General features: G+C 37.3%; 7 protein-coding genes and 1 long non-coding RNA gene across 22 annotated transcripts; 3 read left to right on the top strand and 5 right to left on the bottom strand.

The window, feature by feature from the left end:
- Positions 1-69,664: 69,664 nt before the first annotated feature.
- On the bottom strand, positions 69,665-76,657 carry LOC117984818 (uncharacterized). Its single transcript, XM_034971482.2, has 7 exons — positions 76,597-76,657; positions 74,650-76,092; positions 74,207-74,360; positions 73,085-73,346; positions 71,805-71,928; positions 70,996-71,156; positions 69,665-70,069 (listed from the first exon to the last, which is right to left on the bottom strand). Exons 1-7 carry the CDS (start codon positions 76,655-76,657, stop codon positions 69,848-69,850), a joined length of 2,427 nt encoding a protein of 808 aa, XP_034827373.1. The 3' UTR covers positions 69,665-69,847.
- Positions 76,658-78,870: 2,213 nt separating this feature from the next.
- On the top strand, positions 78,871-96,221 carry LOC117984554 (transport and Golgi organization protein 1-like). 2 transcript variants are annotated; one of them, XM_069500170.1, is made up of 13 exons: positions 78,871-79,141; positions 79,291-81,165; positions 81,796-81,977; positions 82,407-82,698; positions 83,270-83,466; positions 84,239-84,370; positions 86,423-86,571; positions 87,078-87,179; positions 88,223-88,434; positions 88,953-89,088; positions 89,925-90,119; positions 90,648-90,766; positions 91,438-96,221. In XM_069500170.1, the coding sequence occupies exons 1-13, from the start codon at positions 79,045-79,047 to the stop codon at positions 91,479-91,481; spliced, it is 3,732 nt and encodes a 1,243-aa protein (XP_069356271.1). In that variant the 5' UTR covers positions 78,871-79,044; the 3' UTR covers positions 91,482-96,221. The 2 variants fall into 2 exon arrangements, with proteins under 2 accessions (XP_069356271.1, XP_034827074.1); XM_034971183.2 differs by having other exon boundaries at positions 78,873-79,141; positions 81,778-81,977.
- Positions 96,222-96,286: 65 nt separating this feature from the next.
- Positions 96,287-106,421, bottom strand: ry (xanthine dehydrogenase rosy). Its single transcript, XM_034971465.2, has 8 exons — positions 106,230-106,421; positions 101,397-101,551; positions 98,998-101,161; positions 98,608-98,916; positions 97,735-98,072; positions 96,840-97,644; positions 96,591-96,758; positions 96,287-96,388 (listed from the first exon to the last, which is right to left on the bottom strand). The coding sequence occupies exons 1-8, from the start codon at positions 106,302-106,304 to the stop codon at positions 96,338-96,340; spliced, it is 4,065 nt and encodes a 1,354-aa protein (XP_034827356.1). The 5' UTR covers positions 106,305-106,421; the 3' UTR covers positions 96,287-96,337.
- Positions 106,422-109,922: 3,501 nt separating this feature from the next.
- LOC117984815 (xanthine dehydrogenase-like) lies at positions 109,923-117,621 on the bottom strand. Its single transcript, XM_034971467.2, has 8 exons — positions 117,417-117,621; positions 115,379-115,533; positions 112,474-114,598; positions 112,065-112,373; positions 111,636-111,973; positions 110,747-111,551; positions 110,489-110,656; positions 109,923-110,078 (listed from the first exon to the last, which is right to left on the bottom strand). Exons 1-8 carry the CDS (start codon positions 117,486-117,488, stop codon positions 110,028-110,030), a joined length of 4,023 nt encoding a protein of 1,340 aa, XP_034827358.1. The 5' UTR covers positions 117,489-117,621; the 3' UTR covers positions 109,923-110,027.
- Positions 117,622-118,152: 531 nt separating this feature from the next.
- LOC138402624 (uncharacterized) lies at positions 118,153-120,004 on the top strand. Its single transcript, XR_011236982.1, has 4 exons — positions 118,153-118,291; positions 118,406-118,600; positions 119,303-119,358; positions 119,915-120,004. It is a non-coding gene; the product is annotated as an uncharacterized lncRNA (long non-coding RNA).
- A 6,154-nt stretch (positions 120,005-126,158) lies between these two features.
- On the bottom strand, positions 126,159-129,183 carry l(3)87Df (lethal (3) 87Df). 2 transcript variants are annotated; one of them, XM_069500110.1, is made up of 3 exons: positions 129,115-129,183; positions 128,878-128,979; positions 126,159-128,158 (listed from the first exon to the last, which is right to left on the bottom strand). In XM_069500110.1, exons 2-3 carry the CDS (start codon positions 128,932-128,934, stop codon positions 127,844-127,846), a joined length of 372 nt encoding a protein of 123 aa, XP_069356211.1. In that variant the 5' UTR covers positions 128,935-128,979; positions 129,115-129,183; the 3' UTR covers positions 126,159-127,843. The 2 variants fall into 2 exon arrangements, with proteins under 2 accessions (XP_069356211.1, XP_034827247.1); XM_034971356.2 differs by lacking the exon at positions 129,115-129,183 and having other exon boundaries at positions 128,878-129,104.
- A 771-nt stretch (positions 129,184-129,954) lies between these two features.
- LOC117984706 (protein numb-like) lies at positions 129,955-175,112 on the top strand. 3 transcript variants are annotated; one of them, XM_069500209.1, is made up of 7 exons: positions 129,955-130,265; positions 159,668-159,943; positions 162,619-162,770; positions 165,921-166,132; positions 168,085-168,280; positions 168,972-169,134; positions 169,422-175,112. In XM_069500209.1, exons 2-7 carry the CDS (start codon positions 159,737-159,739, stop codon positions 169,656-169,658), a joined length of 1,167 nt encoding a protein of 388 aa, XP_069356310.1. In that variant the 5' UTR covers positions 129,955-130,265; positions 159,668-159,736; the 3' UTR covers positions 169,659-175,112. The 3 variants fall into 3 exon arrangements, with proteins under 3 accessions (XP_069356310.1, XP_069356311.1, XP_034827246.1); XM_069500210.1 differs by lacking the exon at positions 129,955-130,265 and adding an exon at positions 138,166-138,468; XM_034971355.2 differs by lacking the exon at positions 129,955-130,265 and adding an exon at positions 147,302-148,253.
- An 849-nt stretch (positions 175,113-175,961) lies between these two features.
- bchs (WD repeat and FYVE domain containing 3 bchs) lies at positions 175,962-221,772 on the bottom strand. 11 transcript variants are annotated; one of them, XM_069500093.1, is made up of 56 exons: positions 221,247-221,772; positions 220,345-220,620; positions 219,677-219,835; positions 219,092-219,284; positions 218,137-218,201; positions 217,531-217,652; positions 217,331-217,369; positions 216,267-216,468; positions 215,465-215,784; positions 214,845-214,892; positions 213,875-214,248; positions 213,202-213,371; positions 212,231-212,398; positions 211,438-211,583; positions 210,774-210,930; positions 209,790-209,986; positions 209,036-209,194; positions 208,426-208,557; positions 207,671-207,825; positions 206,882-207,103; positions 206,092-206,241; positions 205,397-205,566; positions 204,725-205,099; positions 204,361-204,645; positions 203,705-204,285; positions 203,473-203,625; positions 202,635-202,929; positions 202,356-202,476; positions 201,029-201,207; positions 199,939-200,013; positions 198,513-198,722; positions 197,780-197,958; positions 197,237-197,415; positions 196,136-196,338; positions 194,852-195,036; positions 194,109-194,367; positions 193,673-193,818; positions 193,331-193,428; positions 192,627-192,724; positions 191,312-191,541; positions 190,898-191,003; positions 190,012-190,161; positions 188,844-189,062; positions 188,211-188,362; positions 188,009-188,136; positions 187,181-187,415; positions 186,573-186,799; positions 185,963-186,216; positions 185,315-185,560; positions 184,834-185,016; positions 183,839-184,115; positions 183,049-183,336; positions 182,021-182,209; positions 181,622-181,779; positions 180,937-181,044; positions 175,962-180,410 (listed from the first exon to the last, which is right to left on the bottom strand). In XM_069500093.1, exons 1-56 carry the CDS (start codon positions 221,442-221,444, stop codon positions 180,246-180,248), a joined length of 10,758 nt encoding a protein of 3,585 aa, XP_069356194.1. In that variant the 5' UTR covers positions 221,445-221,772; the 3' UTR covers positions 175,962-180,245. The 11 variants fall into 11 exon arrangements, with proteins under 11 accessions (XP_069356194.1, XP_069356196.1, XP_034827243.1 ...); XM_069500095.1 differs by having other exon boundaries at positions 214,845-214,889; XM_034971352.2 differs by having other exon boundaries at positions 220,345-220,590.
- Positions 221,773-222,430: the final 658 nt, after the last annotated feature.

Below are 222,430 nucleotides of genomic sequence, written 5' to 3'. Positions count from 1 at the left end.
GTTTTTGATTTATCGTACAAAATGTCCAAAAAAATACCCGAGTACGGAACCGAGGGTGCGCGATTCTGACTCGCATTTGGACGGTTTTTTATTATTCAGGATATGTAACAAAAAAGGAATAACTATGTTTGGTGGTCTTAGATGGCTGCCAATGATTTTGCGACAAGGGTTTTTTATTATAGTACAGCTACCTACAGAGGGGCGTGTGGCCTTCTTGTGACATCGCATATCAATCGATTGCGATTGTTAAGCAACGTTGACCCAAGTCGGTAATTGGATTGTCGACCGACTTTGGAGAAATAAAATATCATCATTTAAAACCAAAAAGTTGAAGGGTTTTAAATTTTAAAAAAATAGCTCGTTGTTGACTTGTTGAAATAAAACTCCACCCAAAATAAAATAATACATCGTCGATGTCACAGTATCGACGCTCCCATATAAATAACCCATCGACAAAAAGACCACGCCATTACCAGAGTGCTATCACGGTGTAATTTAATTTCAGCCTAAACTAGGAGTGGTCATCAAAGACGGTTCTTATTACGTGTTCCGTGACTATCCCCATCACTTAATTCTCGATATTTATCGTGTGTAACTAATTTTTAAAGGAAGTTTAGGTGTTAGATTTTTTGACATAGACTATTTTTTGCTTCCTTTTAACTAACTATGGATAAATTAGATACCTTAAAACCGGCCAAGTGCGAGTCAGGCTCGCGCGAAAGTTGAAAATACTAATTATTAGTTCATGACCACAATTTAATTTTTTTTGTGTGATCTCACCCAAAATTAACGGTTTTCAGATTTTTCCCCAAATGTCAGCTATAAGATCTACCTACCTGCCAAATTTCATGATTCTAAGTCAACGGGAAGTACCCTGAAGTATAACCCTGTAGGTTTCTTGACAGACAGACAGACAGACAACAAAGTGATCCTATAAGGGTTCCGTTTTTCTTTTGAGGTACGGAACCCTAAAAATAAGACGAAATAGGTATATTGTAAGCAATAAATAAATAAATAAATAAATAAACTTTTATTTCAGGCATAAGTACACCCATAATTGTGTGTTAGTACAGAAACAATTCCTTAACCTATGTTAGTACCTACTTATTACTAGCTTACACTTAACTTAACAACTAATTCTACTAAAATTAAAACTAATCCTATTTATAAAGCCCGAGGGAGTCTCTTTGCGCCTATGTGCGCACCACTCCAGCACCTCCAGAGAGGGCTGTCCAATTTTATGGACAATGCAAAAATATGCAATGCAATGCAAATAAAGCAAACACCTCATCTTAGGCTGCACTTCAACTTACATCCGGTGTGATCGCACTCAGACGCTGCGCTGGTCTGTTTGTTTATTTGTTTATAATGTTGTGAAGTTAAAACAACTGGCATAAAAATAAAGATGTTCTGAGGAAAAAATTAATATTCGCCATCAATTTCTAATATTATTATTTGTCACCGCCTTATACTAATAAAAATTTACGCACTATACTCACACATAGCTTAAACATATTTCTGTAATACATATTGTGACGTCTATAAATCATGACTAAACAGTGAATTGTTTGTAAATAAGATCTATAATATTTATTGAGATTTAAATTTTGGCCAAAGAAGAGTAAGTACAATATTATGTTCAAATGAATGTGATTCAGGATATATTAAAAGATATTCGTGTACTCGATCGTAACATTCACAAATAAATTAAACGGTGAAAATCAAAAGTGATAGTGACATGTAATAGAACCTTCACACCAAATAGGACGAACCACTCACAATATATTGCGCGGCACACTGACTAATAACAATTATTATTATTAATGATAGAAAGCTTTAACGAAACTGGGTGGTGACTTCGAAAAGCTACCGCAGTATACTGTCACGCATATTTTATAAATAACTACCTGTGATGTCCGCGACGTCGTCCGCGGGGGTTTGGATTTTTAAAAATCCCGTGGGAACTCTTCAATTTACCGGAATAAAAAGTAGCCTATGTCTTTTTCCCGGTCTTTAACTATATCCATGCAAAAATCACGTTGATCTATTGCTCCGCTTCAGCGTGATTGAAGGACACCTCTGTAAAAAAAATTCGTCTGACAAATTTTGTGAAAGTCAACTGTGAAAAGCTAGCAGACAGATAGACGCACTTTTGCAATTATAATATTAAGTATTGATATAGAGATTTTTAACATATATTAAGGAATGAGGAACATTTATTGATTTTTGATATAATTATCTCAAACAAGAAGAAAATAAAATTATAATGCAAGAAAAATTACCTCATTGTATATTAAAAAAATCATTTGATTTTTCCGATATTGAATGGTCTTCGGTCTGCAATGTTCATACATTTTTATTTTCTCAATCTTTCCTTACCACAAGCCCACAGAAATTTTATTATTTGAAATACATAAAACTCGTTATATACGTTATAAAAACTCGTTATAAAAAATCAGTGAAGGACAAGTCGGACTTGCACACGACGGGTTCCGCAGCTAGTATCTCATACCATCGTATAAGATACTAGCTGATGCCCGCGATTTAGGTTTTAAAAAATCCTGTGGGTTCCCACAGGATTTTTTATTTTTCCGGGTTAAAAAGTAGTCTATGTCACTCTCCATGTCTTAAACTATATCCATGCAAAAAATCACGTCGATTCGTTACTCCGTTGCGACGTGATTGAAGGATAAACCCGCGGAACAGAAAATTTTCTGTTCTGTGGATAAACCAACAAACAAACACATTTTCACATTTATAACAGTGGTAGTGATAAAACTATCTTCTTTGAAATTCTTATTATTTTTCGTTAAGCGGTAATAGAAATACACATTTTATGAAATTTTCAACTTTCTACCTTCGGTTGTCTACCTATTACGGTTTACAGATACCTACAGCCCGCTGACAGACGGCCGGTCGGACGTACGGATAGCGGAGGCTTGGTAAAAGGAACCCGTTAGCACCCTTCGGATACTGAACCCTAAAAAATAAAGCTGCACTTCAGATATAAGAATGGAGGTTCTATTGCTATCCCAAGTGCGGCTGCTTGCCCACTATAATGTTACTTTGTTATTGGCATCCTCAAACAACAAGTTTCACACAAAGACATTGTCTGCAAACGCGGAACCGAGGGAATATACAACTGCTGCACTCAACTTATAGTTTAATTAAATAAAGTTATAGTTAAAGCAACAATCATTTGTACGTTATTACAAATTTACAGTTATAACTATAGCTGGCACGACCCTCTTCGCACGGATAAGCTTACACATTCTATTAAACTAAGTATAAATTGTTTAATAAATAAAGTAAGTATTATAAACTTTTCTTATTATATGTTTAATGACAAAACTGCACTGAAATCTATTAAGAAGTTTAGACGTTGTAATACTTATATACCTATCTAAAAACATGAAGAGGGAATTCATTCTTTACCAACTATTTAGAGGAAGGCAATAACGATGTAGTCTGACAGGATTCTTCTTTTATCGCAAAACTACATTAAGAACATTAATTACTATTTCTAAATTATTTCCCTCTCCAAATAAAAAATTGCTTTTCAGGACTCTTATTAATTTTATGTTAAAGACGAGCTTCAAATTTTTCATCACTACCCAATCCCATATTGTGCAATTATTATACCTAAGGGCAGTGATGCGTGTGTTAGTTTGTCCTTCAATTACGCTGCAAATGAGCAACAGATTGATGTTATTTTTGTATGAATATGTTAAATACCTGAAGAGTGACATAGGCTAATTTTTATCCCGAAAAATGTCTTTGATTTTCTGGGATAAAAAGGGACTCACGGGATTTTTAAAAACCTTAATCCACGCGGATGAAGTCGCGGGTATCAGCTAGTAAGTAATAAACTGAACATCTTAGTACATTACTATTTCAAAATTATTTTCATCACCAAATAAAAATTACTTTTCAGAACTCTAATTAAATTTGCGAAAAAACGAGCTTAAAATCTTTCATAATAAACTTAACATCTGCAATTAAAAAAGCGAGTCATATTTTCGCTGAATTTGTATTTTATTGGCGTGGCTGGCAAATATTCGTCGCACTAACCCCCGAAAAAGATATGAACAGTTTGCTGTAAATTCAACTGCCGGGCCTGCTGCCAACTATATTCGCACTGCAGAAAGATGAGCAATACATAAAAATTGTATTACATTGCATCCATAACAATCTCTAGAATTTATCGTTTCAGTGAAACCGCTACTCCATATAATAAATTTTAAAATAACCAAACCCATAATAGCATTTGTGATATTCAAAGAAGAAAACTAATATATATTAAGTAGTTATACCTACTTATTCTGATGACGCTAATGGTAAATAATTACTTAATTTTCTGTTTGGAAGTCCGCAACATGTCCTATTTTTGGTCCATAGGTAAATTAATAAAAGGGTGCAGGTTACATTTTACTAGACTCATTTCATAAGGTCCGCAGGGAATCCATTTTCCTAGTTCAATAGTCTCCTAAATGCTGGTGATTCCTATAACCTCTAATATTGTGGGGGTTAAATTGTGCGTAGGTTAATGCGTGGTCAATTACGGTGCTGTTAAGTATAGGACCACCTATGCGTAGTCTTTATCGACCACGTTTTCGATCGACGAATTTCAATAACCGTAATCCATCCTGGTATCCACAGGAGGATACTTGGTGGCAGTAGTCACGACCCTCAATAATGGGGAACATGATCTGTCTGCAACAGAGACCCCGCCTGTCCTCGTACTGCTACTCGTCCATGCATTTTTCATATTTATAAATTAGTATGACTCTTATTACATTATATAAGTGTCTATTTTAAACACGTGTTCTTACTTAGATTTCACAACACAAACAAGAAGAATTTTTAAAAATACTCAATAATATGTACCTCATCCCAACGGAAAACATTTTCTATTCAAGTCTTCTGTTCAGTTACTTAAGTTAATAAAATATGAAAACAATATTAAAATCCGAAAACTCTCTAAAGACTAAAAACCCTTTTGTGAAATTCATTCGAATGCATAAATCAGAGACGTTTTAAACACAGCAAACCCATAACTGCATAAAGCAAGTTCTTACGACTAGTTATAAACCGTCTGTGCTCGGTATCTCGGCAAGTCTTAACTCAATAACTGTATTCCCACAAAAGTTCTTCAACGCGTCGACGTGAACATAACATGATTTATGAATTTAAAATTTTCCTCCAAGCTGTCTAACTACAGTGCAATAAAATACTTCACAACAGTTGTGTTCGCGAGGCACTCGAATAGTTCTGGATAAGTTTTCTTTCGATTTTCAAGAATGGAATATAAAATATATTGATTTGTAATCCATAACATTTATCTTCATGTTATATGAATTGCATCCTTACGTACTAATATTATAAATGCAAAAGTGTGTCTGTCTGTCTGTCTTCTCACAGCCCATCTATTTAACGGATTTAGATGATAAGCACAGGTATATAAGTCTCTTACTATGCTCTTACCAAATCCTTAAATATATTATCATACAGAGATCTGGTGCACTTAATAATATTGCAACGACATCTAGTAGTACTACACCGAACAACATTATCCCAGATTTACACTCCTGCAAATATAAGGAACTGTATATATGCCGGAGGAATTAAGAATGACCGCCATAGATTTAGAAAGGAATAATTTTTATTACATCTTAGTACCTACTTAAAAATTCTTTGATGACTGCTAGTTTACCCGAACCGCCCAGGCCCGAACACTGCAGTGTTACAGCACACTGTACAGTGCACAGTGTACAGTGCATTGTAGGAAACAGTATTCGACGTCATTCTGCACCGAATGGCAGGACGTTACACTGAATACGCACGTAGCGTGAACGTTTTGTATAATGCACTGTCAAAAATGTCAAAAGTATGGGTTCATCTTTAAATTAAAGACTAAAGTCCTAAAGTCGTATAGTACGCGGCCGAAAGTAATGTACATCGGCCTTTAGAATGACATTTCGGCTTTGTAGAGCGTTGTCTCTGTCACTCATACCTATATGACGTTTTGACGATCTCAACGACAGAGATAGTGCTCTACAAATTTGCTGTCTCCTTCTAAAAGTCGATGTACATTACTTTCGGCCGCGTGCTGTACGTACTTTTGCCATGACGGTTGACACATAGAGTTGAAATGGCCAGTGAGATCTCAAAATGTACGCAATATACATATAAGGAAACTTTATAGGTGGATTTGACTTGCTCCAGTAATGCGCAGGACTGCAAATATACTATGTATTACAATATTATTGTAAATTGAATATTTGAAATGAGTAACCGCCGCGTTTCTGGTTTTTTCTTCTTGGTAGGAAAGATATACAGAACCAGTGCATAGTGATTTTTGACGATTCAAAATACTTGCAAATGTTTATTTATTTTGAATAAAAAGTATTTCTAAGTATTTCAATTTCTATGGAGCACGTCACACTAGAGTGCGTCACACAAAGACGCGCAACTGCAGCGAAGCGGCTCTGACGCGCATTTGACAGTTCTATCTTTTATTCTTCGATCTTCGATTCCGCACAACTCAACTCAACTCGACGACCTCAACTTTTTGGAGCTATGTGCGTTTTAAAATAATTACGTCATATCAATTGCTTTAACGGCGAAGGAAAACATCGTCCTGAGATTTCTCCATAATGTTCTCAAAGATATGTGAAGTATGCCAATCCGTACTTGGTCAGCGTGATGGACTATGGCCAACCCCTTCTCATACTGAGAGGAGACCCGTGCACTTTAGTGGCCCGTGCAGTGTAGGCTAGGGGTTGATCATGATGATGATGATCAGCGTGGTGGACTGTGGCCTAAGCCCTTCTCATTGTGAGAGGAGCTACACGTGCTCAGTAACAGTATTGGGCCGGCGCGGCGATGGGTTGATCATGATGATAATAAAATACGGAATTTGGTATTTAGCGGTAGCCGCCAATTCCTTTACTAGCTTGATTAACATTAAAAAGTGTAATAAACCAAATGGCGGAAATTTTTCAAAGTAACTTGGAATTAATATTAGAAGACAGGTGCGGCAGCTCGTTACGCGAGTATTTCATAATTATGGCAGTCGCTGGGGATAGCCAAAGCGATGGTTATTACGAAGAACAATTTGCACGTCTGGGGGAAAATCTTTTGAAATAAAAGATGACGCTCCTTCCACGTTCCTTTAATTTTCCCGCAGTTATTGTATGACTGCATAATCTGTAATATTAATTACTTCATACAGTCTCATACTGCAATTCTTTCAGAAGAATGTAGCATTAGTAGGTACTTCATCATCATCATCATGATCAACCCATAGCCGGCTCACTACAGTGCACGGGTCTCCTCTCAATATTAGAACCCTTCTAGGGTTTGGCCATAGTCCACCACGCTGACCAAGTGTGGATTGACAGACTGCACATACCTTTGAGAACATTATGGAGTACCAATTATAAAATTGTAACTGCCTTCTTTTAAAATATTGTGGAAAGGGCAAAACTTTACTATTTCATAAATCAACCTTACCTACAACAAAACAAAAGAAAATTATTCCTAAACAAAATATTCATAAAAATGCTACCAGTAAAGTGGAATCGGTATGATATTCCATTTTCGATCTCTTGAACTTTGACAAAAATGAAAAAGAAAGTTGTTTCGAGTCTTGAGTGCTCGCTGTACCACAAAGTGGGTAAACTTGCCCGACGACCGCCTTTGATGGATGGATAACTTCTTTTATGGATATTTTTGAGTTTTATTTCCTCATGTTTATACTCAATGCAACTCGTGCGTCATGAATTTTGTATTGTGGGTGGCAAATTATATTGTACGGCAAAACCGAAATAGGTCAAAATGGTATCGGAGTATGAGGTAAAGGGACGCTCCGCACACCCGCACGTCACCCGCGCTATCCCGCACTGGGTTAGCATGGGGGCTGTAATTCTGGATAAAGTAGCTTACCTACTAATGGTGAAAGAATTATTGAAATCGTTTCAGTAGTTTTCGATTACAAACAAGCAAACAAATCCTTCTTTTTTTAATATTAGTATAAATAAACTGAAAAATTAAATTAAAAATTAATAAGTACTTAAATATTTCGACACTGCAGAGCGACATTCCCACATTGGCGTACGATTCGCCTCTTATTTGGAGTCAGCCTAGCGTAACAGAAAATGTCAGCTATTCTAATACATGGAAATTAGAGCACGACTCACGAGTAATACCTAATTATGCTTACAGTAGCTCTCTTCGACATTGCCAACAAAGAATTGAAGTCAATTAGCCTTCGATAACATAACACCGGCACCGTAGCGCTATTTAGACAAAGGGCGGGTACTCTGTCATTAATTTGAAAAACGAGTCGACAGAAAATTGGGTGCGGTTTGCCCGGTGACCAATTAGAATAGGTACTTGCTAAGTTGGTGAATCACTGTAAGGGCTGAAATAAACAGCAAAGGCAGCGTGGTGCAATGGCAAAGTGACAACGGGGAGCCTATAGAAGTTGTAACGCAAGCAGTATGAATTCACACTACGAGCGTGTTTTGCAGTCACGCTCACGGCACGCGACTACTGCATTCAGTCTCACGCGCTGCAGTTGATACACTACACTGTATACCTTACTGCACAAAAGTACATTTTCTTGTATTACAAGACGTATATGCTCACGCAAACGTTTACACTCTCACGTTGAGGCCCAACGTCCTATCGCGTAGCCGTTGGCCGTAGTGCCGCGCTACCCTTGTCGCACGCTTTATATATCTTTAAGCCCTTTTAATGTCCTTCGGACCTACCTCTTTACAAAAAAGGTATGATTCTTATAATTTGAGCTAAGCAATCAAACTCAATGAAATTTTGTAAACACGCCTTACTTAATATATTATGTGTACGTTACACGGCCTCAAATGATCTCGCATATAATTTTGAAACTACATAATTTTACGGAAACTAACTAACTACTATACTTAATAAATAAATAAAACTTTTAGTTAAAAAAACAGATATATGTACAGTGTGTTGTACACACACTCTACTTATACTATAATATCTGTATTTAGATGGAGTTTGGTTGCTTATGTATTCAAATAAGAATAAACTTCGTTTGTATGGGGTGCAACTTGAAGGACACCAGATATCACTATAATATATCACTATAATAGAAGTCAGCCCGCTGTGCCTGTCTATTTGAAAGCGCCAATCTCAAAAATTACCTTTATTTAAGTTTTCTCCAGTACCTACACAGCATTTCTTTATAAAAATTCAGAGCCTACCGTGCTAGCGGGGATGGGTTCTAACTTCTAATGTTCAGCAAAGATAGTATAATTCGTATAATTTTGGCTTACCAATTTTAAAAAATTCCATAATTTCATATTAAAAATTTCCATTGCAAAAACATATTTCGACTGAAAGAAATTTCCAGGTACATTATAATTCAAATGTCTCAGAAACAAAAAGAAAATACTTCAATTAGTCCCTTATTCGAAAAATTCATAGAAAGAAATTGAACAATATTTTAATACCTCCCGTTGTCAAAGGAAACTTTTCACCTTTGATACAACAAAAAATAAAGCTTGGAAATCTCCAAATTTTAAAACAAAAACCGGCCAAGTGCAAGTCTGACTTGCGCACTGAGGGTTCCGTACTACAATCGTATTTTATCAAATTTTGCACGATAAATCAAAAACTATTATACCTAAAAATAAAAATAAATCTGTTTTAGAATGTATAAGTAAAGCCCGTTCATAATATGATACCCCACTTAGTAATCTTACTTTGAAAGTTGAAAATAGCAATATTTGTTCATGAACACATTTTAATTTTTTTCTTGTGATGTAGTTCCACAAATTCACGGTTTTTAGATTTTTCCCCTCATGTCTGCTAAAAGACCAACCTTCCTATCAAATTTCATGATTCTAGGTCAACGGGTAGTACCCTATAGGTTTCTTGACAGACAGACAGACACCAAAGTGATCCTATAAGGGTTTCGTTTTACCTTTTGAGGTACGGAACCCTAAAAATGAATCAAAACCAATAAATACTTACCTCCCAATGTTGGAAAATATAATTAACAAAATAATCTATTTTGAATGTTTCATTTTACTTGAAACTGTGGAATGAAAATTAGTTTGGGAAGTTAAAAACTAAAAAGGTCAAACACATAGTCCAAGCACGCAGGCCCATTGCGGTTTCCTTCGATGGTTTTCTTCAGCGTTTAATCAAGTGGTATTCAATTGCTTATTAAAAGTTAGAGGTGTGTGCTCGGGATAAAATTTATCAATATGTTGAACTGGATCTTCCTCAAAATAATTCACACAGTCTGCATTTTCTTTACCCCTAGTTTAAACTAACAAACAAGTTGTTATACTAATTTTCGTCAAAACCTATCATAACATATCTCTCAAACTTGTATATCATTGTTTCAGACATACATCTTTCTAGCTCTCTATTGTGATAGCGAAATGTAACAAAAATTTACAAATCTTTTTAACAGTTTTGTATAAAACTTCTTGTCACAACTTGTTATTGTTGTAAACAAAAATGCACTATAGACTTTGGTATAAACGCCGTGTTAGAAATTTTATGAAACATAAACTTTATATTCGCTTGAAAATAAGTACGAAGCGAGTGCTATATTTTTTTAATCCCGCCAGTTTAATTTATGTGATGGATTTACATGGCTCCAGGGACTTCTCATCAACTTTCATCAAACTAAAAGGAACAGAAAATGCACATTTATCATACAACGTAGTATTTAAGATCACACTGTTTTTATTATACTTCCCATCAAAACAATCGAAACACCTCGCAACACCTTTTAGTTTGGTGTTTTGATTTTTTTTATAATAACCAGATGGCCTGCCCCACCTTCACTTAAGTGAACATTTAAAAAAATCGGTGAGGGTATGGAATTTGCAAAAATCCTGAAAACACTTAGCCGAAAGTCCAAATACAATTTTTTTATAGATATAGCTTAAAAAGTGACAGACTCTCATACAAAGTTTCACCCCTACTTGATTTCCTTAGGGATATAATTTTAAAATCATCGAAGTGACAACTCGTTGGTGGGTGGAGCCTAGAATAGTGCTGTTTCTAAGCCGTCTGTTAAAATAATTAATATTAAATTGACGGCAGTATCTGATAGTGTCTTCTTGAAGATCAGAGTATTTCCAAATTAATAAACATTAGAATAAATCGGTATTCAAGTGCAACGTAAATAAAATGGTGAAACGAGTGCTACATCTAATCCAAGGCGGAGGAAAACAAGCGGTTTGGACCTAATAGCTGTGCTAATAGCGACTAGCTGACAACCACAGACAATCGTCTATCACCGAGATATGGGTCGCCACACTTGTCACGCCCATAGCTCTTCGATGTAGTTACCTAGCTATAGCAAATCTGCTGTAGACCTCTATCTTGGCTTTATTTTAAGGTTACAGTCCCACCAAGCGTAGAGTTTGCGGCTGACTATTTGCTGACTGACTCTGACAGTACAAATTGGAAACGGGTTGTCGTAAAATAAACGGCTAATTTTTTTTATTGCAAGATAGGCTTGCGCTTGACGACTATCATACCTTAAGGAAAGCAATGATGAGGTCTAAGTTGAAGCGTGCCTTCCTTACAACCTAGGCGCCTAGCCTATCCACTCTTGCCTTGAAGGTTAGTATAGGTAAAGTTATCTATGCGTGGCAAAAACACGGATGGTGGAAGGGCATTCAAAACCTTAGCGTTACGTACCAGAAACGATTACCAAAACGTTGACTGTAGCAAATTCAATATATTTAAATGCATTAAATCAATTGCTGAAAAATCTGCAGTCAATATGCTGAAGGCTTCGTTGAGCACGCGTTATGTGACCTCTCCATTTAAAATAATACCTAAGCATTAGGTTGCAGTCCTTAAAAAATTTCGTTTGATAAGGCCTGTCTTCTGCATAAGTAGGTACTACATAGGTGTTTGACTACCAATTATTTTCCTGAGAAAATAAATACTTGCTGAAGATAAGTATAGCATTCCCACAATCTATCTTATAAACCAAGTTTACATGTCCAAGAATGAGTCTTAATCCTGGACGTAGCATCATCCTGTAAATATATGCTAGTAAGAAATATATGTCATATCTTTGTCTGTGGCCTATCATCTACGCCGCTATTTGTTCCGCCTATTCAGTTTAGCCAGCTTCGGGTTGTTAGTGATGTGCGCCTAATTTCACGCCACCTTACCCATACAGAATGTCGTTATCTTCCAATGCAATACATACCTAATGTATCTATAGGCATATACCTACTTGCTACATACTCATTAAAGCTATAAAGCTGCGACAAGCAAGTGTTAATTTGTCATCATACAAAAAAATAACGAAGAAACTAATAAAAAATACAAAAATAAATTCTGAGTACATAAAAACAAACAAAAACAGTTCGTATTGTAATGCATACTAATACAAAAATATTAAATTATTTTTGTGTCAAGCATGATTTATTTATGAGTAGAAGACCTATACTGAGTACGGAGAGATTTGACTGACGAAACAAAACAGTTTAGATTCTGATCACGATTTTATGTACTGTAACTGGTATTTCACATTTTTTCGGGCACAATGGCTCAAATCTTGCCTGGTAAAAATGCACAAAGTAAAAAAACTAGGTACTGGTTGAATTTCTTTTTTCTAATCTTATACTGAGCGTTCGTGGCTACTGGGTGCTGGGATGATGAGGCTTCAGTCACGTCGACTGTTTCGGTTTTTGGTCTTACTTTTGTCAAAAAGTTTTTTTTATTCCATTACAGAGCCTCGATAGCTCAACGGTGAAAGGAGCAGACTAAAAACCGAAAGATCGCCGGTTCAAATCCCTCCCGTTGCACTATTGTCGTACCTACTCCTAGAACAAGCTTTATGATTAATTGGAAAGGGGAATACTAGTCAGAAACTTGGCTAATATTCTTTAAAAAAAATGAGATAAAAATAATTTGCAAATTACAAGTCAGCCATTGACTGTGATCTGATCTGATGGTAAGATGCAGTCTAGATGGAAGCGGACTAACACGGAAGAGGTATGGTAGTTTTTATTAAACCCATACCCCTGATCGGTTTTTACAGGGCAATTGTACCGGAATGCCAAATCGCTTGGCGGCACGCTTTTACCTGTAGGGTGGTACTGGTAACTAGCCACGGCCGTGACCTCCCACCAGACCAGAGACAATTAAGAAATTATAAACTCCCACATCTTGCACTTTTGTGAAAATTTATAATTTTGCTTTTTAAAATTTATAATTTTAACAATTTTTGTAAGTATGTTTATGTTAGTTTGTACTCGTAGTTTAATTAGTGTAATTTGCTTTATGGCCATTCTAATTAAATAATAAATAAATAAATAAATAAATTACTTACCCCCTGCCGGGAATCGAACCTTTGACCTCCTATTTATATAAGACCACTGTTGTTTGACCCTTTCAATCTGTCCATCAAATACCTAGAATAGAATAGAATAGAATAGAATGTTTTTTTATTCATGTAAAATTTTTAAAAGTGCTTATGAATAGTCAGGTAGTTTTAATTTACCACTGGTTCGGAATGCCGTTCCTACCGAGAAGAACCAGCAAGAAACTCGGCGGTTGCTCTTTTTAATTTTTCAATTTACAATGTTATTATACCGTACTATACAAGCCATTGCAGCCCCGTGCATTGCTGGAGCGAGTCAAATCCAAGCTTTTTTATCGTTTACATAGTCTGCGACTGTATAATATGCTTTTTTTAGGAGCATACTTTTAACACATTTTTTTAAACTTGTGTAAAGGCAAGTCTAAAATTGCTTGTGGAATTTTATTATAAAATATTACACTCATTCCCACAAATGACTTTCGCACCTTCCAGAGGCGGAGCGCAGGAGTAGCTAGCTTATTTTTGTTTCTAGTTTGCCTATCATGGAGATCACTGATTTTTTTGTAACTGTGAATGTTTTGTCGTACAAAAATTATATTATTATAAATATATTGGGAAGCTACTGTAAGAATACCTATTTCCTTAAATATCTCTCGTAGGGAATCGCGCGGTTTTAAATTATAAATTGCACGTATTGCCCTTTTTTGTAATACGAATATTTTCCCAATATCTGCCGCTTTACCCCACAGCAAGACTCCGTAAGACATAATACTGTGGAAATAGGCAAAATACACAATTTTTGCAGTTTCCACGTCAGTTACCTGTCGAATCTTTCTAACAGCATAAGCAGCAGAGCTGAGTTTACCAAGGTGAACATCCTCTTGATGGTATAATTTGAAGGTAGAGCGAATAGAAATCAGAAAATCGCTGATATCTGACTGTCTTCTCATGGTTAATTTTTGAAAAAAAAAAAATTAGGTATTCAAATATAATTATATTTGAATGTAAATTTATTCATGAGGGATAAACTTTTGAATCTGTGAGAGTTTCTATCCTTTAAATCTTTTTCTGAGACAGAACAGGATTATTGTCTCGCATTTTAGGATTTAGCCACGAGCACTTGTAATTTAAGAGGATAGTCCGAAAAATCTTATTTAAGAGAAAAATAAGAAAAGGTTCATTGACTGAAAATTTTCTTTACATTTTGGCAAATAAAAGGACATCTATCTGTTGTTGTATTTAATATTTTTTCTATCTATTTATAATATATAAAAGGAAAAGGTGACTGACTGACTGATCTATCAACGCACGGCTCAAACTACTGGTTGGATCGGGCTGAAATTCGGCAAGCAGATAGCTATGATGACGTAGACATCCGTTAATAAAGGATTTTTGAAAATTCAACCTCCATGGGGTTACAATAGGGATTTGAAATTTGTAAGTATAGTCCACGCGAATGAAGTAGCGGGATTAAGCTAGTTTAAGTATAAAATAAGTACCCAAATTAACCCAGCCAGGATTTGAGCCCGTATCATCTCATCTGATAGACAGAACGTGTTCTTACAGGCGATCGGCACTTTGTCGACGACAGGGGTAACTGTTGCCGATGCTGCTACCAGCCAGTTGATGGCAGCAGCACAGTTCGCGACAGTTAGGGAACTTGTAACAAAACTTCGACGTCACTGCCAGGTGTCACATGATTTTACGTCTAGAATATCTACTCGTGTGGCCAAGGCATACCTATACAGTATACAGGGTGTAACGAGAACGCTAGCAAAAACAAAGACAGGTGATAGTACTGATGATTATACTGATATGAAACCACAAAAAACGCGAAAAAAAACTTAAAAAAAAGTTCTATATTTTGTAAAAATTCACGATATATTGCAAATTAAACATCTAACTGACGCTAGAGGTCAACGAACGTTGCATAAATAGGCCATTCGGAGTCAATGTCACGTTGTAGGTGGGGCATTGACACCAGTTTTGAACGCTATAGGTAAGTACATTGCGCGTTTGAAAAATACTAAATCGCTAAGTTTTTGCTAGCGTTCTGGTTACACCCTGTATATCGACGATGGCGGTCTAAAGGTATCTATCATCAATCTAAGTTAGGTACCTACCAGTTTCGTAGTGCTTTTGTCTTTAGACTAAATAAGTAATGTAATCTGGACTAGGTTGTACCCACTCGTTATATTATAAAGAAGGCCACTACGACACCTTCTCTCTCCTAGTCAGAATTTCCAGTTGTAAAATTGAAAAGTCCTGACATTTAGCGTCGAGCGCATGAGTCCAAAAACGTAGTCGGGAGAATGTTCGCGATCAACTATTTGGTTCACCAAAACAAGGTACCTATAGTACGCGACAGGTCGAGATTGCAATCGGAGTGGGAACGCCCCGCACACCCACACAGCCACTTCGCTAACCCGGTGCGGGCGAGCTCGGGGCGGGGCGTGTGGGGTGTCCCCTCGCCTCGTACCCCGATTGTCATCTTTACGTGTCGCGGACTATATACCTACCTAAGCGAAGTGTCTTAGGAAAGCGGTGCCTCCGCATCCACATAGCAGCTGAAATTCAGCGTCGAGTGTTGTCACTCAAACCTTGTCTATACAAACAAAATGGCGGCTAGAGAGTGGGGTTTGAAACCATAACATCGATAACTCGGACCACCTCGTCGAACACTAAACACAATCTCAAGTTTCTTGGGAAATTTGAGCTTTTGCACGTAAGTTTTCACTATAACGACGACCGCCACCGTAAAAGGATTTTCATAAATTCCACCCGACCGAAGAGCGCAACAGCTATTTTTAGTCAGTCTTCTTAATTTAATAAATAATTAATTTAATGATGGTTGAGTTTTCTACTTTTAAATTCTTACATTCTCCAATTCCAGCCGGAACCTTACAAGTGCCTAAAATTCCTAAAATATCAGGACAAATCCTGATATCTGATAACCCTAAGTCTACCTCGCAGCCGGGTCGCATGCATAATTGAATCTCAGCGGTCAAATTAGCAGTTTGGAGTTTGGCCTCTACAAAAGGATACCCTATATACCTACCTGCTAAAGTTTTAGGCGTCTTTATTGTACAATATAAACTTTATTCAGTGTTTACGGGATTCAATCACAGTAGGTACCTACTATAATTTATAACTATTTTATACCTAGGTATAAAAACTTTCATCATCATCATCATCAGCCTGTAGACGTCCACTGTTGGACATAGGCCTTCCCTAAAGAGCGCCACCACACCTGGTCCTCAGTCGGTCCTCAGTTCTACAAAAATTTACCAAGCTTCATTTCTCGTGTATGACCTTTTGTGTATGTGTTATGTACCTACCTATAAGTTAGTAGGGATACCTACATGGATGGGCATATCATCGTGGTTTGACAACTCTGTAATTTGGAAGATTACCGCTCCGATGTAATGTTCATAAAGCAAAAACCTTAATACCTACGAACTACTTACCTATTGCTTCCTACTTCCATGTGTCAAATGTCCATTCGCAATGAAACTTGCAGAAGTTTTCTGTAATTGTCATGCCAGTTTACACAGTACAAGTGATGAGAAAGTGACTTGCTGTAGCTGACTTCTGCAAGTCTTATTGTTAGCCGATACTTGGCCTTAGATACCTTAGAACCTTAACTAGGGCCTAGCCCTAGCAAGCAAACTTACAGTAATAAATAACTTTGAACTTGAATGACGGTAACCAAATCATGTCAGCGCTCTTTCATCCAAAACAGTCTCTTCACAAGGTACCTAGAATTAATTTAAACTTTGTATTTCAGTCTTGTTGTTTAGCGAAACTTTTGTCGTAGCTTTGTGGGTGTGGTGATATTAAGGATTCCCCGAAGTAACAAGAGGTTTACAATATTAAAGACAATGTACCAAAACTTAGATGTTAGAAGAAGAATTGCAAGTGTAGATAGAGTAAAAATCATAATATACATAAGTTAAGGTATATAGGATCCCACTGCAATATTATCCTAAGAAAACTCATCCAATGAACCAAACGACGCAGAGATGGTGTGTGAATTATAAAGTACAACGTAGGTATATCAAATCACATTCTAAAACAAGTATTAAGATCAAATAGCATCGACTTAGGACATTTAAAGAAAGTTAGGCTTTTTTTTTTTAATAGAGATAGCGAGCAAACGAGCAGGCGGGTCACCTGATGTTAAGTGTGTCACTTTAATGTATATACAGTCCTTTGTTTAGCTTTTTTTTTAGCTTGCATATTGATCTAGGCGTGCACATATTATTACGGAGGGATATTACACATATTATATCGTTCTTACTGGATTCCGGATTCACAGCAATTTCTAACGATCGAGTGATTTGACACTTTGTCGGCATTCAAGTGTACAAATCGACTAAGGAATCGAATGTACCAATGTATGTATGTGACAACCGAGTCCTATTTTCAAATAAACCTAAGTAAAATAACATTATGATACAGGACAAAAAACGAATATAACTACCTAAAAAGGTTGAACCGTTTTAAAATAATACCAAGAAATATTTATTAAAATATATTACGCAATAATTTACAATTTAATTTATTCAAAAATAGTGATTGTAGCAATTCCGCAATCCGACCGAGGAGGGACGAAGAACAAGAGTCAAGACCCAGTCGAAGGTAACTTTTAAATTGCGTTTCCGCTTTCTCTAACTTATTTACTTCTTATAAAAGAAACAAAATATAATTCCACTTTTCAGGTCAAAAGATAATGGGCTTTGATAACAGTCTGAAAAAGCTTTCCGCTGTTTTGTTTCTTTTTATATTCCAGTTTACGTGGTCTTTCAGCAAAAATTATAACTTGCGAGATTAAATAAGAACTTTTAATAAATTGCCTTGGGTTCGCGGGGATTACGGTTTTACAAAAATCAGGTTTTATCATCATACTTAATCTACTTACTATTTTTTTCTCGCGGATTCAGGACGCATTGCTATCAATGCGTCCTGAATCCTGACCAATTTGAAATTGAAAGGGAAACAATTATTTAATTAAAGTCGAGCAGCTATGGAATTACAAATTTCCTCATTGCTGTATGTATTTTGTAATGGCAGGTCGAGATGGCAATCGGGATGGAATCGTTATGCACACCCACCCACACAGCCCCCGCGCTAACCCGGTGCGGTGAGCGCGGGCGCTGTGCGGGTGTGCGGGCGTCTCCACGCATCATTACCCGATTGCCATCTCGACCTGTCGCGTACATCTAGACAAAAGAATCCTGCGAGATCACAAGGGCAAGACGTAGGAGAGAATTATACTAACCAGCTGAAGGGATTCCAACATCAATGGGCAAAACAAACTTCAATAATTATTATTTTGCGTACTAGTGGATCCGTGAGTGCTACGATTAGGACTACATACCGTAGACGTGCTACGATTGAGCTGGCTCGTCCACAAACATCAAAGTCCGCGTCCGCGAAATTTACGATTTTCTAAGATTAATTCTGTGATTTTCTAAGATTAGTTCTTGTAGTAAGCCGAGTCATAAACCGCGATTACACTAAACTTAAGTATTACACTAAATGTAAGTACAAGTTTTTTTTTTTAATAGATATAGCGAGCAAACGAGCAGGCGGGTCACCTGATGTTAAGTGATTACCGCCGCCCATGAACATTTGCAGCACCAGAGGAGCCGCCGATGCGTTGCCGGCCTTTTAGGAATTTGTTGGTCCGCCCCTTGAATAACCCCATGTAATAATCTAGTGGGAACACCACCGATGGGAGTTGGTTCCACAGTTTGCACGTGCGTGGAAAGAAGGATCTGGCGCAGCGGACCAACTTAGTTTAGTTCACGTTATTAATTGACAACAAAACTAATAAACTAATTGCAAATGTACTTATAAGGGTGTTTAGATTAGTAAATTTGTCATATAAGTTAATCACGTAGCTTGTACTTGCGTCAGTAAAACTTACAGGTGTAATCGCGGTCATAGTGCAACAATATTAATATAATCATTGTTCGCCTATTTTGTAACTAATATTGGAGTTCTCGCCAGTTCAATATAAAATCGAAACTAATTTCATTAAAAGTTGAATGAGACTTCTAAAAGAAAAGTCAGAACTTGTTAATGAACGTGACAAATTTTAATTAATTGCGACGTCGTTCTTAGGACACAGTTTCTTATTTATTAAGTCCGCCATATATTCATTCATAAGCCGTAACAATAAAATCTTTATACATTTTTTTTATTCAATTATAACTAGATGATGCTCCCAGCTTTGTCTGGGTGGATATAGGTTTTTAAAATCTTGCGGGAACTCTTTGATTTTCCGGGATAAAGTGATAAAAGAAATGTCACTTCCCGCGTCTTTAACTACATCCCTGTAAAAAAACCACGTCAATCCGTTGTTCCGTTGCGGCTTGATTGAAATACAAACCAATAAACAAACACACTTTCGCATTTGTATTATATGGGTAGTGGTCATCGATGTAAGAAGTAACGATGTAAGAATGGTGCTCAATAAATGACTTAGATACATCCAACAAACCATAAATACATCGCCTAAATAAAGGGCAATTCAAGTACATCCGCGGTTTTAATAAATTTTACTCAAGGCAAACATGTATATTATTATACTCCTTTATAACCGAAAAATGTGGAAAGCAAATTGGATAACGTGCGCAATATTTATAAAACTTCGTACCACTCCCAAACCATCACTTTTCCCTGTTATATTATAATGATATATACTCGTAATTGGGGATCCTGTTTTCTTATCATGATGATACAGAAATACGTTTATGTTAGGTATTAATTTTTACAATGATTTTATACAAATCGCAGCCGTAACTTCCCGAAAAAACATAGCCAGTTATGAACGAATTTGAATAAATAGATCCGGAACTGTAAACTGATCTTATACTCTTGCCTGGGAGTGATTTTGGCCAGTTGTTTCTGAGATGTGAAATAAAGTAAAAAAAACCATCAAGCATCGACATAGGTGTACTACGTAGTAGTACTTCCAACTTCTTTGCCATCAAGTCATGGAGGAGAAAATAAATACCAAAAATTCAATCAATCTGTCTTGTCAGTTGATCGAAAATAAACCAGAAAACTTAAACAATAAGGTTGTATATTCAATATGCGCCTCCATATATTATGCGTAATATGTAACATAATACTGGAAGTTTCTAAAAACTATTTGCACTGTCTGAGTTCAACAATACAGAAGCATTTAATTAATAGAAACAGAACCATCGCTCCGTGTATTTTCCCTGTGACACACACGCGGGCAAAATGTACTCGCACGGACTCCAGTAGACCTATACATAAATTATAATTAATACCTTACCTGTTATCCCCCCTACACCTTTATTACCTGTTATCTCCCAAAGCCACCGTGATCCAAACAAACATCCAAACAAACGTTCCTCCCAGTGTTGAGGACAATACGCAGAGAAACTTTCTGCTTTTATAAAATAACGAAGGTCTGGCATGCACTGGCTCTTAGTCCATAATCCCATACAAATGACAGTTAATTTTCGTTCGACTCTTGAACGTTTATTGAATACATGTTTGTGATTAGTTAGTGACCAATTTTTGGCTCTGTCATTTGTATGGGACTTAGTAACAGAGAGAGCGCTATACTAACTACTTTCCTTGGATAGAGTATTACCGTAACATAAGGTTCAATTTACATTGAAAGGGAACGAAAGCGAATTTCTAAAATATTACATAGCATATTGACTTTTATCTTCACCACATAAAACACAAATTTCTTTCGCAAATGAAAAATTCGCCGGAACGCGAGGAAATTTCCGCAACTTCGCGGGAATTTTCTTTCGCGGTAGAAATTGGTGCTTTACAGTGCGAAGATAGAAGTCAATATGCTATGTATTATTTTAGAAATTCGTTCCATTCCCTTCCAATGTAAATTAAGCCTAAGAGACACTGGTTTTCCTTCATGACACAAATGAAAAAAAATATAGGTCTTGCCGTAAAACAATCTTTGTCTGTACCCGTAGTACAAGATTTTACGTCTCACCAAACCAAACCAAATTCGAGAGTCGAAATACTTCCGCGTTACAGTAAAATGGACCTAAACAGCCTTGAATTGAAGTCAAATATTCAATGCCACTGATTTTAATTTCGCAATGTTTCCGCTTGGAGCACTGGCTGTAGAAGTGTAGACAAACTTGAGCTTTAAAACAAGGCATTTAAGATCCAGTTTACTGTAACGCGGAAGTATTTCGACTCTCGAATTTGGTTTGGTTTGGTGAGACGTAAAATCTTGTACTACGGGTACTGGTGATAACGTAGCGTACGTACCGTACCTACTGTTACTGTTTACAAGTTATTTGTTTGGTTTATTTTCGTGATTAAAACGTATAATGGAATAAGCCTCTTGAGCCAAAGAGGTTGTTTGTTGTTTTCGCAAAGGATTACATAAACATTGTCTTGAGTATCTTTTCTACATATATATAAAAATGAATCGCTGAATGTGTTGCTCATCGCAAATCTCGAGAACAGCTGAACCAATTTCACTAATTCTTTTTTTATAATATTCCTTGAAGTACGAAGATGGTTCTTCTTTTGTCTCCGTAAGCGGAGAAAAAATTTTAAAAAATTGTATTAGAAAAAAATAATTAAAGAATCAACTGTTAGGCAGTACGAAGTTCGCCGGGTCAGCTAGTTATATTATAAAATAATATAAATAAATCTTTTTACGTGTACTAATATTTCTATTTTTAACAGAAGAGAAGATAAAAACTCCCGGAAGTAGGTAATGCCACAGAATATATAATAGTACTACGGTAATACTAGCTTATGCCCGCGACGTCGTTCGCGTGGACTACACAAATTACAACCCCCTATTTTACCCCCTTAGGAGTTGAATTATCACAAATCCTTTCTTAGCGGTTGTCTATGTCAAAATGGCTGTGTGGTAATAAATGTGGTTTAACGACATATTAAATGTTTTTTACATAACGACACCGTTGCATGAGTCGTGGTTACGACAGGACCACGTCGTGACCTGCATGCCAAATTTCAGCCCGATATGTCCCGTAGTTTGAGCTGTGCAGTCAGTTAGTCAGTCAGTCGTCACCTTTTCCTATAATATATTATAAGTTATACTAGGTCTGTACCTAAGCTAATGAAAAGCGCTCAATATTTAATTTACTTACCTCAGTTTTTCTATTCGAAAGGCAGTGCGCTCTCGTACCAGCAGTGTGTCCTACGCAAGGACGGTGCTTCTGGCGAGCTCTTAACATTCAGCCGGAGCTGTACCAAACGACGCGGAAATTCCCACTTTCTCTCTGATTGCCACACTAGGCGGGTTAATGACATTGTTGATACGCTACGCCGAATACATTTTATTTTGTGCACTACGGTTTACCTCGCGAAAGAGCTCTTTGCATTTGAGTATTAAAGTGCTACTTTATTTTAATTATCTACTCAAAAAAAATAAAAAATCCAGCCCACCGATTGTGTAAAAAAAAGTATTCGTCGTTAACGTAATCGTCAAAAAATTCTGCCCTTTGATTGGTCGATTCACTGTTTACATTTTTTCAGAGCCAATCAAAGGGCAGAATTTGTTGACAATTACGATAACGATGAATAGTTTTTTTTTTTTTATTTCTTATGTAAGGGTGGTAAATTGGGCGGAATAGAAATATACCCGGATACGGAATAATCTACCACCTTACAAAGATTAGAGGAAAAAAATAATAATTTACTTTACTTGATCTATCTACCTAGTAAAGAATAGAAGCTAGCCGTCGACTCCCTTGTAATGTATATGAGGTGTTATAAATGAAATTTGCTAGATGTTAGGCAAAATTGTTTTTTAATGTAACTCTTACCGGGGTCGCTTAATACATAGTGATGGCTAATAATGCTTAGTTATTCTAGCTTAATGCCAAGACTTAATTTAGATACATTAGAATGCCTTAGGTAGATAATACATAAAATCTATGTTTTAAATTTAAGATGCCATTGGCATGGAATAGACAATGACACAGTAAAATTCATAAAATTGTTTCAAAATAAAGCTCAGTAGTAAAGACAGGGTTCTTACTGTACACATACACTAAGAAGGTTCACTAAACTGTTGCAGGATACAAACATTTGCTTACTTGTAGGTGCGAAGACTGCAAGGTAGCTGGACGGCATCGGCCAAGATCCAAAACTCAATTTATTTGATTCTTCACAACCGAAATGTTTCATTACAAAGATTTTCACCAAGTCTTATCCATAGCAATTAAGTTGTCAACGTGAATGTGCAAAAGAAATAAATACGAAAACCGAAAACGCAAACGGAAAACTAAAACGGAAAACTGAAGCTAAACGTAAACGTAAACGTAAAATTAAAAAAACGTAAACCCTGTAACAAAGAAAAACAAGATTATAATTTGTGCTGTGTGAAAATTTCGACACGTGGAATTTTCCCGATCAAACACAACTCACCTATTGAACTCCTGGCCACCAATGGTTTTCAGAAGTCCACCCACAACCCATTATCCTCATTTATTTGGGAAGATAAAATAACTGGAACTGGAATGAAATCATAAAATTAGGATTTTCTCTAACCAAACCGCCATTTTGTCGAATCCACATTACTTGATTTTTCACTCACCATAATTGATGAAACATTGAAATACGTTAGGATGACTAAAATTTATAACTATTGTATTTTCCCAGGCGAAGCCATGGGCGAAAAAGAATGAGATTTTCCTGGAACGAAAAAAATTCGTCTTCACATGTTGACTCCAGGAAAATTCTAAATCTCACCTATCGGTGTTGCCAGACGCAACCCCAGTGTGGCCGCTCTCATTTAGTTTGATCATGAAGCCAATTCATTTTTGAATATTTGCGGAACCTAAGGATATATTATAAGAACCGTTTTGTTAATGACTTAACAATAAACAAATGATATTATGGTTTTATTTAATTATTTTGTTTTATTTTTACGACAATTGACAACGAAGCAAACGCCATCTATTGTGGCTCGAATGGACTCTGAACATCGACCCACGCGTAGTTCTGCACCTTGATGCTAGGTGGCACCAACATACTTTGAACAAAATAGATTTTAATTAAAAGCGAGACGCCAATTAGTAGTTCAAAATTTACAACGTCACACTTATAGGCGCACGCTTGACCACGATCATACCTGATGGGAAGTGATGATGTGGCCTAAGATGGGACGCGTTTGCCTAGAAGGTGCCTATTCACTCTTTTTTAAAGATACTCGGATTATAATTGACAGGAAACACTGATCTAGGAAGAGTATTCCAGACCCTAGCCATGCGTATAAGGAATGATGACGCAAAGCGTTTCGTACGCGAAGATGGAATGTTGACGACATAGGTGTGGAAACTCGCCCGGTGTCTTGCGGTACGGTGGTAGAAAGGTGAGAGACGGGCAAGATCGAACAGCTCCTGAGCACACTCTTCGAAATATATCCTGTAAAAACACCGACAGGCCGGCTACTTTTCGGCGGTGATCAAGATTCTAAACTCTTACACAATTGTAAGTTTCACGCCACACCATACACAGCCCTGGTCGGGAGTCGTGCTCCAGAGTTTTGTGTCCGGACGGGACACGGACCAGATTTAGATTTCATCCTGTCATTAATTCATTCATGTAGAAGTCGTACCTAATTAAAAAATACAAAGAAAAACACGACTGGCCTACCAAAAACCGAACTAAAAAGTAAAAAAAAACACATTTGAAAGTGACCGCCATATTGAATTACTTGATTTCAAAAAAAGTATAGCTAACTCGTGATGTAAGGATTCTAACGAGACTCAATAGATCGAAACCTGGTCATGCATTTGAAAGTTATGGCAGAATAAAGAAACTCACACAGGTACACACATGAACCCTGAAAACATTAGGTAAGTCCTTTGGGCAGTCATGTAAAAATCATACAAAACTATCATACAAGTCTTAGAACTTTCAAATGTTTTAAAGTAGACAAAACATGATCACAAAATAAGCCCTTTCAACCCTTTATATTTTCGTCTATTTTAGTCTAGTTTGTCCTGAATTTTCAGAATACGTAATTATGAGCAGGCGCAAAATATCAGCATGCAATAATAATATTTCAACGCTCAGGTAGCTTGCTAGCTCGTATTTCAAATAAACAATGCTATAACCATCCATCACACAAAAACGGTCATAACTCATAATTTATTCCTTCATTACACTTCTCGGTGTAAAGCGCTTAATTGAAAACAGTAAACGAGATAAACAGTAGACTGTACGATATTAGCGAGGCATACAATCAACAGGATGATATATACATATACATTCTACAATGCGCTCTATGTACTTTATATACTGGTATGCATTACCGGATAGTAGGCTTAATTGTATGACTTTAAATTTTCGTATCTTAGCCGATTTGTTAACTGTATTTTTAAATTAAATAATACAATAAAACTTAAAGCTAGCCTTATCTTATAGCTGTAAATTAATAAAAATAATAATGTAACAATTCTCAAATAGTTTTTATTACAATAGAATAGAAATCGTTAAGATTAGAGTTAATTCATTCTAACGATACGTATTACTTATCGAATCGTTGAAAGGCAAGGGGGGTCTTTCAACACTGTGCTTTCCGGTGCGAGGTCGCCAATCTAGCATCCTGGCGCCGCAACTGGTTCTAAAACGGATCTCCACATTTCAGATTTGGTCACGTAAAAAAACTCCAAGCATATAATAGCTCTCTCCATCACCCGCTGAGTGACTCTGTGCTTTCTTATGTGGCCCATAGTTAGCAAATATATGTCTCCGATCTATACTATGTCATCACTGGTATGGCAACACGCTGGCTGTTCGAAGACTAGATATAGTCATCAGCAGTTCAAAGCCTCAATAATATTCGTATGGATAAATAGATATTTATTTGTTAATCAACAACATTATGAAACAACACCAGTAAAATGGCAGGCATAAAACAGCTCGTAAAAAATTTTGATTGGCGAGTGTCCATTTCATAAACGAAGGGTGGACGCCGGTATGAATGTTCCTACATTGTCGCCGTTTTACGAGCCGTAAAAACAAATTTTGTAGTATTTACACATTTATGTGTAGGTATGTTTTGGAATCCAAGAGACATGTCCTAATTTATGGTTACGGTATCGAATTAATTTTGTTCTTTTTTCGGTCAGTTTTATCACCACCTGGGTGTCTGGTGCACTTCGACCGTCCGTTGTGCCAGATCCTTCTTACCACGCAGATGCAAACTGTGGAATCAACTCCCATCGGCGGTGTTCCCACTAAATTACAACATAGGGTTATTCAAGGGGCGGACCAAAATTCCTGAAAGGCCGGCAACGCATCAGCAGTTCCTCTGGTGCTGAAACTGTTTATGGGCAGCGGTAATTACTTAACATCAGGTGATCCGCCTCTCGCTTGCTCGCTATATCTATTTTAAAAAACCACTTACAACACTGACCTGTATTAATACAAGTACGCTGCACCTGCGATTGGCAACTTGTTTTTGAAGTAACTTAATTTTCGCCATTTTTGCCCTCACATGACGTTCACTACTGAGTGGCATGTGAGCTGCAAGAGCAGCATGAGCACGATGAGCGTACTCGGAAATAAATGTTAGTGATGAGACATCTATCAACATAGTGTCAACACAAAGATCGTTTCACACAGTGGCAATTTTAATTCCTGGGACGCTCGTTAGGGCACTTACACCGGAATCCATAGCCAAGATATGGGCTTCTTTGGAGGACGATTCAGACGACATAACACATGCCGTTTGAATTGTCCTCTAAATAAGCCCCTATCTTGACTATGAATTCCAGTGTTAGAAACGGTACAAAAATAACTGTCATTTTGTATGGCACACCTCTTCCAGCGTACTTGCATTTCAGTGCCTTACATCATTAACATAACGTTTGTGGACTCTAACAGTAACTACGTCAATAGTAGGGTCCAAAATTTGCGCGGTAGCTTTGCAAGATTTTGCTTTGCCTCGCTGCCGAGGCAGGGATGTGCTTTTGTCTCGGTCCAGACGCATCCATATTATGGACCACAGTTCCGGGTATGAAACTAAAAACATTAAAATTAAAAACACATAATCTGTATAGCTTCGTCACAATAACAATAATAAAAACAATAAAAAATAATAAACGTCCTCCCGACCGAATTTCGGCCTCGGCGACCGATCTCCATAGAGCCAACTGCGCGGAATATATTATAGTGCACAAGTGTGTGCGCAAACACAGATGTCTATTCCCTCACTCTCATAGTCCGATGGGATGAAAATCTGACACGACCGGCGAGGGATCAGGCGCAGGGCCGACGGTTATGTGTGCTCTGGCACGATAATTTCTTAAAAGAAAAATCCAATACCTAGGTAACAATAATTTTGGCCTGACCTGGGAAGTAGGAACCTAACAACCTTACATGCTAACTACTAACTAGCTCGACCAACGAGGCAACGAGGTGTGTCAGTAAGACCAATGTGTTACTGACATACCGTATTTACATCAAAACGACACCAACCCACGTCCACACCGACCGGGACTCAGTATTTGATTTGAGAGGACGGCGCACGAAACTGAATTTGGCACACCTGTTAACAATTTCAGGCTTCAGCCAATTTGGGTTTTGGGTAATCAGAAATTGTCTTCGCAACGGAGACAATTTGACAGTAGTTTGAATGCAAATACCTATACAAAATCCAATAAGCACCTGCCCGTCTTGGGACTTTGGGATTACGAAGATCAAAATCCATTGTGCGTTCTGTATGCGGTTGATAACAGTCAAACTTTGCTTTGAATTCAAACTTCAAACTAGTTGACTATTCCAACTCCTAGGGAATATAATTATAATAGATAGGTATAATTCTTAGAAATAGTTTTAGTTATGAGGGTTTTGCTTAGTTACGGGAGCTTAAATCAAACCATTGTGTTAGTTAATGTTAAGTTGAGCGTATAAATGCATGAATATCCAAACTAAAGTGTGTATAGTTGTATGAAATAAACTTTAAACAGCAAAGACCTAGAGCAGCAGAGATTTACAGGATTTATACTTAGCTAGGTACTATTAGACGACGTCCCTACCGCAGAGATGAGCGCGAATGAACCATTTTCTATTATAATTTAATGTATTCTTTATGTATCTAAAAGTATTTAAAAATTAAATGTTATTTACGTTGGCAGGAAGGTTCTAAGTATCCGTCTATGACATTTCAAAGATTAAGTGTGCTTACAAGAGAGGGTATTTGAGTGGCGAAGCTCGGTGCCATTCCGAACTAACATTTTACTCAAGCAATTTGAACTTCTCTAAAGTATATTAAATTCATTTGGTCCAGACGACAACAATGGAAGCTACTTTCGCTCAACAGTAAGTATTTTAATTCAATATAGAAATTCGTAAGTATAAGTACTAAATAAGTACCTAGGTATATCTTCAAACTTCAAATATTTATTAAGTATATTGTTCTCTGAAATAATATAGTCACCAGTTAATTGATCTGAGGGTCTTTAGACAAGGACGACCTTGAAGTCTAGACGTGTATAAACTTTGTCAGTAATATAACCTGTTTTGACTCGCTATGTTCGCAATATCTTATACAAATATTATTTATTGACGCTGCTCAATTTTAATATTAAAATAATATTAAAATTTAATTAAATAATAAATAATAAATTAAAATTTAATTTAATAAAATAAAATAATATTAAAATAATATTAAAATTGAATATAAAATCAATCATACTTATATCATAGAAATATTATAATGTAAAATTCAAAAAGCATTGTTACATTATATTTCTAAGAATTTGGCTTGAAAGAATTATTATTTTTACGGTATTTTAATTTGATCTGCTCAAAAACAAAATAATTCTGTACAATGTTACGTATTAGAACAACGGTCTCAGTGAAAAATGTGAACTGATCCGGAATAATTTCATCAAAATTCTTGCCTTACATTAAGGTGGCAGAAAATTCTGGAGTTTTCTTCTTAATATCGTATGCCTGACAATGTGGCCTTATAAATACATTCATTTATGTAAAAGGAAGAAAAATTAAAATACCGATCACGTACCATGTCTTCCTGTGACACAATTCCTTATTTCATTGAGGAAATATCCCACATATCTAATTTTGACACTTTTTTCTACCATTTTATTTATGCGTCGTAATGTGATATTATCCAATTAGTACTATTATATTATATTCTGTGCCGATATACACATATGCCATTATATAATATATTGTCTCTTCATACCTATTAAATGTAATAATATGCAATTATAATACTAATACCTACCTATGCAATTTCTTACAAATTTTATTTGATAGGTACAGTAATAGATATCTTTAGTGGTAGCATCCATTGAGATAGTAAAACTATTTATTTTTAGCTTACAAAACTGTCAAGTTCAACAAATCATGGATTTCAACTATACATATATTTTTATCCCAACAATAAGGTAGGGGAACTTATCAAAGCTTTTTGAAAATTATTTTCATAGTGACCACCTGCGTCACCCCATTCTCTTTCAACAGTATCTATTACAAAAATGAAACACAGGTGTTTCCACAAACAGACACCTAACCTCAAAGTATTTCCCTAACATTTTATTGCCATGGGCAATTACCCCAAAAATGTAACATAATTTATGATTAGTATACGCTACACATAAACATAGCTGCTTTTGACACCCCCTTTTATGACCCACCCCTGTGCTGAGCGGCGTACATAATTAAATCTCTGTAGCCAAATTAGCAATTTGGATCAAACAATAGAATTTAATCTAGTTTTAACCATCTTTGTACAAACTAGTAGGTTAGGGGTAATTGCTCTATGAAATTTGGTTTTTGGGTACCGTGCCAAAATTGTATAAAAGGAGCCCTTATGGTGCGACTAGCTCTGTCCGTCTGTCTCATCTGCAATAACCAGCTTTAAGTAGACCTGAAATTTGGAATTTTAAATAATGCTTTCCCTCCATAACGCAAATGAAAGATAAGACTTCAAAAAATATATTCTAATACAATAATCGCCAAAATGGTCGAAATTTAAAAAAAGGGTTACTAACGTACAATATTTGGAGGTGATAGAAATAGATTTATGTAAAATTCAAAGGAAGAATAAAACGAAGTCTCTATCTAACAAGCAAAGTTTTTTAAAAATCAGTGCAGGCGAGTCTGATTCGCACTTGGGCGGTTTTTTCCGTTAATTTTCAATTGGTTCTTTTGGTTGTACGAAAGACAAAAGAATGCACGATATACCTACATATATCTAATCCCTACTACTCTGATATCTTTAAGAAATGCAGCGATGAAATGAAAGAGCAAATGATTCATTTAATTCTTAAAAGGTCTATCTGGGCGATTCGAAAAAAACGCTTTTTTGCCTGTATAACTTCCTAAGGCTCAGTGTCCACTAGCAATAAAACTTGCAGAAGTCAACTATCAATTTGTCACGTTAATGTCAATTTCAACCTGTTTGAATTGTTAAAACTTCCAAAATTGATAGGAAGGTTTACACAGTGCAAGTGCAAGTCACTTTAAAAGGAAAAATCTAAATTACGAAGCATTAAAACGATTGTGTATTAAAAAGATAGGAAAAATAGCACAGGATTAAACTTTCTACCCCATGTCTGTCATGGCATTTCATAAAAGGAAGCTTAACAAATCGCGGTCAAACTTTAGCTTTGAAATCTAAAAAAGAGCTAATAGGTACTGTGTACCATTAGCGCAGAGTGTACACCATTCAAGTCCTTTTTATTTAGTCTTTGTTGGGGAACCCTCGTCCCGCACTAAAGTACAGAAATAAAAGGCACTTAACTCTCTTCAGATTTTTATTAAAGAAAGAAATAATTAGGTTTACATTCAAACCTGACTCTCAGTGTGGAGAGGGAATAAAAAGTTTCTAGGGCAGCATGATAATTATATACGGGGCCGTCATGAATATGGATTGCCAGCTCATTATATGCAATGAATAAAAATGTTCTGGCAAACGAAGCTACGAAAAAAGTTTTATACGTAGCACTATAGAGACAAGTCTAGTTCTTGAAAAGGCCAATTACGATTCGAAATACACATAAGTGCAGTCCCATTGTCTGGTATAGCAGCTTAAAAAGAAATTCTATGAATCATATATTTTCACTTACCTTGCCTAGATTCAGATTTTTTTTATTTAATATTCGTTTTTAGCTACAACTTTTCTCAAGTTTAGGATTATCTTTCTCTCTGTCTGTCATAAGCCCCATTGCTGAGGGTTGCGAACCCTGTCCATTATTTACATAATGGTAGGGGTTTGGGGCATATAACAATAAGGTGGACTCTCAAATATTTCCGCATACGACTGAAGGACTCTGGGATTTCGAATCTGGTTTTGAGGTAACAGCTCGTGCTTTCCGAGATACGGAGGGAACAGAAGTCCAAATTTGGACTCTCACAGTTTAGGACTGCATGACCTAAAATTCCATTCTTAGATGGTAATACAAAAGAAGATTTTTTGTTTATTTCGTTTTAGTTTGCACTAACAAACTTTAAATAAAATCAATAATTTTTGTCGAGCGCAGATAAATATCACTGGTTTTGTATAATTGCCAATTGGAAACGTAGACTGGTCAGAATGGCCTGAAAAGAACTTGTTACGATGGAGAGGTTCAACTTAAAATGCCAGTCAAGTGCGAGTCGGATTCGCACACGAAGGGTTCAGTACAAGGAATAATACTTTAATTATTTTAAATTTGCCATGCTGAAATTTTATTATTCTGTTGTTATAGCGGCAATAGATACACAATCTGTGAAAATTTCAACTGTCGTATTTATTGCATTTCGTGAGATACAGCCAACCGACAGTCAGACAGACTGATGGACGGATGGACGGACGGACAAACAGACGGACAGACGGACGGGTGGATAGCGAATACTTAGTAATAGCGTCCCGTCGCCGTTGGCACTCTTCGGGTACGAAACTCTACAACCCTACAACACACTCTTTAAGTGTAAAAAAGACTTCGATTCAGCAAAAGTCACTTTAAGATGCTATACTTAGTAAATGCTTGTAGTTATAAATTACTCTACGCTCCGTCACTCAAAGACCCTTGTAAGCGCACTTAATCCCGGAATGTCATAATAGGCTACTTACCACTGCTCGGGTGAAATCTCAGCACTTTACTAAATATAAACAGAAGTAGCTTATGCTCGCGACTTCGTCCGCGTGGACTACACAAGTTTAAAACCCCTATTTCACCCTCTTAGGGGTTGAATTTTCCAAAACCCTTTCTTAGCGGTTCTACGTTATACCTAATAGCTATCTGCATGCCAAATTTCAGCTCGATCCGTCCAGTACTTTGAGCTGTGCGTTAATAGATCAGTCAGTCAGTCAGTCAGTCAGTAAGTCAGTCTTTTTATATATTAAGATACAAATACAATAATGTCTGAGAAACTAACCACTTCCTAATTTAACTTTTATACATGGTTGTTATAGTGAAGTCCTAATTTCCATAGAGTACATAGATATTTATGCAGGAGCAAATCTCATACATCAGGCGTCAAAAACTCACCTCCACTTAAAAATTCTGCCTTGGTAATCGAGAGGGTAGTAGGTAAATCGAATGTTAAAAATTCTGCCTTGGTAATCGAGAGGGTAGTAGGTAAATCGAATGTTAAAAATACTGCCTTGGTAATCGAGAGGGTAGTAGGTAAATCGAATGTTAAAAATTCTGCCTTGGTAATCGAGAGGGTAGTAGGTAAATCGAATGTTAAAAATTCTGCCTTGTTAATCGAGAGGGTAGTAGGTAAATCGAATGTTAAAAATTCTGTCTTGGTAATCGAGAGGGTAGTAGGTAAATCGAATGTTAAAAATTCTGCCTTGTTAATCGAGAGGATAGTAGGTAAATCGAATGTTAAAAATTCTGTCTTGGTAATCGAGAGGGTAGTAGGTAAATCGAATGTTAAAAATTCTGCCTTGGTAATCGAGAGGGTAGTAGGTAAATCGAATGTTAAAAATTCTGCCTTGTTAATCGAGAGGGTAGTAGGTAAATCGAATGTTAAAAATTCTGCCTTGGTAATCGAGAGGGTAGTAGGTAAATCGAATGTTAAAAATACTGCCTTGGTAATCGAGAGGGTAGTAGGTAAATCGAATATTAAAAATACTGCCTTGGTAATCGAGAGGGTAGTAGGTAAATCGAATGTTAAAAACTCTGCCTTGGTAATCGAGAGGGTAGTAGGTAAATCGAATGTTAAAAATACTGCCTTGGTAATCGAGAGGGTAGTAGGTAAATCGAATGTTAAAAATTCTGCCTTGGTAATCGAGAGGGTAGTAGGTAAATCGAATGTTAAAAATTCAGCCTTGGTAATCGAGAGGGTAGTAGGTAAATCGAATGTTAAAAATACTGCCTTGTTAATCGAGAGGGTAGTAGGTAAATCGAATGTTAAAAATTCTGCCTTGGTAATCGAGAGGGTATTAGGTAAATCGAATGTTAAAAATTCTGCCTTGGTAATCGAGAGGGTAGTAGGTAAATCGAATGTTAAAAATACTGCCTTGTTAATCGAGAGGGTAGTAGGTAAATCGAATGTTAAAAATTCTGCCTTGGTAATCGAGAGGGGAGTAGGTAAATCGAATGTTAAAAATTCTGCCTTGGTAATCGAGAGGGTAGTAGGTAAATCGAATGTTAAAAATTCTGCCTTGGTAATCGAGAGGGTAGTAGGTAAATCGAATGTTAAAAATTCTGCCTTGGTAATCGAGAGGGGAGTAGGTAAATCGAATGTTAAAAATTCTGCCTTGGTAATCGAGAGGGTAGTAGGTAAATCGAATGTTAAAAATTCTGCCTTGGTAATCGAGAGCGTAGTAGGTAAATCGAATGTTAAAAATACTGCCTTGGTAATCGAGAGGGTAGTAGGTAAATCGAATGTTTCACTATTCGTATGCTAGGTACATGAAAATCGAGTGTATAGATTTTTCACAAATCGAAAATATTTAGAACAAAACTTTCAGCGCGGTTTTCTCGAATCTTCCTTATTGACTTCTTTGCCAGCTTGATTACCACGGCAGAATTACAAAGACGTTAGCTGGATGAAATATAATCTCACCAAAAAGATTTTATGTAAACCGTATAGTTGGTTGCCAAGTTCAAACCTATTGCTTTAACTGTTAGAAAGCTATGAGATCTCTAGAGCCAAACCCCTAACTAAGCTTCGATTTGTGCCTATGGGGACTGTCCCAAGTTCAAAGTGTATTTCTTAAATGTAGGTGCACTGTACCATCTTTATAACAGTAAATAACAAATAACTCTACCTATAAGCTCTGACTCTACAAACTCATCTTGGTAAGAAAGTATGACTTGGTCGTTTAATGTTTTTGGAGCTATCACGTGACATACCGTTGGTTTACTTACTATTACTTTTTTTTAAGTGTACGAAAATAAATAAGCTCTGTGATTTTGAAAATTATTAGGGTCTGCACGCCATTATATCCCCTAGCTAGGGCATTCAAAGTAAGTAATATTATTATCAAAACGGTAATATTAGAAACGGTTTTCTCATACCCGTTCCGCACAATCGCCACACAGAACAACAAAGGTGCAGATATAAAACCGAGTCTTATAAGGAAAACTTCGCCATTGTTACATCTGAAACCGGGCTGCATTGTTCAACTTATATTAAACTGGGAGTTCTATACTTACATCAAAGGATTACACTAAAATGTGTTCATAAGGCTGGTTCTAATGCTTTGAGGCTACTTAGGGTTCCTTCAGACTTGCCACAACCACACCACATTGGCAAAAATGTCGTTGAGCACACACAACATTGAAAAAACGCGTACGCGTGGGCGTTAATTCTAACCGCGTAGCTCCTATAGTTCTATTTAAGTAAACACGTCTCATATTTTGCAGCCGTGTTCAACGTATGGCAACATATTGTGACCGATACTACCCGCACAACAATCAGCGTTGACCATACCGTTGCATTCTGACAGCAACTTATGACTGCGATATCGCAACTTCAGGCAGATATTATGCATTGACTTATATATTACTTCGTAAGGACAGGGCCATTGAACAAGCAAAATGACATCGACTCATTGGTCCTCAAATGTTTATTTAGCACTTATGCAACCTCAGTGACGTCTGGATTTCAAACGGGTAGTTCATTAGTATCTAAGAGGTGGCGCTGATTTATTTGGTTCCAAAACCGTGAAAATTTTTGTTTGCTTGACCACATCTTGTCGTTTATATCGATGCAGATATGTGAAATTTTTCTCGCTGTGGGGTGGTTCGTCAGAATAGACTATTTTAATGAATTGTTGTCTTATAAAAAAGTTACTTGATGTGTAGGTACTACTGTGTTTATTTTTAGGATTCCATAACTCAAAAGGAAAAAGGTACCCTTATAGGATCACTTCGTTGTCTGTCTGTTTGTCTATCTGTCCATATGTATGTGTACGTGAGATCCACCGTGGCCACATGTATTTGTACATACGTGAGATCTTGACTCGAGTATTTTAAGAAATAATTGATTCGTTTTGTTGTTTTTGAAGTTTTTGTGCAGTGGTGGGTTACAATAGCTGAAGCGAACGTAAAATAGAAGGAATAACATTTCACAAGTAAGTACCTGAGGGGGCCACGCTAGTTGCGTATCTGTATATTACCTATATCTGTGGCTATAACGTAAAAAGTAGGTAATAAAAGCTACGCCAAGTTTATAGACGTAATTTTAGGAATGTTATTATGAATCTGTATGAGCAACCTTTACCAAACAGGTTGAAGTCGCAAAGTTTTGCGACTCATTTGTTATTTACGATTAAATAGATCCAGCAACAACATATTTGTTCTCCCGCCTCGCCGGTGATGTGGCAAATTGGGATGTTTTTCGTCAAAAAGTAAGTAAGTACCTCACGAAGTTTCACTAAAAAACACCTACCTTTGCCTGTATTACATTTATTATTCTAGGTATATTTTTCGAGACGGCTTGTACCTGCCTACCTGAATATTATAAAGTGTAGGAATATCGCCTGGTGCTAATTTGGTCTTTACTTCTTTTGAGATGCTATTTTTACACACAGTAGGTATATCGTGAAAAAAATATTTCAATATCATTTCAATGCCAATTTAAGAACCATGTTTTTTTTTATTTTCCGAGGATAAAAATGCATCTATATCGAGGTGACCTAAAGAAAAGCTATGAGCCATCATTGGTCGCCAGAAGAAAAAAAAAACAGAATCCCTTACAATCTATACTAATATTTTAAAGAGATAAAGTTTGTGAGTTTGTTTGTAGGAAGTAATCTCTGGAACTACTGAACCGATTTTAAAAACTCTTTCGCCAGTAGAGCTACATTATTCCTGAGTGGCATAATCTAAGTATATTTTTTTATTAGCAATCCCTAATTTTATCCCTACCAAAATCTTAATATGCTACCTGTGCAAAGCCAGGACGGGTCACTAGTAATTTAATTAAAGTGGAATACAATATTAAATCTACTTACGCAAATTGCATGTTTCATCATGCGTCGATTGCGCAAATAATATTTTTATACTGAAAATACTACACATTTACGTACATAGGTCACATTCCTATCTGTGGAGATCTCAATGACGCACCTATAGTTTTGGGTTAGTAATCAACTGTGTGGGGTGCACGTTGCATGCAAGAAAATGTATTAAATTTATTAATCTTGAGGAACCCGTACCTACGTTGCGTTGCTTTTAGTCTGATGAAACGTGCACGAAGTCCCCTCACCGTATAACTCCATTAAGCAAATGGATGGAACTGAAATGAGTGCTCGTATTTAATACCATCCTCAAACAAAATATGCTCATAATATTGTCCCTGGTTACCCTGTCCTTATTAATTAAGGTAAGTAATACGTTAAATTAAAAATAGACGTGTGGATGTGTGATTTTTTAATTATTTTCTGCAGCGCCATTTTGTAGTCATTTAATACGAGGTATAATTACCAGTTGCTAGTTTTATTCAAACCTGCACACACCAAAATATTATCACGGACTATAAATATACTGATTTTGATGAGATTTTAACTAAAGACTTAAAGAGCAGATTAAAATCTGAAACATAAACTACTTATCCCTTATCTTAAATCAGGATTTAAATATGCGGTGCCTGAAATCCCTTCAAAGGTAATTTTTTGATTAATTTACCTAAACTTCTTATAAAATTAACAAAATATTGTATAAACCCCAATTTTAAGTCAAATATTTGTTAACTGAATAAAAATTCTGCCATTTTGTTTCTCTTATCTCACAGTTTACTTGGAGCTTTGAAGAGTTATACTGGCGAGATTAAATAAGAACTTTTAATAAATTGCCTTAGGGTTAACTAGGATGACGGTTTACGTGCAAAATCTAATTTCAGTGGTGAGCCGTTTAAAATTTCTCGACAATAATTTTGGGAAGTCAATTTCACCAGCCAAATTCATTTAAATACACCTACTTACCTACTTGCTAAACGTGCTTGTAACTTACGCAAAAAAAATTACGAGAGGTCCTCCCGTCTACCCAAAAGCACATGTAGGTATCTACCTACTGAAAAGTAATGTAAGGTACCAACCTATCGCTACAACGTAACACATAGAAATGTATACAAACACAAAACAATTCACATATTCGTAGTCATATATTCGCATATAATAACATTACTTGATCAACATGCCCATTAGAATCTGCTAGGTTATATTTTATTCTAGTATTTTGGCATTTCTACATATTTTTTTTGGTTTTATACACAAATCGGTACCTATATCATTGGATTAGTTTAATATGATTTTATCTAGGGTTCGATAGAACTACAGGTAAATCTTTCCTTCTTTAAAGTTTGACAAACATTCTGAAAGCTACATTATTATACTCGTCGTTGTAAAAGATAGCTTCAAGTTCAAGCTAGAATTTATGATGCACCTTATGATCGTAGTCTTAAATTACGACGTCCTCTTGTGGAGCTTCCGTATTAACACAACAAAGTTTTGTTCAACATGTTTTTGTGAAAGCTTAACTTCGTGAATCTTGTTTAGTATATAGTATATTAGTATATTGTAAAGTATACCACTTTCATTAGCCAAATTCGAGGTCGCAATATTGATAGAATTTTATTTATTAAATTAACTAACGGCTACTTACACTAATACATTTAAAAAAAAAACTTAATTCTGAAAATATTACTTACTAAATGTAGTCGCCAATTATAAGTCAATACAACATTTACAAACATATGTGACAAAATAAAAATACAAACATCAATAAGATTACAGATAATACTTCCTACTCAAGACTTCCAATATGCAAAGATCTTTTCCCGAAACCTATACAAAGAGTTAGAATTAATGTCAATGATAGAGCTGTGGTGGTTAAGAGTTTTACATAATCTTGAGACAGGAGAATTGGCGCCAAGGACAGTTCTACGCAACGGTGGACAAAGTGGTGTAATGGGTTCACGTGGATAATGGACAGGAACCTTAAATTTTGAGGAAAGAACTGCCTAATTTATACCTACTATTTTTTTTTTCATTTGAACATCAGTTAGAGTCGAGCTAAACTGACTCCTATTTCCATGCTTTAGCTGTTACTATTACAATAATTATTAATTACATGCTTACAATAATACGAGTCATTTATGCATAATACACGTATGCGGTGAAGACAATCCGAAAAAGTGCTGCAGAGGTAGATGCATTTGACGATTCAACTTCTAAAAGTATTTTAATAAAAAATATTATGCATATACCTATAAATGCGAAAATGTGTCTGTCTGTTTGCTAGGTTTTCACGTTCTATCCGTTTAACCGATTTTTACGAAAGGTACAGGGATAGCTTGCATACTGGAATAGTCATAGGACTTTTAGCCCCGAAAAATCACGGATTTTTTAAAAAATCCGAATCTACGCAAATGAAGTTGCGGGTATTAATATTACGTAGATGATCTACGTAATATTAATAATATTATTAGGAAATATTAAATTCATATTTTTTTTATAAATCCGATTCTTTATCAGAACAAAAGAAGGTATCTACAAATTATTAAAAAGTAGGTAGATCTAGATACGTATGTAGATGCCTACACCACATTATTAGATTACATTACACAAAAATTAACAATTACACAAATTAAAAAGAATGATCAAAGTTATAATAAGAGCGTAGAACACAAAGACAATAACAGACTATTATTAGTACCTATTAAAACCGTAACTTAGATTTCGCTATTGTTACCGTTATAGTACTGGGTCCAAAACTAAAATTAACTATTTTAGAAAGGGTTTCAAGATTAACCCTTATTTATAATAAAGGCCATTTGAAACTAAGGTAGTTTTCACAATTCGCAAAATGTAGAACAGTGATGCTCTAATAAAGCCTGAAACAAATTGGACGCGCGACGGTAGAGCAGCGCTATGACACCGCGTCTAATGCAGCTCCTGGAACTATATGAATACCGACGACCTCTATGTAGTTCTATGTACTAGACGGGTCATTCATTATAAAAATGTTTGCGAATTGCAACTCGTATTTGCTTACAAGTTACAACTTGATGTCCAATGTCATACTATTTGGAAAGCTTCATAGAAATCGATTTTTGTCCGCAATTGCAGTTCCCATATATTTAATTTAACGATGAAGTCGTACAAACTGCGAAGCTGCTTATCAAAAATCCTATAAGTTAGACTTTCGTGGGTTGCGGTCAAAGCCGAAGCGCTTCGAACAGCGGCGACAATACTACAAACACTATAAAAATGTATGGTGTTGGCCAGACACGTCTGACGTGGGGTCCTCGGAAGTTGAACGTCGCGTCCTGATGAGCAGATACAGTCACGCGTTCTGTTTGTTTCAAGCTTAAGTAGTCATTTGCAAATTCATGTGTTTCTGTACTCTGAGGTGATAATATAAAACAGTCTTAGAAGTTAACTCCTCTATTGTTACAGCCGAGGGTCCAGTGTATTGTTCAAGTTATATTGAACTGAAAGTTTAATACTTCAGAGGATTATTGCGGTATATGTGCCAAGTATGAGCGAGATAAAAGTGAATATTAGGCATGGTTCATACAGATGTGGCGCGTAGCGGGGACTTTTTACATCTATAATACACAAGTCTACGAAAGAAGTCGCTTCGTAGACTTGTATGACGTTCGTAGCTTGTAGATCGCGGGACAGCAATTTGGTACTATACAGTCAAAATCCGGTCTCAACTAAGTATAACGCGTAATATTTTACTGCTCACGCGCGTGAGGAGTCATTTTTTACGGACTATAATATGTCAAATAAAGCAAAACTTCTTTTGACCAGCCTTACTTTTGAATGTTTATTTGCAGTTAATATATGGCTATTTGTACCTACCTATTCATGTATTGCAATATGAATCATCCTTTAAAAGGCTTCATTATATAAGTTCAATTTTATCATAATAAATGTAGATACCTATATAAAAGATAATATCAATAGTAAATACGAATAGGTAGGTAGTCTGTTAGATACTGATTAATGTTAGCTTTTAACAGAGCCATATTCGATGATTACAGTAGGTATAGGTACCTACCTACTTTTACAAATGGAGCAATTCTACCTGACCTCCACAGTGGTCATTAATCTAAAATACTATGCGGACTGCGGAGGTCAGATTGAATAGCCTTTATCTGATCCACTATTCATTAATCATCACATTTGAAATCTGACAAACTACATTGCATTAAGTATTGAATGTTACGCACAATTCATTCCCGTTCAAGATTGAAGCAGACTTGAAGCTATCAATTGACTGGACTTGATGGTAAACTTGATGGTGTATGGACAGCGTAAGAATACTAACTGCCTGTCAACATACCGAACTGTTGATTCCGTTGGTTCATTTTTTCACAACAAATGTACCAACCAGCCAATCTGCCACCAAAACAGAGAAAACATTTTGTGAGGGTATATTTTAGTCTTTACCTAGGTACCCCGTGCGAATCCTGGACGAGTACTATAATATAGTGTAGATATTATATGTTTCGGTTTTTAAACTATTGATATTCAACTTGCTACAATTCCATTAAAGTTAAAATCAGAACTTCAGGAATAAATTTCTGAACTTGTTAATGAACAAGACAAATTTATCCGAATGTCTGGAAAATATTTTATTCATACGGGAAAATTAATTCCCAGCGTCGAATAAAATTATTTTTACAAATAAGGATTTCCTTGCTGCAACCATGGCCGCAAGCAATACAATTTTATTTCGGTTTTGGCGTGTCAAGTACATAGGACATAGGCAGGTTTTAATTATTTTATTGTCACACAAATCTTAATGTCATCGTCTTATGGTCTTGGCTCACCCGTGCAACCGATTTTGACGAAATTTGGTACAGAGATTGCTTGTATCAATGGAAAGGACATAGGCTAAATAGGTAGGTATTAACCTAGTAAGTATAGTCTTAGAAAATAAAAAAGTTTTCACGGCATTATCGACGTGAGCAAAGTTGCTGATAAATAATGGGCTACTTTCTATTCCGGAAATTTCTTTCAGAGTTCAGAATTCAGATTGCATTTTTAAAAATATAAATCCACGCGGGCGATGTCTGGGCATCATCTAGTCACTATCAGCATCATTATAATCGACCCACAGCTGGTCTACTACTGAGCATGGATCTATTCTGAGAATGAGGTGGGCTTAGGCCATAGTCTGCCACGCTGGCCAAGTGCGGATTGACAGACTTCAAATATCTTTGACAACATTACGGAGAACTCTCAAGCATGCATTTGATGTTTTCCTTCATATTACAGCAAGTGATATTTAATTGCTTAAACGCACATAAATCCAAAAACTTATCACTAACTTTTTTCCGAGATCGAACTCCTGAACTACCGAAAAGAAGGCGGAGTTTTAAACACCAGGCTATCACTGCTTTTTATATAATTAACACTCTGCAGAATAAAATATACCTTAGATAATATTTTAAAGAATTCCTTTGCGGACATCGCAATTATCGGAAGCAATCTTGCACAATAAAATGCCCACACGCTTCGACGATGTTAGTACATAGTAGGTACAATATAACAGCTGCTGTCAAAAGCAGTACACACATTACTCGGTAATAGATGTTCTAATTGGTCACAGGCCGCACCCGTATTTCTGTCGTCTCATTCCCCAAGTTAATGACAAATAGAGCCCGCCCTGTGTCTAAATATCGTCGCAGTGTTTTCGATAGCTAATTGACTCCAACCCTTTGTTAGTGATGTTGAAATGAGCCACTAAACCTGACGTGGAACATACGATGTAAAGGACGAAGCAACACTAATTTTGCGCCGAGCAATTTGTTAGAATAGAGTGATTTACACAGTCTAAACTACGATACAAATTGACCAAAGTACAAATACGAATTTCACCCGTTTTGTATGGTTTGTATTTGTAATATTTATATATTAAATGGAAATATCATGGAAAATGTAGACGTACGTCTTGGATCATTATTGTAGTGGTACATATTATTCCGAAGATATTCCAGAAATTGACATTGGCGAGATGCGAATAGCCCTCAAACAACTCAGTAACAACAAGGCGCCGGGTGATGACGGCATTACATCAGAACTCCTACGTGCGGGAGGTACTCCTGTACTGACAGAGCTTAAGGAGCTGTTTAATGACGTCATCATGAACGGAACAACGCCGAAAGCATGGAGCAAGAGTGTAGTAATCCTTTTCTTTAAAAAAGGAGATAAGGAGCTATTAAAGAACTACCGGCCCATCTCACTCTTGAGCCATGTTTATAAGTTGTTTTCGAGGGTTCTTACCAATCGCCTCGCCCGAGAACTTGATGAGTTCCAACCTCCGGAACAGGTTGGGTTTCGAAAAGGGTACAGTACCGTAGACCACATACACACTTTAAGGCAGATTATACATAAGACAGAAGAATATAATCTCCCACTCTGTCTTGCCTTTGTGGACTACGAGAAAGCCTTCGACTCTATCGAAACTTGGGCTGTTCTGGAATCATTGCAAAGATGCCAGGTCGATTGGCGGTATATTGAGGTGTTGAGATGTATTTATGACTTTGCGTCAATGACCGTCCAAATCCAGTCTCAGCAGACAAAACCTATCAGCTTGCGAAGGGGCGTTAGACAGGGGGATGTAGTATCTCCAAAACTGTTTAACAGTGCACTGGAAGACCTCTTCAAAACGCTGGACTGGAAAGGGCGAGGACTTAATATAAATGGCGAGTACATCTCACATCTACGGTTCGCTGATGACGTGGTTATTCTAGCAGAAACTCCGCAAGATCTCGAGGAGATGCTGAGTAACCTAAGCCACTCTTCCAGACGTGTCGGTCTCGGGATAAACTTGGACAAAACAAAGATTTGTTCAATCAACACGTTGTCCCGTCACCGATGAGCGTCGAAAATGTTGGCATCGAAATTGTTTTACAATACAATTACCTTGGCCAAACAATTCAATTAGGCAGAAGCAATTTCGACGAGGAAGCCAACAGAAGAATTCGGCTAGGTTGGGCAGCTTTTGGGAAATTGAGTCAAGTCTTCTCATCGTCAATTCCTCAGTGCCTCAAGACGAAAGTCTTTAACCAGTGTGTTCTTCCCGTCCTCACCTATGGTGCTGAAACGTGGACACTAACAAACGGCCTTGTCCACAAATTCAAAGTCGCTCAGCGAGCTATGGAGAGGGCTATGTTAGGAGTTTCCTTGAGGGACAAGATCAGAAACGAGGAGATCCGCAGGAGAACCAAGGTCACTGACATAGCCCAAACTATTAGCAAACTGAAGTGGCAGTGGGCAGGTCATGCCTGTCGTAGAGGCGATGGCCGTTGGAGCCGTAAAGTCCTTGAGTGGAGACCGCGTTTAAGCAAGCGTAGTGTGGGACGCCCTCCAGCACGATGGACCGACGATATAAAGAGGCTGGCGGGAAGTGGCTGGATGAGGAAGGCTGAGGACCGGGTGTGGTGGCGCTCTTTAGGAAAGGCCGTCAGTGGACGTCCACAGGCTGATGATGATGATGATGATGATGATGATGACATATTATTACCTAATCTATCGCCATATTATTATTGTTTCAATGGATACATATTGGTTTTGGTAGCTTGTTTCTCTCTAACTTCTGAAAAATAAAGAAGGATTTAAGCTTTTCTACGGCAGTCATAAAATGCTAAAATACTTCCGTTGGGATGCCCTAAACGCGGAAGCCTAAGCTTAAAATGTAACTGCTGAAAATAAGCGATCAACCGTGCGTAAGTGGTCAACAATGATCGTGGAAGTATGTTCCTTCCTATTCCTATTCTAACGAGAGACAATGATCATCCAGCCTTCGATAGATAAAAACTTAAATAAAATAGCACAATACCTACTATATAATTTTTTTTGGAACCAATCTTATACTCGAAATATTATACAACATTATTAAAATATCACAATCGAAGTTGTTTCAATTTAGATAGTACGGACATAAAAATATTTTAATAACAATGCTTGTCAAATAAATAGTTTGCATTTTTGTATTTTATTTAAAATTGTTTTCTTCAGGTATCTACAATAATAGTCAGGCCAGATATTGCGTCCTGTGTTAAATTACGGTTTGTAGTTTGCCTCAATTTGCCCAACTGCAATCAGCCGTGGTTAATATGCTACTACGAGGCTAGTGTCATCTAGTTACGCATATAAACGCCCTGTTGATTGTATGCCGTGCTAATATCGTATTGTTCATTTCGTATTCTGTTTTCAATTAGGCGCTTTACAGCACACAGAAGTGTAATGAATTAATTAATGTGAGTTATGAATGGTTTGATGTGATGGATGGCGCTATCTATTCTGTGTTACGTTTAAGGACTATACATTAATCTCTGTATTTATTTATTATATTATACACCTATTATGGTTGTTGGTGAATCATTGGAATATGTTATAATTAATTACTCATCAGAGTTATATTATATCGTCATGTCAACTGAATCGTTAGGCATCGATTATTCAACTTATGGGGAAAGCAAAAGCTGAAAAGGGTTCCTATTTCCCAATTATATCTTAGCGTTGCAATTCAGAAGAAATGAAATTTTTTGCTTTTTAATAAGAAGCCCGTGGCAAGGCCGGGACCTTATGGACCTTATGTGACCAAAAGATGGATATCATAATGGCAATAAGTAGGTATTCAAATCTTGTCAAGCATTCATTATAAATTAGCTATAAAAGGTAAATTTGATAAAACATGCTTATTAATTTCTTGGGCAATTTCCCTTTAAATTGAACAATATTTCAGCTTCAGAATGTGGATACAGCATTCCGCTTTATTATTGTAGTAAATTGAAGACACATAGATCACGGCACGAACACGGGAGATAGCGAGAGAATATGTTGAGCCGAAATCCGTCCCGTTCAACTTCGTTATATAAATTTACTGTTTTTATACGTTGTTTTGGTATGTTTTCCTTCATTTTGTATAAGAAAACAAGTTTTATCTTGGCAATTTATCTACATGCTTAATAAACACGTAACCAGTTGGTACATTAAATGCCACCTCTATAATACTAGTACCTTCGCGCAGATAGATCCACATGCTGTTTATCCTGTGAACCTAGATTTGACCACTAACGATACGCTTAGACCTACAGGGTCTAATGGTGTCCTAGTCCAGAAATAAATATGAATTCTTTATTTTAGCAACTAAGGCCCACTTGGTAGTTATCACATATAGAATTTCAAAACAGGACAAAGGGAAATAGATACAAATTTAAATTTATGTGATACGGTAAAAAATAAAAGCAAAATATCAAATATCAAATTAGTCAAACGAGCACATTTTTTACTTTAAAGTTATTAGGTACTCATTAGGTAACTAATTAAAAGGCTATAGTTTGGGGTATCCACTTATAGGCGACTCTGTGTGTAGATTCTCTCTATATAGAGTCTGTTTTGTAGCTTGGGAATTGGGAAATATCTCCTGCTTTAAGGTAGTCTGGAAGGTATTGCTATTTTAGCGATAAGGTCCCCTGTTGTACTCATATCTATTATATTTTCGTATAACGTATATTTTTATGGTGTACAATAAAGTAGGTATGTTGTACTTTTCCGGCATTCCGAACCAGTGGTAGATGCATCCGACTATTCGTAAGCACTTGTAAAAGTTTATACGAATAAAAAAAGATTTTCATTTTCATTTTCATTTTCATTTTACTAATAGTGATTCGAACGACGTTAGTCATCGTAGAGGTAGGTGTACGTTAATAGCGTATAATATTGACACTATATTTACAGGATCGATAGTGGATTTATAATAATAGTAGAGACAAGTAATTAATTGCCTCCCAAACATTATAACTTGAAAACTTCTGTTGTCAACCATTCTCTGGGGAAATCAATAGGTAAATATTTAACCACATCACTGTCACGCAGACTTTGAGCTGACTAAAATTTGAAATTCCATGTAATATTGTTAAGTGCAGCGAGTACCACATAATGCGTCCCTGCGGGGCTGTATTGTTTACTACATCAGTACCCTTATCAGTACCCTTATTATAAATGCGAAAGTGTGTCTGTTTATTGGTTTGTTGATTAGTCCTTCAACCACGTCGTAACGGTGCAACGGATTGACGTGATTTTTGCATGGGTATAGATAAAGACTGGAGAGTGACATAAATAAAAGACGGTACACCCAGGAGTGGACGCAGTATACGTACTTATATATTTTTTATAGATCTCTCATCTTTCTGCAGTACAAACGCAGTTGGCAGAAGGCCCAGCATCAGGATTTACACCAAACTGCTCGTATCTTTTTCAGGGGTGAGTGTGGTGAATATTTGCGAGCTGCGCCAATAAAATACAAATGCAGCGAAAATGCCAGTTCTTTTTTTAATGGCTAGTCTTGTTTCTTACAGGCTCGTAGTTTTTTATTGTTGACATATTTGCTGCTATTTGGACAAATCCATTGAGTCGAAACAGAAAAAGTCTAAGGCTTGGGTACCATTGGCTACTTACTGTTTCCTAAGCGATTGCTTATAGCAGCTGAAGCAGCTAACTTATTAGCAGCGTAGGCCTCTATAGATGCTCGAGGCTTTCGAAGCATTTTAGTATTTCATGGCTTCCTTAAAGTAGGTGACTTGAGCTTTTGAAATGCTCAGCTTAGAAGAGAGCACCTAGAAGCTCATAGAGTAAACGCCAATATGCGCCCAATAGGGTCTTGGAATGTAGTAATAAAATGTAGTGATTTTTTGTATAGCGGTAGTTTATGGGGCTAGAATTCATTATTAAAGAGAATAATTTAAAAAAAATATGTTTTTATTAATTTTTAACATGAGCGTCACGCTGTACAGAAGATGAATAATGACGTCACAGTCCGTAAATGACAATTTTTTTCAATTTCTTAACATATAAATAGAGAAATTTCTACGGGGAAAATATTTTTTATGTTAAACATTAAAAAAAAATTTGTCATTTGCGCCATAATATGACGTTATTAATCGTTTTCCGTATACAGCGTGACGTTCATAATTAATTATTTTAAAAATGAATAAAAATCATGATTTTTTAAATTATTCTCTTTAATAATGATTTCTAGCCCCATTAATTACCGCTATACCAAAAATCACGTCATTTTATTATTAAAGTCCAAGACCCTATTTCAGAGGAATGGCAGTTACAGGTGTAAATAAATATATACATTTTATATCAGATCAGCCAAGCTAAAGATTCTCAGGGCAGTTTCAGACTAGCGTATTATACGCGCGTATAAGCTCGTTTTTGGAAACGCATGTAGGCGCGTATAGGCGCGCCTTTTGGCACACGCTCAACTCGTACGAGCGTTGACGCGCTTCTAAGCTCGTATAAGCGCGAGCCGCGAGAGACCACCACCCACCGGGCCACCGGTTCGAGCGTACACGCCGAAATATGCCCCTATACGCGCGTCCGGTTTATTGAAGCGCGTATGCTGAAACGACCGTATACGCGCAAAAAAATACGCTAGTCTGAAACCGCCCTTACTCATAAGTACGGAAATAAACAAATACATGACCGGACTCGGAAATTCTCATTTTGTCATTATAGAAATTGAATGCTGTCATCTACCGCCAATTTTTCGCAAAATTTACCGTTACGAATACATAATTCTACTATAAGCCCTTTATATCCCTGTAGGCTCCAGGGATTAAAGCTAATCGAGTAAAAAGATCCATCACTGGTCGTTTAAGAGGCTACAAGTCCGAGAGCAGGTAGACTTTTTACCCGACTACGGCAAAGCCAAAAGGAAAGGTTAAAAGGTTATTTCAAACTACGGGATATAAATTATATTATAGTTGTTAGTTCATTTAACATCCTGTCAAATGGTTTAACAGACTGTTAATGGAAATGAGTGTTCCACCACGCACTAACAAGGCATTTACTTCCTTAACAAGACATCACATTTAATTACAGGTATAGAGGTCCGTTAACTTTGTAACAGACCGTAATACTTATTATGGCAATTAACAATTAATGTCGTAATACGTAATTAATTATTTGAAAATTATGTTTTGGAAAACTTAAGTAGATACTTTGGATCGTAAGCGCGGTAAGATCGTAAGTTGATGTATTGGTGGTAATCGACCGTCTAACCATCAGATTTTGTATTTTGACTTTCTGTTAATTAACAATTTAATTAATATTTTAATAAGTTACTCAAGAAATTAAGACTGGATTAGCTATGCCTAAATAATCCGATTCGGACTTTGTACCAAATTTATTCTCTGCTTATTTAGAGAATTCATCGCGTTTTAATGTAGAGCACCCACTATAATAATATTATTTTAGTAAATAAATATTTTGCCTAACTTTTTCTAGGTAGTTACCAAAGCTTTTAAAATAAAACGGCATTCATGCATCAATGTCAAATAAGTATCGCACTGCTATGTAGAAGAGCTATGTTCTATAATATATCTACTAAGAAAGCGATAATGTAATAATATAGTATAGTAAAACGGATCTAATTTGCCCAAATTTGTTCACTCAAGCATGTCTTGTGCGAAATCGTTCTAAGTAAGAATTTCGCTCGACTCGATTTTCTGCCGGCTTACAGTAAATAAGAAAATTCATCCGAATCGCGCCGTTAAGCGTAATCGAGCGTTGTGGAAAGTATTAAAGAAGCAGACGCTATATTGCATAAGTTAGGATGTAACAATGAAAACTTGGAGTGTAGCGCCGAGTGTGCGCGATTCCTCTTTGGTCCAAACCATCAAGCGACTTAGAGTTACGTAACGTCAAACTCTGAGGGAAATTTACCTAATCTTGGAACGTGGAATTATGTGGAATTTTTATCTTACTCGAAACAAAATGATTCGCATTGTTTAAATTTTATTTTCGCAATTCCTCGGCAGCCAAAACATGAAAAAGATGGAATGAACGTTGTCAAAGCCTTGGTACGCATTCTGTTACCTAAATATTTTACTAAAACAAAAGAAAAAGTGCCGGAGACTTTCTTTCTTATTTAAAATACTCGTGATTCTTAATCGTGATACCTATTGCTGTTGATGTTTTAAATATTAATTAAAGTCATGGCTGTTTTTCCTCCTACATTAACTAATTTATTATTACTTACAGGTTTTGCTTACATTTCATTAGTGCTATCATTTTCAAATTATTTTACTTAATACATTCCAGGTATTTTGTATTTGTATTTATTTATTTATTTATTAAAGAAGAATATTTACAGTTTACAACAAGTTTGGTGTATTCATAAACTTTAAATCATAAGTTTTTCCATACACTAGTGCCGTCAGTGCCGGCATTCCAAACCAGTGGTAAATTAAAACTACCTGACTATTCATATAAGCACTTGTAAAAAGTTTACATGAATAAAAACATATTCTATTCTATTCTAGTAGTAGGAAGGCACCACACCACACACGCACCAAATCCACACCATACACGCACCACACGAGCACTACACACGCAACACACCCGCACCACGCCCCCGCCACACCACACACGGACCAAACACGTACCACACACGTATCAAACCTGCTCCACTTACGCCCACTACACATGCCTTACACGCAACACTGAACACACCTCACCACACACGCTTCACAGACGCTCCACATACGACACACGCCTCACATATGCTGCACACTTGCTCTACACGCGCACCAGACCCTCTCCGCACACGTTCCACACTCGCTCAATGCTGATAGGTACCTAATATTATAATGGATTTTAAATCTAGCCTTTTTTAATGAAAATATTACCATAAAACTCAATGCTAGCCTTATCTAATTACTATACAAATCATATCTATCCTATAATAATATGTAAGTATAGTCCGCGACAAGTGGAAATGGCAACTACGGGGTATGAGGCGGAAGGGGGGGGGGGGGGCACCCGCATGTCACCCGCGGGGCGTTGACCTCCACGATTGCCATCTCGACCTGTTGCGTACTATATGAGTGGCCATATTTAATTAAATTAGGTGTTTTATAATCAATTAGGTATTTCCTGAAACTCTTTGTTTGATTATGAAGGAGGTATTGTGGGATTTCAATCCGCTTATTTATTAATGAGTCTCTCCTCCCAAATCGCCTATTAATCAAGTTAAAGCATCTGGGTGACAACCGACTGTCAGTTTAAGTAGTGTTTAGTTTACGACTTTGTACATTAAGTGACTGCACATAGATGAGATTAATTTATTGTCTACCATAAATAGCAATTGAATTATCGGCATATGTATGCGGAGGGGACAAGTAACTTATACATAGGTATACTCAAATGAAAAATGTGTTCTTAATACGCATGCCTCTAATAATGATCGCTTATTAGATCGCATTATCCAGCAAATCCTTGTCGTAACTGATTGGTAACCACTAACCAAGTACCGAAAAAGCAGTTTCCTTTATTTTCAAACAGCATACCTAAGGCCTTAAATGCTGAATTCAGAGGTACATCGGCAGCGCTAGCAAATAGAAAATCCAAATCTATCGTAAAAACACACACAAAAGTGAATCGCCGAATGTATGTACGCGCATAACTACCGAACAACTGCACTAAATTGGTTAATTATTTTTTGCTGTGTTTGTAATTATTGTCAGGACAAGGTTCGCATGAAAGAATTTTTTTTGGAAAATCCACGGGAAAAGACATTTCCCACCGGACGTGGACGAAGTTGCGGGGAACGGCTAAACTCTAAATAAAAATAGGATGCTTTATTTGGAATGTCTTACGTGTATGTGCAATCGTTCGGTAAACAATAATTTGCGGATGGCTTGTCTTGTTTGAATACCTTTATTGTTCAACTGTTTGTTTGGTTAGAGCGCCTGGTTCGAGAAATTTCCGCCAACTTGCACGAATACCTATCCGAGCTGCTGATTTGACAACTATGTAGGTAAATGGGTATTTTATGTTATTTTAGGAGGTAAGTATTATTTAGTAAGTAGGTATAGTACGTGACAGATCGAGATGGCAATTGGGGTGGTGATGCCCCGCACACCCGCACAGCCCTCGCGCTAACGCGGTGCGGGATAGCGCGGGTGACGTGCGGGTGGGCGGGGCATCCTCCCGCTTCATACCTCGATATAAAGGTAGGTACTTTTCAGTGCTTTTGAAGTCGTCGTCGGTTCACTTATTAATAAAGTTTTTGATAACCACTGTTGGTAAAAAAATTAGTTTTCGTTTCAAAATTACATTTTTTACCTACTGCTTCGCATTTTACTTAAAATATATTACATAAGATTAATTTTTAATAAGAGAGCTGATCAAAGAAACTCATCGATATTAATTAAAATCAGTGTCGTTCATTAACAAGCTCTGGGATTACTTTAAAAACTCTCATTGTAAGTATAAACAAAATTAATTAGTAAGCGAATGTACCGCGACATCAATATGATTCCCGCGACTTCGTCGGCGTTTTAGGTTCTTATGGGTCCCATTGGAATTTCTCAAAATATTTTCTAGTTGAGAGCATTAGGGATAGAAAAACTTACCAACATGAAAAATCTCAAACTAGACCCAATGCGACGGTTTCGGGAAAAATCGGAAAAAATTAGAGTTGATAGCAATTTATGTACTTAAATAGCACATTTTTGTAACTAAGCCAACCCTTTACAAACAAACTTATAATTATGCAGTCCTAATTGTGCTGTCCCAAACAAAAAGGAATTGTTTTTGAGGCAGTCGAATAATTTACCAATTACATTAAGAACTAGGTACTTAATTATGCGTAGGTACTTTCTTCCCAACGTACGATTTACGAACCCTCAATATGCAAGTAAGTAGGCAAGTTTCACACTTATTTATTTATTTTAGAACAAACATACATCATACATTTTAAATATTATATTACAATGATTATTCCGGTGTATTAAAAACCTGAACAGGTTTATCTGTGCACCGGCATTCCTTGTGTTCGCTCGTTGTATATACATAATACATAGGTACACTACATTTACCCCTTAACACTAAAATTACCTCTACTTAACTAATAACTACCTAAGAATCTTAAGACTACTCTAATAACTTAATATTATTATTCCTTCATGACCTACAATTTATTACTATTTACACATGAGACCTATAACTACTTATACATGAATAACCTATATGACTATACATGAGATGTTATTTTATGATGGCATTTTTTAGTTAAAAGTATATTACAAATAACGTGGTCTAGTAACGAGGGCCATATTCTAAAACATATTTGTATGAGGACTAAATTAAAAACGAGCTCTCATTCCAGCTCCATCCATTTGCCTAATGGACTTATATGGCACAAGAGAGTTCGCGCGACTTTCATCACACTAAAAGCAACAAACGAAACATGCCTCCAAGCTAGTGGAATTTAATAATAATAAAATGTTTTGTAGCTACAAACTATATTATGCAATGTCAGTCGGGAAGGTTGTTCTTGCTCGAAAGGAGTTTTTTTGGGTTCCGTACCTCAAAAGGAAAAACGGAACCCTTATAGGATCACTTTTTGTCTGTCTGTCTGTCTGTTGGTCTGTCAAGAAACCTACAGGGTACTTCCCGTTGACCTAGAATCATGAAGTTTGGCAGGTAGGTAGGTGTTATAGTAGACATTAGGGGAAAAATCTGAAAACCGTGAATTTGTGGTTACATCACACAAAAAATAATTAAATTATGGTCATGAACTAAAAATTAGTATTTTCAATGTTCGAAGTAAGATAACTATATCAAGTGTATTCTAAAACAGATTTTAATTTATTTTTAAGCATCATAGTTTTTGAATTATCGTGCAAAATGTCGAAGAAATACGACTGTTGTACGGAACCCTCGTTGCGCGAAACGTACTCGCACTTGGCTGGTTTTTTATAGTTATGATTATTATTATTATAAAACAGTTTTTATTGGTCCCAAACTTTGAATTGTGAAAAAATCTTCGGGCCAAAACACTCCCAAGTGTCGTTGTTGTTGTCACAATTCTAATAATTAATGATCTCATCTATGCATTTATGTATGTCTATAAGTAAGTACTTACTTTAAAAAAAAACAACTTTTGTCTGTCTGTCTGTGCACGCTTCACGCTGAAACTATTGAACAGAGTTTAACGCAACTTGGCTTACTTAATAACGAGTGGTTCGCCCCGAACTAAGACCTCGCAGTATCCCATAATTCCAATAAGATAGTTTTAACTATATAATAATAATAAAAAGAGCTAAAGAGTTATTGGGACACGGTTTGTCAAAGGCCTCGTTTACGAAGACGCGGGGCGTCGCGCGTCGCGTGTGGCGTGGCATCTCGCGGCGCGTCGTACGTTTTTTTTTGTTTACGGTGCGGCGGCGCGGCGCGTGAAGCGGCACTTAGCATCGCACGCGTAATCACAAACATATTATGACAATATGTTTGTGATTACGCGATTATGTTTGTGATGTTGTTCATAGAGATGCGAGGCGGGAAGAGTGGCGGTGCTACGTTCTGTAATTCAAAAGTTATAAGACTGTGACAGACGGACGGACGGGCAAGTGCAATTTCCCTCGGTCGGTCGCTCGGTCAAAAATATTATACTTAGTTGATAACATTGGGTTAGGTAATATTTAGGATAATTTCTGCGCCTTTCATCCAATTAAGGTGTCACTTTCTACAGTTGTTGTTGGAACTTGTGGTTTATAAAATAGTAGGTACCATCAACATAATATGATTTAATTAACAAATTAATCACTCCATGACTAGTTAGCTGTTATCCACATATTTATGTACCAACATGATTATTATACTGATTAGAAAAAAATCGACCTATTAATTAAATCGTAACTGTTAACTTGAAAAGAACACACGCAAATAACAAAATGGATAGCACATCTTCAGCCGTTTGATGCTCTTTGTCAACTTTGTGTTCTCTAGTATTAATTACAGTGTGGTGCACGAATCCAAAGTGGCGTAACATTCACAATTTTATAAGTATTCACCAAATTGTGATTGGAACTATGCATTTGTGTACATGGCATGGTTTTTTTATTGAGTACTTAAACATTTTTAATTTTGATTTTTTCATATTGTCGATGTGTTGGTCTCTATGTGCGACACTACTGGCCTACACAAAACTTGTGCTGGTTGTTCCGGGCAAGATCAGCTACGAAAAACGAAAATCCCTGGCATTTAGCTACGGCACCTTCATAATTATTGTAGTTATTTATCATTTCATCCTTGAGTGGATTTATAATTATAAAGAGTTATCGATATATATATTATTCGCCCCGATTATAATTTTTACAAGCTTGTTAATGACCTTAAATCTATTAATATTGCTGAGAACTATTTGTGCAGTTCTGTCTTGTTGCAAGAAAAAAATATCCCGCACAGGAGGGATGCGTGTAATAGCAGCCGTGGGAATTGCAGTTCTGTGTGATGGTATATATGTAGGATCACTCTTACTGGGCTTCATATTAGGGATTTTTTTTTGGTGCGGGATATTTTGATTTCTTTTCAATCGCATTTGACTATAGATTGACTGTGCACACACTTGTTGTACTCTTTAATAAGTCATCTATGGATCATTGGAAGAAGATGTTACGAAACAGAAAGCGACTGGCTCTAAATCAAATTATCTAAGTTTATTTTAGGTAGGTAAGCATTATTATAAACTAGCTGACCCGGCGAACTTCGTACCTACTGCAAATTGCAATATTATTGTTTTCGTGAATATTTTAGAAAATCCTGAAAGACTTGTTTTACTATTTATATTTACCCACCTCTACTTCACAGGGGTGGTGTACAGTCGCGGACTAAGGAAATGTAACACTTATTCCGCACACTTAACTATTCTATATCCGTACACTATACCGGTAAATTCAAATCAGTTGTATTATCAAGAATTTCATATTACTAGTATATTGACACGTTTGATGTACCTATAATGCGTAAAAATTAACTCCTCACGCGCCATTTTAACTTTATGTGTCAATTGTCATGTCAAAAGTATGATTTTGGTCCTTATTTTAAAGATGAACCGTACTTTCGACGTGACATTTGACCCATAGGTAGAGTTAAAATGGCGCGTGAGGAGTCATTTTGTACGGACTATGTCGAAAGTGCTCGGCAAAGCTCGTCAAATTAAAAAGTACCGGAAATGTTAGGTACACGTTACGTCACGTAACGTACTTAATGACAAAAATGAGACAAAATCTTCCCTTACAATACGACCATATATCTACACATATTATCACTATATTTATAACTAGAAGATTCTTGCGACTCCGTCCGCGTGGATTTCGGTTTTTAAAAATCCCGTGGGATCCTCTTTCATTTCCGGGATCAAAAGTAGCCTATGTCCTGCCACGGGATGCAAGCTATCGCTGTACCAAATTTCATCAAAATCGGTAAACGGAAGAGCCGTGAAAAGCTAGCAGACAGACAGACACTTTCGCATTTATAATATTAGTATGATAGGGTAGTGATTTGTAAATATCACTCAACTAGGTATAATACTTATAGCAATGATGTGTTCCAATTAAAAGCTACTTTGCTAAGTTGGAACTTGTGGTTTTCGTAGTGGGATCAAAGGACGATAGGTGACTAAAGAATAATTTATACAAAGAGGCAGAGCAACGCATGCCGGGTTTTAGCTAGTTTTTAATAAATAGGGTTAATAGGTAACACTTAATTAAAGCAAATTAATCACGCCGTGACTCATTGGTGTTATTTTGGTGTGTATGTACCTACATGATTATTTATACTGATTAGAGAAAAATCAACCTATTAATTAAGTCGTTACTTTTAACTTGAATAGAACACACGCAAAAAACAAAATGGTTAGCACATCTTCAGCCGTTGGATGCTCTTTGTCAATTTTATGTTCTCTAGTATTAATTATAGTGTGGTGCACGAATCCAAAGTGGCGTAACATTCATAATTTTATAAATATTCACCAAATTGTGATTGGAACTATACATCTGTGTACAACGAATAACTTTTTAATTGAGCAGTTAAACATTTTGGACGGTCATTTATTCGTATTGTCGATGTGTTGGTCTCTATGTGCGACACTACTGGCCTACACAAAACTTGTCCTGGTAGTCCCGGGCAAGATCAGCTACGAAAAACGAAAATCCCTGGCTTTTACCAACGGCACCTTCATAATAATCGAAATTGTCTATTATTTGCTCGTTCCGTGGATTTATAATTTCAAAGAGGACTTCGATATTTTCGTCCCATTTGCAATTTGTATAAGCTTGTTAATGACCGTAAATCTATTAATATTGCTGAGAACTATTTGTGCAGTTCTGTCTTGTTGCAAGAAAAAAATATCCCGCACAGGAGGGATGCGAGTAATAGCAGCCGTGGGAATCGCAGTACTCTGTGATATGTATGTAGCGATATTCTTACTGGGCATCCTATTAGAGATGTTTTTTAGTGTCGGATTTGTTTTCATTTCGATCGCATTTGACTATAGATTGACTGTGCATTCACTTGTTGTACTCTTTAATAAATCATCTATGGATCATTGGAAGAAGATGTTACGAAACAGAAAACGACGGGCTCTAAATCGAATCATCTAAATCACATTAAGTGCAATTCTATTTAAAGTAGGTAAGCATTATAATTAAATAATTTCTAAATATCGCGTTAGTGGACACATAGGTAGTATGAAGTATTTCAATGTGAAGCTACACCAATTGATATTTTGAGTAACACTACCTATAAGTATAAACAATCTAAATGTATACCTAATTAAACTTTTAAAACTAATTATATGAGAATTTTATTTTTCTAAAGGCACTAAGCGCCGCCGCCGCCGATGTAGAAGCGACCAGCTACTGTTTTCTATTTCTCGCTCAAGAAACGTACCTACTGAATACTTATACTATATTAGGTCATAGTTTACCCACAATTTTTTCGCTACTAAAGGAAAAATCTCGCTCAGCGACACTTTCATGGCGATCAAAACACTCGCGCAGTTTGTACAGAAAATGCATGTCTCCAACGACTGGACTGGCGCGAGTAATCACCCGACGCACTCGTACACTCGCTTATATTATCTTAGCGACAAAACTATCCCAGCAGCACACTCTCTTCTAGTTGCTCGCCTACTCTCTAGTGGCGATGAGGCATCATTTAGTAAGTATTTTATTTTAATTACGTTATATATTATTTTATATATTATTTTCATAGTTACTTTGCATACGTTTCAGTCCAGTTGCAAAATAAGAAATATTGTAGAAATTGAAATCATAAATGTGAGAACGCCACACCAATTTATTATAAAAGCTTTTAAATATAGGTAAGTAGATAAAGGACTTTACTGGAATGAGTGGAAACTATTTTACAATTGCATTTTATCTACGCTATCTATATATCTACTCGTATTATAAAAATATCCTCTTTCTATCTTAGAGTACCGATATCATATCGATGACCACGACCGCTCTGCCAAGAGTGATACGACAAAGGAGAAGAAGAATCTTAGAGTGGGTAGGTACCTGTTACTATCTCAAAAATATTTTTATCACTTAGATTTCAAAAAATTTAAACACAGCGATTAAAAGCTTTATACCTTGTTGAAGTTTAATTTTACGTCAATTCCAGAAACGTAGTCGAATCCTTTTTTTTAAGTACCTAGGTAATCCGTTTTCCAACTGTAGGTACTGCATGCTCAATATCCTCATAATGAATCTGCTAAATTTCAAAATATTACTCGAATGTCAGCAAGATATTCAAGAATCGCTCTCTCCAAAATATAAAATTAAAAATGGTAAGTTCCAACTAGAATTTTTAATATTATTCAACATTTCATGTCAAGTGCTCTCTAGTCTACGTACCGCTAGATTCAAAATCAAAAGTATACATTCCGCAGTGTTTGTTATTTTTAAGTTAATAATAACCCCTCGTCATTCGTTGTGGCTTGTGGTGCGGATGACGGATCTAGGCACAAGAAATAATGAGGGATCGAGCTCAACACTAGACTGCACAGTGCACTCTACTTAGTATTTTCCGCACAAGATTTTAATTAAATAACATCGACGCGTGCCGGCTGCATGTGTTTCTTGTACTATGAATTGCCTAGTTTTCTAGGGTTTTAGAGGGTTCTAAGTACTTTTCTTTTCGAAAATGATATCACAATTTGACACCTAAATCTCATCTTGCTATCTTAGATCTTTCCTATTTAATATCTTAACTAGCCATCCTCCTTGTTTCTAAGTTCGTTACGTTATCTTTGATACCGTTGGAAACTTTGCTATTTTCGGTGATATTTTATCTAACATTGCAAAAGTTTCGTCGGCGAACAAGATTAAATGCAAAGTTTAAATTAATTCTAGGCTCCTTGCGGGGATACTGTTTCGGTCAAAAGCGGTTTATCAAGACATTTCTTTGTTGTGATTATATTAATAAATCGTACGTACCTTCCATCTCGGAATTCTGGCTTGTTTAGTTTAAGTTATGTTCAGAATATAGTTATTATAAGTACTGAACAAAAATAGGGTGACCATAAAGTAAACATAACGTTTAAACGACATAAAATAAAATAAACTTCTTTAGACCTACCTCAGTACCTATCATTTTTCGGACAAAAGTAACGCGGACATTACTTCTGTTCCGTATTTTAAATGGCCGCCAAACAACAGCTGTTTTCAGGTCACTATATACCTACCTAATATATTCTGTTGACGTGTTTTATGGTACCAAATAGTATGTGCCATAGATCAAAAGTTTTGTCTTTTTACTTACTACGACTCGTTTTTAAAACTACTCAAGCCTAATATGACAATTTTATTTTTAATTTAATTGCAATATTTGCCACAACTTATACTTTAATTCTTCGCTGACCACAACGCAAAAAAGAAGTTTTTCTTCAACCGCGTGTAAAGATTACACGCACTAATGGTTTTTTATGAAGGAACTAAAAATGTAACTGTAAGAATGGACACCCTAATAGAGGACGAATTGAAAAACCCTGGAATCCGTTATCAGTACGCCGCACGCCACTCGCTGCATTTTCATAAACTCACCAAACTGCTGCATTATTAAACTCGATGAATACCCCGAAATATGACAAATATTAGAAGATTATGCAAAACGGGAACTTTACAACTGCATTCCATAATTTAATAACTCTTCTATTTGGAAATAGTGGATGCATTTCTAAAGTCCCACTTACGAACTTCGTATGGCACGTATTAAAAGCAAAAATGAAATAAAAAATGTGAAAAATAAGCTGCAGGACAAAAGCTTGCATTTTTATCCAGGTTTTATCATTACTTTAATACTTTGCATAAAGTGCACCCAATTATTTAATTAAAAGTCAAGTTTATTTGTGTTTCAGCTATCATGAGTGATTTCCATTAGGTGTTTATAATATTATCTCTCAACGGCTGTACTCACGTATTTAGTCGACGTTAGCCCGACTAGTTTCGAAACCTTCCGGGATCCTTTTTCAAGGGAGTCAGTTCGGGCACGCGTCGCGGTTGAGACTGCGAGACTGAGAGACCTTTCTTTCGAGAAGCTTCGGGAAACTTGCCAGAATTTTCTAAAATTTTCTTAAAAAATAAAGATATTTTTTAGGAAAATTTTGGAATGTTTCAGAGTTTTGTCAATAGTTCGATTACAAATGTATCACAAGGAGTGGCTAACATATCAATGTACCTACAGCTGTAACCGCTAGGACTAGAAACTTGAGATTTTAGATTTTCTCTATAACGTAGACTTCTTATTAGAAAAAGAAAACATTTTCAGAAATTCCATCATGCGGAGCCAGGTTGGATTAATTTATATCCATATTAAAATCTTAACAGATTTTAATTGTATCTGTTAAGATACAGACTCAAAAAATAAAAGGTATGGACACTACTTTTATTTCTGAATTCTAGTCTCCACAGGAGACTGCATCCCTAAAGGGGCAAATAAAAAGTCGTGTACAATGTATACTTGGCGCTAATTGAACTCAGTAACGGCTGAATAAATTTGTTTGTGCAATAAAGACACTTAAAACTGAACTATGTTCTATTGTTGGGTCCAAATTGCTAATTTGACCGCGGAGATTTAATTATGCATGCCGCTTGGCAGAGGGGTGGGATGGCGGTCATAAAGGAGGGTGTCACAGGCAGCCTTGTTTATAATGTAGCGCGTAACGTGCAATCCAACCCGTCCTCTGACTGCGCCAAATATTCTCTTTTTATTACGCTCTACGAACTTTCGCGGTTTATTACATTTGCTTTTGCCTCCAATTTATTTTACACCTACCTATAATGCACGGAGACATATCTAAATACCTATAATAAAACACTTAGGTATATGGAAAGTTGTAATGCACATCACTGTATTATTTTATTCGTAAATTGTACCTATTACCTACTGTAGAGCCACGAGCCACGTCCTCTCATTTAGTTTTCCCCGCAGACGTCACCTGTCCAATAAAACGGTGACAATTAACGTAATTCACTGTCCGTCTGATAGGCACCGTAATCCGCTGGGAGACGGAGAATTTTATGAGTTACGAATCAATTACAGAGAACCTATTTCTACATTTATACCTCTCAGTGCACAAACATGTTTATTATAGCACATCTCTGGTGAAACCTCAAAAACGACAGCGATTAAAATACTTGTCAAGCTCAAGACTTTGTCTTGATGCCATTGGTAATAAAGTGCTCTGAGTGCTCTATAACAAAAAAAAATTGAACTTTTCATCCAGTAAGTTCAACACGAATATAAATAAATGAGATGGTTTGCTGCCGAGCAAGGCTAGGTATTAGTACCCGGCAGGAAATCTTGTACATCGACATTTAGAAAGAGATAGCGGTTTCGTAGAGCGTTGTCTCTGTCGTTGAAACCGACAAAACGCCATATTATTATAAATGCGATTTTTTTTGTCTGTCGGTTTATCCTTCAATCACGTCTTAACAGAGCTACGGATGGACGGAACTTTTTGCGTGGATATAGTTGAGGACTTGGAAAGTGACAAACTACTTTTTACTCCGGGAAAGCAAACAGTTCCCGCAGGATAGTATGCTGTTTTTCACGCATTTGTTCTTCAATTACGCTGCAACAGAACTTCGCATTGACTGGATGTTTTGGATGGTGGAGGACATGTAAAGTACCATAAGTTATAATTTTGATTTCAGACAAACAAACAGTTCCCGCGGGATAGCGTGCTATTTTTCAAGAATGCAATTTTTGGGCATTTGTCGTTCAATAACGCTGCAACTGAGCTAAGGATTCATGTCATTTAAAGCTAATTTAAACTGCTTTTCTTAAGGTCAGACAAATGAACTGTTTCCATTAACCAACCATTACAAACCAACTAGTACCTACATCAAAAATTGTTGTAACAAACCCTCATTTATTATATTGGGGGCGCAGCCACGGGTAGCACAATAATAATTATTGTTTGTAAGCATTGATTTACAAACAGTTTTATTTATTACATAATAATAACGAAATACCTACTATTATATTATAGATAACTTTTTCAAAAGTGGTAATGTTTTTCATTATAACCAACACCGGATATTAATTTAATCAATAGTTCATTAATTTAATAATTTAGTCTAAGATGGAGTCTTGATAAACTAATTTTGTATAAAAAACTAACTAAAGTTATATTACCAAGTTTTGCATAGGTCACATTTCTAGACGCCTAGCTGCGCCTCCTAAAGCATTGAGGTATTGCCGTGCCGTTGTTATTTGTGTACTCCGCGCGGACGAAGTCGCGGGCATAAGCTAGTCTATAATATTAGTATGGATTCCACCTGAGTGAAGCGGCAGATCACCTAGTTATAAAGGAAATAGATTTACTTTTTCCTAAATGCAGAATCGCTCAAGCATTTTTTGTAGGGAACCCCTGATATTAGGATGTGATTTCTGAACGAGGTGTTATTCCATTCGTAAGTAAAACACACATCACAGAAAAATATTCTTACGAACGTTATTTTATTTTTCTCCCTACGTCTTAAGCAAATGGATAAATCCCTTTAGGTATCGGATAAAAGGCCCCCGTAATGGAAAGATATGAATAATTTATAATGTTTTATACCTACTTAATAAAACTTTCACCTATTTATCCTACTACTTTACTTTATGAAGAGAGCTTCATATTTTGTACTATTAAATACTGAGTTGGGAAAAACTGGTTTTTAAGAACAATACATTCTTTTCCACCAAAATTGAAAAACATATTCAAAACCATTTGATTGTAGATTATTATTATTCGACGTGGGACGTTACGCCGGGATAAATCCCAAGCATAACGAGTGAGTTTAGAGTAGCTCCCGAGCGTAGCGAGGGTGTTGCATCTAGAATCCTGAGTGAAGCGCGGCGTTTACCCCCAAGTTCAATACTCTACTTTTCACACGTCGCAAGACAATAAAATCAAAATCTTCATTGGCGGAAAGAAAAAATCTATTTCATACAGTAGGACCAAAATCGGCAGGTCGATTTCGTAAAACCTGCATCAATTATTATTACAATCTCAATTGTTCTGATTGGCCGAATTTGTGCGATTATGTTGCAACAATGCATTGTAGCCAATAGTGAGCGAACGTCAACCAATTAGAGGTGATTGCGATCGTGATATTGTAGCTGTCATTCTACCGCAATCGAGCAGCCGGTCATTCGTCAAATTCCCAACTTGAACAGCTATTTCTATTTGCCAAGCCACTGAAATTATTGAATATTACTTTTAATCAAACATTTTCAGATTAAATGAACAACTTTATGTTATAGGTAGGTATAGCAACGATCTCTCGGTAGGATTAATTATAACTTTGCTAAACTCCAGTAAGAACACGAAAGCCCAAGTTTTCGAGCTTTATTAGCAAACGTGGTTGATATTCTTAAGTCTAAAGAAGTAAATCCGACAAGCCTTTGAACGAGAGAGATCTGCGTATGTGATGTGAACCAACGTCTCAAACAAAATGACAAAACTCCTTGTGTGTACGTGAGGAGCATTCAGATTGTTCTTTTTACACAATAAACTCTGTTATACGTTGTAATATTGTAACACAATTTTTTTTCTGCGACTTCGTCCGCGTGAAATTGTTTCGGTTCTTAGTGACCCACTTTAATCAAAGTTGAAGCGATATAATCTGGCTAAGTTCTTCCGTCAAAATTTTCGTCAGTTTAAGTTTAGTAGATTGTAGGTGATGCGCGCGAAAACAATGGAATGACTGACCAAAGATACGGGCCTCCTATTTTGGAATTTTAAGCTAGGTATCTATAGTAAGTTTTAACATAGGTATAATATGTTAACTGGTTGGTTCAAATAGAATTTGTTTCAGCGCTTAAACTATCGTGAGTGATTTCCATTATATATATCTGTCCCGGCTTTACTCACGTGTTTAGTCGACGTTCGCCCGACTAGTTTCGAACCCATAGTTATTATAATTATAATTATAATATAGAATTTGTTTCATTGAAAATTTAAATATGGTTCTGCCTACACTATTGCCATAATATTATGTTCAAGGGATAACTTTCCAGTTTTATCAATTTTTGTTTTATTAAAATTTAATTGAAAAATTGAACCTACAAACCTTATCTAGCTAGCTGTTGTATTTTTATCCTTTCTCTCTGTCTGTTTTTACAATTCATATTTTAATCGTTCCTACTCCGACTCAGCATGTTCCTATGAATAAATTTACATGATAATTTCCACAATAATATTATAAACTCTATTCATGAAAAATAATGAAGTTGTACCTAATTATTTTCTTATTCATCGTAGGTACCTATAAAATTGTTCAATACTGTGTACCTACCTACATGGGTGGTACAATCAAATACCTACCTAGATAGACAAAATAATTATGACTTTCTTACTGTACCTATAGTCCGCGACAGCTTGAGATGGCAATCAGGGTATGAGGCGGGGTGACTCCCCGCACGTCACCCGTACTCGTCCGCACCGGGTTAGCGCCAGGGCTGTGCGGGTATGTGGGGCGTTCCCTCCCCGATCGCCGTCTCCACCCTATTGAGATATTTGTTATGTAGGAATGTAATCTGTCTTCACCTTTCCAGAAGTATCAAATCGTGCCAATTATATCATAATTCATCAAAGTTAAAATCCTTTGAATAATAGATAATATTATGTAGGTACCTACCTAGATGTACGCACATCACCATAGGTATTTGTAATTTAATAAATAAAGACAATAATAAATTCCAATTATAGTAGTAGGTAAGGTAGGTATTTTCATTATCAATCCCCGTAAACTATAAAGTCCGGATAAGCGTTAGAAGTTTAAATTAACTTGGGATGGCCGTTGGCGGATTATAATCCTCTATAGTTCACAAACAAGAAGACACGTGTTTACTCACATTGCATACAAATTGATAAGTATCTTATTTTACTGGGAGTCCCAGAGAGTTCTATGCAGGGAAATGGACAAAGTTATATTTGTGCAAGCCAAAGCGTCGACATGCTAGGGTAAAGAGCATTTGACACGAATAAAGTGGCTTATAAGTAGAAAATATCATCATCATCAACCTATCGGTAAAAGCTGTGATAGTCTAGGGAACCCTGGACTCTCCGAATAGCTCGGAATTTATGCGTTTCAAGCAATTAAGTACCTATCACCTGCTTTAACGGTGAAGGAAAACATCGTGAGAAAACCTGCATGCCTGAGAGTTCTCCACAATGTTCTCAAAGGCGTGTGGTGTGAAGTCTGCCAATTCGCACTTGCCCAGCGTGGTAGACTATAGCCAAACCTTTCTCGTTCTGTGAGGAGACCCGTTCTCAATAGCAAGCCGGTGATAGGTTGATATTAGAATAAAGTGGAATAAAGATAATGAAGCTATTGCAACTGATTTACGACAATAGTTTTGCATCTACGAACTTGAAAAAGGAACTTCTCAGCAGGTATCTACCCTTAGTCCTTGGTACCTTATTAGGTATGTCTACATGTTACCCACTAACTAATTTAAACTCAGCAATAGGTAAACTTTAGTACTCACTTAATAAACATGAGCTATCCCTATCTTCAAAGCCACATTTCAAGAGCGAGTACTAAATATTAAACCTGCAAATTTGCATTATGAGATATGAACTCCACTTAAACTCAACAATGCATATGGTAGGTAGGTATATCGCATTTATCTTCAAAAATGGTTGAACTGATCCATACTAATATTATAAATGCGAAAGTGTGTCTGTCTGTCTGTCTGTCTGCTAGATTTTCACGGCCCATCCGTTCAACCGATTTTTATGAAATTTGGTACAGATATAGCTTGCATCCCGGGGAAGGACATATGCTACTTTTTATCCCGGAAAATCAAAGAGTTCCCATAGGATTTTTAAAAACCTAAATCCACGCGGACGAAGTCGCGGGCATCAACTAGTTTAGAATAATTGAGGAACTGGTGAACAAAACGGTTCAATTGCACGTTATAAAGTTTTACACGAGAAGCAAAAAACTGAATGAAAACTGATGAAACTTTACCGTAATTGTATACCGTTTTAATCGAAAATCGAAATCATAAACTCTGGACTCATTTTTGCATACGTAGTTTTAGGCCGTTTTAATAAATTCAAGTGTATGTTCACTGATGTTTTGGACCCAATTTTACTACAGTTTTAGGCAGTTTTATTTGGAAATGAGATTAAAGAAAAAAAGTAGTTTGATCAGAAGTGTAATTTAATTACACTATTTAATTCGCCGGCTCCTCAATTTTTTACGTCTTTAATTTCAACAAATCTTAAATCCATGAAAGGCTAGTTATAGTATAGTAATTGCCACGCTCTGGCACTTTTGACGAAATTACTAAGCAGTAGCCTGCATCCCAGGGACGGACTAAGTCTACTTTTTACCTTGTAAAATCAAAGAATTCTCCGCGGGATTTTTGAAAAACTTAAATCAACGTGGGTGAGGACGCGGGCGTCATCTATTTTGCACTGAGATAGCTTGTACCTATCCCAGACACGGATGTAGACTGTTTTATCCTGGAAAATTAAATAGTTCCCACGGGATTTTTAAAAACGTAAATCCACGTGGACAAAGTCGCGAGCATCATCTACAGAATCGATAGAAATATAATTTGCAGAGATATCTTGTTATTTTTATTACGTTCATACTTCCAAGATGCCAATTTATTGCTCTAGTAGGTTGGTACTCCGAATGCAGAAACTTATAGTCGCAGAGTAAAATCTCTCGGGAAGTGTGCAATCCTTGAGGTGCCAATTTGTTATACGTTTTATCTGTACAAAAATACACCCACGCAAGAATTGCAGTATGACGGCCTGCAAAGTGATGAATATTTTATTCAATTAGATACACAAATCCCTAAAAAACTTTGCTAGATAAGGCTATGCCGTACAAAATGACATTAAGGCTTCCTGTCCACTGGTGCGGAAAAGAGTCCTCTCTTCTCGGAGCTGTGCAAATATAGACCGATAGAATTGCATAAAACTCCCGCTCCGAACTATTTTAAAAATCATACATTTTAACGCAGAGCGGGGAAGCGGAACGGAGAAGCGGAGTGGAGAAGCGGAAGAGCTGGGAAGCGGATCGGGGAAGCGGGGCTCGCTTAGCTGGATACTGGGATGGTACAGAGATGATACACAGCCAAGCTCATGCCAGACTTGAGTCAGTTTAGAAAATATAAAATCCCAAATTTCTCTTATGAATAAGCCTATCTGCCTTTTCTTAAGCTTATTTGATTACGCTAACATAAATCTTGACATTCGTCTATAATAATTTTAGTCTGTTTGGCCGGCGCGGCGTCCGGGTTATCGATACGGCTAACATCCTTGTGTGCTGATTTTTTTAATTATAAATAAAATAAATAATAAAATATTTTTATTCAATTTTTGAATCGTTGGAATGCCTTATTGCCTATATTCTGTGCCTGAAGGATATACATAGGTACCTACTATCCTTCAGGCACAGAATATTAATGAAATGAAGATTCTTCGATTTCTGTGGAGAGGTTGCTTTATTAATAAAATAACTAATAGGTACCTAAATTAAAACTAGGAGCTACAGCGTAAAGTATATTTGAATAAAAATCTTGCTATTTCTATCACCTAGGGGGCAGTTAAGGTGGTTACGCACTCATCCGATCCGAATCCGTGAAAATACTTTCCGAAGTAGTCATAGAACTATTGGATTCAAATCAGACATGACGTAGATATGTCAAAGATGTCCACTGTATAGCTTGAATTTCGATTAGAAATCGGATTAGAGCAATATCCAAATTCGGTTCTAGATTTTTATATCCGTATTTTCACGGACTCGGATCGCATGAGTGCGTAACTGCTCATATAGCTTAACATAGCTGCCGCTATTTTAGTCTGGATGTCTAGGATGTCTGAACCTTTGTCTTTTGAAACAAGATGGTGTACGTTTCCTAGAGATGTTTAATTATTGTACGCGACAGGTCGAGATGGCAATCAGGAAAGGAACGCCGTGCACACCCTAATCCCTAACCCGGTGCGGGCGAGCGCGGATGACATGCGGGCCTCTCAAAAGACGGATGGGGTAAGGTACCGTCATATTATAGCGGCCACTATGGTAAATGTTAGGTGCCTACTATAATTGTAGTAGGTATCGAGAGAATAATAATAAATTAGATTAGATTTATAAAAGTATATTATGCATCAAAATATCTGTAGGTAGGTAGGTACACGTTTACAATATTTTACAAATTTTCAATGTAGATTTTAGAATTTTCAAACAGATAAAATGGTGGACTAATTATACAAAATGAATATTCAGGACCCCTCTGCTTGTTATTAATCGACTGGAGATATTTTTGGGACTTTCGAACTATTAGGACCGCAATTTATTGCTTCCCAATAATGTTCCCTTTCCTAAAGTCTTGAGCTCACTAAGGTGATCCCCTGACCCCTCCTCAATGAAACATAATAGGTAATAGGTAATTACAAACTGACTAAAAACACAAAAGATTATGATGATCAAATGGAAAAATGATTAGTTATTAGAAACTATATTTATACGTAAAAGTTCGAACAATTTAAATGATGTTTTTGTTGAAATAATTTCTAGATTAAACGAAAAACGTTAAAAAAAATATTAAAAAATTCAATACAATATTTTGATAAAATTGTGACATAAAATTGAGTGGAATACTTATAATAATAATTATTATTATTAGTATTCCACTCAATTTTACGTCACAAATAATAACACTATTTTTATTTAAAGATAGGTTATAGGTACTTAATTTATATTTCATGTCCTTTGCAAATAATACCTATTAAGTAGGTAAGTAAATTATACCTATAAAAAAGTAGGCAAGTTATATGTAATAATTAAATAAGCTTTAAGTACCTAGTTACCTTTCTCTTTCTTGTAAGTATATTATGCGTACCTAACTACCTAGGTACTAAACTGACTAAGTATAAATATAAGTATTCTTTGTTCATATTGAGTAACTTTACAAAAAATCTCACTTTAATGTAATAAAATTTACCAAATTCTTTCTTGTGTAATTTGTATACTGTAGTAGGTACATATAATATAATACATAATATTGTATTCAATTTTCGGCTGCAGACGCGTTACTGTGTTGAGTTACCACGCGCCCGAAGCGCTTGTCCTGTACGCAGCGTTTCGGGCGCTTATAAAAATTATATGAATTTCTATGGAATGGATTCTATCAAGCGCTGCCTTCATCACAATACAAATTTTTATAAGAACCCTAAATGCAGCGTACCTACTGTGCGCTTGCCTCGGGCGCCTGTTATAACTTTATAAGTAGTCCATTATGCGTTATGGTGTGTCGCAAGTCGCAAATCGCAAATCGCAACGCAATCTAGCGCGACGATCGACCAATCAAAGTGTGCCATCACATCAGCGCACCATAACGTCACGACATACTAAACGTGCGCACATATCTAAATATATGCAAGGAAAAGGTGACTGACTGACTGACTGATCTATCAACGCACAGCTCAAACTACTGGACGGATCGGGCTGAAATTTGGCATGCAGATAGCTATTATGGCGTAGACATCCGCTAAGAAAGGATTTTTGAAAATTCAACCCCTAAAGTGGTGAAATAGGGGTTTGAAATTTGTGTGGTCCACGCGGACGAAGTCGCGAGCATAAGCTAGTTCATAATATAAAATGATTGATTTCTATCGCGTCACGAATCACGACACCCCACATCACGGTAATGTGTTTGCGCCTTTATTCTTCAAAAAAGTAATATCTAACGCGTCTCGAGCAGGGTTCAAAGTACTCGTCGTATGGAAGGTCCAAAGCAGACAGGGTCGAACCGAAGTAATTCCTCGTGAACTGCAGGGCATCATGGGGACGCAGCAGAAGTAACGTCTGGAGGTAGTCGCGAACCAACCCCGTAAGCTCGCCATTTTCTGTCACGTACTTAGCACCTTCTGATGATCGTGTACTCTGTCCAGTTAATTTTAGGATTTACCATAAGTAAATCTAACGCCTAGCCTATCGCAATTCGCAGATTATTAATACTTAATACTTAAAATCTAATAAGTCTCGCTTAAAAAGAACACTTTAACGTAGACGTTTCACAAAGTAAACGTGCCTACAAAAATGTGAATGTACAACAACTCTCGCTGACTCCACCCACGAGATGGAAGGATTTTCACCAGATAGAGAAGCACTATAGAACATACTTAATACTATAGGTGTCTACTGAAGGCCTAGTGGTTAAAACGTGCGTCGGCCCTCTAGTCAGGAGTCCAGGGTTTGATCTAGGACACCTCTAACTATTCGGAGTTTCGTTTTAAGCAATCAAATATCACTTGCTTTAACAGTGAAGGAAAATATCGCGAGGAAATCTGCATGAATGAGAGTTCTTCATAGTGTTCTCAAATGAAGTAAAGTCTGCCAATCCGCACTTGGCCAGCGTAGTAGACTATATGGCCAAACCGTTCTCATTCTGAAAGGAGACTCAGTGGTGAGCCGGCGCTGGGTTGATGTTGATGATGATGTCTTAAGTAGCAAAACATCATATTATCCGTTCATAACTCTGTATCCCGGACTCTCACGACTAGAAGGCCATAGTTTTAACCACTGGCTACTTAACCTCAATTACTTACTACTTAAACTCAATTTCCTCTGTTTAGACAAAATAGATAAGACCAGTTTTTGTCCTAGCAGCACAATATGAACGGATAATATTGCATTGCCACTTAATACTTACAGCCGTACTCAGAGTCGCTGATCATTACTTAAGATTGAGTTAAAACGAGACAGATTTATGTGAGAGATATAACTCTGTCTCGTTTTAACTAAACTTAAGTAACGATTAAGCGACTCTGAGTACGGCAGTTAGGTAAACTAGAATTTGTAATACGTACTTTGTGATCAAGATAGTCTGAAAACAGCTGTAAATCGCTCCGCCAATGTTCCCGAAGGGGCTCGTGTGGTTCTATTTCATCTTTTTCAGGAACGATTTGAAGCAGAGGGTTAATATGAAATATGTAGCTGCTGTCCGCCCACTCGTGGCTCACCATGTATCCTTTAAAGTAGCAACGATGATGTAGAGTCCCATTGCGAGGCATCTATTCTTATTATTTCAACATTGTACCTACTTCGTAAAACTTGAATCTAACAAATGAGAAGTTTTGCCCCAAATACCAACCCGGCGGTGAAATGAAAGTATGTGACTGAAACTTTGTAGTCTTTGCCGACGCGAGAAGTCAGTAACTATACTAACTACTTGAACATTAATAATATCATAACAAACACCCTGGTTAGAAGAAAAATCTCAAATTGTTCTACTGAATAACCAATTAAGCACCTTTACACCTTAGTCAGACCTGGAGAATGACATAGGCTACTTTTATCACAGAAAATCAAAGAGTTCCCACGGGATTTTAATAATCTACATTCACGCGAATGAAATCGCGGATATCAGCTAGTAAATAATAAATGAAAAAAAAACTTTCACTATTAGAAAACTAAGTAAGTACCTACTTTATCTAGAAGTAACATAGATTATGAATTATACATGTAGGTAGGTACCACGGACAAAGTCGTATAAAAAAAATCAGTCAGTTAAATCAGATTACAATTTGAGTCTTTCATTCCACATCAAACTTCAATAGAAAAAAGTAAGAAAGTTGAACACGGAAAGTTTTTATTGGAAACTGAACTGTGAGCTCACCTCTTAGCGTGAGGACTGTCAATGTTTGATGAATAAATCCGGATGGTTCAATAATATGACGTTCTACCTTCACTACGAATAATGGCTTGCCGTTTACAATCGCTTGACTAACACCAAGACTTACCTGCAATCCAAAGAATGACATGTTTATTTGTGTACCTCGTTATAAGTCCAGCGAATTGCTATTGCGCTGGAACCATGTCCTTATAACATCGAAATGACGTCATGTTGACGTCATTTGACGTAGGTATATTTAAGTAAAATATACCATCAGCTCGAAACTTCAGTCTAATGCTGACGTCACTAAAATGGCGGCCACGCGCTTTATTTATTTGCGGGACTTAAAGTATTGTTTAACCATATCAGGTCCTGGAGTGATTATAGATTTAATAGGTAAGCATATCAACGTCATCAACCGGCACAAGTCCACTGCTGGACATAAGTTTCTTGTAGGGACTTCCACACGCCATGGTCTTGCGCCTCCTGAATACAGCGGCTCCTTCTAATTCCTTTGATGTCGTCCGCCTAGCGGTTGGTCTGCCAATGCTGCACTTTCCGGTGCAGAGTCGCCATTCGACCTTGGACCTCCGCAAGTCTACCCAAACCAACTTGGCACCCTAAAATCTATCGGTTCCTCAAACTATGTAGCTATACGTATAAGTAATAAAAGAAGAAACTGAGTGACAATATACTCATGCATGCATCTCCTTTTAAGCCTGACCACCGAGAAGGGCTTTTAAGAAAATCTACATTTAACACAGACGAAGCCGAGGGCATACCTAAACTAGTTTGAAATAATGGCTTTAATTTAAACTGTCGTAACTCGTCTAGGTTGCCGTCATCTGAGACTTTTCACTGCATCGTCGTTGTTAGAATTAAAAAACTTCTTGAATTATATTGGAATAACCAATAAGATAATACAAATTTTAGTTTGCAGTAGAGTACACAAGCTTCGGTTTCTATTTGCCTTATTAAGCTGATGGAAAGTATTCACTTCTCAGATGATGCGAGAAGAGTGGTATCATCAGCGTATCGAAGGTTTGTAATATCTTGTCCCCCTATTGAAACACCTTTCGTCCATTCATCAAGCACAATCCGCATTATATATTCAGTATAGATGTTAAAGAGTAGTGGTGATAGAATACAGCCCTGTCGAACTCCAGATTGCGTCTTTAAAATTGCCGAATCCATTCCATCTACCCGAACAATCGCAGTTCCATCTTCATATAGTCCTTATGAGTATGAATACTTATTTACAAGTAAAGGCAAACAAATCTTACGTAAATGTTTTCACATATAGTACCGTCGATAAGTACGGTATCAGTTTTAATATGACCGCAGTATCTGCTCAGCCCGATATATCGGAGAAGCACCACATTAGCACCTTCCAATAAAAAGTTACGGGCGTCATCGAAAGAGTGATAGAGTCGTTTCACATAATGTCGCTCGCCGCAAATACGAGTCACTTTATTGTAATAGCCGCTTTCGCAGATCGTCATATAGCTGCGTTGCTCTTTGGTGAGCTCCTTCTTTGTTATGTGTCTGAAATGAAATTGATTTAAGTGTCCACTCCTCCTATCCTGTTCTCTCTTTCTCTCTGAATCTGCGTCGTAATCCTTATTTTCTGGATGATCACTTGGTCCATTTTTAGGGTTCCGTACCTACAAAGGTAAAAAGGGAACCCTTATAGGACAGACAACGATGTCTGTCCGTCTGTTTGTCTGTCAACAAACCTACAGCGTGCTTCCCGTTGACCTAGAATCATGAAATTTGGCAGGTAGGTAGGTCTTATAGCAGACATATAATGGAACTGAAAACCATGAGTTTGTTACATCACCAAAAAAAATGTGTTCATGAACAAATAAATACTTAGTAATTTCAATTTTCAAAGTTGGACACTATACCAAGTGGGGTATCATGGGAAAGGGCTTTACCTGTGCATTCTAAAACAGATTTTTATTCATTTTTATGCATCTGTTATGATTATCGTACAAAATGTCGAAAAAAATACCTGTTCCGGCGCAGCACCTCGGGGTTGTGCACTAATCTCTTAATGAAAATTCATTGCGTGTATTTTATACCAGGCGTTTTTCTTATTGTGATAATAATATAATACCCGAGTACGGAACCCTCGGTGCGCGAGTATGACTCGCACTTGGTCGGTTTTTCACAATGGTGAGAGTTTCATTGGGATTATGCGGTAGACTCCTAGATCCTTCGGAATACGACTGTGACTATTAGTAGGTACCAATAATAATCTCGGTATTTTTCTATCAATTATAATAATTATCCTTCTAGGCAAGAGCGTTCCATCCTAGATACCGCATCTGTTATGAAAATTTACAAAATAACATAATATAGGGGAGCATTCATTGCATTCAAAAAATATACAATATCCTCACTCAGTTTTGTTCTCTTCCAAAGTATGAAGGTTACAATCCAAGATGCTGACGAGCTTGGAACCCGTCTTAGCCCCTTCCTTTGATGCATGTGATACAACTTGGACAAGAAACTTGTCTTTGTCTTCACCTAGAGTTTCGACGCTAATGCTTATACCTGTTTAAGAATAAAAAATCTAAATAACTAATTAACTATCATAATAATTAGGTACCTACTAAGTTAATTTGGCAACTGACAGCAAGGATGATAATATAGCAATGCAAGCTAGTATAGTGTATAACAATATCTAGGTAGTTATTTAACACCGTATGGGTACAGTACCGTTATACTTGCAGGCTAGTGATACAATCTTATTTATATATCTACATCAATAAGTAAATAAATAGTTGTAGGTATCCTTACTACTTTTCTTTTAAATAAGGAAATAAGCATGGTACAGTAATACCTCCAACAGCACTGCAGCAGTCCAACGAAGGCTTCCGAACTTTTTTCTTAAACTCTGGCGGTGTTACTGTACTCTGGCCACCATGGACAGGACAGGGGCCTTCTTGTGGGATTGGCTCCGAGTATAACCCTAAAATTTTGAACTTTTCCTTTTCCTGTTCTTTATACGATATTTTATCATGTTTGTCATACGCGTAGCCAAAATAGTTGTGCCTTGGATCCACGTCGGGACACCATTGGTAGTCATGTTTTCCTGCTCTGATTCTTTTTAGTTTTGCCACTTCCTTTTTCTTAGGCGGGCATGTACACAGGAGACTACCAGCAATTTCCGTTCTATTTTCGTCACAAATACACACATCCTCTTTCTTTGGTAGAAGATCACAAAGACAGGGTGGAACACAATCACATTTTTTGTTGCAAACACAATCTTCTGGATCACCACAAGTACAGTGTGTTGGTTTGGGAAAACATTCACAATCAGCAGGTGATTTTGCATTGCAAGTGCATACCTTTTCAACTGGACACACACATACTGTTTTAGAGTCATCCTCCTCGCAAGGGATTTGAACACTGTCAGTAGGTTCACAGACACAAGATGGTGGGACACCACAACTGCACTCTCCCTCTTTACACGAGCATTCCTTTCCTTTGCGGCAGTAACAAATAGGTTTTGGTAAAAGTTTTTGACAAATACACGGTTCTTTTGGAATTGTCATAGGAATAGGTTCTTCCTCTTCAATCTTATTTTCACCCTCGCCGTTTTCTTCTTTTTGGATCATATCTTTATAAATATTGCTTTCTATAGTAGGCTTACCTTCGCAGATACAAATTGGGCAAGGATACTTGCCAGATTCGCAAATACATGGCTTGTCAACTTGATTGCAACCACAAACAGGACGAGGTTTGCCGTCATAACACAAGCATACATTGTTGGGCTTACATTTACACAGTATTTGAGGTTTTCCTTCATCGCATATACAAATATTTTCAACTTGATGGCAAGTACAATCGGCGCGTTTTTTAGCACCACAATGACAAGGTACTTTGAAATAACAAGGACAATCGCCCGATTTATTAACTATGCAGGTACATTGCTGTATACCCTTCTGAAGATTTGGATTCACTTTAGGAAAGCCGTCTATTGTTACACAGCTCACCAAACTATCATGCACTGGAACAGGTTTATTACAATCAGGAAAAAAATAAAAATGAAAATCATTGTCTTCTGCTTCGCTTGGCACTTTTGATACTCGTAGTTCTTCAGTCGGCTCTTCTTGCGTTTGCTCTATTTCATCATCCTTTTTTTTATCTGTTAATTTACTGTCCGTTGAATCAGTACAAGACCATTCAGAGTCAGTAGATTCATCCTGAAATTCACCTTCGTAGTGACCACAACTTACTATTAACGTTTCATTAAAACATATTTTTTTCTTTATATCCTCATCTGAAACATGTATAAAATAATTTCTGAGTTATAGCTAAAAACGTAGGTATGCTACGCAGGAACAACATTTTCGTTTTCCACGCCAGCCATACTTACCTACTTAATAATATTCATCACATCACACTGCCTAGAACATCTCTCTTCAAAAGAAGAAAGATGTTCTAGGCAGGCGTCTTAGGCTGCATCTTCACTTAGGTAGGTACCTACTACATATTTATTTTAGTGTAATTGCAATGAAGCGATGCCTATAATTGTTTAAAAAAGAAGGGGGCATATTGTGACCTGTAAAACGGCTATTCAAGTACAAGTAGGCGAAGGAACAGGAGTATACAACAGCAATCCTATGTCTAATCTACGTATGCTACCTACATATTCCACAACAATATAATATTAGATGCCTTCTTAATAATCATGCCTAAATAGTAAAATATAGGCAGTATAGTATATAAACAGTCAGTGGCAGTATACATCGAAGCAGTAAAGTCATTGTTACGAAGACCTTACCAATTTCAAATTTGAATTGCTTAGATAAATCAATTAACGAAACGTAAGATTGAGTAGACATATTATTATTTTTCAGCTATTTGAGTCGTAGGTATTCTTGTCTTTTAAGCATTTAGTTGGTGTAAGTATGTTTTTTCTCTGTTTTTACTTTAAGCTACAAAAATGTCCAAAATTGTAAACTTATATTGTTTGAGGTTTTTATTAATATTTTCTTACGTCAAAATAGGATGACGATGACGGCACGTGTCGATGTTAAATTAAAAGAGGTTACTGTCATGATTCCGAACTGTAGCCTGTAGGTATACCTACCTACCTAAGTACCGCCGCACAGCCCATGAACATTTGCGGCTGCTCAACCAGAGGAACCGCCTGCGTCAATGCATTGCCGGCTTTGCAGGAATTTGTTGATCCGCCCCGTGTGTTGAATACCTAACCCCATGAAAATCTAGGGTAAATAAATACCTACCTATCGCCGAAGAGAGTAGGTTCACCATTTTGCATGTTCATGGACAAAAGATCTGGTGATCGAAATACACCAACCACCCAATACCTAGATATACCTACTACCACTTACTACCTATGCTGTTTAATACCTATACTCTGCGACAGATTGAGATGGCAATCGGAATATGAGGTGGATAGACGCCCTGCACACCGGCACGTCACCCTCGCTCGCACTGGGTTAGCGTGGGGGCTGTGGGGCGCGGCGTTCCCTACCCGAATGCCATCTCGACCTGTCGCGTATCATTCTTATTTGGTAGGTACTTATCATTGTAAGTGCATCCTCCTCTTGACGACCTCCGTGTCGCAGTGGTGAGCACTGTGGTCTTATTAGGACCCGGGTTCGATTCCCGGCAGGGGCAGTTTCAAAATTTATAAATTTTCTAAAATTATCACTGGTCTGGTATGGTGGGAGACTGCGGCCGTGGCTAGTTACCACCCTACTGGCAAAGCCGTGTCACCAAGTGATTAACCGTTCCGATAAGATGTCTTGTAGAAACTAGAAACCGATAATGATTAAAATCGGTCCGTCCGTTTGGAAACTACGGTGCCTCAGACAGATAAACAATATACATATACACCCAAAGACACCCATATAGTCCGTAAAAAATTACTCCTCACACCCTATTTTAACTCTAGTTAACTGTCATGTCAAAAGTACGGTTCACCCATGGTTCACCCGGGTTCACACTTCACCCAAAGAATTTGTATGTAGGTACTTCTGGCATGTCACACAGAACAAGACTGTTATTTATTTTATAAGTGCATTGTGAACTTGCTGTTGGTGTACCGAAAATAAATAAAAAATAGTCTTAAACCACAGCGTTAAACTTATAGCACATATAACATATGTTTGCGTCGGGGGCATAGAACAGGTCGGGGGTTGAAAAATAACAGTACCTATATCCCTATATCACTCTGATCCTTAACTGTCATATTATAATATATATATGCAAAAAATCACACCGATCCGTTGTTCCGTTGCAGCTTTTTGAAGAACAAACCAACAAACAAAGTACTTTTGCATTTGAACCATAACCATACTTTGAAGTTTGAACCACCACCAACTTACAATGTCACACGTTTCTAAAGTTACCCATCGCCACTGAGCACTCTGCAGATAAAAAGAAAGTTGTCGTGTTGACATTTGACGTGACAGTTTACTATTTGAATTTGACAAAATTATTTGTTTAAGAGTAAGTATTGCCAGACGGTTACATTTGTTACAATTTTCGTAACTTTTGACCCTCTCGTGACTTGTATTAAGGCAATTTTCGTTTGTTTTCTAAAATAACAAATAATCAATTATCTTTATCAGTCATATCACCCTGTCTACTATCTATCTCTTCGCTTAAAACTGGAGTACCTAACTAATGAGCTCTAACTTCTATTGGACCACAGTTTTTCGTCATCAAGTAAAATAGGATACCAGCTATCCTATCCTACCTATCTAGGCATAATGTTGTATTCATCAATGTGTAATAATTCTTGCACTACGCCAGATTTTTAAATGTCTCTAAGTCTAAAGCATAATACGTACCTACTAAGCAGCTACTAGTTTTTTTTTAAGCAAGCGTTCCTGCCGGTCACTATAAGTAGGCATAACACAAAAAACGATATTAAAATATTTTTATTTTTTCTTTAAGTACCTACCTATTTTACTATGTACCTAGTTAGTTAAGTATTTAGATCTTTTGTTAAAAAGAAAGTAGGTAAGTCCATTAAATAACTAATTGATCATTCTAAGTCTGCCGCTCCGTGAAATCCAACGCCACAGCGCCAGTGGCAAACCCAGGAAGTGTTAAACATAACTTTTATGAAACAAAATGTAACTTTTGACACGAGGGCCCTGGCAACACTGTTACTGACAGATGATGTGGCCAGCTGTCTTGTGCTAGTGATTTTTATTTTAAATATTACTTATTTATCGAATGTTATAATGCAAAAATGACCGTATTAACTTACATTTTATTCACATTACTAATATCAACATGCCAATGTACATTACCAGAAAAAGTTTATTGTGTAAATCCAGAATGTAGTGGTAAGTAACTAAAAATCTGTTCAAGTTTAGAAATGTTTCCATTTTTTATCAATAACATCACGATAATATTGAATATCACGCAAGCCTTAAAGTATTCGTACCACGTCAGTTACTAAGATTTAATATGAAATATATTATTTACGTTTCAGAACCTATATCTAAAGCAAAAACACTTCTTAGCTATACAGCTGGTGATCCAGATTCTATATCATTTCGAGGAAATTCTGAAGCCTTAATTTTTATGAAATCTACTGAGAGTAAACCGGATCTATGGTATGCCTCTATAAATGGTAAATCAGGCTTTGTTAACCCTACCTTTTTACGAGAATATAAAGTATTCGAAAAAAAACCTGAGTTCATTTTGCCTCTGGATGCAATAAAAACAAGACTTTTGGTACAACCTGATAAGGTTAAACAAGCCCATGAAGTGATCGAAGGAACCACTCTGTTTCCAACAGAGGCTCTAGCACCTGAAACTCAACAAGACTCTGTTAGGGTGCCTGTTGTATCCAATGAAAATTTTGAGCCTAATATACAAAATCCTGAATCTGTGCAAAATTCTATTGATAATAATAATCTAAATATTCCTGCAGAAAATAACATAGAAACATTCTTAAATCAGCATACTTCAAGTGAAATAACCACAAAAGCTTCTATTCCTGAACAACCAAACAATGAAGAAAATCAACCCAATGTTTTTCCTGAAGTAAATAATCTTGAAGATAAAAATAATGCTCAATCGACAATAGACATACAAAATGATTCAACTGAATCATCAATGGACCCTTTAGACAACTCTACCATTGAGCAAGCTGATGCAATAAAAATACAAGAAAATAATGCAAACTTTATACCTCAAACAGAAAATTCAGAAGCAATACCAACAAATACTGAAAATAATTCAAATGCTCAGTCAGAAAATACAGAAGCAATATCAATAACCACTGAAAATAATCAAGGAGATAATTCAAATTTTATACCTGAAGCAGAAATAATAGAAACAGTACCAACAAATACTGAAATTAATACTCAATCACAAGATCTTTCTTCTAATGATAGTGAACAACTATTAGCAGAGGCTGTTAAAGTATCTGATATAGTAGGCTTAAAACATAATGACTTAACATCTCAAGATTTAAATGTAAATAGTAATTTAATGGCATCTGTTGTGAATAATACGGAGGCTGCTGAAATGCCAAATGAAGATGTAGGTCCATTTAACAGTTTTGAAGGAATCTTAGACAATACTCCTAATATGCTTGAAAATACACCGCAAGTGCCTAAATCAAGTAGCAAAGAAAAGGTTGAAAATGAAATAAAGCAAAAAGATACTCATACTACAAGTGAAATTGTAACAGAAGCTATAAAGATAAAGACTGAAACAACACATGCAACACCCAGACAAGAAGAACCTACAACAATCACACCTTTAGATGACAATCAAAAAATGGAAGAAGCTAAAACAGCTGCATTGCAGAATGTTTTAGGTATAAAAACTGTAAGTGATACAGTTAGTATGAATCCTTCACCTGATAATATAGATACAAGCACATCTATAGCACAAGGCATTCCAGATGTTGCAAAAACAGAGACAACTACAGCTGTACCACAGGAATCTTTTACTACAACCACTGAGACGGTGCCAGTAACTGAATCAGTAACAGCTGTGACATTTGAAACATCTACCACGCCTGAACCTACACCTGACCCTTATAAAGTATCCGCTGAGCAATTAATTGAAGAAATATTTATTGAAGCCACTACAGAAACTCCGTCTTATCAAGAGGAAACCACTGGGGGATTGCTTTCTGATATTTATACAACAATCGCAGATATGTGGCCTCCTACTACAGAGACACCCCCAAAGGAAATCTTTGATCCTGATTATGTTCATAATCCTGCAGAAGAAATTGTCGTAGAAGACACACAAACTGAAAGTTTTTCATTTATTGGTTATCTCTGGAATAAGTACTCTTCAGTTATGGGTGTCAAAGAACAATCTCATGATTTATTCCCATCAGCTGGTAAGTAAACTTCCCATAATAAACAACTGTGAATAATATGTGTGTGTGTATAAGAAAGTTTTAGAATTATTGCCATTATGCAGTTTTAAACAAATTTTTTTAATGCTTGGTCCAAAAAAGACCTTTTTGTTTGAATAAGAAGCAATTGTTGGTTAGCAGAAACTAGTATTACTTATGCTTTTAAAAATAATTGATAAACCTGTCAATATAATAAAAATAACAATTACACAATTGGCTACTGTCAGTCATGGATCCGTGTTTTCCTTTTAATTCAAACTACTGTTGACAGAATTATTTTTGGGTCAAACTGTGGTCCAACAATTTTTTATTAACATCTAAAATACTAAAATAGACTAAATATACTAAAACACTAACGTAGTTTACTCATTAAATACAAAGCTAAACTAATGTATAGTCCACGACAGGTCGAGATGGCGATTGGGGTATGAGGTGGGGGGACGCTCCGCACACCTGAACGTCACCCGCGCTCGCCCGCACCGGGCTAGAACGAGGGCTATGTGGGTGTGCGGGGCGTTCCCTCCCAGATTGACATCTCGACTTGTCGCATACTACAGATATTGATTTTTAGATTTAATTGTAATGAATTTCCAGGTAATACATGTTTTACAGATGAGTATTGTGATGGGGAAAGTATGAAAAAACCGAACCGTTTACTGACATTCCTTCTGACTACCGCTGGCTCAGTCATACTATTCACTCTAGGATATTATTATATCGAAAACAACAGACAAGACGGCAGGTTGATTGGTAGTATTAATAATCTTCAGAGGGAGTTGCTGTTTTCTACAAAGGTAAGTTTCTGCTATGACCATCTCTAAAATATAGTGTGTGCAAAACAAGTAGTTCAATCTGAACACCAGGCGTATGACTGACATTATGATATGCATTGTACAAAAACAAATCTCAGCCAGGCTTGTGTATTTAATCCTTAGTCTATGATCTGCACAAACTGCTATGATGCAACTTCAGACTAAACTACTTGTTTTACAATCACTAGCATAAAACAAAGTTGCAACCTGTGTTTGGTTATTTGCTTATAACTTCTAACTGGTGGTTTTCAATGCAGTTTTTACTTTTTACCATCATTTGCTCCTTCCCCAAGGAAGCTTTATATAATGTATAATACATACACATTTAGACTATAGAATAACTATAAAAAATGTGTAAAAATGTATAATCTGTTTTGAAAAAACAAAGTAAATGAATAAGTTATTTTACAGGAGTGCGAGATCCTTAAAGAGGAGCTTGCAACTACTAAAAATAAGTTAGCTGGGATCGAAGACAGTTCATTTGGAGTAGACGATATGGTACAGTCATTAAAAGCAGAAATCAAAGAATTAAAAGAAAATAACGAAAGACTGCGAAACTCTTTGGACGATAATGAGAAACTGCTTAGGGTGTCAGAGAACACTGCAAGCGAACTGCAAAATACCCTTGGTGAAGTAGAAAATACTCTTAGTGAGCTCTTTGCAGAAAGATCTCACTCTGAAGAACAAATAGCAGAATTAAATGGTAAGTAAGAACATCTTAAAAAAATGTACATAGACATTACCTAATAGTTCTTCCCTTATTGAGTTGAAACTTTGTACAGTTGTTAAAACTTTGTACCGTTGTTATTGCCCTTGCGTGAAGTTTTCTGGCATAGAACCATCAATGAAATGAATGGTGGCGCACGAGTTGCATTACAACGCTAGTTTTCCTGTAATTTTCTTTTTAGTAAACGACTCAGCTATAGTAAGATCTGATAGGGCTATATTTAGAACTAGATGATGCCCGCGACTTCGCGTGGATTAAGTTTTTTTAAAAATCCCGTGGGAACTGTTTAATTTTCCGGGATAAAAAGTAGCCTATGTCCTTCCCCGGAATGCAAGCTATCTCTGTACCAAATTTCGTCAAAATTGGTTGAACGGTTGAGCCGTGAAAAGCTAGCAGACAGACACACACTTTCGCATTTATAATATTAAGTATTAATTCAGTATTCCTCATTTTCAATAATTAATATTAAAATTAATTAATATTGAAGGTATTCAATATTATCTTAAACTATAGGTTCAGGTATAAAAGTAAGTACATTATCTTGCAGGCAAAATCCAAGCTTTTGAAGAGGAGCTGATATCAGTGAGTAGAGAGAGAGATAATTTCCAATTGAAGTATGTCTCTGCTGAGACAGCTTTGGAAGAGTTCAGGAAACAGAAAGGGCAGCTTCAAGAGCTCACCCAGAAGTTGGCTGAAGCTAATAACACTATTGAATTACAGAAACATGAAATTGTTGCTCTTAAAGTAAGTTTGAAACACAAACAATCAGTGTCCATTTGGTTGTACTGTATACAAACAGTTCCCGGCTAAGTTTGTTGTTTTTTTTTTATTTATTCAGATACAAGTTAGCCCTTGACTGCAATCTCACCCGGTGGTAAGTGATGATGCAGTCTAAGATGATAGTGGGCTAACCTGGAAGGGGTATGGCAGTTTTTTTTATTAAACCAATACCCCTTTGGTTTCTACACAGCAACGTACCGGAACGCTAAATCGCTTGGCGGCACGGCTTTGCCGGTAGGGTGGTAACTAGCCACGGCCGAAGCCTCCCACTAGACCAGACCAAAAATTTAGAAATTATAAAATTCCAAACCCCTGCCAGGAATCAAACCCGGGACTTCCCACTATTAAGACCACAGCGCTCACCACTGCGCCAGGGAGGTCGTCAATTGTTTAAATCATTCATACAAATTCCACAATTGACAATAAAAAGTGTACAATGGTACCCAATTTGAATAAATTATTTGATTTTGATTTTGAAATATCTAAATTGAAATATATTAAACTGAGCTGTAAAGTATTGTTATCCTTTTTACAATGTTCACTAAAGAAAACGATGGTACTGTTTTAGACCTGTCAATAGAATCAGTCTAGAAGTTGTACAAAATAAGCAACATTATTTACTTAGCAAACTAATAACCCCTATATAACCCCTAATAGCTTTTCTATACATTTAATTAAATGCCCTAAGGCCTATTAATAAACCTCTTTTTAATTTTGCATTGTAAATATTTTTTAGGATGTGATAAAGGAATTGAAAAGTGGTGCTTCCTCAAACTTTGATGTTACGTCATTAATAGATCACACTGAAATCAAAGCTAAATTATCTAAGGCGTTGGAGGAAAGAAATGCTTTAAAGAGTAAATACGAGGTAGATATTTCAATGAAAACTTAATTTTTCTGTTAAATTAAATTTAAATTCCTACATAAGGCTCCACTGAAAACCAATACTGCAGCAATATGCTGAGTGGAATGTATTTAGTCCGTAGATAGAATCAATCAATCAATCATATAGTTACACACATACATGGGTTTGATCTTGAACAATTAGTGCTTAATATTATGAATGTTACAAGATCAAGAACTGGCTATCCTAGCTAGATTTTTAGATCTGTGTTAAGGATAGCCAGCCCTCTCCCTCGGTTATCTAAAAAGTAATAAATAAATAAAAATGCAGAAAGTTGTTAATCTATAACGTTTTACATTTAAATAAACGTATGAACTTAGATTGTTGCAAAGGAAAACTATGGGTGTGTGTGTGTGTGTGTCTCTGTGTGTGTGTGTGTGTGTGTGTGTGTGTGTGTGTGTGTGTGTGTGTGTGTGTGTGTGTGTGTGTGAGTAGGTGTAAATGTGTAGGGGTATTGGGTTATGTGTATATTAAGTAATGTTGTGTAAGTAAATTAAAATAATAAATAAATTATATTTATTTCTATTCACTTTAGTTATTATTATTTATTGAGAATATAGTAGATGTACTGATAGATTGTAAGAAATCTTCTGTTTCGTCATAAGATTTATTCAACAAAAAGGATATAACTTTCTTTTTACACTGAGTAAGCGGCAACTTAAAGATGGGTAATTCTGCATTAATCTTATTATATAGAAATGGGCCAAGATAGTAGTAGAATCGCTTTGTAAAGGCTAATTTAGGCGCACGTAAGGTGCAGATCTTATCTTGACGCCGCTTTTCAATATATCTGTATGGAGTATTTTTGTGCTGGTGTATAATTATATTTAAAATAAAAAGCTTTCTGACACTAAGGACGCCACAATCCTTATACAATAACGTAGTAGGAAAGAGGATAGGCCGAAAAGTTGCCACCTTTAGTATAGCCCGCTGAGCAATTTCAAGGGGCTTTAAAATAGTTTTAGCAGTGCCACCCCAACATGTGATGCAGTATAGAATTATTGATTGGCAAAGAGCATAATACACATTACGGATCACAGTAGAATTTGCAATGCTTCGTAGATTTTTGAAAATAAAAATTAATTTTCGCACCCTGCTAGTGAGTAAGTCGACGTGGTCTTTAAAGTTTAATTTTTGATCCAGAACAATACCGAGATATTTAATTTTATCAGTAGAAGCTATGGAGTCACAATGACAGTTGGCATTTAGCCTATTGGAGAATAATAGGTAGATTTAAGTACTGTGTAACCGCATATGAGATAGCGATAGCACGACGTAACGATAAATAACACGACAATTATTATCATTGTTTAGTAGTCAATATTTGTATTAACCGATCAACAATATTTGTATTAAACGTTTTTTATGTAAAAACAAGTAAATAACTCATGAAAAATACAATTACGCCACGAATTCTCAAAGTTTGTTTCACAACTAAAGTTGCATGCCTTGTATGTAATTTGTATGTATTCTTGAAAAAAACCAGTTACACGATAAGGGACAAAATATTGGTTAGCTGCGTCTTTGTTTATCACATTAGTAACTTTATCTGTGCTCTCTTTTTAGTGTGAATGAGAAAGCAAACGTTCCTGTATCTACCTTTATTACTTACTCTATCTACGATTTAGTCGTATTTCATCTTTTGATATTATATATTTTAGTAGTAGCGATGGGCGATTGTTACAAAAATGAATGAATTGAATATTCAATTGTCAATTTATTCATCTTCTCAAAAACAATCTAATAAAAATCGACAATCGATTGTAAATTTTTTCGATTGTTAAGTCTATGCATGCGGATCATGAGCGCAATTGTATTCGATTTTCGATTCATTCGTTGCAGAATGCAGACCCTGGGTGTGTGTTAGGTGACAAGTTCGAAAACAATCGTTTGTTTTTCGATTGTTCAGTTATTATTCTAATTAATCGCCCATCGTTAGTATAATGTAATACCTGTTATATTGCTTGTGATCAAAAAAATCTATGACAAGAAAGTAATGTAATATTATTCTGCCAGGCAGAACACAAAGAAAGAACGCGTATCGCAGAGGAGCTGAAAACCACACATCAGTCATATCAAACAAGTAGCCTACAGGCATCTGAAGCTCTCACGAGGCTGGAGGTTCTTGGAAAATATTTCCAAGAACGGGAAAGCGAACTTATGAAGTTAGTATCCATGTAGTGATCCAGTAGTAATCCAGTAGTAATCCATACTTATATTATAAATCGAAAGTGTGTCTGTCTGCTTCAATGAAATTTGGTACAGAATTTGGCTGCTTTGATCCCGGAAAATGAAAGAGATCCCACGGGATTTTAATAAACCTATATCCACGAGGATGAAGTCGCGGGCATCATCTAGTAATATATATTTAACTCAAATAGCGAGCAAATGAGCAGGCGGTTAACCTGATGTTCATTACCGCAGCCCATGAACATTTGCAGCACCAGAGAAACCGATTTGTGGACCGAGTGTGGTGGCGCTATTTTAGGAAGGCCTATGTCCAACAGTGGACATCTTAAAAATCTGGTGGGAAGTCTTTGATTTCCAGGATTAAAAGTAGCCTATGTCCGTCCCCGCTACGTATATATTCGAGTATTAGCAACAGAACCAAATCCTAGTTAAAAGCACGAAAATATTACATTACACTTTTTTTTTAAATCTTAAACTTTAGAGAGCTCAGTACCAAGGAAGCATTGTGGCTCAGCAAGCAAGGGGAGTCGACAAGCACTGTAGAGAAGATAGAATTGTTGCAACAAGAGGTCCAACGATACAAGTAAGTACTTTTGCAAGTTTAAGTACAATATGCGGCCGAAAGTAATGGACATTGGCCTTTAGAATGACATTTCGGCTTCATAGAGTGTTGTCTCTGTCACTTAATCCTATATGACATTTTGTCTGTCTCAACGACAGAGACAGTGCTGTATAAATTTGCTTACATGTACATTACTTTCGGCCGCGTACTTTACTATTGTTTGTACCCTTAACCTATACTAAATAACCAGTCTAAAATTAAAGCTATCCTTTTCCGCTGGGAACCTCATAAAGTTAGGCAGAGGTCCTGAACCATCAACGACATTAGTGGGACCGATTCTGTTATACACAATCTCTAAACTAAACTAAATAACAAATCTAAATCTAGTGCTATCCTATTCCGCAAGCAACATTATGAAAGTGATAGCAATAGATTTAGACTGCCATTTTAGTTTAGTTTAGAAATTGTGTACAACAGAATTAGCCACATTATCTCACTATATGTATTTATGCTAAGCGAATAGGCACTATACTACTACTGTGATTTGTGTTACCATTAAATTAACCAGCCCGGGCTTATGTCGTCACTTGATAGCTTCACGGAACTTAGAGAGAGAGAGAGAGCGATAAAACTACGCGATAGAAAGAGAGGCGTTTGTTAAATTAAAAATAAAAACGAGCCGAGTTGCACTTCATTACGTGATCATCATCATCATGATCAACCCGTCGCCGACTCACTACAGAGCACGGGTCTCCTCTCAGAGTGAAAAGGGTTTTACCCCAAGTCTACTATGCTGGCCAAGTGCGAATTGGCAGACTTCACACATTTTTGAAGATTATGGAGAACTCTCGCTTTTGTAGATTTCCCACGATGTTTTCTTTCACCGTTAAAGCAAGTGATATTTAATTACTTAAAACTCTGAAAAGTTAGAGGTGCGGCGTGAACCTTCTATACCTGTAATGTACATACTTCTATTGTGAATAAATGTATAACCTTATATCCAAAATGCATAATATACGTCTCCCTTTATTCACGGGCAAAAAAACCACATATTTCTTGGACAGGGAAAAATGCGACACCTTAACACTCGAACTAGCTGAACAAGAATCTGCTCGGCGCACCGCCATCAGTGAAATGGAAGCGCGCGAGCACACCGCGTGGCTCGAGGCGAGGCAAGCCAAGCGCGACGCGGAAGCGGCCAAAGACGACGCCGCTGCGCTGCGCAGGAAGCTGGCTGCCTTGCACCAGGCCGATGGAGCCGCCTCACCACATAGACGTGAGTATAAGTAATTAGTTACAATAAACAAAAGTTTTGAGAGTCCACGCAAACACACATATCCATGAAAGACGTTCAAAATGTTCTTACGCCCAAATATACGGACTTCGGTCAAATGGAAGCGCGCGAGCACACCGCGTGGCTCGAGGCGAGGCAAGCCAAGCGCGATGCGGAGGCGGCGCATTTATAATAGTAGTATGGATATTTATACTAAATGATTTATTTAATTGTTAACTATATAAATACGCAACTATATAAATAAGATACGTATAGTTCTCGACAGTTCGACATGGCAATCGGGATGGGGACGCACCCGCACAGCCCCCGCGCTAACCTGATGCAAAATAGCGCGGGCGACGTGCGGGTGTGGGGGGCGTCCCCCGCCTCCATACGTCACGATTGCCATCTCAATCTTTCGCGGACTATAGTAACTATGAGCTCAACACTGCCCGTGTCGTCATCACGTCTAAGTCCACTACGTGGATGGACTTTTGGCGATCAAATAATGCTTGTCCCAGCGGTGGCCTCGCCCCTAGAGGCGGATGGCCTGCCGGCGCCGCTGCCGCCGCCGCTGGCCTTCCTGCCGCCGCCGCTGCTACCGCCGCTGCCGCGCCCGCCACCGCTCGGCCGCCTGCCTTCGCCGCACCCGCCAAGGTATGCGTCTACTATCATACTGATAGCATAGATCAACTGGATGTTGCCCGCGACTTCTTCCGCGTGGATTTAGATTTTTTTAATCCCATGGGAAGTCTTTGATTTACAGAGATAAAAGGTAGCCTCACTAGCCCATGTCTGTCTCCGGGATGCAAGCTATCTCTGTACCAAATTTCGTCAAAATTGATTTAACGAATGGGCCGTGAAAAGCTAGCAGACGGACAGACACTTTCGCATTCATAATATTAAATAGTATGAATTACTATTTAAGCGCCACTCAGTACTCTCTGCTAATTTATCCTCGCCCGCAATGTAACGGCTATTAGCACTGCCGCGTTTGCATCACTCGGTTGTCACTTGTTATCAGGCGAACAAGAAGCACTGTTGTTGCTTACGTATAGCGTTGTCCTTGTCCAGCTTGATAGGTTTCGCTCAGGCCTCAGTCATGCTCAGCCCTATACTGGCCCTAGAATAATTACCCACACACACAAGTCATTTGCGGATACGGATAGGCCGGTTCGGTTTGTATGGATTGTCGGGGAAGTGCTGATAGTGAGGCTAATTCTGTTGTACACAATCTATACTACGTTACTAAAATAAAATGACAGATCTAAATGTATTGCTATCCCTGTCATAGGGATAATATACTCCAAGGGGAAAAGGATAGCACTAGATTTAAATCTGTCAATTTAGCTTAGAGATAATTAACAACAGAATAATTTGACCACATTTTCAAACCTGTGTGGGGGTTCTAACAACTTATTAATATGTTAATTGTCTAAGTGAAATAGAAGGTAAAACTCACTCTCATTATAATATGAGTATGTTTAAACTAGAAATAGATACAGCGAGCGACGCTACTCGCCTGATAGCCGGTACTCGCCAGAGAGCCGCTACTCGCCTGAGAGTCGCTACTCGCCCGAGAGTCGCTACTCGCCCGAGACAGTGCGCTACTCGCCCGACAGCCGCTACTCGCCGCGACGCCGCTCGCCCTACTCGCCCAGAGACAGAAGAATGCGAGTTATAGAAAGGTAAAGTAGTAAAATGGACCTTAAAGGCCTTTCTTTTGAAGCTCAAGTTCGTTCATACATATAATTCATAAAAAATACATGTCAAATCTATGACAACATTGTGTACAAGCAAAGTTATTAGGAAGTGGCGTTGATTCTGGCTTTCTCTAAACTAAATTTAGAGTATCTGCTTCTTTTTCATTTTAGTATTGCTGAAAAGACTTTTATTTTAATTCTAAGAATTTTACTCTAATCTAGAAAAAACACTCTGCTCAAGACTGGCACCTAAAGCCACGAGGTTTGACAGTTTTAAATTAAAATAAGTTATTCTATTTTTTTCTTAGTAAGAGATTCCGAGACGGTCAATCATCTAGATTTGTTTTGCTTGATACGCCCGTCAAGCGGCTTGATCAAACAAATGCCATTCCTCTCATAACGTCCGCGTCGCGTCGAGGAAAAATATAAAATCGCATCAATCACGTAAATGCTTGACTCTAGCACCAAGAAAACTTTGTAATGACCCTTCAAATAAAGTTACATTGTACGCAGGCCCAACGGACGCAATTCGCGGTCGCGAAACGGTCCCGCACCCCCCGACACCGAAACTGAATATAACTCGGACAGCCCCACGCGGCGGCCGCCCCGGCGACGGTACTCCAGGCATTCAGGTAGATCCATCATTATCAACCGATAGACGTCCACTGCTAGACTGTATGTCAGCAGAAAATATAATACATCGACCTTTAAAAAGCGGTTTCGGTTTCGTAGAGCGTTGTCTCTGTCACTCATACCTATGTGATGTTTTGTTGGTCTCAACGACCGAAACAACGCTCTACGAAACCGCTATCTTTTTTTAAAGGTCGATGTACAATATTTTCTGCCGCGTACTGTAGGTCTCTTTTAGGGCTCCCTGCGACTCGTGTCGTTTGTCCATCTAGTGGAGGGTCTTCCAACGCTGCGCTATCCGGTGCGAGGTCGCAATTCTAGCACCTTGGAACCCCAACGTCTATCGGTTTTCCGAACTTTGTAGCCTGCCCATTGCCACTTCTGCTTCACAACCCGTTGAGCTGTCGCTTACTCAGGTTCTCCTCCTAATCTCATTTTTCAAGATCTTTACATCCAAAAGTGGAAAAAAACCTTTTGTTCCTCAAATTAACTGTTCGCCGCGAAAGGTTGAACATGGCAATCGGGGTGTGGGCGAGGGCACCCGCACGTCACCTGCGCTCGTCCGCACCGGGTTAGCGCATGCGCTGTGTGGGTGTGCGGAGCGTTCCCTCCCCGATTGACATCTCGACCTATCGCGTACTATAGCTGTTAATGTATACTTTCTTTATTTCAGGTCCCAGTTCGGGTTCTGGATGCTCAACTGAATCAGAGAAGTGAAATCTTTTAGTCAAACTTTTAATTTGCTTTAGAATAAATAGAGCCAAAATGTATCTTGCTGGTAATTAAGGTACTATCTACGAATAAGGGAAAAAATTACTCCACTTGAATAATATTAACTTTGTTTGTATCTTCCAATTAACAGTAGGTGTGAAGGTGCAAACAAGAAATATTACACAATAAACTTTAGAAAGAGATAAATGGTATAAGTCCACGCCAATTAAATAGTTCTTGAAGTTAACCGCAAGTCGCGTCGCTATAGCATTTTCTAGCCCGGCGTCCGACGCGATGGAACGGGACACAGCAACCCGCGCGCCGCGCCGCACCCCGCGTTCGCTATTTGCATTAGTGTGAGTGCAACATCTATGTGGTGTTATAGTTTGTTTGCATCTTCACAAATTTCGTGTCTATTGTTTAGTAGTAAATTTTCGTTTTTGTTACAACCTGTTTAGCTATTGGGTACATGAGTTTTTTTTAATGAAAAACAAATAAATTATGATTTAGGATTTTTACACAGTCGACTCAGTTCGTTTTCGTTGTAGGGTGCTTATCAATTAGAAAGTTGTTCCTTCTTCCGTATAGTTTATTTCACACTTTCTAAAAATAATCAATGAAATACGTTTTATTATTTTGGTGTCATGTACTTTTTTGCTATAGCTTTCACATCGGATGACAAAATTATGGTTGGACAATGAAAAGTCTATGCAGTATTCTTATGAATTAGAAAGGGATGAATATACTTTTATTTTTACCTTCTTCTATATAGTTTACTTTATAAAAGATTAATTAATAATCAATTTAATACCTACTTAATAATCTTGGTCATGTACCCTTTTGCTGTAGTATTATTCGAAAGTGACTTTCATAAAGATAACAAAGTTATTTTTGGACAATGAAAAGTCTATGGCGTCATTTAAATAATATATTTCATCCTAACTGTTAAAATGTAGATATACCATGTAATTATTAATATTCAACGTTCTCTCTTCCCAAAAATGCTCTTAAATTGATCCCATACAGGCTATCGCATCGGTGAGAGCCGCAAGATTTTTTCAGTTCTGAATAAGCGAATGACGTCAGCAGTAGTGTCGGCAACACCAGTCGCGTCAAATAAATCCATCATGGTGGTGTCAATTCAAAGGTTAGCGCTTCCTTTGCAGCCTTTTCGAGCTGCTGGTGTGATTTGCACTTTCAGTACTGAAAATACAGCGTTTGCGGCTATGTGATATAACCTTTATTCGGCGTTTGTATATTTACGGTGTGTAAGGTTTGTATTGTATTTGTATTTTACTGTCTTATCACCTTCATATACCCGAGTCCCGAACGACTGATCTACTACTAAGCAAAATTACCTATTAGTTTGATTTTCCGGGTATTATACCTCCCCCGCCCGTTACGCCATGTGAGTCCGCAGGATTGCTCTGTCTGGAGGTCTCCGTCGTTCGACTGTATAATGTATCCCTTGGCTGTTCTATTAGTTACCAAAAAAGTTTTACTGAGTTTATAATGTCGCGTAGGAACCAATCTGTAACATTCAAACATTCAATCTAAAAGCGAATTCTAGTCCTTTGAAGCATTTACAATTAATTAAATTAGTCAGATCAAAACAAAAAGTATGATTGAATCGAATTGGAAAATATGACTCTTTTATCTGTCGCTACTCGATAATAACTATAAAAACTTACACCGTCTCGTCGCAGTTAAAGCATGTAACTTCTTCTTCATCTAGTGCCTCTCCATTACTGAAGGTCAGCAGTCAGTTGTTTAAACTTCTTGTCCATGTCTAGGCGGAATAGTTCTCCGACTGTTTTTATGCCAGTCCACTCCCTTATGTTACGTAGCCATGACTTCTTCCTTCTTCCCACCCCTCTTTTTCCAGCTATTTTACACATCATAAATAAAATCATCATAATGTCTGCAGCAGGCGGTACCTATCGTGTCGCAAGATATGGCCAGTTACGAGGACACGTCTGGAAGGACTCGTAGCTGTTTGACCTGATTTTGATCACATACTTAAGGCGAAAAAAGCTGTGATAGCTTAGTGGTTAGGACGTCCGCTTTCTAGTCGGAGGTCGGGGGTTCGATTCCGGGCACGCACCTCTAACTTTGAGGAGTTATGTGCGTTTTAAGAAATTAAATATCACTCGCTTTAACCATGAAGGAAAACATAGTGAGGAAACCTGCATGCCTGAGAGTTCTCCATAATGTTCTCAAAGGTGTGTAAAGTCTACTAATCCGCACATGGCCAGCGTGGTAGACTATGGTCAAACCCCTTCTCACTCTGAGAGGAGACCCGTGCTCTGTATTGAACCGGCGCGGCGATGGGTTGATCATGATGATGATAATTTAAGGCGATCCGCGGCAAGCTCAAGAGCTGCAATTAATACAACTACTGCGTACATCAGCTTTAGCGCGTCCGATAATATAGTTCACCGTGCTGCTGATGTCATTTGCATTTTCGGTAGCTACTGGGTAAAAAGGATTGCTGCAATCTTATTTGCATTTACATTATGTGTATTATGTACCTACCCATTATTTTAATTCTCCAAAGTCAACAATAATGGCAAAAGGTTTACGTACGCAAATAACATAAACACACTGATAACGGTATTATAATGCGAAGTATCAAATAGGTCAATAACAGAGAACAAGATAAGGATTGCTTTATTTGTCTCAAGTAGTTTTAAAATTAAAGTTTATCAAATATAACAAACTTATATTTTAATATGATTTTATTTTGTATTTCTAAAAATCTCACTGCCCTACTGTAATATATACATTACTAGCAGATGCCCCCGACTTCGTTCACGTCAAATTAGGTGTTTAAAAATCCCGTTGGAACTCTTTGATTTTCCGGGATAAAAAGTGGCCTATGTCACTCTCCAAGTCTTTATCTAGATCCATACAAAAAAATACGTCAATCCGTTGCGCTGTTTCGACGTGATTGAAGGACAAACCAATAAACCAACAAACAAATACACTTTCGCATTTATAATAAGGGTACTGATACATAGAGAATTTGAACCTTTTTAAATACACCCATACAAACTACGTTTCAACTACCATCACATCTTCGGAAGTAACAGTATTCAAACTTAAGTTTTTCCTTAAATTATAATATGCATGTTCAACTATAAAATTTACATTATTTTGTACCATATTTTAATTTGGGGCCTCTTAGATTTAATTATGATTTACTGTATATAAAACGCAAACTATTTCTATTATGTAAAATAATACTATTGAATTTATCTAATTAAAAAAGCGCACCACCAAGATTACTAAACAATTAATGTGAACCTTCCTTCTAGAAGTTCCTAATTTGTATCGTGTTTATATTGTCTGTTCCACGTAGAAGCTATCTATAATTTAAAAAATAGGAAATCCTAAAGAGCTTTCAAGACGTTCAAACGGCTTGACGTTTAGCACGTAGATTTGTTTTGCTTGATCAAACTGCTTGGTGCGAGATTGATGTGCCCGTCAAGCGGCTTGATCAAGCAAACGGCACTGTTCTCATATCTCGAACACTGTCCGAACGTAGCGTCAAGCAAAAATATAAAATCGCATCTATCACGCCTCAAGCACGTAAATGCTTGACTCAAGCATCAAGAAAACTTTGTAAACGGTTGACGTCGAGCCGCTTGGTCGTTTCAGAAGCTATTAAAAACGTATCACAGTAAAAATATGACAAAATAACACGTGTACAGCAATTGAAGACATGGTGTAAAAACAATCTTCGGTAAAGTTAGTAAAACTTATACAAATACATTTTTCAAGGCTTTTTTATTTCAGTGACCAAATGACATTGAAAATATTAGGTATAATTATTATACACCATGCTCACACAGCGTGCTATAAAATTATGATCAAATAAATCATTTTTTCCCCTCCGAAAATAATATGATACTAAGTATAAGTTAATTACCTTATAAATTAGAGGAGAACATAAAATAAATATATTGTTATAAAATTTAAGTTTGCAAAAAACATCTCCTAAAGTGGATTATGTATCACTACGTTGTATTAGAAACTGGATCTATTATACTTGCAATATTCTGTTCTTGTGCTGATGTAGATGAGCCGCAAGTAACATATTTTTCAGTAGATACCAATATCTATTGCAAAGAACCAATGCGTGAAAATAGGTAACGTTATTTCGTTGGCTGACATTTTGAATTCAATATGGTAAAGTTGCCTGCGACTCATAATATCGGCTGTAATATGCGATTATCATTCATTTTTCAATTTTTTCTTACTCAGTACACATTTGTACTTCAAAATTATTAAATAAAATGTTTTCATGCCTGCCAAAAGCAAGAAGACAAGAAAATGGCAATCGTTTTAGTATCGGTATAGGAGATATGAAATGGATATACAGGATGCGGCAGAAAATAATGTACATCGACCTTTAGAATGAGATTTTGGCTTTGTAGAGTGGTGTCTCTGTCACTTATAGCTAAGTATATGATTTTTTTGGCGGTCTCAACTGCTGAGACAATTGCTCTACAAAACCGCTGTCTCTTTCTAAAGGTAGATGAACATTATTTTCTGCTGTGTGCTGTACCTTTTTATTAAACCATGATTTGGCGCAACGGGTTAGTGTACCCGTACTTATTGAATTATCCAATCATTATGTAATTTAATTGATGCGATCTTTAATTTATTGTGAATAATATTGTTGTTTATTAGTCTGTATTGTACTATATTAGATATGAATTTAAATAAATAATTTTTATTGATCTTTTTCTTTTTATTTTCTTTTTACATACATTTTCTGGAGGTATGATTTAGTATAAACAACGCGATTGACTAAGAATGTTTTTATTTGCTATTGAATATAAATAATTGAGTACAGATCAAGGAACAACATTCCATGGAATATAGCTGCCTGGTTCGGGAACGGGGATCTGAAATTAAATATTATCCAGGTTATCACAAGTTACAAGATTAAATAATAATTTATTATTGTACTAGGAATTAGATCTTGGAATAGCATACACTTGATGATCTTATACAAAGATCCGTCACACTTTTAACCAAAGGTACGTCTGGGCTAAAATAAAATATTGTATTCTAAAACATTAATCATTTCTCAAGTAAAGTAATTACCTTTTTAGTAATGTGGTCTTCACACGCCATGCGTATCCGCGCAGACGTTGCAGGGGATTCCAGTTGGAAATCAAGCGAGACGCCCGCGTCCGCTCGCGCTTCGCGTATCGCCTCTTTTATCGCGAAGAAAGCTGAGCTCGCCAGGAACAGAGGAGGCTCTCCAACTGCCTGTAAAAAATCAAGTATGTATGCTCGAGCATTACCTCATGTTTTTTTTTTTGTTTAGTAGGTTTAATGGACTTTACTTACTTTTGACGAAAAAACTGCTCTTGGATTGGGTGCTCCTTTCAGCAAAGAAACATTGAACTCAAGAGGAATGTCACCGAATCCTGGAATCTTATATGCTCCAGGGCCACGAGAGTATAAAGTCCCCGTAGGAGAATAAATAAGCTCTTCCATTGTAAAAAGCCCATACCCTTGTATGAAGGCACCTTCGATCTGACCAATGTCAATAGCTGGATTAATACTATCTCCTAAATCCATTACTATATCACTCCTTATAACCTGATGGTCTCCACTAAGGCAATCTATTTCGACTTCAGTGCATGCAACTCCGTACGTAAAGTAATTGAAGGCTTTCCCAGAGTTTATTTTGAAGTCAAATCCGATGTCTGGTGTAGCATGAAATCCTGTAGCTGATAGGCTCACACGATCCACAAATGCTGCCGATACCCAGTCTTCCCATTTCCCATTAGGATTTTTATCTTTGTAGGGTTGAAGACGCTTCATCAAAGTTTGGCATGCCTCAAGAACAGCCATGCCATTAAGATCTGACCCAGCACTGGCTGCAGTCGCTGAAGTATTTGGCACTTTATCTGTCGCTGTTTCACTTACATGGATTTTTGACGTATCGATACCAAGAGCCCGAGAGGCTACTTGAATCATTTTAGTATGAAGACCTTGTCCCATTTCAGTTCCTCCATGAGATAACAGAACCGAACCATCGGTGTATATAAGAATCAATGCACCAGCCTGATTCAATAATCTTTCTGTAAATGCAATCCCAAATTTTGTCGGGATTATAGAAATACCTCGCTTGCGCCACCGATTTTGCCTAAAATCATATAAATACATAGTTTATTAACAATAACTGTTAACAATTAATATCGGATATAATCAGAATTAAAAATTAGTAACTACTTACTTGTTGAAATTTTCAATGTTTATTTTCCTTTGTGCTAGATCACTCTTTTCCACACATTCATCCCAGCACCTTTGCAATGTACAGTGTTCTAAAACCTGTCCGTAGTGAGTAATGGAATTTTCTCGATACAGATTAATTCTACGAATTTCTTCTGCACTTTTTTTCAGTTTATGAGCTATATCCCATATCATACTTTCAGCACCGAACATTCCTTGTGGGCCTCCAAATCCACGAAAAGCAGTGTTGCTTGGCAAATTTGTTTTACAAACGTAACCAGTGACTTCGCAATTCGGAATGTAATAAGCATTTTCGTAATGAAACATTGCTCTTTCCACTACCTAAACAAAGAAACATTAACTTTCAAAACATTAACTTTCAATATTTCGGTATTTTACACCAAGCGAGAAAAAAATCTAAAAAATCGATAAACAAGATAGTATTAGCAATAAGCAATCGAAAGATGTTAATATCAGTTTATAAAATTATATTATGAACTTTATAATTCATTTTAAAGATTTCACTTTTTTATCTGTTCTACAAATATCCAAAACGCATGATACCATAGCCGCCATGTTAGTTCCGACTGTGACGTCACATGGATTGAAATTGTAATGTATTTCACTAAGAAAACATCATTGCTTACCAATCTGTGTGATGTCATGACAGCTCATGAACCTAAAAGATGGCGGGTAGCGTTTTCGCGGTGAAATTTGAAATGCAATATTTAAATGCATTTGTATTGCACTTATCGATCGAATAATATTTTCACTATATGATCAAATCAAGACACTTCAAAAAAGGGGTAAAATATCCTATCACATAGATATCTTTATTAAAACAACAACTTAAGTACCTACATCTTTCAATACTTACAGGTCCAGAGAGATCAAATGAGTATCCTCCGTTATTGTAAATATTAACTTGTGCGGCCATTATTTTTCCTTCTTCGGTAACCGCTACTTTGTACTTTATCAAAAATGGGTGTCTAGTTCCCGACATTAGCATGTCTTCATCCCGATCGAGCATGCAACGTACAGGTCTTTGAAGTTTGTGTGCAGCAAAGGCTACGGGTAAAGCGACTAACATACCGCGGGACTCTTTTCCACCAAAACCTCCTCCCAAACGTTTTACACGAGCTACTACTCGGTTCATAGGTACATGAAGTATGTGACTTATTAGTTTCTGAAACAAATAATTATTATTATTAATTTTGTTTGCCGACGATGATGTACTAAATTCCATAATAACCAAAATAATTCATACCGCAATTTCTGATGGGTGTTGAGTAGAACAAAGTATCTCTAACTCATCGTCTTCTTTCTTTGGAATCGCAAACGCCGCGTGTGTCTCTAAATAAAAGTGCTCCTGCCCACCCAACCGGCATTCTCCTTCTATAATAATATTCATTGAGTCTTCAAACACGCATTGTACATTGCCTCTTTTTATTGTTTTAGGAAATTGTTTATAGAACGATTTATGTTTAATAGCATCTTCTATTGTAATAATTATTGGTTCTAATTCATCATATTCTATGTGTACTTTCCTAGCAGCGCTCTGAGCTGCTTGTTGATCTTGCGCTACTATAACTCCGATAGTCTGTCCTTGACTTGTTACTTTTTTACTTGCAAACAATTCTTCATCATGGAATATAGGTCCTATAGCGTTTTGTTCTTCTGTTAAGTCTTTGGCTGAAAAAAATGCTACTACACCAGGCTGTTTTAATGCCTCTTCTGCATTGACAGACACCAACTTTGCATGCGCCTTAGTACTTAGAACAAATGCTAAGTATAGTTCACCTTCAGCGATTGGAATATCATCGCAATAAATTGCTTCTCCGGTTACTTGTTTTAATGCTGACATATGTGGAACAGGTCTGCCGACAGCGTCACTTATGACTTGCTTATTACCAACAAGTTCAAAGTACTGGGAACTTTTAGGTACACTGCCGTGGAATTGTTCAGCGCCACTGCAGTGAAATGGTTTAACAAGATCTTCTTGTATATAATCTTGGCACATTTCTTTAGCTATAGCTAAATAAGCTTTCAAAAATAAACTCATAGTTAACGCTTGTCTAAACTGAACATTCCCACCAGGGACCGACGGATTCAATGGCAATTCATCCAACATGTACGTGAAAGCTTTATCCAGCATTTGTTCATTCCATTTCAGTCCTTTTAATAATTGACTTGTTTTTGTAGCTATCTTTGTTACTGGTGCCATCCCACCAAATGCTATAGTGATACTGTTTATTACATTGGTATCGCTTTCAAATTCAACGTTAACTGCAGCTGTAACAATAGATATATCGTCGTCACGTCGCTTGGCCTGTTTGTACGCCTTCACGTACTGATATTTAGTTGTATAAGGAATTTCTACAGAAAGTAAGATTTCATCTGGCTTAACAACATTTTTTCTATAGCCAGTAAAAAACGTTTCGTCCATCAATACCGAGCGATGGCCTCCCTTTTCACTTAAAATGTTGAGCTTAACCTTCAAAGCCATTAATATTGGATTTAAATCTGATATAGGACTGCCGGTCATTATATTTCCACCAATAGCAGCCACATTTCTTATTTGCTTACCAGCAAACCAATTCAACATGTCTATTATTGTAGTTAGTGTTCTTGTTTTGTATTTGGGCAACATATCTATGTTTTTTCTGAATACATTTTCTATTTCCATAAGTGTGACTGCAGCTCCCACAACTAATCCCGAGTCCGTTTCTAACACCGAGTTCATTTCAGGAACAAAGTTTGGCATTATAATTACAGGATAATTACAATGTTTAAATTTTACTTCAACTCCGACTTCTGTGTTTCCTACAACTATTTTGGCTTCTGGATATTGGTTCTTTAACTTTATTATCGACTGTAGTGATGTCGGTCTATACCAAACTGTTTTTTCACTGCGGTATATTAGATATTGTTCATCGTAAATGGGAGAAAGTTTTAGTTCAGGAGGAAATATAGGTTCTTGACTGGCGTCATAAGGCAAAAAGGATGATTTATCAAAAATAAACTCAGTCTCACTGTCATCAGTCCTATTTTTGCAACAATCTTTTCCCATCCCGCACGCGCCGTTAGTTGAACCATTTGAGTTGCCATTCGGTACTCGGGTGGTTTCCCAATCTTCGATAAAGGTTTTGTAGCCCTCTATAATGGCTCTGTAACCTGTACATCTACATAAATTTCCTTGAAAGGCGACCTCCATATCTGAGTACTTTACTTTTTTACAACTTCTGAGTAAAGTGTACATGGACATGACTATGCCTGGAGTGCAAAATCCACATTGAGAACCGTGGGCTTTCGCAAGTCGTTCCTGAACCGGGTGGAGCTTGGTTTTAGTGGAACCTATTCCCTCTATAGTAGTAACAGCTAAGCCATGCATTGCGCATACTGGTGCTAGACAAGCATTTACTGCAAGGTGACTGAATATTAAGTTAAGGACATAATAGTTACTATTTTTATTTAACGAAATATCGGAGTTTCCTAGAAAAGTAGGTACCTATCATATAAAATTCATTGTACTAATCTTTATCTACATTAGCCCAATAGTTTAGCCGCCGGAACACACATAGATACAAACATACATACATACATCATAACCAAAATCATAAACCTTCCTTTTGGCTTTGCCGTAGGTAGTCGGGTAAAAAAGGATACACAATATTTTTCTCTTTGCGGTTGTACTTTGAGATCATAACGGTGCAAGCGCCACACCCTCCCTCCGCACAGCCCAGCTTGGTCCCGGTAAGACGTAACTTTTTTCTTAAATACCACAGCAGTGTCCATTCTGGATCTGGTTTCGGTTCTGTCACCTAGAACGAGAAAAATATTTATAAGCTTGTTTAAGCCATCTTAATGTACACATACAACATATCACAATAAAGTGTAAAACAAAATCTACAATCTATTTTGCCTAAATTTTTGATTAATAAATATTCATTTCATTCATTTTTCCTAAAATAAATAAACTAAACAATGCCTTTTACGTAGAAATGCGTAAGCGACGCGCTAAGCATTATATTTATACGGCGCCCTATAGCGTTCTTATTGCAAACTAACAAAAAACCGTAAGTATATAAAAACTTAACGCTATAAGGTCTAAAGCGCCATGCAAAGCGCGTCGCTTACGCGTTACTCCGAAACTTCCTGAGACTTGTTTTTCTTTTAAATCAGCTTAGAAAATAATATACATTTTATACATAATTTAGTATTTGTCCTTGCGGCGCGCGGCGGCGTCATGAGATAAAGATTCTTGAATGTCATCAAGTTTATATACATTTAGGGTAGGTAGGTACCTAGTTACCTACTAAATGATTTTATTTTATTTTCAGAATAAAAAAAATAATTATATAATTACCCATATTATAAATGCGAAAGTGTGTTTGTTTGTTGGTTTATCCTTCAATCACGCCGCAACGGAGCAACCGATCGGTGTGTTGCATGGTTAATACGAGTAGTTAAAGACCTGGAGTGTGACATAGGCCACTTTTTATCCCGGAAAATCAAAGAGTTCCCAAGGGATTTAAAAAAAACTAAATCCACGCGAACGAACAGACGAATCCAAGAGTTGCGGGTATCTGTTAGTACACAATTATTATTCTTTTTATATGTTTACTTTTTAGGGTTCCGTACCTGAACCAACGGAACCCTATTACTAAGCCTCCGCTGTCCGTCCGTACTCCGTCCGTCCATATATCTGTATCTATCTCGTGAACCGTAAAAGCTAGAGTTGAAATTTCTTGTACGATCCTACGGAATTCTTCGTGTGCGCGTCCGACTCGCACTTGGTGATGCGGACTGGACACACCGTGGTAGTAAGTAGTAACTGCACAAGATTTATGAAATTCTTAAGTACCTACACATCGAATAGCCATGTATAGTCCGCGACAGGTTGAGATGGCAATCGGGGTATGAGGCGAGGGGACGCCCGCACTGGGTTAGTCCGGGGCGTTACCTCCCCGATTGCCATCTTGACCTGTCGCGTACTATAGTGTGTGACGTGTCCGGTCCATTAAATCTGCATTTAATAGGTATTTCATATCACCCTAAGGCGAAATGGGATCTCAAGGGCGAAATGTATGCAAAAGTCAATCGCCCGAGCGCAAATTTGTTGCACGCTTTTATAAATATTTATATTTAAAATTCTATGTGCTCTATTACCATAAAATAATTCCGTAATCCCTTAGTGTATTAAACGTTGAACATAAATAGGAAATTTCATTGAAATTTGTTTTATATCAACCGAGTAAAACTGGTCGTGTAAAAAATGCGTATTTTGGGGAAACTTCGCGATTTTTTTGTATCGAGCCAAATTGTTCCAATCGTGTTTTTGCTCTCGTAATTTACTAAAGAATATCTTTAATTTTTATAATATTAAAAAATAAATAGTTTAACAAAATTTGTAGTTTTTGAGGCCAAAACTTGATTCTTTAAACATCCGAAATGTGTCTTTTGGGACTCATATCGCCACAACGACATCTGAACTCGAACGGGTGCATCGAACCTATAACTATTTTATGACTTGTCTGTCCTGTCATGCGACCTTTGACTCGTACAATATACCTACCTTATTTCCATCTGTCCCCAAATACCTACTCCTACATCAATAAGCAATTATATGAAGGAACCTGTTTAGTTATCTGTCACCGAGTATTTTTTTTTTTTTTTTTTAATAGATATAGCGAGCAAGCGAGCAGGCGGGTCACCTGATGTTAAGTGATTACCGCCGCCCATGAACATTTGCAGCACCAGAGGAGCCGCCGATGCGTTGCCGGCCTTTTAGGAATTTGTTGGTCCGCCCCTTGAATAACCCCATGTTATAATCTAGTGGGAACACCGCCGATGGGAGTTGGTTCCACAGTTTGCACGTGCGTGGAAAGAAGGATCTGGCGCAGCGGACGGTCGAAGTGCACCAGACACCCAGATGGTGAGGGTGAAATTCCTTACGGTGGCGCGCGATGCGGTTGTAGAAAAAAGAGGGTGGAATGAGGTCAAAAAGCTCTTCAGAGCACTCCCCATTATACAGGCGATAGAACACGCATAGAGAGCTAACGTCTCTGCGGTGCTCCAGGCTTTCCAACGAGCCGGTTAGTTTGGGATCGTCCACAAGTCGAACAGCCCGCCTTTGGATCCGATCAAATGGAAGGAGTTGGTACTGGGGTGCTCCAGCCCAAAGGTGGGAGCAGTACTCCATGTGAGGGCGGACTTGCGCCTTATAGAGTAGGAGCCTATGCTCGGGCGCGAAGTACCGCTTTGCTCTGTTGAGCACCCCAAGCTTTTGGAGGCTAATTTGGCCTTGCTTTCCAAATGATCGCGGAATTGAACCTCGCTCGAAATGTGGACTCCAAGGATCCCAATGCTGTTGGAAGGTGTGAGGGGAGTGCTCTGAAAGAGAAGAGGCAGTGTAAAAGGGGACTTCTTGGCGGAAAACGCGCAAACCTGTGTTTTAGTTGGGTTAAATTGCACTAGGTTTTGTGCGCCCCATTCTGACACTTTACCTAGGCAGGTTTCTATGTCAGACACAAGTTTGGCTCTACACTCCTCCAGCACTGCGCGAGAAAGCTGTGTATGTCCTTTGTACAGGGCATCACCCGTACTGTCATCCGCATAGCAATGGATGTTGTTGTGATGCAACATGTCATTGATATGCAGGATGAACAGTGTGGGCGATAGCACCGAGCCCTGAGGGACGCCAGCATTGATGGGTTTGAGTTCCGAGCAAAAACCGTCGACAGCGACCTTGATGCTGCGACCGTCAAGGAAACTGGCGACCCAATTACACAGCTTCACTGGTAGTCCGTAAGATGGTAGTTTCGATAGAAGTGCCCCATGCCAAACCCTATCAAAGGCTTTTGCAATATCAAGACTGACCGCCAGAGCCTCTCCCTTGCTGTCAATGGCTTCCGCCCAGCGGTGCGTGAGATAAATAAGAAGATCACCAGCTGATCGGCCGTGGCGAAAACCGTATTGACGATCACTGATCAGCTGGTGCTCCTCAATAGAGTATGTAGATATGCCGGATCATCAGAAGATAGAACCTAATAATATTTTAGCTAGTTCGCGCTAAAAGCCGAGCTAGTTTCAGATAAAATAGTATATTAATATCTAGGAAGATAATTTGTATGGCAACTAAGTGAGTTATGAGGTATGATAGAATATATTATAATATTTCCCCTAAAGCCGTCGTTGTAAAATTAAAGCAAGTTGCCTCATCGTCTAGCTATGTTATTTGGCTTTTTATAAAACACCATTAAGTAGATATAATTACTTGTTATTAGGTTTAGGTATAACGCATACCTAGGTGTATAGCCTAATAATCATATTATTCTTGGCTGTTTTTGCTAATGTAGGTAGTTTAAATGTTTATCATTTGAGTATAACATTTTTTTCTTCTTTTGGCTTTACACAACTAAATTAATTATACTTATGAGACTAAAATCACAGCTAGAAATGTCAAACTTAAAAATAACGAGGTTCCGGTTTAGATTAAAATCGTTACCTACTAATAAAATATTTTGTGCATAACGAGTAAAACAAACGAAACAAAATGTGTAATTAGGAGATCAAAAAATAGCACTAATCACACGTTATTTGAAAGACTTTAAGAATAATTAGTAACAAATAACTCCAAAAATAATTCACCTAAGGATTTTTTAAATATTATGTAGGTAAAACTCATAAATTGAGAATCATCTCATACTTATTTCACTTGAGTTGGAATTATTTTCAACAAACTACTTTCAACGAATTATTTTCACGACAAAATGTCGTGTCGTATGCGTAATTTATCGGTTAGTATCGATTGCACTACGAAATTTTTGTCTCCGGGATTAAAAAATAGACTATAGGTACTTATTTTCCTATTTAACAAAATAGGGTGATAGCTGTCACCTCTTATTCGGGGGGTCCGCAGTTCGATCCCGAGCGGTATGTACGTTTTAACCTTTAAGGAATTAAATATTACTTGCTAAAACATCGTGAGAAAACCTGCATGCCTGAAAGTTTTCAAAGGTGTGTGAAGTCTGTCAATGGGCACTTGGACAGCATGGTGAACTATTCTGAGAGGAGACTCGTGCTCAGTGGTGATAGGTTGATCATGATAATGATGATTGCTGATACTGTTTACTTATCAAGGCACGAAAAGATCTATAGGCACCTAAGCCCTCAAGAGAACCGATTGGCGTAAAGACATGATGACAGTTACAGCGACAGATCGAGATGGCAATCGGGGTATAGTTGTGAAGGTGTGCGGAGCATCCCCACACACCCGCACAGCCCCAAACTCAGAAACTGAGGTAGATATTTTATAATATATAAAATATAATAACGCTGAGGGAAACTAATTTATCTGTGTAGGTTCACCCTAACCTATTTACCAAAAATATCACACCTAGGTACCTACCTACATAGACAAGTACTTATAAATTATTATCGCCAACCAATTCATCCCATCAGCTATCATTCTAGGTAAATATATATATAACTACGTACCTTTTTACCATTTACATAAAAGACTAAGTCTGTATTCACATCACTAGTTTCTTCGTCGGCGTTTAAAAGTCCCATGGTTTCTATTTTTATTCAAATGTCGAGTTTAAAATATGCCTTGAGCAGCCCGCGCAAATGCTCGATTGCGACTGAGAAGTTCCTACTGAGAAGATAGCGGGACAATAATGATAATATTATGACGTATCGGTCAAATTGCGCGAGCGCATATGACCCGTACCTACGTATGTTACTTATCACGCACTACAGGATCTTCGATTATTATGCTGTCGCCTGTCGCAAAGCCTTAGAAGTCTTATAGAGGTGTTTAGGACTTTTATTTCAGATGAGATTCAATAGCACAAAATACACCTATCATATTAGTACCTAACTACCTACCTACCACAATATGCCTGGGAGTTTTCGCAGTCGAAAGTCATAATGATTCCAAGTTCCGTTGGACAACGGAGACGCCCTGTCTGCGCACCTGATTTTCGGCATTTTGATTCCTATCCAGTATCTAATATGTCGCAGCCAACTATTTCGTAGGTACTTAGTCGTTCAATTAACAGCCTACATTATGTACCTACCTACAGTAGTCCTATATATACGTAATAATATAGTGAACATGAATTTATTGCTGGCTGTGAACCTACTCTGTAAACAAGATGATACGTAATGGGGTATTCATTACGCTTGTTAGTTTTATCAGTCCAATTAAGTATAGTACCTATTCTTATCATTATCAGTGTCCAATTGTTCACTTGTCTTAGTAGGTAATTCAGCTCCAAATTGTACACATTCTCATATAATATTATGTTGCGCAATCTGAACTCTGAAATAGGATCCACGCCTTCATAATATATTAGAGCATACCTACCTATTATGTTACATTATGGCTAAAGTAGCTTTCCAATAATGGTGAAATAATTATTAAAACCGGTCAAGTGCGAGTCAGGCTCGCGCAATGAGGGTTCCGTACTACAGTCGTATTTTTTCGACATTTTGCATGATAATTCAAAAACTATGATGCATAAAAATAAATAAAAATCTGTTTTAGAATGTACAAGTGAAGACCTTTCATATGATACCCCACTTGATATAGTCACTCACTTCGAAAGTTGAAAATACTTACTAATTATTAGTTCATGACCACAATTTAATTTTTTTTGTGTGATCTAACCCTAAATTCAGGGTTTTCAGATTTTTCCCCAAATGTCAGCTATAAGATCTACATACCTGCCAAATTTCATAATCCTAGGTCAACGGGAAGTACCCTGTAGGTTTCTTGACAGACAGACGGACAGACAGACAGACAACAAAGTGATCCTATAAGGGTTCCGTTTTTCCTTTTGAGGTACGGAACCCTAAAAATTAAAATTATTTCATTAATTTCCTAGTTCAATGGTTACAAACAAACAAACAATATTTTTCTCTTTATAACTCATATTTGTTAGTGGGGAAAATCACAATAATTAGGTACGCGGACGAAAGTAATGTACATTGACCTTTAGGGTTTTAAGGAGTTAGCAGATTTGTAGAGCGTTGTCCCTGTCGTTGAGACCAACAAAACGTCATATAGGTATAAGTGACAGAGACATAAGCTCTACAAAGCTGCATTCTAAGGGCGATGTACATTACTTTCTGCCGCATACAGGCTACTGTATTATAGTCGGCGACGATAACCCAGCGCCTACAAATTACCTATCCGCAACACGAGAAACGGCCAATGCAATGCCCATTTATAAGGAACTACGTACTTACATGTTTATTGCTGAAGTAGATAGGTATATTCCGTAAACTATAAAACATCTAACGTACCTAACCTTTTTATTGTCATGAGGCGAGTCATAAATTTTATTACATCAAAGATCGAAATGATCTGCTTAAATTAGCAGGTAGGTACCTAGGTACTTATCAAGGTCTAGTAGGTACCTAAGTATATTAAGTATCTAAGTACTTACCTATTTACTCGTAGCTGAATTAATAGCAATTAATAAATGAAATTGTGATACGGGTGCCGTTAGCGATAACCTATCATTGGATGTGTTGCCGTACGTAGCCCGGAACTCGTAAGACTGACGTTAACATAGTGCTGCTGGTTGAGCTTCCGAGATTCGATTGATCGAGCTTCTTTACGTGCTTGACGTCAAGCCGCTTGAACGTGTCGGCAGCTCTTTACATATGTAGATGAGGTCGATCGATGAAATGGAATCATTGTCAAGTCCTTATGCATAAAATTAGGTCGAATGTGGTTCAGCTCGAAATCTGAGCACCCGGACGCCACAGTCTTATCTTTCCTACCCCTAGAGTGTTTTTGTAAAGCGCGAAACTTGAATCTTGCGAAGGTCTTGAATAAAGCGAGCTTAGGAGGCCGAGTGAGGCGAAGGGAGGAGGTCCGGCGAACTCCGTAGCAGAACTAAAGTCGAGTAGGTGAAACAGAATGAAGGGGCGATTGAGCAAGTCGTCTGGCATCCCCTGCTCATGACACTAACTGGCATTGCGAAATAGGGATTGCCATTTTTCAAACGTTTGTCCTTACTATGAGTTTTGCATGCGATTTAGGGTTCAACTTATATTATCTGGTATTTACGTAATACTTACCTACCTACCTTATGACTCGATGAGTTGTGATAAATCATCGGTAGACGTAGGTGCCAACCTACGAAATAAACAAAGAAATTACTAATATAACAGGCACAGCCCGCATAGCGCTTAACTCACCTAAGGCGCCTGCGGTACCCTGCGACAGTAGAGCGGTGCGGGAGGGGTGACATGACAGTTGTCACAAATTACCAAGCTCTCGCTTCACGTCATCACACCCTCCACTACCGCTGGAACCTATTCAGTACTCGGTTATGCATTATGTCGGTAAGTAGGAATGTCCTTAGGTCTTTGGCAACAAATAACAAAAACGTGGAAAGAAAGTAGTGAATGTGCAATATAAAGCGCATACACCTACTTCCTTTATGTATGGCGCATACCTATATAAGTATATACCTATAGGTATCTGTTTACAACAAACCTTTCGAAGAAGCTAGATTCTACAAACTACATAATAATGTATCTATGTAGATATAAGTATGTAAGTGTTGAATTACATCATCATGATCAACCCATTACCGGTCCATTACTGAGCACGGGTCTCCTCTAAGAGTGAGAAGGGTTTGGCCATAGTCTGCCACGCTGGTCCAATGCAGATTGGCACCTTTGAGAACTCTCGGGCATGCAGGTTTCCTCGCAAAGTTTTCCTTCACCGTTAAAGCAAGTGAATAGTGATATTTAAATATTTTAAAAACACACGTAACTCCGAAAAGTTAAAGGTGCGTGCCCGGGATCGAACCCCCGAACTCCCGACAGAAGGCGGACATCTTAACCACTAGGCTATCACCGTTGAATTACATTGAACATTCAAAAAACAAGAAATACGATTTCATCATAAATTTCGAATTAAACTAATGTTCTAGTTAGTCGAGTTATCAAATGTTTTGATTAGATTTTTTTCTTAATACATTACGGTAGGTAGGTACATATTATGAACGGTAGGCATCTATTATGGAATATTAGATATATTGCTGATGATATATGAAATATTAGATATATGTGAATACTGTAATCTTTAAGTTGAAGTAGGTAGGTACTTAATAATTCTACCAAGCAAAACTTATATTTTACAAATTTCATTTAAACAAATCCTTTTTAATAAAAAAATAATTTTATTACTTTAACAAGTTTCTCGTTCCATAACGACACAGAGAAACAAAGAACAGAGAAGGTAAGTACTTAGGTATATTAGGTAGGTATCTATGGAACTATATTCCATGGTTGCCCTCCAGATTTAATAGTTGGCTTTACCTGAAATCAAATCAATACAAGAATTAAATTAATCAAAATAATTGTGCCCACTAAGTGCCTATAACCGTAAAACACGTCTAATAACTTGCTCCGGGGTGATACCTATACAATGCAAACAACTCACCAAATCGGTTCTAGGTATTTAAAGAAAATCACTTGAGCTATTTTAGAGAAACACATCTACCCCAGTGCCCCCTGGCGGTTTGCTACAAAAACTCAAATCTGGGTAAAATATTAGTTTCACCCTTTTGACTGAGATAGCCAGTTTATGAAATAATCTTTTTTGCACTACATTAATTTATAAGTGTCATCTTGCTGGAATTAATTCACTAAACAATTTATTTTTTCGTTATTCTATAGGCAAGGCCCGCGGCTATTAGAATATAGACGGCTAATAAATCGGTACATACTTGTTCTGTAATGTAGTCTTCACAAGCCATTCTAATTCGTGCACAGGTAGCAGGCACTTCCAATGTGAAATCAGAGGCAAAGCCAGCGTCTGTACGTGCAGATTGAATAGCTTCCTTGATAGCGAAGAAAACTGAAGCAGCCAGGAAAAGTGGAGGTTCCCCAACAGCCTGGTAAATTTCAACGTATTAGTTTTTGACTCTTTAAAATAAAACTTGTGCATTTTTCAATATTCTCTACAACAATAATTCTAGGATTACCTTGGACGAGTAGACAGCGCGTGGATTTGGAGCACCTTTTAAGAGTGATACATTAAACTCCTTAGGAATGTCTGAAAATCCAGGTATTTTGTAAGCACCTGGTCCTCTGGACAGAACTTCCCCGGTGGGAGAAAATAGCATCTCTTCCATCGTGTAAAATCCGTATCCTTGAATAAAAGCGCCTTCGACTTGACCGATGTCTATTGCAGGGTTCAAACTTTCCCCCAAGTCCATTACAATATCAGTTCTAAGGACTTGATGGTCGCCAGTCAAGCAATCTATAATTACTTCGGAGCATGCTACGCCGTACGTAAAGTATTGATATACATTCCCGCAATTTTTTTCACTATTGTAATCCGATTTAGGGGCTGAGTAAAATCCCGTGGCTGATAGAGAAACCCTGTCTAAATGTGCGGCAGAAACCCAATCTTCCCATTTCCCGCTAGGATTTTGCATCTTGTAAGGTTTCAATCTTTCATTAAGAACGTCGCAAGCATTTATTACAGCCATTCCATACAAATCAGAACCAACGCTTCCTGCTGTTGGCGTACTATTTGGTACTTTATCGGTTGACATTTCGTTAATATGAATTTTGGATATTTCAATATCTAAAGCTCGAGACGCTATTTGGATCATTTTTGTAAACAGCCCTTGACCCATTTCTATTCCTCCAATAGACAAAAGAACTGAACCGTCTGCGTAAACCAGTAACAAAGCTCCAGCTTGCATTAATACATCGACTCCTAAAGCAATGCCGTATTTTGTTGGAACTATCGCGAGGCCTTTCTTTTTCCAACGGTTCAACCTACAAATATAATTAAATACTATAATATTGTACCTATAAAATATATTAATTTAGAACCTTTCCAAAATCTTAGCATACTCGTACCTGTTATATTCTTCAATCAATTTCTTTCTTTGCCAGTAATTGGAACTATCTATACATTCATTCCAGCATCGAGATAATGTGCAATACTCAAGGCTTTGATTGTAGTGTGTTAAATCCCCTTCTCTATAAAGGTTTATGCTTGCGACTTCTTCGTAATTTTTGCCTATCGTTTTGGCAATATCTCGTATCATAGCTTCTGCAGCCAACATTGCTTTTGGTGCACCAAATCCTCTAAAAGCAGTGTTTGATGGCATATTTGTTTTACAAAGATATGCATTTACTTGTACGTTTGGTATAAAATAACAATTGTCCACATGGAATAAGGCTCTTCCAATCATCTGAAAAACAAATCGGTACACTGTTCTACTTACGAAATAAAGTGAAACAAAAATATTTTTTACAGTTAATATTATTTTCATGATTCCTCACCGAACATGATATATCCATGTAATTTCCAGCATTCGCATAAACATCGAAATGAGCACCTAAGATTTTACCACTATCATCAAACGCAACTTTGTATTTAATTAAGAATGGATGCCGGTAACCAGTAACTTGCATATCTTCATCTCTGTCTAACACCGCTCGAATTGGCTTTTTTAATTTATATGCAGCAATAGCCACCGGTAAAGCTAAGAGTGCTGGCCTGCATTCTTTTCCACCGAATCCACCTCCTATTCTTTTTACCTTTGCTACAACTTTATGATTTGGTATAGCCAACGCCTCTGCTACTAAAAGCTGGAAAAAAAATTGTTTTATATAATGAAAACAAATTTACACTTATTATTATTAGTTTTATTATAGACTCTCTCACTCTTAATAACAGAGATATACTTACTGCAATTTCAGCGGGATATTGAGAAGTACAAATAATTTCTAACTCGTCTTCCTTTGTTGTGGCTAAAGCTGATATAGTTTCTAAATAAAAATGTTCTTGCGCCCCGGTTCTTATAAAACCTTCTTTAACATAATTTGATCCTCGAAATGCTTCTTCAACATTTCCTTTTTCTAATTTATGTGGATAGCCGGAATAAAAAGAACTGTGACGGATGGCATCTTCAATAGTTATAATTACAGGTTGTAGTTTTTCATAGGTTACTCGAACTAGATCCTTCGCCTTTCTTGCTGCAGTCTCGGACTTTGCAACTACTGCTCCTATTACACATGCTCGACTTGTCACTATTTCCGAAGCAAAAATTTCTTCATCCTTTAATATGGCGCCCATTTTGTTCCGTTCCTTGGGTAAGTCAGCGGCTGAAAAGAATGCTACGACATCGGGATTTAACAAAGCTTTACTGGGGTCAAGAGATGTTATTCTTGCATGTGACTCCGTGCTAAATATCAAACACAGAAATAATTCTACATTCAAAACAGGAATATCATCACAGTATATTGCTTCACCTGTTGCATGTTTCATTGCAGATGCATGAGGAACGGGTTTACCAATGGTATCGTAATTATTCGTAATATTCCCTTTTATTTCAAAACATTGCGTACTTTTTGGTACTGAACGCGATATTTCATATGGCCCAGAATTATCATTGTCTATTATATATATTCTATTGCTATTTATTTTATTCCAAACGTAATAATAAAATTTAAAAAATAAGCTAAGGCAAAGAGATTTGCGATAGTCGGCCATTCCTCCTGGTGCAGAACTATCTAACTGCAATTCCTCGGTGAGAGAATCAAAGACTATTTTAATAAGATCCTTAGTCCATTTACAGCCTTTTATTTTGTTAGATGATTTTTCAGCACATATTGTCGTAGGGCCCATTCCACCATAACATAATTTTGCTTCATTCACCAAATGCGTATGTTTGTCTATTTTAACATTAAATGCAGCTGTAACAATAGATATGTCATCATCCCTTCGTCTAGCTTGTTTGTAAGCTTTAATAAACTGCATTTCTTCTGTGAAAGGAATTTCCACTGCCAGAACAATTTCATTATCTGCAACTTTTACTTTTCTATAACTTGTGAAAAATGTTTCATCTATTAAAACTGTTCGGATGCCTTTGTCTAAAGTAGCTAGTGTAAGTGAAGAAGTAGAAGCCATCAATATTGGATTTAAATCTGATATCGGACTAGCTGTCATAATATTCCCCACGAGAGACGCAACATTGCGAACTTGGCTTCCCGCAAACCAATGTAGCATATCCACAATGGCTTCCAAAGTTTTCGTTCCCTTACCGTTCTTTTGAATATTTTTTTTTAAAAACCCTTGTAAATCTGACAAAGACACAGATGCTCCAACTTTAATACTCGTGTCTGTTACATGTATTTTATTCATGCCCTCTATCAAAACTGGGGAAAGTAATATTGGATACACTTTCTTTTTAAATTTTACCTCAACTCCTATTTCCGAATTACCTACTACTATTTTAGTCTCCGGAAAGTTATTTTTAATTAAAAGTAATTCTTCAAGGGTTTGTGGTCGCACCCACACAACGTTTTTCCCTTTGAAAATTAAAAAGCTGTTCGTATATGTATCATTGTTTAATATTAAATCAGGAGGGAAAATTGGTTCCTGGGTTGGGCTATATGGCAAGAATTTTGATTTGTTAACTAAAACGTCATCGTCTTTCTGTTTAAGTCTGCAACATTCATTTCCCATTGAGCAAGACTTGTTTTCTCCATTAACATTATTGATGCCTTCCCAGGCTTCCATAAATGTTTTAAATCCCTCCACAATCGGTCTATATCCAGTGCATCTGCACAAATTGCCTTGAAGCGCCGTTTCAATGTCGTCATATTCGATTTTAGATTTATTTCTAAGCAAAGAGTACATCGACATAACTATGCCTGGGGTGCAGAACCCACATTGTGAACCGTGGGCCTTAGCTATCCTCTCTTGCACAGGATGTAACTTGTCTTGCGTGTTGCCAATCCCTTCTACCGTAATCACAGCCATGCCATGCATTGCGCATAGTGGCATCAAACAAGCATTTACCGCTATATGTCTGATAGCTTGTTAAGGCAATATTGTATGGTAAAGCATGAAATTCTCAAAAATTGATGAACCAGTTATAAAATGTATTAGTATTATTAAATCTACGATTATAAAATCGTCTATCGAACAATTAACCAGGTAGGTAGGTATAATAGTAATAGTAAGGTATGACGCGGGGGGACGCCCCGCACACCATTACGTCATCCGCACTCGCCCGCACCGGGTTAGTAGGTATATCGTATCTAAATATGTATATAAAGGGAAAAGGTGACTGACTGACTGCATCCCTTAGTACAAGATTTTACGTCTCATCAAACCAAACAAATTCGAGAGTCGAAATACTTCCGCGTTACAGTAAACTGGATCTTAAATGCCTTGTTTTAAAGCTCAAGTTTGTCTACACTTCTACAGCCAGCGCTCCAAGCGGAAACATTGCGAAATTAAAATCAGTGGCATTGAATATTTGACTTCAATTCAAGGCTGTTTAGGGCCATTTTACTGTAACGCGGAAGTATTTCGACTCTCGAATTTGGTTTGGTTTGGTGAGACGTAAAATCTTGTACTACGGGTACCTACTGATCTACCTACGCTCAACCCAAACTACTGGGCGGATCGGGCTGAAATTTGGCATGAACTATGAAGACAGCTATTAATAACGTAGACATTCGCTATAACAGGGTAAAATAGGGGTTTGTAAGTGCAGTCCACGCGGACTTAGTCGCGGGCATAAGCTAGTTAAGTAAAATCTATTATGACATATTCAGTGAGTTTAAGACTTTTTAAAGGATACTTGACACGTTTTTCAGGTTGAATATATTGAGATACCATGACAGTGCAAGCTCCGCAGCCGCCTTCGCCACAGCCATACTTCGTGCCGGTGAGGTGCAGCTTCCTGCGTAGGTACCACAGTAACGTCCATTCCGGATCCGGGGACGGCTCTATCACCTGCAATATTAAAAATATTCAATGTACCCACTTACACATGTTAGAAATCATGTTATAAATATTAAAATTTGTAGAGTTAAATACTATGGCCATAATTAATAGAGCGCATTAAATATAATATGAAGGAAACATTTGATTGAATGTAGAATATTGCAACCTAAACCTTATGTGATTCATTCAATCAAATGTTGTTGACAATACACATCCCTAAATTGCATATCTATTTAAAGTAACTTACTTACTAAGTTTGCTAATCGTTAAAATTACTACAATTATTTATCAAAGTAGTATTACATATATTTGTTTGTTAACATAATAATGACTTTAATTAAGATACGTTGAAAACGAATCTTAAGGAATGAACGAAGGTAACTTCACGTCATTTCGATTAATGTCTGAGTTCATTCATGATAAACGATATAAAAAGCCGTGTGGCCGAATAGGCAAGTAGTTCTGTAATGAAAATCGACAAATAAACTTGTGAAATCGTCTTCGAGTTATTTTTCCTTCGTGGGCACCTTACACACACTACACACTAGTTAAATAAATATATTTTTTTTTATACAAGTAATCTTTCACAAGTGCTTTTGAATCGTCGGATGCATCTACCATTGTTTCGGAATGCCTTTCCTACCGAAGAACCAGCAAGAAACTCGGCGGTTGCTCTTTTCAAATATTAAGCGAGCGTTTAAAACAAGTCTATAAGCCGACCGAAATATCTGCGAACCTGGCTTAGTGACGTCATGAACCCGCTCGCGTTGGCACCGGTACGTATAGACGAAAACGGGCGAGAAACGGGAAGCTCGAGGCGAAGGGTAATGTAGGTAGGTAAAGCAAAACGCTTACTTCCAACCACACGAGTAGCTTCCAGCTATGACGTAGCCCGCACATCTATTTAGTACAAACCTACGCGATATAAAAGTTTAAAATTTATTCTGAACCAGTGTACAGTCCCATATACAAGACACTATACGGCGTTTCGTGAACAAGACATTTCCTTTGGTAGGTTCCAACGAAGGATATAAGAAGTTGAGCCCTCCAAATTTTTGATGTAAATTTTGGCCCATATCTATAGGCCATAGGATACTTTTTGCCCCGGAAAATCAAAGCGTTCCCACGGGATTTATTAAAAACCTATATCCAAGCGAACGAAGTCGCGGGCATCAACTAAGTAGTTTGGATTATTTGTAAAATAATAATTTAGTAGGCTAATCTGCCTATGATATTGTGAAGTGGTGATAATAAACAGAAAAAGAATACCCGGCTGAGTTTGTTGTGGGCTCTTCTCAGACCTGGGCGCGTTTAGAACCCGTAGCTTTAGTTTTAAGTTTACGTGATTAATTATTACTATTACATTATTTCTTACAGATTCCACAAATTGACAATCAAAAAGTGTGCAATGATATGATATGAATGAAATTTAGTTATTCAGTTGTAGATACACACATGATAATCTAGGCAATACGAAAATTGTCCAACTCCAACAGTGCTCTAAATAGTGTTCCAATCATGCCTCTCTTCAGAAGATTCAGCGATAACTGATAAGCACTGAATCTTCTGAATAGACCTATTAGGAGTTTGACTGTTATGTAGAGTATTTATAGATATATGGTTATGAATTAACTTTTCATAGAATAGGTACCTGCCTCCCTACTGCTCAATCAAAATCAGGTTAGGTAGTTACCTACCTACATAATAATATTAATCTTTGATCAAAATCTTATTGCCTCTTATTGCGCTGTATAATAATAACGTATAGACCTAGATATACGAGACATCTAAGGCTAAACCATGCACCATCATAATTAAGTAAGTAGATAGGTAGGTACGAGTACCTTATAAAAATAATAATTTAAAGTCTTACCTTCGCAAAGATAACTCACCTTTTTTCCATTGACAAAGAATATTAACGACGTTTCTCTATTTTGGGGTAGAAAATCTTCCAAGTTATCCATACTGCTGTCTAGTAGGTAAAGCCCATCGATGTAAAGCCGATCTTTTTATTCAGATAAAATTTCATTTGACTAGTACGCAACACTGTCTTACTGCCGCTACCGACGCAATCCGTGGATTGCGAACGACTGAGGTCTGGTCAGCTATGTGATTCTCTAAAGAACGGTTCAACGTTGCCAACATCGATGCGGTCTGCGAGGTAACATCGTACAGATCGACGGCCAGCAACGGTTGTAAATTTGTGATTCTGTAGTGGCTTTAAGCTCATCGGTGATCTTATGGTTGAGACGGGCTCTACGATGTTATCTCGGATGAGCCAGTGATGTCATCCTATTTTTATTTTCATACCGATAAAAAGTTACGATTACGAAATATGGCATTTATAGTGGGTTTAAAATTCATTTCTGATTACCTTTGCTATTTTTATACAAAGTTAAAGCAATAAATGCAAATAACTATGAGAAATTATCATTATTAAAAAAAATCTTGGACATAGGCAGGAGACCTTTGCCTTTGTTTTGCATCATTAAAAAAAAAGTTGCTTCCCGCCGTGCAAGATGTCAGCCAGCACAAAATTAAAAATGGTATTGGTAAATTAATGATCACCTACACCCTAGAAAAACGATTATTCGACAAAAACCTCTAGTCTTAAAACAAACTGCACGTAATAAATCAAGTGGTTAGTGGAGCACTTATAATTCCTTTACTGCCATGGTGACTTCATAGGTCGTCACAACAACTCAACAAATAGTGCGTGAACTTCGTCTTTGTACGTCGTTTTATCGTGTTTTGTTTTAAAATACAAGTGAGTATTAAATTAAACTTAATTTACTCCGATATCAGTGGTTTTAACCTTGTGTCAGACTGCCTATCAAACTGTTCTTTCGGTGCTGACCAACGATTTAATAATAAATTTCAGTGCCTCGCAATATTGCCCCATCCACTGCTCAACTTGAAAAATTGTTCAAATTTATGGAGTAAAAACCATGGTCAGCAACTGGGCACGCTCGCACTGCCCTTGCTAGAGACCGTAGTGACCAAACATCACCAAGAAGTTGGACAATATTGGATGAATACAAATGGCTGCATCAAAACATGGCAACAATAGCAAACGGTATGTAAATATTATTTTCAAAGACACAATCTACTTTCTAAGCAGAGTATAAATGTTAGTACCTACCTAGTGTTAAATGTTGTCATACAATACAGTATTGGAAAGATAAAAAAGATGATGCAAAGAGAAAATGCAGTAGCATGGTTATTGCTAGAAGAAAGAACAGGCAGTGGTATGGATGAAAATATAGCAGTAGCAGAGCTAAATAACCTTGAGCAAATACCTAATAATTGTTTCTCTTATGGGTGGAGAAAGTTTTGCAACAGGATAGGAAGATTTTGAATTGTCTGTTATCTATGTTATCTCTATAAATGAATATTTAAATCCTGTTGGAACTCTGCTTTTCTTAGATAAGAAGTTGTCTATGTCAATTTCCGGGATGCAAGCTACCTCTGTACCAAATTACAAATAAATGCATAAATGGGTTAAATAGATGGCCCTTTAAGAATCCTGTGGGAACTCTTTGATTTTCTGGGATAAAAAGTATCTAGCTTATGTCCGTCCTTGGGATGTAAGCTAATATTCTGCACATTTCATCAAAATTGGTTTAATTTTTGGACCGTGAAAAGCTAGCAGACAGATAGACACACTTTCGCATTTAAAGTTTAAGTAGGTATTAGGTATGGCTAGTATGGGTACGTAATTAATATGGAAAATTATTTAAAATAATAATATATAGTACTATTTTTTTTCTTATTTCAGAATGATATATAAATGATGAAAGTTTACCACACTTGGAGAGTTATTTGGAGCCTGCGGTGTGTATAATATTATTGTATATTAAGTATATCTGTACCATTATATAAATGCGAAAGTGTGTTTGTTTGTTGGTTTGTTAGTTCAATCACGTCGCAACGGTGCAACGGATTGACGTGATTTTTTGCATGGGTATAGATAAAGACTTGGAGAGTGACATAGGCTCTTTTTATCTCGGAAAATCAAAGAGTTCCCGTGGGATTTTGAAAAACGTAATTCCACGCGGACGAAGTCGCGGGCATCAGCTTGTCTATACTAGCTTTTATACCTATGTATAAAAGAAAAATGTGACTGACTGATCTATCAGAGCACAGCTCAAACTACTGAACGGATCGGCCTGAAATTTGGCATGTAGATAGCTATTATGACGTAGACATCCACTAAGAAAGGATTTTTGAAAATTCAACCCCTAAGGGGGTGAAATATTGGTTTGAAATTTGTGTAGTCCACGCGGCCGAAGTCGCAAGCATAAGCTAGTATAAAATATACCTACGGATTTTTTTTTGACTAGTTAATTATTTCAACTCTTTCATAATATCTCAACTGTGGCTGTTGCAGGCGAAGAACTCACAAGGGAGATTCATCATCATCATCATCATGATCAACCCATCGCCGGCTCACCACAGAGTACGTACGGGTCTCCTCTCAGAGTGAGAAGGGTTTGGCCATAGTCTACCACGCTGGCCATGTGCGGATTGGTACACTTCACACACCTTTGACAACATTATAGTTCTCGTGAGCTGTGATAGACTTGTGGTTAGGACGTCCACCTTCTAATCGGAGGTCGGGGGTTCGATTCCGGGCACGCACCTCTAACTTTTCGGAGTTTTGTGCTTTTTATCCAATATCACTTGCTTTAACGGTCAAGAAGAAGATCGTGAGGAAACCTGCATGCCTGAGAGTTCTCCATAATATTCTCAAAGGTGTGCGAGTCTACCAATTTGCACATAGCCAGCGTGGTAGATTATAGCCAAACCCCTTATCACTCTAAGAGGAGACCCGTGCTCTGCAGTGAGCCGGCTATGGGTTGATCACGATGATCATGAATTCTTCTCAAGCAGTGGAAGACACTCAAATTCCTGAGCCTCTAGCAGTTGAGAAGCTTTTAAATCCTGTGGGAATTATTTCATTTTTTTCTACCAAAAGTCTATAACAAAACCTGTCTGTTTTTCTATGGTAAAAAAAATGTTAACTAAGTTTATATTGCACTTTTATTATCTTTTCCACACAAATATTAAAAAAAAATGAACGAGTAATGCAATGAAATATATTATAATTTACTATTGAAAAACACTAACACACACACGGTATAAGATATAAAATGTATATAACATTAAAATATATGTAAATAGTTAAGATTAAGATAAGGAATAAATAAAGGCTTTGAAATTGAGAATTATCTAAATCTACTCTTTTATTTATTATTGCATCTGTCTTGCACGCCACGAGCGATTAGCAAGGAGTTCTTGGCACCTTTGTCCTTCTTCTAAGCCCTCTGCTCTGCTTTGACGAGGATTCCTTTGCAGCATGCTCATTATCCTATGTTCTTCTCGGATTATGTCATTTGGCAATGACAACGCTGGTAATGTTGTAGTATGTTGTGTAAAACGTGCATGCAACATGCTAAGTATAATGAATCTTCTGGCCACCATCCCTGGGCCATAATAGCTATGAACTAGAAGGCATCTAAATCTTTGTTTTAAACTCCAAATAATACATAAGTACACCACTGCACGACTAGCTCTTGATGTAGGGGAGCAAATCCCTTTCTAACATTGCCACAAGTTCCTCCGTGATACTAAATATTCTTACATAATGCGTCTGTCGAGAGCAGACGAAGGCCACGTATTTGACAACCTTTTGCACGCCTTTTTATTTTGTATTCCTCTTGTTTAGCTTCTTCTAATAAGAAAAATGTACTTGAGCTAAGCGAGCAGCCATCTGAAGTGAAAAACGATAAATAGTTAACTCAGATATTTTTTTATCATTTAATTATACTTACTATAGAAAATAACAAAATAAAACTCACATTTTCACCTTTCTTTTAAAGTTTTTCTATGTTTACAACGAAATTTAACTCGTGCATCGATGGTGCATCGTAGAGAAAAGCTACACCGGAGACGCTTTTCCGTTTGACACATAGAATCGAAGGCGAGGGCGTACGATGTAGTCGAAGGCGAGCAATTAGAATAGCAAATTCCAAACATAAATGTCAAAAACCCGTTTCCTACATCGATCAAACTCGCTCGTGAAGCGCTAGTGTCGCAAAGGTGAGTCGAACGCGATTAATAGAATAACAAATGTGCTACATCTAAGGAAACATCCGATGTGCGACCGATGTAAATATTATTTTACCTTAGAGAATCACACTGCAGGGTCCGCCGTCCGATGGTGATTCGGCGGGCTGTAGGTAGTGTTCGTCAATAATTATTATTGTATAGTGCGCGACAGGTTGATATGTCAATCTGGGCTGAAACGCCCCGCACACCTGCATAGCTCCAGTGCGGGCAAGTGCGGCTGTGCGGGGCGTCCACCTGCTTCATACCCCGATTGCCATCTCGATGTGTCGCGTACTATAGGCATTGTAGCTAGGTCGTTTAGGTGCAGTACGAATTATATGACTTATTTTACTCATGAGATGAACACACTCAACTCTAAACTCGCCAGTCACTGCCTCAAACAATGCGAGTCAAATAAAAACGTATTATTAGGCTCTTATTATGTTAATAGATAAATACCTACCTGCCTACCATGACCTAGGATCTCAATGATACCGACGTCATTTCACGTCGGGTGTGCACCTCTGTGTAGTAGGTACCTATCTATTCTTTATCCAGTAAAATTGGGTTTTCTGACGCTTGGTATATTTTAATACAATATTTATATTTTGAACTTTTCAAACTAAACGAAGACTATTTTTTCCTCTTTCATATTTTGACACCCCACTTGATACAATAGCAAAAAATATTATTTTTTGCTACCAAACTAAAAACTAACTAAACACCTTGCTCCTATATGTAGCATTAATTACCTATGTTTAGAAACATAACTTCCAAGATTTCTTCAGAAAATTCCCACGTTTTCGGTGATTAACAGTGATAACTCAAAAACGATTTTTAGGGTTCCGTAGCCGAATGGCAAAAAACGGAACCCTTATAGATTCGTCATGTCTGTCTGTCCGTCCGTATGTCACAGCCACTTTATCCCGAAACTATAAGAGCTTTAATGTTGAAACTTGGTAAGTAGATTTATTCTGTGATTTTCACACAAAAATAGAAAAAAACAATAAATTTTGCGGGTTCCCCATACTAAAAATTCAAAAAAAAATCTTTTTTCATCAAACCTATACGTGTGGGGTGGGGTATCTATGGATGGGTCTTAAAAAATTATATTGCGGTTTCTAATATCATTTTTTTTAAACTGAATAGTTTGCGCGAGAGACATTTCCAAAGTGGTAAAATGTGTCTGTCTGTCCCGTCTGTCCCCCCCCCCCCCCCCTGTAATTTCTAAAATAAGAAAATGATAAAACTAAAAAATATATATGAAGTATGTACATTACCATGCAAACTTCCACCGAAAATTGGTTTGAACGAGATCTAGTAAGTAGTTTTTGATTTATCGTGCAAAATGTCGATAAAATACGATTGTAGTACGGAACCCTCAGTGCGCGAGTCTGATTCACACTTGGCCGGTTTTTTTAGTTCGAACGCGGGTGGTAGGTAAGTAGCGTGATGTAGTGATGGCGTGTTATAAGTATGTTTCCAGACTGTACTTTCAGGGTGACGTATTTGCTAAATTAAAAACAAGAAAAACCGGCCAAGTGCGAGTCTTACGTACGAAGGGTTCCGTGCCTATAATTATTACCTATAGCGCTATAATCTCTATGGCGCTACAAATTACCAAATAAGTTAAATAAAATAAGTGAAATAATTGTACGTAGAGCTACTGCATGATAGACATATGAAAATACATACCTACCAATTTTAGGGTTCCGTACCTCAAAAGGAAAAGGAACCCTTATAGGATCACTTCGTTGTCTGTCTGTCTTTCTGTCTGTCTGTCTTACTGTCTATACTTCCCGTTGACGTAAAATCATGAAAGACAGGTAGGTAGGTCTTATAGCACACATAAGCGGAAAAATCCAAAAACCGTGAATTTGTGGTTCATCACAAAATAAAAATATGTTCAAGAACAAATAATTAGTATTTTCAACTTTCAAAGTAAGATTTATTACCAAGTAGGTATCACATGAAAGGGCTTTACCTACATTCTAAAATAGATTTTTTTTATGCAAAATTGTTTTTGATTTATCATGCAAAATGTTGAAAAAATATAACTGTAGTAGGTACGGAACCCTCGGAAATCCAATATTACTCGGCTGGTAATTGCGTTATATTTTCAGGTCCATTATTATAATTTTTTTTTTAATAAAGATTATTAGCCATGTTAAATGACTAATATTCTCCCTTTCCTCTCCAACTAAGCGTCAAGCTTGTGCTAGGAGTAGGTACGACAATAGTGCAACGGGCGGGGTTTGAACCGTCGACCTTTCGGTTTTCAGTTCACTCCTTTACCCGTTGAGCTATTGAGGCTCTAATTATGTACAATTTATCAGTAGGTACCCTTATTATAAATGCGAAAGTGTGTTTGTTTGTTGGTTTGTTGACTTGTTGGTTTGTCCTCGAATCACGTCGCAACGGTGCAACGGATTGACGTGATTTTTTGCATGGGTATAGATAAAGACCTTTTTTCTGTATGTACCTAGGTATACCTATACTATATATAGTTTTTTGTATTGAATTAAATAGTCAACTCATTATATATTGTCGAATAAAAGTAGGTATGTAATATTGTTGCGTCTTACATAATGTACATATGGAGCATGAATTAAGTTTTCGTGAAATTACTTGAGTAGAATTTTTGCGAAGGTACTTACTTATTAGTTAATATGATACAGCTTAAGAGAGTGACATAGGCTACTTTTTATCTCGGAAAATCAAAGAGTTCCCACGGGATTTTTGAAAAACCTAACTCCACGCGGACGAAGTCGCGGGCATCAACTAGTTCTTACATCTTTTAACCGAAATCTATGGTGGGGGAGTCTGACGCGCACTAGGACAGTTTTTTATCATAATGGTACGGAACCTTAAAAAGGACCTTAGCCTTCGTTTCAGCAACAAGTTATAAATATACCTACCTAAAAACTTACGAAACAGAAAGTAGGTCGGTACCCTAGAATAAGAGGGGGATTCCAACATCAATGGTCGGTACTTTCGTATACCAGAATAACTACATACTTATATTGTTTTTTATAAAACGGGTACATATCACGATTTATTTGGCGATTTAACTACATAAGTATTAATATATTTATATAGCTGTTCGTGCTGATTCACTGACTGACTCACTCATTGATCACTTCTCCTGAACATTTTTGTATGAAAAAAAATTTTTTGACTGATGGTTTCGTATAGAAGACAAAAATTCATTCGGAGGAAAAATACGGAGAGAGCTGATGATTGAGGATTTCGGAGACGGGTGAAGAGCACGCTTAAGGTATTGAAGATAGGTGAGGTGCCACTCGAAACAAATGACACTCGAAACGTCATCCAATTGCCAGTGAGCTGAAAAAATATTCAAAATGGCGAAAAAAAGAAGGCCGCCATACAAATTTCGTCGGCAGGGCAATTAGGTACCTATCTCGGAGCGTATAAAAGATGGAAGAGTGCTTTCTTAGCAAAATATGATCAGGATCCGAAGGTCTACTCGATGAGTAGAAAAAAATTCTAAATGGTGGAATTTATTTTTCCATAGAAAATGCATGGCGAATAAAGTCCACATTTTGAAAAGCCAACGCTTCATGCTCGCGGACTACTTCAGTGGTCCGCGCACCCACGGCGCACCCAGCGGCTCCCTGCGACTCGTCTTCCAACGCTGCGTCTTTCGGTGCGAGGTCGCCATTCCAGCATCTTGAGACCCCAACGTCTATCGGTTTTACGAACTACACAGGTACTAGACGTATACAGAATAACAACAAGGAAATAGTAAAGTAACTTGCTAATTATTAACAGTTTAACTTTTTTCTACAACGAAAGTCCCTTCTAAAGCACGCCCTTAATTATAAAGACTTGGTTTATACCTAAAACCTAAAATTATTTTTATAAATACAGCATATCTAAGTAGGTAGGTACTACTTATTATTATTTTTTTTTTTTTTTTTTAATAGATATAGCGAGCAAGCGAGCAGGCGGGTCACCTGATGTTAAGTGATTACCGCCGCCCATGAACATTTGCAGCACCAGAGGACCCGCCGATGCGTTGCCGGCTTTTTAGGAATTTGTTGGTCCGCCCCTTGAATAACCCCATGTTATAATCTAGTGGGAACACCGCCGATGGGAGTTGGTTCCACAGTTTGCACGTGCGTGGAAAGAAGGATCTGGCGCAGCGGACGGTCGAAGTGCACCAGACACCCAGATGATATTACATAATATAAGTGGATATAAAATATTTTTGTTGTTATTTAACCAGTCCATAGGTACCTACTACCTACGTACCTAAGTCACGGCCTAAGTAGTAAGCGTATATTCAAACAAAAAAAAACATGTAGGTAGGTAGAAGCATTCGAAGCTTTTCCCACCTTGCTATTTATTTTGCCACCACAGGGGTTTCCACACTAAAGACTATTATTGAAATTATTGGCTGAAAAGCTACTGAACAACGCTATAACTTACTTATTCGAAAGGGACCTACTTATTCGAAAGTTTTTAAAATCGAAAAAATAAGAATCGTGGAGTTGGATAGGACCCGAATTAATAATTCTGATTTCAATTTCAAAAATTTATTAAAACAATCTACCTGCATAATATCTAAGTTATTTACACAAAATACAAAATATACATAGGCAATAAGATAAAAAATGATATACAGTAAGTCACAACATTCTTCACATTACTAAAATGCGTTGTTATCTATAGATGTGTCCTGAGTCTGACTGACGATTGACTGATCTATCAAAGCACAGTCTGTACTGTGCATAACCCTGCACTGTAAGTACTGGGGTGGGGTTAGAAACTTGAAATTTTGAAAGTAGGTTTCGTTTATGACTTAGTAGGCGCTAATTATTTGATGAAGGATTTTCGGAAAGAGTTAAAAAGGGAATAAAAGTTTTTATGAAAGTCTGTCATTTTTCAATTTATACTACTTATATATTATATGAAAATTGGTATTTGAATGTTTCTTTTCAGGATTTTTAGTATTTCATCGTCAAGGGGTTGGATAGGGGATGAAAGTTTGTATGAAAGTGTATCATTTTTCAGGTTATACTTATATGTATAAAAATTGGTACATGGATTTTTGCTTAAAAATGAAGAAATATCAGATTTTTACAATTTACATCTTCCAAGGGGTTAGATAGGGGATGAATTGGAATTCCACTCGAGCGAAGCTGAGGTGGGTCAGCTAGTTCTGCATATTATAAAAAATAGTACCTAGTAGTAATCTCTAAACTAAATTGACTGAATTGTTTAAAAGTAGTGATTTGCTTTGCATAATGTTCTAACGAATATTATGCATTGTAGATAATTCTGTAACAGGTATCCCTGTATGGAATGTAGCTATCCTTTTACTAATAAAGCACTAGATTTAGACTTATCTGTTTAGTACGTACTAACTTATGCTCGCGAGTTCGTCAGCGTGAACTACAAAAATTTCGAACCTCTATTTCACCCCCTTGGGGGTAGAATTTTCAAAAATTCTTTCTTAGCGGACGCCTACGTCATAATTGCTATCTGCACGCCAAATTTCAGCCTGATCGGTGCAGTAGTTTGAGCTGTGCGTTAATAGATCAGACAGTCACCTTTTCCTTAGAAGATTAGGGATTATGTACAACAGAATTAGCCTCAATATGCACTATTTTCAGATTTATTTACTTAATGCGTTTATGTGCTATGGTATTAGCACCTATGAATATTGTTTCAATATAATATAATAATCAAAATACCTATCAATAATTACAAAATTGCTTCAACAGTAACTTTTTATAAAAATATACTTACACTTCAATTTGTTATCAAAAAATTATCTATTTATTGATTGATCACTAAATCTTAGACAAAAAGACTTTGTAAAAAGGAAATAAATACATAACATTAAAAGTTTAGACAACCATATTTCAAGCATAGTCTAATTTACTTACTTACTTAATACTTATAATATTATTAGGTACTAACTTAATATTTATAATATTACTACATGAATAAAATCAGTATGCTGACTAATCTTTTCACCACGACGCGACGGCTACATTTAAGACGACATGAGAAGAAGAAGAAGACGTATAATATTTAATAAATACGTAACTAAGCTTATGCTGATTGTAATAAATATGTCAATAAGCTTATGCTGATTGCAAATGTAAGCTGATTACTTCATCCTCATTTCTTTTTCTTTGAATTTAGTATGAAAAAATTAATCAACATAAGTTAACAACTAAACAGTTTTTAAAATACCTTTCTGTTCCAACTCTTTTTCAACAACAGTACCTTCATATCTTATTTTGTTTTTCAAAGCTTCTTGCATCAATTGAGCGTCAAATCTTTGCCTCGACCATTCATACCTACAATATGACCAGCAGACTAGAGTGCTGATTGCAAAGGTGCCAACTCCAATATGCTGGGAGAAAAGTGGTTTGGAAGTTTTTAAAAATGCTAATACTCCTACTCCGACACCTGATGCTATACCATATAGAAAACTCTCCCTGAAGCATGGCATTTTCGACAAGTCCCTTCCAAATAACGAAAGACCCTGAAAAAAAATGTCTTTTAAAAAATGAAATCTAATTTTAGAATAGAACACTGGACAGATTTTGTTAAAAAAAAGATAAGTCTTTCTTTTTCTATCTCTTACTAGTTTTTACAATAAATAATGGCTACAATGCTTATACACAGTTAAATTCTAGTGGTTTTCAAGCTGTGGTTAAGTGCTAAAGGCTAATCTTGAAATAAAAAAAATTGAATCAAGAAGTTAATGTTTAGAGAATGTGTGAACCAGAGTAGTACCCCACCCCCGTCGCCTGGTTGACCCACCCTACCTGTAGCCTACCTGTTCCATAGACAAAATAAAATATGTGTAAGTATGAATGTTATTGTTGAAGCTTATTTTAAACCTATTAGAATCTACCTACTTATAAACATTCCTTATGAAAATTCTGAATACAATTAAATCCGTATTGAGTTTCACTGAGAAAAGGTGCATAACTATAATTATTTTTACTGGAATCCTAGCTGTTACTAATAGGGAAAAAATTAAAATGTAATTGTTGGTTATGGATTATTATGTTATAATATGTAAAAACCAGTGATCGTTTTAGTTTCTTATTGCCCTGTTTTATAATAATCAATAGCCTATAAACTTTGGTACAAGATATTCAGACTATCTTGAGTTTATTGAATGAAATGCAGTTTCCTCGGGTCACCTGACGTGTGGTACATCTTTATGAGCTAAGGGCATTAAAAAATCCATACCTTCTTGTTTTCCTCATCAGGATCTTCTTCAAGCATACTTTTCACAACTGTATCCATATTATTAGCTAATATCTCTCCTCTTATCTAACCTCTTAGACGGTTCTGCGAAAATGATTTATATTGTGCTTAGAGCAACTAAATGAACCTACTTAATGTTATTAGCTAGCAACTATTTGAGACTAATTCAATAATGATTAAAAACTTGCACTAAAACTGCAAAATATTTTTAGATATTACCACTAGATTTTAAAAACAAATATTTTTGTTTTTGAAGGGTGACGGGTTGTGTTGCCACTTGCCGCTGACATTAATTTTAACCACAGACCAATAACATATAGGATAATTTTAACCTTTTATCATTTTAACAGTGTCGGCCATAGATTATCTACTATATAAAGTGTCGGCTAATCTATGGTGTCGGCTGTTGCGATGATGTGCGGCTAGGCCACAGATCTAATAGATATCCAACAATCCAACTATGGCGTAGCCCCTATAGCCCCTCTGGCCCTCTCGATCAAGCAGAGGTACTTGTGAAATGTTATTCCTTCTATTTTACATTCACTTCGGCTATTGTAGTCTAGTATACTGCAACCCACCGTTGCACAATAACTTCAAAAAGAAGAATTGTAGGTAGGTACTTAGTTATTGAATTTTCAAAACAGATCCAGACAGATTATATCCGTAAAAATACCTACTTGAATCAATATAACTAACAACCTCACTTCACATTGTTTGTCAAGATCTCACGATCTTGATCTCTGAGGTACAAATATAGGTGGTGCAAGCATAGGTGAGGCGAGGTACAAAATATATCTTGACAAACAATAAAGTGATTACGGTGATAAGCACAAAAAACAATCATTCGTCACGTTCTAATAGTTTGATAGATCCAGCTGCGAGGGCATCTAAGAAATAATAAAATTGCAAAAGTCAAATATTGTTTCAAAGGTCAGCAATCGCAAATCCAGCGTACTTGTATTAGCAGAGATCAATGAACGAACACAAATCAATGATGTTGTCATGACAGAAGCTGTCAGTGATATGTCATTTTTGACATTAGATAGAGATTTTCTATTTCGTTTCGATTACTTTTCCTCAAATTTCTCTTCTCAATTTATAAGTACTATTACATTAATTTTGATAAAAATCTCAGCTTGTAAAATCTAGAAATGTTTAGATAGTAATGTTGCTCATCATTTATCGCGAACCGCTCTCTGTGTGTTAAGTATAATTTGTAAAATTTCGCGAGTGCCGTTTCCTAAACCTAAAACGTTTTACTTGGTAAAAAAATACATAAAAGTTGTATCTCTGCTTTCATTTACGGTGGATAACCAGTATTATCACTATGGACCTGTGACCACATAGTCCTTATCGGCGTTTTATGTCAGGTATGTATTGTAAATAGCTTTCAATAGGTTGGTTCATACATAGCTTATGAATATTATTTGTAGTTTGTACTTATTATACATTTATTATTTATTTATTTAAGTGCTATTATTTTACTTACTAGTTAGGAACTTAAGTAAGTACATGAATATTATTTTGCTTAAAAATCGAGATGGCAATCGGGGTATGAGGTCAGTCATCCGTGCTATCCCGCACCGGGTTAGCGCGGGGGGTGTGCGGGACGTCCCCACCCCGATTCCATCTCGATCTGTCGTTTACTATAAGTAGAAAGTACCTACTTCAAAGACTACATATTAAAAATAATTGCAGAAAACATTTCCATTATAAATGTAAAACTCCTCAGTAATATGGATCATGCACGATTTCATAAGATCATGCATGCATGATTTTTTAACAGTTAATAGGAACTTTACTTTGAATCATTTGAGTCATTTAAAAAGTAAACTATTAAAGCATGCATCCAGTCAAGTACCTGTTGACAAAGTTTTTTAAATGTACATATCAAAATAGTAACGCAGATTGCAAGTAGGTAGGTACAACAGCTTCACAAATAAGGGGAGGTAAATACCTCCTGTTTTTGAATTCAGTTAAAAATATAATTTAATCAAAATTATGTTCAGTGAGATATTTATTATTTGTACAATTTTATGAGCAAGTTATGGTTAAGTTATTTAAGTGCCTTAACTTAAAACAAAAGCTATGAGTGTTCCAAATAATTCATCTTGGTCTAAGAAGAAGCCCATAATATAAAAATATCAACAGATATTTGTTTTAATCTTCATTTTATTATAAACTTACATCTATTTACCTAGTAAGACTTTGGAGTAATTCATTTATTTCTATTATCAAGTAATGCTTCATCACATCAAGCGTATAATCTTATTCTTCTAAAATTTTGAAATGGGGGTGGAAGGTTATATGAAAGTCCTATGTTTTTGAAGTTACGAGACGCGAAAATCGACATTTAGGTTTAAATAATAAAAATCTAATAAGTCAATTTGGGAAATTGACCCCTTAAGGGTGGTAAAATAGGGGGGAAAACTTTTTATAGAAAAGCTTTAACTATTGTTATTTTTTGAAACATAGGTTCTTTCTAGGGGGTAAGTATCCGATAATAAAGGATCTGACTAAATTCTCCCCTATTCTATGGGGGTGAAATGGGGGTTGAAAAGTTATATGAAAATCCTATGTTTTTGAAGTTAGAAATATGAAAATTGGCATTTAGGTATTCTGGATTCCGTACCTTTTTTTTTTCCTTGGGGGAAGGGAAGGGAGAAAACCCTTATGGATTGCACTGTGCATGCCCGACTCCACTGCAGATGTTGCGCAGTGGCCTACAGACTAAAAAACCTCCTCCACTCTTCGATAACTCCGCTCGCGGCTTCCCGGAATTGCACGAAGCATTACTTCAGGAAGGCAGATGTTTTTTCAGGGCGTGGGTCTTTGCCTCTCCCATTCATCGTCTTCTCGCTTTTTTATTATATATTTGAGTAGCTTCGCGTACTTTTCTCATTCCTCTGTTTTTCAACATTCTGGGTATCAGGTTTTGCGGGTTTAAGTTATCTTCCTTTTCACCATTTACTAAGTTTCTCTCCTGTTGAAACACACGGCACTCAAATATAGCATGCTACGGAGTATCCTCTTCCCCGCAGTATGAGCATTCCTCGCTTATGGCTTTTCCAATAGCATACAAATATGTATTGAATACCCCGTGGCCAGGATTCCGTGCCTTAAGGTGAGACTGAGAGTAGGTAAGTGAGGCCTTTTGCAGCGGGAAAATTTCTGATCTCATGAGAAACCAGAAATCTTACGCGGACGAAGTCGCGGGCAACTGCTAGTAGAATATATTAAAATAGTATTTTTTAACAAGTTAATTAAAATATTATAAAAGTGATAATAAACTACATACCAAAAAAAATTACAAAAATTTTACTCAATCAATAATTTTATAAGATAGATGAGCAATAAAATTCATTTTAATTTTGTGCGTCACGTCGCAAAAACGCTACCCGCCATTTTTTTTGGTTCATGATCTGTCATGACGTCACACGGTTTGGTAAGCAACGGAGTCAGTGATGTGGTTCGGAGTTTAAAATGTTGGCGGGTAGCATTTTCGCGAAATTTATTTTATTTTTCATTTTTATTGCACTTATCGACTGAATACAATTTTTGTAAATTATTCGGATCAAATTAAAAAATCACTTTCATCATCATCACTTTTCAAAAAACGGTAGAGTACCCTATTGTTTTAATTAGGTATTTTAAACAAACAGGAAAAGACTTAATTTGTGTCAAACATTTCCTATAAATAGTTCTGAACCACGCTAAATACCTACCTACCTAACAATCGGTTGAGAAATCGACATCTGCAGCGCGGCGCCTTCACCAGGTAGCGCGCGAAGGTCATGCTTGTAAGTAACGGTGACCTTATAATACCATAGAGGCTTCATTCATATTGCTAGCGACTATTGCAATATAAAGTCATACTTTTATAGTGACTTCACAAGTCAACTATGACCTATATTTCAAAAGCTGACTAAACAAATCAGAGGTAACTTCGTGGACTCTTGAACTTCACGCGTTTTACCCATCGCTTATGCTGTTTAGATGTAGAAATGACATAATAGTCTTTGAAATAGTAGACTCCAAAACAAGTTTCGAAAACCTCTATTTAAAAGGGCACCTCCCCTCCACCTTGTAAAGAATATAATATAGGGATTTTTTTTTTTTTTTAATAGATATAGCGAGCAAGCGAGCAGGCGGGTCACCTGATGTTAAGTGATTACCGCCGCCCATGAACATTTGCAGCACCAGAGGAGCCGCCGATGCGTTGCCGGCCTTTTAGGAATTAGTTGGTTCCACAGTTTGCACGTGCGTGGAAAGAAGGATCTGGCGCAGCGGACGGTCGAAGTGCACCAGACACCCATATGGTGAGGGTGAAATTCCTTACGGTGGCGCGCGGAAATTATTATTTTACGATATTTTCGCATCTATTTCGTCAGTCTTACCCCAACGCCACAGGCCCATCGTCGTGGAAGACTGTCCTAGTTCACCCTATTCCGAAGAAAGGCCCCCTCAAATTACAGACCTATCGCGATTACCTCGCTTTTGTCCAAAGTCATGGAGCAAATTATTGACACACAGCTGCTGGGATATCTCGAGGAGCATCAGCTGATTAGTGATCGTCAATATGGTTTTCGCCACGGCCGTTCAGCTGGTGATCTTCTTATATAATATATATCTCACACACCGCTGGGCGTAAGCCATAGACAGCAAGGGAGAGGCCCTGGCGGTCACTCTTGATATTGCAAAAGCTGTGTAATTGGGATACCATACGTATAGTACTATACCATAGGTATAGTACGCGACAGGTCGAGAAGACAATCGGGGTGGGGACACCCTACACACTCTCACAGCCCCCGCGCTAACCCGGTACAGGATAGCGCGGATGACATGCGGGTGTGCGGCGCATCCCCCCGCCTCTGACCCCGATTGCCACCTCGACCTTTCGCGTAGGTACTATAGGTATCAGTACCCTTATTATAAATGCGAAAGTGTGTTTGTTTGTTGGTTTGTTGGTTTGTCCTTCAATTACGTCGCAACGGAGCAACCGATTGACTTGATTTTTTGCATGGGTATAGTTAAAGACCTGGAGAGTGACATAAGCTACTTTTTATCCCGGAAAATCAAAGAGTTCCCACGGGAATTTTAAAAACCTGAATCCACGCGAACGAAGTTGCGGGCATCAGCTAGTACTAAAATAAAAATGTGTCAAAGATCACGTACCACGAGCGTGTTTCAAGTAAGAAATACGAGTAATGTGGGAGTTAAACTCCTACGTTAATTTGCCAGTAGCCGCCTATTCTTTAAATTATTAACTATTTATTTATCCACATAGGTATTGAAAAAAGCCTGACGACTTCTATAGGTTCAACATTGTACTTGATATAATGATATTGGTTGGCATGACTCCTCTAGTCTACACTCTAGAGTCGTCACTTGTTAAGCAGCAAGCTATCACATCTTATCACAAAGACTATAAGCATGCAATAATAAGTGCACTGCAGATAGAGGTGAAACTTTCGAATACAGTCTTTTGGATGATTTAGGTACCTTGGTTTATCAAACACGCACTTACACTTGACACCACATCATCACAGTTAGGGAAGTCACGTCAGTTAGGGAACTTTTAACAAAACGTCGAGGCTTCGACGTCACTGGCACGCATCAAATATTAGTACTTACATTTAGCAGGTAGCCTAAAGAAACCCTATTTTTCTTTGATTTTACGTTGACATATCGTCGATTCCGTCTCAAACACAGAGTTCCCTCACTCTAGTTCACTCTGACATCGTTGCGTTGGGTTTGGGTAGTTCAAGTGTGTTTCTGGTATTCAAATACTGCGTCACGGCTCGTCAGGCCAGGTGATAAGTCATAAGATTAGTTTGTTTCCGCCCTATAATGCTTTGTACTGGAAATATTCTGGTAAGTAACAATTTAATATTTTTTCCGGAATGAGTGGGTGGATTTTACTTGGATTACTCCCAATATTCAAGACTTTGTTACCGACAATCTGTCTCGTCTCTTATTGATAATTACTTTACATTTCATGGTCCCAAAAAAAAATTCTTAGGTCAATGCATTTACATACTTAATCTATTTAAATAATTACATAATCTATTTAAATATTTGCATAATATATTGTTAAAAATTGATCTACCTAAGTAATTAATTCTGCGATAGTTCGCGCGAAAAATAGAAGTACATAAAAGAATATCGAAAGAGATTATTAACCTTGCATTATGTTTCTCTTCCGCCAAGAATAACATTTTCTTAATTGAGTAGAATTTCTCATCAAGATCAGAATAGGTAGTCTTCCGAGCGTTATTTTATTGCTTGGCTATAAGAGAAACCAGTCTTATAAAAAAATTAGTTTCTTTTTCACATCGTCTGAAATGATACCTCCTTCTACTTTCATAGATATAATTCCGAGATAAAGGCTAATTCTTTTTACTTAATTGTGTAAGTATAATTATCTTGATAATGTTGTACTTTGGTCTTATCTATTGTTTTGTTTGCGTTATATTATTTTCTTTTGTACATTTTGGAGTTCCATATGTGTGTTACACAGATGCACATTCAACACGTGCTAGCATTTGTTTATCAGAGCACGCCATCTGTACTTCATTTCTAATCTAATAAGGTCGAACAAAACATTGATAATAAATACTATATTACGAGTAACCTTTACCCAAATGCAAAAAATATTCTAGGTGCCCTTTAATAAGCTATTTCGTAAGTATGTACGATATGAACAAGTAAGAGTCAAAAAACCAGCCAAGTGGGAGTCGGACTTGCGCACCGAGGGTTCCGTACTACAGTCGTATTTTTTCGACATTTTGCACATAGATACATATTACATGCACCCGAAAAACATACTCTCCTTCTGATGCAGTCGGGTAAAAGCCTGTAGGATATTTGGTTTTCATCATTTAGTATAAATAATATTGCTTACGTTATTCATCCTCAACAGAAACCTCCAACACTCGGTCACGCTACTTGTTTTCTCAGTGCACAATTTTGTCTTATCATTTTGTACCTACAAAGTACAAACACCTATTTACTTGAGTAGGTATATATATATATATATATACTCAAGAAGAAGATAACAGTAATTATAATAACACCCATAGTAATTAATAAATGAGTAATTTCAGCATAATACTTATACTGAAATTATTCTGTTTTTATGATTCATCATCATCGTCTACCGATAGACGTCTAGTGGACATAATTCTCTTGCGCCGCCTGAATCCAGCCACCTAGTGGGGGTCTATCAACGCTGCACCTTCCGGGGCGAGGTTGCCATTCCAGCACCTTGGAACCCCAACGTCTATCGGTTTTCCAAACTATGTGCCCTGCCCATTGCCACTTCAGCTTCGCAACCGGGCTAGCTCAACGGAGCTATGTCAGTTACTCTAGTTCTACTACGGATCTCCTCATTTCTGATTTGATCATGTAGAGAAACTCCAGGCATAGCTCTCTCCATCGCCCGCTGAGTGACTGAGCTTTCTTATGAGGCCCATAGTTAGCGACCATGTCTCGGGTACATATGTATGTCATCACTGGCAACACGCACTGTTCGAAGACTTTGGTCTTCAAGCACTAAGGAATTTTGGTGTTTGTGATTGTTAGTATTCAATATAATTATTCTCATAAATTACATCTCCTAGATTGTATACAAAAGTTATAGACGTTTAAAGTCGGGTTTATCCTGATCTTCGAATTTACTGACAGACGGGCTTTTCGAAATGAGTATGTAGTAGGTATAGAAAGTAAAACATACTTTTTTCTATTAGGTTTGAGTACTTAACTGATTTTTTTTCATCATCATCGTGCGGAACTGCAACCCTTTGTGGTTCTGGTGACTGGTGTCCATAGTCTTCTTCCATTCATCGCGGTCGTTCGTTGGCCTTCTCGAGTTTGTGTACTTATTACCCATTCTCCCTAGGTCATCTACGTATTCTATTCATAGTTTTTGTATTATTTGAATATTTTATCTTATTAGCTATGGTATCAGCGCAGCTGTACCTTTCCAGAGCTTGCAAAATGGTCTGCGATACCGTCAACTTTCGTGTTTTACATCAGTTATCTTCCAGTTCAACAAACTCCCAGAGCAACCGTCTTTATTTCTCACTGAATATAACTATATAAGGGTGTCATATGCTATGTTTACTATGCTGTGCAAGTTATCTAAAACTGGCTGCTTCTCCCACCCTTAACTTTTTCTGCGTTTAATTTGTAGTAGGTACATCATTCATCATCCATACTATTACTAGTCATTTCTGATTCTTGTAATAGATGGCAATACCTAGTAGGCAGTCTTGAATTTAAAATTAATTAATGTATAATTCATTTATGTGGCCTCCTACAACATCCTGCATTTTGATTACTTTTATTACCACCTACTACTAAGTACACTTATCTTTGGGATAAAAGCTACTAGTACCAAAGTGCTTATACTTAACTACCTCATGCTCGCGACTTCGTCCACGTGGACTACACAAATTTCAAACCCCTATTTCACCACTTAGGGGATGAATTTTCAAAAATTCTTTCTTAGCGGGTGCCTACGACATAATATCTATCTGTATGCCAAATTTTAGCCCGATCCGTCTTGTAGTTTCAGCTGTGCGTTGATAGATCAGACAGTCAGTCAGTAACCTTTGCCTTTTATATATTTAAATAATTATTATTGAAGCTGTTACCATGTTTAGATATTTGAAAAACTAAAACATCCCAGAAAAGTTAACATGGAGGACATAAGATGGAGGTAAAGTTTTTCAAGTTTAAAAGCAACCAATGTAAAATAACCTTTGTTTCTACCTATTAAAAACTTTCTGCTTGTTATACTAATCTTGCATACCATACCACATAAGGATAAACCAGTAGGAACTCTAAAATAATACTTATGGAATAATTTTCCGCCTCTTAATAATCCTGTTAAATTGCAATTTAGGTCATGACTTTTGTGAACGAAGTAATATATAAGTCAATGACGTTACCTAACCCATGGTATTGTTCAACTCTACGGTCACGCAACTGTTGCGGGCAGAATTTGCCATTTTATTTAAATTGATTCAGAAAAACGCTAATCAATTTGTTTATCTCACCTTGATGAAATTTGAACGCCACGATGGGGAAATATTTCCATGAATGTACAGAAAATAGCAATAAATTAGATTTTTTTAAATTATATTAACAAGTTAAAAAAATCACAATGTAGAGATGCAAAGAAAGGCATTCGCTTCAGCAATTGAGAGAACAACAAGGTTTAACCTTCATCAATATCTGAGGTGTCGAAACATTCGCGTCGAGTTGTTCCGTGTGAATCAGAGTGTGCTGGTGTTTCACTTGTTCGCACGCCTGAAATAGTCAGTGCAGTAAAGTAATTAGCGACGTCTACAGTCTACACGTTTGGGCGCCTACATCTTCTATCTTAGCATTTTGGCACGTAACTAAGGACCAATTTTAGGAAACATATTACGTGCGTAGGAAGTGGTTATACAACTGAGTGAAGTCTAAAGTGGTTTAAGCAATATTATTAAATAGTGTTGCCTACGTGTGGACCTTATTTGCCTGTGCTTTGTGGATTTGTATAAAGTGTACGAAAAGATCTATTTTGTAAGTATAGCCATCTTTTGTATGAGCCATGTGTTTTATGTCCAAATAACAGATGATGCTTTTAATAATGAACATTTAGAGCAGCGAGAATATTTTTTTAAAATAAACACTGTAATATATTAACATTTAAGTACAATTTCCTTTGTTCCGATTTCTCTATAAGGCGTACATGATTAACAATAACCTAGTTATCTGATCACTGAGGTTTGCGGTTGTGGATTAAGGAATTCGTAGTAGATTGCACAGTTAGGTATGTCTGATATTAAATCACTATTTGTTTATACTTCGATTCGAGGTTTATTTGAATTAAGGAACGTTAAATTTGATTGATTTTTGTAAACTATGGTAAAGTTATTAAATATGGCTAGAGGAAAACACGTCGAATTTGGGATGGCTAAAAACAGGTTTACACTTTTGACGCAGTAGGTATCTATTAGTAGTAAAGGTTAGCGAAGAAGTAAGTATGTGAGAACTAGGAGGAGGCTGCTGTACCACCACTTAATATAAAGAAGCCATGCGATAAAAACGATAAAACCTTTCAGGATTTTATTGTTAATCTAATACGAAAACATACAGAGAACCTTAACATCACTGAATTTCATTATAAAATCCATTCGGGCTATAATTTAATTACGTACGACTAGAATAAGTTGACTTTATTAAAGGTTAAAAGAGAAGAAAGGAATATGAACTTCAAATTACAGATAACTTTATTATTTACAAAGCTAGATGCACAATGTGTTATCTATATCTGATTATAGGTATACAGTATACTTGATATGATATCAGATGACAAACTAGTAAATAAACGAACATGTGCGTAAACATTATCTGCACAGTGCACACGTAATAATATGAGATCAGATTTTGAATGTTTAAGTAAAACATTATTTTCTTAACTTAGTTTGAGCTAAACTCTGCTGCCATTTAAATCAAAATTATAATCATAAATAGTTGGAATATGGTTACATTAATTATTACCCTTATGCGAAAGTGTGTTTGTTTGTTGGTTTGTCCTTCAATCACGTCGCAACGGACTACGGAGCAACGGATTGACGTGATTTTTTGCAAGGGTATAGTCAAAGACCTGGAGAGTGACATAGACTTTTTTCTTTATTCCGTGAAATCAAAGAGTTCCTACGGGATATTTAAAAAATCTAAATCCACGCGCACGAAGTCGCGGGCATCAGCTAGTTATTATATAAGTACATAACAACATATGGAAATACAGTAGAGTATTTTTACCATAGAGGTCTGACCTAATAAAAAGTTTTGTTAGACCCAATATTTTTGATTAACATGATCTTAGATTAAAATTAAATTACTAAATATGATATTCATAATATACAATAGTGCAGAAAAACTAATTCCAGTGTTAAATAACTGCAGATTGCAACGTGCTGCTACTAGATGTCGTTAATGCTTCCATCGAGATCGGTAAAAATCTCTAGTAAATTCTGTGATTTATTGATTGAGGGCACGATGTACTCTGGTAGGCCTCGCAGCTAGTAAATGTGGTTTCAAATTTAGCCGTGTGCGCAATTTATGAATATATACCTACCTATAATTATGTATACATATATATATTTAATATTATTTTCCTTATTGTGTGTAGTTTGATCATAAACATACAACAAGCTGTTTATAAGCTGTTATGTACTTCATAAAATACATGTAATACCTACCAATAGTACGCGACAGGTCGAAATGGCAATCGGAGAGAGAACGATCCGCACACCCGCACAGCCCCCGCGCTAACCCGGTGCGTAGGGGGCGTCCCTCGCGTCATATCCTGATTGTCATTCGACCTGTCGCGGAATATACCTGTTGGTCGTTATCTAATAATCTAACTATAAAATATGCATAATATGAAATACGGCAAACATTAGTCTAAAAACCTATCATATAGGATATATTAATAAAGCACGATACTACAAATATGTATTATAAAATATAGTAGGTAATAGATATTATTTTAGTCTCGATATCGGTCCCGTATGATATCGGCAACTATGTCCCTTGGCAGCATAGTCGCTCGTGCGGTTTTCGCTAGTGAAGTTTTGGCGCTTCTGCCCGGCCGCCGGCTGAAGTAAACATACACGTTGTAAACAAGCTGTCTCGTGTCCGCCGGTAGCTCTACCCGGGAGTCTTCCGAGGTCTCTGCAACTCTGCCACTGTACAATCTCCTCCAACTAAACATTGTCCATGCAGTCATCGCCTCGGCTCCGTATTGCGCCGTCTTGACCGCCAGAAACTTTTAGTTTATGTAAAATATTATCTATTTTAGTAATAATAATATTTCTAAATCTACTGCTCTTTTAATAAAAATTTTCTATTGTCACTGTTGATTTGTCAATTTATTAATGCACCTGCACTCCACAAGACGTTATTGCGTAGGTATCGTCGATTTATAATGTCGCGGCGTTGACAAAAAATATCCGATCCTAGCGAACGGTGGCTAGCAACTGGTAGAGTAAAGGCCGTAGAAGCCTACATTGACAATCTGTTCACACAATCGTGACATCCGCTTTATTCGGAACGTGATCACAATATAGTATATCCGATAAATATACTACAAGCGATTCCTCTACAAATAAGCGTTCAAGGTACCACATACCGCCGTCAATCCTGCCGAAGATAGAACAAAAGCCGTTATACCTAGCTTGTTATAGAAAATAATCGCATTCACATAACTGTGCAGTGTGACAGTTGTAATACCGTAAAGTCTATGCGCCTTTTGCAACCATCATATAGACAAACTAAGTTATCCCAATTACCATGTGAAAAGCCTAAAACTCTTCGTTGTTCTACATAATTTACAGAGTAGTGTACCTATTGATTTTCTTAGTATCATGAAGTTCTTGCTTTTCCACGTAAAATTATTTTTAAGCCTGAAGGTTTGATAACTTAAATTTTATATCAAGTTAACTAAAAAACAATTGTATACATTTGCAAGAAACATACAATTTAGTTGAAGGACAAACCAATAAACCAACAAACACACTTTCACATTCATAATATGGGTACTGATGTTAAACACTCAAATCTGGGTCGGCCTTGATAATGAAACCTTGGTTACTAAGAAAATATTGTAATTTAGAAGATTTCTTTACAGATATCATAATAAAAGGAGATTCGTTTTTATCGACGCCATGCGACAGTTTAATCATACGTGACATAATGTCAATATTTGCTAACTTGATTATTTTATATAGGTGTGTACGTCGCATTTTAGGGTTCCGTGGTAAAACAAGAAACCCTTATCGTTTCGTCCAGTCCGTCTGTGTTACTCACAACTCAGCTATGTCATTTATAAAAAGAAACTAAATATATAGGTAGAACTGTTAAGTTGCACACACACGCTGGCAGAATTAGCGGAACACAAAAGAAGGTGGAATATAAAATAGTTAATTTTATTTGAAACAAATAATAATTAAACATGAAACCACAACAATATTAATATAACACATTACTTAAAGTTTAATGAAAAAAACTAAAATAAATTTCATAATGACAGAGAAACGGTTAAACATTGAGGATTTTGTGACGGTTTACAATTAATTAAATGAATTTTTAATATCGAGTGTTACCCTCCGTGCGCTGATTATGGTTTCCATCAGTCTGGGCATGCTGCGAATCATGTTGTCAATGATGAGATAACTTCTGCCAGGTAATGCGTTTCGCAACTCAAGGTTGGCATCCCTCTTACAAGTCCCGTTTAACCATTTTCGTGCGCGCTCCCTGGTGGGTATTAAAGAGTTGGGGATGTTAGATGTAGCAATCCATACGTTAGAGTATATAGCGTCAGCAACGGCCGCAGCACAGATGTTGGGGTCGTTTTCTGAAAAACAAAGCTGGCCCCACGTATTTGAGGCGTAGAATTCACGGAAACCATCCCAATCAGCAGATTTGTAGTGCCATACTATACGGCTACCGGTATCATGCGTGCGAACCGATGATGGAAGCTGCACGGCGGTGGTCTGATCCAAGTAGTGATCTTGATACTTGATACTTCTTATTGATTTACGATAAGATGTTTTATTATAAGCATGTATATTGTATACCTTATACGTGTTCTGAAACGCCCTTGACCCATTTTTAACCGACTTCAAAAAAAGGAGGAGGTTCTCAATTCGTCGGAATCTTTTTTTTTTTTTTTTTTTTAATGTATGTTCCCCGATTACTCGAAAACGCCTGGACCGATTTTGAAAATTCTTTTTTTGTTTGAAAGGATATACTTCAAAGTTGGTCCCATTTCAATTTGGTGAAGATCTGATGAACATCTTCGAAGATAGATACTGGAACTCCTCAACGAATAAGAGTAAATTGCTCGCGATCAGTGTAATAGCTTAGTAAACAGTAGATTTTTAACCAGTCATAGCATAATTCCATGGAGCCACTAAAAATTGTGAAATAAAAAATTTTTACAAAAAAAATAAAAACCGACTTCGTTACACAAACACTAAAAATTGAAAAATAATTTAATTTATTACCGAATATATTATGTATACAAGAGTTAATATAGTTCCATAATAATATTTTTTGGGGTCGGTGCCAATGAGGTGCCATTGTGGAGTCCCATAAAAATATGAAGTCTAGACGATTCGCGCAGCTAAAGCTAATTGGCACCGGCACCAAAAAGTATTATAATGGAACTATATTAACTCTTGTATACATAATATATTCGGTAATAAATTAAATTATTTTTCAATTTTTAGTGTTTGTGTAACGAAGTCGGTTTTTATTTTTTTTGTAAAAATTTTTTATTTATATATTTAAATTAGCTTATGCTCGCTACTTCGTCCGCGTGGACTACACAAATTTCAAACCCCTATTTCACCCCCCTTAGAGGTTGAATTAAAAAAATCCTTTCTTAGCGGATGCCTACGTCATAATAGCTATCTGCATGCCAAATTTCAGCCCGATCCGTCCAGTAGTTTGAGCTGTGCGTTGATAGATCAGTCAGTCACCTTTTCCTGTTATATTTAGACTATCTTATGCTCGCAACTTCGTCCGCGTGGATTACACAAATTTCAACCCCTATTTCTCCCCCTTAGGGGTTGAATATTCAAAAATCCTTTCTTAGCGGATGCCTACGTCATAATAGCTCCCTGCATGCCAAATTTCAGCCTGATCCGTCCAGTAGTTTGAGCTGTGTGTTGATAGATCAGTCAGTCACCTTTTTCCTTTTATATATTTAGATTTAGATGATTATATTAATGTAACAAAAATCATTAGAATCACTTAAATTATTTTTATTGAAATTCTTTTTCGTTCATCATTCTCGCTAGTCGCTAGTAGCTACAGAAGAGTTGAGATGGCAATCGGAGTATGAGGCGGGGGGACGCCCCGCACACCCGCACCTCACCCGCGTTCGCCCGCACCGGGTTAGCGCGGTGGCTGTGCGTGTGTGCGGGGTGTTCCCTCCCCGATTGCCATGTCGACCTGCCGCGTACTATCTATTGATATCACTCTGTTTACGAATGCCACCAACCCTGACGTTGCATAACGGTTGTTTCGTTGAATGCGCTGAAATGGATGTAATAGGTACAGTCGGCAATTTTATGGTATCTAAAGCGTAACAATGTCAGTGTCCTCGGCTTCATCTGCATGAAGTTATGGATAGGTACTACAAACCATTGTTCCATCAAATTGGCTGACGATAACCTATAAATAGTACTATTTAAGCTAGGTATATACTATTTCTCTTCTACCGTATATGCATGTGCCATAATACTTATAATGATTTGAATTTGAATTGGTTCTAAAACCTACCTACTTGTTTTGCATGTATAAAAAGCCATAGGTAAATACAGAACAGAATTAAGTAACGTCTTGAATGTTTAATTCTACATTTATTTACTTAGACACACGTCGACTGTTGCGTAGAGTCCTCGGTTTTTGGGTTTCTGTGAATGATCCTTATCCTTAGGGATTGTATGGATTCCATAATCTTATTAGAACTTTTCTGTCTTCTTTGACTCCCTCCGTTTTTTCTGTTTTTCTATACCTAGATCATTGATCTTATTAGGTCAGAAAGTTTATTAGAGGCTATTATTTCGCGAATTTCATCATTTTCACATAGTTTAAAGTTTGTAGGGGGTGGCTGGTATAATGTATCATATTTCTTTGTAAGTTTTTAACAATAAATAAATAAAATGATAAGTGGGTCTATCTACTTACGTACATACTTACTTACATTACTTACGTACTTACATTTGTAACTAATGAAAAGTTACAAATGTTTCTAAGAATTTCGTGTACCTACCTACACGGTTATTTTGTTTGTCTGTGTGTTGGAAAAAGGAATGTTCGACACTCAACAGTAAATAATACTCTCTAGAGTAAATAGAGGTGAGTCTTATTACTGTTTGCGATTGCTTTCTTTTAGAACAGGTATGATGTAGAGGTTCAACAACGGACAGAAAATGTTTCCTCTGAAGTGGAGGCCAATATGTTCTCGACCAATCAGATTAATGAGAGATGACGTGATAAAATTATAACAATAACCTGGTTGGTCTATTAAACACGTCTCCACTTCACTTTGATAAACGCGTTTCCAGTTTCAGTGGAAACTGGAAACGCGTCCTTAGGGGCACTTTTAATGTAAAAGAGTTGCAAAAATTTTGGTAATATAAGTTCCTTCACTTTTTTAAATTACCTATTGCATAAGAGGAACCATGTGCAGTGTAGAAAATTAGCTCGCTCTAGCTTATTTTAGTTCCTTCAGCTTCATGAGTCATTTGCAGTACAGTCCTAATTAAAACCTTCATTAAATTAATTATCGTCAGTTAACTTCCAAACGAAACTAAACGGTTTAGTCAGTATATTTAATCAGACACACCTAAGCGCACGATTGGCCTTGTTTAAGCAACGTTACAATTTTATAAATTACAACAATATTCATCATCATAATTTACCAAACGAAATATTAAACCTTGAGATAGACCCCAATGTCTATTGTCTTTGCGAACTATATTATTATTATATGCCCTGCCCATTGATGCCATTACAGCTTTGAGCCCGTTTAGCTATGTCGGTTACTCTGGATCTCCTACGGATGTCCTCATTTCTGATTTGATCACGTAGAGAAACTCCAAGCATAGCTCTCTTCATCACCCGTTGATTGACTCTGAGCTTCCGCCTTCCTTATGAATAAGCCCTCTATATTACTATACAACAATATTGCTTTGTCCGATTAATTATTATTTTTGGTTAGCTACAGACGCTACCACTGTAGCGTCTGTAGCTAACCAAAAATAATAATTAATCGCCAAGAAATTCATTCTACTAAAATACGATAATCATTATAATCGAGAACATGCATTTAAATTACCTAATGTGTCAAGATTTTAAAACACTGTCTCTTTATTAATCAATCTAATTCAGTCTAATTTTCCTTATACCTTCCAATCTTTCAGGTTGCCTGATAGAGATCGCTAATTAGCAATAAGGCCGCCTTTTGTATCTTCCTTCTGTCTGTGTTTTTTATTCTTTAATGTAATCCTTCTTGTGGTTGTGCAAATAAAGTATATTTATTATTATATTATTAAGAATATGATAAATTAATTGTTTATCTTTATCGGTCCGATGTTTTCCATCATATTAAACAACGCCGCAGGCGCGATTTCTTGCATTGTATGTATGTGATAGACGGCTTTAACACATACGTAAAGTTTTTGCGACAAAACCAATAATCTCAGGCAATACACGCAACAAAAAATCAGCAATATCTTCTTTGAGCAATCTCATGCTGCATGTAGAGTTCGAGAATTTTCAATATCCTCTCAGCTATTTCCAGGACGACCTTCAATCATGTTTGAAAATATTTTTTTACTGTTAAAACAGTTTGATTCCTGTGTTTGTTGATGTTTATTTAATTCTGTAGGTGCGACTTCTCTGTCTGGTGTCTAATATAAACAAGTAGGTATGTACCTAATAATAGCAACAGTGCTAAATGATTGAGAATGAATAACCGTGCTTACTGAAAAATAAGGTTAGTGGGTCTAGACACTCGAATTAGAATTGATTCACCTGACATAACTTAGCGATCACGCAAATCATTTATATCTACATACCTACTTCATAAAAATGTTGTATTGGACTCCTTCTAATATTCCTTTCTAATTTTTTGTAACGAGTAATGGATAAAATATTTGACTCAGAATCCGATTGAAGTAAGATGACTAATGGTACATGACTCAACGAGAAATTAAAACGAATGGGTTAAGTATGCCGGCACTCTCGGTTGATGCAATGAGTGCAGCTTTGATTTTTTTGGTCTGATTTGTCATAATTTTTTCTTCTGCTGCTATAAATACTCCACTTCTCAATTAACAAATGTCTCATATTGTGCGACATGTGTTATGCCAATGGAGTATGCTTTTGCCAGAACCACCTGCGTCCGTCCCACTCGCACGCGCCATTAACAGCTGTTGCGTAGGCGCATGTGTGGAGAGCTTTCGGAATTTGTATTTAATATTATGTGTGTAATGTGTGTCCCTATTGACATCTGCATTTATAAATTTATCTCATCAGGTTAGCTTATAAAATATAAAAATATAGTTACCTTGAGACATTAAAAAATTATCTGTCACCTTTGACTACCGACCAAATCTGTTGAGCAAACTACAGATTCTGTCGATTTTATTTTTGGTCATTTGGCTAGACCAATGAAATGATCGAATTCAAATCAAAGGCTAGCTGTCTGTTTGATGATCTCACCGGTCTTCAATGTTGACAATGCAAAGGACCGGTCCGGTCGCAGGGCGAGGCCTGAGGTATGAGACGGAAGGGGACTCCACACTCAACACTGCAGGGTTCGCGATTCACGCACACCGCATGCCGTACGACCAGTCAGTACGACAGTAAAGTTGTCCGCCTCACGCGCGGCGCGCGCGCTCTTCTCTCTATTCAAACTTTTCATCTTTACTCAAATTTTCGTCTAGTCAAAATGTAGTTTAGTGTTCGAAACGTTTCGAATTAGTGCTCGTGCAGTGTTCTAAAAGTGATTTAGTTCCGTCAACGTTACAAGCTACGGTCCAAAGAACAATGCTGTGGGAAAAAATAACGTTCAGCTGGCATCGGCTGTCGTTCCCAGCTACCTACCTACCTCTCTCCCCCCGCGAACCGGGTGCTGGGTTCAATGCGCCTCTCGGCGTTTATTCATCGTTTGTGGGAAAAGTTGACCCCCGTTTTTAAAATTCATTGTTATCGAATTCACACGATTTCGTTCTTGTGATTATCGCATCTTAGATGCTGATTTGAATTTTTTTGAAATTCTTTAAAATTTTACTGAAAATTGAAATGACTGTGGCATCAGCCAAAACAAATTAATCAAAAAGTAATTTATCGTATAGTTAATTAGAGACCGGTAAAAAATAAATATAATAAGAAGTCGTCAAGGTTGTAACATTCCGCTGAACTAGCTATTTATTATTTGTTCTAAGCTCTGCCATGTTTACCGAGTATCAAAATTGCCTTAATTATCTTACTTTGATACGCATAGTGATGAACTATTTGAGGAAAGAAGTCTACGCTTACGAATATTATTTTGCGGAACGGCCGTTAAGAGTTGAGTTTTTGAAACGTTGCAAATAGCATTGTTCGTGTTCGAAGAATAGTGCGCTGTGAATTGACGTGAGTCGTTAACATGATGTGCAGTGAATTCAGTGCCTGAGGATTTTACGTGGAAGCTGAAAAACTATCTCAAGATGGGTAACCAAGGATCATCTCCGCACGAGCCGTTGGATCGTGCCCAGGTGCCAAATACAGATTTAAAAATGGTGCGCTATAAGTTATAACACATTTTTATTTTATCATCTATAATAATATATTACTTAACATATTATTTATAATTATATAATAGCCTCGATAGCTCAACGGCTAAAGGAGCGGACTGAAAACAGAAAGGTGGCCGGTTCAAATCCGACCCGTTGCACTATTGTCGTACCTACTCCTAGCATAAGCTGTACGCTTAGTTGGAGGGGACAGGGGAATATTAGTCAGCAATTAACTTGGCTAATATTCTTTTTAAAAAAAATCTTACTATCTCAATATTTTTCTACAGCTGTACTTATTATTGGACATTCCAAATGGGAAACAAAATAGGTATGCTGCAAATCATACAGTTAGGTCGCCGTATGTTCTAACTTAGTAGGTAAACTAACGTTCAAAAATCTGATCCTCTGCTGAAATAGTGAATTCATTGAATATTTTTGGAAGCCACCTATTGGTAATCACGCACGTTGACAGTTCATCAAGTATAGTACGCGACAGGTCGAGATGGCAATCATGGTGGGGACGCCCTGCACACCCGCACAGCCCCCGCGCTATCCCGGGATAGCGCGTGTGACGTGCGGGTTTGCGGGGAGTCCCCCGCCTCATATCCCGGTTGCCATCTCGACCTGTCGCGAACTATAAGTAGGTAGGGTATATGCCTACGTGAAATGAAACCAGTCTTCAGATCATCCCTACGGTGGAGGTGACCTTTAGCCTGAAACAAGCTTAACTAAAATCGATACCAAATATTCAATATGGATGCCTTAATAAGTCTTGTGTGAATAGTTAAATATAACTACCTTAGTAGGCATTTAATTTTGTAGTAAGTAGGTACCTACCTACTTTAATCTTGCATTATTCGCAAATTAATATTTCAACCTTTAAATTGATTACATAATCCAAAATAAGTAATTATTGCTTTAACTCGCGTAACCTTCCGAGTTTGTAGCATTGAACTATTATGGTTTGTAGTGACATTGAAACTATCCTGGATACAAAGAGTAGTCAGTAGGTATTATTGACGTCAACGAGAATATTAAGGTCAAATATTGGCCTTTCAGCTAAAGTATTTAATTCAGAAAAACATTCTTCGAACTGAGCAGTATCTAGGTACTATTTACCAGTTTATTTAATTCCGCGGTGTTTTTGTCCAATTTCCTGAGAGCGGGAAGGTTATTATTTTTTTGCTATTTTATTCAACGCCAGTATGCTTCTTAACGAAATCGACAGAATCGTCAAAAAGACTGTAGGTAGACTACGTGGCCGAGAAATATGTAGAACTAGAGGATGCCCGCGACTTCGTCCGCGTGAATTTAGGTTTTTAAAAACCCCATGGGAACTCTTTGAATTTCCGGGATAAAAGTAGGTAGCCTATGCCATTCTCCAGTCTAGGTCTTTAACTATATCTATGCAAAATAATCACGTCCATCCGTTGCACACCTCGCGCCTCCAAGCTTCCGCTGGCAAGCAACATACCGATGTCAAAGCCCAATGCAAATAGGATTGTTACTCGTAGTAGGATTTGGAAGCAGGCGACATCGCGTCGGTTTAGTTGTTCCTTTATCTAACCGACTTAGTAGGCCGGTTTTTAAATCACCATGATTTAGGAATGCAATTCCTTACAGCATCAGGGTTGAGGAGTTGGGTCCTCGAGTTCAACGATAATCTTTACTTGGTAGGTAAGCTACCCCCAATATCAAGTTAAGACAGTTTCTAAATATCATCAGTTTAGGTGGTCAGGTCCCGTGCAGCATCAGGATTGAGGAGTTGGAATCCAATTTTTTATGGAACAATTTCGCAAAGTTTCTCTATTAGGTATCTAATTTAAAAAGAAACTACGCAAATCGGTTCAGTAGGTACTAATCTCGGAGATTCCGGTGTAGATACATATTAAGAAAAATACATCTCCTCCTTTTTTGAAAGTCGGTTAAAAAGTAGCTTATGTTATACCCTGGCCAATCCTCTACTTGTCTGTGAAAGTCCCGTCAAAATAGGTTTAGCCGTTCCGAAGATTAGCCCGTTCAAACAGACAGACACTTTAATTTTATTCATTAGTATAGATATAAGTAGATAACATCACAGGTAATATTCTAGAATATTATGTTGTAAGACCGAAACAACCTTAAAGTTAAACCGGCTAACATGGCCTTCTTTCAAACATAATTATTAATTAAGTACGTAGAGACGAATAGTCTTTAAACTTGTTTCGAAATCCATTGTGGGATTTTAACTAATTAACAAACAAAAAATAAAAATAACCTTACAATGTTTGAGTTTCTTTATTAAAATCGTAACCTTTTCTTCACTGTGGTCTCAAAAATCTCAATTTACCTATTACATCTTATACAAGTACATATTATTATAACCTTCTTGGTGACTTACTTACTTCTTCGTAGAAACAATAGTATTTTATCCTTTTTTGAAAAGTGTCTTAATTTGATCCTAAAGTGATTATAAACTACTACATTTATTCAATCGAAAAGTGCAATAAAAATGCATATCGAATTTCGCCGCGAAAACGCTACTAGCTGTCCTGACGTCACACGGATTGTTAAGCAATGGTGTTTTCAGTGAAATACATAACAATTTCAATCCATGTGACGTTACAGTCGGAATTAACATGGCGTCAACGGTTTCATGCGTTTTGGATATTTGTAGAACAGATAAAAAAGTGAAATCTGTAAAATGAATTATAAAATTCATTATAGGTACTTATAATTTTATAAACTGAAATTAACATTTTTCGATTGCTTATTGCTAATATACAGATCGCGCGGCGAGAGTTTGGCTTTGACCTTCGGGTGGAGGGGATTACTGCGCATGGGTACTGTCACGCACACAATACTTTTCCTTTTTTATGTACCAGGTTGGATATTTGAGTGGGTCAAAATTCATGTACAGTGGTAATAATGCTAGAAAATAATACGAAATAGATAAACTTCTTCATTTATTAAAACTATTGATAGTTATTTTACTTATATAAAATGTTTATTTCCTTTTAAAGTTTACAGAGACAGCGATGAAAATTCTAAATAATTGTTTTTTAATAAAATTATTTATTCCAAGATACATGTAAAATTGGTACATACAAACAAAAGAAAACTTAAAATAATTATTAAATACAAAAGTTAACATTAAAAAAAAGTCTTAGCAGCAGTGCTATTCAGATTCTTATATAATAAACAATTAACGAAAATAGCAATTCACTTGTGAACGTGATTGTACAAACAGAGGCAGGGAACGACTGGAGCAGTGGAGCGCCAATCAGAGCACCGCGTGCGCCTACACACCCGCCCCGCACCCCACTAATTGCCCGTTGATACCCAATTTCTGATTTCTGCGCAATAACGGTCAAAGCCAAACTCTCGCCGCGCGTACTGTACCTACCTACGTCTTGTTTATATATTTTTAGATTTTTTCTCGCTTGGTGTAAAATACCGTATTGTGAAAAGACGTTATTCATGTAATGTACCTCTTTTTTTCGTGGAGAAGTCTTCATGGCAGAGACTAATACCACTGCGCCTGGGAAATCAAGCTAGTGGCGCTTAAATGCTAGTTGCGAAGGGTTATGCGTGGTTATGCTATGCATTCTTATTATAGCTTGACGTCATTTATATCTGCGAGATCTATTTCATGTCAACCGCTCAGAATATGGTAGGCAATGGGTATTATATTTCTCGCCGTAAGCATTTTTCACTTTGCTACATCTACTATTCTGTCTTAAAAACCGGCCGAGTGCGAATCAGACTCGCGCACTGAGGGTTCCGTAGTACAATCGTATTTTATCGACATTTTGCTCGATAAATCAAAAACTACTTAGGTACCTACTAGGTCTCGTTCAAACCAATTTTCGGTGGAAGTTTGCATGGTAATGTAGGTACATCATATTTTTTTTAAAGTTTTATCACTCTCTTATTTTAGAAGTTACAGGGGGACAGACATGACGAATCTATAAGGATAATAAAATCTTCCGTTTTTTGCCATTCGGCTACGGAACCCTAATAAAAACAAAACTCGGCATAGGTATTACATCAAAAACTGGAGCGCATTTAAAATCTGCACTCGAGAATTTAATACGATAGGTACTCGTGTTTTATTCACGTCTCAAATAGAGTGATTTGTTTGAAAGGCCACGCTGCAAAATAATATGGAACTTTGTATTTTTTTCGTGACAAGCATAAAGCTTTGATAACAATTTCGTAAAGATTGAAAGCCTATTATCTAAATGGTTCCCTCTCAAACATCCCGTATAATTTAACACTTGACCATCTGGGTAATTTTTAACTCTCATAAGCTTTTTAACCGACTTCCAAAAAGGAGGAGGTTCTCAATGCGGTTAAAGTAAATTATTATAGCTTAATAACCGCCTGAATATACTTACTTACCTACCTAGCATAAGACTCTTGAAACTTTGAAATGTTTCAGACAAGCTCTTCTAGAATTAGACGACGATTCGCTGAAAACGCCGCTCAGGCGCAGACAGCAAGAGTTCAGCCGTTCTGAGCTCTGCGTTCCGCATTATTTGTAACTTCTGTAACGTCATAGCGCCGCGCAGACAGTATAGGCAGTCAGACCGCACCGGTCAGAGAGAACGTTTGCGTTCTTGCGTTCTATTTCCGAAATTACAAAGAACGCGTTTTATTTTAAGATTCCAGTTGGTATTTCTTGTTTTTATATCACTTTTTATATAATTATGTAATTCATTGAAGCTTACGCCTCATCTTCGGGAGATGAACTATCGAGATACATGTTTCATATACAACTTCTGTAGCCAAAATGGAATGCTTTGTTGACCTCCTTCTGTGTGCGTTAAGAACTCCTAGAAGTTTGACCGCGAACGCGAGTTGAACGCTGAACGCTTTTCTGTCCGCGCGGGCTCTAATAAGCTTTTAAATTAAAACAACAAGAAATTAGGAATTACCCAGTAATATTACTATGAAGATAAAATATGTTATTTGATAACAACGCAGCAATGTGGCGCCTGAATTGAAAGAGACACTTCCTACTCAGATTGTAAGTACTTGGCTCAGTGCCTCCCAAACATGGCATTGCAACTGTGGTATAGCGTAATCCTAAATCCCGATAACTTTACCTACCATACCTTCCTAGTATATTATAACAATTCACATGCATGTTTTTCAGACCTATATTCCGTATTTCACCCCCTTAGTGGTCGAATTTTCAAAAATCTTTTCTTAGCGGATGCCTACATAGCTTTAGCTATCTGCATGCCAAATTTCAGCCCGATCCGTCCAGTAGTTCGAGCTGTGCGTTGTCAGTCACCTTTTCCTTTTATATATTTAGATTAGCTTATGCCCGCGACTTAGTGTGCGTGAACTGCACAAATTTCAAACCCCTATTATTGATTATATTTGATCCCCTTAGAGGTTCAATTTTCAAAAACCCCTGCTTACCGGATGTCTACGTAATAGGTACGTATCTCTATCCAATCTATCGGCATGCCAAATTTAAGCCCGATCCATCCAGTAGTTTCAGCTCTGCGTTGATGGATCAGTCAGTCGGTCAGTCAGCTTTTCCTGTTATATATTTAGACTGTTAAGAATTTATCTGCCCTTAGCGGACGGACTACAGATGCTATGGGATGCCATAATACCTAAAATTTCATTTGTAGTAAAGCTTGTCTAAGCCCCATACTAATCGTCTATAATGCGTAGGTACATACATATATACATACGATACGTGCAAATGCCAGTGATTTCGCACGTGTTGCAGAATAGGTAAAGCCTAAAGGTTATACAGCCGTGTGTGACTACATAAATTCGAGTTACCTACAGTTTTTATTACAATTACGTAGGCATTTGCGAATCTATTCTGTGTTTGCGTTGCAGAATATTAAAAAGCTAGGTACCTACTACTCACTCAATTTCATCTTCGCGCGTCACAAGCGGCCTTCACAAGACGTAAGTAGGTACTCCTAAGGACCTTTCGATTTTGCCATCATCGATTCTTCGTGACCAGTTCACTGCTACATCAGCTTGTGTAACTTGTTCGTCAATTTCTACACTTTTTAACCGACTTCCAAAAAGGAGGTGGTTCTCAATTCGGCCCGTTTTTTTCGACTTTTTTTAAATGTATGTACCTAGTACCTACACCGAATTTTTCCAGGTTTGTGGACCGATTTGCAAAAATTTTTTCAGAGGATGTTTCGGTGGTGGCCCCATAAAAATTTCTGGACCCAACTCCTCAATCCTAATGCTGCAGGGCTACTGCCCGCCTAAGTTATCAAGATTCAGGAAGTGTTCATAGTGAATTAATGTTGTAGGTACCAAGCAACGACTTTATGCTTGAACTCCAAGTCCCAACTCCTCAACCCTGATGATGTAGGGGACAGATTCTGGATTTTCTGATGGTGAATTGATATTTTAGGTATCAAGCAACATCTTCATGATTACACTCCAAGTCCGAACTCCTCAAACCTGATGATGCATTGTATAGCACTCCTAAACTATAGAGATTCAGGAATTGTTCCTGGTGAAATAATATTGTAAATGCCGAGCATAGACATTGTTATTGAATTCCAAGTCCCAACTCTTCAATCCTGCTGTTGCAAGGTACTGAACTCCAAAGCCGTGTGGATCTGGAAAAATTTGCTGCTGAATTGATATTTCAGGTACCAAGCAATGACTACTTACACTAAAAAGCTTTAAAAAAATTATGTAGTACCTACCTACTGCTATATTTAAAGATTTTTTTTTTAAAGAAATAATTTCGATAGCACATTCCATTGCAACACCACACCAGGCACTTTTGAAGAGGCAGGTTAAGATGTTTGAACTATTCGATATAATAAACATTACCAGGATGGCAGGAAGACGTTCAATCATCAATGTACGAGTTTACTACAGCATGACAACGATTAACGACATAGCTATAAATATATATATATAGTATATGCGTCCGTGCGATGCGCCACACGGAGAGAGTATTTTATTTTGCTGATAACTAAGTAGGAACTTAGTTGGAATCTTATCTGTGCCCAGTTACAGGTGGCTTACCTCTAGGCAATTTTATCTTTTTTTAAATATGAATTTATAATATTTGCTTCCTTTAATTTGTCACCTGCAGTGCGACATATTTCAATATTCGCATACATCGTTGATTTAAGCACATATTTTAATCTACCTTCTTGGGGTCCCAACATCCGTCATATTTTGGTTCTTTGAGCCATAGCTATGTCCTCCTCCTCCGTTCTTTGAGCCATAGCTAAGTTTAAAAAGAGTTGAGGTTGCATTCCGTAGCCAAATGGCAAAAAAACCCTTATAGATTCGTCATGTCTGTCTGTCTGTCTGTCTGCTTGTCTGTCTGTTTGTCTGTTTGCGCGAGAGACACTTCCAAATTGGTAAAATGTGCCCCCCTGTAACTAATATAAGAGAATAATAAAACTAAAAAAATATATGATGTACGATGTACATACAAACTTCCACCTTGGTTTGAACGAAATCTAGCAAGTAGTTTTTGATTTATCGTGCAAAATGTGGATAAAATACGATTGTAGTATGGAACCCTCAGTGCGCGAGTCTGATTCGCACTTGGCCGGTTTTTTTTTGGCTTTGAGTTTTTCACTGATACTTTTAGCTTAGCTTTTTCTTTTCTGATTCAGCTAAGTCCATTTATAATAAGTAATAAAACGTACCTTATTGTTCTAAGAAATCTTACTCAGTCTTTACGAGTCAACCGCCGAAATGCTATTGAATATAGGTAGGCATTGGCATCGATAAAATATAACGAACTTTATCGAAGTTGTTAAGTAAAATGAGCCTCAATAGCTCAACGGGTAAAGGAGTGAACGGAAAACTGAAAGGTCGGCGGTTCAAACCCCGCCCGTTGCACTATTGTCGTACCTACTCCTAGCACAAGCTTGACGCTTAGTTCGAGAGGAAAGGGGAATATTAGTCACTTAACATGGCTAATATTCTTTTTAAGAAAAAATATATATGTTATCAAACACAGTTTTGAAAGAAACACTCAATTAGAGGCAATATGACGTCGATATATACCATAAAAGGCACTTAGGCGTAGGTCTGCCTAAGAATTGGATACTTTCAGTTCGCCGCCCACTGAAAGCCGTATAAACACAATGGCGTCTACCTATTTAGTATTTACTATTTATCCAGCACAAGTACCTACGGCGTTCCTACGTATTTACCTTGCATGTGCTCCCACCTCTTCTTGAGTAAACACTAGAAGCGAACACTTCAACGCGCATTTAGTAAGCTGTAGTGATAAACATAATGTTTCTACACTAATATTATAAAGAGGAAAACTTTGTTTGTTTGTTTGTTTGTTTGTTTGTTTGTTTGTTTGTTTGTTTGTTTGTTTGTTTGTTTGTTTGTTTGTTTGTACTGAATAGGCTCAAAAACTACTGGACCGATTTTAAAAATTCTTTCACCATTCGAAAGCTACATTATCCACGAGTAACATAGGCTATATTTTATTTTGGAAAAAAATAGGGTTCCGTAAGATATTTGGGTTTTTCGGACACAAGGTGTAAAAAATCAACCAGAAAAGTTACTTATTTTGCGTACGCTGCCTAAACTATAAAAGATAGAACCATAAAATGTTCTAATTAATTGTAGATCTTATAAATATCTACAAAAAAGTCCGCGACACACTATACCCATCTATGTCGAGTGAGGCACAGCAACCATTTTTTTATTTAAAAATCTTGAATTTTTTTTGGACTACATTTAAACGCGTTTATTTTACTCATGCTATTAATCCTAAATAAATGATTTCATCACTAAGAACAGTTTATGGAGATAATATTTGGTCTTTGAATGATTAAAATTGGACGTTTGGTTTTGAAGTTATGGCGAAATTAAAATATTACGATTTCTGCTGCACGGCCCGTTGTTATTATATAAAGAGGTAATGTCGTTAAGTTTGTTTGTAGGGGGTAATCTTTAGAACTACTGAACCGATTTTAAAAATTCTTTCACCAGTAGAAAGCTACATTATTCCTGAGTGACATAGGCTATACGGGATCTTTAAAAACCTAAATCTACGCGGGCGAAGCCGCGGGGATCAGCTAGTATTATATAAAGAGGTAATGTCGTTAAGTTTGTTTGTAGGGGGTAATCTTTAGAACTACTGAACCGATTTTAAAAATTCTTTCACCAGTAGAAAGCTACATTATTCCTGAGTGACATAGGCTATACGGGATCTTTAAAAACCTAAATCTACGCGGGCGAAGCCGCGGGGATCAGCTAGTATTATATAAAGAGGTAATGTCGTTAAGTTTGTTTGTAGGGGGTAATCTTTAGAACTACTGAACCGATTTTAAAAATTCTTTCACCAGTAGAAAGCTACATTATTCCTGAGTGACATAGGCTATACGGGATCTTTAAAAACCTAAATCTACGCGGGCGAAGCCGCGGGGATCAGCTATCTTTGAATATAGCAAGAACTTGTTGAAGGATAGTTAGTATTAGGCTACTTGACACTTTTTTTAAGTTGGTCTTAAATGGTTAATATTTGTCCTATTATATCAAAAAAATTAACACTATATTTTTTTGCGCCCTATATACCGTAAAACTTTAATTTAAAAATATTTTTTTCTTAGACAGGTAAAAACACTGTCGGCCATGTTTGGCCGATAGATTATCTGTGCTCTGACGTCATACATTTGTAAACAACAGCATAACCTCCCAAAGTTTAATAAACATGACTTCTATATTAGTTTACATGAAAAATATAGTAATTATCGTTATTGTATCATCCAAGAATGTAAAAAACGCATCGATAAAGACCACAGGAAAGTTGTGAATTAGAGTGCCCAGTGAAATAAATATACGTAACACGCAAAGACTTGCTTAAAGGGATCCTATATGACTAACGACTTCAACCCAAATTTATTTTTGCAAAGATCACTTTGTTGTAAGTCTTACTTAATAACTTATTCAATTTATAAAGAGAAAACGATATTTTTTTACGTTTACTATGAGTTTTTAGAAATATATAAAAACTAGCTTATGCTCGTGACTTCGCCCGCGTGGACTTCATAAATTTCAAACCTCCATTTAACCCACTCAGGGGTGGAATTTCAAAAAATCCTTTCCTAGTGGATACCTTCTCTTTACCTACAAAGAACACACCCACCAAATTTCATGTATCTAGGACCAGCTGTTTAGATGTTTAGGCTGTGCGTTGATATATAAGTTAGTCAGGACTCTAAATTTTATATATATGGATACTACGTTAGTCCCCGCGTGACATAGGGATGACATTTCTTTGTTTACATATTTAATGACGTCACATCATGGCTGACAGCGTTTTCTGCGTTTCAAATAAAAATAAAAATTGTATTTTTTTAAATTGGATTTATATATCCATCCTGCGTTTTTAATAATTGTTATTGATATATTTCGTTGTCTTAAGCAAAATACTATAATAAATAATCATTTATTGGACGAAATTAGATATGAGTCAAGTAGCCTATTGAACAATTTGAGGAACATGAATCACATTAAATGCCGAGCATAGACTTTGTTATTGAATTCCAAGTCCCAACTCTTCAATCCTGATGCTCTCCTAAAACGTGTGGATTTTGAAAGTTTTGCTGGTGAATTGATATTTTAGGTACTAAGCGATGACTACTTACACTAAAAAGCTTAAAATAAATAAAACCGACTTCTAAAACCACTACAAAGTAAAAAATAACTTTTGTTTCTATACGTGTATGTAAGTATGAAGTCGGGCGAGCTTAATAAAAGAAACTAGAAATCAACTGTAAATAAAAAAAACTGCAAAAAAAAATAGAATACACGTGTAGAAACAAAAGTTATTTTTTACTTTGTAGTAGATTTGGAAGTCGGTTTTTTAAATATTTTTTTAGTACGAGCAGGTGCGGAGTTTCGCAGTATCCATCCATCCATCGTCTATCGCCGTCCATCGTGCGCGTTATGCCATGATTGCGATGCAGTTCTTAGTAATCCGTTTTTGTTTTACGCCAACAGTAGTCCCTCGTCTGCGCAGGGCGTTAACGTTCCGGCCGTTTTGGCTTTGCAGTAGTGTAGTTAAGTTAGATATAACAAGAAAAAATTAAAAAGCCCTCAAACCCTAAGAATTTGAATTTGAGATTTTTTCCGCTTTCATTTGATATCCCACTCGATACAATAGAAAAACAAAATTTTGGAGACTCGCACTTTTTGGATGTAACATTCGCCAGGTCGATTTTGTCGAATAAAAATGTAACCCATGTCATCCAGACCATAATAAAGAATCAATTGACACCTCATTCATCAAAATCGGCTCAGTAATTTAGGCGTTACGGTGGAACACACATAAATACAAACCTCCATTGACTGCTAACCTGCTAACATGATCATAACCCTTGCTTTTGGCTATGCCGTAGTCGGGTGAAAAATAAAGACTAAATAGTAGTATTTGGTTGTTTCAGAAGTCGTCAGTTCGCAGCTCGTTGAGGCGGGCGCGCGCCGGGGCCGCGCTGTCGCCGCCGCGCGCAGGCATGGAGCGGCTGCGACGCTCGTTCCGCGAGTCCTTCCGCCGCCGTAAGGGCTCGCCGCCCGAGTCCGCGCGCCCGCACCAGTGGCACGCCGACGAGGCGGCCGTGCGCGCCGGCACCTGCACCTTCCCCGTTAAATACCTCGGCTGCGTCGAGGTGTTCGAGTCCCGGGGGATGCAAGTTTGCGAAGAGGCCATCAAGGTTCTTCGAGTAAGTTTCTACAGTGTCTATTACTTACATACATACAATAAAAAGAAATTGTGACCTTTCTCATTATAGTTTAGCAAGGCCTAATAAAGTTTGTATGTCTGTCTATTCCCTATGCAGTTGCGAATCGTTCATCCAATTAGTTGAAATTTTGTACAGTTGTTGTCGGGACTTGTGGGATGATTTCTTACACTACCATCAACGTACAATAAGTAGCGTGCGAGGCGCATTACATTACAACGCATGCCGTGCATAAGCTATAGTCGTCGCAAAATCTCGCCCCGCGGACAGCGAGTTTTTGCTACGAGTATAGTAATATCTAGTTAGTACTTAATTTGACGATTGTAATGCGAAGAGAGCCTAAAGAATAACAATTATTACAACTACAATAGCAACATACAGCTTGTTTGCTTTGGTCCTCCTATTGTATGCTCTGTCCATTTGGGACTATGAGACATGAGCCATCTTATAATATGTATTAAGTAATCAGAGACGCATTGTCCCGTTTACGTCAAATCCATACAAGTGCAGACAGTCAAATCCCCATGCACGCGAATGTTAAGACGTTATGTACTTCATTAGGTATCTATATCCGACTGTAATTTAAGGTTACACATAACAGTGAGGAGCTGGTAAACAAAATGGTGTAGTTACACTTCTAATCAAAATATTTTTTTCTGTAACTGGATGTTTTTTGATCCACTGAATACAAATCCGAACACACTTCCAAGCAAAACAGCCTAAAACTCTACTGAAAATTGGGCCCTAAGTTCATAATTTTGATCACTGAACACAAATCTAAACTCATTTCTAAGCAAAACGGCGTTAAACTATGCTAAAATTGAGTCTAAAAATCGTGATTTCGATCAAAACGGTAGGTATAATTACAGTGATGTTTCAGAAGCTTTCATTCAGTTTTTTGCTCCTCCTGTAAAAATAAATCGTGCAATCTCACCGTTTGTTCGCCAGCTCATCTGTTATAACTACACGCACACGACACTATGTACTATAAGTACATCCGACTCTAATATTTAGAGTCCCCGCAGACCACAAACTTTTTATCTGCCGATAGTTTGGTCGGTTTCTTAATCAGTATGAAGATCTAATCGTTATAATTTGCGCACTTACATACATCTTCATACCTACTGATTAAGAAACCGACCAAACTATCGGCCGATAAAAAGTTTGTGGTGTGCGGGGACCCTTAAAGATTACACATATTAACTGATGTAAAAGGAAAAGGAAGTTTACATGAGTGTACAGGTGATAAGCATCACAGCGTTCAGCTCTCATAAGCTTGAACAAAAAATCTCGCTTGGTCTCGCATCCATCTGCATACGAAAGGTGCTGTTGTGAATAACGCAGGAAGCGTTCATTATTCCCTCTTATTTGCCTTTATTGGTACTTAGTAACAAAATTGTGTAACTGGTGCTCCATTAGAAATAGAATAGAAAGATGTTTATTCAATTAAATTTTTACATTGACTATTTTTATTACTAGCTGATGCCCGCGACTTCGTACGCGTAGATTTAGGTTTTACAAAATCCCGTGGGAACTCATTGAATTTTCGGGATAAAAGGTAGCCACTCCACTTCACTCTCCAGGTATACCCAGGATTAACTATACCCATGCAAAAAATCACGCCTAGCCGTTGCTCCGTTGCGGCGTGATTGAAGGACAAACCAACAAACAAACACACTTTCGCATTTATAATAGGGGTACTGATTAGCTGATGCCCGCGACTTCGTACGCGTGGATTTAGGTTTTTAAAAATCCCGAGGGAACACTTTGATTCCGGGATAAAAGGTAGCCTGTCTCTCTCCAGGTCTTTAACTATACTCATACAAAAAATCACGTCGATCCGTTGCTCCGTTGCGACGCGATTGAAGGACAAACCAACATATCAACAAACCAACAAACAAACACTTTCGCAATTATAATATAGGTAGTGATTAAACTTAGGGACAGTTGTATCACAGAAATTCATGCTCACCTACAGTTAAACTTCATCATCATCAACATCATTTCAGCTTGCGGACATCCATGGCTGAACTGGCCTTTCCCAAAGAGCGCCACTAGACCCGGTCCTCAGCCTTCCTTATCCAGCCATTTCCCACCCTCTTTATATTGTCGGTCCATCTTGCTGGAAGGCGCCCCACACTACGCTTAATTTTTCGCGGTCTCCACTCTAGAACTTTCCGGCTCCACTGGCCATCGCTCCTAAGCATATAGTCTGCCCGTGCCCCATACAGTCAGCCAAAAAATCAGCAAAGTGGACTACACAAGTCAATATTCTTATCTTCTTACTGAGCTGGATCTAGGAATAAGAAAGGTCTAGGCCATAGTCCACCACGATGGCCAAATGCGGATTGGCAGACTTCACACCTTTAAGAACATTATGGAGAATTCACAGGCATGCATGTTTTGCTCATGATATTTTCCTCCACTGTTAAATTTAGTTGCTGAAAACGCACATAAATCCGAAAAGCTATCTTGTCGGACCTCTCTCGCTGTGTCCTCTGTCTCATGTTTCTGTACTGGGCATCCAAACTCCAAACTCTCCAAATAAGAGGTCGATGTCTTAACCACTAAGCTATCACTGCTGCTTCTTACTAGTCTTCTGGTTAAATGCATATTATATTTTTTTAAATACTGATTTGAAATTGTGTGGTTTGCAGAATTCCCGGCGGCGTCCTGTCCGTGCCGTTCTTCACGTCAGTGGAGATGGTCTGCGCGTCGTAGAGGAAGAGACCAAAGGGCTCATAGTAGACCAGACCATTGAGAAGGTCTCCTTCTGTGCACCGGATAGAAATCACGAACGAGGGTTTAGGTGAGTCACATCATAACATTCTTAGCAGTTCTACACGTCAGTGGAGATGGTCTGCGCCTCGTAGAAGGAAGAGACCCAAGGGCTCATAGTAGACCAGACCATTGAATTAAGAAGAAGAAAGATTTTATAATTTCGGCTTCGTAGATCGTTGTCTCTGTCACTCATACCTATGTGACGTTTTGTCGGTCTCAACGACAGAGACAACGCTTTACGAAACTGCTATATATATTTCTAAAGGTCGATGCACAAGATTTTTGGCCGCCTACTGTACATGTCTATGACAGGTCAGCATTGTGTATGACTCATATATTGAACGTACGCCAATGTGGCTAATTCCATTGTACACAATCTCTAAACTAAACTAAAATGGCACGTCTAAATCTATTGCTATCCCTTTCATAATGTTGCTTGCGGAAAAGGATAGTATTAGATTTAGACCTGTTAATTTAGTTTAGTTTAGAGATTGTGTACTAGAGAATCGGCCCCATTGTAGGATTATCTTTAAAGTGCATTTATATTTTGAAGGTTATAAGAACCGCGAGATGATATTCAACAATTATGTGTGACTAATAATGCGGTGAACACAAATTCAAAAATACTTTATAATTCTGAGCTTTTCTGTTATGCGATGAACATTTTTAAAGTGTCAAAATCACAAAGTTCCCACAGGTTCTTAATCATCATCTTCAGCTAATATGTATCCACTGAAGGACATGAGCCCCTTTTAAGCAGTGCCAACATGCTCAATCTTTGGTTTTTCCCATCCAATTGATAAAAGGAAAAAGTGACTGACTGACTGACTGACTGACTGTTCTATCAACGCACAGCTCAAACTTCTGGACGGATCGGGCTGAAATTTGGCATGCAGATAGAGCTATTATGACGTAGGCATCCGCTAAGGATTTTTAAAATTCAACCCCTAAGGGGGTGAAATAGGGGTTTAAAATTTGTGTAGTCCATGTAAATGAAGTCGCGAGCATAAGCTAGTGATTAATAAGTATGTAATAAACAATGCAATATCCAATCGATAACGTTAAATATAAAACCATCACATAAAGTACCTACTCAAGTAGGTACGTAACAGTTAATTAAATAATTCCTCTGTTAACAGTTAATTCCTTAACTGGGTTAGTTGTGCGAACACACGAGCACGACTAGTACTTGTGATATGTATATCTTCATAGTTCTTACCACAAAATCTATTTAGGATGAATCCCAAGAAATGTCTTGTATGGGGCTTCAAGGAAAATTGACAAGTTGTCGAGATAATATCATTATACAAACCTATATTATTTATAGAATACTAGATGATACCAGCGACTTCTTCCGCATGGATTTAAGTTTTTAAAAATTTAGTGGGAACTCTTTGCTTTTCCGGGGATAAATGTTATATGCCTATGTCTCCAGTCTCCGTCTCCAGTGCGCAAGCTATCTTTGTACCATGTAGATGACGCCCGTGACTTCCTCCATATGGATTTTTGTTTTCAAAAATCCTATGAGAATTCTTTGATTTTCCGGGATAAATGTATGTCCTTCCCCTGGAATAAGATGTAAGGTATCTGTTTACCAGATTTTGTTTCGATCGGTTGAACGGATGGGCTGTGAAAAGCTGGTAGACAGACAGGCAAATACACTTTCGCATTTATTCGAACTCGCCCGCGACTTCGTCCGCGTGGATTTACATTTTTCAAAATACCGCGGGAACTCATGATTTTCTGGGACAAAAAGTAGCCTATGTGTTAATCCAGGGTATAATCTATCTCCATTCCAAATTCCATCCAAATCCGTTCAGCCGTTTTTGCGTGATTGAGTAACAAACATCCAAACATCCATACTTTCACATTTATAATATTATATTAGGATTAGGATTAAGTATGAATTTGTTTTCTTCAAACGAATATTCTCTCTTAGGCTAAGGAAAAAACTTGCGAAACGCCACGGAATTGTTATCGGAATTTCGTTAGATTTGTCCCTGGCCTTAATGAACTCCGCCACATTAAATATTGTTTTAATACATACTCGTTCGGAAAACCAGATTTTACACAAAATCGTTAGAATTTAGTAATTAATTCTATCTGTATGGCACGTAATCAATGCTGGCCTTGTACATCAACAGTACCCTTATTATAAATGCGAAAGTGTGTTTGTTTGTTGGTTTGTCCTTCAATCACGTCGGAACGGTGCAACCCGTGCAACGGATTGACGTGATTTTTTGCATGGGATGGCTACTTTTTATCCCGGAAAATCAAAGAGTTCCCACGGGATTTTAAAAAAACCAAATTCCACGCGGACGAAGTCGCGGGCTCAGCTAGTAAATAAAAGTCGGTACTATTTAGAGGTTGAGTAGTATAGTATTACGGTAGACGGGTATTATAAGTTTAACGTGTGCATTTGTGTATCTCTCTGTACCATCAAAGCGCTCAAACGGATTACAAGATTTGAAGGCGCGGTTTCTTTTCTCGAAGGTTGTGTAATCAAAATGGTTCTAATAGAGACAGAGTCCGCGCGTGCCAGACCTTCGTTATTTTGTAAAAGCTGAAAGTTTCTCTGCGTATTGTCCCCAACACTGGGAGGAATGTCTGTTGGGATCATGGTGGCTTTGGGACATACAGGTAATAAAGGTGAAAAAAATAATTAAAAAATATGTTTGATGAAAATCATGTTCAACTGCTTGAGAATTTATCAGTTGTTTTCTCAGTGGGTGTAGAGATCTCAGTCATGCAATTGATATTAATTATATTACTTAGGTACTTGCTTTTGTCTTATGGACTCGATTCCGACTACAATACAATATTATGGTAACCTTGACCTGTCGTGGGTGATTTATATTTTAATTTACTCTTATTAGGGATCCGTACCTGAAAAATGCCAACCCCCATTACTAAGCCTCTAGCCCTATCCGTCCGTCTGTCCAACCGTTCATCCGTCTTACCATCCGTCAGCGGGCTGTATCTCGTGAACTGTAAATAGGGTAGAGTTGAAATTTTCACAAACGTGTTTCTTTTATCAATATAGCAGCAAAAACTAAAAAAAAATTAGCCGCGATGAAGATTTAAAAAAATGTGTTAATTGTTATTTTTTGCACAATGGTACGGAACCCTTCGTGTGAGTCCGACTCTCACTTGACCGATTTTTTACTCCTGCTTCCAGCTATATTTGCCGGGATGGCACGACCCGGCGGTGGATGTGCCACGGGTTCCTGGCGTCGCGCGACAGCGGGGAGCGGCTGTCGCACGCGGTGGGCTGCGCGTTCGCCGCATGCCTGGAGCGCAAGCAGCGCAGGGACAAGGAGTGCGCGGTCTCCATGAGCATCGACGCGGCCAGCCACGCGTTCACTCGACAGGGATCCTTCAGGAAATCTAGTCAGTATATTTTTCAAATGAATTTTTAAATTTTTTTAATATCGCATGGGATAAATCACAGACAGTAAAACGTCGAACGTGACGATAAAATGCACCTAATCAGCTAAAATTGCTCGTCCATACAAATGAGCGTGACCGTGTACAAGTGAGACAGTGCTGTGTGTGTCTGTATGTATATGTGTGTGTGCCTTCTATCTTATTGGTGCAATTATTATTTTTAATAAATCTTGTTTTGTTTCGTTTGTGTCGTTGTGTGCTTCTTATGAAAACCTTAAAAAAATCAAAAGCTCTTTTTAGGGTTCCGTACGCGAAGGGCGCTAACAGGGCCCTATTAGGTACTAAGCCTCTTCTGTCCGTCCGTTTGTCCGTCCGTCTGTCAGCGGGCTGTATTGTAGCTCATGAACCGTAATAGGTAGAGAGTTAAAATTTTCATACAGTGTGTATTTCTATTGCCACTGTGACAACAAATAATAACATTTCTAATAGGCCGCCATTCAAATTAAAAAGAATTCAAAAAGTACATGTTGTTATATCTTATATGATGGTATATGGCGGTATTCGTTAAGTATCTGATATTTTTACGTGGCTTTTGCAGTAGATGAACTACATCCATACTTCTATACTAATATTACAAATGCGAAAGTGTGTCTGTCTGTCTGTCTGCTAGCTTTTCACGGCTCATCCGTTCAACTGATTTTGATGAAATTTGGTACAGAGATAGCTTGCGTCCCGGGGAAAGACATTTTATCCCGGAAAATCAAATTCCCACGGGATTTTTAAACACCTAAATCCATGCGAATGAAGTTGCGGACATCATCTAGTAGATAATATATGTCAACCCCATCTGTTACACACTAAATTAAAGTAAAACTATAATTTAATCTTAAACTAAAGTATGTACTTAAACTAAAGTATTCATAAATGAACTACCTCCAACGCTGATTAAAAAATAGATATTAAAAACATTAAGTATAAATTAAAAGAATATTTTTTAGCAAAGTTAGATGGCTGAGTCTTTTGTGTCTATGTAGATTATATAATTATTTATATTAGTGCTAATCCTATTCACCTAATAAATTTAATAAACCTACTCACGATTATAATATTATGTTACATACTTACGTGATTCTTCGCGTTATATACCTACTGTAGATTATTTCTTTTAAGTAATGAGTTAATAGGTATCTTCGTTGCAGATAGGCACCGAGGACAAACCTCTGTGGTTTTTTCGGTGTTTTTAGTTTAAGCTTTTATTTGTATGTATTTTTATTTGATAATAAATTTAAAAAAAAAAAAAATGTAAAAATAAACGTACTATATAATAAATTTAGAAAAATCACTAATAAAATACATTTTCAGTACCAAATTGTTCAAAGGTTTATTAAAATAGAGTTAAAACACCAATATTAATAAAATTTATATTTAGTTTAAAAGCTCTTGTAAAGATAAGGTACTTCAATAAACAAATCTCAGCGAATTTGACGCTTCGTGTTGTTTCGATTTTGCCGCAATGTGCCTCGAGCCAGTCGATACAGCGAGATTAAAATAGATATGAGTAAATCATGGTCAAATTATTCACACAGAATTTCCGTCATGGCAAGGCGGAATCGTATATTTGTGCGTCATTTAAGAAGTCGTGCGAGCGTCTGGTATTAGTATGCAAAGTGCATTGCATTCTTGGAACAAATGTGCGAACTCACGTATGTTGGTGACTACACTACTCGTGTTAGACGATTTGAAACCCACAGGGCATAGCAATAAAAATTGGCGTTGTGCGTAGTATTTGACAAAAAAATTGTCGAAACGCAAATTTCGTCTGTGTGAAAATTGATGAAAAAACTTGAAAAAAGATTTGGATTTGTAAAAAAAGTTTTGTAACTTTTTAGTTCTTTGGTTTTTAAAATTTGGTTCGTATAAAATTAAAAACACATGAATGTCTATTCTCATGGTAGATATAACAAGTCGGCGAACGTCAGAGGTGGAGCCGAGCCCGACTACGCCAACGCCCGCGCCGCTTGCCGTGCAGCGCGCCGCGCCCGCGCCTGCGCCAGCGCCGCACAACCCCTTCGCGGTGGAGCGCCCGCACGCTGCGCCGCACCTGCTCGAGCGCCAGGGCTCCTTCCGCGGCTTCGCGCACCTCAATAACAAGTACGTCAATCAATGTTTGCTTTCACTGCTGGACGTAGGCCTTCCCGAGAATGTGTCACCACTCACCACACACGGACCTCTGCCTTCCTCTTCCCGCGTTAAGATCGTCAGTCCAGCAGGTTAGAGGACGTCACACACTGTGCTTGCTGGTACGCGGACTCCACTCCAGAACACGTCTGCTCTAACGGCCATCGGTTCTGCGACAGACATGGCTTGCCCTCTACCACTTTGCTAAATCGTTAAACCACGTCTGTTACTTTGGTTCTCCTACGGATTTCCTCGTTATGGATTTTGTCCCCTCACAAAGGCACCCAGCATAGCCCGCTCCGTAGCACGCTGACTTTGAACTTGTGGACAAGGCCAACAAGCAAGTAATTGTAGTCAATTATAATTATTGATGTTGCTATTTATTCCCCTTAATGATAGCCTAGTGAAAGCAAAAAGGAAAGTATCGAGATACCTTGACTTGACTTACCATCATGTGAATTTGACTCAGTATTAGAGTCAATGGTCTTAGTAAGAAAAGTTTCAACTAACATTTTAAGCAGCTTTCACTTGGCTGTTCGATTAAGTGTCGGTTATAGAAAGCAGTTATGCTTGAGATAGCACGAATTTTAAGGAGAAGTTTCTAGGGACAAAGTGTTAACACTTTTCCTCAGCGTACTTAACACAATATTTTTTTTTATTTCAGCTCTCCGTTCAAGCGGCAGATGTCTTTGCGCATCAGCGAGCTGCCGTCGAACCTAGAACGTCAACGCTTAGGGCTGGGCTCACCGCCCGCCGCGCTGCCCGCCTTGCCCGCCTTGCCCGCCCTGCCCGCTGTCAGCCCGAGACCTGACGTGGCGCCTATCGAGGTTGGTGTTGTGTACTAGCTTTGCGACTGAGTGAGCCTGGCCTACTCCTTCGTACAGTCGTTTTGTCGTTTGCGAGTTGCTGCTCAATGCAGTGATGAGCGTTTGGGCCGCGTTGAAAGTGTATTATCGAATTGTTGGCTCGGCCGACTGTCAGTTGAACTATCACTAGACAAAACGAAAAAAACGTACATAATGACAATTTCGTAAAATGTTTGTATTGTACCGAAAATGGCTTATTTTACTAGTTCACACATTTATACAGCAGTAATGAATGAATCTTGTTGTAGGAGAAGGCAGTGGAGGCGGACCCGGTGGCGGAGATGTGCCAGCAGCTGTCGCTGGGGCTGCGCGCGCTGGCCGAGGAGCCGGTGCCGGCGGCGGGCGCGCTGCCGCACCCCGACGCGTGGCTCGGGCGCGTGGCGCGCGCGCCCGCGCTGGCCGCCGCCGGCCGCGCTGCCTCCTTCGCCGGCCACTCGCACGCCGCCACCAACCCGTTCTTGACGCCCACGCCCGCGCCACTCTAAGCTGTCACACGGCGACGGCGATGTCGAAGTCAACACCACGGAGTTCGTGCGACAACGGCTCAGAGGCACGTATAACTCGCCAAAGTTAACTTGAGACCCGAGCGAAATGAGCCTTCGGTAATTAATTAGTTTAGCTTTTTTAATGTATAGTTTCGCTAAATTATTTACGACCGCCTAATAAATATATCGATACTCGATGATATTCAACAAACTCATTTTTTTGTAGTTAGAACGGTGCGAATACGTCATCCGAGTGAAGTCTCAAGTTAACTTTGACGGGTTGTATTGCAGTGCTGCTTACCCCCAATTGAAATAGTTCGATGCTCAGTTTTCGTTATGCCCTGTCTGAAATTAGGTATTGCGCTGACTTAAAATCGTACGCCACTACCAGATTGGTAGTTATAAGCGCTAATACAAAACTGTGTTGTGGTGAGTTGTTTTGTTATTGAAGTCATATTTTATATGACGTGTACACTGTAAACTACAACCCTATCTGCGGAATGCAGTTAGTATAGCGCGTGCAGGACGCTGATTCAATCATCAGGTCAGATTACGTTGAAACATACAACACAGCAATGTATCGGCAGCCTTTAGTCATCCTTTTGCTTTTACCGAACAAAACACAAGTGAAAAAAGTTGCATTCACAGCCAGCACAAAATTTAAAAAAAAAACTATAGTGCGCGATAGGTTGATATAGCAATCGGGGTGGGGACGCCTCGCACGCTCGTGCTAACCTGGTGCGGGTGATGTGCGGGTGTGCGGGGCGTCCCTCCGCCTCATACCCTGATTGCCATTTCGACCTGTCGCGTGTTATACAATATAGGCTTGTGCTTGACTGCAATCACACCAAACAGATACAGTAGGAAACACAGTATTCGACCAAACCGCACAGTTCTAGAATTTTGACGCGGCAAACAATAGAGAATATAAAAATATTTAGCGTCCTCAAAGGTTTTATAAGAGGTAGTACTTAACATCGGCGTTCACAAAACGTGATTGAGCCCTGCGTTGTTACATGTTTAGGATAAAATCGTAGAAGAATCAAAACAGAAATGTTTAGATTTCAAAGGTGGCGTGCGTAAACGTGCGTGCCATAAATATCACTTTCGTGGATTACTGCGGTGTTACAACCTATCTCATAATTTTTCGCACAGTGTCAGTTTGCTGAGTAATTAATATAAACTGACGAGTATGTTTTCTTTCGATTTATGGTAACTTATCGCTTCAAATGACGGTGATTCTTTACGAGTATTGCATATTCACACCACTAAATACTTAATCAGTAGAAAAAAATTTGATGAACAAGGTTGCAGAGAGCGGTTCAGCGTTAATTTTACTGTCACTTTGACTTAATAAAATTACGAATGTATTTAAAAGTTACAATTAACTACGTTTCACATACGCCGAGTTAAAATTTTTGAATGCCATTTATAACTTATCTAAATGTACTTATGCTTTAATTGTAACTGTAAATTGAATCGTGAGACCGCAGGAGATCAAAGCCGGCTCAAAACATTGTAATCAAAGAGTGAATGCCAAAGTACGCAAATATTTACCTATAATACAAAAAGTCTATAAAAAGTCGTATTCTACGAGACACTTGCTAAAGCTTTTGTATGTTGACGTTGTATAAAGTGTTAGCTATTGAATTAGTGGAAGTATTTTAAACATATCTGAGTGTCTATTTAGTGGACTGCCTTGAATAGCACTAGCGACCCGCCCCGGCTTCGCATGGGTGCAATGTAGATACTAATGTGGTGTCATTAAGGTATCATTGCCCCGGAAACTCTCAAATGAGAGGATTTTTCCGACCTAATTCACATTATTTCAATTTCTCTAGGGATCTCTAATTTTTTGAGAATTAAACTATACTTATAAACCTTCCTCTTGAATCACTCTATCTGTTAGTGAAAACCGCATTAAAATCCGTTGCGTAGTTTAAAAGATCTACGCGTTCATACATACATACATACAGACAGCGGGAAGCGACTTTATTTTATACTACATATAATATGTAGAGATACTTTAATTACGAACTTATAGGTCAAGCAAAACTGTTCCTATTTATACGAATTTGGGTGGATGGGTACGTTAATTTTCAACAGGAAGGTGGAACTTTAATTTATAAAAAATTTATGCGTTATTAATTTTTGATTAATTAATCGATTGTTTTATTAACTGAATGGAAACATTAATGTTTTTGTCTGAATAGAGGTTGTTTTAATGCAATCCGTGGTTGTAGTTTAACGGAGTTTCTTCTGATTATTTGTACTCGTTTGTGGTAAAGCGTGTCTAAATAGGAAACCTAGATTGAACAGATATCGAATATGCTAAGCTAAGCTAAAGTTCACATAAAAGTGCGAGATTTCGGTTAGTAATAATACTTTTTCCGATCGTCTATATTCACTTAACAGATTATCGTGAAGTTCTCCAATCCAAACGGATTCCTTACCATAATGTTATTTAAGTTGAAAGTAATGTACATCGGCCTTTAGAATGACATTTCGGCTTTGTAGAGCGTTGTCTCTGTCACCCATACCTATATGACAACGGTTTTGTCGGTCTCAACGACAGAGATAACGCTCTAAAAATCTGCTATCTCCTTCTAAAGTTCGATGTAAATTAGTTTCAGCGTAATTTACATCTACGTACTGTACGCGTATCACGATTAATACAATGATTTTAAATTATTATCGATACTTCGACCCAGTTGCATGAGTCGTGAGTCAAATCGCGCGGGACTGCAGTACTGCGCCCTGCGAAAGGTGAAGTTCAAGCAGTCACGGTCAGATCTGTCTTGATTCGAAAAAACTTGCTCTAAATTCCCAACCATCTTAAATTATTAGTCTTTTTGGTCAGTTTGTATAAAACTTGTAAACATTTTGATATCAAGGAACTTCTAATTGGTGTGTTTTAGGTACACGCAAAAAATATATTGTCAAAGTTTCTCCAACACTACTAAAATGTAATCGTCACAAACGTCATGTCATTCAAATCGTATTATATAATTATATGTGTGTATAACTATTGCGCTTGTAGTATACCTAAATACCTGGGCACATAGTTTATGTAATGTAATCCTTGCACGCTATATAAAAATAGTACTTATATTTCGTAATAAACGAACACCAATTCTTGGTGTGAATGACCTTAACTTACTGCAATAATGATAATATTTTATTTTAATAATAAACATTTATGGTTAAAGAAAAAGTCCGAAATCACGAGAGAATAATTTTCGATGTTTCTACATAATATTATATAGGTACTATGTAACAAGTTCCAAAAGCTGTCTTGGTTAAGAGAGAGATGAGTGATGACTATTACTTGTATATTGATATAAATGTTGTACTTAACTCCTTAATCGATTCGCACTGTGCTTTTACTCTGCACCTAGTGTCGTTAATGATACTTACGTAAGTTAAGACTATTCCCATGCTATTCGTCCATGGACAGTATTAGATAAGGCCAACGCATTGTTTCCTAGCAGCGCGTAATGAACAAACAAGCAATGCAGTATTTTAATATCTACAAACTACGTAACTGTATACTTAATAGGGTTTTTTGGATATATTTTATTTCCTTTTTTGTATATAATTGTAAATTTGTAGGATACTTAAATCTACACCTTTTGTGAATCTGTTTTGTTTATATATTTTTTTTATTAATAAATCTATTGACATAAGTAGGGAGAGATATGATCGATCAAATTGTATTTTCATTTAAATTTAGTTCGACGCACGTATGTTTTGTGTGGCGATTCTTGAGCTAATGTGTAAGAAGTTACTGGATGTTTCTTTTTTGTTATTTTTTATAGGTAAGTATCTAATTATATTATTAAAATAATTTCTTATCATTTTTAATATATAAAGAAGCAAAAAGAGGGTTTAAGTAATCTTTTCAGGAGATTTTGCTTTCTCGGTTTGTGTTCAATTTTTTGAAATATTATCTAGCAGATTTAATAGAAATGACTCTCATTTCTACAATTGACACCGTTCTGACCTCATTAAAAACCGCCGACGAAATTACATACGTCCGAGGGTATCGTACTCATTGATGATATTTTTTTTTAAATAACCTCTTTTTGTTTAAAATGAAAAAGCACAATGATTACTGCACAATAATTGTTGCATCTTACATTCCATGTGTTCATCATTGAATTAGTATTTAACAGTTATCGAAATGGCTATCGCATAATATCACTAGAGCTCTAGGTCTTGTCCGAGTACTTATTTCTTCAGCTGAATTATTATTACATACCTATCTACTTAGTGAAATTTTATTTTCAATTAGTTGTACTTACAACAGTAAAGTAGTCAATCTTAATGCAGCTGATCCTATTCTGAATGTAGATAGGGCTTTATGAGCAATTTCAACGCTGCGATTCCTTTCTTTTTTCCTTTGACGATCAAAGATATAATAAAAGTCCAAATAGGCAAAGCTCATACAAGTGAAGACAAATTATACGCTTGTGTGTGTGATACATACGCGCAGCAACACAGACAACAAAGATATTGGCGCGGGTTTTACTTTACGCATCTTTTGACATTTTCGAGCGTGTTAAAAAAAATGGCGGCCCTTGCGCAGCCGTTTCCAGGCTTGTTGACAATATCAACTCGATGGTACGCTTACAGTGGACTTTATAAACAATCACATTGTGAAATCGCTCATGAAGGCAACGAGTTATGTACTTAATCAGAAAAAAAATGTTGCTCAGGCTTCACAAAATCAGGGCAAATTAAAAAGGCATATTTCAATGGGAGAATTTAAAATTACTTTTTACATTGCGTGTTATTGAATGTGATATTCTAAAAAATTATAGTTATGCGATTGAATAAACGAAAAAAAAAACGAGTATTTTACTTAAATATATTATGCTATTGCACATTCATTAATATCATGCACGTAAACAATTTCGAAATAATTATTGGCGGTGTCGTATAAAGTACAGTTTATAGAAATTTTCTGTAACTAGATAATAAAAACTAGCTTAGTGCGATACGTACTTATATACTTTCTACAAAGAATAATATTTTCTTATAATATTGGGGCCGATTCTCTAGTACACAATCTCTAAACTAAACTAAATTAACAGGTCTAAATCTAGTGCTTTCCTTTTCCGCAAGCAACATTATGAAAGGGATAGCAATAGATTTAGACGTGATATTTTAGTTTAGTTTAGAGATTGTGTACAAAGGAATTAGCCACATTGTGTACTACGCTAATTTTAACATTTGAAAATTATGTTATTACCGGACATATTGTACTTAATATATATCAAAAGTAGTTGTTTCAGAAATTAATTGTTGGACGTTATTTTGTATATTATTCTTCCGATTTTATTTTTGACTAAATTATATAAACGCATGTACATACCAGGGCATATTGTGTAGATATTTTAGATAACAAGAGTTCAAATATAATGAAGAGTAATAAATATTATGGTTAGTTGATATTGGTAATTTCATTTTCCCTTCTGTAATTTAATTTTAAATTATCGATCAAGGGTTCAACCAAACATGATTAGAGACCTCGCGCACTACGCAGCTATAACCACGGTCATTGGCCGCAGTGTCCAGGTAAAGTATCTAACCAATTACGCATCACGCACTTTACTGCAACGACTGGCTACCTCTGCGACTACTGTCGTGGTGTTTTTTAATAGAAATAACGAGCAGGCGGGTCGTGCGCAAGGTCCCTAAATCACCTAGCCTTCAAAGTTCAAACACGATTGCCATTTCGACCAGTCGCGTAATATAGGTACCTATGAATACGCTTATCGTTCGGCCGGTTGAGTTGAAACTTTGTCCAATTGTTGACAAGTGGGTGAAGTTTTCTCACATAGTGGGTACCTTCATCGTACAATAGGTGACGCGCGAGAGTCATCCGTGAGAATACCAGTGATTATTTACGACATATGTCATAAGCTACCATACAAAACAAAAAGGAACGTATTTTCACGGACTCGGAGCGGATGAGTGCGTAACTCCCGTAACTTCGCAGTTTCCGTTTAGAGCACTTTCTGTAGACGTGTGGACGAAGTTGAGCTTCAAAACAACTCTGTTAAGGCCCATTTTACTTTAATGTTACCGTTTTCGACACTCCAATTCTGTCAGTGAGAAGTAAAAAATTCATACTAATACTGCTGTCCTGTCTGCTTCAGCACGCTAAAGCTTGAGCGCGCTTCGTATGCTCCGATAAGTCAATCGTCAGGCCTTGCGTTGCAACACACCACAATGCAGATGTTAGGTATATAAAATAAACCATGATATGAATTTAAGTAAGTAAAATTAAACAAGAAATTGGGTTTTCTGCACCACTTTATTCATTTATACATGAATATATCAACGGCATAAACTTCAGTGCCTACGTACTACCTAAACAAGATAACTATTGTCTGTTATTATCCTCCTATACAGCAGTTTAGGTGATCAAGAAACATCCACTTATTATATTAATATATAATAATTATACAATAGTTTAAATACATTAAGAGCAAACCTACGTGTGCTACAGACTCATTATTCAGGTGTCCGCTTGTAATTGATAATATATTAATTTTCGCTAAGAATTTACAAATATATAAAACTATTTTTGATTGGTTACATTCATATAATATTTTCTGCAGGCAAACAATAACATCACACTATTAACTAAATAATTGATTAGATTCAAAAGGGACAACTAACAGCCGAAATTAATAATCAATCTTATCTGTAATCTGTCGATAGGTTACTTAGCAACGTTGTTATTTGTCAAACATTGAACGATGAGTATACTTAAAAAATAATAATAGGAAGTCGATTCAAAAAGATCAATATACAATATCTTATTTTCATACTGAAGACAAGGAATGTCAACTAAAATGCATCGAAAAAGCAAAATCTTAACTTAATGACCATTTACTGCCGAATACTGAAACTTATCCAACGGCCCACAACGGCAAAAAATCGTTGATATTAATTATCGTATGAACAAAATGCCAAACATCACAAAATTTTCATAAGTTAGTACGTTAACTTTGCTTAACCGTGTCGAAAGCGCTGACACGGTCAAGCGGCTTGACGTCAAGCACGTAGCTTTGTTTTGCTTGATCACTGTCCGATCGTCGCGTCAAGCAAAAATATAAAATCACATTAACCACGCGTCAAACAAGTAAATGCTTGACCAAATTTTATCAACGGTCAAAATGCTTTGCTCAAGCAAAAATCTACGGCTTGACGTCAAGCCGCTTGACAGTCTCGGAAGCTCTTAAGCATATAGCCTCTAAAGTCCTGTTAAATAAAATTTACATAGCTTTAGCTCAATCTATACTAGGTTATTGCATCCCCGTTTGGGGTGGTGCAGTTAAAACTAAATTCATCGATATAGAGAGAGCACAAAGATCTTTACTAAAGGTCATGTATCAGAAACCTTATAGATTTCCTACACACAAGCTTTACTCAACCAGTCAGGTATTAACTGTGAGACAGTTATATATTTTGCAAACGATTCTGAAAGTACATAAATCCACAAAATTTGAACCTTTAATTGTACGAAGGAGAAGGAAACTTAATGTCATTAATATAGCTGCAGCAAAAACGTCTTTTTCTCGCAATCAGTACACCAGAAAATCTGCACATCTCTACAATAAAATCAACAAAATTCTCAATTTCCACAATAGTAAACAGTTTGATATTAAAAAAACATTGTCTAAGTGGTTACAAGAAAAAACGTACGACGAAACAGAATTACTTGTAGGAATATAAATAGGTAGGTTAAATTTGAAATTTGTTATTAAAAATATAAACATGTACACACTCATACACACTCACTCACACTCACATACAATACACACTGATACACATATGTACACACACACACTCATACTCACACACACACACACACACACACATATATTTAAGTTTCATATTCATATCATATCACTAAATTTACTTTTGTATAAGTGTTTATTTGTTAATGATGGAGGAGGGAGAGCGGGGACCCTGAGATACAGGTTTTGCAAACTTACTTCAGGGTCCCTGGCACAATTTTAAAAAGACCTTTTAAAACAAATAAATCATTTCATTTCAAATTTCAAATCAAATCTTAAGACTTAAGTTATAGTCAAAACGAGACGGATTTATGTTAGCGATATAACGGTCTCGTTTTAACAAAGTCAAAAATCGCTGTTTAGATCTCAGCCTGAGACGTTTCAATATTCGGCCCTCAGTGATTAATTCAACTAAAATAATAATAGAAGTACATCTCATAAGTTGGCGATATTATTTAATCGACTATATCGCCTATAAAAGCTAACAGTTTCGCATATATGCGACCGCATTACGCCAAATAACTATGAAATATAATAAAATACATTTCTTTCACACTTGGGTTTAATGATTCATAATATTGTGTGAAACATTTCCTTGAATGTACGGATGGACATCAAAGGATAATCTATAAAACATGACTAGCACTAACATTAATACAATATTTATTCATGTACATAATAGTTAACGTAGTTTCACTTAAAATACTTTAAATAAACTAGACAAACGATTACAAATCTATAAAGGCATAAATAAAAATATCACAATTATAAAACTTAAGTTAATATAAATATGCAAAAATGAACAAAATAAACACGGACAAGATGCCACAATTTAATAAATTGTACCTACTAATAAATTAATTCAATAAATTATTAAAAATTAATTTTTATCAAATATTATTCAATAAAATAATTTTTCATATCGAGATCTAATCCATTATGAAATATAAAATAATACTGTTTTTGTTTGATAAAATTACAATATCCGATTTAAATACAATGTAAACCTAATTTCTATGTTTTTTACATACAATATAAATATTAGAGACTGCTCAGTAAGTATTTTGAACGATTTTATATTTAATAATTTAATTTATCTGATCCTTTGGTTTACACTAAAAAGCTGCAAGTATTGAGTTTGTAGGTAAAAGCGAATACTCCGTATTTTAGAGAAGTCTTTTATATTGTCTTTTGAAATTAAATTTTACGTTTTAATTAAATTACCCAGAGAAACACAAAGATTATACGAACATAATATATTTGGAGGCTGCCTGCAACCTTATTAAGTAAGCGAGCAATAATACAGTTAATTGTCTAAGCGTAATATAAACAGTTCTTAGTAAGAGCTACTTTTATTTTTATAATATATTAATTTGGATACATTTCACCCGTTTAGTCAGCTTTTAGTTAATTTTATCTATCTCTTGGCAGAGAGCAGTTCCATATCCGTGTAAGCATTTACGCACAAGCATTTACGGTATGCAGGATATAGCAAATATGTACAAAATTCAACTCAAAGAAAGGTCGTAATTATTCAATAAACAGTCGTTATAGATAAATCGTGAACAGTTGTATGTATGAGTGATTCCTTGAAATGAAATAAATTTATTTATTTTACGTAGCAAGTAGCAACCTACATCAAATTAATTAATTACTTTCAAGTATTTTTTAGGTTGTGTAAGTAAATCAGGAAATTTATTTACACAACGTAGGCAAACGGGAAAAGTCAGTCTTAATTTGGAACAAATTGCAGTATCGTAGTAGCAGTGTAGATATATAAATTCTTTAATAGATTTAAGCGAATCAAACAAGTAAGTACAGCTGTAGCCGGCAAGAAATATTGTACATCGACCTTTTAGAATGGGAATTCGGCTTTGTAGAGCAACCTCTGTCACTTATATCTATTTGACGTTTTATCGGCCTCAGCGACAGAGACAACGCTCTACGAAACCAGTATCTCTTTCTAAAGGTCGTTGTACAATATTTTCTGCCGCGTACTGTATTTATTTATATTCTTTTAAATGCGTACTTCTTGTGCACGGTTAACTTGAGACCCGTGAGGAATGTGACTCTGCGACTCCCCCCTCTTTCGCTACTAACCGCACTTCTCCTTGGTTTTTGTATCGTACATTTACTGCGTATTTTGCGCACTGTACAATGACGTCACCGAGCTAGGTTTCATTGACAGCGCGTACACAACGAATTCAAATCCGAGTAGGTAAGTACATACGTAGTACCTTAAATACGTTGAATATCTGTATACTAATCCCTCCGCATTGGACCACCAAGCGTCAAAGAAATAATCGTTTTTGTATGTGTATGACGTAGGTACTATGTATTATCTGTATGTGAGTGGGAGCGGCCATAGTGTAAGAGTTATCAAGTTAAGGTAAACTGTGCATAAATCTGTCAAATAATAATACATATTAATATCCACGCCTAAGTTTTTTATCCTTTTCCCGTCCATACTACTTTGATTTTACGCACAGTATACCAAGGTCTCAGATCCTCGAGTAGCCATTCTCATAAATTACGGTTGTAAGTCTGTAGTGAATGCCGCACTGTACACTAGGCGCAAGGCACACCGACAAGTTAAGGCGAAAGGTTTTTCTTATTGACTCAAACTACACTTTATTTACTTCGGCATATAGCACACGGCAAGTACAAGCGCAGCGCGCGTCCTTCGTGTTGTTTTCAGTATGCCAATTTTAACGCTATGTCCAAGTATATAAAGCTCAGTTTAGGTAGTGATGCTCCATCTGTTGTTCGGGCCTTAGTCGTTCGCGGCGTGTATGTTGGTGTGGCAGCGCTGGCACACGCGCACGGGGCGCAGCGCGCGCAGGCGGCGCACGGGCGCCTCGTAGCGCGAGCAGCGGCCGCAGAACACGGCGCCGCACTCGCGGCAGTGGTGGCGCCGCTCCAGCGCCGTGAAGCGCACCTGCGCCGACACAATAATATATTGAACTACAGTGCCATCAACTTAACTGGTGAGCAACAATTGAAACTAGAGCCGCGTCAGCAGCCATTTCAAAATCCACGCGAAGTCGCGGGCATCAGCTTGTATTGCAATATATTTAAGCTGTATTGAATCTTCGCTATGTTGAAAGAATTTTATAGTGTATTCATTTTGAGAATGCACTCGCCATATTTGCTGTATCAACTGTCATGTCAAAAGTACGATTTTAGTCCTTAATCTAAGGGTAAACCGAACTTTGGACATAACAGTTGACACAAACACACACACATTACACAGCTTTGTTGGTGGCATTGACTTGTAAAAAGACTTAGCTGTTTTTTAAGTCGAAACTGTCGTCACCGACATGCTAATGTTAATAGTACATATGTAGCTATTAGTATAAAGTATTGCGCATATTACGACTTGCTATCAAAGTCCTATGTCCAGCTGTAGATGCAATACAAACAGAATACTGATGGATCGGATTGGAATATAAGATGAAGCGTACCTGGCACTGCGTGCAGAAGGGCGCCGTGTCGTCGCGGATCCAGTGGTCGGCCGGGCCGCCCTTAGCGCCCGCCGCGCTCGACATGTCCGGCGCGGACCAGCGGAATATCTGCGAGCCAACGTCACAATGCGTTAAAACTTAAAAGAGATGACGTTATATTCTCGGTCTATATACTCTGCCACTATTCTCTTCAGAAAATCCTCAGTGCTTCAAGACCAAAGTCTTCGAACAGGGCGTACTGTCAGTGACGACATATAGATCCGTGACATGGTCGCCAACTATGGGCCACATAAGAAAGCTTAAGTCACTAAGCAGGCGATGGAGAGAGCTATGCTTGGAGTTTCTCTACGCGATCAAATCAGAAATGAGGAGATCCGTAGGAGAATCAGAGTAACCATCAAAGCTCAGAGCGTTGCGTAGCTGAAGTGGCAATGGCCAGTGCACATAGTTCCAAAAACCAATAGACATTGGGGTCCCAAGGTGCTGAAATGGCGACCTTGCTCCGGAAAGCGTTGGAAGACCTAAAGCACTAGGTGAATGGGGGACATCAAGCGAGTAGCAGGGAGTCTGGATTCAGGCGGCGCCAGACCGTGGCGTGTGGAAGTGCCTACAAGAGACCAATGTCCAGCAGTGGACGTCTATCGGTTGACGATGATAATAGGTATACTTCTATATCTATCCTCACCCGTCCTCTAGCGTCCCCAACGGCCAGGCCGCGGCCGCTTCGGGCGGCGGCGACGGCCGTGACGGAGGCGGGGCAGGCGTTGTCACGGCGCTCGTACGCCGTGTGCATGGTGAGCTTGCCGCGCAGCACGAGGCGACGCGCCCAGGTTGTTCCCGTGTCTAAAACACATTACATATCTTAAACATACACTATTATCCTTCAAACCGGATATGTGTCCTATAGTTTTAAAATAACGATCAAATTAATTCATGAACTGCTACAAAACCCGCAAACACCTGCCACTTGGCTTGGACAGATATACCACTTGACGGCAACTTCTCCAGCATGACTTTTGGAAGTTGCTACCATCGTGTGGTCACGACCGTCAGCAATTAGTATCACGCTGCAGAGAAAACTTACCCATATAAGTAGTGTCTTTCACAGGCACGCGATGGTGAGGCGCGGGGGACGAGGGTGCAGAGAGCACTACGAAGGAGTCAGTAAGGCTGGTGTCAGACTTGCTCGGCCGCAGCCCGCTCTCTGGCGCCTCCATAGACTGCGCGGCTTCTACTGAGCTTGTTTCACTAGAATCACCTATGCTGCCACCACCTTTAAATAATACACTGTATCAATCAATAATCAAGGTACCACAAGCTTAATTCGCTATAATCCGCCAAAACAGACAAATCACACAATGCAGAATCCGGTATTGGACAAGTAGTCAAATTAGTAACTTTTTATCAAACGTCAAAACGCGCGCTTAGTATTCGAGCTTCTATGAAATACTGGTGTATGACGTCACAATCATTTGACGAGGTTTCTTTTAGTTTAATCTATAATTTTAAATGTCACACATGAAACTAACAAAGGACGCAGATTTTACGTATTTTGGAAGACCCTCTATTTAATAATTACTGAGAAATAATTTATTTTTTGATATAGTCAACATTCCTGTTGCAAAGTGATCATTTTGCACAGGCGCAGTTGCGGAAAACCATCAGTACAAAATTAAATATAGGCGGCGCATAAGCGAACCGGCCATAGAGATATTATAATCAGTGGAACCAGCTATACTGAGCTGTCAAAAATTAAAAAAATATAATATATAATTGTCATGTAAACATAAGAAACCTCCTTAATCTAAGTAAGAAACTATGAAGATGACAGCTTGCATTGGCCAGACCTCTTGTGGCTGTGGATCGCCATTTTGACTTGATTATGGGTTGGAAGGTTTTTCAGAAAATACTTCTAATTTTTTTAAAAAGAATATTAGCCATGTTAGCCATGACTAATATTCCCCTTTCCCCTCCAACTAAGTGTAAAGCTTGTGCTAGGAGTAGGTACGACAAAAGTGCAACGGGTGGGATTTAAACCACCGACCTTTTGGAAATCAGCCCACTCCTTAACTGTTGAGCTATTGAGGCTCTCAATTAATAAAGATATCTTACTTTTACGATACAACGGATTGCCTTTCGACTTGCGTCGCAACACAACATTTCCCTGCTTCTGCAGCTTGGTCCTATGCGACATGTCTTTCTCCCCGTCCAAGTCTTTCTCGTTGTCATATTCCTCCTTGGACTCTTCGCAGGAGTCGACGTCCTCCTTCCGATCGTACTGCGGCTCTTCGTTGTCGCTGCAAGTGTCTTTCTCATCGTGTCGACGCGCCGATTCTTTAGCGCTTGTAGTTTCTCCAGTGTCCGAAAGAGAACTCTCTGAAGCGGATTTAGTAAGGTTTCCTGTGAAATTATAATATAATTAACTGCCAATGTCAAATGAGCTCGGTTGCTGTCATTCAATGTTAGACACTGAGTTACCGAACCACACCACAGGACAGAATTAAGTTTAAATTCTATGTCTTTATTTTCTTGCTGATTTGTCAAGCTCTGCCTTCCCTTAGCCAGGAGTCATGCCATGCGATGATGCTGTTTTTTATCATGTAGATGTCAATTAGTTATAACGTCTTTTTAAATTATTAACACTTTAGAGATAGGCATCGTATGAGTGACAGAGACAAGGCTCTACAAAAACGAAATGTGATTCTAAAGCTCGATGTACATTATTTTCTGCCGCGTACTGTATCTATGATTTTTTTGATATTTTATCGATTTTGGGTAGAATTGATCAATGCAGTTTAATATTCACAAAATGCCAGCCAATTTTCCCTTTAAATTAGATAATCATTGCAGCTTAAAATTCGATATAAAACAATTTCTTAAAAAATATATCGGTCGCACATACCTCCATTTTCCTGTGACAAGCTCATTTGTTTAACTAACTCCTCTACTCGTTTGATAGCTGCCTCCCTTTCGCATGGCTCAATATCCTCAGTCTTTATGTCACTTTCAGATTTTATTTCACTCTCAGATTTAGCCTCCTCACTGTCTTGTATGGAGAGTTTTTGTACGTATTTCATTTTATCCGTTTCTATGGAACTTGAAGGTAGTTCTATACTTTCCACATCGATGATTTTTTCTTCCTCTTCTACAGTTTTTGCTATGTAATCGATTGACCACATCTGTAGAAATTCAATATTATTAAAAGTAAATCGTAAACAGAAAATATCCAACAAAGGGCATTAAAAAAGGGATTAAATTATTGAGAAAAACTAATCTTAAAGTAAACTGTTGATGTGAATGTCAAACTTTAGAATGTCACCGCCAGGTATGATAACGATAACGATATGCACCATATCTGAAACAGACGGCTTTGGAGGCAGATCGTTTTCTGGAAAGGCATAATATTAGTGTGCTTGTTCATTCCGGACCGATTGACTGACTGTTTCGTCGAATTTCTCAGATTACTAGCTGAATTTGCCACCATTTGTTGGATTATCGTTGGCGAAATATTCTCGGCCTAATAGGTCTTTACAGTAGCCGGCAGAAATATAGCGTTCATCAATACATTAAAAAAAATCCTAATCGAAGAAGCCTATTGCAAGATTAATGACTACCTACTTGACGATTAATAAGCGCCGTCTCCCTACTAAAATTGCTGTGCCCCAACGGGGCTTCAATGTTGTAATAATATATGTAATAATATATATAATTGTATAATAATTTATCGATATTGGAATACATGAATAATAAATGAAATGAAATATGTACATCGCCACTTCAGCTTCGCAACCTGTTGAGCTATGTCGGTTACTCTAGTTCTCCTACGGATCTCTTCATTTGTGATTTGGTCACGTTTAAAGATTAAAAGGTCCTTATTAGGTAGAAAAGAGGTCATACCCTAACGACCCCGTCCGTGGAGCCGGTGATGACGACATTGAGCGGGTCCCACTCGCGCGTCTGGCTGAACGCCACGCACAGCACCTGCGGCGCGCGCTCGCCGCCCGTGTCCACGGCGCCCAGCAGAGTGCCGTTGATGGACCAAACGTGCAGCCAACTGCCGCTGCATGTTGCTATGTCACCCTAAACAAGTGGTGCTATATATTTTTACCAACCAGATTTTTTAAAATTCTTAAAAGGAAGCAAGAAGATGAACTGGTTGGCTAAGAATTGTTATTAATTCTACCCCCAAAGGGGGTTGAATAGGGGATGAAATTATGTATGAAAGTTCGTCATTTATCAAGTTATATGTATGAAAATTGGTATTTGGTCTTTCGGCAAAAGTGAAGAAGTGTTTCAGAAATTTTTCAGAAAGTTTTCAAAAATTCCAGTCGAATGAACATGTGGTGAGTCAGTTATTCTATTATTATTAATATCTCACAGTAAGTTCGTCGATAGCTAACGCCGAGACGGGGGGCGGAGAGCGTATCTTGGGCGGTATCAGCTGTCGCACGAACGCGCCGCGCTCCACGTCCCACACGATGAGCTGCCCGTCCCTGCTGCCGCTCACGACGAGGTTGTACGCCGCGCTGGCAGCGAGGCAAGTCACTGCTTCCTCGTGCCCGTAGAGGCATGTCTTTACTACTAAACGACGTCGCCGCGCCCAATATTGCCATACTGTCACCACCTGAGCCCAATTTTAATGATACTTTTTATTTCCACCACAAAATAAATTTTTGTATATAGTAAGTAATGTACAAATTCAACAATTTATGCTTGGTTCACTCTTAGTACATTGTTAATATGTCAAGTTTGCAGTTTGGGGCTTAGAGTAGAAACCCCAGCAAAACTGAATTGACAGATACAGCCATTTTTTCACAATATATTTCACGAAACTGAATGTCACCCAGTTTAGGATTTGTGTACAACCGAATTAAAAAGATAAACGTTTATAATAATTTTGCATGACATCCGAAAGAATTTGCGAGGCAATAAAACACGATTTTTCTCACTGTGAAACAATGGACTCAAAAAGTCTTATATCTAATATTAGGTAATGATGGATATGTAAAATGAACACAAAACTTACCGTACTCGTCCCAGCCGTAACTATAGTCTTATCTGACAGACAAACACACGCGACAATTTCGCCGCAAGCCTGCGCGACTGTCTCGCACACGAATATAGCTTTGTCGTTATCATAGTTGCCAATCCGTAGCGAGTGGTCGGCAAAGCCCCAAGCCACGTACTTATTGTACGTCGGAGGCATTAGCACTTTGTTCTGTTCTACGGCTAATATTGATTTATCGGTGTAGAGAATTTGACCGACCGGGCCTTTCACTTCTGCAAAGAATTAATTCATAGGAAAAAAAATTGGGAGTCAGTAGCGACTGCCGGCATTTAAAAACTTAAAACTATGAAAAAAATTGAGAGCATTTAGAAGGTATTCTGATTACTGAAAGCATACTTGACATTTTCTTTAAAAATTGAACCTTAACAGGTTGCATTAATGTACAAATTTCAAAACTTATAAAATTAGCATGTTAGTTTGCGGTCTAGAACTTTTTACCAATCCCTAAATCGCCCAATACGCCAAAGAGGTTCCCTGTTCAATAATAGTTAATAGTCTTAATTCACAACATACCAAAGAATATTGTTTGCAAAGTTCCAGTTTGAATGAAATATAAATATTTACTTACCTTTAACTGGTTGCAAGGAAGGCCTCAAATTTTCCAAATTATGGAAGAACAGCTTCTCGGGCGGTGTGATTCCTTGAGATGGCATTATGTTGTTAGGGTCCAAAATTGTCGAACTCCGTTGAGACATTTTCTTGCTTGGATGAGCTTTTTTGAATAATTGTTTTGGTATCTGACCAAAGTTATTAATAAAACCTATGGTTGCATTTTTCTTTAACGGGTCGTCAATACTAAAATCAAGAATTTGGATTATGAGCTAACTGGGAATCTTTATTGGATATTTAATTTTATTAAATTATGTACAACCAACTCAATTATAAATAAAATTTGGAATTATTCATCGACATTAATGACAAGATATGGTCAAGAGAACAAAATTTTTCACGGTTTAGAAACCAAATAAATCAGCGCCACCTCGATACTAATGAACGACCCGTTTGAAATCCAGACGTCACTAAGGTTGCATTGGTGTACAAGCACCAATTAGTCGGTCGGTGTCGGTTTTGTTTGTTCAATAACCCTGTCCATACGAAGTAATATATATAAGTCAATGGAATTATTATTTGCACAGAGAATATATTACAAAAATTGGTCGGTTTTAATTCACTTACTTGTATATATCGACGTTCCCTTCGTAAAACAAATGGTGAAAGACATTGCAAGCTTCCACAGCCGGTGGACCTTGCTGTTTGTACCCAAACACAAGGTCAATCCAATGGTGCAGTCTGTGTGACACATAGTCAGACTCTAACGCAGCGCGGTGTAACCGAATAAATTCGCGGGGGTCACCTTTTGCCCAAGGTGGAAGCACGACATCGCCTAAAGCTACTCCAGATTGCTTGAAACCTAGCGAAAAGCCATTAAGTTACGCATCGTATAAAAATACAAATAAACATAGAAAGATTTTTAATTTAGATAAACTTGCACAAGTGCTTTTGAATCGCCATTGAATCTACTACTACTACTGGTTCGCAACACCCTTTCTACCGAAAAGAACCAGCAAGAAACTCGACAGTTGCTTTTTTTGAATATTCAATTTACAAAATTATGCCATGTCTAACTAATTGTAGTCCCGCGCATTGCCGGAGCGAGCTGCTAGTCAATCCACACTCCTTTATCATTTACATAATCTTAGGTAGCTTTTTTTCAGGTGCATATTTTTAAATTTGTGTAATGGTACATCTAAAATTGATTGTAGAATATTTTCATTATAATTGAATTCACACATTCCCACGACTTTTGGACTTTCTTAAAGCGGAGCGCAGGTATATATATTTTTTTAATTTATTGACTAGCGCTTGGCTGCAATCAGATCTGCTGGCAAGTGATGTGTGCAGCCTAAGGTAGAGCGCGCGTGCCGAGAAGATGCCTTTTCACTCTTGACTTAAAGGTACCCAATTTAAATTTTGCAAGCGCATTATTTGCGCGCAAGGACTTACCCAAATCGAAATTGTTGGAGTTCTCCAAAAACTCTGGCAAGTAAAAGAATTCGGGTATCAATTCCTTCACATCGGCCATATTGTGTCGTGACGCGGAATTCCAAGCTTCTTTGATGGAATGAAACATTCTGCAAGTTGATCAAGCCCCAGTTAATAAAGAATCGTAAATTTTACTAGTTTCCTTAGAGATTTATTTTCATACCTATCAGCCAAATCAAAATGTCCTCCTTGCAGTCTCAGGAAGTGTTGCGTGAAAGGTTCCATTCGGACGAGATAAGAACAAACAATCATGGCAGAAGAATAGTGCGTACCGTAATGATAAGGTGGCGTTTCACCGTGCGGGTCGTCCCATTCCTAAAAAGAAACCAAAATTTTAGCAAACCTGATAGTTTTGGTGTTGAATTGAAGGCTCGAATGCAAAAGTGTCCACGACCATTCTTGTTATTTTTAAAATGAAAATGCAGGCTAAAAGCTCCTATCCTTACAAACATTTTAAAACATAAATACTACACAAATTAATACTAAAACAGATAATTCCTATAAAACAATTCCAATTCTGTCCATTTCACGTTTCCAATGCAAAAAGTTGATAAAACACAGTAATTTTTGTAACACAGCATGACTTTTTAAATTAAGGATTTGTGACTTATTAACTTTTTGTACTGAAGCCTCCAATTGAAGATATTGACACGCCTTCAATCAAACACGTAGTTTGTTTGACAAACACATCAAACAGGACCGCAGACGTTCAAATAATTTGACAAACATGTAATATTTGACAAACATGTTTGACCATTTACGGGGCTTTAGTAGAAAAATTGGAGATTTTTCTTACCTTATATCTTTTTCTAAACTGCTCTAATCTATCCGGACTTTGTGCTCCCATGGGTTTGGCTAAATCGCGGAATGTCGACGGATGAGTCAAGTCTAATTCTAAAGAGTCATAATCGGCGAGTATCCATGGGAAGACTGGGTACTGCATGAGATCATTGTACGATCGACCAGCCAGTGTGTTGAGGTGCATCAAATATTGGAAATTTGAAATTTCACCTCTCTGAAATAACAAATGTAGGTTCAGTAACATTATTCCGGCATAATATGTTAAATATGTTCTTTAATTCTTTAGTTTAGTTACTTAGTAGTTTGTTTTGTATTCACCGAGCTGGAGCCCCTGTCTTCCGAGACACAGTTTTTACTAGTTCGGAAACTAATTCCAGTCTGTCAGTCAGTGTTGAGTCAGTTCAGTCGCCGAAACTGATCTATGGCAATAATGTCTTGTTATGCTCATGTTATATTTATTTTTATGCCAAATAAATTTTATCTTATCTTATAATTATAATAGAAAAGTTCAAAAATTAACTTGTCGATAAAATTAGAGTTAGGCTTCATTTACCGGCTACTTCAGTTTGCTTAACTGTACTATAACAGGTACTGTAACTTTCCAATATGTACTATATTTAAAGATTATTATAGACATTTATATAAGACATATAGCTAGTCCCATTACCAAAACCTAATATGACCCGCTTATAGTTATTAGTTGTTGTAGGCATTTTGAGACGTTTACTTTATCAAAGACAAGTGCGTAGTCATAGATGACTACAAAGTTTCACGATTGGAAGACCAACAGCGGATCTTGTATTTTAATTAAATTAAATTAAATTAAATTAATTGGATATTATTACATATTAAATTACATATAAGGAACACAAAAAAAAACTTATGATACAGATAAAAAACAAGTAATAATTAAGTAGACCTAGGTCTAGTAGACGTATGAATGGGCAACCCCTGCACTAGTAAACACTGTATTACAGTGGGTTGCCTTCTCCATTTCTAAAAACTTGAATAAATGTTATTACAATTTGGTGCGCTAAGGTCGGACACGTAATGAGCGAAGACTAACGTTTAAAAATAAAATAAAAATTAGTAAAATTACAATGTTTGAAGCGAGAATAATAATAATAGGTTTTTTTTAAATATTTTCGTCAGCTTGTACTTACCAGCCACCGCTGGGTCACGGAGGTGTCTCCAATCAGTGTGGCGAGCAGGCCGGCCGGCTGCTCCACGGCGACGCCGCGCTTCTGCCCAGCCACCGAGCCGGCGGCGCTGTCCGACATGCCGGTCGCGAGCGATGTGAACCTACTGTACACCTGCAAATTGTATTCAACTTATTTCTCCTACTTTCTAGGGTTCCGTACCTCAAAAGGAAAAACGGAACCCTTATAGGATCACTTTGTTGTCTGTCTGTCTGTCTGTCTGTCTGTCCGTCTGTCTGTCAAGAAACCTACAGGGTACTTCCCGTTGACCTAGAACCATGAAATTTGGCAGGTAGGTAGATCTTATAGCTGACATTTGGGGAAAAATCTGAAAACCGCGAATTTGTGGTTAAATCACACAAAAAAAAATTGTGGTCATGAACTAATAATTAGTATTATCAATTTTCTAAGTAAGATAACTATATCAAGTGGGGTATCATATGTAAGGTCTTCACCTGTGCATTCTTAAACAGATTTTATTTATTTTTATGTATCATAGTTTTTGAATTATCCTGCAAAATGTCCAAAAAATGCGACTGTAGTACGGGACCCTCATTGCGCGAGCCTGACTCGCATATGGCCGGTTTTTTAGTAAACCAGACCTATGAATTCACATTGCATAAAGAGATTACACCTCGGACCAATTATTTATTACACTGGACGCAACAAATTATAGCTATAACTTTGGGTACAAGTTTAGTTAAAATATGTCGTCTGCAGCTTTATTTTGTCCATCCAGAAAAACTAATTCACTTTCACAAACTAATTCACACACACATTCAGAAATATAATTCACTTTAATAGAAAAATATACAAATAGTTGCATTATTTTGCACGTCTACAGACTTACCTTGTTTCGTACTTTTCTTGGGAATGCCAATAAATAATTTCGGCCATCGCTGGAAAATACCTCCAAAGCTATGGGTTGTAATAAATATCTCCTTTTATGAACCTCCCTGGAAAAGATAATTTATTCATTATCATATACCACATACATTCAGACAATTACGACAGTTCTTCTTCGCTCTGGGCTGACTACCGCACTTAAAATTACGACAGTTGCGATTATATCAATATAATTTTTTGAATATTAACATAACATAATATATCGACAGTCGCAAAAAACTGTAATTGACCAAACGGTCAATTACAGTTTTAGCAAAAGTGTATTTTTTGCATAAATGAACTTAGAATTCCTCATTCTATCGTATCGTCACCGTTTGTTCTTTGCGACCGTCGATATGTTGTCCCCCTGTACTTATACCTGATATCCTCATACAAAAATTTGGAGCACTGTCTTTGGTTGCTCCTTTGTATCCCTTGGCTGGGTAATATAGGTTCATAGTCATCGGGGCAGCTGTCCAAATCGCGAATTTCCCTGTTCTTTAGCAGAGTGAAGCCGTCTATTACGTAGCAATGTTCACGGCCGAAAAGTAAAAGACCTTCAGTTGTATCGAGACCTTGAATCCGTGCACAACGGAACATGTGGGAGATCTGAAAGTAGTATATCGTAGTAAAGAAGTATATCACTGTAGGTAATTTTTACATAAGAGTGCTAGAATTTTAGCAAGCACGACCGTTCTCGGCTGGAAACAAAACGCCAATGAATTGAATGACAGACGCGACCGCCTCGTGATCGCCAGTCACTGCTGGTGGTGGGCTTGGAGAGAGACAGCGCTATAGGATAGAGTGAGATAGATATATTTAGGCGGGGACGGATATGCCTATCTCATGTTATTTAAGTGTTGCGTAAGGTACAGACAAATTAATAGACAAATTTATGTTTTAAAAAATGAAGGCAAATCCGTAGTCTTGTGCATAGATAATATACTAAGTCTTGTGTGTGACACGCTCACGTGTAGCACAGCGTACATGGATACTGGCGCGGTATTTAGGCGCCTTTGGATAAAATATCTACGAGCTTACTTCAAAATATAGTGGCCCATTACCAGTCTATCTAAAGACTGTTAACGGGCCACCATATTTTGAAGTAAGCTCGTAGGTGTAACGACTTCTAAATCGTTTGTATTAATTTAGACTAAGTAATCAAATAAGATTACTTACAGCCGTAATCATGAGTCGCTAATCGTTACTTAAGATTGAGTTAAAACGAGACAGATGTATGTGAGAGATATAGCTCTGTCTTGTTTTAACTAAACTTAAATAACGATTAAGCGACTCTGAGTCCGGCAGTTAGTCTAAATAAAGAGGATTTTTTTAATTAGTAAAAATTGAGCGAAGAACCGTGCCCTGTAGTGAGCCGGCGATGGGTTAATCATGATGATGATGAATCTTCATTGACGGTGCAATCCTTTACCACAGGGAACATTGTGAAAATAATGGTACTCATATTAACTCAACTTGCTCACTCAACTAAGCGATTTGTACAACTGAATTAGCATGATCTAAGAGACCAGATTAAGATCTGAAGATAAATTCTTAGATAAGGTGTCCTCAAACTTTCAATTCTTATTTTTACATTGACGTTTCGACTTGGTGTATATCAATATTTTATTAATGAAAAGTTTTTGTAAGATTTCTTCATGTTGATCCGTATATTTTTTGTTTGTATACATTACCTTTTCGTGGTGTTCTAGTAATCTAAGAAGAGTCTGATTGTCAGGCGGAGGCGACTGCTGTTCGTCCTCATCCTCAACATCTGGACCGTCTTCGCTGGCTAAAACATTTTATGAAATTCAATAATATGTTTTCAAAAAAACGAACAAGGGAGTCATGTCTTTAGATTGTGGTTCACGGTAAGGTGTTTATTTTATCACGGAACACTGATAGTGCAAGAATTGCTATTCCTCAAGAGGGGACTCCTAGTCCCAAGGAATATGACTATTGCCGTCGCGCTGCGCCCGACCAAGCGAGCTAAAGTGCGAAAGGGACAACTGCGGCCTAGGCTGATTTTACCTACAAAAACCTTGACCAAAAGACGTTTCGTATTACGTTTTCTTCTTCAAAACGGACAAATCTCAAAAAATTCTTGAATAAAAATGAAGAGAAAAAGTATACTTATCTACGCTTGTATTATTTTCTTTTTGTTAAAAACTTATCAAACTTGTTTGATAGTTGTCTAAACATGGCGGTAAAAACGGACTTTTTTCGAGTTTTTGGATTGTCATATTTCTTTTAGTGATTGTGTTTTGGAAAAAAAGAAATGATAGGGGCACGTAATAATTAGACTTAGATTTTTTGGAAAAAAACATTGTTCTAGAGGCTTTATCTCCAAGTCCCCTTAGAATGGTTGCAAGGAACACGTTATAATATGTGCATGTACCATCAGCTGAATTCGGCTTTCGGCTCACGACCCCGCTGCTGACGAGGTCAGACGGCGACCCATCTTCATTGCTCACATCGATTGATAAGTCTTTATTGCTGCAATGTAAAGAACAATTTTAATAAATCTAAATAAATCACTAAATCTCTATAAAAAATGTTACGTCATTATAAGTACTAAATATACATTATATCAGACGGAATCCATGAAAACAACGTAATCAAAATGATCGATTGGGGTAAAATGGCAGCTTCAGTGTGACGATCGCAATCAACTTTTAATTAAGTAGATTCCTTCCGGTATTTTAAAGTAGGTATAATATTGTACAATAGAACACTTTACCTTGGTATTTCTTCCTCGAAACTGGCTATCTCAGCAGTCTCAATGCCATCGGCTTCCCCCAAGTTGATCGAAGTGCGCCATTGCTGGTACACCCTGTAGTATTCCTTACTGTCTCGGCTTTGTGCCACTTTGTATTTCAATTGTTTCTGCACAAGTTAGATGCAACTTTTAAATCAACACTGGGGCCGATTCTCTAGTACACAATCTCTAAACTAAACTAAATTAACAGGTCTAAAACCTAGTGCTATTCTTTTCTGCAAGCAACATTATGAAAGGGATAACAATAGATTTAGACGTGCCATTTTAGTTTAGCTTAGAGTTTGTGTACAACGGAATTAGCCACAATATTTAAGAAAAATTGTCATAATGGGCTAAAAGTTCACTTAAAATATGGTAGTTAAAAATTAGTGGTCACATTAGTGGTATCGTCACTTACATTGTCAGTCCGGTCAAGTTCCGGTCGGTACGGGTAATGCGTGTAGAAGGCATGGTTGCGCCGCAGTTGCTTGCGCATGCGACAGGGCCCCTCGGTGCAGTGCAGGGCCCACTTGTCTAGCGGCGAAGGGCGAGTGGGGCCCCACAGGCCCCTCTCGCGAGTCAGCTCCCGCCACGCTCCGGTCCACTCGGCTTGGACATAGCGCGTCGTGTGTGCGCTCGTGTTAGTTGCCGCTGCCAGTTGAACACCCCAAGCTTGTCTAAATAGTAAATACATTCACCTTGATTCAATTTACGTAAAACACGTCGAAGTATAGAATATAGGGATCTGACCTCTAATTTACGCAGCATAGTTACGCAACTTCGAACTATGATGATTCGAAGATACATATTATAAAGATGCCTTACATTCTCTAGACACACTGAGTAAAATGAATGCAACCTGAGTATTTTACAGTTTAAAAACGATTTTTGATTTAGTGGCAAATACTTATAAACTCTTTTTTCTTCGTCAAATTCTAGTTGTTTTTTTTTTGGGTACAAAGGGTATTCCGAATTAGTGGTACGTAGATTCAAAATACTGTTCAATAATACTTCTAAAAGTTTATTTGAATAAAAAATCTTGTTTTTCTATTCAGGAAAGATATTCTCGATAAATCTTTTACATTGCAAATTTTGTTGGATAAATCAACAAATATTCCAGGGTTTTAAAATAGGAGTTTAGGTCAAAATTCGACATCATACCTAACCAACTGTACGTGATCTTGCATGTACGCAAGCGCGTGTTCCCGCGGCGGCTGCGGGCGCAGTTTGGCGGAGTCTTCCTTCTTCACCTTAGTGCGAGACGCCAGGCGAGTCAGGCCGCCTGTCACTTTTTGAATCTTCGATTGGATTTGATTGTGGAGCTCCCATGGTACTCGATATACGGCCTAGTAAAGATTTATATAATACTAGCTTATGCTCGCGACTTCGTCCGCGTGGACTACAAAATTTTAACCCCCTATTTCACCCCCTTAGGAGTTGAATTTTCAAAAATCCTTTCTTAGCGGATGCCTACGTCATAATAGCTATCTGCATGCCAAATTTCAGCCCGATCCGTCCAGTAGTTTGAGCTGTGCGTTGATAGATCAGTCAGTCAGTCAGTCAGTCAGTCAGTATAGATTTCTATTACAGAAGAGCCAGAAATGGCTACCTAAAGGTCAGTTTTGACATCTAAATATATATTATACAAAATATACAATGTAAAAAAAGAAAAACCAACTCAATCATTGACTGACTTATCAACGCACAGCCCAAACACTTGGATCTAAAAGACTGAAATTGAATAAAGCCGGATTTATCAAAAAGTTTCAAATAAATACCTAATATTGTTTGAACAAAAGTAAGTTAAGTAGTAAAACTAAGTTGAAGTCAAAGTTTTTATATAAGTTGTTTTAGAGCTGATTTTTCAATCGCCGAAGAAATCTTTGATTCAGAAATAAATTTGAGACGTTGTGACAGTTTTTCTATCGAAAATCTGCCACGATGGCAAATTTATTCGTCAGACCGTCAATTTTTTTTGCGATTGAAAAATCAGCGCTTCATCGCCTTCTGATAATAACTATAGTGGAGCGGTGGGGGAGGGTGACAGTTGTCACAAGTAGACGAATCACTGAGCTTTCGCGTCACGTCGTCACACCCCTCCCGCACTGCTCCACTATCGCAGGAACCTACTCAGTAATGCTTTATGCCTATATCATGATTAGTTTTGTATTAAGGTCGCTCATTAGAGCCACCCGGCACCCGATTTGCACCGCCTCGACTCGCGCGGATCGTATTATTTATATGGACTTCTATGGATATACGCTCATTATATCAACTCCGTAGCGTCAACGAGCGAGGCGATCTGCTGACATTACGGAGTTGATGTAGAGAGCGTATGTCCATAGAAGTCCATTTTACAAATAATACTAACCGCGCGAGTTGAGGCGGTGCAGTTCGGGTGCCAGGTGGCCCTAATGAGTTATTACCTTTAATCCTTCCACGTACCTTTCTCTCTATATCAATATAGTTGATCCACAACTTGTGAGCGCTTTCGTTGAGTTGTTCGCGCACTGCTGTGAGATCGGGCGCGCGGGCGTTGGCGGCGGTCGGTATCAAAGTCACCTTAAACACCTCTTCGATAGCGGGTTTCTTGCACGCATACAACTCTTCCCAAACGCGTCGCGCCGCACCGGCCATTAAATTACGACCTGGTATAAAATGCTTCTTATGTACGGTAATTAGGAATTTCTTGAGATTTGAGGAGTATTTGGATGTTTTGGTATTTAGATTTTTATGTTATTGGATTTTTTTAATAAGTATAAATAAAAGAATTGTAAAATGTAAGATGCACAGACAAAATGATAAGCAGAAAATTTCAAAGGCTACTTTTACAGGCGGACGGACGGATGGATGGAGAGACAGACAATAGAGGCTTAGTATTATGGTCTGTTTGGCACCCTTTGGGTACGGGAACGTCAAAGAAGTAGTTGATATAAATAAATACGTTGACCTACAGTATTCTCTAGCAGACCGCCAAATTTCATTTAGAAGTGGCACCTTAAATTGATGAACTTGAATTCATGAATATTTCACATGATAAATGTTTTCCTGTAAAACCAGCAGACCAATCTTTGCGACAACGGCTACAATGCGCCGCAAAATTGATTATGCTCGTGCTTTTAGTCGAGATACGGAAAAATGCAACTCATTAAATTGATCAAAGCGATTTGTTGCACCAGAGTCAAAAACTCTGATGCGACAAATTACTTTAATGAGTCGCTAATCAAAGAATTTTGCTGTATGACGCCTGCCATTAAATTATACTGTGACAACGATTAGTTAATTATTGAGAACTAGCTTATGCTCGCGACTTCGTCTGCGTGTTTTACACTCAAACCACTATTTCACCCCCTTAGGGGTTAAATTTTCAAAAATCCTTTCTTAGCGGATGCTTACGTCATAATAGCTATCTGCATGCCAAATTGCAGCCCGATCCGTCCAGTAGTTTGAGTTGTGCGTTGATAGATCAGTCAGTCAGTCCTTTTCCTTTTATATTATAGAAAAAAATTAGATTGACCTTTTCACTCAATACGCAACAAATTTTACCTTGGTGTGCTGTAAGTTTGTCGTCCCTGGACTCGAGATCGCCGCTAGGATTGACATGCCACGTAGTGCGCATGTGCGAATCCAGGGCTATCTTCATGTTAGCGCTCAGTTGGAGCAAGCAATACGTCAGACATCCCACGAACTCTAATTCGTGATTCCCTGCACCAAATATAAGTAACCTGCGAACAGGGATAGTTGAGTTTGGATAAATAAATTTTTCATGAATTGAGCCATTTGAATTGGCCATTTTTCACGCTTGTTAACGTATGGAAAAAATCGGCAACTAAGACTGAGGTCACTCGATACGATTCCGGTACGTTGCGGCGGGCGCCGCACCGCTGTGGATTTGAGCATTGGGTGCCACACGGGCACTGCGTAGCCGCTCCGGCAAAATTGGCTTATTAAAATGGTTCTACTGTAGGATATTTAACAAATATCCTAACAAATAATCTAAGTTTAGATTAAAATAATAATTTTGTGAACGCTGTTGATTACGATTAATTAAATAAATAAAATTAAATATTACATTAGCAAACGTATTACCTGTTAGTTGTGAGTTTGTGTAACGCTTCAAGCACGGACATTTGGTCGGCGATGGAATCAGTAGATCGGGATAAAAGAAACAGTATCGTTCTGTTCAGACAATGGTGCAAGCCCTCTAGAGATATTATTGATGATTTTTTCTTTGCTTGTGTTACTAGTTTCACTAAGAAGTCGAACACCTAAGGAAAAAGTGACGATGTTTTATTCGTAACTAATAAGTTGATTTTATGATGCGTGTACACCGGTCTTATCAAGAGTCAACGATCCGTTGGGGATGAATCAGGTTATGCGCACTTTGAATGCATACTTGTACTCTACGTAACCGTATGAATATTAGTCGTACGATATTGCTTTGGTGAAGTCCTCTTTGGTGCGCGTGATGAATAATCTGTATCTTTAAGATACTCTCTTCTTTGATTCCACTTTGATCCCACAAACATTTCCATAAATTCCAGTCCATAAATCAGGTTAATCAATTGTACTACATCCATTTTAGTTCCGCTGTGTATTTAAAGCCCAAGTTCGGATTGGGTTCGGACGTCGGAACTATGCGCACATATAAAAACGACTAACATGTATTCAGTTTGTGCGCTCATATTCGTACGAAAACGCAAGTGCGGTCGGCCTTAGTGAACGCCCCCATAACTAATTTTTGGCGCTTGCTGGACCGATGTATACGCACCATTAGACATCTCTGAAGGTTTATAAAAACCTAAAACCCAAGGAAGTTTACCTCGTGAGGGTCCCTCGATAATTGTCCCTGCCACAACTTATCTACAAGTCGAGCTGCCAAATAGCAAACGTTAGATATATTCGATTCCGTACCAAACAGCTCAGTATTCAACAAGTTTTCCATTATACTCGTAAGGACTTCGGTTTGATATTCTATTTGTTGCTGACTGTTTGAATTTGGAGGAGACGCGTCTAGAACTAGGTCTATTACCTGCAAATAATTAATATTCGTTATTTTATTTATGAAACTTGTTCAATTTCGAAACTTGTTCAATTATTGAGGAACTGACGAACAAAACTGTGTTTAAAAAAAACATTTCAATTTTCCGGATTGAAGAAAAAAAACTTTTTCTCTTTAATCCGGACGTTTTTGACCCACTGGATACAATACGTCATGATTGAATTCAATTCATTTGAAGCAAAACAGTCTACCGTGCCAAAATTGGGCCCAAAATTATAATTTCGATTACCGAATACAAACTCATTTCCGAGCTAAACGGTCTAATACTGTGCTGAAATTGAGTCCTAAGTTCGTGATTTAGATCAAAACGGTATAATTTGCAATAAAGTTTCAACAGCTTTAATTCAGTTTTTTGCTTCTCCTAAATAATTTAATTTTTTCATAAAGTTACACTGTTTTGTTGACCAGCTCCTCAATAAATCGTTAAGATTGCAAGGCGTGCAAAGTTAGATATTTCAAGAATTTAGGACAAGTATAATGTTAAAAAAAAATTTCACTTTGATTTTTGACATAACATAACTTATATTTTTCTAATTCTTAAGAATGTTGTACATTTATCATTTATCATGATATAAGTCCCGCAAATTGCTATTGAGCTGGAACCATGTCTCATTAACATCGAAATAACATCATTTTGACGTCAGCCGAAATAAAAATATACCATCAGCTCGAAACTTCAGTCTAGTGCTGACGTCACAAAAATGGCGGCCACGCGCATTAGCAATTTCCGGGGCTATAAAGACGAGTTTATTGTGCATAAAATCTAATTTGGTTATGTAATATTTTATTAAACACCCGACTGAGTCCGGGCAAAATCACTTCACACGCGCCATTTAAGTCTATGGATCAACTGTCATGTCAAAAGTACGGGTCCACCTTTAAAATAAGGACTAAAATCATACTTTTGACATGAAATTAGACACATAAAGTTAAAATGGCGTGTGAGAAGTCATTTTTCACGCATTATATATATTTTAAAGCCCAAAAGCCATCATAACAAAAACCACAATATATTTCCCTTTTTAATAGACAAGCAATTGGATACAACTTAGGGATTATAATAAAGAAGAAACCCGCATTCCGGTTAAAATTAGATCATGGAAGTTTTTTAATCGAAGCATTAATGAAGCGTTAGTCATAATTAATACTTTGATGTAGATAAGTAAACAGTATTTTGCATATTTACGCAATAAAAGTATGATCTTGTAGCGCAGGGGGTACAAAACATTGACGGTGGCACTGAGTCAGAGGGGACGGCGTTCTAGAAACAATATCCAACACTCACTGTAGGCGGTTAGTTAACTCATTAAACTCTCACTTGCTTCTTTTGCCTAACACCAAACTTCTGATAAGCGCAAGTATTTTTTATGGCCGAACTTATGGTTCTTAATGTTAATGTTTAACCAATAGTAAAAGAGTCCAACAGTCAATCAGAAGTATTGCCGATTGCGATTATCAAGATCATTGCTATAAAGTTTGGTGCTAGGACTGCTGACCAGTTCCATTCTATCATCATCATCAATAATGAAACTGCTCTTGTTATTACATAACACCAAAGTTATTAAAAATCGATAAGCATTACCGCAATTTATAGACTTGACAATGTTTAAGCATTTTAATTTATTTATTTAGAAGAATATATTTGAGCTGATAAAGCTTATTGAATTTTAATTAAATGCTCTGAGTAATATTGTTCTTCCAATCATTGTTGCTGAACATGCATTCCCATTTCCGATTTCCCAAGAATACAACAGCTATGTTTGTAATGTATTCAGATCTCTCTGACTATTGCCTTTCTATCAGGGATGTGCATACGTGGCGAGGACTGGACCGCCTCATACCCTGATTGCCATCTCAATCTGTCGCGTACTCCAAAATTTATAGCTAAGCTCGTTTTATTTGTAGTGAAAAAGGTTACAAAAATTGCAGGCTACGTTACAAAAATGAAGCGATCCTATAGGTTGTTTTTATACACATCCCTACGACTTCGCCTGCTCGCGCATTCCTGGTGGAAATACAGCAGCATCCTTTTCTCCAACATAAGCAAATAGCAATAAGGTACAACAATTATAGGCGACATTACTTAACTTTAAAAAAAAAACATACAGTCGAATTGAGACCCTCCTTTTTTTGAAGTCGGTTAAAAATAGCGGATAAGCCAAGGAGTTGGCATACTTTTTCCGGTTTGCTTTGTTATAACTTAAAACCTATTTTGACATGAGCAAAACTGCGGGAAAAAGTTAGCTTAATGTAAAGTAATAAAGGTGTATACTCACTGGTGAGGCTTTAGCGGTGACGTTAAGTGGAAGGGAGTCTAGAACGATGACCCTTAGAAAATCCATAACGGCTTGACGAGCGGGATGTTGTGTGAGCGAGGCAGAGCTACCGATTATGACTACATCCTTTTCTGACCCTGGGGTGGACGCACCCGAACTGTCGCCACTTTCACATATCGCTGCAATAGGAAATCTTTTTCACGACGTCTCTTATAAGTTTTCATAAGTACGAGGTTCGGGGAGCAATTGGACTTTGTGTTACGTGAAAAAGATTCAACTTTTAAATCGCATATCTAAAAATTAACTGTGTTCAGCTAGTTTTTAGATATTCAATTTAAAAATTCAGACTTAAAAGTTTAGAACTAACTTTGTATGGGTATTTCTTTTCACACAACAATGTCCAATATAGGAATTTATAATTTCTACATTGGCTCAAGTCTGGTCTGTACCCGTAGTACAAGATTTTACGTCTCACCAAACCAAACCAAATTCGAGAGTCGAAATACTTCCGCGTTACAGTAAACTGGATCTTAAATGTCTTGTTTTAAAGCTCAAGTTTGTCTACACTTCTACAGCCAGCGCTCCAAGCGGAAACATTGCGAAATTAAAATCAGTGGCATTGAATATTTGACTTAAATTCAAGGCTGTTTAGGTCCATTTTACTGTAACGCGGAAGTATTTCGACTCTCGAATTTGGTTTCGTTTGGTGAGACGTAAAATCTTGTACTACGGGTACTGTTGAGTGGGGCTAGTTACCACCAGGACGGCAAAGATGTCCAGTGATTTAGACTACGGACAGATCTAGCGGACATATTGTTCAAATTGAAAAAAAAAAAAAAAAAAAAAAAAAAATATATATATATATATATATATATTTGACCACAATTTAGCACTTTTTTAAATGCAGAATGCGTATGCTACCTGTGCCCACTGCCTAGCAATATACCACTTTTGTGTAATATAACATTATGAGTCAACCTCAAAAAGATTAAAAAAAGTTATGCTCCTCAATAGACATAGTATTTATCTATACAAGTTATTGAATCTATTTTAACTTTCGAGGTGCGTTGTATTGTCATAAATCACTACTCCTATTATAAATTCGAAAGTGTGTTTGTTTGTTGGTATATTGGTTTGTTGGTTTGTACTTCAATGGATTGACCTGATTTTTTGCACGGGTATAGTCAAAGACCTGGAGAGTGGCATAGACTACTTCTAACCCGAAAAATCAAACAATTCCCACGAGATTTTAGAAACCTAAATCCACGCGAATAAATAGCGGGCATCAGCTAGCAATGAAATAAAGAGTTGTAGTAGGTATACTTACGCATGTGAATATCATTTGATGTAATCGGAGGAAAAAGCGTCGATGCCAATGCTGTCAAAACTTCAGCACTCATCATTAGTGTAACGAAATCTGCCAGCGTATTGTAGAAGGAAAATAACACCTAGAACATAGTGGAACGTCACCAAAAATAAGACAATAAATTTTCTCCACCAAAAAAATTCCTATAAGTCCTAGACAGAATAAATCTGTTATTGTTCTGTTATTCTGTACAGTAAAATTCACATATAGAAAAGCTGTTATTTTATAATTTTTTCTTACCTGTACTATTGCTACTGGATGATCATTCAGCCATTCCGGTAAAGACCCAGTCTCCGCGTGTATCAAAGCTCGGACACACGCGAGTAATATCACCACTGCTTCAGGGCATAAAGTTATTTTGGCGGCCACAGCAGCAGACGATTGTCTGGACGGAGCCGAGCCGCCCCAAGCGGCGGCCCATACTCGGTCTACTGATATAACTTTGTCACAAGCCACGTAACGCATTGGCTGTCCGAGCGCAAGTCCGAATACTAAATAGTATAGTTCCGGTATTTGTAAATGGTTAAGTGACAACCTATAAAAATATGAAAGATATTGGTTAGGAGACTGGAGAGAAAAACAAAGTCTATGGTCGGCACCTAAAATATTTTGTCATCAAGAGTTCCTGAACCCCTATCGTTTAGGAGAGCTGTACCTTGCATCATCAGGGTTGATAAGTTGGAACTTGAATTCAAACAACAGTTCCGGAATCGCCATAGCTTTAGCGGGCAGTAACCCTGCAGCATCAGGGATGAAAGTTGGATCCAGAAATTTTTATGGGAACATCTGGCAAGCTTCCTCTTTGTATCTTATTGAGTAAACTGTTACTCTGCTCAGAAATGTGTACATATCAAAATTTAAAATTTGACTCTGAAATCAGGTCAATTTTTGTTCAATAGGTCATCCTACTAAACAAAAAGAGAATTATCAAAATCGATTCATAATTAGCGAAGTAATCGCGTAACAAACATACAAAAAACAGGCTAATTGAGACCCTCTTCCTTTTTTGAAGTCGGTAAAAAAATCTTTACATAGCAAGACACTGAATAACAAATGGAAACAAGAGGTCGGCACATACCAGGCAAGCAGAGTGAAGCCAGAAGTGTACAGAAGTTGTGTATGGAGATGCGAGTGTGAATGTACGGCCGCCGTCAGTACAACGCCCGCCTGTTGCGACGCTACTAGCTCAGTGTGCCGTAGCCAGCCGCCATTGCCTACGCCTTCGCGAAATCTATTATCAAATCGATTGTTTATAAATCATTTTAGTGAAAGAATTCGTGTTAAGCATTTTTTTTAAAGCTGAAGCATACCTCTGCATTATTGGTGACTGCTGTCCTTGACCGGAGCAAAGTATGACTAATATTTTCCAAGCCAACAAAACTGTGGTGTGGTGAACATTCTCCTGCATGAAACTTAGCAGCCAGTCCAGTCCTAACACTCTCGAAACCTCGTCAGAAATATGAGTGTTTTCCAAATTTGTCGTGGTAAACAGTAGAAAATATAAAATTGACAAACACTTATTTCTCAATATGACGTGCTCGCCTTCGCATTCTTGTTCGAAATCCTCGAGTATAACGATTCCGTGTTCAGATTGTGAAGGTAAAGGCAGTGTGTACGCCAAAAACTGGCCTAAACATAGTAAGTCACTAGGTCGCGGTGGGCCGCTACCTAACAACGTAGCTAGCAGTCGTATGAGAACGTTCTTTGTGCTTGGGACTTTTACTTCATTGACTATATATAGGAGTTTTGGCACTAGTTGCAGCTCGCGCATTGTGCGTAGGTTGTGCGTTCTGTGAGCGGTTTCCGTTGCTAGCTCCAGTAAATGCTCTAGAAGAGATTTTATCAGTCCTCCTGGTGCGCCTATCCATACTTCTAATTCGCAGATTAGATCCTAAAATTTAATATCTTCATTATTGATCAACAAACTACGGAACAATTTGAAAAATTTGGGTCAACAAAAACTTACCTGAAACGCAGTTAAATTTGGTATCGACGAGGTCTCCTTTTGACTGTCCACTGTGCCAACGAGGCCAAATATTAAATGCAGTATATGAGAATTGAGCAATTGTTTCTTTCGTTTCAACAGCATCGCTAACGTTTGGTATCCTTTCCGGCGGTCCATCTCAGCTTGTGCCGCTTTATTTGACCGCACTACACATACAAGCGCTTTGACCCCTGCGTATAAACATTCCACATCTTGTGCCATGGCTATCAATCCCAGTAAAACTGAGCATCCACCAACTGTATCGATCTGTAAGGTATGGACACTGACTTGTAAAAAAACATGGTCAAATGAACCCCAACGGACAATTTAAGTAAATAATACTTACCATAATGGCTGCCGGCTTAGGACAAAACACTCTAACTCCCAAATATCCAACAACCGTGCCTCCTAAACATCTCGCGGGGCCCATCAGATGTCCGGCTGAATTGTGCAGTACCCTTATAGGAGTCGCATTTTCATGAGAAGACATACCCAACTGCTTCGCTATCGCTTTATTGTCATTTTTACTATAAACTTTACGAATTTTGGCGAGTGTCAGTTGCGACAATGCGCGCGCGTTTATTCCAAACACAACCTTTTCTTCGGCGATCAATGGTGGCAAACGCTCCTGACTGTGGCCGGGAGGTAATGGGGCTTGTAACGTGCCGACGTAATGAGGGCCAAGCTGGTAGATTGTAGAGATTGTTTGAGGGGAAAGTACCTTAAAATGAACAAAGACGGGCTTGATTACATGGGAATTTTGAATTTAGAAAATCTTTATTAGGGAAAAGATCAAATGTTGACTCAAGGCTAGTCAGATGGTTGACCGGAATTTTAATTTATTTTCGCGATAAGTAGGGTATGATAAAAGAATTATATGGAAATAATAATTTAAAATATGATACCTCAACAATTTGAAATCGTTACACCATAGTAGTTTATTAATGGTTCACATCATCTAGACGCGCCGCGCCACCTCCGGGGTTCGCGCTCACGTAGTGTAATTTATTATACTCACATCCTCTAGCAGCAGTGCCGGGCCTTGTCGCCACACTAGGCGCGAGTACCGGCGCCACTGCGGAGGCGTGCCAATGACGCAGTACACGCTGGACGCGCCCGACAGCGTCGCCGCGCCGCCTCCGGGGTTCGCGCTCACGTAGTGTAGTTTTCCCGAATGCATGTGCTGACCTACGATTACACGTCTTTTGTTAGTAAAATCCGGCTCGAAGGACCATTATATGTTAAGACCATTAAAAAATTGAAGAATTTATTTAAGTTTTAAACTTAAACGTGCAAACCATTCACATTTAAATTTTACTTTCAAAAATCTTATAAGTACAGACAATTAATTTTAACTTAGAAAATATAATATACTCGTCAATTGGTTTCAACAAGTTTGACGAGACTTAGGACGTTCCAAAAATAAGTTACAGATAGTTTTTTTTATTTAAAATCTTAATTAGAAAACATTGAAAATACAAAATTAGACAGTTTAGGTGGCTTATTGAACTTAAAACAATTTTAATGTATTTTCGGTGTACTCGATGTATTGGCGGATAGCAAACAACAAATCTGGCAGCATTCTAACATTAAGTAAATCTGGTTCTGGATGATTGAGACAAAGATAACATCTAGGTTTATTATTCGGCATCAATTTTGTCAGGGATTAAAATGATGCCAAATTGTTAGTAATGGCGACCTCAGAGTAGGTACCATCGAGATAAAGTGAGAAGGAGGAGTTCTTGAGCACGGCACGGTTGAAGAGCAAGGCGAGGTGGTGCCACTGTCCCTCGTGCTGCAAGTCGGGGCACCAAACCCGCGCGCCGCACTCGCCGCCGCCGTCCGGTTCCCATTCTCCCACATCTTGAAAACAATGTTTGATCATTGAAGAAGTCAGGATCATTTATGGCACAATAAAAGTTTAACTAGTGAGTAGTGGGGACGTAACGCCGGCAGATTTTCTACGCCAAGTATGACGTGAGGTAAGATATATACGACTGAAACAACATAAAAAATATGTCCACGCCAAACTAATCTTTTTTTTTAAAGCTTATTTTATTAGGTTGCTTATGGTTCGTATAATGTTTGTTCGTGTAATAAGTTTATACGAATAAAAAAGATTTTCAATGTCATTCCGTCGAAATTGGTAACAGATTTTTCAGGTACTTTCACTTGTTTTTTTTTTTTTATTAAAGTTAGTAATTAAAAAATGTTGACTTTAAAAAACTTTTTTACATTTAGCTAATGTTTTTTTTCTATTATTTTTCTTCGTGTGGTGGTACAAATGAAGTTAATAATAATAACTATTGTCAAATAAATAAATTAAATTCAACATGGCGTCATTTCTAATCTAAATAATATATAAAAAGAAAGGGTGACTGATCTATCAACGCATAGCTCAAACTACTAGACGGATCTGGCTAAAATTTGGCATGCAGGTAGCCATTGCGACTATTAAATATCGGCTAAGAAAGGCCAATAACAAAGCTCAAGAGTAACTTACTATGCGGAACCAAAGTTTCTTGCGTAGATACAATAATGGCCTTGTCCCTCGCAGATAACACCACGGTGAGGCATACGAGGTGTTCGTCTCGAGTATTGTTGATGTTCCTTACTAATGTCAACAATCGCACGCAGTGCGGGTCTGTCCTAGGGTCCGAATACTTTTCCACACAAATCCACGTTGAATAAGTTAACCCCGTTTGAGGTGGAAACACTCTATCCCCTGTAAGTAATTACGAAATTAATAAGCTTACAAGGAATTCAATTGTATGAAGGAATAAAACAACTTGATTACCAATTGGACAGGTCTCACCACAAGAACTTAAAACAAGGTTTAATTTGACATTCAACATGTGCGTTTGTGTGGTCTAAACGTGCTTAACGTTTTTTTAAGCCGCATCTAAAGTTTTGTGGTAAGCCAGTTCATTTCTACAAAATAAAGACTGGTATAGTTTGGATACTGATTACGCATTTGGCAAGTTTACAATATATCCGCACATGGGTCAATTATTTACTGATTTATAAATTGGTGAATATAGTTCATTCTGCAACTGATCAAACTATTGGCCAAACTTTTTATAGATTTTTTTAAAGATACTCGTAAGATCTCAATGAACATATTATAGTTAAATGAATTAGGTTATATTATGTTGTGTGTATTATTTTCTGTTTGACTTTAAACAGTTTTTGTATTGGAAATCTGTGTAATTATTCTACAGTTATAAAGTTTACTTGGCGATTAAAAAATCAACCGTAATAATTGGTTTATCAAAGTCGACCAAAGTCTTACCTGATCCAATTCCACCGAGCGTGGTAGTGTCTTGAGTACCAAGAGCATTTAGATTGGCGGACTGAGGAGCTATGCTCGGTAGGTAAAGACAGCCGAATCCTTCTGCTGACATATCGAATTCCACGAAAGGTGGCTGTGTACACGAGTTCTGTGACCTAATACACAACGATAAGAAATAGTTATGTAGAATATAGATAATTCGAAACAAAAAGTACATTGTTTACTAAGTACCGATCGCCCGCAGCTTCACTCGGAGAAAATATAAATCCTCTTCAGTCACTATCACGTGGGAATTTCGAAAATTCGACCTTATTCTGTCTACGTTATAAAAGTTACCTCTGTGCAAAATTTCAGCTTTCTAGGTCTAAGGGTTTGGGCTGGCGGTTGGTAAGTGAGTCAGGAATTTTCTTTTCACATTGGCATTTATATAGAAAGAGCCTTTGAGGGCCAGCCCTTCGTTGCTGATCGTTCCTCCCTGTGTTGGGGACAATGCGCATAGAAACTTTCAGCTTACATAAAATAACGAAGGTCTGGCCCTCACGGGCTCTTAGTCCATTAGATGTCAGAGAATAAAGAAAATCCATTCACACTTCCCCCTTGCCCCGCAAAAGTTGGTCGAACATTTTATACAAATTTTATGGCTAAACATGCCTATTCGTTTAAAGCAAATAGGTACATTGGGCATCACGAAAGTTCAAATAGCATGGGCGATAAAAGATTAAGCGAGCAGATTTTAAGGTTACTTTATAGTTTACCTGTAATCCCGAGGCGTAGTCATGGAGACCAAAGTTTTTATCCTTGTTAAGGGAACCGGTCCACCAGGTTGCCAGACTTGACCTGGTTCTGGAGCTAAGCAGTTGAGAGGGTTGCCCATCCGTAAGAATTCCCTAAAATGATTTAATTAACTGAATACGTTTATAAATGCTGATATATTTAATTGTTTATGTATCTAATCTATCTATTTTTGGGTCACTCGCAACATACATTAGTATCTGAAAATATTAAAATATATTATTAAACATCAGACACGTTTGCTGAGCCACTCCAATCCACTGGCAAATAGCATGCTAATAATGCAACGAATAATAATTATTTGTTCATGAACACATTTTAATTTTTGCTTTTGCGAAGTACCTAACCACAAATTCACGCTTTTCGGATTTTTTCTTTTACTTGTGTAATGTGCTATAAGACCTACCTGATATATGTCATGAGTCTAGGTCAACGGGAAGTACTTTATTGTTTTCCCCCCTAGGTTTTGATTCCCTTTTCTTGACAGACAGACTTACAACGAGATGATCCTATGAGGTTTCCTTTTGAGGTACAGAACCGTAAAATAAAATAAAATATTAATGTTACATGTACCTGAGTTCAGTGGGTCTCAGCGCGTGCGCCGCCAGGCGCTCCAGCACGTACATGGCGGGCGCGTGCAGCGGGTGCCGCTCCGCGCGCAGTGCCGCGCCGCACACTCGCAGCACCACGCCCGCCAGACCCGCACCGCACATCACTTGCTGATTCCGTTCGCTGTGACAGCACATTACGATACTTATCACTTAAGACGCGTTCCCGACCAGACACATTGATACCGCTATCCGGCGCAATACTTTGGGTAGTGAAAGGCATTTTTGTACAAACCGTGGGTCCACTGTCCAACAGTGACACACCCAAGCGGGTTGTATGTTGATGAATCTATATATATATATATATATATATATATATATATATATAAAAAGACGCGTGGTCCTTTAAGAAAAATGAAAACGAGCAAAATGCTCTTTATTTGATTCCTATTTATTCATGTTAGTTACAAATGAAAATAATGTGTACTTCAGGAGGCAGTGCATAGAATCAATCATTATTTTATATTTTTCATTTCTGTGCGACAAAATTTAATAAATATTTCCTTCCCTAATTTTTTTTTAATTGATTAATGACAATTTTTTTAATTTTACATTTCTTTAAAAAAAAAATCTTTAAAAATACGCGCCTCTCACAACTTCCTAAGGTTGACTGGCAGATAAGATTCTCGAGCCTTAAGTCCTCCTTTTGTATAACTCTTTGGCTTTGCATTAAAGTTTAAAAATATAAGATTCGTCCAAGTGTTATCCACATTGTTTACCTTCTGACGAGACTCTTGAGCACGTGCGCGAGGTAGTCCCGCAGGGCGCGCGCGTAGGTCTCGTGCTCGGGCGGGCGCGGCAGAGCGGGCAACAACTTCGCCAGCACTATGACGACCCCCGAGTGCACCACCCACGCCTCCCCACTGGTGTTACCCATGGCGAGGCTCAGGGGAGTTGCGCGACCCGCTGGTTTAGCCTAACAAATGAACATTACTATGACTTCACTATACCCTATCCGAGAAATGAAGTTAGTATAGCGCCCTGTCTGTTACCTAATCCCATACAAAAACAGAGAGAGCGCTATATTAACTTAATTCCGCGCATAAGCTGTTAATATAATAAATCAGTATAGCGCTATCTCTGTTACGTAAAGCTAAACAGAGAGAGCGCTATACTGACTTCATTCCGCGGATAGGGTATACGAATTTCCAATCACGTAAAACACCTTCAAGGCAAGAGTGAAGAAGCGCCTTCTAGGCAAACACGCTCCAACCTAGACTCCGATCATTGCTTTTTATTAAGCATGATTGTCGTCAAACGCATGCCTATGTTACAGTTAAAAAAATTGGAATTTGTATAGAATCGTTTGTATCGTAATCGATCACATGATGCTTACTGCTGCTATCAGCGCCATAATTGCGAAAATCAAGTTGCTTCAAAAACAGGTCGGGAGTCGCAGGTCTAGCGTACTTAGGTTAAGTAGAGCAACAGTGCAAAACAGTTAAAAAACTTGTAACAAAACGTCGAGGCTTCGACGTCACTAGCAGTCGTCCAATGTTACCTACATTTGACGCTAGGTAGCCTAATAAACACCTATTTTTCTTTGATTTTACGTCCACCATAGCCTAATATTTGACATAAGTCGATTCAGTAACAACCCTAAAGCTCCCTCACTCTAGTTCACTCTGGTAGAGTTCAGTGGCCAACAGTCAATCCCAATCAAGCATTCTATGCCTGAAGTTTAATTTTAAATTTTATAATACCTCGTTGATGGCAGAACTTTGTCGCGTTAAACTCGGTGACTTGACATTAAGCGACCCACAAAACGTCGGCTTATCGAACGAGTCCAACGCCACGTCATACAATAGCCTCAGTACGATACATGCGTGTACGAATACAACTGGTACTTTTTCCGGAAACCTAGAAATTAATAGAAAATCACAGCCACTTTAATCTGAGTTTTTTTCTTTAATTTGGTCTCTATCATTTATATGGGAATTTCTCTAACTTCTTTATGCGGATAGAGTATAGAAGTTCCTGCGCGCGGAAGTATCTGTGTTCCTATGGGATTACATTTCTACAACAAAGTTATCTACTGGCCAGTGAAACTTCCGCTGTTTCAAAGAACTAGCCACGAAAGCCTGTTGGAACCTGTTGATTCCCACTAATATTATTATGAGCTTTAAAAGTCTTTTTGTCTGCAACTTCGTCGACGCGGAAGTAACTGGATTCCCATAGGACAAAGTTTCCAAGATAAAAAGAGCCTAAATTACTCCTTGCAAAGTTCTGTACTGGTCAGTGAAAGATTCGCCTTTCGAAAAACCAGACACGATAACGGAACAAAACAGTTAGAAAAAACAGTCATTTTTTCATTGGCATTTAAATAAATCTACCTTATGATTAGAAAATACAACTTTTTGTACATACGTGGTTTCTAGAATATTTCCAGTGAATATTTCGTGGAAAACCTCATAAAGCTGTGGGTCACCAGCATCGATGTCGTTTTGTAACTCTATGTCCTTCGTGAAACAGCCCAGTAATCGTATCGTTTCATATAACGTTGTCATACAGATCTACAAACAAAGCATTATGTGTTGTGTTAGACTAGCTTATCCCCCCGATTTCGTCCACGTGGACTGCACAAATTTCAAACCCCTATTTTATCCCCTTAGGGGTTGAAACCACCGTCCAGTAGTTCGAGCTGTGCGTTGATAGATCAGTCAGTCAGTCAGCTTTTCATTTTATATATTTAGATAGGTACTATGTGTGTGACGAACGCAACCCCTTTTTCGCAGTAATAAGAAGGCTGGCATGGTTTGAGCATCTGGCAAGTTTACACGGACAACCAAGTTTTCATACTAGTTTTTCAAAAACCTTTACTTTATTGTACATCAACCTTTAAAATGAGATTTCGGTTTTATAGAGCATTGTCTCTGTCACTCATACCAATGTGACGTTTTGTCGGTCTCAACGAAACCGCTATCTCTTTCTAAAGGTTTCTGCTGCGTACTGTACTAATTTCATTTGTTACCTACAGCTAAGTTCGTGGTCTTAGATTTTTTGATTTTCTAGGATAAAATTATCTTGTGGTTGTCTATAAGAAGCGTTTGTCAAATTCTATCAAGATCGGTTGCTGTTTTTAACCGACTTCAAAAAAAGGAGGAGGTTCTCAATTCGTCGGAATCTTTTTTTTTTTTTTTTTAATGCAACTTAAGCTCACCTCGTGATGAAAAAATTTAGCATTTGCAGGCTCAAATCTCATAGCTGTGCTTATTGTGTAAAAAACTATGTGTATCAGCTGCAACATGTCGTGGTCCATCGGTTCGTCCCCTTGTAACTTCCCTTCCAGCGACACCAGCACGCTGGTAACGTAAACAAATCCGCTCACCTGTCGAACAATTGATCGAAAAATAATTTTAAATACATATCAAAAATTGCGTAACCGGCAGGAATCGAACCTGCATCTTCTGGGTTCGCACCCGATGCCTTGACCACTCGGCCACGGTCTAGCTTTCCACGAAATTGGTGATATGTATATTAACTCAGTACTGAAGCGACTGCCGGTTACGCAATTTTTGGTATTTAAAATTATTTAGTAATTTCCTTGAAGTGTAGGTAAAACACTAAAAAATTATAAAAAATATAATTGATCGCAATTTATATTGGTGCTTATTCGATTGTGTACATTTCTCTAAGCTGCCTAAATGCTATCACTTTCTCATTGTCCCCAATGGAACAGGATAGACCACTGTTAATTACTTAATGCTCAATCATCTCTTTACCAGGATTTGAAAATAGCGTTGTTGACTGCAAGAACTTATTGTTGAATCAATAAATCATAAAGTACAGTTTGGAACAACTATAAACGGAGTTCTAATAGAACTTGACGCTATAAAACTATTACTATGAATTCGTCAACACGAGTTCTAGGTGTATAGAAACTAGCAATGAAGTATAAAAACTATCTCATTTTGAAAAATGTATTTCAGAAACAAGGTCGTAAAAATGCTTGCGTATTTTGGGAATAAAAGGGATGTTACAAAAAAAACTTAGCAAAATCAAAACTTTTGGGTCCTTATTCCATATCTGTTTTTAGAATGACACATTCACATATGGTTTTGAATGAATAAAGGTCACGACTTTTTTAATTTTTTAAGCCTAACAACAGATTCTTACTGTAACCTACCTTACCTTTCTGAAAATAGTTCTCGTCCGATGTGAGTCCCGAAGACAGACAAGCAGAGCTTTTAATATGTGCAGTTTTAGCTTCAGGGCATCGTTGGGCGCTGCGTGCATCCCACACAACAACGCGGACATGTCCTCCTCACCCGACCCACTCACTATCAACTCCCTTATTACACCTTGTTACAAAAGAAATTTTATTTTTATTTTTGTTTTTATTATTTTTTATTTAAAAGGACAATCAACAGGTTACAAATAATAAACTTAATATTACACAAAAGTAAAGAAATACATATTAATATTATTTTGTAGACCCACGTAGTGATTGCCACAGCTTGCGATGAAAACTAGATAGAAGAAGAAAAACGATATAGGAAATGGAGACAAGAGAAGAGGTGCTAAAAGTAGATCCCGCAAGCTGAGGCAATCAACTAACTGGATCCAGTGCCGCAAAGAAAAAAAACAGAATATAAATCAAAATTAACAGTAAAACAGAGGACAGTGTGACACTTCACAAGATGGCGGCGTTAGTTCCAATTATGGCCAGGCGCCAAAAGAGCCTTGTCGCACTGTATGGTTTACCGTACTAAATCTACTTTTGACGGTTGACACATAGGGCAAATATGGCGAGTCTTTTTTCAAAATGTACGCATTATATGCATATTTAAAAATTATCACTCACCCAAGGCTTTACTCCTGCACGACTCATGAATAACCATGCCGTGCACGCACTTCGCCCCACCACAGTCTCTAAACACATTGCAGTTATTAACATTCCCGTTCAACAGTGCAGTCAAGCCGTCCATGACTAACGCACCCAACTCTTCTTCCTCCACATCCGAATTAGGATCCTTTATCAACGAGTCCTGCCTCGACTGTCTCTTCTTTCTCTCGGGAGGTTTTGGGGCATCAGTTGCAGGTTTGTCACCCTCCCTGATAGATCTTTCCTCTTCCAACTGTTTATCTTTTAGAAACACTGCGTAACGGGACAGACAAGTGACGAAAACTTCCAGCATCCCCACTTCTCGGTACACGTCTTTAAAAATTGCGTTGTGCCTGTTAAGACAATTTTTAATGAAATTATATTACATAGGGAGTATTTATATAACTAGACCCTATAATCTTGTGGCATTGTCCGTTTTTGATAAATATATTATTATATGTCTCTTTTCATATTTTTGTGTCTTGTCATAATTTCCTAAAGTTATAAATGTGCCATCTTGTCAACTTCCCTTACAACTTACCCTTTTCTCTGTTTTAACGTCTGACAATGCATCAAGATTGTTCAGAATCTAATTTATAACTGAATAACGTTCGAAAAAGCTGTACATGCTGAGGTTAAATGAAAGTGAGGGAATATTGCTTTTATAAACTCCAAAAAATACAATACATTATTTATTCTAGTTGTTCTGAATCTAAGCTATTGCAATACTTTTCAAGCACAGCCCAAAGAAATACTTCATACAGTCATGCTAGGTTTCAAGAAGCAGCTCGGGCGCAGCGCTGCAGCCGCGCTGCCTCCACGCGGCCACTTTGTGACAAATTTGAAGGTGCCCTTGTAAGGGAGGGTGTATCATGCAAGGGGTTTGTCTTAGCTTATAACTACACACTACATACTCTACGATTCTGACTCAAATAAGAATAGGACTGACCCTGTACCATCTTGTGACGAACTATTACCCTCCACCTTGCCACTACTTCTTTTTCGGGAGCGCATGTAACAAGAGCAAAAATGTTATTTGAACAAAAGAAAAGTATGCTAATGTGAAAATAAACAATAAAAATTGTCGTCACAGAATTGTACTTGTATTTCATCTCTGGTTTATCCGCTCCTAGGATGCTCTGGCGTGATTAATGGGCGAATTAAAAATATGGATTCATTTTTAGAATTCATAGATTGTTGATTAAAATAAAATTTTCGTCAATATCCGGTCCAATTCTTATTTGAAAAGCTTCAACTTCTTCTATAATTAATTGGCATTATTTACTAACATCGACACCCTAATAGTTATTGTTTCTGTTATTATTTTAAATACTGCATTACTAATTTGATCGTCGCATCTCACAACTAGTAGGGCTAATAATGTCGTACACAATCTTTAAACTAATCTAAATTGACAGGTCTATATCTAGCGATATCCTTTTAAGCAGGGAGCGTTGTAAAAGTGATAGCGATCGATTTAGACCTGTCATTTCAGTTTACTTTAGAGACTGTGTTCAACAGAATTAACCACATAAATAGCCAAACTCGTGAAACATAGTAAATACTCACTTCAAAATGTTCAACAGGGTCTTCATACATAGAATGCTGCAGCTCTTCGACTTATGCGCTTTTAGCAACAACGAGAGCGATATCAGTTCCTTGCACGGTACAAAGTTCAGCTGGAAAACGATAAACTCTAGCAATTCAAAAAACTTCTCTTGTATTTCAGCGTTTTTCGTGTGGATCCTCTCGGAGAATTGGCTGAGTGTGTTCTGATTCTCCAGTATGAAGTAGTTAGCGTTATCTGCGTGGTACACGCTGGATATCGCGTCCAGTATGGTGCAGCACAGGGCTGCCGATGTTGACTTCATGAATACTGACTGTAACACCTGTAATGGACGAAATGTGTAAGGGAACTATAATCTTATTACAAATCACTATGAAATTTTTCACGATTGATTGTTTTTTTTTTAAATAGCAAGCAAAAGAGCAAACGGTTTTCCTTGTATAGGAAAAAAATATTTGCTCAGCATGCTCAGGAAGTGAAAAATATTTTCATTACTCACTTCACTTCAATTTTTCACTTCTCATGAAGTGAAAGTCGAAAAAATTAGACTAATACCTCATTAAGTGGGTACTTTAAAATCATAACTGAAAATTGGTTACAAGGCTCGTAGGTCTCGTTTTACCCAAAGACACGTATACACCGCGCCAGAATCTATATAATCTGTGCCGTATACGTATCATACACACAATCGTACGTTTTTGTCAACAAGGCTCATATGTGTTTAAAAAAACACATATGCCTTTGCATACCTGCAGACTGCAGTTTTATAATAACTCTGTCACTAAACTTAAATATTAGATTTACCTGAAATGCTTGAACATTTCTGACAGCCTGTCCAGGAGTGGAAGGCTGAGGTAGAACGAATCCTTGCAGTTTGAACAGTTCGGTATTTGCTCTAGTCGGCCGTAACTCGGAAAAACCGCAGGCACAGAGGGATGATATCATGAGGACTAAGTTTCTCAAGGCCGCGCGAGCTTCCGTCCCGCTTAGTCGTTCTTCTTCTAGCCTGAAAATAGATAAACTTAAAATTTCTATTTAATAGAAGCGTCCATGTGAAATTTTCGTAGTAGAAAACAATATTTTTTGCTGAATACGAGGCGTTTTTGTGTTATGCAAATTTCCATCAGTGTAAAGGCGCTACGGTGAAACCTGCCCCCGGATTGTTTACGAAAAACGTATTCATTGTAATCGTAATCGACAGCAAATTCTGCTCCTTGATTGGTTGAATTTGCTGTTCACATTTTTTCACATTTCTTACATAATCAGGGGGCTGATACGTTCCTAAGCTTAAACAAGCCATTTTGAATTGAACGCTTACGACAAAGTGTTGAAAATCCAACTGATCGCTTTTTAATCGACGACGCCTTAAAAAACGCTACTACTGCCAGAGAACCAGAGTAAACGACATAGCTCGACTGGGTGCGAAGCTTAAGTGGCAACTGGCAATGGGCAAGGCACATAGTTCGAAAAACCGATAGACGTTGGAGTCCCGAGGTGCTAGAATGGCGACCTCGCACCGGAAAGCGCAGCGTTAGCAGTCCCCCACTAAGCGGACAGAAACGAGTCAAACGAGTCGCAGGGAGCCGCTGGATTTAGGCGGCGCAAGACCGTGGCGCGTGGAAGTCTAAATAAATAAATAAAAGAGAGAGAGCTATGTCCAGCAATGGATGTCTATCAGTTGCCAACAGTGATGATGATACTTCTAGTACTTAAGGAAATAACAATTAGGATAGCAACGGTTATTACAATGTCACTTGTCAAAATGCTTGTGGAATATGTATAGTAAACTAATTATGGTAAAAGCATGGAAAGCTATTACTGCAATATTCAACATTTTAACATTATAAAAACTATAAAACAGTGCTTACCCTGATGTTAAATAATCGGGCACATCTTGTCTCTCATGTCTGTGGTAATAACAAAGAAAAGTGTAAAGTATAAAACCTATAACTAAAATTAAAAATTCTAAGCAACTTAAAGTTAATCTAAAGCTTACTTCTACTGAATATAAACATGCACATTATACAAATAACTAAAATTAGTTTAAACTACTGTTTTGTATACATACTTGAGAAGAAATTCTGATAGAAACAGGTATCCTTGACATGTGCGAAAATCGTCCAATAATAATTGACTAACTTCACTGGAATCTTTCAAGAAACAAAACACCGCCACAAACATTTCTACAACCTGAAAAAGAAAATGTATAAGTGTAAAGACTGCCATACACTTTACAACATTTAGCTTTAATCACTTTACCACTCTTTTTTACAAGCCTTAAAATCGTCAACAAAATGGGTTCACATACCAACTGCTTTTCTAACATAATTGAATCAAAGGTTTGTGTGGTCAATTCACACTAATGCTTAATTAACGCGCGTTGGAAAAGGGTATGTGTAACCAGGGCTAACCAATAGTAAAAATTATAATTAGTTATAAATATAATTATTTTTATACTAGCTGATGCCCTGGATTTAGGTTTTTAAAAATCCCGTGGGAACTCATCAATTTTCCGGGATGAAAAGTAGCCTATGTCCTTCCCCGGGATATAAGCTAACTCTGTACCAAATTTCATCAAAATCGGTTGAACGGTTGGGCCGTGAAAAGCTAGCAGACAGACAGACAGACAGATACACTTTCGCATTTATAATATTAGTATGGATTTTCTATTTACCTCTAGTGGTGTTAACTCTGGGATCTTTTGCATGTTTTCAATACAAAGTCCCACACATCCCTTATCTGTAAATACAATATGAAATTATCATCCATAATATAATAACTGCAGTCATCAGTATAAATAAATTGAAAATTCAAATAAGTACTCAGCCACATAAAACTAAATAGAACCTACAGTATTGAGCATTTCAATTTGCAATGTTGTTTACATACAAGTGCTAAGTGACATGTCAGGCTATTTACATTATAGATGTTGGTTTTATAGGAAAAAAGATGTTGAAATGTGATTCTTCCAATCCCTGCTTTTTATGAAAGTAAGTTTATCTTAACTAGCGGCGACCCGTCTCTGCTTTGCACGGTTAGCACTACTAATCTATAGCTGGATAACTTCTGGTGGATGGATGCAGGGGAGGGGGTCAAGTAACGAAGTTTATGGCAGATATCTATATCTAAACGTTCTTAGATAATCGTTCTTTCTGAAGTGAAAACCATAATATGAAGATTACACTAGTTTGTGAGATTAGCCTGAACAAAACACAAACTCAGCAGTCAGCACAGCGGGGGAATCATGTAGTGAAGTACAGACTTCTTAATAAAACACACATAGTCCTTTTCCAATTAAAATATAGTTGTAAAAAAACCAGTCAGAGAGATGCAGGTTCAATCCCTGCATTTGCAATTTTTGATATAAATGTATTAAAATTTATTTCAGATTTTCCTTCAAATGTCGGTGACAAAATAGGGTCTTGGCCTGTAGAAATAAAAGGATGTGATTTTTTGTATAGTGGTATTTTATGGGATTAGAATTTATTATCAAAGAGAAAACTCGTGATTTTTTTATCATTCTCTTTAAAAATCACTTCATTTTATGACTACAGTCCAAGACCCTATTATAACTTTATTATAACTTTGATAAAATTATAAAACAGATTATACTTTAAAAATTGGCTTACTGTGAATGTACTGGACGACAGACTGTGTCAAGCCATGTCTGGATAAGGTCATCAAAACCTCAGCTGCCGATTTCCTCCACATCATATTATATGGTGCACACCAGGATGTGATGGCAGAGAACAGTAAGCTAAGGTCATCCTTCCTTGCCAATTCTTCACAGGGAAAAGGGTGACTGCATAGTCTGACTAGAACCTTTAATATAAAAAACAAAAATGAATTATTATAATTAACTGCTAATGAGGAGTACCAAGACCATCAGTCGCAAGATATTGCATACTGTTTCAAGACTTTAGTCTTGAAGCACCGATGAATTTTGGACATCCCGACTAATATTATAAAGGCGAAAGTTTGTATGTGTGTGTGTGTATGTTTGTTACTCCTTCATGCAAAAATTACTGGACGGATTTGGCTGAAATTTGGAATGGAGATAGACTATACCCTGGATTAGCACATAGGTTACTTTTTATCCCGGAAAATTAACAAGTTCCCATGGGATTTTGGAAAACTTAAATCCACGCGGACGTAGTCGCGGGCATCAGCTAGTATACATATATAATACATAATATGTTTAAAACAAATCATACTTGAACAAAAATCTTCTGCAAAAGTATCCTTCTCTCCCGTGGTGTAAATTCACTATTACCATCTTGGACATCTGCTTCAGATTCAGGTATTTCCGGTAGATCAAAGAACAGGTACAGACATTTGACTAGTGTTGACGGTATAGCTGCAGTAGTCATGACCTAGAAACAGAACAAAATTAACAAATTGCTAATGGTGCTCATGGAATATTGACATTGAACCAGTTTGTAAGATTGTTGCATTACATGGCTGTTAAAGGTAAATTAACTATTTGTTCATCAAGACTGTGTTTTTAAATCAATATTCTAATAGTATTATAAAATGTGTAAATTAGGATGTTTGTTACTCCTTCACGCCCCCAACAACTGAATCAATTTGGCTGAAATGAATGGAGATAACTTTTAACTTTCTGAATTTTAAATAAATTTAGAAAATCAAATATCTTTGTCTGCGTGAATTTAGGTTTTTAAAAATCCAGTGGAAACTCTTTAATTTTCTGGGATAAAAAGTAGCCTATGTCCTTCCCCGGGATGCAAGCTATCTCTGTGCCAAATTTCGTCAAAATCAGTTGAACGGATGGGCCGTGAAATGCTAGCAGACAGACAGACACACTTTCGCATTTATAATATTAATAGTATGGATAAATGGCTTTGATTTGATTGTAACTAACCTGAATTAAAGACTGATCACCAGCTGCCAAGAGATTCAAAGTGGATAATAGCATCCAGCCATTACTTGACTCTTCTGAATTCTCTATCTCCAAAAATTTAGCTATAGCACAACTAGCTGCCTCTGTGCTTTGATTGCTAGCTCTCTTTCTTATTTCTGAGACCATAAGCTTTGACACTTGCTGGCAAAATGACAAGATATCCCAAAACTTTTCATTCATCTCACTTGATGGACTTGTGCCAAAAACCTGCATACAAGAATGTTCATTTTTGAAAACCTAGGGATGGAAAATGGTTTTAATTGATAAAATATCAGCAGTTAAGGTAAGGGAACAGGGAAGAGGTATTAGATTTTTTGTCATTGAAGTTGTTAAATATAAATATAATAAACATAGGGAAAAGGTATGGCTTTGATCAGAAACAGAAAAAAATCAGGTTTTAGAGTGGAATAGAGTAAAATAGAAAGTTTTTCAAATAAGCTTTAACAAGAAGAACCAGCAAGAGATTCGTAAGTTCCTGTTTAAAAAAAAATTAGGCCAATTACTTTTTGGATAAATACCTACCTTGATAAAAATATCTGATAAGAAATTTAGGCAAAATGTGCCTGGCCAAATTTTCAGTACTATTGACTGAAGAAGACTCTTTCAAATACTTCAAGCACACCCCATACAAACAAAGTTTGATTCTTATTTGAATCAATCTCAATTAAATTTTGTAAATACGCTCTGGAAACTGGATCTGTATTTGTCAGGTTCAGTAAAAATCTGTAGTTTTAAAGTGATATGGGTTCAAAGATTTGCATGTAAAAAATCACTTACTGCTGAAATTTATAAAAATAAAGCACACATATACACAATACACACGAATAACAGCAACTATAAAGGTAATAATATCAAGACCTTACCTTACAAAAGAGGGGTAGCATGTTATACAATTTATCATCTTTTTCTACCTCTGTCAGAGGCTGCGGTGGATGGGTGTATTCTGCGAATAGCTTCTTGAGGTGCATTAACCCGAGCTGGACGTGAGACGAGCTCGACGCCTCAGCGGCCTCTGCCGAAGATGAGGCGGACGCCCCACGCAATTTGCGCATTAAATTCATTGTTTAAAACAAAATGGATCACTAATTAAAACATTCTTAACTTAATAATTTCTACTATGGTGCTTAATTTACATCCCTTTTTTATTTTTTAGCACATCCCACAACGAATTCCGAAGGTTTTTAGACTACACAAAAGCATTTTTTATTGATGTCTTATTTTACATCCTACTAGTCACATATTTAATAATTCACTTTAGATACTATAATATTATGGGTGCCGGCAACGAAGAAATGATTAAATATTGTTTTATTTTAATCTATCAATTATTAAAATTAAAATCCTATCAATAATATTCTGCTCTCACACAACACTTTTTTTACTGCTAGCCACAGCTGCTAGCCACCGCTGCTAGCCACAGACCACAGCCAGCCACAGACCAATTACAGCTCTGGATTCTTGCTTTTTGATTCAACTTCAATACTTTTTATTTTGGCAAAGATATGTAAATAGTGTTGTGCATGTGCTGTAATGTTGTCCAATGTTGGTTCGTTCGGTTGGTTCATGGCAGAGAGTATGAATCACATGTATATAGTCACAGGGTACATTATATAATATAAAGTATTCTTGAAAAAACCTGTTACACGATAAGGGACAAAAAATAGGTTAGCTAGTTAGCTGTTTAGTAACAGAGACGCTGTTTATCACATTAGTAACTTTATCTGTGCTCTCTTTTTAGTGTGAATGAGAAAGCAAACGTTCCTGTATCTAGCTTTATTACTCTATCTACAATATACTGATAGATTCGTCACTGATAGTGATCTGTGGTACATCTCTAGACTAGTTTATAGGGATCTGTGGTGGTACATCGCATCGTGGGACGTGGATACATCACTATCGGTGATCACTATCATGGTATGCTATCTTAGAACTCTGCTGCTAAACTAGATTAATAGCGCCATCTAGGAGCTGGATTTAGAAATAATGTTCCAGTGTTAACATGTAAATCATTTTTAATGACAGTGTTAACATAATTAAAAATACTCAA

This window comes from Maniola hyperantus, chromosome 8 (genome assembly GCF_902806685.2).
Source record: "Maniola hyperantus chromosome 8, iAphHyp1.2, whole genome shotgun sequence".
NCBI lineage: Eukaryota > Metazoa > Arthropoda > Insecta > Lepidoptera > Nymphalidae > Maniola > Maniola hyperantus.
This window is presented reverse-complemented; position numbering and strand designations above follow the sequence as displayed.

What these genes read in the sequence shown, in the direction of transcription:
- LOC117984818 (XM_034971482.2), bottom strand. Translation starts at nt 76,657, where the DNA reads ATGTCTACTCAATCTTACGTTTCGTTAATTGATTTATCTAAGCAATTC. An exon ending in GCAATTCAAATTTGAAATTG is followed by an intron (nt 76,093 to 76,596) that starts GTAAGGTCTTCG and finishes TACATGTTTCAG; the next exon opens with ATGAGGATATAAAGAAAAAA. An exon ending in CAGACTATCTTGATCACAAA is followed by an intron (nt 70,070 to 70,995) that starts GTACGTATTACA and finishes TTAACTGGACAG; the next exon opens with AGTACACGATCATCAGAAGG.
- LOC117984554 (XM_034971183.2), top strand. Translation starts at nt 79,045, where the DNA reads ATGACCGTATTAACTTACATTTTATTCACATTACTAATATCAACATGC. An exon ending in ACAAATAGCAGAATTAAATG is followed by an intron (nt 82,699 to 83,269) that starts GTAAGTAAGAAC and finishes ATTATCTTGCAG; the next exon opens with GCAAAATCCAAGCTTTTGAA. An exon ending in CTTTAAAGAGTAAATACGAG is followed by an intron (nt 84,371 to 86,422) that starts GTAGATATTTCA and finishes TTATTCTGCCAG; the next exon opens with GCAGAACACAAAGAAAGAAC.
- LOC117984706 (XM_034971355.2), top strand. Translation starts at nt 148,182, where the DNA reads ATGGGTAACCAAGGATCATCTCCGCACGAGCCGTTGGATCGTGCCCAG. An exon ending in AATCACGAACGAGGGTTTAG is followed by an intron (nt 162,771 to 165,920) that starts GTGAGTCACATC and finishes TCCTGCTTCCAG; the next exon opens with CTATATTTGCCGGGATGGCA. An exon ending in TTCGCGCACCTCAATAACAA is followed by an intron (nt 168,281 to 168,971) that starts GTACGTCAATCA and finishes TTTTTATTTCAG; the next exon opens with CTCTCCGTTCAAGCGGCAGA.
- bchs (XM_069500093.1), bottom strand. Translation starts at nt 221,444, where the DNA reads ATGAATTTAATGCGCAAATTGCGTGGGGCGTCCGCCTCATCTTCGGCA. An exon ending in CAGAGTTAACACCACTAGAG is followed by an intron (nt 217,653 to 218,136) that starts GTAAATAGAAAA and finishes TTTCTTTTTCAG; the next exon opens with GTTGTAGAAATGTTTGTGGC. An exon ending in ACCCTGTTGAACATTTTGAA is followed by an intron (nt 214,893 to 215,464) that starts GTGAGTATTTAC and finishes CTCCCGAAAAAG; the next exon opens with AAGTAGTGGCAAGGTGGAGG.
- ry (XM_034971465.2), bottom strand. Translation starts at nt 106,304, where the DNA reads ATGGGACTTTTAAACGCCGACGAAGAAACTAGTGATGTGAATACAGAC. An exon ending in CATTTGATCTCTCTGGACCT is followed by an intron (nt 98,073 to 98,607) that starts GTAAGTATTGAA and finishes TTCTTTGTTTAG; the next exon opens with GTAGTGGAAAGAGCAATGTT. An exon ending in AAGACCACATTACTAAAAAG is followed by an intron (nt 96,389 to 96,590) that starts GTAATTACTTTA and finishes ATTTAATTTCAG; the next exon opens with ATCCCCGTTCCCGAACCAGG.
- LOC117984815 (XM_034971467.2), bottom strand. Translation starts at nt 117,488, where the DNA reads ATGGATAACTTGGAAGATTTTCTACCCCAAAATAGAGAAACGTCGTTA. An exon ending in AATATCCCGCTGAAATTGCA is followed by an intron (nt 112,374 to 112,473) that starts GTAAGTATATCT and finishes TTTTTTTTCCAG; the next exon opens with CTTTTAGTAGCAGAGGCGTT. An exon ending in TTGATTGAAGAATATAACAG is followed by an intron (nt 111,552 to 111,635) that starts GTACGAGTATGC and finishes TTATATTTGTAG; the next exon opens with GTTGAACCGTTGGAAAAAGA.